Below are 288,358 nucleotides of genomic sequence, written 5' to 3'. Positions count from 1 at the left end.
ACAGGGAAGGCGGATCATGGGTTGACTGCCCGGATTGCAAGGATGATTTAAAAAAACCTCCAGTTTCAAATGTGTGCAGATGTTATGTATGGCAGTTGAGGTGGAAGAGTCGTTGGTGGGCAGTCTCTGGTGAACCTGCACACCTCAATGTATAAGGCTTACCTAGGTAGGCAGGACTGTGTCCAGGTGAACTTTTTATTTTCCTAGCTGCTTGTGGAACTGAGACGCCTCTTGAAACTCTCTCCTTCTCCTCCTTTTCCCGGCGTAAAACATGGGCCACTGGTGAATACCAACACTCAGTCAAACAAGAAGGCTTGCATAGCCAGTCCAGACTTGGGGATTGAAAAGAATTCTTCAGTGTAGAGTAGCAGAACACGTGCTGCTGGTCAGAATGTGTCGTTAATTGTTAAAAGAAAAGAAGGCACTTTTGAAAAAGTGTCACTTTTCTATATTTAAAAATATCTAGAGAGCATTGCAGGTACATTAAGGTCTATCAATTGGTTGTGCAGTGGGATGTTGTTGATCAAAACTTCTAGTTCCCAACAAGCAACAAACCTGCAGAAAACAAAAAGCCATGAGGAATATGCTATTGAAGCTGAGCTCCACACCACCTTGAATTACGCCAAAGGTGTTGTCCAGGGATCTGGTGTACATTTCCCAAGGAGGAAATGAAAGATGAGTGGGATCTAGAAGATGCAGGCGACATGCAAAAACTCGTGAAGAGGTTAGACGGATATCTTGTAAAATCTGACTGCTTTATCCTGATGTTCAATAGCACAAAACTTCCAGAGTATGTCATGGCAGGTTTCCTTTGCGCAAGTCTGTAGTCTTATGTCTCCAACCCAGTGCGCTGTTTCAAATACCAGTGCTTTGGGCATACTACTCTGGGTGTAAGGGAGAAGTCACTTGTGGTAAATGTGGTAAGGCTGCCCTCAAAAGAATCACTTATTCATCTCCTTTGAAGTGTGTGAATTGATACAGGGCTCACCCTGTCTGGAGCAGGGACTGCAGCATACATCCTGAGGAAAGGAAGACGCAAGAGCTTAAAACTACAAAGCACATCCCATATGGTTAGGCCAAAGAGATGTATAAACCCATGCTGCTCCCACATTTGTTACGTCCTTTGTTTCAGCTCTTAAAAAGCCTGTTCAGAAAGCATATGTTGCTACACAAATGGAGGTTGCTAGTGTCAGCACAATCACCTGAATTTGTCAATGCACTTTTGCTGCTGTAGTTATTTTGAAGTCCATACCTTCCCCCAGAACATCAGAAAAGATCGTGGTTGCCAACAGTGAGGAGTTTCCTACCCCTCCTAAAGTTCAATATGGTTCACTGTCCAGTGCTGCCACTATAACTTCTGCAGTTATGGCTCTGAAGTTCCCCAGGTAAAAAAGTCGAAGGCAAAGAATCAATCACTGATAGAGATGGGAAGTAAAGTTTCTGATGATGTTGACATCATACTCTGTGCCATCCCTCTTGAGTCTTCTTCAGAACTGATGGACCTAGATGTTGTAGTGGGGCAATCATCTCACCTCAAAACTGAGCTCCACCCATTGTGGGCTCCCCTCCCCTCCCCAACAGAAAGTCGGTGTGAAAGTGCTACCCCCATGATAGATGGCTTCCATACTACACTGGAACATTAATGGGTTCAGGACAAATGTTGAGGAATTGAAACTCCTAGCATAGGAATGCCTCCTATGATTGTGTTTGCAGGAAACATGTTTTAAAGCCTCTGATGCCCCAGTACTACAAGGCTATATACTCTGTTGCAAGGTTGACCTGACATGAGAAAGGGCCATAGGAGGGTTCACTATGTTTGTCAGTAACGTGCACAACTCCTCTGCTCTCCCCCAAGCTACTGACCTGCAAGCAGTTGCAGTTGAAGTTCATTTGTGTCAGAGGATCACTGTTTGCTCGCTATATTTATCTCCGCAAGATTTGACTGACTCTGAGACTCTGACATATCTTATAGAACGTCTCCCCCAACCATTTCTCCTACTGTGAGACTCCAATGGCAATAATTATTGTTAGGCTCAACCTCTGCTTGCCATCGTGGTCAGAGTTTGAGGAGCCTCATGACGTCTCATGAGCTGAGCATCCTAAACAAAGGTACTGCCCATCATTTCTGTGCTGGTATTGGGTCATTTTGAGCCATTGACCTCTCCTTCTGTTCTCCAACCCTCAAAGCTCTGTTCAGTGGGAAGTCATTGATGACCTCCTTTCCCATGACCAATAGCCACTCCGTGTTCACCGACTGGAGGAGTCCTCCCCTGGAAGGCTGCAGTCACAACGGATGTCCAGCAGAACTAACTGGATGCTTTTCTGCCAGTTGGTTGTTTGAATGAGGGGACAATGTCTGATGTGGGTGGACTAAGTCACATGAGTGATCCACCATGCCACTGACATCTCCATTCTGAAGCCACCGTGCCATTTTAGGTGGGTAACCTGTCCTTTGGTGGACTGTTTAGTGCCATTCAGTAATCCAGGTGGGGTGCCACCCAGTGGCAGAAAACCTCACAGCCTTTTGATTAGCAAGGACCAAGGCTCGAGGCATCATCAAGGAGAGCAGAAAAGGTCATGACAATCTTTCCTGGACACTGTCAATCATTCTACTTGCTCTACAACAGTATGGGAAACTATCAGGAGGATTTTCAGTAAAAGCAATGTGTTAACTGTTGCAGCACTGTTGAATCAGGGGTGTCTACAAACAATATTAGGACATCATGCAGACAATGGAAGAGAATTTTGCAACAAGCCAGCCAGAAACCAGCATTCCGTCACTACCAGGCCACTATGGAAAGGGGTGAACTGGACTTCACTCCACCATTTCGTAGTCCTACAACTGTCCATTCTTTATGTGGCAGCTGGATTTGGCACTGTCGAATGCTCATGGTACTCCATCTGGTCATGACCAAATCTAATACAGCATGCTGCGGAACTTGCAACCACCACCATCAAAGGAAGTCCTCTTACAATGTCTTAATTTGATGTGGCTGACCGGCTGCTCTCTCAACTCGTGGAGGGAGGCAATTTTGATACATCTTCTCAAACCAGGAAAGTATCAAATTTACCAGTAGTTACTGGAGCATCGCATTAATGAATTGTGTAGGAAAGACCTTGGAGAGAATGATTAATCATTTGGTCTGGATGTTACAGACCAGGCAGCTCCAAAGTCGCTCTCAGTGTGGATTCAGGAAATGTCAATCCACGGTGAACAACTGATTGCTAGAGGCAGCTATCTAGCAAGCATTCCTAAGTAAACAGCATTGTATAGGTATATTTTTGATGTATGCATACAACACTTCTTGAGACCACTATTCTAGGGATGCTCTGGCAATGGGGCTTCTGTAACCATCTCCCCATCTTCATTTGGTCCTTCTTATAAAAGTGCTTTTTTTCATACTGCGTTGGAGACATGCTGTTGGATCATTGTAAGCAGGAGATTGGTGGCCCTCAGGGCAGTGTTTTAAGTGTTATCCTCTATGCCACAGCCATAAACAGTAGCATGTCTACAGCAAGGAGTCCCATACAATGTTCCTTATTTGTGGATGATTTTGCAGTTTTGTATTCCTCCTCCAGTATCCAGTATTGCAACTTGCACTTACAGTTAAGAGGGTGGAGGAGTGCAAAGACGGGTTTTACATTTTTGGCAGGAAGAGAGAGAGAGAGAGAGAGAGAGAGAGAGAATTTTCATTTAAATTGTTCTTCCTATCTTTTTCGTTTACCTGAATTGCGTATCTCCATTTTAAAGACTGTGCGGTTTTTGGGCTTCAATTTTGACTCCAAACTGTTTTAGTTACCACACCTGAAGGGAAATACCCAGAAGGTACTGAACATTTTGAAGTGTCTTAGCCACAAGTCTTAGACATACAAGATGCATCTGCTCCAGTGTTATAAGGCTTTCGTGCGATCATGGGAGAGTTATAGATGCACAGTGTATGGTTCAGCAAGGCCTCCGTACCTGAAGATCATTGACACTGTACACCATGAAAGTACCAGGCTGGCCATGGGCACTTGCAGCACCTCGCTACTTCCACTTCCCCAGCAGACTATACCACTGGTCATCCAGCTACGGAATGCCTCTTTACTAATCATTGACAGGCAATGAGGTCATTTAGGATCAGTGCAAAGTATGTGCTTGGGGCCCTTGATGTGAGGCATGTAAAGGTTCATATCCAGGGTCCTAACTGATTGCCACTCTGGTTACTGCAGAGGCCCAGAGTAATTTTAGATTTAGTACAGTATGGCAGAGGTTGCACTCTTGCACACATTTTAATACATACTTTTTTGACACAAATAAGCACCACAACTGCGTATCTATATTTACAGATGGGTCAAAATGGGGACCCCCTTGGTTGTTCTGTTTTTTGCCCTGATTGTCTCCTCAGGATCCAACTGCCTCAAGAATTTAGTGTCTATGACACAGAGTTATACGCAACCTTGCAGGCACTGGAGCACATAAGATGTGTTTTGAGTGCTAAACTTCTTTTCTGTTCCAATTCCCTGAGTGCCCTTCACTCGCTAATATGCTTGTACCTACCAGATAAGGTTTAGTTTAGTTTAAAACACACACACACACACAAATAGTGCTAATATTAACATTACTGAAACTTTTAGTTCTACACATGCAACTACATTTAGAGGTACAACTTTTTAAGGCATTCAGAATATCCAGTATGGTCGTTCAGAATATCCAGTATGCCCTCCTCCAACTTCAAAAGACTGGGGAAAGGGGTGTCTTTCTGCAGGGTGCAAGGGCACACAGGTATTGCATGCAGGGAACAAAAGGGCTGATGTAGCAGCCAAGGAGGCATGACGTGATCCTCAGTTAGTTGGGAGTGCTATCTCCCAGCATGCAATCACCTAGCTTTTAAGGTACAGGTCCCTGCATCAATGAGAGAATGAGTAGATAGAAGTGGCTGATAATAAACTCCATGTAGCAAAGCCACATCACCACCAAGATACACCTCTTTCCAGCCACACAGACAGGTCCTCCTTACTTGTCTTCACATAGGCCACGGCCCTATGATGCATGACTTGTTTCTCTGGAAAGTGGATCCTACAATGTGTGGTACTTGTAGCAGTCATCACTGTGCACCACTTTTTCTTAGAATGCATTTTTTTCCAGACCGGACAGCTGTGGCAGATTTACTGACAGATCTGCCTTCTATTTTAAGTGACTCAAACGAATGTAAATAGTGCAACATATTTCCTAAGATTTGAGGGAGATGGTCTTAATGAGTTAATATGGTGACTGACTCACCCATACTTTTTGTAAGTGGTCAGCTGGTCACATTTGCCTGTGCCATTGTTTTACCTCCTTGGTTGTTGTACTTATGTTTTAATCCTTGGTATAGCACTTTTCACCCTTTCTCAATTGTCTTAAGGCATTTGAGACAGAGTGACTGTGTGGTCAATGGGAAAGAGGTGGCAGTGAGTGTCATTTTGTAGGTTTCATCCTTACTGTGTGCAACAATTTTATCCACATTCATTTCTTTTAATATGTTTAAGGGTGCTGATAACCTCACTGTTGAGCACCCATAAACTTGAAATGCACACATCATAGATCAACTCATAAGATACTCTGTTAATTGCTTGCTCCCTATGAAATTCTTTCTGGCACCTAGGATACCCATGCCCCATGATGTTTTGACAGTTGGGCAGGAAAGATGATGAGACACGTTTTTCATTCAGCAGCAGTGTGTCTTCTCACCCTGAGATATTAACAACAAATCTACTTGTTGCTATTGCAGACCAGCAAACTGGGCAAAGTGAAGGATGATATTTTATGCTAAATATTATTTTGTACATCATACATATGACGTGCATTCATCCAAACCAAATACATGAATAGATATATGGGGATTCACTTCTCACTCAAGTTTACTGGAGTCCTGGAGTCTCATGGAAAACTCAATGTGCTCATGTTTATAATACAGTAGAGCGTCGATTATCCAAACGTCGGTCAACCGAACGACCGCTTAACCGAACTGTCTACTCGCACGCACCTATTACTCTCCCACCCTACCGTCCATCATCCCCCTCACTCCCAAACCAAGTTTCCCACAGTAGTCGCCGCACTGGGCCACAGCTGGCGGAAAATTGCTTCTAATGGGGCCTTCACAAGGCGCTGCTGACAGGCCAAGCCGCCAGTAGTTGTGTTGCAACTTGGCTTGGCACTAGCAGTAGAAATAGCGGCAGTAGCAAAGCTGTTCACGGCAACAGTTGCGCCAGCTTAGAGTTGAGGCGTGCCGCTCCGTGCAGTTTGAAGGATTGCGCGCCCCCAAGAAGAGCTTCTCACGGTGCAAACAGTCACCTTCTGTTCTCTGTTACGACCACTTGTGTGCTGCTGCGTGAAGAAGTGAACTTGACGATACAAAATGCTTAAACGTAAACGTATTGTCCTTTCTATGAGGGACAAGTACGAGATTATTACTATACAGGGTGATTCAAAAAGAATACCACAACTTTAGGAATTTAAAACTCTGCAACGACAAAAGGCAGAGCTAAGCACTATCTGTCGGCGAATTAAGGTTGCTATAAAGTTTCATTTAGTTGTACATTTGTTCGCTTGAGGCGCTGGTGACTAGGCTGAAAACCAAACTACCCGAGGCAGCCCATGACAGAGCACTTCATCACTGGCCTCCAAGAAGCCCTGATCTTACCCCCTGCGATTTTTTCTTATGGGGGTATGTTAAGGATATGGTGTTTCGGCCACCTCTCCCAGCCACCATTGATGATTTGAAACGAGAAATAACAGCAGCTATCCAAACTGTTACGCCTGATATGCTACAGAGAGTGTGGAACGAGTTGGAGTATCGGGTTGATATTGCTCGTGTGTCTGGAGGGGGCCATATTGAACATCTCTGAACTTGTTTTTGAGTGGGAAAAAAAAAACCTTTTTAAATACTCTTTGTAATGATGTATAACAGAAGGTTACGTTATGTTTCTTTCATTAAATACACATTTTTAAAGTTGTGGTATTCTTTTTGAATCACCCTGTATTATATTCCTACTGAAGTTGCCTTTGTATGTTACTTTGTAATACTAAAAGAGATGCCTGTTTTTATGAATAAATTTACTGTACAGTACTTCTTTTTGGCAAATAAACATGGACAGTTCGATTATCCGAACAAACCAGTTTTCTGAACACTCATGTCCCCCAATTACTTTGTATAATCGATGCTCTACTGTACTCACAAATATTATGCATTTGGTATTTACTTGTATGCTATGCATGTTTCTTATTATCTCTCTTCCAAGCCAAAAATGACTATGCAGAGTAACAGAACTTGTCATTGTTTGGCCATTAATAATGGACACACTGTCAACTATATTCTTTGAAAGAGGGATATATGAGACCCCCCCTCCCATGTATTGGTTCAGTTACACGTAAACATCCATATACAGGATGCTACAAAAAACTTTCCCAGTATCTCCTCCTTGTAATTCAGAGAATTAGGCCAATGCTGGGTTTAGGATATGTTCCTCAAACCTACAAGCAGTTGAGATGCCATGTGATATTGTGCCATTATTGGCCCATGTATGTATGATGGTTGTTTTGAAGACACACTTGTTAGGTGGGAGAGGGATTTCAATGCATAGCACAGTGCTGCACTTAATGGTATGAAACCATCGATTGTTTATGACCCTGGAAAGTTCCCTTTCCAAAAAGGGGATTTATTTATTTATTTATTTATTTACCACCCAATAGATCACACATGTGATATAGGACTTGTCATTTGATTACACATAACACATAACTCACATACACATAATAAATGGACAAACATATACAAACAGCAAAACAAATTACATACACATAGTACATAAGTAGTGTACAAGAACTTATTACACAAAAACAAAATTACATGCTCATGATAAACAATTATAGATCATGAACTACGCCTTATACACAAAACGTATTACGGATATTTAACAGATTTTTCATAAGTGCCATAATTACAAAGTTGAAAACATAATTAAATTAGTTTAAATTTAAAAAAAAAATAAGTACAGGTTTCAATCCACAGTCTGAGACAGGTATTCATTTACATTGTAGTAGCATTTTTCCATCAAGTATTTTTTTGCTTCACACTTGAAATTATTTTTGCCTTTCAATTCTTTAATTTGAGATGGAAGTGCATTTAAAAGCTTTATTCCTAAGTGGCTAACATGTTTCTGACTTTTAGTTTTTGCTACATAGGGAATGTGGAAGTCTTTACAATGCCTTGTATTGTGATCATGGTAGCTTGAGTTGGTTTGGAGATCACAGTTATTTTTACTGATCATTTCCAGGCATTTAAAAATATATATCGAAGGTATTGTCCGTATCTTTAGTTGTCTGAATAAGGGTCTACAGTGAGTTTGTGGTGGGCTGTGTGTCATGATACGAATAGCTCTTTTTTGCGCAATAAAAATGTCATTTAGTCTTGACCTGGTTTTTCCCCAAAAACTTATGCCATAGCTTGCAACTGATTGGAAATAACTAAACTACACTGCTCTAATACATCCCTTGCTACATACCTTGGAAATTACTCTTAAGGCAAAACATGTTGAGCTAAGTTTCTGAGTAAGATATACACTGTGTTCATTCCAGTTTAAATCTTGGTCAATTTGCATTCCCAGAAACTTTGTGGTGCACACTTTTTCTATTTGTTTGCTATCCAGCATAAGGCACATATTTTCCCCTTGACACTTGCTTCCATACTGTATAAAGTTTGTTTTCTTTGTATTTAATGTCAGCTTATTTGAATAAAACCATGACTGTATATATGAGAGCATTTTTTCTGCTGTAGTACACAATGAACCTTTTATATCACTAATCATGATTCTCGTGTCATCTGCAAATAGTAGAATTTTGGCTGAGTTCTCTGGAGCCTGTATATCATTGATATAAATTAGAAATAACAATGGGCCCAGAATGCTGCCCTGTGGAACACCTATTTCAATTTGTTTTGGTTCAGATATGAGTTTAAAATTGTGACGATTGTTGGATGACCTCACCTCAACAACTTGTGACCTGTTTTGCAGATAAAATTCAAACCATTTTTTAACAGTACCCCTGATGCCTATTGCTTCAAGTGTCCCTAGTAATATTACATGGTTCACAGTATCGAAGGATTTGGATAAATCTAGATTAATTCCAATGACCTGTTTATTTGACTCCAAATTTCTTACTATTTATGTTGTGTAGTCCAATATGGCTCTTTCTGTACTGTGCCCTGCTCGGAAACCATGTTGACTGTTTTTTATTAGTTTATGTTTTTCTAAATATTTTGTAACCCTGATTTTCATTAATTCCTCATGTATTTTGGAGAAGGGTGGGAGGAGAGATATAGGTTGGTAATTTTCTATTTTATGTCTGTCACCATTTTAGTATAGAGGTATCACTTTAGAGATTTTAAGTTTACCGGAAATATCCCTTCACTAAGTGACAAGTTTGCTATGTGCACTATAGATTTGACAACACATGGAGCAATTTTCTTGATTATTGATACAGGTGCATCATCCAACCCAGAGGACATTTTGGATTTCAATCATTTAATGGCTTTTAGAACTTCATGCTCATCTGTTGGGATTGTATCATGCTGGTATTTAGCATTGGAGTCGTCACTGTTGGATGTTGCTTAAATTTAGTACTTAAAGTAAGGAGAATATTTACAAAATAATTGTTTACATAGTTTGCCATGGCATCTTTTTCTATGGGGATATTTTCATTATTTTTAAGATTGATTTCCTGTTCTTTAGTTTGACCCCCAGTTTCTTTTTTTACACATCATTCTGGACTTGTTACTAGCCTGCCTTATTAATCTATCATTACTTAATAATTTTGCTTTTGCTATTACTTTGCGGTAAGTCTTTTTGTATGTCCTCACATACTCAAAAAACTGCTGATCATGACATGTATTTAACTTTAAACTTAGTAATTTCATGGTTTCACTTGACTTTTTAATTCTGGGTGTAATCCAGGTCCCTTTGGATCCAGATGATCTATAACTCAAAAGCTTTTTTGGGAAACACATTTCAAAGTATGCCATAAAAGTGGATGCAAATGTATTCTAAGCACCATTTGTGTTTGTTTGTGCCAAGACCTCTGACCAAACTGCATTTTTAAATTATTTTTGAATTGATTACAATTTTCAGTAGAGAAAAATCGTTTGTACTCCTTTTTTATTTTCCTCCTCCTTGGAAGTTGCAGTGAGATTAAAGGTTAGTGCATTATGATCTGATAATCCTATATGCACATTTGTAACTGCAAATGTGCGACCACATTTGAGAAGATGTTATCTATTAGGCTTTCACTGGAATCTGTTGTTCTAGTGGGAGCTGATTTGTGGGGGAACATGTTGAAGCTTTTTAGTATGTCTAAAAACTTGTTTTTTACTGAACTCTGGACCAATAGATTAATATTAAAGTCACGACAAAGAATTATGAGAAAATGTTGAGCATTTCTTCCAAATTCTTAAGAAAGACTTCAGTATCTCCAGATGGTGATCTGTAAATTGCTGCAACAATTATGTTCTTCTTTAAACTATATAACTGAATGGCTACTGCTTCAAAATCCTTTTCGGTGATTAATGGTTTAGCCTCCTATCTTAACTTAAATTTAAGCTTGGGATTTAGATAAATGCATACACCACCACCTTTGGCATTTTGCTGGCAAGTTTATATTGGCTTAAGTTTATGCTGTTTAGTTCACTGTCCCTGCACTAATGTTCCATAACACATAAACAATCAATATGGTCACTATTTGCTGCTACCTCAAGTTCAAGGTACTTGTTTTTAAGACACTGAATGTTCAGACTCATAATTTGAATAATCCATTTGACTTGTGACTTTACACGCTGTTGATGCATTTTTTCTTACACTGTTACAAGATTTCATACCTTGTTGTAGATTCCTCTGCTTGCAAACATTTACCTGTTTCCCTGTTAAGTGCTGTTGTTCACTGTTTTGCCCCAGCGAATATCCTGGCTTCTCAAGGGTGGTTGCCTTCTTCATTTAGGTAATGTAATAGATCACAATACCTGATTGTACTGCAATGTGGGCAGTTGATGTCCTTTCCCCAAGTGCACTTTGAGAGGCTGCTACTGCTGCCTGATAGACAATCATCACTAAAGCTACATAGTCCACACCCAGAATATGGTGCTTGCGATCAATTGTCTAGTTATGGGCGCAGACACTGACAGCACCGCCGTTCATGATGGTGAAGTATTGCCTCTGGCAATGCCAGTGCTTATGCTGGCAGCAGTCCAGATGATCATATGGCCAATGGCAAAGCCACCAGTGGTGCAGATACTGTGCATGGGAACATTGGGCTATTGATTGTGAAGGCTTGGGTGCAGACAATGGGAATGGCAGATCCAATTCTTCCACTGTTTCTGAAACAGCAATAAGCGTCAAACGTAAAAACTACAAAGAATGAAACTTGCCTATCTTGAAGGGGGAAACCGGATGGCGCTATGGTTGGCCTGCTAGATGGCGCTGCCATAGGCCAAACGGATATCAACTGCGTTTTTTTTTTAAGTAGGAACCCCTATTTTTTATTACATTTACGTGTAGTACGTAAAGAAATATGAATGTTATAGTTGACCACTTTTTTCGCTTTACGTTGTTATTTTCCTTGAATGTTTGAAGTTCGAAAGCCATGTCTGTACATATGCATAGCTTTTACCTCTTGTTTATTGGCTTTCATTCCATTCTTCTTGCCATGAGAGAATCGCTTGTTATTTTACTTTTGGGAGGTACTCTGTGTATGGGAGTTTAATGTCCATAGGTCTTCCACTGTTAATCGCGTCTTTCGCTAGTTGATCTGCTTTGTCATTGTATAGAATGCCGGAATGTGATTTTACCCATACAAATTTTATACTTTGGTCAGTCTTCTTAGCTTTTTGGTATTGATCCAGTATGTCGAGGGTGTATTTACTAGTTCTTTTGTCCCAATTCCTGTAACTAATGGATTTCAAAACGCTTTGAGGGTCAGTGATTATTACTGCCTTGGGGATTTTAATAGATCTTGCATATTTGATTGCCTCTATAATAGCGAAAGTTTTAGCACCTTGTAGTTGAAACTTCCTTTCTTCTGCAGATTCTGGATAGAAGGAAGCACATCCGGTATGATTTTCCGTCCCCATTTTTGAGCCATCACTTTTCTGCCAGGTTCGATGTACATGAAAACTGCCCATATCCTTTTCCTTTGCTGGAATAGCCGATGTATGTTTCAGGAATATCGTGATAAGAGCTGTGATAGTCATATAGCAACATTGGAAGAACCTCACCTCGATTGGAGAAATTTTCAGTCTTCGTACCACTTGTACATATAAAACTGCTATTTCCTGCTATTCCCGATTTGAGAGAGGGTTTCGCGCACTTTTTATCAGTGGATGTTTGGTATCTGCCATCCGCTGTAAGATATAATGATCTCACATCATTGTTCTGTGAATATATAGAGGCATTTCTGATGCTTCCAGGTGGAGGGCGTTGATGGGAGAAAAATTCACAGCTCCGAGGCAGGTGCATAAGCTTCTGTACTGCAGTTTATTCAGTAGTGCTAGGTACTTGTTAGCAGCAGTGTGATAGACCGTGCGTCCCTAGTCTATAAGTGGAACGTATCAACATGCAGTAGAGGGTGAGCAGAGTGTTGGGGTGAGCCCCCCACCATCCTCTTATCACTGATTTGATAAGGTTCAATGCTTTTTCACACATACTGATGACGGTTTGAATATGAGGTATCCAACTCATTCTGGAATCGAAGAGAACAGCAAGAAACCTCACCTGGGATTTTAGTGGTATTTTATGACCAGAAAGTCTTACACTATTCAAGCAGCCTGACATAGTTTGGTTCGTGAAAGGAACAAGTACCGATTTTTCTGCCGAAATCTGTAACCCACAGCTACATAATGTTTGATCCAGTGTGCCCATCACCTTTGATAGATCACACACAGCCTGATCTATTTCTTTGATCGACACATGCAAACAAATATAATCTGCATACTGGAGGATTTTAACTGGAAAAGGGATAATCCTCGCCAGCTCGTTAGTATATAGTGCAAAGAGTAGGGGCTGAGGATAGCTCTTTGTGGAAGACCTGTTGTAAGACGGCGTGGTCCAATTAATTTATTTTGGAACCGAACTCATATGTGTCTTTCAGTGAGGAAAGTGCTGATTCCATAAATCAGTTGTGGCGGGATTTCAATGCTTTTCAACTTCCGTAGCAACACAGGTATAAGAACATTATCATATGCTCCAACTATATGCAGGAATATAGCTGTTACATTCTCTTTTCTTGTTGTTGCTTCATAGATCTCTGAGGTCAAAATGTTTAAATTATCTATTGTTCTCTTGCCTTTTCTAAACCCATGCTGACCCGATGACAGGGTCTCATTTGATTCCAACCACCATTCCAAACGATTTTTTACCAGGCGTTATAAAGTTTTACTGACACAGGAAGAAAGAGAAATAGGTCTACATGATTTGGCCCGCTCTTCATCCTTATGTGGTTTCAGTATGGGTACTTGAGTTGTCCAATTTTCTACTAGAGTGTCATTCATTCATATTTGGTTAAATATCTGTAACAGTTTTCTGAGTGCTATGTCTGGGAGGTTTTCTATCATCTGATAGTGTATATCGTCCTTACCACGTGTGGAAGTTGCGCTCTTTTTAATGCCATTCATCAGTTCTTCATACGAAAACGGTACCATGAGCGGATGATTGTAATCCCGTTGCTCCGGGAGGCAATATGGCTGCTCGGCTGCGGAAGCTGGTGAGATTAAATTCACAGTCTTCAAAGCAAGCGTCACTTAATGACTGACGCATAGTGGAGTTTTTGCTTCTGAAAAATCTTAATTTCTTCCAAACATCAGCGATACTAACATTGTTATTTAAAGATTCACAGAAATTTTGCCAGCTATTCTTTTTTACAGTCTTTTAACCGCCTTCGAACTTTCGCTGCTATTTTCCGATATGCAATGAAGTTTTCTACATTTTGTTGTTTACAGAAGTAACTGTACGCAAGTTTGCGCTGTGCTATGGCTCTAGAGCACTCTGGTGTCCATCAGACTGGGGGCCATTGCTTCAAAACGATGACTTCCTTTTTTCTTGGAATGGAAATTGTTGCAGCGTCTTCAATAATTGAAATTAGCTGTTGGTAGGCCTCTTACGAAGCTAACAAACTGTTAAACTTCAACTGGACTGTTGCAATATACTTTGGCCAGTCAGCATATTTTATTTTCCACCTGCTGATTGGGTAGACAATTTCTACTGTATTTATAGGTAAGTCTATAGTGATTTCCAGAGGGAAATGATCTGAGCCAAGAGGGTCTCGTTTGACTGTTCACTCCGTTACACGGTTGAAGTCAACAGAGCACAATGTCAAATCGACAGGCGTCTGTTTGGGTTATGTATCATAGCAGGAGAACCATCATTTAGAAGAATCAAATTGAACTTGAAAGTATAACTAACTCTCTGCCACCTGCGTCATCTATTACGCAACCCCATAGTGAATTGTGTGCATTGCAGTCGGCACAAAGGAGAAATGGCGTTTGAAGCTGGGCTACAGTCTGATCCAGTGAAATATCTTTTATTCTACGCTTAGGTGGTTTGTAAATGGTGACGATGGTGAGTGCGCCGTTAGGAGTGTAAATTACAGCAGCAACTACCTCGCATTCTGTTGCCCTAATAGTGATGCCCAATTTTTTAAACTTAATCTTCTCTCTAATCAACAGGGCTACTCCTCCTCCTTTCCCATCGTCTCTGTCGTTCCTTAGAACAGCATATCTTTTGAACTGTATTCGTTGGGCTGCCTGATACAAAGTTTCGCAAATACAAGCTACCATTATGTGGTTGCTGCTAACCTCCCGATAAAGACTTTCTCTGTTCGAGATTTCTCACCTTGGATTCCACTGGAGTATTTTAAAAGCCATTGTCAGATTTGCAGAAGTCTTTAACAGCATTACGTATAAGAGCTTGTGTCGTTACCATGTCTGTTTCATTTTTAAGTGAAAGAAAGATCTGCATTATTAAAGCACAAAGGCTGTTAATAGTAGTTTCTCGACCAGTATAAGATGTTGCCAGAGGAGTAGGAGGGTATGGATTGTTTTGTATTGAGTTATGTGGACCCTGAAATTCGTGTAACATGTCAGAATAACCCTGCTTCTACGGACTGTGAGTAAATGGTTTATTTTTGTAAGACCTGGGAGCTGGAACCGACATAACTGCATGCTTAGGTCCCTGTTGTAACCTTTTGTCCGTCATGTTCAAACCTTTTGGTTTCTTGCATATTTTAGACAAGTCACTAGGAGAGAAATCTCATGTTGTAGAAACACCGGCAGTAGTCAGCACAAATGATGGTCGCGGTGACGAGACGGCAGTTGCGTAGGAAGCGCCATAGACTTCGCTGCGCTTTGCTTCCATGTGCTGCTGATAAATTGGGCAACAGCGATCAGTAGCGAGGTGGTTTCCGTTGCAATGCAAACATCTGGGCTCTCCGGCATGTGAGCACTGTGAGGTCTCGTGGGCTCCCTGCATTTGGCACAGCGAGCACTACTACGACATTGCAAACTTAAATGGAAATATCTAAGGCATTTATGACATTGCAAAACTTACTGAACATACGGTGCAACAGGGCATCGCATACCGCACAAATATACATACTGGGGAAATTGTTGAGATTTAAATGTTATAGCACATTTCGGTATGGGAATTACTTTCAACTCTCCATTTTCTATTACTTTCTTTGTGAATCTTCGGACGTCGGTTACTAAAAATTCCAACTTTATTTCTGCAAGGATGTCTTGGTGGGATAACGCAATATCAACATCACGGATAACTCCCCTTCTCTTTGTTAGGAAATTTGGAACATAAGCCTCCATATTCTTCAGCCGAAAACCATCAAGCAACCGCAATCTATTTTGCAGACTGCCCTATTTTGATTTCAATTTTATACCTGTTTCTACCAATAGCTGAGATATTAACTATTTCATGTCTCAAGTTATTAGTTTCTGTCAACAACATTCTTCCAAGAGCCATCGGATGTAACTTTCCTACATTACCATTTTCTCCTTCTACAAAGACGACGTAGGGACCCACGTCTGGTGATTGATATGTATTATCTTTACAAGCATTCTACGAAACATGTTATTTCCTGTATGAGGTACTGTTGAGATCACTGAATTGTCAAAGTTTTTACGACTAACAGACTTTTGGGAAGCACGCTGCTCATTGCAATTCCTGTCTCCTGTATTTACACTCAAGTTACTATCTAATCCCAGAACTTCCACAGTGTGTGCAACATTATCAATATCTACCATATCTACGTCCCCTTCAACATTACTACTGTGCTTTTCACTTGCCTTTGCCTTCTTCGGAACATTTGTGACAGGAGCTGCTGCCTGTTGGGGTGATGGTGATCGGTGTCTTGCCTTTTGTCGCTGGGTGTTGTTTGTCCAACACTGCGACAAGACAGCTGAACTTGATGGACACTGATCCATCTCCATCTGATCATTCTGAGGACAGTGATCTTGAGAGCATATTTCCATGGTACCCAACTGATGCTTATTTGTGATTAACATTGTTGAAGGAGAGTGCACCATGACAGTCTTGTTGTTGTGACTCGTATGCAAAGCGATAGCCGACCCTTGGCCGGTATCGACTGGGATTTGGTCATTAGTTTCCATTTTAAAAATAGCCGCTGAGAGAAATCTCCCAGCGACAATGCTTTGACACTTGTTACTAACTACTTGTAGTTAAAATATCTAGTGGATTACACTTTTAAAAAATCTTGATAACAGTTCCACAAAACACCTGATGGAATCGGTGCCGGCCACTTCACGAAGCACGAACGACTGCTCAGGGCGGCTGCCGTAACTGCAAGCAACAATTTGTCGTTACTCACTCGTTGAAAAGTTTTTCACTGCAGACAACACAGTTTAGAGTCGAACTGTTAATAATTAATCACCCCCTTTCTCAACATTCTTGAGAGCGAGCGGAAAAACAGCGTTGTGTATTTCGTTGCTAACCAAAGATTAATCTCATATAAAAATATACTAATTCACTACTCACTAGCAATCTAGAATGCAGTGAAGTGCTTCCAGTTCAACATAAACAAGTACATCAAAGTACCATCAGCGCAGAATGTTGAAAATATGTGCGCAATCGGAATAAATAAAGATCGAAAGTGGTGATACTTAGAAGCAGCAACAGGCAACGAAGGGTTAAGTGGCCCTCACATGTTCAATAATATTGTTATACTGTTATATTGACCCTATGAGGTCGCATATTGACGTGCTGTCAATGCTAGAAATACTGATGAGCAGTATTGATGGACCTAAAAATATTCTCAGTATTGTCTGTACATACAGAACGTGTGAGGTCAGTTGACAATATTCTCCATTCAGATGTTGACAGAGCTTCACGTAAGTATTGGGGCCAGGCTGGTGCCATTCCAAAGTACCGTTATCCAAGATGGCGGCGATGATGTCAATCAAGATGGCGGATTTTATCGGGAAAGTGCCATGCCTCCCTCGCCCAGAAAAATGGAGCGAAGTTCAAATTCCAACAGGATAATGCACCTCACCACAGTTATCTTTACTAAGCACAGAAAATGGCGGAAAAAAGGACTTGTCTTTATTATTTAACCAATTTCAAACATGTGTGTTCTCCACTGGGTCTGGACTCCAACTGGCTTAGTTCTTATCGTTGCCACCAGAAGACGCCACCGTGACGTCAGGTGATGACGCAAGTACCGTCATTCAAGATTGTTGCACCCGGTGTATCCACCACCATCTCCAGAGGCCAACTGGCTTAGTTCATATCAGTGCCACCAGAGCACGCCACCATGACGTCGGGTGATGATGCAAGTACCGTTATTCAAGATGCCTGTACCCAGTGCGTTCACCGTGAGCTCCAGAGCCCAAGTGGCTTAGTTCATATCGGTGCCACCAGAGGGCACTCTCCTGATGTCGGATCATGACACAAGTACAGGTATTCAAGATGACAGTACCCACTGTGTTCAACGTGAGCTCCAGAGCCCAACGGACTTAGTTCATATTGTGGCCATCAGAGGCCGCAACCGTGAAGTCACATGATGACATAAGATCATTCGCTCACCACGCCACCGGACCATGGGCGTCCGACTGCTTATGTCACACACCCTCGGCTGCCACCTCCATGCACACGCTAGAAATAGTCTTCCATAAATATTCTAACTAAACTAAAACTCACATCACGTATCTAACATATTAATTACCTAAGTACGTAATTCCATTTCAATTTTAATCATATTCAATAAGTCAATTGGCAATTTCAATAGTCAATGATCAAATGATAAGCTCCACATTTTCCCACTATCAGTGAGGTGTTCATTCATGACCTAGCACACCCCTCCCCTAGAATGCTGCACTCCTGTTGGCTACTGCATTAGTCTCGTGGTTCGACTTCATTGAACCTAGTACTTGCAATCAACTTTCACCAATGCCACACCCACCTGGACTTGGAATCAAATAGTTAAAGTCTCCACGACGATCTTCAACCCAGCACCACACCCCCTTACCGACCCACGTTGGCTGGCTAATGTACACTAACTTGCATTAACTGACACTAACCTGTACTAACTTGCACTAACCTGTACTAATGTGCACAGCGCATGACTTAATCCAAGGTGGTGGGGCTAAATGGAGGCAAAACTACTCTTCGTATGCTAAACATAAGTCTTTATTATTTTGCATGCAATTTCTCCATCGCGAGATCTAGACTCCAACTGACATAGTACACATTACTGCCATCAGATCGTACTGTCATGCCTCCTGTGACCTAATCCCAGATGGTGGTCTGTAGGGGCGAGAATTATGCTAAATTACTCAGGCTGCGTTAGGTTGCTGGGAAGAGTAAGGAAGGAGTCCACTCTATTTACTATCGAATATTTATTTACAGGTCGAATATATTTATCACACTCGCGCAAAAGACTCTCCATCTTATGCTTGCGCTCACAATACACAGTCTGCAGAGACACAAACAACTCCTAATTTACGCAAATAATTTAATTACAGACATTCACACTCCAGCTAAATAATTCATCACAGTTATGTCTAGACATGCACAGTACTCATAAACTGTCCAAATAACTCATAGCACAGCCTACATACCTGCTCGCAAAATAATTCAGTCAACGCCTGCAGGCACCATCAGCCAACTCCTCTCCAGTAGAGCGCACAGACAACCTCAACAACATGGCGCAGCCATCAGCTGTCAAACCACGCATAGGTCCCCACCCAGGTCCTGCAACCGGTGACATCTCATTCATACTTCATTTCTGAGGAATTCCTATCCAAATACATGTTCACCTTGACGCCTATGATGACATGATCGGGTGGGAGTGCAGACATATTTACAGAGCACGAACGCTAAAGCCTCTTTCGCACGCATCTGCTACTGACGTGGACGTCAGCTGTCAAAGCACACACAGACGTCTGTTCAGAACCACGCTCCGTCAGAGCCCCAAGGCGCTGCCGCCGAACACAGGTGAAAGTCTGGCCTTTACAGTCACCATTATACCAACATTGCAGAATTCCAAGGCGCATCCCCCATACACGAGACACCTCCTAGCAGCAGATGTCTTTGCCGCCTATGACAATAGCACACCGCGCATTGCTCCTAGTGCGACAAGACACATCCCTTTAACTATACATAACTACACAGCCTTGCTCGCCTCGTAGCGAAATGTATGCATCGCAGCTCGCCATCTAAAACTTTCTCAATATTATTCCTACTTCTCAACACTCGCTTTCTTAATGTCTCACTTTCATGAATGGAAGTTCTTTTCCTAACAGAACCTCTTTACCAAAAGAAGATCCAATTCACTTGTCCCACCGCACATAACCTAATACCCTTCCTACTCTCAACATACGCAAACGTCCTCAACCCCCTATCTTGACGCTCATATATTCCACCATAAACGATGTCAATCAATCAATCTAGCATTATCATTCACGAATTACAAATAGCGCCTCTATCCAAACACGAGTCACCTTTTCTTTATCGGACTTCCAGCGGTAAAATTATGTTTACACAGATCGCTAAATCCCAATGACAGTTAAACCTGCAAACTTGTATACTCTCCGTCTTCAGGTCATGAGTGGCCCATCGGGACCATCCGACCGCAGTGTCATCCTCAGTGGAGGATGCGGATAGGAGAGGGGTCAATACACCGCTCTCCTGGTCGTTATGATGGTATTCTTGACCGAAGCCACTACTATTCGGTCGAGTAGCTCCTCAATTGGCATCACGAGGCTGGGTGCACCTCGAAAAATGGCAACAGTGCATGGGGGCCTGGATGGTCACAAACTTCTATACAGATCATCAAATACATACCACACTCACAAGAATACTGTAAGCCAAGACCATATTTACCACTTCCAACTACAATTACATATTATTACCATTGCCACAACACTCTGTCAGTGGCCAATTTACACGTAATTTCTACTCTTGACTGTTATCATTCGTGGTCGAATATTACTATCTATAGAGCCCATAATTTTCCACATAAAAAATCTCACGCTTTTATCTATGTGATGAATCTATATGTCCCTCACTATAGCATACACTCTCACCTTCTCTAGTCATTATACAACATAAACCAAACAAGTCTTATCACACACACATCAATTGCTATCTGTGATAATGAATACCTGACCAGCAGATGTAATGCTTTGGAAGACATCACCGATGTGCACTTGTGTATTGTAATCATCACAATCGATAGAACAATAAGGGAAACGCGAATTCGCTCGTCCTCGATTTTCTAATGCGGCACTCTTTACATCACACATAACGTTTCATGCTTTCAACATATGCATTCGTTTGCGCCGCCATTTAGAGACTCCTATATCCGAACACAGAACATCAATCAAGCATTATCATTTGCTCTTATCTAATTACTCATGCATCTGATGTGGAAGCAAGGTCTGCCTTTTGTTTCTTTCCGCACACTTGACTTTCAACAGCAAACAACTATTTTGCACTGATCGCTATATTGCACTGGCAACTTAACATAGCCATACATATCATCAAATACTTAAACACTCTCACTCAATTACACCCTACCAAAGGAGGTGGCTCTGGAAATAGAAATATCTGTACCCACCTTACAACTGAACATACTTTTCCCTTTGCTATCACAGTATTCCAAGTCAAATCCATACCTTCCATACAACATGGCATAGTCATCACCTTTCCACAAACACATAATTTATAAACCTGATTCTCAAATACGTACTTATCACGCACCCACCGCTACTACTAATTATAATATTTCGTCAATAAATCATTGCCTACGATACGAAATAATACTGACCAAAGATCAACGATGTGTGTGCATGCCCCTTACGTTCTTCTTGCAAGTCCTAGCACCATGTCATAGAAAGAGAGACCAGATGTTAAAGAAAAAAAAAAAACACAATCCCAATAACTACTGCATGTTACGCCCATGAGAGTTCCTGGTTCTACATGTGCACACAAGTATCCATGTTAAAAGCTATACCCGCTTTACAAATTGTGGTGTGACATTACCTCTGAATTAGGTAGTTTTCCTTTTTCCAGACAAATACTATGACTGTGATCGTAGGAATGTGTAAGCCCATGATCCAACCTAGTGATAAAATTACCTCATTTGAAAGTAAATACGCTAAGGAACGTTGTATGTAAGCGGTTATTTGCGACTCCCTCACACGGCCCAAGCTAAATAATTCTATAGTATTCTGAAATGTGACATTCTAATTAAAATTAATTGAAACACATAAAATTTAGGGTTAGATAGAGCAGCGATCAGTCATAGAATTAAGTTGCTTTAGTATGACATTTATAGTCACAGCACAGATCAGATTTCGAACCTGTGTCAGGTCATTATCAATGCAGTGCGGAATTGTAGCAGTATTTCGTGCTCAAGTGAATGCTTACACAGTTCAACCATTACCATTAGTAATCAGTAGTACCAGTAGTAATCTGATCTGTGTTGTGACTATAAATGCCATATTAAAGCAACTTAATTCTACGGCTGATCGCTGCTCTATCTAACCCAATATAATCACAGTCGTTGCATGCACCCACCCCATGGAGGGCAACCTGACATAAATTTTAGCCCTGAACAGTGCTTATAGACTTGTATATCCTAAGTCCAAAAGGATTTTTGGACTCATGAATGTGACGCAGCAGAAATTATACAAACAGCCTTCATCACTCATATAACATCATAAGAATTGTCTTTCCTCAGGAGATTGCAAGCTCTTTTTGCAATTTGGGGGTGGCAAACCCAAGGCTCCGAGCTGGTGTGACACTTTCCTTTTCAAGTCACATCCTCTTTTACTTATCTGTAGAAACTCACCCTATTCCACTTTCTGATTCGGACGACTAGTTAGAGACTGGATGCCAAAAGGAACTGGTGCATGTATTTTATACTGGGCAAGCTGCTTTTTCTGGTTATCTGGATACGAGTACAAACTTTGGGCAGATTTAATAGCATGTGATTTAATAATACAATCAGAGTATGAATTTTGAGGAGAGTTGGTGTAATATTTACTTATGCCTACACAGTTATTCTCACTATGCTGATAAAGTTATAATCTCATTGTGCTGAGACTTTGAGAAAAGTTGAGAAAATGTTTAAAGTTGGTGTGAAGATTACTTAAGATATCTGTGCTGTTATAGCAATATACTATTACTTTACAACTGAGATGTGATTACAATTAGGTTAGACTGTTTGTAGCCTTATGTATGTGTTCTCATTTGGTTTGACCTGTTACTATACCAATTATGTGAAAGTCACTGGATAGACGTTGATTTACTATCAAGTATGAAAATACTTTGTCATGATCTTGTTTTTAACATGTAATAGATCTAATATGTAATTGGAAAGGGAACGTTTATCAGAAAGAAATTTATTATGTTTGTATTACTTCTGTAATTCATCTGTGCAGAATAAGGAAAATGGAATTTTATGTTGGAGATAGTTATTGGGAAGTGTTCTGATTCCCAGGATTTAAGATTCATATAGTTTTATTTTCATGTAATTTCTACCACTTCAATGAACAAACCATTGATAGTCTTATTTAATTTTTATTTTTCCATCTTAATACTATAAGATATGGATGATGTTTACAACATGTATGGTATCTGTACAAGTCATGCTTACTCCTCAGTATAGATATGAGGTGTTCTTTGTCACAATGTCTATACAAATCTGAACTGTTCAATACTGCTGTATGTTACAGCAAGTCCATGCTTTTCAGTACATACAAATGTTATCTTATTATCTGATTATTAATGAAAACTGATTAATTTTCTCCAATGTCTTATTGAAAATACTCTGCTGACCACTAATGATTCATGTATAATGAGTAGCAAATAAATAAATAATTGAAGATTTATATTCATGGTATAGTTATGATTCTTGCAGACATCTACTTTCAATTGAAAACTAGTTGATTCATTAATATGTAACTGATGAGGAAATATGAATATATTTATCATACCTTTAGAGTGGCTGAACTAACTATTTTACTCCTAATATTAATCCATTCATATTTAACCACTAGTACTTTACCCTATGCCTATGTTGGAATTTACCTTACCCGTGCCCAATTTTAATTACTGTCTGGTCTGATGTTGCTACATCATATCTAATGTGGTGATGATCAATGAAAAATCCGTCAACTAGTTGTTGAGCAATATGTATTCTGGAAGTAACCTGCTGATACTTAATTTGACAATGTAAATCTGATTCTACAGTGCCATGTGGCCATGGTGGCTCTGTCTCTACAAGAAGCTGCTGAAAAATTTGGGATGACGACATTCAAGCTACGAGAACAATGTGCCTTTGACAGTTATTGTGGGCAAATCCCTTTATCCATCCTTGTGGTTTCCTGACCTGAAATGTTCATGTCGGTTCAGTTGTTCTAAAGCCAGAGATTGACTTGTAAAGAAATGAGGATGTTTGGTGCTACAAGTGGTACAGTCATTACATCTATGTGCATTTCAACAGTTGAATACTGACATAATTTTTCCATGAAAATAGATGTCTGAAAACGCTAACAATTACTGTTTCTTGTAAATTGCTTGACAACTACCTATACATAATACAATGCATACTATAATCATCTGTTTAAGCTGGTCTGTCTAGACTCTTTAACACAATGACATGCTGTTACATGCAATATATTCCTTTATAATCACCTATTGTCAATGTATTTTCAAACTTTGATTGCTTATTCATATGTACTGCTGCTTGTAACATTTTCTGCCTATACTTAATAAATGATATACTGTTCTCAGCAATTTCTTTTCAAAAGAAATGCACGTACTATAATTAATCTACAACTTACAGGCACAAAATTAGAACTACTGATGTATTGGCATATACTATGATGTGCTGTCACATTCAATCAAATTCTCTGTAACTATTTATTGTATTTGTGGTGAACTGCTTTCTTGTGGGATACAGCCTACCCCAGCAATTTTTAACAGCAATATCATAACTATAATTGATCCTATCACTCTGCTGATGACTGCTTATTTATAAGTACTGCCACTTGAAAAACACACGCACACACACACACACACACACACACACACACACACACACACACACACACACACACACACACACGTATATATATATATATATATATATATGGTCTTTGCCTTATATAAAATTTTGTAACATCATAAGCACATGAAGTTTGTCCTGGAACTTATTGTAAGACTTATATATTCCAGTAACTTTAATTTTATATCTCAGACCTGCCTCTTGTTTAATTTTGAAAACGTAACAAAAAAAATTCTTTTTTCATTGTCACAATTGGCACTGTGATGTTAAGCAAATATATTGATGTATATGAAAGAGCTTCACATAATGCGAACATTGTAACACTTGGATGATCGGCCCAGTGAGGCAGTTGTCTTTGTTTATTTTTTTTACATATATATGATATTCGATACATTTGGCTACCTTATTTCTATATTGTTATATTTATATAATAATTTATGTTTGAGCAGCAACAGATATCAGAGGAACACAGTAATTCTATACCTCCCTTTAGTAATTTTCATTTATATGTCTCAGATATGTCACAGGTTTTAATATTATATGTTTATGTAATTGATTATGTTTGATCAAACCCAGATACTAGAGGGACTGCTTATGAGTCAGCTGGTAGTATCTAGCATTTATTACTTGGTTAACAAATACAGCATTGTATTTGTCATTTACTATGTCCAGCAGAATGCTATTTGTTCACCCTTCGTTGATCAGTCAATAGAGACTGTTGAGGTTAATTTTCGGGGACTGGGAAGGTGAAGGTTTGGCAAGTCTGTTCTGGAGGGAATGCCGAACACTCTTCTCCTTTCGGCACCACAGTGAAGTACTGGAACAGTGGGGGTCCTGGGTAGGGGGGTAGAGGAGTTTCCTGTCTTTGGGGTCTGTCGTCTTTTCTTCTTCAACTCCAACACTCCAAATCTTCTATTTCATTTCTTACTTCTCATTAGAGTATCAAGTCATCCTACCCTCTGTCCACATGCATATGTCTCTATGGCTGAGACCCTTCTTATTTACCGTGTCTGCTTTATTAAGTGACTAAAACCTATTTTATAGCAGGATCCGGGGAACAAGCTAGCATATCTGTGTTATTAGATGTAATGATACTCTTCCGTACTATATTATTTATTTTTGTCTGATTTTGTCGTAAGTTGTGGCCCAAATAATAAATAATTACTTCTGTATTTACTTTGCTATATACTAGCATCCAGATCTTCTATTTCATTTACTACTTCTCATTTGAGAACCAAGTTATTCTTGTCTCTGTTCACATGCATATGTCTCTATTGCTGAGACCCTTCTAATTTACCTTGTCACCCTATTAAATGACTAAAGCCAGTTTTATAGGAGGAACCATGAATCAAGCTAGCATTTATGCGTTATTCGATGTAACTATTCTCAGTCATATTATATTATTTATTTATGTCTAATTTTGTTGTTTGTTGTCACCGAATTGATAAACATTTCACTTATATATTTACTTTGCTACATACCAGCACTCAGAGTTGTGAACACTTATTAATATTTGTAATTATCGTGAGGTATGGCTCACTTATTGATATTTGTAAATATCGTGAGGCATGGCTCACCTACACTACTCTCTATATTTATCAATGTCCAAGGTTGTTGTAAGTAATTTTTTTTCATTTTTTTGATATGTAGCAGCACTCGAAATTGTGAACACTCACTCATATGCAACTCTTCTTCAACTCGTAACACTCCGAAATTTCTATTTCATTTCTTACTTTTCATTAGAGTACCAAGCTACTCTTCCCCCTGTCCACATGCATATACCTCTATTGCTGAGATCATTCTAATTTATCATGTCAACACTTGTCATTGTTGACTAAAGCCCATTTTATAGGAGAATCTGGGAAACAAGCTAGTATTTCTGCACTGTTGAAGATACTGATTATATATATATATATATATAAAAAAAGAAAGATGATGAAACTTACCAAACAAAAGCGCTGGCAGGTCGATAGACACACAAACAAGCACAAACATACACACAAAATTCTAGCTTTCGCAACCAATGGTTGCCTCGTCAGGAAAGAGGGAAGGAGAAGGAAAGACAAAAGGATATGGGTTTTAAGAGAGAGGGTAAGGAGTCATTCCAATCCCGGGAGCAGAAAGACTTACCTTAGGGGGAAAAAAGGACAGGTATACACTCGCACACACACACATATCCATCCACACATACACAGACACAAGCAGACATTTGTAATGTCTGCTTGTGTCTGTGTATGTGTGGATGGATATGTGTGTGTGTGTGTGCGAGTGTATACCTGTCCTTTTTTCCCCCTAAGGTAAGTCTTTCCGCTCCCGGGATTGGAATGACTCCTTACCCTCTCTCTTAAAACCCATATCCTTTTGTCTTTCCTTCTCCTTCCCTCTTTCCTGACGAGGCAACCATTGGTTGCGAAAGCTAGAATTTTGTGTGTATGTTTGTGTTTGTTTGTGTGTCTATCGACCTGCCAGCGCTTTTGTTTGGTAAGTTTCATCATCTTTCTTTTTAGATATATTTTTCCCACGTGGAATGTTTCCCTCTACTATATATATATATATATATATATATATATATATATATATAATGGAAGGAAACATTCCACGTGGGAAAAATTATATATAAAAACAAAGATGAGGTGACTTACCGAACAAAAGCGCTGGCAGGTCGATAGACACACAAACAAACACAAACATACACACAAAATTCAAGCTTTCGCAACAAACTGTTGCCTCATCAGGAAAGAGGGAAGGAGAGGGGAAGACGAAAGGAAGTGGGTTTTAAGGGAGAGGGTAAGGAGTCATTCCAATCCCGGGAGCGGAAAGACTTACCTCAGGGGGAAAAAAGGACAGGTATACACTCGCACACACGCACATATCCATCCACACATACAGACACAAGCAGACATATTTAAAGACCATATGTCTGCTTGTGTCTGTATGTGTGGATGGATATGTGCGAGTGTATACCTGTCCTTTTTTCCCCCTAAGGTAAGTCTTTCCGCTCCCAGGATTGGAATGACTCCTTACCCTCTCCCTTAAAACCCACTTCCTTTCGTCTTCCCCTCTCCTTCCCTCTTTCCTGATGAGGCAACAGTTTGTTGCGAAAGCTTGAATTTTGTGTGTATGTTTGTGTTTGTTTGTGTGTCTATCGACCTGCCAGCACTTTTGTTCGGTAAGTCACCTCATCTTTGTTTTTTTTATATATATATATATATATATATATATATTGCTCAACCATATAACTGTCATGATGTATATGTCACTTATAAAGCAATTACCAATGTATTTATTGTGTATTCACGCCCAAGTGGTGAACACGTATCTGTATATAAGGCCCAACCACATAGTTGTCAGTGCTGTTTCAATTATTTATAAAACACAACCAAAATGATGTATTATGTAACTGCACTCTTACGTATCATGTTTGAATGATTGTAAAGGTGACAAAGTGGCGTTGGAAGTTTCTTGACAAATGAAAAATAGTAAGGTTGGTCATTGGTCAGACATTTCATCCCAAACAGCAGTCTGTGTACTGCAAATTTGAAGACTCTCAACAAAGCAGTCTGCGTACTGCATACTTCAAGATTCACAAAGAAGCAGTCTGTGAACTGCAAATATCAAGACTATTTACATTTGTGTAAAGTACAGAGATAAGTACATTTACACTTAGGAATATTGTATTAGTTTGAATTGCGTTAGGTCATACAGTTTAGACATAACTTGTTCTTCCCTTTGTACTATTGAGTAATAATTATTGTATAATGCTTCATAATTAATTTAGATTTTTAATCAAATGTAGCATTTAACTCAATCCATAAGTAAAGTGCTTGTTCCTCCAGTTTATAGTAAAAGGAGGACTTATGTAGATCTGTCAGAAAAGGTTTTGCTCAACTTTCAGTTGCGCAAATCCCTTTGGGGGTTGTTGAAACATAACAGTCTAATTAAAATTAATACAAAAACATAAATTTTAGCCATGGACAGTAATTTCTGACATAGAGGTGTATGAAAAATATGTACTTGTGAAAAAGTTACAAAGGCAATGATTATGGAATCTTAATTACACTAATGTGTAGAAGTCTGTTGACTGGTAGGAACATTTTATATGATATGAATCTTCTGTAATTAGTAAATATAACAAGTGTATTGTTCACATTTGATACCTAAACATTTATACTTGCTTCAACTTATACAGAGATTAGAATTCACTCATTTATTTAATATAGAAGAATTTACATAAACAATGAAATTTGTAATTTGTTTAAGATGAGGTTTTTAATTGTTAATTTATGAAATAATTATTTTAAACAATGGCAAAGATTGTTCATTGTTAAGAAAGTATAAATACTAACTGCCATGTTGGCAGAGTGAGTCAGTCTGGTTTTGGGTTTTGAGTAGTGAGCATGTGACTGCTCCTTTTGTATTGTAGGTATTGTTTGCCTTTGTTTTGTTTTGAAAATATAACAAAAATGAATAAAATTAATAAAAGATTAAACTAAATCAACTATCCAGTAGTTGTGTTACAGTGAACTTAATGTTCTCAGGACCATGACTGCAGCAGACAAAGAGTAACTATAATTAACTCCATTGTTATGTGTAGTTGGAGAAATGTTATAATTCCTAGTGCATTCTGTCTCAAGACCATATCAGATGTTCAGCAATATACCCACTGAGTTATAGGCGATGACAGACAGTAGTAGTAGATGATGTGCTGATTGAGGTCGTAAGAAGAAAAATATACACTAACTTCTCAGATCTACAGTGTTACGCTATATGTTAGAAATTACGTCCATTCCAACACATACTTGCGTAAGCTCACACCCACAAGTCAATCATATTTCACGCACTCTCATATCTCTAAACGAGTCACCTTCCTCGAACCTGTCTGCTACAGTAACATTTACAACCTGGTTTTAATCACACCCTACACATCTTGCAGTCACACCAATTTCTACAGCTTTCCGCAAGTGCTCATTGCAATTTAAGTCCTAAGTGAGCGGAAGTAGGAGAAAGACATATCTAACACCTTCTACAAACCGTGTAGAAACAGATCGAGTTGAGTTACTGCAACAGGACTATGTTTTAAGCATTCAGTGGAAATGCGTGCAGTGTGGTACGTCCCCAAACTAGATACAAGTACTACAGATCTTCAACATGCTATCTTCATAATTCTATACCCACCCCAATATTACAAACTATAAAAGCTCATCCTATTTACAAGTCTCCTAGGTGTTGATACTGGCGCAGTGGCGTATAGCTTCAGTCAGCCTCCAGCGCGAAGAAAGAGATTTCACAATACTTCCCTAGAATAGCGTAGTGTGCAGCCATCCAAGCATTCCTAACGGTTCACTAAGTCGGACACCTCAAACTAGAGGTACCTATGTGGACATGATCATATTAAATATACAGACACCGCAGAGACCACTTTAAAGTTTGATCACCTATACTCTAAGTGAATTATCGTATGAGACACTCCCTGTGGTCCTGATACAGACACTGTTTTCTAACACGCTTTTGTACATTGCCAAACACTTCGGTTTCTGCCACGACTTCGAGGTCTGTGTCAGATTCTAAACTGACATTAAGACCCTCTGATCCACAACATTTCACATAAAACTAGACATCGCACAGTGTAAATCATATTCTACGACAGATAGCATAACATTGGATGATTTTTAAATAAAAGACACTTACAACATGAGGAAACTAGACGAGTTTGGCAGCGTTGTGGAGATTTTCCAAACTACCGTCTGAAAGTGATTGACAGCCTCTACATTTAAACTCATATGTCACAGTAACGGAATAGATGATGGTTCCATGTTCCATTTCGAGTGTTTGCACTCATGCACACGATCACTGTTTCACTGCTAGCAACCCCTAGAAGTTGTCACCCATCCAAAAAACTTTTTCCCCGACTCAAACAAGCGTTGTCAGTCAGTCATTATGTGGTACCCAGCAGCACACCAATGCATGGATGGGATGGAAAAGACACCGCCGATGTACTGTAACATTAAGCAACACACTTCATAGCGCGAATAATTTTACAGTAACTCCAACACAGGCCAATCATGTGACAGCATGTTTCCCCAATTTCAGCATCATCCCTTCTCTACTTTGCGAGTATCATTGCGAATATGGATAGATGACTACTCAGTACGACCTTTCACAATTAATTCTCGAACACGTTTACCTAAATCAATGAAGCTATCAACTCTAAATTATTGTTCTAGAGTCTAGGATCTGTATCTGTAAGGTACTGGTAAGAGAGAGAACATAAACTCACGTACTCCTAAGACTACAACGTTCTGCACTTAAAAACGGGCTATAATATTAGATCGAATACTATTCCGGCCTATCAGACATACATCCTTCTTCAGTATCTCTATGCGTAACTATTTTATCGAATGGTAAAACGAAAAAACTGCTTCCGTCAAACATTTACTTTACATTACGAGCACAATATAGCTTTGCGGAGATGTATAGTGTCCAATGTTCATCCGATCGCAGTTCAGAAATTATATGATACCTGCATCAGGTCTATATAAATGATAGTTAATAGTGGGGGATACTTCCTACAAGGAAACAGATAAACCCCCATGGCAGCAGCGTCCGACAAGTGAAAATTACAAGTCGTTCCGCCACTAACTCTGTTAACACAACATCTGTCGGGCAAATGTGTGCATGGGGATTGTAGTGCATCACAAGCTCATACCGCTAACTTAGTTATGACGCTGAAGTCTCGATTTTACACACAAGATGCGACAGGAGGGATCGCGTATGAGCTTGTGACGCGCTGTACGAGGTCCATAAATAAGGAATTTATTGCTAACGCACTCGAGCAGATGTAACTTCGATGGAATGTTCACGCGCTGCCTGCGATATGTAACCTACAATAGAATCGCAGACCAGAGAGCAGTGTCGGCAGCAATAGTAGTAGTAGCTCGCAGTCGGGCGGTTGGGCTGGTCATGGAGAGCAATGGCAGTGCCTGAGCGATGTAGTATAAGGTAAAACCAAAAATTACTATTTATAGCAGCGTGCATATGTAATTCGTAACAACTGATTTTGTACTATTGTTATATCTAGTCCCATGTAAATGTTTTTAAAAACATCATTTAATAATAATCTTTCTTATAAAATTAACTTTTGACAATCATTCATCTGAATTCAAAGATCTTACTAATTTCTCCTATACATGGTCAACCCGATTATTGTAAAGAAAAAATCAGTTGTTTCTTTTTATACATGACAAATCTAGTGGCGAGCATTGCACTGGCGTGTGCCAGAAAAATTTCTTATAGGAGCAGATATCTACGCATTATCCGGCGACATAATGATTTTCAGTTTATTCAGAATGACTTTTCAGGGCATTGCTAGCGTCCATTTACCAGTTTAGATTCACAGTTAATTATTGAAAGGTTATATATGATTCACAATTTTATTGGGAGGTTAGTCACATTTTTATTCCGAGGTTACGGGATTTAAACTGTTGGGAGGTTACATTAAATGTGAATGCTATAATTATTTAATCTTTTGGGAGGTTACACTTGGCGACAGCTGGCGAGGATCGAATTATGTTGTGAATTTCTGAGAATAAGTCAGTTATATATCTACTCTTATTTACCTAATGTTAAATGTAGTTTGCATCCGGCTCAACACATTTATTAATTTGTCACTCCTTCTTTATCAGCTCGTCGGCAGTTTATTGCTCTTTGTTGTTATTGTATTTGTTCCAGTTTTGCTTTGTCTTTGTTTGATTTTGTGCCTACCTTTGACTTGTGAAAATACCGCGAAACACTACATCGCAATGTGTAATGAGTGAAAAAGCTGAGTTGAATAATTTGACTGATAATACTAGTGATAATCCTCCAATTACAGATAATCAGTGCGTCCCAACCACAAATAATGACTCTAATCTAAATGATGAGCAAACACATTCAATTATGTGATTCTTGAGTTTCTCCCGGCGTATTTGATAATCAAAATATCCACGGGTATGCTGCCGGTCTATGGTGTCCAACGGGCACAATATTTCGGCGATCAAACATGTCGCCATCATCAGGTGAACTGACGGACTGAGCTCCTGTGAACGTGCCGGCACGGAGATCCGTACGCTATGGCTGCTCAGAGGGAACTGGGTTCGGTCGCGGCGGCGGCCGATTTAAATACCCTCCGCCCGCGGCGCGCTCCCTCCGCCGTCCGCGCCCCGCGCCACGGTCGCGCGGTGGAACAGATTGCGACGGCGTCTGAGATGACGTCGGTGTGACGGCTCTGTCCGCCGTGGTCGTCACAACTATACATTTGCTCGATTTACTCTTGATTAACCCGATCGCTGGTTCCCAAGCCTTGCTAAGATTATAGCCACAGTCACGGTTTATGAGGTCGTCATTGGTGCGAATTTCGATGGCCTCTCTAACAACGCTGTCCCAGTATCTCGACGTCTGTACCAGAATCCTCGTGCGGTCATACTCCATGGCGTGATTTTCCGACAAACAATGTTCAGCGACCGCCGACTTGCTCGGATACATCAGTCGAGTGTGCCTCTGGTGTTCACGGCATCGATCCTCGACGGTACGCATCGTCTGACCAATATATGACTTGCCACATTGACACGGAATCTGGTACACGCCGGCCTTCCTCAAACCGAGGTCATCTTTGGCGCTCCCCACCAGTGCACGAGTTTTATTTGGAGGACAAAACACAGTTCCGACCCTGTGTTTCTTCAGAATGCGGGCGATTTTCCCCGAGAGTGCGCCTGTGTATGGAATAAATGCAGTGCCTGCCTCCTCCCTCGTGACTTCATCCATCTCAACAGGTTGTGCTGCAGTGGTTGGGCGGAGAGCACGTTGAATCTGCCACTCTGAGTACCCATTTTTTCGAAATACAGTTCTCAGATGTTCCAATTCCTGGGGTAGACTCTCTGCGTCAGAGATAGTGCGCGCCCTATGTACTAGAGTTTTAAGTACCCCATTCCTCTGTGAAGGGTGGTGGCAGCTGTCTGCATGCAAATACAGATCAGTGTGCGTAGCCTTCCGATACACCCCATGACCTAGGGTGCCGTCAGCCCTTCTCTTGACCAAGACGTCAAGGAAAGGTAATTTACCCTCCGTTTCAGTCTCCATAGTGAATTTGATGTTGGGGTGTATGGAGTTTAGATGTGTAAGGAAGTCAAGGAGTTTATCCATACCATGTGGCCAGATGACGAACGTGTCGTCCACGTAACGGAAAAAGCAAGTAGGTTTCCATACGGATGACGACAGGGCTTCCTCCTCGAAGTTCTCCATGTACAAATTCGCTACCACCGGTGAGAGTGGGCTACCCATGGCGACTCCCTCCGTTTGTTCGTAGTATTCTCCATTAAAAAGAAAATACGTGGAAAGCAAGACATGCCTAAAAAGTTCAGTGGTCTTCTCGTCAAACTTCTGACTAATCAATTCTAGTGACTCTCGCAGGGGTACCCTCGTAAACAAGGAAACGACGCCAAAACTCACCATGATATCTGACTCATCCAACCTGAAGCTATCAAGGCGTTTAACAAAATCCACGGAATTACGGATGTGATGAGGGCATTTATCCATATAAGGACTTAATATTCCCGTCAGGTATTTGGCCAACAAATATGTAGGTGCCCTGATGTTGCTGACAATGGGGCTTAATGGTACCCCCTCTTTGTGAACCTTCGGGAGTCCATATAGTCTAGGCGGTACCGGACATTGGGGTAACAATTTCTTAGCGTCACCCTCCGGTAAATCTGCGTCCTTGAGAAGCGCCCTCGTCTTGTTCTCCACCTTCTTTGTAGGGTCAACGCTGATCTTCCGGTAGGAATCGTCATTTAGCAGGCTCTGCATCTTATCAGTGTAGTCCTTATGGGAGACAACAACTGTAGCATTGCCTTTGTCAGCCGGTAAGACAATAATTTCAGAGCGCTCCCTCAGATCACAAATGGCCGCCCTCTCTTTACTGCTGATATTTGACTTCATCGGCTTGGATTTCGTCAACGCACGACAAGTTTCACGACGTATTTCCTCGGCTGATTCTGGCGGAAGTCGAGCTGCAACCTGTTCAACAGCACTAACAATTTCTGCGACCGGAGTGAACTTGGGGGTGGGAGCGAAGTTGAGACCTCTCTGCAAAACCGAGACCGCATCATCACTCAACACCATGCCACTCAAATTGATGACAGTCTTGCACGGAACCTGCAGGGATGGTTTGTCAAGGAGACGTGAGAACTTAGCTGTTTGACGTCCTGTAGCCTTCTTATGGGCGGAATCAGCTGACACCCAGGTGACACCATCAATCCAATCCCAGGAACAAGAAGTGAACTTACTAGCCAGTTGCAAATGTAGTTTGAGTAATTCCTGTGAGATAAACTCAAGGCTCTGGCGGGTAAATTGCACTCTCTCACGTACCAATGCGAGGCTGGCTCGTTTCTTGATTCTCTTAGCTGCTGCAGAATCGATGTGATGCATAACCTTAGCAAAATTTGGAACAACATTCTCGGAACGACATCTCTTTAGAAAAGCAAGAGTACTTAGCAAACGACATCTACGGTGGCGCAACTTTTCAAATTTCTTCATGCTGCGATACATCTCCTCCCCGTAAAGGTGTATGATGTGATTCTTGCGTTTCTCCCGGCGTATTTGATAATCAAAATATCCACGGGTATGCTGCCGGTCTATAGTGTCCAACGGGCACAATATTTCGGCGATCAAACATGTCGCCATCATCAGGTGAACTGACGGACTGAGCTCCTGTGAACGTGCCGGCACGGAGATCCGTACGCTATGGCTGCTCAGAGGGAACTGGGTTCGGTCGCGGCGGCGGCCGATTTAAATACCCTCCGCCCGCGGCGCGCTCCCTCCGCCGTCCGCGCCCCGCGCCACGGTCGCGCGGTGGAACAGATTGCGACGGCGTCTGAGATGACGTCGGTGTGACGGCTCTGTCCGCCGTGGTCGTCACAACTATACATTTGCTCGATTTACTCTTGATTAACCCGATCGCTGGTTCCCAAGCCTTGCTAAGATTATAGCCACAGTCACGGTTTATGAGGTCGTCATTGGTGCGAATTTCGATGGCCTCTCTAACAACGCTGTCCCAGTATCTCTTGCTTTTCTAAAGAGATGTCGTTCCGAGAATGTTGTTCCAAATTTTGCTAAGGTTATGCATCACATCGATTCTGCAGCAGCTAAGAGAATCAAGAAACGAGCCAGCCTCGCATTGGTACGTGAGAGAGTGCAATTCACCCGCCGGAGCCTTGAGTTTATCTCACAGGAGTTACTCAAACTACATTTGCAACTGGCTTGTAAGTTCACTTCTTGTTCCTGGGATTGGATTGATGGTGTCACCTGGGTGTCAGCTGATTCCGCCCATAAGAAGGCTACAGGACGTCAAACAGCTAAGTTCTCACGTCTCCTTGACAAACCATCCCTGCAGGTTCTGTGCAAGACTGTCATCAATTTGAGTGGCATGGTGTTGAGTGATGATGCGGTCTCGGTTTTGCAGAGAGGTCTCAACTTCGCTCCCACCCCCAAGTTCACTCCGGTCGCAGAAATTGTTAGTGCTGTTGAACAGGTTGCAGCTCGACTTCCGCCAGAATCAGCCGAGGAAATACGTCGTGAAACTTGTCGTGCGTTGACGAAATCCAAGCCGATGAAGTCAAATATCAGCAGTAAAGAGAGGGCGGCCATTCGTGATCTGAGGGAGCGCTCTGAAATTATTGTCTTACCGGCTGACAAAGGCAATGCTACAGTTGTTGTCTCCCATAAGGACTACACTGATAAGATGCAGTGCCTGCTAAATGACGATTCCTACCGGAAGATCAGCGTTGACCCTACAAAGAAGGTGGAGAACAAGACGAGGACGCTTCTCAAGGACGCAGATTTACCGGAGGGTGACGCTAAGAAATTGTTACCCCAATGTCCGGTACCGCCTAGACTATATGGACTCCCGAAGCTTCACAAAGAGGGGGTACCATTAAGCCCCATTGTCAGCAACATCAGGGCACCTACATATTTGTTGGCCAAATACCTGACGGGAATATTAAGTCCTTATGTGGGTAAATGCCCTCATCACATCCGTAATTCCGTGGATTTTGTTAAACGCCTTGATAGCTTCAGGTTGGATGAGTCAGCTATCATGGTGAGTTTTGACGTCGTTTCCTTGTTTACGAGGGTACCCCTGCGAGAGTCACTAGAATTGATTAGTCAGAAGTTTGACGAGAAGACCACTGAACTTTTTAGGCATGTCTTGACTTCCACGTATTTTCTTTTTAATGGAGAATACTACGAACAAACGGAGGGAGTCGCCATGGGTAGCCCACTCTCACCGGTGGTAGCGAATTTGTACATGGAGAACTTCGAGGAGGAAGCCCTGTCGTCATCCGTATGGAAACCTACTTGCTTTTTCCGTTACGTGGACGACACGTTCGTCATCTGGCCACATGGTATGGATAAACTCCTTGACTTCCTTACACATCTAAACTCCATACACCCCAACATCAAATTCACTATGGAGACTGAAACGGAGGGTAAATTACCTTTCCTTGACGTCTTGGTCAAGAGAAGGGCTGACGGCACCCTAGGTCATGGGGTGTATCGGAAGGCTACGCACACTGATCTGTATTTGCATGCAGACAGCTGCCACCACCCTTCACAGAGGAATGGGGTACTTAAAACTCTAGTACATAGGGCGCGCACTATCTCTGACGCAGAGAGTCTACCCCAGGAATTGGAACATCTGAGAACTGTATTTCGAAAAAATGGGTACTCAGAGTGGCAGATTCAACGTGCTCTCCGCCCAACCACTGCAGCACAACCTGTTGAGATGGATGAAGTCACGAGGGAGGAGGCAGGCACTGCATTTATTCCATACACAGGCGCACTCTCGGGGAAAATCGCCCGCATTCTGAAGAAACACCGGGTCGGAACTGTGTTTTGTCCTCCAAATAAAACTCGTGCACTGGTGGGGAGCGCCAAAGATGACCTCGGTTTGAGGAAGGCCGGCGTGTACCAGATTCCGTGTCAATGTGGCAAGTCGTATATTGGTCAGACGATGCGTACCGTCGAGGATCGATGCCGTGAACACCAGAGGCACACTCGACTGATGTATCCGAGCAAGTCGGCGGTCGCTGAACATTGTTTGTCGGAAAATCACGCCATGGAGTATGACCGCACGAGGATTCTGGTACAGACGTCGAGATATTGGGACAGCGTTGTTAGAGAGGCCATCGAAATTCGCACCAATGACGACCTCATAAACCGTGACTGTGGCTATAATCTTAGCAAGGCTTGGGAACCAGCGATCGGGTTAATCAAGAGTAAATCGAGCAGACGTATAGTTGTGACGACCACGGCGGACAGAGCCATCACACCGACGTCATCTCAGACGCCGTCGCAATCTGTTCCATCGCGCGACCGTGGCGCTGGGCGCGGACGGCGGAGGGAGCGCGCCGCGGGCAGAGGGTATTTAAATCGGCCGCCGCCGCGACCGAACCCAGCAAAGAGAGCTTAAGGCGCCGCTCACTGAGCACAGAAACCAGCAATGGTCGAACCGCCTCACGGCTCTCAAAGTGCAGGACAACAGCCTCTGGCAAGCCACCAAGCAGTTCACTAAAAGACGCGCTAGGATGCCGCCTCTGCACGGCGAGAGAGGACTAGAGTTCAGCGCCCACGATAAAGCCAACGCACTCGCCGACGTCTTCGAAAAACAATTCACCCCAGCAGAGGCGCAAGACCAAGAACATGAGAGAACAGTCAGAGAACAGCTTACTGCATTTCTCGCAGCAGAAGATGACGTCGCTGACGATATACCTGCCTTCTCAACCGAGGAGGTAGTAAAAGTCATCAGATCCCTACCCACAAAGAAAGCCCCTGGTCATGACCTCCTCACCAATGAACTGCTAAAACACCTACCCCAGCTAGCGATAGAAAAACTGACTGAAATATTCAATGAGATCACGCGAACACAAAAATTCCCGAAACAGTGGAAACACGCGGAAGTGGTCGCGATCGCTAAGCCTGGAAAAGACCCACTCTTTCCCCAGCACCACCGTCCCATAAGTTTACTCCCCACTCTCAGCAAACTTTATGAGCGCCTCCTACTGGTTCACATAGAACGACACATACGTAGAGAAGAAATGCTCCCCCAATTCCAATTCGGATTTCGCAATAAACACTCAGCACCCCAACAACTTATGAGAGTAGTCGAAGCCGCCACAGACGCCTTCAACCGGAAAGGTTACTGTGGCCTAGTGCTACTCGATGTAGCCAAGGCATTCGACAGTGTGTGGCACACTGGACTACTCTACAAACTTTACACATTAGGGTTCCCCGGCCAAGTCGTTAAGCTACTGCGCAGCTACCTAGCAAATCGAAAATTCTGTGTCAAAGTAGACACAGCCAAATCAAGTACACGAGGCATACGGGCTGGAGTCCCACAGGGCTCAGTGTTAGGCCCAGTGTTGTACAACTTGTACACAGCCGATACACCGACTGCCCCACAGACCCACACAGCCCAGTATGCTGATGACACGGCCTTTTTTGCCACCAGCACCAACAGAACACTTGTCACACGAAGAATACAAAACCTCCTCAACAACACCGACACATGGGCCAAGAAATGGAGGATAACATTAAACAGTGACAAAACACAAGCAATCATGTTCACACAACGAAAAGGCAAACGACCCATTGCACACCGCCAAAGACAAAACATAACACTTAGGCTCCACAGGCGTGAAATCCCGTGGAAAAAAACTGCAAAGTACCTGGGGGTCACTTTAGACCAGCGCCTTACCTGGAGTACACATATTAACGACCTCAGAAATAAGGCAAGCGCCAGGCTGAATGACTTATACCCACTGCTAAACTGCAGTAGCAGCCTCGTAGCAACAACTGGTGTCAGGCTCTACTGCAGTTTAGTGAGACCAATATTCGAGTATGCCTGTCCGGTATGGGGATATGCAGCCAAATCGCACATAGCGAGGCTGCAGAAAACTCAAAACAGGGCACTGCGACGGGCATTACACGTCCCCTCTCAATTCCCCACGGCTGACACGCATGAAGCCGCGGGAATGAAAATGCTGACTGAAAGATTCCGAGAACTCGCGGCCGCGTTTTATCAAAATGCGCGAAACTCAGAAAACCCACTCATAAATACACTAGGGAATTACCCCAACACCCCAACAAAATTCAGGAGACCAAAATCAATCCTGCACTGAACCAAACACTATATCAAAACAACAACGCATAAAAAAATTAGGCCAGAACCAAAAGTTAGGGGCATAACCAACATGCCACAAAATAGAACACTCAAATAGAAGGAAATGTCAACAGACAATACCCTTCACCTCACACATTCTCACATAGGTGAGAAATTATATATGCAAGGAGAGAGAGACCGAACCCAGTTCCCTCTGAGCAGCCATAGCGTACGGATCTCCGTGCCGGCACGTTCACAGGAGCTCAGTCCGTCAGTTCACCTGATGATGGCGACATGTTTGATCGCCGAAGTATTGTGCCCGTTGGACACTATAGACCGGCAGCATACCCGTGGATATTTTGATTAACATTCAATTATGTCCACACTAAATTTAACGACAATTGATGACGCGGCACGTTCCGCTACAATGAACGTTGCCCAGTTTGACACACCTGATTTGAAAAATTTTCACATTGAACAGATAAATGTTTCTAACGAAGATGAACAATGTACTCAAAATACGTCAGATTTATTTGGTTCCGATGTAGTGACTAACAGTGCTCATCCAATTAGCAAGCCTTTTCGTGAATCAGACAATGACCAAATTGTTACAAAAAACGTGACACATGCAGATGCACTATCACACAGCCCAGAAAACGGAGTCGCTAATTTTGGCATGGATCAAGTTGTGGCATTATAGATACAACTTAATGAAAAACACGACAACCTTAGTAAATCGAACAAACAACTATATGAAAATTTCAAACAACTTAATGAAAAACAAGACAACAATTATAGACAACTTAATGAAAAACAAGACAACAATTACAAACAACTTAGTGAATGGATTACAGCCGTTGCCGTGCAATGTTATGCATGATACCAAAGAACACTTACGTGAGGAAATTAAGGCTTGTGCTAGGAATAGTAGTGAAGAAATTAGATCCGTTGCACAAGAATTACGTAATACACATGCAGCCACAACAAAATTACTTAGAGATGAAATCAGTGCAATCGCCAAACAATGTTCAGAAAACGCAACACAGTTACGCGACGAGTTCAAATTAATGTGAGCAAAACTTTCATGCACTCTGAATGCGAAAGTCGACAAGAAATTTGAACAGCAGAACAGCCAAATTGATGAACGTTTTAATTACCACCTAAAAAACAGTGAAACGCATTACTGTAAATTCATGCAGAAACAGAACAAAGTAAAGAAACAAGTCATGGAAACAATTACTACACAGAGGTAGAAAGACAAGTGTAAGCAGTTTACGAAAGCAAAAACATACGTAGACAACAACATTGCAACAGGATCAGACGAAATCAGTACTATCAAACAGCTGAACACCGAATTCCATGGTGAAGTCTCCGATATTAAAACAAAAACAGACACTAACATTCAGACATTGGAAAACAAATACACAGAAGATTTTCAGACAGTGACCAGTACACTTAAACAGTTCGAATTAATACAGGATCCCGATGCCATTAAAGCAGACGTTAAGAAATTAAACAAAACCACATGTAAAATGCAAAAACAAATTAATACTTGCCCAACGTAAAGTCCAGAGAGACTGGAAAAAAGCGCAGGTGACGCCTGTATATAAGAAGGGTAGAAGGACGGATCCTCAAAATTACAGATCAATATCCTTAACATCGGTTTGTTGCAGGATTCTCGAACATATTCTCAGTTCGAATACAATGAATTTCCTTGAGACAGAGAAGTTGCTGTCCATGCATCAGCACGGCTTTAGATAGCATCGCTCCTGCGAAACGCAAATCGCCCTTTTTTCAGGTGATATCTTGCGAACCATGGGCGAAGGGTATCGGACGGATGCCATACTCCTTGACTTCCGGAAAGCGTTTGACTCGGTGCCCCACTGCAGACTCCTAACTAAGGTACGAGCATATGGGATTGGTTCCCAAGTATGTGAGTGGCTCAAAAACCTCTTAAGTAATAGAACCCAGTACGTTGTCCTCGATGTTGAGTGTTCACCGGAGGTGAGGGTATCATCTGGAGTGCCCCAGGGAAGTGTGGTAGGTCCGCTGTTGTTTTCTATGTACATAAATGATCTTTTGGATAGGGTAGATAGCAATGTGCTGCTGTTTTCTGATGATGCTGTGGTGTACGGTAAGGTGTCGTCGTTGAGTGACTGTAGGAGGATACAAGATGACTTGGACAGGATCAGTGATTGGTGTAAAGAATGGCAGCTAACTCCAAATATACACTCCTGGAAATGGAAAAAAGAACACATTGACACCGGTGTGTCAGACCCACCATACTTGCTCCGGACACTGCGAGAGGGCTGTACAAGCAATGATCACACGCACGGCACAGCGGACACACCAGGAACCGCGGTGTTGGCCGTCGAATGGCGCTAGCTGCGCAGCATTTGTGCACCGCCGCCGTCAGTGTCAGCCAGTTTGCCGTGGCATACGGAACTCCATCGCAGTCTTTAACACTGGTAGCATGCCGCGACAGCGTGGACGTGAACCGTATGTGCAGTTGACGGACTTTGAGCGAGGGCGTATAGTGGGCATGCGGGAGGCCGGGTGGACGTACCACCGAATTGCTCAACACGTGGGGCGTGAGGTCTCCACAGTACATCGATGTTGTCGCCAGTGGTCGGCGGAAGGTGCACGTGCCCGTCGACCTGGGACCGGACCGCAGCGACGCACGGATGCACGCCAAGACCGTAGGATCCTACGCAGTGCCGTAGGGGACCGCACCGCCACTTCCCAGCAAATTAGGGACACTGTTGCTCCTGGGGTATCGGCGAGGACCATTCGCAACCGTCTCCATGAAGCTGGGCTACGGTCCCGCACACTGTTAGGCCGTCTTCCGCTCACGCCCCAACATCGTGCAGCCCGCCTCCAGTGGTGTCGCGACAGGCGTGAATGGAGGGACGAATGGAGACGTGTCGTCTTCAGCGATGAGAGTCGCTTCTGCCTTGGTGCCAATGATGGTCGTATGCGTGTTTGGCGCCGTGCAGGTGAGCGCCACAATCAGGACTGCATACGACCGAGGCACACAGGGCCAACACCCGGCATCATGGTGTGGGGAGCGATCTCCTACACTGGCCGTACACCACTGGTGATCGTCGAGGGGACACTGAATAGTGCACGGTACATCCAAACCGTCATCGAACCCATCGTTCTACCATTCCTAGACCGGCAAGGGAACTTGCTGTACCAACAGGACAATGCACGTCCGCATGTATCCCGTGCCACCCAACGTGCTCTAGAAGGTGTAAGTCAACTACCCTGGCCAGCAAGATCTCCGGATCTGTCCCCCATTGAGCATGTTTGGGACTGGATGAAGCGTCGTCTCACGCGGTCTGCACGTCCAGCACGAACGCTGGTCCAACTGAGGCGCCAGGTGGAAATGGCATGGCAAGCCGTTCCGCAGGACTACATCCAGCATCTCTACGATCGTCTCCATGGGAGAATAGCAGCCTGCATTGCTGTGAAAGGTGGATATACACTGTACTAGTGCCGACATTGTGCATGCTCTGTTGCCTGTGTCTATGTGCCTGTAGTTCTGTCAGTGTGATCGTGTGATGTATCTGACCCCAGGAATGTGTCAATAAAGTTTCCCCTTCCTGGGACAATGAATTCACGGTGTTCTTATTTCAATTTCCAGGAGTGTATTATTGGACTAAACACCTTGAGTACTAGTTCCAATGTCTTACATTTTATATATGTCTTACGTTGCTTGTATGATATGGAATATAGTCACCAGCAGCTTGTTTTTACATGGAATAACTCCTGTTTTGAATGATGACTTCTGAATAATGCATAATAAATGCTTTGTGACTGGACAATGAGTGCCCATAATTACTGCAATGAGATGACTTCTTAGTAATGTTTTATAATACTCCAGTATTGAAATGACTTCTGAATAATGCTCCATAATACTCCATACATACTACATAAATGCTTTGTAACTGGTCAATGAGTGCCAATAATTATTGAAATGAGATGACTTATGAATAAAGTTTTGTAACACTGCATTAATGCTATGCCAATAATTACTGTAATGAGATGACTTATGTTTTGTAATACTCCATACATACTACATAAATGCTTTGTAACTAGCCAATAAGTGCCAATAATTATTCAAATCAGATTACACACTAGTGTAGTTCTGAATGATGACTAGCATAAGACTTAAAGTATCCTTCACCTTCTGACATAATTACCAGCAATTACTGTGATATCCTTATGTCCTGTCCATCCTCATGATCATGGAGCACTCTATTTGGTTTTTGCACTAATATTACATTGATGTTACAGTATGGATTCTACAAGAATGTGGTGTTGACATCAAGCTGTCCACCACCTTGAACGACAGAGATGTTATTATGGACCTACTGTTTGGTGTACCTAATGTACTACCAAAATGATAACATACAATATTAATACAATATTTCAATGTCTTGGCTACACTGATAAATACCTCAGGGAAGGGAACTTCAGATTGTGTCACTTGGTGTTGTGCTTCTGTAGAAAGATATGGACTTTTAGTGCAGCTATGTGCAACCCACTGTGCTAAAACCATGATGCTATCCTTCTTCCCATTCCTTTCATAATTCTTGAAATATGCTAAAGACTTCTACAGTGCGTGTGCACTTTATTTATCTTCTTAATATGTTCAGTTCTTCAAAAAAATGGTAAAGACTTATACAGTGCATGTGCACTTTTTTTTATTTCTCACTGTGTTTAATACAGTGCATGTGAACTTTACTTCATTTCGCATTGTGTTCAGTTCTTGTAAAAATGCTTAAGACTTCTACAGTGTGTGTGCACTTTATTTCACTTATTAATATGTTTAATTCTTGTTAAAATGCTTAAGACTTATACAATGGGTATGCACTTCATTTCATTTGTTAATATGATCAGTTCTGAACATGCCAAAGACCTTTACAGTGCATGTGCACTTTATTTCACTTCTCAATGTGTTTAATTCTTGTAAAAATGCTAAATATGTACACAGTGTGTATGCACTCCATTTCTTGCACTTCATTTCTTACTGTGTTCTGTACTCATTGTGTGTATACTTTATCATTTCTTAATATGTTCCATACTCAGTGCGTATGCACTCTATTTCATTTCTTAATATGTTCTGTACTCAGTGCGTGTGCACCCTATTTCATTTCTTAATATGTTCTGTAGTTTTATTTATCAATAATGATATATATATATATATATATATATATATATATATATATATATATACTCTGTGATTGTAGACCTAGTAAACTAAATAGGTTCTAGAAAAATTTGTTGCTCATGGCAAGTCCAATTGACTTACCATCACTGCCAAATTTTTACCCCCCAGTGGAGGGTTATGTAAGAGGTCCATGAACAAGGAATTTACTGCTAGCACACTCTAGCAGATGTAACTTCAATGGAATGCTCATGCGATGCCTACAATATGTAAGCTATAATAGAATTGCAGACCAGAGAGCAGTGTCGGCAGTAGTAGTAGTAGTAATAGCTCACAATCAGGCGGTTGGGTCGAAAATAAAAAATTGCTATTTATAGCAGCGCGCATATGTAATTTGTAACAACTGGTTTTGTACTACTGTTATATCAAGTCCCATGTAAATGTTTTTAATAGTAATATTTCTTATAAAATTAACTTTTGACAATCATTCATCTGAATTTAAAGATTTTACTAATTACTGCTATCCATGGTCATCCCGATTATTGTAAAGAAAAAATCAGTTGTTTCTTTTTATACATGACAAATCTAGCGGCCAGCATTGCACTGGGGTGTGCCAGGAAAATTTCTTATAGGAGCAGATATATACGACTTATCTGGCGACATAATTGAGGTAAGAATTTTCACAGAATGACTTTTCAGGGCCATGACGCAGCATTGCTGACGTCCAAATTTACCAGTCTAGATTCACAGTCAGTTAATTATTTAAAGGTTATGTGTGAGTCACAATTTTATTGGGAGGTTAGTCACATTTTAATGCTGTGGTTATGGGATTAAACTGTTGGGAGGTTACACTAAATGTGAATGTTAGAATTATTTAATCTGTTTGGAGGTTACAATGTTACAAATTCTCGTGTACACATTTGCCCGACAGATGCTGTGTTTACAGAGTTAGTGGCGGAATGACTTGTAATTTTCTCATGTCGGACACTGCTGCTATGCGTTTATCTGTTTCCGTGTAGGATGTAACCCCCTCTACTATGATTTTATATAGATCTGATGCAGGCATCATATAATTTCTGAACTGTGATTGGATGTGAACTATACAACTGTGCAAAGCTATATTGTGCTCGTATGATGTAAAGTAAATGTTTTATGAAAGTAGTTTTTTCGTTTTACGATTCGATAAGATAATTCAGCACAGAGAAACTGTGAAGAAGGATGTATGTCTGATAAGCCAGAAATGTATTCGATCTAATATTATAGCCCGTTTTTAAGTGCAGAGCGTTGCAGTCTTAGGAGTACGTGTGTTTATGTTCTCTCTCTTACCAATACCTTCCAGGTATAGATCCTAGACTCTAGAACAATAATTTAGAGTTGATAGATCCGTAGATTTGGGTAAACATGTGTTCGAGAATTAACTGTGAATGGTCGTACCGAGTTAGTCATCTGTCCATGTTCACAATGATACTCGCAAATTACAGAAGGGATGGTTTAGCTGTGATACTGAAATTGGGGAAACATGCTGTCACATGTCGTCTCGAACTCCATCGCATATAAAAAAAAAGTCTTTCCTTGTTCTTCTTCACTATATGCTGTTACATTACGGCAATTTGAAATCTGTTGCTATATATGGCTAAAGACTTCTAAGCTCCTCAACATAATGGCATCTCGCGAAATCTCGTGCAATTGGACGGATTAGAACTCGGAAAACTCATTCATTCACGCGACATGGAGTGTAGCCGTCTTCTTCTGAGCGGTTGGAGATTAATTCTCTAACGATGCTGCAGGGAGGGTTGATAAATGACTGTGTGAGGATGGACTTTTACCCTAAGAAGATAAGAATGTCCTGTGACTCCCATACCCAGAGAGATGGTAAATTAAGTACTATGCTTGAGGTCTTAAAAATATGTAGAGCGCTGTCTGGTATACATAGATGATTCATGTGTTCGAGAATTAAATGTGAATGGGCGTACTGAGTACTCATCTATCCATGTTCGCAAAGATACTCGCAAAGTAGAGAAGGGATGATAATGAAATTGGGGAAAAATGCTGCCACATGATTGGCCTGTGTTGGAGTTACTGTAAAATTATTCGCACTATCAAGTATGTTGCTTAATGTTAGAGTACATCTACATACATACTCAGCATTCCACCATACGGTGCGTGGCGGATGGTACCTCGTACCACAACTAGCATCTTCTCTCCCTGTTCCACTCCCAAACAGAACGAGGGAAAAATGACTGCCTATATGCCTCTGTACGAGCCCTTATCTCTCTTATCTTATCTTTGTGGTCTTTCCTCGAAATGTAAGTTGGCGGCAGTAAAATTGTACTGCAATCAGCCTCAAATGCTGGTTCTCTAAATTTCCTCAGTAGTGATTCACGAAAAGAACGCCTCCTTTTCTCTAGAGACTTCCACCCGAGTTCCTGAAGCATTTCCGTAACACTCTCGTGATGATCAAACCTACCAGTAACAAATCTAACAGCCCGCCTCTGAATTGCTTCTATGTCCTCCCTCAATCCGACCTAATAGGGATCCCAAACACTCGAGCAGTACTCAAGAATAGGTCGTATTAGTGTTTTATAAGCGGTCTCCTTTACAGATGAGCCACATGTTCCCAAAATTCTACCAATGAACCGAAGACACTATCCGCCTTCCCCACAACTGCCATTACATGCTTGTCCCATTTCATATCGCTCTGCAATGTTACGCTCAAATATTTAAGCGACGTGACTGTGTCAAGTGCTACACTACTAATGGAGTATTCAAACATTACAGGATTCTTTTTCCTATTCATCTGCATTAATTTACATTTATCTATATTTAGAGTTAGCTGCCATCGGCCATCGGCAGTGTCTTTTCCATCCCAACTGTGGAATGGTGCGCTGCTGGTTACTGCATAATGATTGACTGACAACGCTTGTTTGTGTTGGGGAAAAAGTTTAGTGGATGGGTGACAACATATGGCGGTTGCTAACAGTGATTGCGTACATGAGTGCAAAATGAGGAATAACTCGAAATGGAACACAGAGCCATCATCTATTCCGTCACTGTAACATATGAGTTTAAATGTAGAGGTTGTCAATCACTTCGAGATGGTAGTCATCTAGTTTCCTTATGTAGTAAGTGTCTTTTATTTAAAAATCATCCAGTGTTATGCTAGCCGCCGTAGGAATATGATTTACACTGTGCGATGTCTAGTTTTCTGTGAGAGGTCGTGGATCAGAGGGTCTTAATGTCAGTTTAGAATCTGACACAGACCTCGAAGTCGTGGCAGAAAACGAAATGTTTGGCAATGTACAAAAGCGTGCTAGGAAACAGTGTTTGAATCAGGACCAGAGGTAGCGTCTCATATGATAATTCGCTTAGAGTATAGGTGATCACACTTTAAAGTGGTCTCTGCGGTGTCTGTACATTTAATATGATCGTGTCCACATAGGCAGCTGCAGTTTGAGGTGTCGAACTTGGTGAACCGTTAGGAATGCCTGATGACTGCATGTTACACTATTCTGGGGAAGTATTGTGAAATCTTTTCCTTCGTGCTGGAATCTGACCGAAGCTATACGCCACTGCGCCAGCATCGACACCTAGAAGACTTGTAAATAGGATGAGCTTTTATAGTTTGTAATGTTGGGGTGGTTATAGAATTATGAAGATAGCATGTTGGAGATCTGTAGTACTTGTATCTAGTTTGGGGACGTACCACATTGCGCGCATTTCCACTGAATGCTCAAAACACAGTCCTGTTGCAGTAACTCAACTCGATCTGTTTCTACACAGTTTGCAGAAGGTGTTAGATATGTCTTTCTCCTACTTCTGCTCACTTCGGACTTAAATTGCAACGAGTACTTGTGGAAAGCTGTAGAAATGGGTGCGACTGCAAGATGTGTAGGGTGTGATTAAAACCAGGCTGTAATGTTACTGTAGCAGACAGGTTCGAGGAAGGTGACTCGTTTAGAGATATGAGAGTGCGTGAAATATGATTGACTTGCGGGTGCAACGCAAGTATGTGTTTGAATGGACGTAATTTCTAACATTTAGCGTAATGCTGTAGATCTGAGAAGTTAGTGTATATTTTTCTTCTTAATACCTCAATCAGCACATCATCTACTACTACTGTCTGTCATCGCCTATAACTCAGTGGGTATATCGCTGACCATCTGATATGGTCTCGAAACAGAATGTACTAGAAATACTATAGAATTATTTAGCTTGGGCTGTGCGAGAGAGTCGCAAATACCGTTTATATACAACGTTCCTTAGCAGATTGACTTTCAAATGAGGTAATTTTATCACTAGGTTGGATCGTGGGCTTACACATTCCTATGATCACAGTCACGGTATTTGTCCAGAAAAAAGAAAACTTCCTAATTCATAGGTTATGTCATACTACAATTTGTAAAGCGGGTATAGCTTTTAACATGGATACTTGTGTGCACCTGTAGAATCATGAGCTCTTGTAAGAGTAACATGCAATAGTTGCTGGGCTCAGTTTTTTTCTTTAACATCTGGTCGATTACGTCTCTCTTTCTATGACATGGTGGTAGGACTTGCAAGAAGAACATAAGGGGCATGCACAGGCATCGTTGATTTTCGGCCAGTATTATTTCGTATCGTAAGCAAAGTTTATTGACGAAATATTATAATTAGTAGTAGCTCTGGGTATGTGATATGTACATATTTGAGCATCAGGTTTATAAAGTATGTGTTTGTGGAAAGGAGATGACTATGCCCTGTTGTATGGAAGGTATGGATTTGACTTGGTGTACTGTGATAGCAAAGGGAAGAGTATGTTCAGTCGTAAGGCAGGTAAAGATATTTCCAGGGACATCGCCTTCGGTAGGGTGTATTTCCAATACTTTGTTCATTGCCGAATGACAATCGATTGAGACCGTGATTGTAAGATGGGCAGCTTTTGTGATCAAGTGGAAATTTGAGAAAATTGTGTATGGAGGTGCGTTTGCACTGTACTGTTATTCGCTTCCATGTAAATAGTTCGGTTGAGTGCTTCTGCACATTTCGGACCTTTATTTAGTTGAGAGAAGATCGATTGTAATGTGTGCATGTGGCATGTAGAAGACACATTTGCTGTTCTCTAGGCATGAGAAAGACCTTAGTTGGCTTGCTAATTATAGGGATGATTTGTAATTTGTTAGATGAGCGAGATCGGTATTCACGGATGGAGATATCATTTCTTATGTGTTTGTTTCTAGTTACACAGTGATATAGAGCATGTTCGACCTATATATATGCAAAGAGTGTTTATGGATTGATTTTTTTTCTCCATGTGCTGTTTAAGGGTTGTGAGCATCAGATATGAAATATGGTTTGACGATTTAATAGTTGTTTTGGTGGTTACTGCATTCAGAACCATAATAGTAAAGCTCATATCCTCGGTGGAAACGCAGTGTAATTGAGAGTGAGTGTTTAAGTAGTTGACGATATGTATGGCGATTGGCTACGTTTAGTTGCCAGTGCAGTATAGCGATGAGTGTAAAATAGTTGTTTGCTGTTGAAAGTCAAGTGTGCAGAAAGAAACAAAAGGCAGACTGTGCTGCCACGATCAGATGCATGAGTAATTAGATAAGAGCAAATGATAATGCTTGATTGATGTTCTGTGTTTGGATACAGGAGTCTCTAAACGGCTGCGCGAACGAATGCGTATGTTGAAAGCATGAAATGTAATGCGTGATGTAAAGAGTGCCGTATTAGAAAATCGAGGACGAGCGAATTCGCGTTTTCCTTGCTGTTCTATCGGTTGTGATGATGATAACAGTACACAAGCGCACATCGGTGATGTCTTCCCAAGCATTATGTCCGCTGGTCAGGTTTTCATAATCACAGATAGCACTTGACGTGTGTGCATGATAAGACTTATTTGGCTTATGTTGTATAATGACTAGAGAGGATGAGTGTGTATGCTATAGTGAGGGACATATAGATTCTGCACATAGATAAAGGCGCGAGATTTTTTATGTTGAAAATTATGGGCTCTATAGATAGTGATATTTGACCACGAATGACAACAGTCAAGAGCAGAAATTACGTGTAAATCGGCCGCTGACAGAGTGTTGCGGCAATGGTAATAATATTTAATTGTTGGAAGTGGTAAATATGGCCGTGGCTTACAATATTCTTGTGAGTGTGGTATGTATTTGATGATCTGTATACAAGCTTGCAGGTTTAACTGTCATTGGGATTTAGCGATCCGTGGAAAAATAATTTAACTGCTGAAAGTCCGATAAAGAAAAGGTGACTCGTGTTTCGATAGAGGCGGCAAGTAGTAAGGAAATCAAGAAATATGTATGTTAGAGAAGCAATTAACAAATCCAGCAATAAAATCAAATCAGTGTGGAATGTTAGAAGGGAGACACGAAAAGTAACAACTGGGGTAGGTTGTATTACTGTTAAAGAGAATGAGACCATCTTAATCAACAGGACACAGGTAGCCAATGTATTTAACAATCACTTCTTAAGTGTAGGAGAAAAAATTGGTGAGAATAGTTCAAAATAAAAAGCCAGGCAGTACATGGAAGAGTCAGTTTTGAAAAATTTTAATCCAATTAAGTTTCATCTAACAACCTCTTGTGAAATAAGGAAAATTACAAGTTAATAAAACAATGTGGAGCAATTACAGCTGATGTTTTGAGTCACATCACTGACTCAGGATATTTTTCCAGACAGGTTAAAATATGCCATTGTCAGGCCGCTCTACAAAAAGGAGGAAACCACAGATGTCAATAATTACCGGCCAGTATCCTTGCTTACAGAATTTTCAAAAATCTTTGAGAAAGTAATGTACTGAAGAGTGGTTTGCCATCTCAACAGTAATGGGATACTTAGTCAATCACAGTTCGGATTTCAGAAATGCTGTTCCACTGAGACAGCAATATACCATTTCACTGTCCACATAATAGAGTCTTTAAATAGTAAAATGTCACCAGTAGGAATATTCTGTGACTTATCCAAAGCATTTGACTGTGTGAACCATGATATTATGTTAGAGAAATTACAATTCTATGGTATAAATGGAACAGCATATGAGTGGTTTAAGTCATATCTACAGAACAGGAAGCAAAAAGTCTCTTTACATGCTTCAAGTGATTCAAAGTAGTTTGCCACTTCATGTAACTGGGGTGAAATTACATTAGGTGTTCCACAAGGTTCGATCATGGGTCCCCTTCTGTTCTTGATATATGTGAATGACCCCCATTCTTATGTGAAGCAAGATGCTGAACTGACAATGTTTGTTGTTGATACAAGCATAATTATTAATCCAGTAAAAGAAAGTCCGATAGAAAATGACACAAATAAGGTCTTTGGAAAGGTTATTAATTGGTTTTCTACGAATGGGCTTGCTCAAAACTTTGAAAAAACACAGTATATCCAATTTTCTGCTGCAAAAAGTATAATTCCTTCGATAAACATAATACATGAAAAGAAGTCAGTAACCAGGGTAGAGCACACTAAGTTTTTGGGTGTACATGTAGATGAGAATCTTAGTTGAAAATTCATATTTTGGATCTCCTAAACCGACTAGGTTCAGAAACTTTTGCAATCAGAATAATTGCCAATTTTGAGGATGTAGAAATTAGTAAGCTAACATACTTTGCATACTTCCACTCTGTGTTGTCATATGGAATAATATTCTGGGGCAACTCAACACTTAGGCAAAAGGTATTCACTGCTCAAAAGAAAGTAGTTAGAATAATGTGTTGGTTTCATAGTCGCACATCTTGTAGGCATCTGTTTAAAAGGTTAGGAATGCTTACAATTGCTTCAAGTACATTTACTCAGTATTGAAATTTTTTCTCAACAGCATGGACCAGTTTAAAATCAACAGCGACATTCATCATTAAAATACCAGAAAAAGGAAAGACCTATACTATCCTTTACTTAACCTATCTTTGGCACAGAATGGGGCAAAATATGCTGCTATAAAACTTTTTGATAAATTACTAGATGATATAAAATGTCTGACAGACAGCAGTATAGTTTCAAAATCAGATTGAAATCATACCTCGTTGACAACTCCTTCTATATATAGGTGAATTATTGAATTTCAGTAAATAAATCTGGAGATATAATATATGCATTTTGTGCCATTTAAGGGAATGGGATATAATAGAAATATTTATGTATAACACTATTATGTAAACTAAAAAAGGAAAAACACTTGTTTCCTGTGCACATTTCTTGTGCATTTGACATGTTCCACATCATAACGGTTTTTCCATGATATTGATCAATGGAACATGTAACTAACTAACTGTAATTCAGTGTGTAAATTCGATAAGAGCGAATTAGGATGCTAGATTGATTGATTGACATGGTTTGTGGTGTGATATATGAGCATCAAGATAGGGCGGAACCCCCAGACTGGAAAAAACTGTCTTTGGTCGATCCACTGGCGCTACTTCTATTTGATAATATCCACTCATTGTGAAGAAATACGTACTTACACTGAGCCAAGTTGTCTAGAATCACTGTTATGTCTGATATCGGAAATGCATCAGTAAATAATAAATGTCGTATGACTAGGGTCTCCCGTTGGGGAGACTTTTCGCTGGGTGCAAGTCTTTCGATTTGACGCCACTTCGGCGACTTGCGCGTCGATGACGATGAAATGATGATGATTAGGACAACACAACACTCAGTCCCTGAGTGGAGAAAAACCCAGCCGGGTATCGAACCCGGCCCTTAGGATTGACATTCTGTTGCGCTGACCACTCAGCTAGCGGGGGCAGACAGTGCATCAGCGATCGTTTGTGCATGGCGTAATCTGTAATCACAGCAAAAATATTATTTTTTAGTGCCTTCTGGTGTTCTGGGACCAAAATTACGTGTAACGCCCAGGGACTATCGTTATACTCAGTAATACTGTCAGCTAGCTGCTGGTCGAGAAATTCTTCCATTATCAGTTGCATACACTTCGGGACTCAATCTGGTTCTTCTAAACTGTAGCATCATTCCCTGTTGGTATTCTGTGTTGCCTGAGTGGTTTTTCTGAACAGTGTGTGACCTTACCAGGTAGGACATCGAAAAAGTGCAAAGAAGGGCAGCCAGTTTCGTGTTATAACGCAATAGGGTTTAGACTAGATTAGATTAATACTACTTCCATGGATCATGAATACGATCTTTCGTAAAGATGTGGAATGAGACAAATTTTCCAATACATGACATAATTAGGTTAATTTAACAACATAATTAGGTTAATATAACAACATTTTTATTTCTTTTATAATTTTTTTTTCTTTTTTTTAATTTACTTCTAAAAATTTCTCTATGGAGTAGAAGGAGTTGTCACTCACAAATTCTTTTAATTTCTTCTTAAATACTTGTTGGTTATCTGTCAGACTTTTGATACTATTTGGTAAGTGACCAAAGACTTTAGTGGCAGTATAATTCATCCCTTTCTGTGCCAAAGTTAGATTTAATCTTGAATAGTGAAGAGCATCCTTTCTCCTAGTATTGTAGTTATGCACACTGCTATTACTTTCGAATTGGGTTTGGTTGTTAATAACAAATTTCATAAGAGAGTATATATACTGAGAAGCTACTGTGAATATCCCTAGATCCTTAAATAAATGTCTGCAAGATGATCTTGGGTGGACTCCAGTTATTATTCTGATTACACGCCTTTGTGCAATAAATACTTTATTCTTCAGTGATGAATTACCCCAAAATATGATGCCATATGCAAGCAATGAGTGAAAATAGGCGTAGTAAGCTAATTTACTAAGATGTTTATCACCAAAATTGGCAATGACCCTTATTGCATAAGTAGCTGAACTCAAACGTTTCAGCAGATCATCAATGTGTTTCTTCCAATTTAATCTCTCATCAATAGACACACCTAAAAATTTTAAATACTCTACCTTAGCTATTTGCTTCTGATTAAGCTCTGTATTTATTAATGGCGTCATACCATTTACTGTACAGAACTGTATGTACTATGTCTTATCAAAATTCGGTGGGAGTTCGTTTACAAGGAACCACTTAGTAATTTCCTGAAATACATTATTGACAATTTCATCAGTTAATTCTTGTTTGTCAGGTGTGATTACTATACTTGTATCATCAGCAAAGAGAACTAACTTTGCCTCTTCATGAATATAGAACGGCAAGTCATTAATATATATTAAAAACAACAAAGGACCCAAGACCGACCCTTGTGGAACCCCATTCTTGATAGTTCCCCAATTTGAGGAATGTGCTGATCTTTGCATATTATGAGAACTGCTTATTTCAACTTTCTGCACTCTTGCAGTTAGGTACGAATTAAACCATTTGTGCACTGTCCCACTCATGCCACAATACTTGAGCTTGTCTAGCAGAATTTCATGATTTACACAATCAAAAGCCTTTGAGAGATCACAAAAAATCCCAATGGGTGGTGTTCGGTTATTCAGATCATTTAACATTTGATTGGTGAAGGCATATATGGCATTTTCTGTTGAAAAACCTTTCTGGAAACCAAACTGACATTTTGTTAGTACTTCATTTTTACAGATATGTGAAGCTACTCTTGAATACATTACTTTCTCAAAAATTTTAGATGAAGCTGTTAGAAGGGAGATTGGACGGTAATTGTTGACTTCAGATCTATCCCCTTTTTTATGCAAAGGTATAACAATAGCATATTTCAGTCTATCAGGGAAAATGCCCTGTTCCAGAGGTGGCTGAGAATCTTACTTATCTGTTGAGAACAAGCTTTTAGTATTTTGCTGGAAATGCCGTCAATTCCATGTGAGTTTTTGCTTTTAAGCAAGTTTATTATTTTCCTAATTTCAGAGGGAGAAGTGGATGAGATTTCAATTGTATCAAATTGCATAGGTATGGCCTTTTCCATTAACAGCCTAGCATCTTCTAATGAACACCTGGATCCTACTATATCCACAACACTTAGAAAATGATTATTAAAAATATTTTCAACTTCTGACTTTTTGTTCGTAAAGTTTTCATTCAATTTGATGGTAATACTGTCTTCCTGTGCTTTTGGTTGACCTGTTTCTCTTTTAATAGTATTCCAAATTGTTTTAATTTTATTATCAGAGTTGTTGATTTCAGACATGATACACATACTTCTGGATTTTTAACAACTTTTCCTAATATAGCACAATAGTTTTTACAATGTTTGATAGTTTCTGGGTCACTACTCTTTCTTGCTGTCAGATACATTTTCCTTTTCCGGTTACAAGATATTTTTATACCCTTAGTAAGCCATGGTTTGTTAGATGGTTTCTTACGAGTATATTTAACTATTTTCTTGGGGAAGCAGTTTTCAGATGCATTTACAAAAGTGTCATGAAATAATTTATATTTTAAATTGGCATCTGGTTCATGGTACACCCCATCCCAGTCTAATTGCTGTAGGCTTTCCCTGAAATTTGCAATTGTTAAATCGTTGACTGAACATACTACTTTGGAGGACTGTTTAGTACTGCTGAATGGAGCTATGTCATATATTTTAACTAGCTGTGCACCATGATCAGAAAGACCGTTCTCAACAAGCTGAGCATTTATCTGGTTAAACTTATCTTGGTCTATAAAGAAGTTATCTGTCAGTGAGCTGCTATCCTTTACCACCCAAGTTCAAATGGTTCAAATAGCTCTGAGCACTATGCGACTTAACATCTGCGGTCATCAGTCCGCTAGAACTTAGAACTACTTAAACCTAACTAACCTAAGGACATCACACACATCCATGCCCGAGGCAGGATTCAAACCTGCGACCGTAGCGGTCACGCGGTTCCAGACTGAAGCGCCTATACCACACGGCCACACCAGCTGGCACCACCCGAGTAGGAAAATCAATAACGGGTGTCAAATTGAAAGAACCGAGTAATTCTTCAAGATCATTTTCCCTATTACCCTATTTCAGAGAATCTACATTGAAGTCCCCACAAATAATAATTTGCTTCCCCCTGTCTGACAGATAGCACAACAAGGAGTCCAAATTTTTCAGAAATACACCCTAGATGAAAATTTCCCGATGGGGACCTATATACAGTTACAATTATAAATGTGCCTTTATTTAATTTAAGCTCACAGGCACATGCTTCTATATGTTTCTCTACACAAAACTTTTTTGTTTCTATACTTTTTGCACAATGATAACTTTTGACATATATGGCAACTCCTCCTTTCTCCATATTTTCTCTAATTACATGTGCAGAGAGCTTATATCACTTACATTTACCTTATCCATATCAGTAACGATGTGATGCTCAGACAGGCATAGTATATCTATTTCATCCTCAGCTTCTAAATCTTCTAAACAAATCAGAAGCTCATCTATTTTATTCTTTAAACTCCCAATATTTTGATGAAATATACTTACATTATTTTTAATTATACTTTTATGAGAACCTTTCCTTATTCTAACATTTGCAGTACTCTCCTGTCTGAGTTTCTCATTGTGCTTAGGCCTAGTTCCTATACCAGTGGTCACATGGTGTTCAGAGAGGCAGATTATACCAACTGGGTTGGGTGACTTTAATTCATCAATGCAATTACATATGACTGAGATACAACTTAGTGGAGATAAAATTTCTGGTGATTGATGAAAATTTATTATTGAAGTTGTGATTGGTGATCCAATGTGCTAGAATTGTACTGTTTAATTTCTTTCCTAAACTGAAGATTTGTTTCAATCCTGACCTCTCGTAGAACTTGACATCTTTCTATCTTACCTATCCTAAAACAGTTGCTGGTCCAATTCCTGTAACCACTGGTATTTTACCGTTCATGGCAGTGCCTCCCCCCCCCCCCCTTAAATTTCCTGATATTACCCCAGCCAGTTTACCCTTCCCTTTCTTGTTGAGATGTAGGCCGTGCTGGTATAGTCCCACCTACTGAGAGTATCAACAGGAACCCACACCCGACCCAAGCAGCCATTCCAACTCCAAATTAACTCTCCCAACAGAAGAGTTCAAATGAGGCCGGTCATGGCGGCTCAGGACAGATACAAATTCATCATTGGTGTGTCTCGATGCCGACGCAATCTTTACCAGGTCACACTCTATACTGTACCCAGGATCTCTGTCGATACTGTTCCCTGGCCCTCCCACAATAACCACTGTGTCTTTCCTGGTAAATCCTTTACAGAGTGAACCTAAATCCTCTGTCACCTGATCCAGACTAGCACTTGGTTTGAAAAAATTTGTGACCTGGTATTCTGGTCCTAATTCCTCCTGCAGAAGTTGGCCTACACCTCTGGCATGAGAACTGCCTAACAACAAAACTTTCTTCCTTTTCGATGACTTTCCTACATTCTTTTTCAGTTTCCTATTGAAAGTTTGTTGTGTCCTGTCTACACCTACCTCTGTTTGAGGCTCATCAGTTTCTAACTGAAGCAACAGGTCAAATTTATTTTTGACATTCACCACAAACCTGTAAGACTTAGTTCTAGGCCTTCTGTTACCTGTTGCCGCTTCCCACCTCTCTTTGCCCTTCTCCCTCCTTAACCTGTCCAGATCTTCCCTAGCCTGATCTAGCTCAGCATGAGGGGCAGCAATTTTCCCCTCCTGTTTCACTATCTTCCTATCTCTGCTGCAAATCCTACATAACCACTGATGAGCCTGATCCACTTTCCCGACACCCACGCCACTGCAGTCCTCCCAATGAAAAAAACTACTGCGTCCATCACACCAAACACCGGAACTAACAATTCTACGTCCAGTCAGGCACTTCTCACTCATGGCAAAAATAATACTTTAGCTAGAATAAATCAATTAAATTACTGAAAATCAAAAAAGACGTTACAAGAATTAAGCGTATTCACAACTGTATATAAGCAAGTTTCTGATTTAAAATTCCGCTGTTTTTCTGAGATCTGTATTAAAACAATTAAGGTATACGCTATTTATTATACATTTCACACCATGGAATGAAAAAAAGGACAATGAAACGAGATACTGTAAGTTTGATTCCCCAAAAATGTTACGAGAATTAGGCCTATAAACAAATGTATATAAGCAAATTTCTGATATAAAGTTATGCTGTTTTTTCTGAAATCTGTATTAAAACAATGAAGTTATACGCTAATTACGGTAGTTTACTTTTTTGTTACCGAGAAACTAGTCAAATTACCGTGAAACAAGAAACAAACAGGTTTACAAAATTTAAGCCTAAACGCGACTTCGCGAAGTTACGATCTTTTCGTGTTTTCTGAAAAAATACGCAAAGAAAAGTGAAACCTTTAACGGAAAGATAAACGATACACTAATGCACGTATTTAATTTGTTGTCGGTGTTAAACTAAATTATATTCCTGTCTAAAACACTTAACTTTCTGGAAATAGTTTCTGGCGTCACTTACTCGGCAGCCATCTTGGAAGCCCAAGGTCTAGAATCTCTGTTATGTGGTGGTGGTGGTTGTTGGGATGTTTAAGGGGGACTAAACAGCTAAGGTCATCAGTCCCCCATTCCAAAAACAAGCGAGACAAAGTCGCAGAGCAGATAAAACCCCAAGGGGAAGGAGACTGCCACCCCCCCCCCCCCCAGGTGCTAAAGAACACAAATTAGGCAATGAACACTACAGAAAAGAGGAGTACAGACGAACACCAGACAGAAAGAAATAGAAGAAAAGAAGATGGCCGGAGACTGGTTGACTGACCACGACAACAAAAAAGGGAAAGAATCAACCATCCGATGAGACACCAAAACAGCAACAAATATGGAGAGACGCGAGGACAAAAGACACAGAAACGGAAAAGTGCAGGACCCCCTAAATGGATCCATAAAAAGGACTAGCACGGATAAAATGTAAAACATTGTCAGCCATGGAGGCATCGTCGCATAAAATCAAAGGCAAGGTGCCCGGGAAATTAAAAGACTGCCGAAGGGTGCGCAGTCGGGGACACTCCAATAAAATGTGGGCGACCGTCAGCCGGGACCCACACCGACACAGGGGGGGATCCTCCTGACGCAAAAGATGGCCGTGCGTCAGGTATGTATGGCCGATGCGGAGCCGACACAGGATAACAGAGTCCCTGCGAGAAGACCGCAGGGAGGAGCGCCACACATCGGTCGTCTCCTTGACAGCCCGCAGTTTATTAGGCATTGTCAAGCCTCGCCACTCAGCAGACCACATCCCAAGCACCTTACGGCGCAACACCAGCTGCTGATCGGGAGCCGTGAGGCCGATCTCCAAAGCTGGGGCGTCGAGCGCCCCTTTGGCCAGCCTGTCAACACGTTCGTTCCCCGGGATGCCAACATGACCTGGGGTCCAAACCAAGACCACCGAACGTCCAGAACGGGCAATGGCGGAAACAGACTCCTGAATAGAGGACACCATAGGAGAAGAGGGATAGCAGCGGTCGATGGCCTGAATTCTGCTCAGGGAGTCACTGCAGATGACGATGGACTTACCTGAGTAGAAACGCATATGCTCAAGAGCGCGCAAGATGGCCACCAGCTCTGCAGTAAAAATACTGCAGCCAGCCGGCAAGGAGCGTTGCTCAACATGGGCAGCGTGAGCAAAAGCGTAGGCAGTGCGACCATCAACCAGGGAACCATCAGTGTAGACAGGCTGACAGCCTGGAAATGATTCGAGGAGTGCAAGAAAACGGCGACGGAGGGCCACAGGCGGAACCGAGTCCTTAGGTCCCTGTGCCAAATCCAGACGGACGGACGGCCGGGACAAACACCAGGGAGGCGTAGGTGTACGGACCCGGAAGGGAGGCAGAAGAGGGAATGACCCCAGTTCTGACAGCAGGGACTGGACACGGACAGCTACGGAAAGCCCAGACCTAGGTCGCCGTTCGGGCAGATGGAGGACCATGGCAGGGAAAAGCAGGCGACGATTGGGATGGTCTGGCGAGCAATGCACGTGGACAGCATAGTCGGCGAGCAGTCGATGGTGGCGAATCCGCAGCGGGGGAACCCCGGCCTCCACCAGTAGACTATCTATGGGGCTGGTATGAAAAGCGCCAGTTGCAAGCCGAACCCCACAGTGGTGTATGGGGTCTAACAACTTCAACACTGAGGGTGATGCAGACCCATAGGCCAGGCACCCATAATCAAGCCGGGACTGCACAAGGGTTCTGTACAATCGCAGCAGCGTACAGCGATCTGCACCCCAAGACGTGTGGCTAAGGCAGCGGAGGGCGTTGAGGTGCCGCCAGCCCAAGAAGCAGCAAGTGTCCACCACTTCAAGCAGGTGGCCGCCGAGGTAAAGTTCAGGATGAGGGTGGACCGTCCGACGCCTGCAGAAGTGCATAACTCGAGTCTTGGCTGCAGAGAACTGAAAACCATGAGTCAGAGCCCATGATGCTGCCTTGCGAACGGCGACTTGCAGCCTGCGGTCGGCGACTCCCGTAGTCGTGGAGCTAAATGAGATGCAGAAGTCGTCGGCATACAAAGAAGGAGACACCGACGACCCCACTGCTGCAGCCAGACCATTAATGGCCACTAGAAATAAGGAGACGCTCAACACTGAGCCCTGCGGGACCCCATTTTCCTGTATATAAGATGAACTAGAGGTGGCACCGACTTGCACCCGGAAAGAGCGGCGCAATAAAAAGGTTTGAAGAAAAGCCGGGAGCCGACCACGAAGACCCCACTCATGCAACGTGGCGAGGATGTGATGCCGCCATGTGGTGTCATACGCCTTCCGCAGATCGAAAAATACAGCAACGAGATGCTGACGTCGGGCAAAGGCCGTACAGACTGCAGATTCCAGCCGCACCAAATTGTCCGTGGCAGACCGGCCCTGACGGAAGCCACCCTGGGATGGAGTGAGGAGACCGCGCGACTCAAGGACCCAACACAAACGCCGCCCCACCATACGTTCGAGCAATTTGCACAAAACGTTGGTGAGGGTAATGGGACGACAGCTGTCCACCGCCAGAGGGTCCGCACCGGGCTTCAAGATGGGGACAATAACACCCTCTCGCCATTGCGACGGGAACACGCCTTCGCTCCAAATGCGATTAAATATCGCGAGAATGTGTCTCTGGCAGTCCCTGGAGAGATGCTTCAGCATCTGCGCGTGGATGCAGTCTGGGCCTGGTGCTGTATCAGGGCAATCGGCGAGGGCAGCGAGGAATTCTCTCTCGCTGAAAGGAGCATTGTATGTTTCAGAACAACGCGTGTGGAATGAGAACGGCGTCCGCTCGGCTCGCTCCTTTAGAGAGCAAAAGGCGGGGGGATAGGATGCAGTCGCAGAGCTCTGAGCAAAGTGCGCGGCAAGCCGTTCAGCAATGGCGGCAGCGTCCGTGCAGACAGCGCCGTCCAAGGAGAGCCCAGGGACACCCATAGGGGTCTGGTATCCGTAAATCCGCCGGATCCGGGACCACACGAGCGAGGGGGAGACATGGGAGCCCAAGGATGAGACATACCTCTCCCAGCACTCCTGCTTACGCTGTGCAATAAGACGATGGGTGAAGGCACGGAGCCTCTTAAAGGTGATGAGGGTCTCAAGAGACGGGTGCCGCCTATGACGCTGGAGAGCCCGCCGACGGTCGCGAATAGCCTCAGCAACCTCCAGCGACCACCAGGGTACAGCCCTCCTCCGAGGGTGGCCAGAAGAACGGGGGATGGCAGCCTCAGCCGCTGAAATGATGGACGTGGTTAAAACACGCACCACCTCGTCAATGTCACCCTGTGGGGGAGACTCAATGGTTGCAGCGGAAGTAAAAGCCAGCCAGTCAGCCCTGTGGAGAGCCCAGCGGGGCAAGCGCCCAGAAGAATGACACTGGGGCAGTGACAAATAGATGGGAAAATGGTCACTACCACACAGGTCAGGATGCACTCTCCAGTGGAGGGATGGGACAAGTCCAGGGCTGCAAATAGAGAGATCGATGGCCGAGAACGAGCCATGGGCCACACTGAAATGCGTGGGAGCACCGGTGTTCAAGAGGCTAAGGTCGAGCTGAGCCAACACATGCTCCACGGACCGACCGCGGTCATCGGAGACAGTCCCACCCCATAGAGGGTTGTGGGCATTGAAATCGCCCAGTAGCAAAAAAGGTGGCGGCAGTTGGGCTATCAGAGCAGCCAGGACATGCTGCGCGACAGCACCATCAGGTGGAAGGTAAATACTGCAGACGGTAATAGCCTGTGGCGTCCACACCCGAACAGCGACAGCCTCTAAAGCTGTTTGTAGAGGTACAAACTCGCTGTGAAGGGAGTTGAGGACATATATGCAGACGCCACCAGACACCCTTTCATAAGCTGCCCGGTTCTTAAAATAACCCCGATAGCCATGGAGGGCGGGGGTTCGCATTGCTGGAAACCATGTTTCCTGCAGAGCAATGCAAAGGAAAGGATGACGGCTGATAAGTTGGCGGAGCTCAGCTAGATGGTGGAAGAAACCGCTGCAGTTCCACTGGAGGATGGTATTAGCCATGGATGGGAAAGGCGTGAAGGGATTGGGGAGGCAGATTACGCCTCCGGGGCCCCTGCTGCTACTGAGTCACCACCTGGACAACAGCTATCTATTGCATCCGAGGGACTGGCGAGATCCATGTCCTCAGTGGACGCCAGAATCTCCACCTCATCCTCAGACGCAGAGCTTGTAGGAAGCGGTGGAATGGGTGCCACCGCAATGTCGGTAGCCTTGGGGAGTTTCTTCTTCTTCTGCTTCTCGCACTGCGCCTTGGGTGGTTCAGGCTGGGAGGGCGTCACTGGGACGATGACGATGACCGTGTGTCCCGACGACCAGGGACTGGCGGTTGTTTGAGCCACTTGTGGCTGTCGGCTTTGGAACCGGTCGGAACGTGCCAAGGGAGGTCCCCAAGGGACCCCTTCCTTACGAGAGTAGCCGAAGAAGTCTTACGCTTCTCCGGCTGGGAAGGGGGGACTGATGTCCCCGATGGTTGGGGGGGTGTTGCTCCTGAAGTAGATGGAGCAGGAGCAACAGGAGGTTTAGTGCCCCCCACCATCAAGGGGGTAGGTGTGGGACTTCGACTCTGAGAGCTGACTGGAGTGGATGGAATTGTAGAAGGAGTGACAGTTGCGGCATAAGAAGCTGTCATGCGCACTGGATGAAGCCGATCATATTTCCGCTTCGCCTCAGTGTACGTCAGGCGGTCGAGAGTCTTGATTTCCATGATCTTCCGCTCCTTCTGCAGAATCGGACAGTCTGGCGAGCAAGGCGGATGGTGCGCACCACAGTTCACACAGATTGGAGGCGGCGCACAGGGATGATCAGGATGGGAAGGTCGACCACAATCGCGACAGACGAGGTCGGAAGCACAGCGTGAAGACATGTGGCTGAACTTCCAACACTTCAAGCACCGCATCGGGGGAGGGATATACGGCTTGACATCACAACGGTACACCATCACCTTGACCTTCTCAGGTAACGTGTCACCCTCGAAGGCCAAGATGAAGGCACCGGTGGCAACTTGACAATCCCTCGGACCCCGGTGGACGCGCCGGACGAAATGGACACCTCGGCGCTCCAAGTTGGCGCACAGCTCGTCATTAGACTGTAAAAGGAGATCGCGGTGAAAAATAATTCCCTGGACCATATTTAAGCTGTTATGTGGGGTGATAGTAACAGACACATCCCCCAACTTCGTACAAGCCAGCAAGGCTCGTGACTGGGCAGAGGATGCCGTTTTTATCAATACCGATCCAGACCGCATCTTGGACAAGCCCTCCACCTCCCCGAACTTGTCCTCTAAATGTTCGACAAAGAACCCAGCCACAGCAAAGGCCACCTGGCAGGATGGCCATTGCCGGGAGTCCCGATGCCCCAGGGCGATGGGCATCTACTCCTTGGCATACGTGGGGAGTTAACGGCGCAGGCATCAGTAGAGCGATCCCTGTGTTGTCAGGGGGCTACAACCAAGAGGGTACATGGCGGCCCCACCACAACGGACTGGCTACCGTGCTGGATCTTAGGTGCAAAAATGGCCAAGGTCGTCGTCGCAGTTAAAAGAAACACTGCAGAGTGCAGCGTGGTAATCGCCCAAGAGATCGAAAACGAGCGGGACACCATTGCAACGACGAGAAAGACGGCTAAAGGTCTACTTGCACGACGGATACAATGCACCATGTAAGGCGCCCTTCCCCAAGTGGCTCGCTCTTCGGAATAATTTAGAAAGATGGAGGTCAAACCCGAGAGGGGACCATCACATAAGGCCGAAACATTTGAGACTCCTTTTAGTCGCCTCTTACGACAGGCAGGAATACCGCGGGCCTATTCTAACCCCCGAACCCGCAGGGGGGCTCTGTTATGTCTGATATCGGAAATGCATCAGTAAATAATAAATGTCGTGTGACTAGGGTCTCCCATCGGGTAGACCGTTCGCTGAGTGCAAGTCTTTCGATTTGACACCACTTCGGCGACTTGCGCGTCGATGAGGATGAAATGATGATGATTAGGACAACACAACACTCAGTCATGTTAAACGCAATAGGGGTGAGAGTGTCACTGATATGATACGTGAGTTGGGGTCGCAGTCACTGGAACAAAGGCGGTTTTCTTTTGCGCGAGATCTATTTACGAAATTTCAATCACCAACTTTCTCTTCCGAACGCGAAAATATTTTGTTGACACCCACCTACGTAGGGAGAAATGCTCATAAGAGAAATCAGAGCTCGAACGGAAAGATTTAGATGTTCTTTTTTCCCACGTGCCATTCGAGAGTGGAATAGTAGAGAAGTAGTATGAAAATGGTTCAATGAACTCCCTGCCAGGCACTTAAACTAAAGTGTGAATTGCAGAGTAACGATCTTCCGCCACTGGAATTTGCATATGAACTCTCGCACAATCCACTACATTGAACACGTGATCCCGCTAGCAAATTGTTAAACTCCTGTAAATTCGGAACCGGGTATTTATCTGGTATTGTCCTTGCGTTTAGTGCCCGGAAATCGCAAGGTCCCCACGTTCTATCTTTCTTGGGAACTAAATGCAACGGCGAAACCCACGGGCTGTCAGACGGACGGATCATGTTTTCCTACAAAAAATTCTCAAATTCTTATTTTGCTATTACTATGCGGTCAGATGGTAATTTCCGTGGCCCTGCAGATACAGGTGGACCTGGTGTGGTTTTGATGAAATGTTGCATATTATGTTTCAAGTCTTTCTTGTCGTATTGTGGTGTAACAATCTCGGGAAAGTGTTGAAACAGTTGCGTAAACTCATTTGTGACGAATGCTTCTCCCACCTGTTTCATGGGATAAGGTGCCTGGGTGCCCCTTGTACTGCAACCGGAAGTGTTGTCGATTAGACAGCCATTCCTGTCATCAGGCAGCAAGCTGAAATTCGTGAGGAAGTCTACTCCTATTATTGGTTCTGTTACATCAGTTACAATAAACTGCCACTGATATCTCTTCCCCAGTCCGAAATCTAACGGCAGAGTTATTTCACTAAACGTCTTAATCACCGAGATGTTTGCTGCGGAAAACTGTAAAAGGCATGGGCTTCACACGAACATGTAACATCTTGTGCAGGTATAAGGAAGCATCCGACCATGTGTCTATGAGGAACTTGCACCGCGAAAGTTTGTCTGCCACAAAGAGTCCGTGCGAGAATGAATTGTTTTGTTTTGTTGACGTCAATGTGGGCTCGGGCTGTTGCTCCTAGCTGGTGATTGAGAAAACGTTTTCCGTCGTCTCTGAATTTTTTTCTCTTTATCGTCAACTTCTGTTTGCACATGCTGCACTGTTAACGTCTCTACTTGGCATGATAGTTGCTGTACTGCATTTGACAACTGTTGAAACTCGTCCTGTATATCTGTATGGAACTTCCGCTGTGTTGCTGCGGCCATCTCTGTTGACGCCGCTGCAATTATGCTTTGTGATTGGAGGCAGCGGAAGTGAAATTGTTTCCTGTACTCGGTCAGCCATCTCTGCCAGCTTATCTAAATTCGATTCCATGCGTGAATGTACGATGGTTTGCACTGATATAGGTAGGCGACTTGTCCACAGCACTCACAGCATTGAGTCTGGCATTTTCGTGTCCGCTGCGAGGCTTCTCGGGCGTCGGAGATATTACGAAGGTGTCTTGTCTCCCATCTCTTCATGATGCAATAAATGTAGGATTTGTTGCTCAACCGACTTGGAAACCCGTTGTATTAACAGTGACTTCAGATTTTCAGATGGTGGGCTGACAATTATATCTTCCACCATCTTCTGGTCCTACTGGCTTACCACATAGGCGAACTTTGTTTTCTCGTTTGTTATTCCACTATACACAAAATTGGCTTCTGCCTGTACAAACCAAATTTGCGGGTTCTGTGGCCAAAACGGCGGTAAACGTAGAGCCACCCGCGAGATTAAACCTGTGTCTCGACACGGATGCATTTTCAATTGGAATTGCTTGAACTCCAATGCTTTCGTCTTCCTGCCGTCCAATTTCTGTACGAGATCGAGTCCCTTCCATTCTTGTGGTCACTTTTTCTTGAGAGCTAATTTTTGTGTTCGTAATATCGGAGTCACCACTGAAGTTACTAATATAATATATTGCTCAAACAACACAGAACTTCTTGAGAGTGTTACTTGGCTTTTGTTGTTTGACTCCATCCACAAAACAAAATCAAATTAGCAATCACATAAAAACTCACAAAATAATTCCAGAAAACAACACGAAGTAGTCAAATACAAAAACTAAGAATAATCAAGGAACCAACGGGGTTCCATGTGCAGTCATACTCCGCAGCGTTGAACGTTTCTGCTTTAAGCGCGACTACTCGAAATCACTGCCGTTCGCCACAGACTCACTTCATCCTGCCAAAACTATCAAGGCAGACCAGAACCATGAAATCTCTGTCCACATCACTGATGCATAGTATACTTCTGTGTACAAAATAGTGTTACTTATCCAGATTCAAGGAATCTACAACATATAATAAATGTCCGCCGTGGTGGCCGAGCGGTTCTAGGCGCTTCAGTCTGGAACCGCGCGATCTCTACGGTCGCAGGTTCGAATCCTGCCTCGACCATGGATGTGCGTGATTTCCTTAGGTTAGTTAGGTTTAAGTAGTTCTAAGTTCTAGGGGACTGATGACCTCAGATGTTAAGTCCCATAGTGCTCAGAACCATTTGAACCACATAATAAATCTTTAGGTAGTCCATATCTATGCTGACACAGATCAACTTCCCTGAACCTTGCGGTATCGTATCACACAAACTGATTTTTAGTGCTTGTATCTGCAGTTCATTGGGTACCAACTTCATGATTAGTGAACATTGCGACATTGTAATACTCGTAGCTGTTGCCCCTAGTGGAAACAATTCCCCACCAAGTTCAATTGTACGTTGCAAAAAGGTAATATTTTCTTGATGTTTAGTAAGAAAGTCGAGTCCCAGGACCTCGCTATACCCCTCGCCAACACATGGCAATATTTCTACATGCTCTCGAAAACACTCATTTCCCACGTTAAAGCTGAACAGCGTTGTCCCCAATAACTTCGTGTCATTATGACCCACTCCACGTAACCTGTACTGTGACGAGCTCCGTTTCTTTCTGCCCAAAACATCCAGCCTGATTACGGACACGTGAGCCCCTGTGTTCACCAGAAATTTGTGTTTCGTAACATTTACTTTACCTAGCAAGCAACACTCCATCTCTCATCTCTTCATACACTTCTTCAGTCTCGTTTTCTACTGGGAATCCCGTCTAGTGGATGAAGCATCCCAGTTCCCGTTTCACCATCGATTATTAGGACGTTGCTTGTCCTATACTTTCATGTGACAATCATGGGCTTTATGGCGCACCTATTCACTTTCACAGCATTTAGGCTGACGACATTTTTTTCCTGACATGGCCTGTTTGTCCTCATTTAAAACACTTCACTTCAGAAGAAATAGCATTTCGATCACTCTGTCTTCGTGTAGAAATATCAATCTCCTCCAATTGCGTAGCAATCCTAATGACAGCATATACACTACTGGCCATTAAAATTGCTACACCACGAAGATGACGTGCTACAGACGCGAAATTTAACCGACAGGAAGAAGATGCTGTGATATGCAAATGATTAACTTTTCAGAGCATTCACTCAAGGTTGGCGCTGGTGGCGACACCTACAACGTGCTCACATGAGGAAAGTTTCCAACCGACTTCTCATACACAAACAGCAGTTGACCGGCGTTGCCTGGTGAAACGTTGTTGTGATGCCTCGTGTGAGGAGGAGATATGCGTACCATCACGTTTCCGACTTTGATAAAGGTCGGATTATAGCCTATCGTAATTGCGGTTTATCGTATCGCGACATTGCTGCTCGCGTTGGTCGAGACCCAAAGACTGTAAGCAGAATATGGAATCGGTGGGTTCAGGAGGGTAATACGGAACGACGTGCTGGATCCCAACGGCCTCGTATCACTAGCAGTCGAGATGACAGGCATCTTATCCGCATGGCTGTAACGGATCGTGTGGGGACGTTTGCAAGACAACAGCCATCTGCACGAACAGTTCGACGACGTTTGCAGCAGCATGGACTATCAGCTCGGAGATCATGGCTGCAGTTACCCTTGACGCTGCATCACAGACAGGAGCGCCTGCGATGGTGTACTCAACGACGAACCTGGGTGCACGAATGGCAAAAAGCCATTTTTCCGGATGAATCCAGGTTCTGTTTACAGCATCATGATGGTCGCATCCGTGTTTGGCGACATCGCGGTGAACGCACATTGGAAGCGTGTATTCGTCATCGCCATACTGGCGTATCACCCGGTGTGATGGTATGGGGTGCCATTGGTTACACGTTTCGGTCACCTCTGTTCGCATTGACGGCACTTTCGACAGTGGGCGTTACATTTCACATGTGTTACGACCCGTGGCTCTACTCTTCATTCGATCCCTGAAAAACCCTACATTTCGCAGTATAATGCAGGACCGCATGTTACAGATCTCCAGATCTCTCACCAATTGAAAACGTCTGGTCAATGATGGCCGAGCAACTGGCTCGTCACAATACGCCAGTCACTACTCTTGATGAACTGTGATATCGTGTTGAAGCTGCATGGGCAGCTGTACCTGTACACGCCATCCAAGCTCTGTTTGACTCAATGCCCAGGCGTATCAAGGCTGTTATAATGGCCAGAAGTGGTTGTTCTGGGTACTGATTTCTCAGGATCTATGCACCCAAATTGCGTGAAAATGTAATCATATGTCAGTTCCAGTATAATATATTTGTCCAGTGAATACCCGTTTATCATCTGCATTTCTTTTCAGTGTAGCAATTTTAATGGCCAGTAGTGTAAGTCACTTGGGTTCTCCATTCTGACCCTTCTTGAAATATCAGCAGATATACCTCTTATAAACACGTCCAGAGCTCTTTTCTCTACCTCATGCAGGATCACGGTATATTGGGCTCTGCATTCTGCGTAAGTTCATAGAATTACGAATTCAGTTTCCTAATCCTGTCAGAGAAGGATTCCACTAATCCGCCGTATTTCTGCGATAGTCCAATGAGTTTTTCCCTAAAGAATCTCGCGCTGTTCTGCTTCCGATAGCGCTGTACTGGACTGTTAGCCAGTTCATCAAATGTCTGGGCCTTACTGAGGGGCGCGCGGGGTAGCTGCGCAGTCTAAGGGGCGCCTCGTCGTGGTCCGTGCGGCTCCCCCCGTCGGAGGTTCGAGTCCTCCCTTGGGCATGGGTGTGTGTGTTGTCCATAGCGTACGCTAGTTTAAGTTAGATTAAGTAGTGTGCAGGCTTAGGGACTGGTGACCTCAGCATTTTGGTCCCATAAGACCTTACCACAAATTTCCAGTTTCTTACTGAGGGTCTAGCTGTACATAATGCACGTTTTCGTGTCACCCACTGACCTTAATCTACACACATTCAAGGATATTTTTTCCGACCGTTTTCCTCCCTTCCCCCTCCCTACTTTGGCAGCAGCCTTTAATCACTAATAAAAATAGATACATCCTAGGTTGCTTTTACGGAAAATGGCACTGTGATGTTAGCTGCTGTGATGAAATGGCCAGGTACACTCAACACAGTTTTATTTCCTCCTGAATCAAGGAGTCCTTGGGTCCCAATGGCTTCCACATTGCACTATTCTCCTATGCAATGCTTCATTGCCTTGCCACTATCGTGTTGCAGTTTCTAAAAACATGGCTATTTGCCCCTTGAAAGTTACCACCATTTCATTCAGAGACGCTGCTCATGTGTCTGGCATTGGTGTAAATTCCATCTGCCAACACCAGAAAAGAAGGAAACTACAAATACAACAGGCAAAAGAGAAAAAATGAATTTAATTATACTCAATCTTTACGTCATATCGTACCTTAATGAGATTCTGCACGCTGTTGTGCTTTGTGACCAAGCCTTCTATACATACTACAGGTAGCTGATACAGCTTAAATATGTGGGAAAGTCATGCCCAGATAAATTACAGTGTGGACACCTCACTGGCTGCAAGTAAAGTTCTCTGGTGTTCCCATGGAACTGAGTCAAATCTCCAGGTTCCTGCGATTTAACAAACGACACTTTTGATGTAATGTTGAGCTTCCTACAGCTCAACACGGCAATAAGAAAATATAGACAAGAAAGCAAACAAATATCAATCACTCACCACATTGCATTGTTGCGAACTTCAATTTGTAGCTGTTGACCTCACGTTGAAGCTGCGTAGATGGTTAATTGTTGTTGTCCTACATGTGTGGCTGTAATACAAGGTATAGATGGCTGTACCACTGGTAAACATTTGTTGACATCAGGTATGGGAATCCAGTCCAAGAATATTAAAGTCGTCAGGAGAGAGCCAGGCAGGATGTGATGGTGAGGTTCCAGCTACACTCAAGAGCCCCAAGAAAACATAACTGACAACAAGACATTTATGAGGCAGTACTACAGGATTGTCTTCAAAACACCACATCACAGTCAGGCGTCAGCAGCAGCAGAAGGCCAGAATGTATTCGACTAGCAGTTTCGCCAGTGTAGTGGTGTTGTCACGGACCAGTCATTGACACTCGGACGCCGGCGGCCTCTAGCTCTATGTAACGGTCTCCAAAGTGCTCTCGCTAACCCCGAAAATTTGCACTCAGGATTGACGTCTCCAGGTCCACCTAAAGTACTCGCTGGCTTGCAGGGGTTGACTCACAGCTCCTGTTTAGGAGACAGGAGCGAGCAGCATTGGTGTCTGCTGCAGGAGTGGAATGAGCAGCAGAAGTGGCCCTCCCTCTCGAAGGCGGGTGACAGACAGTGTCCAGGTCATGTGGGTCAAGCCGCCAGCAGATCTTCAGAGTGGTGACGGCCTCTGCACCCCATCAGCATTGCCTCAGAAGTTGGCAGTACAGCAGTCAGCAGCAGCATCCTTCCAGTGGGACTCGTGATTCCGTAGGAAATCAAAGACAGCTAGGCAGGCCGAGGGTCGACCTCCATAGCCTCCTCTCTCACTGGATAGCTGCAACTGACACAGGGGCTGAGATATGCACTGGGCAGTTGGCAGTCAGCACTCAGCAGTCAGACATTTGTAAAGAAGGGTGAAGTATTTATGTTGGCGCTTCCTGTGGGCTCTCTGGTGGTGGGGATGGCAATGACATCATGTGTTCTGGTTTTCCCTCAGTGTTAGCTCTTCTAGTGACTCAAACCACACACACACACACACACACACACACACACACACACACACACACACACACACACACACACACACACACACTTCTGACTTTCATAACTTCATCTTCCAGATAAATCTTTTCTGCTGGTTTGGCAGCTGAATATTTTCTGTTGTGTTGTACCTAACCTTGCTTACGGCTCTCTGCTTTGTCACTAGCATAACAGTATCTTTTGGCTTCCAAGATGTCATTATGCTTCATTTGCAGACTTGGGCACTTGGTTGTCCTCCGGTGCTGCAGTAGTTTTCTAGCTTTCGTGTGTGCAGCAACTTGTTCAGCATTCCCCCCTAGCTGGCAGTCTACTGGTCATTGACAAAGACGGTTCAGCTTTCAGGGGCTGCCAAGGTAGAACTTCGACGAATTTTTAGTGTCAGCCGAGGATACTATCCTGGGGTATAACAAAATGAATGACACAACCAACTCATAAACATAGGGCCTAATACATGTGCTGTTTGTGTAATTTCGAGCATAATATGTATTGTGTACTGCCATCTCAGACATAGAATTGCCCAAATCCTATTCTTACTTTCACTGAACCTGCCGATCCATGATAGTCATGCTGGTGCTTGGGAAGAAGTAAGTCAACCACAATGAACAATAAGAAGTTGTGAAAGGGAAAAAAAGCGACAAAAGCAAAGAGGGCTGCAGAAAGTCAGTGCTCAAGTAGTGTAAGAATGAGATACTGTATTTAGTATAAAATATAATCAGAAGGAGGTCACGCCAAATTCTTATTCAAACAATTAAGAAACACTGATAGGTGTGAAAGTGTCTCTGTTACAGTCAGACCAACAAAATACGAATCCAATGGACAAGACTAATCTAAGAATGGAAGAAATGTAATGGTTCAAACACCAACTGTCAGGACTGCAGCCCAGAAACTGAAACCAGGCCTCAATCCACCGTTCAATGCCCTGCGAACTCAGCAACGTCAGCAGGCAGGGCTTCTGCAGCCGATGCTTGTGCATGAGGGATGCCATGCAGACTCCTGCCGCGTGATCGACCGACATGCTGATTATGCCACACCAGGCCATTGACCCCACTCCAGACTTTTCTGTGCGGTGTCGATACAGGGGGCTTTTCTCAACTGTCAGCCCTTGAAAAGTGGATTTAAATCACCAGGACTAGCATGTCAGCAAGTCGTCGCAGCTAGGCCATCCAATGGCACATGGCTCATGTCGGTTATCACTGCTTCTATGACACTGTCTCTACTGGGGCGCGAACCAACGACTGCTGCCCTAATGTCCACCCCGAGGCACAGGAACGTCACCCCACTGCTATACCGCCACCCTGCAGCCGCCAGCCGCCATCTGCCAGTACGATGCGATAGTTCGGCCACCGCTACCATCAACGGCAGACGCCTGCATAGCCACGCTCGTACTTGAGTGCTGGGGCCTGAGGATCATCTCCCGTCATGTGCAGCCTGTCTACTTCAGATGTGCTGAACCACGTCAGTTTGTGTTCATCAGTTACGTGTCCTGTCATCTAATGGCTGCCTTCTTCTTCCACTCCAACGTCAACCTCCAGCAGAGAACCACTCGCCCACTCCTACCCTGGAGTAAACCTTATTACAAGATTGTAGTCGACTAATACATCATAGCGATATACTTCGGTCAAGGAGGAGGAGGAGATTAGTGTTTAACGTCCCATCGACAACGAGGTCATTAGAGACGGAGCGCAAGCTCGGGTTAGGGAAGGACGGGGAAGGAAATCGGCCGTGCCCTTTCAAAGGAACCATCCCGGCATTTGCCTGAAAGGATTTAGGGAAATCACGGAAAACCTAAATCAGGATGGCCGGAGACGGGATTGAACCGTCGTCCTCCCGAATGCGAGTCCAGTGTGCTAACCACTGCGCCACCTCACTCGGGGCTTCGGTCAAGGAATTACAAAACTAAAAATAAATAAATGAATACAATCGAACGTCAGGGGATTTCCCATTTGTTCCTGCAACTCCGAGGGTAAAAAGTTAACGGTAATGACACAGCGGTAAAGTAGTAGATGTCTTTAATTTCATACTGACATGGAAAATGCAGAGAATTGCTTTCTGTCATGCGACATATCGCAATTTAAAAAAAAAGAAAGATATTGTAAACGGGGTGTATGCTATTAATTGTATGTAAATCTGATACTGTATTTCGTAGTAAACGTTAATGAGTTTGGAGTCTATTAAGGCAGTAAATAGAGCAGTAAGTTTCATCCTCAAATTAAGTGTATGTATTTAATTTTTAAGAAGCTATCATTTCCTCTGGTCACAGCGAGTATTACAATTGCAGTAGTAAATAATCGTAATTCGATACTATCGCAAATCGCTCTATAACAGAAAACAACTACATGGAATATGGCGTGTTATGTTTTGATTGTATAGGATAGGATGGGATTGGGTATGGTCCGTGGGCTTGTGTATCGAAATTTTGATACTATTTATTTTAAAAAGGAATACATCTGGCTACAGAAATAAGTCGTCAAAAGTAACCGATTGTGTGTATTCGTGTTTTATTTTTTGTGGAGAAATTCTGAAAGCTGTTATGAGTGACTAGCCAACACGTTAGCATTGTGATCACTTGCTGGAATAATGTATTGTTTACTTGTATGATGGTGACACCTCCTGAAGGAAAAGAAACCTTGTTTTATGTGTAAGATTTTCACTTAGCTGAATGCACTTTGTTGCGCTTGAGTTGTTTATCTACATTTCCCTCGTATTTGAAAGCGAAAATGTTTAAATTCTTTACTTAATTAAACGTTATCGTTTTTTCTCTCTCTTACAGAAATGAAGCAAGATCCAAATTTAAACTTACTGTTTAACCATATGCCATGGACGTCGAATGTGGAGGATTTACATTTTTATCGAATTTCGACTCCGGAAATCTGGCTCGTGTTGAGTTAGTACCGCAGAAGTTCCATGGTGCGCAGTTTCGCTTTATTGTATTAATATTCCAAGTTCTCCGTTCGTATCAGTTGTCTATGCTTATTGGAAATTTACCATATTGTACTGATTGCTGACACTCATAAATACAGAAATAGCAACACACATATAGAGTAGGCCGCTCTGTTCTTTTTGTGTGTATGTTGCAAAAGCAGTAAAGAAATGGTATGAGCTTTGATAAAGTGCTGTGTATATAATAATTTCTCAACTCAAGATGCCACATCAAGAAAGTGATCTTTCATTTGTGAAATGCAGAGACATTTGAAGCTACTTCTTGCCCCATCATATATTATTTTATCCATACACAATCCTTATAATAATATTTGAAAAATAGCAAACCAAAATGGCATATTTGATAGTGTGTAGTGGTTATCTCTCCTGAAATCTTGGTTGTGGTGCTAAGTGATCTGGTGGCCAAAATCTATATTCGTTGTTCCCAGCACTCACTCACAGCTTCAATAGCTTTGTACATAATTATCCATAGATTCAAACCTTATTTTGCAAGTGGCTCACATAATTGTAATTTACAACAGTATCTGTTCTTTCCAAGATTTGCTTCAGGTTTAATACTGTTTTCTTTATAAATAACTAAAATCACCAGGCACATTGATGAACATATTATGTATTAGATCTGTTTGTTGCATGTTACATACACATTCAATTATGAAACATACCAGGGGAAGGAGCATAACATATCTCAGACCTAGGCAGAAGTATTAGAAAATTGTATAGAAGAGCACATAAACTTCTCATAGTTTCCTTTAGTTATGATGATAGTTTAGTGAGAAACTAGAATTTACTATTGGAAAGTTAGCCACAGGTTTTCCTTCATATTTCATTACTTCCAGACTGTCATTGTGTACATTATCAGCTGTTTTTCTACTTCCTGTCATTAATTATGAAAAACACAAAAGAAATTGTCAAATATTTGTGCAGGTTTCTCTCTGTTGCCTGTTGTACTTTGCTATCTGGCATGCCAACTTTGGTATCTGCCCAATGTCACTTTGTTTTCTTCACGCTCTTTGTTTTCAGTTGTCTCTTGGTTAGCACACTGGACTCTCTTTTTGGAGGTTCATATCTTCCCCACCATAATCCATATTACGTTTTCCATGATTTTCCTAAATTGCACCCTGTCAATGCTGGGAAGATTCCTTTGAAAGGTAAGGACCAATTTTCTCCTCCATCCTTGACCTTGTGCTCCGTTTCTAGTGACCTCCTTGCCGGCAGGCTGTTAAACCCTAATCTTCCTTTCTTTTTTTCAGTTTCTATCTTACAAAATTTCCATTTCCTTCTTCCATCTTACAGGATACAGTCCCAAATATTTTAGTTTAGCATACTCAAGAATTTTTCTGTTATTATAGGCATATGCTTATAACTCTTGTCCTTTAAAAATTGTCTTATTCTTTGTGAAGGTTTCTTTTTGTTTGCCTTCTTTATAAATGAAACATATTTTTCCATCTTCATTAATACATTTGTGAAGTAGGCTTAATTGCCTGTTTTGGCTGTCTGGATATTTTTGTATTTTGAGGTGTTGAAGCTATTGTTAATTTCAACCTTAGTTCTACAAGCTTTTTGTTCATAGATAAATTATCATAGTCTACATATCTGACTTCCTGTGTGATGAGCCTCTTTCATTTTTGCTTTTTATCTGTTTCTACTTTATACCTTAAGAGTCCATTATCACTTGCAATTCAAATGTGGTTTAGGACCTTTGCATCCTGTGTGATTTTTGTATTATTTGCTGGATGTAGTCAGTTTTATTTTTGTGAACATACTTTTGGAGTAAAAGTGACCGCTCGCAGAATCATTGACACACACACACACACACACACACACACACACCAAAATTTCTACTCAACGCTTCTGCCTTACAGTGAGTGGTCTCCTTTACTCTAGGTATATTCATTCTACCAGAACTTTCGTACTATAACAGTTTTATTTTTAATTACATTCAGTTCCTGCAAATTCAATTTTCTGTTTGCTTTTCTTAGGAAGTGTGTGTTAGGACAACTATGTCCTCCTTTGCAAATTTTACAGTCTGACCTTTTTTTAAAATCACAGGGAGACTGAAATGTTGCCAACTCCCAGCACTGGCGGGGGTCGACAGAAGCGTCCGATCCCACGCGTTGGCTTTGACCCGTGACGTTAGGGTGTTGTCGTGTGTGACGTCATAACGGCGCGGAGTGTGGTTTGTCTGGCGTGTTTGATGTTGTCGTGTTGTGGTTTGTTGTGCTCTCTGGTGGTATGTTCAGGGTTTTCGTTTGTGTATGTTGATATTGGTATCGGGAGATGTTTTTGAGCTATATAGGCCAAGGGAAGTGTTTGATCCTAATTTATGGGATTGGGAGGTGTTGAGCTATATAGATCAAGGAAATGTCCGATTCCAGAAGATATTGTGTTTAGTGGTATTTGGGGAGTTTGGTGATGTCGGTTTTTTCGTCGTTTAGTGTGGTTTTGTATGGGGGTGGGTGTCTAAATTTGTTTGTATTTAGTTTGCCCCCCCACCTAAAAACACCCCATTTCCCGCGCTTGTCCCGTTAGTGTCATTAGGGTTTTTGTGGAAAGTGTGTGTGTTTGTTTTTCGATGTATTTTCGTCCTCATCATGTGTACGTACCGACTTTATATGCACCATATTGGAATCATGGCTTATGGCCGTTTCCGCCATATTTGTGACATCATGGGTCAAAGCAGACGGGCGGGATCGTACGCTTCCGTATTTCCCTCGCGGTAGAAATACGTTAAACAAAAAACAATGTGCCAAGTTTTCAGAAAATTGTTCCTTCTCTAGGAAGGAAATCTAGGGTCTGAATGAACTGATTCCCTTCTCCACTCTTCATCTCATCTAACAAATCCCTCATTCTGCTCAGAAGAAAGAATACATTGTTCTGAAAGCTAGGCGTATTAGTCTCTTAAGCATTTCTCTTGGTAGTCATGGAGACTGCAGATTCTAGAGTTAAGCCCTGACGATCCTTCATACATCTTTGTGCTCTTAATTACTTTCTCAATAGAATTTTCTATTTTAGCAGTAGTAGTAGTAGTACAACCACCTGTCATTTTGACTATCAGAATCAAGGTTTCTCACTAAAGAATCTCTGTAGTCATTATCAACTTTTAATCGAATTGTCTTATCATTTATACGTCTGTAATTTGTTATAGATCTTCCACGTATTCATCAGAATGTGAACATGTTGATGCCTATACGAATTTAATGCAGTATTTTTGTTTAATTTTAAAACACACTTTACTAGTCTGTCTGACTTTGTTTTAATATGATGACAATATTTTTAATTTCACCTGAATTTCCTCCCTGTTCTGTTGTGCAGTGTTCAGTCCTGCCAGAACCTGAAGAGTTTAGTGAGATACATGGATAATGCGAAGCACAGCTGTTTTTACGTTAGGCCCAAGTGCATCTAAATCTCCGACTGGGATCTGGATTGTGTGCCAGTCAAGTGCTTCAAATTCATATTGTCATTTTACTGTCAGTCTTTGTGTGGTTAGAAATGCATTTAGACCATAGGGTTACAGACTTCCACACCACCATCTGCTGTGTGGCTTAGTGAGCAGACTATCCATATTTATTCTGCACAAAATTATCCATCAAAATAATTACCGTAAAAGACACTAACAGATTCATTATTGTCATGACAAATCATCAGTTAAAAAGGGTCGACCGAAGCGTCCGATCCCACCCGTCGGTTTTGACCCGTGACGTAAGGCTGTTGTGGTTTGTGACGTCAAGACGGCACGGAATTTAGTTTGTGAGAGTGGCGTGTTTGTAGGTGTCGTTTTGATGCGATCGGTGGTGCTCTCTGGTGGTGTGTTAGGTGATGTTTTTGGTTTAGTTTGCGAGTGTGGTGTCGTGTGTGAATTTTGGTAAATTGCTTTTTTTATGTCTTTGGTAGGTGTGGATATGACTGACAGGGTAACAGTTTTTGGTTGTTGGCTATGATGGGGGACAGTGCGTTGTCTCTAATAAAATTTCTTCAACTATTCGGATTTTTGGATGAAGTTGTGAAGTGTTCATTATGTCGTGAAGAAATGAGGCTTACTGAAAGTTCCGGCATCTCGGACCAGGGACGGCTGTATGTGGAGATGTCGTAAGGATAACAGGTCAAGGGAAGTGTTTGACCCCAATGTGTGGCTGTGAATGTTGGCATCTGGAGATGTTTTTGAGCTATATAGGTCAAGGGAAGTGTTCGATCCCAATTTATGAGGAGCTGCTGTTGAGCTATATAGGTCAAAGGAAGTGTTCGATCCCAATTTATGGGATCGGGAGCTGCTGTTGAGCTATATAGGTCAAGGGAAGTGTTCGATTCCAGATGATATTGTGTTTAGTGGTATTTGGGAGTTTTGTGACGTAGGTTTTTTTCGTCGTTTTGCGTGGTTTTGTATGGGGGTGGGTGTCTACATTTGTTTATATTTACTTTGTCCCCACCCAAAAACCCCCTATTTCCCGCGCTTGTCCCGTTAGTGTCATTAGGCTTTTTGTGGAACGTGTGTTGTTTGTTTTTTGATGTATTTTTGTCCTCATAATGTGTATGAAACTACTTTATATGCGCCATATTGGAATCGTGGTTTATGGTCGTTTCCGCCATATTTGTGACATCATGGGTCAAAGCAGACGGGCGGGATCGGACGCTTCCTTATTTCTGTTAAAAATATTCCTAGTGTACAAACAATTGCTATGTTATAGAGGCAGTGAACAGTCAGTGTGAGAACAAAAACATGATAGCGCAAATCTTGTTTTCCAGAGCACAAGTGTGTGTGTGTGTGTGTGTGTGTGTGTGTGTGTGTGTGTGTGTGTGTGTGTGTGTGTTTTTAAAAAAAGGCAAATTAACCATCACCATGTATGCAGTAATGTGAAATCCAGCTAAATGTTCAACTTGCTCACTATGTTTACACAACAAACTGTGCCAGTCTTTAAATGTTGTTGTCTAGTTGGTTATGTGCTACTCTGTTCTGCTGTTCCACACATCCCACCACATGATGTATTATGTGCTCACTACTCTAGTACATTTGATGTTACAGATGAGTCTTATTCTACCTTAGGAGATTATGGTCATAGTCATGTTATTTTTTACTTTATCACAGTTCCAGTTGCATACATGGCAAGTTAATGGCTTGTTGATAGTGTTGTTTTTGTTATTAGCTGCACAACAAAACTTAAGAGTCATGGCTATTATACTATTCTTTGGGTTTTTTAACATTGTATTGAAACAGCATGTGGAATTTCACGGGAATTGGCTTTGGTGAATTGATCCTGGGTGTAAAGACTTTAAGTTATTGGGACAATTATTACATCACAATTTGACTGTGTGCTTGGTTTCGAAGCACGTGATCACTGTTATGTGCTCTGTATTAAAAAATATATGTGGAGCATATCAAACAGTGAAACAGCTTACTGGCAACTAGTATATGCTTGTGCTCTTGTTGCACCCAGAATAAACTCACATGCATTTTGACAGTTTTCTTCCTTTTCACAAACATCACATTTCCTCCTACAGTCTGTCCATTTGTGGTGAACATATGTTTGCATCCTGATTCATTACACAAAACTTTGTCTCATCTGAGCCTTCATTTCTCATAATTATTTTACTACTTCAGTTCACAGGCAAGTTTCCCATGTCATCTTATCCAGTGCAACTAACATTACCAAGTATTATGCTGGTTAGATGGCGTCAAACAACCTTTTGTGTAAGATTGTTTTTCTGAAATTATACTCTGAAATAAAATAAAATTCAATTCCTCTCTCACCCCTACTGTCTCCACTGTATGAAACTTCAACAAAATTCAATTTCTGACACTCTGTCCTAATGAAACTACAACAAAGCTCTGATCCACAAACTTGAGGTATTTATATTACCAGAAGTACAGTTTAATACTGACCTGTAGCATAGTGAATTTCGGTTAAATTAAGGGTCTCAAACATGATGACACATGAACATAAGTGTGTAGATTTTCCAGATGCATCTGACAGATAGTGTTCTACTTGGTGTGCATAAGGAAATATTACATAGTATGTTTCTCATTCAGCAATGACATTTAAATGTTCGTTGTTTGTAAGATGTTGTTATGTGTCATATAAGAAGGAAAACCATGTACCGTGTGTTATTATTCAACTGTGGCAGGGCCATGGTCTGTCAAAACTGTGGTTTATTTTCTATGATACCACTGCCCACATTCGTCAGGATCCTGCATTTGTCACACGAATATGGAATTCATATTCCATGCACAATGCTGTTTGCGACGAGTGCTTAAGAGGACACACATTGTTTGCTTGATCATGCAGAGTTTACAGCCACATCACATAATTTTGTGTCAGGAAATTGGGTTGTGTGCGGCAAGACGAGTATCTACACAATATAGTCAACAACATCTGGAGTGCACGGACTGTCAGTATGGCAACCATTTTTTGTGGCTTCCCTCGACATGACAGCAGAGAGACGTATGCCAAAAGTGGTGCACCCAGTGACAATACTAGTTACAGGAATGGCTCCATGCCAACTTTACAGAAGACTCCTAGTTCTTCATATGTAGAGGCTTTCAAGGAGAACTGACATTGCCAGATTATCGTTGTCATAGAGCCAAACATAATATGAAGTTTTGTAGGATACACTACACTACCACATCTTGTTCACACTACAATTTTGATTTTTTAAGGTTGGTGGTTATCTTCGAGGCCTCCATGGCATGATCTCTCAAGAAGAAAATGCAAGTTGACATGTTTTCCATACTGTCTTGACGTGACTGAACACGTACGGTGTTCAACTATTGTCCTGGCCAGCATTTTATCCATATCTCTCTCTCACTGAAAACCTGATCATAAGTGACCAAGAGTCTGACTCACATTCACTTGCCAGCTACTATGATTGATGAATAGTAACAAGGAGTTGAAGCAGCATAGAATGGTGTTCCTCTACCTCTCATACAAGCTCAGTTCGATCTGATGCCTAGGCAGGTTAGAGCCGTTTTTGCTGCCAGAGGTTGTTACTTTGCATATAAAAGTTTTCACTCTGTATACCCCCAAATCATGTACAAATTTAATTATGTATTCTTCATATTATGCTATATACACACAGTAAGTAAAATTTTGTTAACACATTGACTGCCATATACGTACGATGAATGTTTCATTGCCGGGCCAGGTCAAGCCGTCAGGAGTGAAGCTCTGCTATGGCCACCAGCAGCCTTGTGGCAGTCATCATGTTAATGTTCTGATGTTGCAGTTCTAGTGGTCAGCTGTATCCCATTAATTTCCTGTAATTCACTTTGCCACTGTACAGGTTTCCTTGATATGTACAGATTGAAATTAGTTGTTGCATGTACAGTGACACTGAAGTGGCTATTCAGGGAGCAACTAATATCTCAGAAATTACTAAAACAGTAGTTGCTAAAATGTGGACAAGTGTATTTTATTTGTTGTTATGTAGGGAGAAAAGATTTGTAGCTGCTTCATTTAGGGGTATTTTACATTCTTTTTGCACCTCAACCTTCGACTGATCTGTGTTTTAGTGTGGGAAATCACACCCAAATCTCTACTGCCATTGTCATGATATCTCATCTTTTTTAACAGTGATTACAGTGAATTTTCCATTGTTAGAAGCACTGCTGGAAGACGGCTAACTAGCTGCTATGTGCTCAGTAACAGTTGTGATTCCATTTGATATTTGATTTTAGTTTATAAGCTACAGTTTAAAGTTGAATTTCATTTTAAAAAGGAGAATATAATTTTGAAGTGTTAAGCCAAGTGAGTACTCAGGGTATGGGACAATAGGTTGTTACACGTTGACAGAAAATTCTTTGTAGCAGGTGAGTTTTACAGATCAGATGCACATTATTATAATGCTGAACTGCTCAGTGGTTGGTTGAACCAATGGAAAAAATTTGTACATACAATTTCATCGGAGTATAAAGATGATGTAGCAGCTGAGGTGCGTTGTGATTGTGATAATGGCGTTATTTGTTGCAAAGATTACTACAGCACTTAATTTCATTGATCATAAGTATATATCCCTGGTTCATCAGTACTTATGACTGTGAAGTAAAAGGGGGGGCGGGGTGAGAGTTACATCAAACTGTCAGCAGCAGTGTAGGTGCAAGTGAGAACCCTATAGCTTTTTTGATCAATTATTATTCAAAGAAGAATGAGCACATTTTGCTGCAGTTCATGTCACCTTGAGGTCACCTTTCAGTGTGTAAGTTTAAAAACTGTGAAACCCCAACTATATTTAAGACACATTTGATTCTCTATCTTCTGACCTCATGGATAACTTCACACACTTCAGTGTTGTCACCAGACTTGTTCAAGATAGTGCCTGAGAACAATGTTTCTTATCCTCTGGGGACTCTGATGACCTTCCACGCACTTGAGTCTCTAATTTTAAAGAAGAGAGTATAATTATGAGGTGTTGCTCTTGCTTAACTTTTTGGAACAGTTAAGAACACGTGACTTTACAAAGATTCCACATGGCAAAATGTTAGATGAAGACAAAGTAAGAGGTCCTTGACGAACAGTTTGAGTAGAATACACTATGTGATCAAACATGTCTGAACACCCCCAAAAACATATTTTTTCATATTAGGTGCATTGTGCTACCACCTGCTACCAGGTACTCCATATCAGTGACCTCAGTAGTCATTAGACATTATGAGAGAGCAGAATGGGATGCTCCGCGGACCTCACGGACTTCAAACGTGGTCAGTTGATTGGGTGTCACTTGTGTCATATGTGTCATATGTCTGTATGCGAGATTTCCACACTCCTAAACATACGTAGGTCCACCATTTCAGTGTGATAGTGAAGTGGAAATGTGAAGGGGCATGTAGAGCATAGAAGTGTACAGGCTGACCTCATCTGTTGACTGATGAGACCACCAACAGTTGAAGAGGGTCATAATGTGTAATAGGCAGACATATGTCCAGACCACCACACAGGAAATTCCTAACTGCATTGGGATCCACTGCAAGTACTAAGACAGTTAGGCGGGAGATGAGAAAACTTGAATTTCTCGGTTGAGTGGCTGCTCATAAGCCACAAATCATGTCGGTAAATGCCAGACAATGCCTCGCTTGGTGTAAGGTCAGTATTACACTATCAAATTTCTTTGTCCAGTATCTTTGTCAAAGAAATTTGATGATGTAATAGGGAACTTTGTCAAATGTCGTCAAATATTTGATCAAATCTAGGGCCTCGCAGTAGATTTGATCAAAGAAGTTGCTTGTCTTCTGTTCTCTGCAATGTGGCATGTTACCACATGGAGCGCTAGCATCGGAGCAGCATTCTGTCATCTGTAGTGTTTTTATAAACATTGCTGGTAAATACAATTGGTGTGTACCGACAACTACAAAATTAATAGAGATGTATGAAGCTGATGAGGCACTTTACAATGTGAGGCACCCTGAATACAAAAATAGATTAAGAAGATTGGAGACCTGACCTGACCTGACCTGACCTGACCTGACCTGACCTAACCTAACTTAACCCTCTCCTGTAGCTGGGAATCGGAGTGCTACAGTGAGCCTGTCTTCTGCAGAAATATCAGTTCTTAAGTGAGTATTGTGCTTTGTGATATGGGGATACACTTCACTGAGGACATACAGAAATGTATGCTCATCCATTCTTAAGTAATTGATGTACGAGTTGACGTCCTCCACTATGCCCGCATCTCGTGGTCGTGCGGTAGCGTTCTTGCTTCCCACGCCCGGGTTCCCGGGTTCGATTCCCGGCGGGGTCAGGGATTTTCTCTGCCTCGTGATGGCTGGGTGTTGTGTGCTGTCCTTAGGTTAGTTAGGTTTAAGTAGTTCTAAGTTCTAGGGGACTGATGACCATAGATGTTAAGTCCCATAGTACTCAGATCCATTTGAACCATTTTTCCTCCACTATAAGCTCACATAACAAGTTTTGTTGAATGCTTTTATCGTGTCGCCGTAAAACCCATGGCTTCACTCAGGTACGTTTCCTTTTTCTCCCCCACTTCTCTTCTGCATGTGCACACAGTGCAATTGTGGTACATGCAACTGCTGCACTCAATAACAAGTTGTTGTTGTCAGCCAGCTTGAACTTTGACAAAAAATATGATGTCAGTGTAATACCCCTTTTTAGTGCCACGTCAAACTTCTTTGTCAAATATATTTGACGAATATTTGATCGCATCTTTAATCAAATCTTTGACAAAGAAATTTGATAGTGTAATACCGACCTAAGGAATGTAAACATTGGATGAATGAACATGGAAAAACATTGTATGGAGTGACAAATCACGGTACACAATGTGGTGATCTAATGGCAGGGTGTGGGTATGATGAATGCCCGGTGAACGTCATATGCCAGCGTGTGTAGTGCCAACAGTAAAATTCAGTAGCAGTGGTGTTATGTTGTGGTCATGTTTTTTGTGGAGGGGGCTTGCACCCTTTGTTGTTTTCGATGGCACTATCACAGCACAGGCCTACATTGGTATTTTAAGCACTTTCTTGCTTCCCACTGTTGAAGAGCAATTCGGGGATGGCAATTGCTTCTTTCAACATGATCAAGCACCTGTGGTGGAGTGGTTACACGACAATAACATCCCTGTAATGGACTGGCCTGCACAGAGTCCTGACCTGAATCCTATAGAACACCTTTGGGATGTTTGGGAATGCCGACTTTGTGCCAGGCCTCACCAACCAACATCGATACCTCTCCTCAGTGCAGCATTCCATGAAGAATGGGCTGCCTTTCTCCAAGAAAACTTCCAGCACCTGATTGAACATATGCCTGCAAGAGAGGAAGTTGCCATCAAGGCTAAGGGTTGGCCTACACCATATTGAATTCCAGTATTACTGATGGAGTGGCCACAAACTTGTGAGTCAGTTTCAGTCAGGTGTCTGGATACTTTTGGTCACATAGTGTATGTAACTTTTATGAAATTTTGTGAAGTGTATAACAATATGCAGGGCATTAAAAAAAGTGTTGAATACTTTGGGATGTGGTAGTACTCATTGAAACATGAAAAATAAGTACAATAAACATGGGTCAGGAAACGTGTACTTTCTGAGATAAGTTCAATAAACATTGCCGGCAATGAATGTTTCTGCGATAAACAAGTGTTTACAGGGGGTATTCAATGTGGCGTCCATTCATGACAGTGCACTCCTCCGACCTCTGGCATAAGGAATGATGTACCCTTTGCAGTATACCCAGTTGTTGTTGTACCTGCTGGCATGTATCGAAGACTGACCCTGTAGTGTACATGCTAATACCGACCTAAGGAATGTAAACATTGGATGAATGAACATGGAAAAACATTGTATGGGGTGACAAATCACGGTACACAATGTGGTGATCTGATGGCAGGGTGTGGGTATGGTGAATGCCCGGTGAACGTCATATGCCAGCGTGTGTAGTGCCAACAGTAAAATTCAGTAGCAGTGGTGTTATGTTGTGGTCATGTTTTTTGTGGAGGGGGCTTGCACCCTTTGTTGTTTTCGATGGCACTATCACAGCAAAGGCCTACATTGGTATTTTAAGCACCTTCTTGCTTCCCACTGTTGAAGAGCAATTCGGGGATGGCAATTGCTTCTTTCAACATGATCAAGCACCTGTGGTGGAGTGGTTACACGACAATAACATCCCTGTAATGGACTGGCCTGCACAGAGTCATGATGTTGACCAATTCCTTCAAGAGTCCCTATAACCAAAAGTCTAGGGGATTGAGGTCTGGGGAACGATCAGGCCAAGGTGTGCCGCCCCCCCCCCCTCCCCCCCAAACCAATCCAGTGCGATTTCGGGCAGTGCTGCTGAGCAGTGCGGCGGCAGTGGTCAGCGTTCCATAGGGGAAATAGATGGGACATTTACACATGTGGTGATTCATACAGCAGCGGCAACCACACGACCATTTCTGCACGAGCGGCTGCGTGTGCTGCTGGCAGCAACATTTTCACACCTGTTACCTTTCACGCATGGCATTTCATTAGCGTATCAGTCGTTCTCACAGCACCATGAGTTTTGGTGCTGAGCATTTCATTTGTGAGGAAGAAATGCGTCCTGATATTTGGGACTCAAAATGTTGCAAATACAGCAACAGGATTGTGAAACACAGAGCATGGGAAGAATTGTGTGAACTGTTCGTCCCAGGATTTGCAAATGAAACAACAGATTCCAAAAACCAAAAAGGTATGTATTTAGAATTATATGTACAATGTGTTACATTATTATGTACAAATATTAGAAGTCCCCAGATCAAATTTCGTTGAATTGCCAACTCACTGCACCTTTTTCACTTGCAAAGAATTCAGCAAATTTATCTCTGATAACAGCGGTTGATTTGTCCCTTGTTCTTGGCAGTAGGGCTTCCTTGACTCCATGTAGTCCAACGATGTTCATTGTGTCTTTGAATGTGTACCCCTCTCTACGACAAATGAAATTATGTAATATGCAGCATATTTTTATTATATCTGAGACCAAATCAATTGAAAAATTGAGTGGATGATGGAATATTATTCATTTGTTGCTGAGTATTCCAAATGTACTCTCTATGAATCATCTCACCCATCATAAACAATAATTATATATCTTTTTAATGACTGGCAAATTATTTCCACCATAGGGTCTTTGCATATCTTCTGTCAGACCAAGTACTTCATCACTTCATGGCAGTGGCTCTCCTCCAGCACATATTGGTTTTGGTCTAGGAATGTTCAGTTTGTTGTCTCTTATCTTATTGAATAGCATACTGTTTTTAAAGATTTGTAAATATGAACTTTTGCCATAAGACCCGACAAAATTATAATTTGCATCACAAACTGCTAATGACACAATTGAGAAAAAATGTTTGTAGTAAAAGTGAAGAGAGCATCTATGCCGGTGCTTAATGAAATGCATGTGTGTACCATCTACTGCCCCTATACAGTTTGGAAAATCTGCATTTGTCTTAAAACCTTGTGCAATATTCAACCAGTCCTCTTCAGTAAGCATTGGAAATGTAGACTCTTTCAGAACATTCCAAATATTTTGACAAGTGTCCTTTACTATGCTTGAGGTGGTAGAAACTCTACATTTATATGTGTAATGTAGATCTGTGAATGTATTTCCTGATGCAAGATACCTGAAATCAGAAAAGAAATTTCAGCAACACAGTTGCAAAAGAGGTGGAAAATGTAAGAGATTTATACACTCAAGAGCTGCAAAAACAGAAAAAAGTGAAGAGTGGTTCAGCAGCAGGTGCTAGACAGCAGTACATTTTCTTCAAGCAATCGTCTTGTGAAACTAAACCTCCTGTTGAGGGGGGAAAAAAAAGACAGTATGACAAAAGAAGAGTCAAGCACTTATCAAGAACCATCTTCTACTGTCTCAGGCTCTAGTGTTCCCAAAAAGACTCTTCCAGAAGAGCATAAATTGTTTAGGATACTTGCAGAAAGTGTTCAAGAGAAATTAAAATTTATGGAGGAAGATCCTGATGGATTATTCCTCTTGTCTTTGCTACCTCACTTCATAGCCATATCTGAAGAAAAGCAATTTAATGCGAAATTCGAACTTAAGAGTGTGCTGCAAAAATACATTACAGATGGTACTACTCATGGAAACGTGGCTGTATCACAGGGAAATGTAAGTGGAACGCACTTTGCAGAACATGACTCATCTGCTTCCATGACCACTTATGCGGAACAGCTGGCTGAGTCAGCACAAAGGGCGACATTGGAATCACAGTCTCAGTTTTTTGATACATCAGTGTACGAAGATTTGTTTTAGGATGTCTATACATATTGTAATTTTCTTATGTAACACAAATTGCTAAATTAAAATTGTTTTACATCAAATATTTTTACTTACCTTAGTGTGATGGTCAACCTTTCCTCTGCAGAAATACTCTCTCTCATGCAAGTGTTCTGGTGTGAAATATGTGTTTTCAGCAAATGTAGTTGTTCCTCAAAGGTCGGTACTAACATCGTGAAGTAGTTGAAGAACTTGTCACTGTCTTCACATAACTCACTATATAAAGTGTAGAGGTGTACGTATATTGTATGAGTTGTGCATATTGGGTGTTGCCAGTATTTATGTTTATGATGTTGGCACCTGAATTTTCTTTTGATCAACAAAGCCAGAGCTAATACTTCTTTGTCTGAGTCCGTATTATCAATTGAGTGGATTTACACGGTACGGCGTGAGAGTGCCAATTACGCACAGCAGCAGTGCTGCTAAGTAGAGAGAGGGAAGAAAAAGAAGAAGAAGAAGAAGAGAGAGAGAGAGACGGTGGGGATCGACGCATGCTGCTCAGCAGTACTGCTGAAAATCACCCACGTGTAAGACACCTAAAAGTCTGCATCAGATGTTTGCGCACATTATGATGAAAGTGTGCTAGTGCACCACTATGCATGAACCACATTTGTATTCATTGCTGCAATGGCACAGCCTCCAGCAAGATAGGCAATACATTAATGGGGAAGTCCAGATAATGTGCTCCAGTCAACCTTTGTAGTAGCACATATGGCCCTATTAATCTCTCACCAAGTATGCCTGCCCATACGTTGGTTGAGAATCTGTGTTAATGCCCTCTTTCCTAAATTGCATGAGGATTTACATCTGCCCATACGTGCTAGTTATGGAAATTCACAACACCATCTCTTGTTAACCCTGTTAACATCCGCAGCCAAGCATTGCACAGCCGTCCCTATTAACACGTGTTTATCTCGGAAAGTCTGCATTTCTGGACCCATGTTTATTGGACTTATTTTTCTTGTTTCGATGAGTACTGTCATCTCTCAAAGTATTGACAGATTTTTTTGTATGCCCTGTATTTAAGAAGGAAAAGAGAGTATATTGTTAATATCTGAGTTGATATTGTAAGTCTTAAACATTATATTGTAGTGTTATTTCCAGAATTAAGAGAGAAATTGTTGTGATTGCTTGCAACCTCATTTTGTGATTTAGTTTACTAAATTATTTCATGTTAATTTTGCCATGTAATTGTTTCTTATGTTTAGGCAATGCAGCTCATACAAAGAACAGTTCTGGAGATGAAGTCCCTGACTTTGAGTTTAATATTTGGACTCGTCCAGATTGTTATGGAACGGAATTTGAGAACAGTAACAGAACTTGGTTCTACTTTGGAATAAAGGGTATGTTACTTTCTGAATATTTATTTACTTTCATTGTGAATTTTAGAACTCTCATTTCCCAATGAAATTCATTCACATTCTGCTTTTATTATGTGTATATCTGATGTCATCGCATTGTCTTTCAGATTTATATTTTGAAGATTATGAAAAATATAGACTGTTATTCTTTATGTAGAGAAGATGTTGAGTTACAGACAGACCCAACAAAAAGACTGCTATACATTCTAGCTCTCAGCTTAAAGGCCTTCTTCTGAAATAGAAAACACACACACACACACACACACACACACACACACACTCACTCACTCACTCACTCACTCACTGCTCCCATCAGCAGTTTGCAGTTTGGACACAATGGCCAAAGACAGTGGTCATGTGTGTGCAGGGTGCACTGGTGTGTGTGTGTGTGTGTGTGTGTGTGTGTGTGTGTGTGTTTTCCAGTTGAGAAGAAGACGTTTTCGCTGAAAGCTTAGATGTATAGCAGCCTTTTCGTTGCACCTGTCTGCAACTCAACTTCTCCTCTATATGGTGAATAGCAATCTATCCTTTTTATAATACATGGTGAACAGCAATCTATCCTTTTTATAATACTGTTGTTATTTCATCCTGGGCTTTCAATAGTTAGATGTACATTTTCCCTGGTTTCCCCCAACCTTTTTTAATTAGCATGTTGGTTCCTAAAAAGAATGCAACAGATTTGCTTTCCCATCCTTGTCCTGTCCGAACTTGTGCTCTGTTTTTGTGACTTTGTCACTGATAGCAAGTTGCACACCAATTTTCCTTCCTTCCTTAATGTGACGTAATACAGGATTGACTAATTTGTGACTTGTTGTGATTTCCTTGCAAGAGATAAGTAAAATACTTCCACCACCGCCGAGAGCCAGCTGCCAAGGAACATCTACCTCATCACCCAATATCATCCTGGGATGGAACAGCTGAACTGTATCCTTTATCAGGGCTTTGACTATTTATCATCATGTCTAGACATGAGGGGCACCCCACTCACAGTGCTTGCCCACCTCTCCTAAAGCTCTGCAAAAAGAGTTAGTAGTTGTAGTCTGCTGACCACTCACCAGACCTAAACATCGTGGATCATCACTGTGTCACACTTACTCCCAACTCTTTTACCACATAGATCATACTCCTATGGAAGACCCAGGTACAAGACCTGTTTGATTCGCCTACCAAGAACATCTTACTCAAATCCTGTCATGGCTTATCTTATCCCATCAGAGGCAGGACCACTTATAAAAGCAGGCATGTCATATACCAGCTCTGCCACAATTTCTGCACAACATTTTAGGTGGGCATAACCACCAACCAACTGTCCATCCAAATGAAACTGTCAGACTGTGGCAAAGAGCAGAGCTGATCACCCAGTGGTGGAATACACTGCTGAGTACAGTGTGCTAGAGTTCAGTGGCTACTTCACAACCCATGTCATCTGGATCCTTTGACCAAGCACCAGCTTCTCTGAACTGTGTACATGGGATTTTACAATTAATAAAATATTCTGGGCTATTATGCCATGGTTGGATGCGTTTTCCATTTAAACCCAGTGTTTCCTTCCCATCTGTGGAGAACATTTTAAGGAGGATCATAGCATCTTTGAACATCTGATTCACATCCTGTCTTGCTACTGATGAGAGTTGTTCTTGCAACACATCCTCCATTTCCATAATCCTTCGGCCTCAACTTCCACTAATACCATGCACCAACACCCTCTTCCCCATAGTTTGCCCTTCCTCTGCTCTATCATCCCTCTTGAGTCCACTGCCCCACAACTTTATGATAGTGTGCTACATGGACTCACTGTTTCTGATGCCTGTGTGCATACCTGTCCACTTGATACTAAATTAGAATCTGTTTAATTTTGTTCATTAGTTCATCTCTTTGGCTTTGCCTTTATTGTTGGTCTTTTTATCTGTGACTTTAAAGGATGAATACTTCACTCTTTGATTATAAATGAAAAAAAATGTTTTTCTTCTGCTCTCACAAAGGAGTATATCATTGTGAACACATAAGATAGTTGCAAATCTTTTCAAAATTCTTCTGGGTATTTTACACTGATCCTGATTTGCTTCAGATTTCACATTTCCTTCTGTAGGTAAATAGAAGCCCATAATTTACATTATGTTGCTAAAAAACACAAAACAGCCTACCAAATGTAAATTGGAGTTCAGTATGAATGCATGAAAAATGCATTAACAGCGTAGGATTATTTTTTTTTTAATATGAGAATGGGCCAGTGGCGTTCAGCCATTTTATTCAGACACTTCATTTGAGACAAATGTGCCAAGCTTAACAGTTTACGATGTTATTGTCAAGGAAACAGTAAGTCAAATCCTTGCTCCTGTAACTTTAAGAAATGGACAGTCAATACATGTATTTGAATGCAGCCTGAACATTTCCATGTGAATATCAAGATTAATTTTGTGCTTATAATTTAAATTTTGAGTACAAATGTGTTTTTCCACACATCTGTTTGCAGAGCAGTCCAAAATTGCACTGCAAGATAGTTTTTATGTTTTTCTGCTTCCTTTTGTTGAAGCAATGAGGATAACTGTAACAGACCAACATTCATTCACTCATTTTAAACCTTACAAGAATCTTTCTCATAATGACTTGTATTTTCTCTGTTTGTAAGCCACATTATTGTTTTTTTTAAAGTCAGAATCTTTTGATATGCTTAGTTGTGATTGCTTTATACCTTCATAAGTTTGTTTTTTGCTTTGTTTCTCATTTTTACTTACACATACAAAATGCCTACAAAGAAATTTTTTCCTTATCTATTACATGTGAGATACAATAAAATATGTCAACTTCGAATAGCCTTCAGTGAAATTATTAGGCTCATACTTAGCACACCACTCTCTTCCACTGCTTGAAAATATTTTGTGTCATAATCTGAAGTAACCTGCAGTGGAACTATTTCTTCCATTGTATCTCTTCAGCATCCTGGACACAGTACAAGTAAAATGAAGTTACAGTCTTACCTGACACAGCAAAATAACTGACATATACCAGTATCCTGGAAGAAATGATCAGAAGTAAGTCTGTGCCTATGTTGACAAAATGATTCTTGGAAACAGTCAAGTCTTCAGATCAAGAAAGTCAGACTGTGATCAAATTGTCAGATAATATAAGGGACAGACATGATGGATGACAAAGTGCACACATAGCAGCTGTTGACCCTACCAGAGAGAAAACACTAAGTGCAAAAACTGTTGAGGAAGGAGTATCAAGATGCGTGAGGACTACCATTTGATACTCCAGTATTAGCTTTTGAAGAGTAGATAATGTTTGTTATGATGCGACACAAGAGACAATGGATGTGAGAAAAATGATCTTCCATCAGGAAGTATATTGTCTCATTTATCAAATATAACACATCTGATTGACCAGCAAGTCAATTCCAGAATCAGATCTTACATCTGCACAGACATCACAGAAGATGGCATTCATGAAGCTAGTGTGAGAAAGTGAACATGAATGTTACATGTACTTTTGGATTATTAACTGGCTACTGCAGAATCAATCATTTTTTGATAGCATTCTCTTGTTAGAATGAGAGAATAAGAAAGAAAGTAAATGTGCCCACAGTTAAGCATGTGTGACAATCCAGACTTTCTGAGAGAAAACATCACTGCCTGGATGCTGTGCAGAAATTGTGCTTGAGACATAATACCATATAAAAACAATATTGTTTTGTGAAGAGGACAGCATAATGTGGGAAGTCAGGTGGTACTCAGTTTATGTTTTTTGGATCTCACTATGTCATCCCAATCTGGAGGAATTATTCTATATTAGTTGAGTCAGTGTAACCATTACTGAGAGAGTGCACGTTGTTACAGGTTATCTTCTGCAGACTTTTATTGCTTAAGTCTATCACCTTGGTCGTTAACATCTGAGGAAGCAAGAAAACTACAGCAGTAACTGAAGTTGAGAAGAGAAAACAAGAATTGATCTACACATATAGTGTTTGGAATTTATCGTTGTTCATCAAGGAACATCACCTCATATGCAGCTGGACCCGTACCACCCTCAATTGCATTGTGCTGAACTGGACAGTTGAGAACAGTATCATTTGAATGCTGCTGTGTGTTGAAAGGAGGATCATGTGCAGATTGTCTTCAGTCTGGGCTGTAGCATGTTCTTGACACACTTGGAACAGTGGAACCTGTATGAAAAATGAACCTGAAAAGAGGAAAATTAGTGACAGCTGCAAGTAGTTTGATTTTAATGAGATGTAGGAGGCCCGCCATCCATTGATCTGAAGACTAAATGAATTGTATGGTTTGGAAAACTTTTTCAAATTTTTATTGCACTATTCAAACCATTTGAGCAATGTAAAAGAAGAGTGTACTGTTGTAAATATTACTCATCTTATGTATCTGTGAATGTTATTGGTGGCCAGTTGTTGCAATACAGTGTTTTTTTATATGTTGTGTCCAACTTTGATAAATAAATTTATTTTCTGTTCTCTAATGTGTGTTGATTATTTAAAGAGCAACGTGTTAGAGGAGAAAATGTGACTGATGTTTGAATTACTTAGCAGAACATTGCTACACTACGTGCATCATGTAAGCATGCACATTGTAACATTGTTGCTAGTCATCATGCATTTTCCATTTTGTCTCTCGCAAAATTTCTGTTCCTGAATATGATTACAGTGGACCATATTTATTTTTCATATCGTAGTCTATATACATTTTGTCATTAGAATTGTGTTCTGTGGTTTGAATTTCTGCTGCTGTTGACAGCTCTAATATATCAATGATCCTTTTGCAAAGTAGCTGATGATTTCATCAATTGGTTTAGAAACAGAGGCACAGAACTCCTTTATTGATGTTATTGGAACTTACTGAGCAGAGACGTCTTGTTTTATGAGCTTGCAGCATATGTGTCTAGTAGGTCTCTAATTCTGTCTGAAGTATCGCAGTACTGTATTGAGGGGAGGTTTCTCAGAATTGACGTGCTTCATTACTATTATAAACATTTTTTTCAGTAAATTTCAGTAGCATAATGTTCTTGTAACACCTTCAGCTGATGGTGAGCCTGCAGTGGCTCAAAAACATGTTCATAGTTGAATAAATCATAAAAAAGTGACTAGTTGCTTATTTATTACCAGATAAATCAACAAATAACTATTTTTGTACAACCTTTTCATTCTTTGTCATTGATTGTTGGTCTGCTCACACTCTCAGTGAAGTTGTTCTTTGAGAATTGGTGAATGAATTTTGCTCCGTACTGGTGCCATCATATAGCTTCTGTCCCTGGCAAAGGCTGCCAGAATACATGTTGATTGAGGCAAATTGGATTCTGTGTTGACAACATCTAACATCTAAACATTGAGTCAGCATCCTTGATTACATGGATCACATCCGTATAAAGGACAAACTGTACCCAGTTCTCTACTTCGTCTTAAAGGGTAGCATATCATGTTTGAAATCGAAAGTGTTGTTCTGCAATGCAGGTAGGCAGTGTTTTGATGGAGAGGGTGTGTGCATAGCAAACTCTATAATTTCTGTGGAAACCACTGCATATTAAAGAGAGAGAGTAGTCTGGTTTGAGTTTTAATGACCAGTCAACACCATCTGCAACAAAATGAATTGATTATAAAGAGATTTCTATGTAGAATTCCATACTGGCAAATCAATAGAATATGTGCTAGAACATTTTTTGACAGAAGCAGTTGTCAGTCATGATCCAACATTATACTCATATGACCAAGTAAGAAAGATGTTTCCCAGCAATAACTGAACCATAGTATCACATTTCTGCATTGGAACAAGAATAAGTCTTTAATATATCTTTGACACAGATGTTATCCGGTATGTTGAGACAACAGTCTTTTCATTTGAAATTATCCTTTTAATAGTAAATAGTATAAGGTGACTGTAATAAATAATCTTGATCAATAATCGGTAAGCTGGTCAGTGTGTAACATTACTGACCTCAACCTGTTGTTTTACAACTATCACAAACATGGAGGAAAATTCAACATTAGTTTCTGCCCAAGGTGGCAGCCAGTCCACCATCATCTTGAACCATGCAACCACGATATCAGATTCTGGGGACAGGTGTCGGAGATGCCAGGCAGGTCAGACAAACACACCAGAACTTTTTTGATACTTTCATGCAAACTCCCTTCTCAAGAATGACAAACAAAACAAATCACTGAAGCCTTGTCTCGATATCAGGTACTGATTGCAGCAATTCAGATAACAAGATTCACAGATGAACATTGCTTTGAGTCACAAGTGTGTAGAATCTCCAGTGGCAAGACTGGTAAATGTGTTCTGTAGTAAAAAACATCCCACACTTAGGCACAGAATTTATTGACAGCAGAAAGTTTTTGGATTTGATTATAGACGTAACCTCCCCTGACAGCATAACCACTCTTTATTTTCTCTGTGTAAAGAGTTCAGACAGTGGTGAACATACACGCGTCAATCAAACAGGCAAATAATAAGGATCCAGATGGAACAGTCACATCCTGGGAGGAGCTGGAAAATATTCTCTCAAAGACACCCAACAAACACTCCATCATTCTACTTGGCGATTTCAATGCCCAGCATGGCAAGGAAAGAAAATATGAATATGGGAACTACCCAACACATAAGAGAAACAATGACAATGGAGAGAGACTAGTAGAGTTGTGTAGAGCATCCAGTCTCGTCCTGAAGTGTAACAGTTTCAAATGTGTTCAGAAAACAAACTCCAACCTGGGCGAATTACAGATTGACCATACTGCCAGTGCACAGAAAGCACAGTGAGAGTTCCAGAATGTAGAGGTTCTGAGAATGCCAGCCGAGACTCGGATCACTAGCTTTCAAAGATCCAAGTTTGACTAAGTCCAAGGAATATCAAGAAGGTTGCTACCAGAAAAAAATGTTAAATTTGGCAGAGACAAACTAAGGAGCGACCAAGAATTCACCCACAAGCTTGAAACTATAACTCTGGAGAACAGGAAACAATTATAAAAGGCTATAGTCAGAGGAGCTGAGGAGACTGCCCCACTCATCAAATCAATGAAGCATGTTCATGTTTGGTGGGATAATGAATGCAGTGCAGCAGTACAGCTCAGACAGATGGCTTGGTGGAAATTGAATTGCCAGAAAAATTAAGTGAACTAGGTCAAGTTCTTAAATGAGAGAAAATCTACAAAAACCATTCACAGGGTGAGGGACGAATTTAATAAAAATTCGTTGATACAAATTGAGCAGGTCTCCCAGAAAAATAACATCATAATTTCTGTAAAACCTTCAAATGCAATGTGAACAAATACAACTCCTCAGTTCAAAGATTCCAAAGGGAAACAAGCCCATAGTGACAAAGATAATTGCCAGATTCTAACAAGTTAACTTTGAATGTCCTCAGAAGCTCAAGCGACTCCATTCATTCATGAATACAACCCAAATAGCCACCAGATTCGTATCCACCCAAGAAGGAAGAAATCAGGCAGAACATTCAAGCACTGAAGAACAAGAAGACACAGACTGCAGATTGGTTATTTGCTGAACTGTGGAAGCATGCAGGGAACAAGACAATTGATAAACTTGTGCAGTTGTTCAAGAGATCCGGAAAAGTAATTAAAAAAAAAAAACAAACAAACAAACAAACAAACAAACAAACAAACTTGCAACTGGATGAATCTGTGCTCCAATTCATTCACTATATAAGAAAGGGGACAGAACAGATGTGAACAACTACTGTAGCATCTCTCTCCTGCTAACAACTTACAGTATCCTCTTGAAACTCTACAGAATGGAGCAGAACAACAAATCAATCCACAACTGGGGGGCTTCATCAAGGGACAATCACATGCTGAGCTGATTATGAATCTGAAGTCCATCCTTCCATACCTGAAAATCAGAAATAGGGAATTTGTTGATTTCTGGAAGGCGTATGACTCAATTGATTGAAACACCCTATTTCAATTAATTGAAGAGTTTGGTGTAAATAGCAAGACAAAAGTGATTATCCAGCTAACCCTGACCGACACCACCTTCAAAGTGATGTTCAGGGGAGAGATGCGTAATGCTTTTGAAACCAGGGCAAGAGTGAGAAAAGGAAATGGATTATGGTGTCTGCTCTTCAACTGTGCTTTAGGAAAGGTCATCTGTGAGTGACAGAAATAAATGAACAATTCTGGGTTAGAAAATGTGCTAAGAACAGACTACCGGTAAAAGAATCTTATAATTGACTGTCTAGCCTTTGCAGGTGATTTGGTGGTCTTCTTGGATTCTGTAGATACAGCAACAGAGCTACTTAACATACTGGAACCATAGGCTATGAAGGCTGGGCTTCAGATCTCCTTTCAGACGATGTACTATATGGCAGACATAAAATAAGCAGGTCAGAAAATTTTAAATACCTATGTGAATGGACATAGCCTAACCCATCAGAGAAAGAGGCCTTCATGTCCGGCATTAACAAAATGGAAATGGCCTACCAACTAACTAGAGTTATATAGAATAAAAGACTGACACCTTAAACACCAAAGTGAGACACTAATGTGCTGCTATTTGGCTGGAGGCTCTAAATATGACAGCGACTCTTGCAATGAATAGGAAAGGCCTAACAGAGAAACTTAGAGCCAAAGAAAAATCCTGGGACCCATCAAAGAAAACAACGAGTATAGAAGACGTCAAACCACAAACTGTATAAGCACATGGAGAAGGCAGTGACATGCTTTGGAAGATAAAGAGTGCATTTTATGGCTGTGTGACAAATGAGCCCAGAACCAAAGGAGCATGCTTCACAGAAGTTGCAAGTTGAAGAACTGGAAATTTCTCCTAAAGATATTCAGGAGTGTGAACCACTTAAAAAAAAAAAAAAAAAAAAAAAAACTGTGAATACACAAAGGTATCCAGGAAAAGCTGAAGCTGAAGACAGGGAAGGTGTGGACCCAAGAGGGAAAGTAACAACATGAGAAACAAATGCAGTGGCATTGGGTGGCAGTTAAAGCTAGGAAAGAGAGACAATTGAATTGATATAGTCCCTAGTTGGTTGAAACGAAGAAAGAAATATCTGATGTTTCATCTTGTGGGAGGACACTGTTAGGTTCATTATCATGTAATGCGAGAAGAGTTATACTTCCCATAGTGCTATCAGAGAGTGTTGATGAGAAATTGAAGATGACCAACATCTTCGTTATATGGTTAGTAGCAATCTATCCTTTTTGTAATACTGCATTATTCCATCCTGGATTTGTCATTATTTGTTTTCATAAATACCTGTTTTCATTTTGCTGTTGGCCAACAAACTAATGGTCCATGCACTAACAAAATGCAAGAGCCTCAAATTCTCCTCCAAATTTCATTCTTCACATAACATACACATGCCAATACTATTTGCTGAGTTTACATATACCCATTTGAATACAACTTCATATAATGTGATTTATCAGTCTACAAAAATCTTCATCCAGCGCTCCACAGACAATGACAGCATTGTTTGTTCCACACTAAGCAATACCATTTGTTTATTCTGAAGATTATCAGTTTCTGGATACCAGCAAGACAATGAAAATCAAACCTATCATGTCTTGGTGAGTCTGCCATTGACCACTATACTGAGCTGCAACAAGTTCTCTGTGGCATATGGTATGTACAAGGTGTGGACAAAAATATAAATACCAAAAACACAACAATTTATCATGCCTAATACAGTGTACGAAAACTGTTGGCATTCAAAACCACTTCCATTTATCTTGAATGGATACATACAGGTCCTGTATGGTTTTCAAGGGAATCTTATACCATTCTTCCTGCAAAATAGTGACAAGTTTAGGTAACAATGATGGAAGTGGATAGTGATCATACACTCTTCTCTCCAAAGTAGACCACAAGTGATCAATCATATTGAGATGTGGTAACTGTGGTGACCAGGGGAGGTGCAACAATTCTTACTTGAGCTCACCAAACTAGGCTTGGATAATGTGAGCTGTGTGAGCAAGTACCTTGTCATCTTGGAACATACTATCATCATTGGGAAACAAACATTGTATCATGGTATGGACCTGATCAGCCAAAATGGTCACATAATCCTTGTCATTAAAGCAATCTTGCAGAGTAAGCATGAGGACCATGGAATACCACATTATGGCTGTCCAAATCACCGCCAAACCCCCACCATATTTCACTTTTGGAACATAAACTCGGCTGGAAGAAGGAAAAAGTGTGAAATAAGACTCAATCCACCAAGTGACATTCTTACAGACATTTACATCACTAATGAATGAATTCCAGCTTGCCCAGCATTTCCCTGTTTCTGGAGCTTCCTTCATGTTGTTTTGATGCAGACAGGGTTTATGAGTGTGAATTTAGTTGTGCTGTGACTTTTGCAGCTGGTGTTTCTGTTATTTTTCATCATTCACATCTTCGGTGACTATCCATCACAATCACTCACACACTTTTCATCCATATTGCGACTTAGTGGAAGTTTTTTCTTTCTGCTTTCCCTATGTGCAGTGTAAATCCTTGATACATTTTCTCTTGAAACCCAAAACACTTCGGCTATCTTGGTTACATAAACACCCATCATACAAGCAACAATGATTTGCTCATGTTTGAATGCAGTGAGTTGTGACATAATGCACTCACAACTACACCGAACACATGTGACGTATTGAGGTCATTCCACAGGTGCCATCCATGGTCAGATAGAACACTGCAATCTGCGGACATGGCTAGCTTCTGCATTTATGTTCACACATTCATTTGTTGTGGTATTTCAATATTTCTGCCCATGCCTTGATGTCTGTGTTCTATTTATACTGTATGTATTTCCTGTCAGTACATTTCTTAAGTCTGAGTGATGTTAGGGTTAAATGCTTTCAGTCATTTCCACTTCACAGTAGAATCTCTGATTGTAGTACGCCTGAATTTTGATGCTCCTACTATATTGCCTTGTTTTAACTTGCTCATTTCTTTGTATTGTCTCATTCTGTCAGAAAACGTATCTATGGGATTAGCACACTGTGTCTGCATTTTTACACCATTAGATGCAGAGCGTGATGTGACAGTTTAATGTGGTTTGTTCAATGGCAACTCCAGACACTTGGCAATATAACCATGTGTGATTTCTTTGAACAGGAGGAGTGTCAAATACTGTAATGAGTCTCAGATTAACTTGTTTATGATCTGACTCTGCCTTGGGTGTCAATCCAGAATACTTCTCAGTATGACCCAACAGCTCCAGAAAGATAGTTGATGAATTCTCCCAGTATAAAATGGTCCTTGCAGATAATTTTGTCCCTTAAAAAATGCTTGAGGTATTGTTAAACCATTTTGCTCAGGAGAATGAAGGCATTCAGTGTAATATGATTTGTTTGCTGTTGCTATTAATAATCTAGCATTAACAGTGTATCACAATCCCTTTTTGTTGATGATTTTTCATTTACTCACTTCACTCTCCCACCAGACACAACCATAGCTACTTACTTGCAACTGATCCTTGAGTATGATGAGTAATCATTCAATAAGGGTTGTAGTTTTTTCTGCAGAGCAAGAGAGAGAGAGAGAGAGAGAGAGAGAGAGAGAGAGAGAGAGAGAGAGAGAGAGAATTTAATTATGCCTCTTCTGTTTTTAATTTGCCCAAACTTTGAGCCTTAGGCACTGTTCTGGATTTAAAAATTGGCAGGAGTTGTGAAAGAACACAGACAGTTAAGAATTCTAGACATAATATATTAAAAAGAAATTCTGAAGCCAATAATCTTTGTGCAAAATGGTCGTGTTTGTTGTTTAAAATATTTTGTTCAGTGACATTGTCTTTATAGGCTCCATGGACTAGTGTGATATCCATCTGAAAAATTCATTGATTCCATTCATTGTAAATGCATGATCTATCACAGAGGCCAGTTCCAGCCAAATCTCACTGTTAAGACAGATGAGTCAATACATATCATTTGCAAACAGCTTCCTTTGATGCACCAAATGTTCATTCTGCCTTGGCTGAAACTATTTGCAAGTCATCTTTCAGGTAGACTTAACAGAATCGCTCATAAATTAAACAACCATTCTCTGCCTAAACAAAGGATCATGAGAAGGAACATTAGGCAGTAGACATTAGTTTTCTGAAGCAGAAATTGAAAAATATGTTGTTTCTGATTATCACCAAAGTAAGTTTCAATGTGACACGCTATAGTACGTCATTGAGACCTTTTAAGATATGTGGAACTTTATTCTGTTATGTGCAAGTTGGAAGACTCCCATTGCTGTCTGTTCATCTTCCTGCAACATGCATTTTCAGATAAAATTAAAATACAGTATACTCCTGATTATTTGGGATAATGTGTGGGAGAAGATGCATGAATAACAAAAAAAGTGAGTTATCGAGATATTTTCAGTCATGTATTGTTTGCTCTAAAGTGTATTCAGGTTCTGTGCATATGTACTTAGGCCTGTTTATTTCTTAAAATAGTCTGTGAGGTCTGCTTCTGAGGAAGCTGAAATTTTTTCGCTCAGCATTTCTAATTTGTCTCACAGCAATATTGTCATTGTACTGCCACTACCTCGGGCCCATATAATCTAGAACAATGTCAACACACTGAAATGTGGTACAATGAAAAGGTCATGTCTTCATGCCGACTTTCATATTACTGTCCTTTTCTTTGTTTTGTTGTGACAATTTCATTGTCACTCATGTACTGGAAGCCAGGTTCACAGGTGTTGATCGTCAGCCACTCATTCAAATTTTCTTCATCAGCATCTTCAAAGCAATTTAAACCTGTTACCAGATTCATTATTTGTGCAGCTGTTGCTTCTTCATCACTAATACCTTGAAAATCACTTTCTTCTATATCTCGAAGAATTTTTCTTCATGACCCAATTAGTGTATGTGGTTTGACTTCCTGCAGGGCCTCAGAAATCCCGTGTATTGCATCTAGAATTGTCAACTTCTTCCAGAATGTCACTAAAGCATCCTCATCAACTAGCTTCCTGAGTTGACCAGCCTGGTAGCACCATTTTAGTAATGCAGCTACATCTTGGTCCATTGGCTATATACTGGCAATTACGTTAGCAGGTAAAAACTGAGTTACAATGAGACCATCATCATATATGACAGTCCTGTCATCGGAATGTGAAGGGTGTTATCAAGCAATAGAACACAGCCTTCTGTGGCAGTCTTTTGTCTTCTGACAATCACTTAACTTGTAGTAGAAGGTGTGTATGTGGAATAAGTTTTTGAAAATTTCACTATCCATCCATGTCCCTTTTGGTTGTAATAATGCATAGGGAGATTCCTAGCTCCAATATCCTTGAATGCCCCACTTTTTTATATTATTTTTTCCCAAACACTAGTAGTTTCACATAGTGTTTCCTATAGGTACAAGGTGTGCACAAAATTGTAACACATTCTTTAGACAGCTTATGTTCAGTAGCAATTGTAAGAGTCGAGGGGCATGGAAGGGAAGCAGTGGTAGAGAAGGAAGTGAGACAGGGTTGTATACTGCTACCAATGTTATTCAGTCTGTATGTTGAGCAAGCAGCAAAGGAAATCAAAGAAAAATTTGGAGTAGGAATTAAAGTCCAGGGACAAGAAATAAAAATTTTGAGGTTTGCTGATGACACTGTAATTCTCTCAGAGACAGCAAAGGACTTGGAAGAGCAGTTGAATGGAATGGGCAGGGTCTTGGAAGGAAAATATTGAGATGAACGTCAACAGAAGCAAAACAAGGATAATGGAATGTAGTCAAATTAAATCATGTGATGGAGAGGGCATTAGATTAGGAAATGAGATACTTAAAGTAGTAGATGAGTTTTGCTATTTGGGCAGCAATATAACTGATGATGGCCGCAGTAGAGAGGATATAAAATGTAGAATGGCAATGGCCAGAAGAGAAGTTTTTTAAAATAGAACATAGATTTAAGTGTCGGGAAATCTTTTCTGAAAGTATTTGTAAGGAGGGTAAGCATTATGGAAATGAAACGGGGATAAACAGTTTAGACAAGGCGAGAATAGAAGCTTCTGAAATGTTGTGCTATAGAAGAATGCTGAAGTTAGATGGTTAGATCACTTAACTAGGGGGAGGCACTGAAGAGAACTGGGGAGAAAAGAGATCTGAGGCACAACCTGACTAGAAGAAGAGATTTGTTGATAGAACATATTCTGAGACATCAAAGGAACGCTAATTTAGTACTGAAGGGAAATGGGGGAGGGGGCAAAAATCATAGAGGGAGATAAAGAGATGAATGTAGTAAACGTATTCAAAGGGATGTAGCCTGCAGTAGTTATTCAGAGATGAAGGGGGCTGCACAGGGTAGAGTAGCGTGGAGACCTGCATCAAACCAGTCTTGAGATTGAAAACAACAACAACGATCCAGGAACACGAACTTCGCTGTTAAAAACAAGGGTTCTAGTTGGTTGACATTTCGAATATAGGTCATTTTTGTTTGTGTTACAGTTTGGTATGGTTTGAAATTCTCTTCTTTCACAAATTTCTGGAACTCTTCCCCGAAGGAATCAGCTGCTGCAACATTTGAACTAAGCTGCTCTCCGTGCACAGTAAATTCTTGAATCATGTGACATTGTTTGAATCTGGTTAGCCTTCCAGATGAGGCATTAAATTCTCCCTCTAAGCTTAGAGCTTCATGAAAAAGTTTACCTTTTTCGGCACATGTCACACCTGAAACAATGACACCTTCTTCCCGTTTTTGGCTAAACCATTGCAAAAGAACAGCATCTAATTCATCAAATATAGACCCTTCAGTCTTTTCATGTGGATCGTCCAGAAGCAGAATCACATTTTCTGATACTGTTGTGTGTTTTCTGCTAATTCTTTTTAATGTTCCAAGCAGTCTGCATTCGAGTACCATTATCAGCACTTAGTTTTGCAGCAATTTCCCTCTTCTCAGAACGTTAAGTTAATTCTAATTTTTGTTTTAATGTCAACACATATCTTTTATTTGTTCATCATCTGTTTTACAGATTTCTTGTAACTTGTTTTGTTGACACTTACACCCCAATTAACATTAGAAAACTGAACCTCTTTTCAGTTTATACAGAACTTGCTGTCTAGTAACAGTGGGAACAGTACTCTGTTGTTAAGGGGCACTTGGTTAAACAATGAAAATGGCACTTGTTGTCAAGGGTAGATTGATTGTTGCTGTTTCCTAGAGCTTTTTTCTCCTTTTTAAAGCACAAATAATCCGCAAACCAGATAATCGACACACAAGTAATTGGGAGTACATTGTATGTGATTTCGAACATTATGCAATACTAATTGCATTGGGCCAGTTGAAACACCTTGACCGAGTGAAATCCCTTATCTGTTGTGATTACTTTAGTCCTCGCAAATGATAAAGCAGATGTCCAAATACCCAACATTGTTTACATCTGCAATGTGTAAAACACTGCTCAGTGTATGGTGCAAGATTAAAAAGATCTTGTGAAAGCACTTTTGCCTTATCAGATAATTTATCTCAATGCAGTTAGGCGTGCTTGCACCATGTGCCTTGCTCACTTATAAGTATGTATATATGTAAGCTTTCATCTGTTAATTGAAATTGATTTGCATTAACTACAAATTTAATTATTTGATTGAGTTAAGTGAAGAAGATTAGGGGAGCAGTGTATACGAGGGGCTTTCAGTAAGTAAAGCAACACTTATTTGTTTAGAATTCCAATACACCATATTATTCCCCACTCTTTTGGCTACAAAACTGTGTTTTTCAACATAATTTCTGTTCAATGTGACAACTCCATGCCACCTTACTGGGAGGGTCTGCATGCCTGCACAGGGTCCAGTCAAGTTTCGTTAGCTCCTCTTCAGTGTGCAGACTCGTGTGAGGTCTTACATTCTAATGGGGAAGGAGAAGTTTGTTGCATCACATTGGATGAGTGTGTGTGCACATACCGACATTGCAGTAGTCGCAGCTTTGTGCAGTTGGCTGACACATGGGAGACTGGACAGTTTTGTGCACCTTGTTGCAGTGGTGACAGACACCATGCCCCAACACCTCACCATGCTTTTGTTCACTCCCAGGTCCCTGTAGACATTCTGCAAGGGCCTGTGGATACCTGTGATGCTCTAGTTTTCAACGAAAAGAAACTCTATTACAGCTCTGTGCTTCGAACACACCTGTTACAGACACCATTTTGAAGGCTATGTGTAGCACCACCAACTATGTGAACTTCATGAAACTATAGGGGCTGATGTGGAAAGATTGCATGTCCCACAACAAATTCTGCATTTTTGTCAACCGACATTAGCCAAAAAAAAAGTGTTGCATTACTTATTGATTGCCCCTCGTTTTTTCAATTTTTTGTCAGAACACTGACAGAACTGAAAGCATTACTCCAAGCATCAATCTTATGTTACCAAACTTTGTGGAGATGCTAATCACATTACTAGTATTAAGTGACTAAACTTTCATTTAATTCAGAACTCATGCCAGTCATCATTGTCATCGTAATCACCACCACCACCACCACCACCACCACCACCTTCACCACAAGGTGCCACTCTAGAGGCACCGAATTCATTCTTGTATTCATTGTGGAATGGAAGCAAATACCTTCCAAATGTCATGTTGAGGAATTTCATGCCATATGTGAAACACATGCTATGTCACTTCATGAAGATTGCTAGCTGGAGGCTGGTTAGTTTTAAAACATGATGCTGTACATTAAATAATTTCCTGTTCTGTGCACCAACAAGATGTGTCATTGTTAAGTCTCTTTTTCTAAGCACGCTACAAAAGACCAGAAAAATCCAGATAGTAAGTTTAGCTGGTAAGAATGTTCAGAGCAAAGCAGATTGGTGAGTAACGTCTACATCAACATTCACATGCTGCAAACTGCTGTGAAGCACTTGGCAGAGGATACTTTCCATTGGACCACCAATTAAGGTTTCTTTCCATTTCATTTCCAGAAGTAATGTAGGAAGGACTGTTTAAATGCCTCGTGCTCACTTTTGTTGTGGTCTTCACTCAAAGACAGGTTTGATGCAGCTTTCCATGCAAATGTATAAGCTGTGCGAGCCTCTTCACTTCTGCAAACCGTTGCAACCTACTCCACTTAAGCTGCTGACTGTAGTCAAACCAATCACCTTCTACAAGTTTTGTCCCGTACATTACATACAATACCAAATTAACAGTTCTTGGATCCTCAGATGTGTCCTATCATGCAGTTCCTTCTTTCAGTCAGACTGTGCCAACAATTTCTTTTCTCGGCACTTTGATTCAGTACCTCTTCATTAGTTTTCTGATCCATCCATACTATCTTGGTGGGTTCGTTTGGCTACCGTGGGGCCTCAGCCTTCCAGCATCTTTTCCCTTCCAAGCTGCATGTCTATCCTCTCGCAATTCTTTTTTAACTCCCTTGGGGAACATGTCTGGGATGTTTTTGGGAATGTGCTCTGCATTTTTTGTGGCCTGACATCAGAACAGTCTCTCCACCGTTTTTGATTCCACTTTTCTTCCTTCGTTACCCTTCTCCTATTCTTCCTTAGCTTCGGCATTTGAGGATCCTCTTTTTCTTCTTCCTCCCTGTGCGCTCCTGAAGGCCAAGCCATGCCTCTGATGCATGACTGGGAAATGCGTAATTCCCAGCCCCAGGTTGATGGGTAGTGTTCGCACATACCCCGGGTACATGCCAGGCCCAGGAACGGGTGATTGCCTGAGCTGTTACCTTTGTAACCTTCACAAATTGCCAAGTGGTTACTCTGTCAGGTGTTTGGAATGTGTGACCTGAGGTGTGAACAGTCACCTAAAGCAGGTGTGCCCTCCCCCCCCCCCCCCTCCTCCCCTGAGGGTTGCCCCCTCAGTTGGAAGGAGTGCTCCATTGGAGGTGCTGGCAATTGTTTGGGATTCTCTCACAATGAGCCAATACTCTTCTTCACAGTCTATGTCTACTTAACGGAAACGAAATGAGGCTAATGATTCAAAAGCCCTCCCAGCTGCTCTGGGATTCTCATGGTTACATGTATTGAAGACGGTCAGTCCTTTGCAACAATGGTAAATCCATTTATTATTCAGAAAGATGCTGATCCAATTGCTGGCCCTATGAAATCCTGCTCTTGTTTATGCAATTGCACTTTGATTTTGGAGATGACTTCTGATTCTCAAGCACAACTGCTTGCAGCTTCACTCCTCCACGGGTATCTTGTTCCTTTTTGAGTCCCATTGCACGCTGAATTCTTTGCCTGGTGTTATTTACACCAGGCTGCTCGATGGTCTGACCGATGCAAAAGTCCAAACATTTCTTTCTGATCAGGGCGTCATTGCAGTCCACTGGATGATGAAAACACACGTTCTTTTCCTGACTTTTACAACCATACTCAAATGTCCGTTGATCCCCAGCCAAGTGTGTAACCTTGATGGGGATGCTCACAAGGGTGATTGTCGGCTTCCTCCTCCCCTCTGTATCAATCACAGTGGCAACCGAGCAGCCTCCTGAGATTGTTCAATGTATCTCCATGAGTGGGCCATCTAGGAGATCTGGGTGAAGGAAAAGGTGCCTTACCCTGTTGCCACAAGTTTTTTGGCTAGTCCGAAACTCTGTGTTTTATCATTTGGCACTTACAGTACTGTTCTTGCTACATCTTGCTCCACAAAGGACATTGCCACACAGACATGCGATTTTAAATTCAGCATCATGGTTGTAAGATCACCCAGTGTCATGGTAGCATCCCCATCTCCTCCTCCTCCAGCTGTGCACCTCACGGGGCAAAGCCATCTGCTATACCATTGGCTGGCTGGAAAGGACATAACGAATACTTCCGTGATGACTTATTAAGTCCCTCCAGCCAACAAACATCTGAATTGTCATCTGCCATCTACAAAGGCTCCAAGAAATCAAACAGAGGCAAATGGTCGTCCCCTTTGCCGATTTGGAGATCCACTTTGATGGTGATGCCATGTGATACCCTCACCCGGCCGACCTCCATGTTGCCGGTGCACACTGCCAACCGTTTTCCTGCCCTGGACTCCACAGACTGACAGAAGGAGAATGCCAATGCCTCTGCAGATCTCATGGAGCCGGATCCTCCACACTCTGCAGCCAGAATCAATGAGTCTTCGTACGCTGGCACTTGGCAGCTGCCAAGGTGATGCCCCTTCATTTTTTTCCCTCCTTGCCTTTCCTCATCATGACTTTCCTTCAGTGGAATGTTCGTGACCTAAAAAGAGGAATTACAGTTGCTCTTGGAATCACAGCATCCTCTTGTTCTCTGCCTCCAGGAAACAAAATTGCATCATCACAACCGCTTTGACCTCTCGCATTTTTTTCTGGTCCACTTTGACCTTCCCGCTGAGGACAGCATTCTATCTCATGGCTAAGTCATGCTGCTCCTCTGGGATGATATTCATAGTGAAACCATCTCCCTAACTACCTGGCTTCAAGCAATTGCGGTCCACATTTTCCTTCCCCACTTCACCTTCTGCATTTCTCTCCTTCTGCACTGCCCAACTTGCCCATCGTCTCGAGTGGTCCATTCTCTCTGACATGTACTCGAGTGATCATTTCTTGTGTGCTATCTGTTTCCTGACTCCTATGTGGCCCATATGCATGCCCAAATGGCAGCTTTTAAGGCTGACTGGAGGCCTTACTCCTCCCTGGTGACCTTCAACGAACAACATTTCCCAGTTGTGATGACCAGGTAGACTACCTTACCAACTTTATCCTTACTTCTGCAAAATGTTCCATTCCTTGTACTTAATCTTTGCCTCACCATGCCCTGCTCCCTTGGTGGACTGAGGCATGCCATGACGCAATTCACGTGTGGAGACATGCTCGGTGCGTTTTTAACTTCCATCCTATAATGGCAAACAGCTGTCATTATAAACAGTTACATGCACATTGTTGTTGCGTTCTTTGGGATAGCAAAAAAGCTAGCTGGATTTCACTTACTAATTCTTTTAACAGTTCCCACTCTGTCTTCCATTGTGTGGGCTAACCTCTGCCAGCTCTCTGGGACTGAGGTCCATTCCCAGTTTCCGGCCTGACCGTAAAAGATGTCATAGTGGACCCTATTGCTATCCCCAGCAGCTTGGGCTGCTATTTTGCGGAGATTTCAAGCTCCAGCCACTCTCGCCCAGCCTTCCTCTATCAGAAATGAGTGGAGGCGGCTCAGGTGATACCCTTCCCTTCTCAGAATCGTAAGTACTACAATGCCACCTTTACTAATCCCACTCCTCCGCGACAGGGCCAGACGATGTTCACATTCAGATGTTGCAGAACCTTTCTCTTGCGAGCAAGCACTTTCTCCTTCATACATACAATCACATCTTGGCAGAGGGCATATTTCCCAGACACTGGTGTGAAGCCACTGTATTACCTTTACCTAAGCCCGGTAAGGACAAACGCCTTCCTTGTAGCTATCGCCCCGTTTCTCTCGCCAGCTGTGTGTGAGGTGATGGAACATTGATACCTGCTCAACTGGCATGGTGGCTCAAGTCTCGCAATTTGCTAACCATTGCACAATGTGGATTTCGAGTGTGCCATTCTGCAGTTGACCACCTTGTCACTTTGTCAATGCATGTCATGAATGGCTTTCTGTGGAAATACCAGACTGTGGCCATGTTTTTCGATTTGGAGAAAGCCTATGACACCTGCTGGAGGACAGGTATCCTCCATATCTCTTTAGGTGGGGCTTCCAGAGTCACATGCCCCATTTCCTTCAGAAAGTTTTGAAAGACTGAGTTTTCAAGGTATATGTGAGTTCTGCCTTGTAGGACACCTTTATCCAGGTAAACAGTGTGCCTCAGGGTCCTGTCCTGAGCATCGTCCACTTTGCTCTCGCCATTAACCCTATTGTGGCCTGTCTCCTGTTGGGTATCCCCAGCTATCTATTCATTGACAATTTTGCCATCTATTGCAGTTCTCCATGGATTTGTCTCCTTTAGTGGCGTCTTCAGCATTGTCTTGATGGTCTTTACTCATGGAGCATTGACAATGGCTTTCACTTTTCCACTGACAAAACTGCTTGTATGAATTTCCGGCATCACAGTTTGTTTCTTCCACCATCTTTACATCTTGGACCTGCTGCTCTTGCTTTCATTGAAACTATGAAATTCTGGGGCTCATGCTTGATAGGAAACTTTCTTGGTCCTCCCACATGTCTTACCTGGCTGCCTGCTGCTGCCGGTCCCTCAGTGTTCTACATGTCCTCAGCAGTACTTCATGGGGACCAGACTGGACCACCCTTCCCCATTTGTGCTTCTTTTATGCGTCTGCATGTCCGTCAATCTTACACTGCCTCAAACAATCCACCATTGTGGCATCCATTTGGCCACTGGTGGCTTTTACACTAGCCTGGTTGAGAGTCTGCATGCAGAAGCTGCCGAACTACCGCTGTCATACGACGGTGATTTTCACCTCAGCTGATATGCGTGCTATTTGTCTGCCATGCCTGGCCACCCATCCTATGCCTCCTTCTTCAATGACTTCTTTGATTGCTAGTATGGGGAATGTCATCTTTTCTGTCACCTCCTGGAGTTCACTTTCAGCTATTGCTTTAGCGGCTTAACTTCACGCTACCTGCCACTTTCCCAATGGGTGTGAACCCTTCACCACCTGGGCTTTGTGCACCAGCCCATGTTCACTTTGGACTTCCCGCACTTCCTAAAGACACTACTTCAGACTCGCTCTATTGCCTCGTTTCTTGACCTTTGCATGGAACTTCACAATAGTGCCTTTGTGTACACTGATAACTGTCAGACTAACCGTGTTGTCAGGAGTGCCTTTGTCATTGGCACTGGCGTTTTTCAGTAGCAGATTCTGGAACACTTCTCAATATTTACAGTGGAGCTCTTCACACTGTATCGGGCCATGTAGTACATCTGGCAACACAGGCTTTTAAATTGTGTCATTTGCTCTGACTCTCTCTGTGTCCTTCAGAGCCTTGTGTGCTGTACACTATCCACCCCTTAGTGCAATGGGTCCAGGAAATCTTTCACTTGCTCACTCATGATGGAGCCACTGGAATGCTTAACTGGTCTGATGGGCAATGAGACACTGACACTGCTGCCAATGCTGCAGTCCTTGAATCTTGGCCCACTAGGTTTTCCATTCCCTCAGATGATCTCTGTGCTGGTCTCTGTCAGCAGGCAGTGTCATTTTGGCATCACAACTGGTCTCTCCTTCATGGGAACAAGCTCCAGGGAATTAAACCTCTTCCAGCGGCTTGGCTGACCTCTCGGTCCTCTCATCATGAAGAGATCATTTTAGCTAGATTGCGTATTGGGCACTGTCTTTTTAGCCATCGCCATTTGTTAAGTGGTGATTCCCCATCATTTTGTGCTCATTATCCTCAACCTTAGATGGTTTGCCATTTCCTGATGGAATGCCCTTTTTCTAACCACTTACATTCTCATTTATGTTTGCTATCTGAGTTATCAGCCATCTTAGCAAATGACAGTTGGGCTGTCAACCACGTTTTACTTTTTATCCGTCATAACAAGATAGCGAAGGACATTTAATCTTTAGTTCAGGGCCTTCGTTGCCTCTATGGTGTATTTTATCGACCTTTTTCCAAGTCAATGTTTTTAGCTGTCTTTCGTTCTTTCGATTGGGCTTAACATTTTTAACTCCTTTCTCATCTTCGTGTTCTGTGCTTCTGACATGGGTGCGTATGACCCTAGTTGTTTTTATGCCCTAAAACAAAACAAAACAAAACATCCATACTATCTTCAGCATTCTCTGGTAGCATGTTTCAAAAGCTTCCATTCTTATTTGTACTGTTTATTGTATAAGTTTCACTTCTTTTCTTACAAAGTTACATTCCACACAAATACTATGAGAAAAGGACTTACTGCCAGTGAAATTTATGTTTGTTAACTGATTTTTCCATTACTTCTTGGTATATCGACTTCACAATTGCAACTGAAAGTCACAGTGTTGCATATGTTCTACAGTATTAATTTGTTTTATTAACTGATTTTCAGCATACAAAGCCATCATCAGACTTTTGCTGACTTTTGAAGTCTGATGATGGCCGTGTAAGTTGAAAAATGATTGATTAATGCTGTACGACATACACAGGAGTGTGCTGTTCATTTATAAATTTATATTAGATATTGAAATATTTCTCTTCTACAGAAATGGTTTTCTTTCTATTGGCTGTCTACATTTTACATCTTCTGTACCTTCGCTCTTAACACTTACTTTGCTGCCAAAATAGCAAAACTGATCTACTGCTTTCAATGTCTCATTTCCTAATTAATTCTCTCAGCACCACCAGATTTAATTCAACAGCCCTTCACTATTCATATTATACGGTTGCTGATATTCCACTTTAATTAGTCAAATTTGCCTTTGCATACCCTATGGGAATCATATGTAAGAGGTAGAGAGGTTCTTAGGTTCATCCCTCAGTATTCCTGCTCGAAATTTTATAATTAGTCTTTTGCAGTTTAGCTGGTGTTTGTCTTCAAGTATTTTCCAGTTCAGCTTTTTCAGCACTTTGGTGATTCTCTTATATAAGTCAAACCAACCTTTTACAATTTTTGCTGCTGTTGTTTGTATATCCTCCGTTAGTCCTCTTTGATATGTGCCCATCACTCTTGAGTAATACAGCAGGATGGATTTGACAAATGTTTTCTTGGAGATCTTCTTTGTAGGCTGACAGAATTTTTCCCAGTGTACAACACTGAATCAAAATCTGCCATCTGCTTTATGTATGCTGAACCCTGCATTGTCACTCCATTTTATATCCCCACAAATTGTTACACTCTGATATTACTGATTGCAATTGTGGCTCATTTGCACAGTAATCATACGGTACTATTATTTTGCATTTTGTAAGGTAAACGTTTTTGAACAGTTAAAGCACATCTTTGCACCACCTTGAACTCAAGATCTAATTGGACATCTGTGCAGATTTTTTCAGGTAGTACTTCATTATAGGTAATTACATTATCTGCAAAAAGTCTTAAGTTACTAATGATTCTGTTTGTCACATCATTAATATAGCGTATGAATAGCATGTTTTCTGACATATTTCACTGGGGCACACCTGAAGTTACTTCTACTTCTGTCAGTGACTCTCAGTCAGAGATAACATGCTGCCTCCTTCCTAACAAGAAATTCTCAACCCACTTAAATATTTTGTTTAATATTCTATATAATTGTACTTTTGTTAGTAGGTGCTAGGGTGGCACTGATTCAAATGCTTTACAAAGTCAAGGAATACTGCATCTACTTGATTGCCTCAGTCCAAGATCTGGACTTGCATGCAGACGTGCATCCAGTCATCCAGATTTAGCTTTTCCACGATTACTCTGTATCACTCCAGGAAAATTCTGGGATGGTTCCTTTGAAAGAGGATGGTCAATATTCTAAAATTCTACAACATGCGGTGTCAGTGATATTGCATGACACTTTTGTGGTTCACTTGTGATATCCTTGTAGTGTGACCCATGCTTCCTTTTCGTGTGAGGAATTTACGGTATATTATCTTCAAGAGAGGGACTAATTCAGCTGCACATTCTGTATAGAATCTGTCAGAGATTTCATTGAAACTGGGAGTTTGCTCAGTTATAGCGATTTTAGCTGTTTCTTGTTGCTGTTGACACTGACACCTATACCACTCACTTTTAAAGTGGTGCAAGAATTAATCTGGAGCAGTATTCCTGGATCTTCATTTACAAGGAAACATTTGAAAATGTATTCCAGCTTTTCTGCTTTTGTTTGTCTATTCTTAGTTTCAGTTCCTGTTTCTGGATACTCGCTTTATTGCCACTGACAGTTTTAAAATATGAAATAACTTGTTTGGGTTGTGCAAAAGGATTTTGTCTATAAAACTATCTTCAGGAACAGCCAATAACACACATGAAACAGACTGAATTCACCAGGAAAGAATGATAATGAATAATATAGGGTGAGGCAAAAGTCTGGACATTATATTTATGTGTGTCAGAATTGTCACAACTATGGTGCAAAATTGTTTTAGATTATATTGTCTTGGACCAAAACTGGCTACATTTAGCACAATTGGGTTAGCCATGTGTAGACTCTACATAGTACGGGTGTTTGAACACAGCTCACACTGCTGGAGGTGTAGTAGTCTACAGGTGTCCACAGTCACAGGGAGTCTGTTTATCCTGGAGGCTCCACCTCCACAATTCTTCCTTTTTTTCAATTTCAGGGAATAGTCCACTGAGAGACTTACAGGTAATCCATTCCTTGCGGTGGTGTGAAGTGAGTTCTGTGGAGGGTTGACCAGTCACTGTGCAGTTCTTTATTTCCACAGAGGCAGTTGTGTGTAGTGTAGTATCATTGAGGGTCTAGCTATTTCTAGATTTAAGCCATTGACCGTACAGCAGATTTATTGCTGCAGTTAATGCTCTTGTTTTCTGCTTTGTGGTTGCTGCTTCTCGTCTGATGTCCAGTGGTGTAGACCAGCAAGACAACACAGCATGGCTTGCTTGTTGGCCTCAGGCATTGTGTTATGATACAGTATGGTTTGTTAAGGCAGGCGGTTCCACTGCTGTCCAATCGGGCAAGGGCACTCTCAGTACACTAACAAGCAGGCATAGGTAGTGCAGGCTACCTGCCAGATGGCCCTACTGCACGCATTCTGCACATGTGTGAGCTGCTAGGCCCACCCAGCCAGCATGTGCTCTGCCATCGCAGTCTGCAACTTTCTGTTTACTTTTGTAAAATGTTTTCTGTAAGTGAGCATCCTTTCCAAGGTGAAACCTAAATATTTTAGAGTTCCACGGTGCTCCAGTGGAGTACCTTCTCAAGTAAGCTGCAGGATTCTTGTAACCTGCCTGTTATACATTGTGTCACAGACATTTGAATTTTAGTAGGATTTGCTGTGGGCTGTTTGTCCTTGTAATAGATAACAAATTGTTCTATAATGATTGATAGATAGTTCTCCACGACCTCAAAGGTGTCTTTTTGGCTGTGATGGGACCATCATTACCATATTAAAAATTTTTTGGCTGTTGAGGGAGGTGATGGTCATTAGTATATTTGTTAAAAAGTATTAGGACAAGTACACTATCCTGTGGGAGGCCATTATTCTGTGTTTTCTGTCAGCTCCTCAGTTCTTGAAAGTCTACATAAAATCTTCAGTTTTGTAGAAGTTTATGATAATTTGTGTCAGCTTGTAGTTCTTGCTAAGAGCGTATCATTTCTGTAACAGTTGTTGGTGGGCGAAATGTTGGCCACTGAAAGATCCAGAAGACAACCCCCTTGATTGATATGTTTTCGGAGCTGCCTTCGATGTGCTCCATTAATTTCAGCACTTGCATTGTACTGCATTTACACGATCTGAAGCCAGCTTGCTGTGAGATGACTTGGCCACCTGTGTAAGATGATAGAGTAGTCTTTCTCAAGAACTTTGAGTAAATGGCACAATAGAGAGATTGGTCTGTAGCTTTTAAAACTGCCCCATTCGCTACATCATTTTAAGACCGCAATCCCTGCAGGTGTTCTCAAGCTGCAGATTTCAGATTTGCTGGGTTTAACTCAGTTATACATGTTTTCCATCATCCATCCTTTTGTATGGGGTCTGAAGTGCTGCCTTTGTTGGTCTCACACTTCTCTGACACCGGCTGCTTTACAGTTTTTTCATTTGACAATTGGTATATCCAGTTCTGGCATGTCTGTGGTATGTATGGATTCATGCTCCTCATGCATTGTTGTGATTGGTTTCTTGTTATGAGCAGATGTTGTGCAATTTGGTTCAGTTTAATATTTGTGTGTGTTGTTCTTTTAGTAGAGTCAATGGCTAGAAATATTAAGTTTCTCCAGGCCCTTTGGCTGCTTGTGTTTATGTCAGTATCCCTCATCAGCTTAAGCCTTCTCTCTGTCTTTACCTTCACTATTAAAGAGATGATGAGTGTGTCATTTGTGTTTTTTTTTTTTTTGCCAAAAGTGTTCCCCTCAGAGGAAACATGATATTCATGCAGTAAGGCAGCAATTTCCTGTATGCACCCTGTACATAGTTTGTTCTGTATCTTATGGTCAAGAGCATTTTTTTCTAGCATCTATGAAGATATCATACTTTTCTGGGATAGGGCTGACAGTTTGAGCTGATTCATCCAGTATCATGGAAAAATTTGACTAGTCTACCTTTGCAAAGTTTCGTCTTGCCCTGAAACGAATCTTCTGCGGCCTTGTTACCAGCAGCATTTGACACTATTTTTTGACTGCATATTTCAGATGGGTGCACAGACTGTCTTTTGGCAGTAGTCTGCTATTTCTTAATTGAGAAAAAGGAGGAAAATGTTGTCATAGCCATGTGTGGAGATGCAAACACGAAGATAAAAGTGGAGAGGCTGTAGTGGTATGGAGCCTATCAAAGGTTGTGTCACTCCTCCATGACAATGAGCTCCCACCATCTTTTAATAACAATAGATAACACACATTAGTTATACTTACATCGCCATAATGCACACATGTTCGTATTATGATTCATAGATATACTTAACAACTCAGTCCTTGTAGAAAGTTCCTTAAAATCCAATTTGGACAAAACCTTCAATGTAGTTATTCGGAATAGGAGTCATGAACTGTTCATACACATTTTACAATACATATAACAGTCAGACTACAAAGACATGCATACAGTGAACTTGTTCCAGAACTGATCTGATGCATAACTATATTTGTCTCACAACCTGTGGTGTGTCTATACAAGTTAACATAATGAATGAGACTTGCAGGCATGTACGGTGAGTACCCAAGGTGATCCTTCTTATCCTATGCTTCCATTTTCCTAAGGAATATCATTATTTATCATACATTCAAACTACTGATCATTGACAGGCTGTTACCCTTTTGTGCTTGCACTACTGTTTCCCTGAAGGTTATCGTTATTTGCTGTACGTTTGAATTGCTGATGATTGATAGACTACTAACCTTTTGCAGATTCTTCCCTCACACGCAGGCTTCCCAATTGCTGAAGTGTGTCATATTGATTCAGTTTTAGTTTCAGTAGGAGACAAACCTCAAGAATGATGGTATAGACTGGTAGTATACTAATGCGAGTCCTCCCTGGTCCCTGATTCCTTGTACAGGTCTTCTAGACGTACCACTATCATTCAAATTGACAACTAGTGATAGCTTGTTTACTTCCAGGAGAGGAAATGCTATCTTCAGGAGACAGTAGTACATGATGCATAGCTCATAACTGTTCAAATGTTAATGTTTTCCTTCCCCACCTCACTCCCCACCCCCAAAAAAAGTAGGTAATCTGTGAAATTTTTCAACTTTCATCCTGTGAAAAAGTGTCTTGTCCATGTCAACCAAATGTCTGGCATGTTCAGCACATTTATTTTCATGGTAAAGGAAAGTCTTGGCGAAATATAAATAATTTAAGATGTAAAAGTAACCAATTACCATATAGTTCAGATGTTTATTCACTGATAGGCACATAAACAAGATTAGAGATATGACTAATTTAAACAGCCCCATTACCACCTGACAAGAGAGTTGTACCACAGATGGATACTATCTATATTATCAGCAAAGTAAAGGGCAGGGAACACTTAGCTTTCTATAAAATTTTCGTGGTATTAATTTCTTTTTCTTGAAGGTTCCAGCCTTCCTAAGGTTTTAATATTAGTTTTTCATCTTCCTGCAGATCAACATTAGCATTATTGTAAGTGTGCTAACTCAGAAAACATCCATTTCTGGGTGTGAGCTTTCCCAATATAAAAGCCAGATTTGCAAAATTCTGAAGTTGATCTGGAGACAGATTAAAAAAAGGAAGTAATATTAAAGTATTAAGAAGATTGGTCATATCCTCCTGTGCTAAAAAAATACTAAGGATCAGTATGGAACATCAAAAGTGGCACAATATCAATACATTTGTGTGAGGAGCCAATGCCATATATGCTATCAGTGATAACATATTATAGCATCACTGACATAAATGTCATCCTACCCAATGATTTTTTTTACATCCCATTCACTTGTGAAATTCTCTTACCCATGAATTTCTTATTCTAGATGCTAATCTCGAACAAGTGAGGTGGTGCAGTGGATTGGTTATCTCACTGAACTCTATTCAGGAGAGGTGATGTTCACCCTATCTTGTTGTCTGTATCTAATGAATGTGACGTTGACAAAATGTTAAATCCTAATATTTTTTCCTTCCTTCTACTCTTGATTACACTCTGCTTAACTTCCTCAGTTACGTAATTTCATAAATCACAACCATATCAATATGGAACACAAAGCTTCCAGCATTTATGGCAGTAATGAGAAAAGCTACATCAAATGTCAGGGAACATCGTCCTCTGCTGGAGCTGTAGAAATTGTGATTTGCTGTCACTGATGAAAAGTGTTTATAATTAGAACTTTTCCACTTCTCCTCCCTTTTACCTTGAAGTGTGTGTGGTGTTAATGGTGGTAGTGATACACCGATTAGTTTACGAATCTGCAAATGTAGTACATACTACTAAATCAGAGAAGCATATGACATTTATATGGGCATGTTGCCATTAAGTCATTCCAGAACAACTGAGTCTCCTACAAAATTCCCAAAATTGTGTTGTTGTGTAGTGGTACAATGGGAAAATGTGTTTTCTGAAATTTCATTTTTGTGAAGTGTGCAAAAAGCAGATACAGGGTGCTTGCCTCCCCTCTCCATGGAGGGGGAGAAACGTGGTGGCTTTAAGTATAGGCATTGAACCACACAAAACTGGGTTGCACTGATATAACTAGGTGGCTGTGTTGGCACTAGAAGGAAGTGATTATGGTTGGATTTGAGCCTTTTCACTCACAGTAAATAGCCAGCATCAGTGTGACATGGTGAAAGATACAAGAAATGAACTCAATCACTGCTCTGTTGTCATCTGTGTTCCTGGCTGTATTGTCAGAAATGTTCCTGACTTCTCAAGTTAAGTATCACTCTCACTGCAGACCATTGTAGTAGTGCCAGGTTCTGTCTTCTTAAAAAAGTCTTGGTGTTATTTGGTGGCTGGTCACTATTGAATTTGAGATCCTTTGCCTGGAGGACCATTCCTGCTAATGTCACTGCTGTTGCATGTCAACTCGCAGATGCCATGCTGCTGCCTGGAGTTCCCACTGTGTGGACCCAGCAGCTCAGTCCATACAGGCTAGGCTAGGCTGCAATTCATGACATGCAAGTCAGGCATGGCTTACTATAGCAATTGAGAGAGAACCAAAATACGAGGGTTGGAACTTTAATATATTTATTTACAGCTCATAAAAAATAGATACTTCTTTCAAAGTTTTACTGACCTTCAAAGTAGTCACCAGCATTGCTTATAACCCATTGCCAGTGATGTGGAAGTTGTAGGATACTCTTAGCAGTGCCAGTTGTGTGACAGTTCGAGTGGCGCAGTCTATTGCCCAACTTCCTGTTACTAAGCTTCTAAATGCACTCCTCACTCCTGTTTTGCTGTTTTATCTCCCCATAATGGACATTTACATTTATTACGATCTAATCCAATTTCCTAATTTTAAGGTTGAATTATTTTATTTGGTCAGTGCTTTACAAATATTGTATCTCAATTTGTACAAAAATTGGTTACCTGTTCCATGTAAATGTAATGAGACTACTGTAAGTGGCCAAATAGTCTAATTGCTGAAAGGAAAAAAAGTCATGGTCATTTCTTGTTACAGTTACTTCATACAATTGATTGAGACATATCATGTGAATGTCTGTTACAGGAGGAGCACCATTTGCAGTTGTGAAACTCAATATTGTGAATTTGAACAAACAGTCAAAGATGTACAGCCAGGGTATGGCACCAGTTTATCGAATAGTTCCTGGACGGAATAGCTGGGATAGAATTAAGGAGAAGCCTACTTTTGTTGTAAGTGTGTACTTTTTGAAAAAAATTCTTTTCGTGATAGCTCAAAAATTAGAGAATACAAATAAAATAATAGAGTGACTTATGTTTCATTTGCTTTTATGTAATGACAAGGATAGTGTCAATTTCCTTTATGTTGATGCATATCGTTATTAATTTAAAATGTGTTTTAGTTGTGCAAGTGGTAGTGGTTGTGAAAACCATGTATTAATTTTTACACAGTCCATTGTATAGTCTGCAATAGCTTTGAGAAGCACCAGATGTTATCTATAACAGTAGGTTTCCACCTTTCAAGATAAGCAGCTTTAGGCAAAAAATGGGAAACAATAAAACTAATATTGAGTTAGCTTGTGGTTGTTGTTTGTGTTATAGGTAAACTGATATAGATCTATTTAATTTTCATGTTTCAGATCGAGGATAATACATTTATATTAAGTTTCAAGTATCGAACTCTGGAAAATCTACGTTCCATAACATATTTTGCATTTACATACCCATACTCCTATACGGATTTGCAGAATATGTTATGCTCTCTGGACACAAAATTTAAATTATCAGAAGGTACGTTCTAATACAGGTGTTAAAACTGTACACTTGTGTCATTTATTATAATATTACCAGGATATTGTATGTAGCTGTTTTAAAGTGAAACAGAAAGTGAATACCAAAACATAATCAGAATGAAACTATTCTGCATTTAAGTTTGCCATACATTTTAGACATATTCACTGAAATAATTTATATTGTAATAGTTTTGGTATTTTCTATTAGTATGCTGCAGTTGATGATGTTTTTAGCAGTATTAAATAAAAAAGTTATTCATAAATGTATTGTGTACTTTGTATTTTCTACTGGTACCCTGTTAATAGACTAGATAATAGGATGTGCTTTGCAACAAGCATAATCTTGAACCTCTCCACTGCTAGAGTTTTTTTATGCCACATAACTGGGATATGTGCCTCAGATGTTCTTTCATTTAAAACAATGGCAGATATGCACCATATTTTGACATCAAACTGAGTTGTCATCGTCAGGTGCACTGGTGAAATGTTGCCTATGCTGCGGTGGTGGACCCATCCCTTTCGGTCAGTTCCTCCTGACCCGGGGTGCTGGTGACTTTTTTGAACACTCCCCAATTCCTAAACCTCGCCAGTCCTTTTCCTTTATCCTTATTCCATCCCCTTAAGCATTTCTTCCAGAAGAAGGAGAAACTGGCTCCGAAAGATTTCACATGTGCTTAACTTTTATCTATGTTTTCTCTTGCCCCTGCCTGGGTGAGTAGATTTTTGATCCATCCAATTACATTATGTTTTCCAAAATTAATTATATTCACTGATGTAACATCTCCACACTTGGCTAAATTCTTATTCTAATTGATGGTATCCAAGAAAGCTTTCCTTATGTATTGTTAGGAACTAGAATTAAGGTTCATTGGAAACAAAATGCGAAGAGAATTCTCATCTTAAACACTGACAACAGAAAGAGAGATGCAGATAAGAAGCTGACATATTTTTGAAGAGTCTAGGAGTCACTCATGAGACAGCCATACCCCTTCCCAAGAACAAAATGATATTGTTAACTGGTCTTCACTGTTTGAAACTAACCAATTTCTTGGGAGATAGGATCTCTACAGCTGTATATTTTATTAAAAGATCATATACAAAGGCTTTGCATGAGACAAAGGTGGAAGAAATGTGAGCAGAAAGAAACTAGTTCTTTGCCATTTTGAAAGGATAGAAGAAGATACAGTTTAATATCATGTTATAATCAATGAAGAGTTGTGTATAAGCTCATATTGGATAAGGATGAGATAGAAAATAAACCATTCACTGTTCGGCAGTATCATTCCAGTATTCAGTGAATGGGGAGACTTGCTCCACCCACGTATGAGTTCAATGTTTCACCACACTAGAACTTTAAGCAGATACATGGTACAGTAATGAAACATACATCTTCATTACAAAGTCTTGACATAACTTTGTAGAGGTTATTAAAAAGAAATTTTAACATATTACTTATTTCAAAATCGATTATCAAAGAATAATAGTATAAGGTAAGACATGTTATTTTCAGTTGCGAAAATATTCAAAAGACTCTAAAAGACTGATACACTTGTGGTTGCTTACATGAGCAGGATCAAGAGAAATGCAATAGTCTCACTTATTTGCTAGAACACAATGAAATAGGTGTTTGGTCCACATATTCATCAATAGTCAGCAAACCACTTTGTGTGCAGTCGAGGGTAATTTGGATACCACTTCCATTTCCCTCATTTCTTATTCAGTTTGTGAATAGTACACTGGAAGAACAGCTATTGGTAAGCTTCTGCATGAGCTGGAATTTCTAGTGGTTTCTCTGTTATGATTGTTTCATGTCTGGGTATAAATAATATGTTGCTTGGTTCTTCTTGGAACATGTGTTTCCAGGTAAAGTGGCAGATGGAGTGAGTTGAAAAGGATCATAAGAAGTGCTAGCAGATTATTTGGTGTTGAAACCAACAGTTATTTATGAGACATAATTTTAAATGTTACTAACACCGATGAGTCTCATTACTCTTGAGGAAACTGAGCATAAGAAAGTACTGCTGTTTCTTCCAGGTGGAAAAGCAACACTCTCGAATTTGGTTTTCCATAGCACATTGTGAGGCAACTGTTAAAATCAGTCATGTTCTATTGAGTAGAATGGTCTGCCAGTGAATACTCAAGGAGTACTTGGTCACAGTTTGCCAATGGCATACATACATGCGGTCATGCCCATATAAAAATTATTCCATTGGTTACACCAAAGCTGATATATGACATAGCTCCTTTAGTAGGTGGCATTACACTTGATAGGAAAGACAGTAGTAGTAGTAGTAGCAGCAGCATCAGTAGTAGTAGTAGTAATAGCAGCATAAAGATGACATAGGCCAGGTTGTTCCATTGTGGATTTTAAATTTAGAAACCTTAAGTAAGATTCAGTGATAATAGATGATACAAAATATTCAAGCATCCTTGTGCCGTTCCTACTCCCAGCAACATGCCTTGTGAATCATAGCAATTTGAATGATCCAGATATAAGACTTATCCCATGCACCTGCTTTGCATTTCATACACCATTCCTGTCATTGGTTTACCATGTCCCATCAAAGCAGGGCCTTTTGTGAAAGCAGCTGTACAGTTATCAACTCTGCTGCAACCATAGCACAACTTTTTATGGGAGAGCTAAATAACCAATAACCTGTCCATCCATAAAAATTATTACTCCCTAGTTGTAGTGTAGGTTGCAAAGCTGCTGTAAAAATTGATCAAGTGAAGTGGGGTCACTTGATGGCAGAGCATGCTCCTCAACACACAATCATTAGTTTCTGTTCTGTCAGTTACTGTTTTATAGTACTACTACCTACCACCCTGTTTTAATAAACTTATCTTTGAAGGGGAACATAAATGCGTGGTGAGATTTACCTAAATTGATTTTGGCCCATCAGTTTATTGTATAGAGACCAACCACATACTTCTGCAAAACAAGCCCTATTTTTTTTTATTGCAAGTTTATAAAGTTCTTGGCAGGCTTGTTAACTGCAATATTAATAGATTACTGTACTGTAGATGGAGTTGATTTTTATTAAATGAGCTTGTCAACACAAGGAATTACTTTGAAATTTAATAGTTTATCCACCAAAACACAACCCTGTTGCAGTGGCTCTAGATATCTCGGCAACTAGCAGGCAGCCAAATTCATGAAAGCTAACTCAGTCCCTTGCAGTATGTAAATAAATGACCAAACTGTTAATTGTACAATATGTATCACCATACCTGTTTATAAAAAACTTAATAGTTCCTCTGTGATGTCACCTGTGGAATAATTCTAAGTCAGTGTGTAAATTTGGCTCATGAAAAATCAAAGTTAAAACACTTGTACTAGTGGCCACTTGCCACCCAGAAATCAAATTACCCACAAACTACTGAGCGAGGTGGCGCAGTGGTTAGCACACTGGACTCGCATTCGGGAGGACGATGGTTCAATCCCGTCTCCGGCCATCCTGATTTAGGTTTTCTGTGATTTCCCTAAATCGTTTCAGGCAAATGCCGGGATGGTTCCTTTGAAAGGGCACGGCCGATTTCCTTCCCAATCCTTCCCTAACCCGAGCTTGCGCTCCGTCTCTAATGACCTCGTTGTCGACGGGCACCACCACCACCACCACCCACAAACTTTACAATAATGCCTTCTGTAGATGGAGTCTGACGTTCCCTTTGGCTATTACACTAATTTATTGACCTTTGCAAATCGATCTTCATTCAGTGCAAACTTAATATAGCAGGTAGCCTGACACTCTGTTGAGTTAGAATGTATAATGTACAGTGGATTCTTGTTGCCAGTTGTGGTCTCTCTGCTGTTTTATAGCCACTATAAACTATCACTCTCAGGCAGGCAGATGCCTTGCCGCCTTATGTCATCACTTTCCTATGTCGTAAGTCTTTTCTGTCGCCTGCGCGTGACACTGAGACTGGCAGCATGCCTAATTTCTCTAAAGGTTGACTTCTCAACCATTAATAACCTCCCACAATTGAACAACACTGCCACCATGACCTTCTGCTTGCTTGCACTCACCTTAGAAGCCACAATGCTGGAAACTCAGTTCCAGGCTTGTAGAATTTGGATATTCAAGTGTACAATTATATTACAATACTGGCTTGCTTCTGCACCTTTCCCTCAGTAGATTTCATTCTGTGCTGTCAAAATCATCTTTACACACACACACACACACACACACACACACAATTGTCCTTATTTTACTGTCTGTTTCTAATTCACTGTTTGGTTTAATCCTTTCAAGGTCTTTTTATGATTTCTGTAAGCTTTAATTTAAATTTTGAATTGACCTTCTAACTGTTTCCACCAGTCAGCAGGCTTCTTCGAAACATTCTCTCGCTTGGGCCTCTCGTCAACACAGCAACAAAAATTGACCTGTGTGCCACCATATAGTGTAATGTCATTCACATAAAATTAAGAAACATTTTGCTACCATATGGTGTTATCATTCATCATTAACCTAAAATTAAGAAATGTTTTCTTCACCTCTCAAATGAAGCATGATCGTTACAAGAGTGCCTCAGTATTTTTGTCTAAATGCCAAGTCCTCAATGTTTTCATTCCCCTGAGTCTCAACACACCTGTCCAGCTTACTATGCTTTAACATCACTATTTCTATCAGCTTGCTTCCTATTGGCTACTGCTATTGTCTGTTTTGTACTATGCTGTTCTGGTGCAGTGATGTGCATTACATATTAATAAAACAGCTCTAGAACCAATCAGCTAACATTAATAAAATGATTTTCTTAAAAAATGGTGCTCAAACACTGATCAGAAGTGAAATTGCACAAATTCCTTTACTGGTCTTGTACAGATATGATTTTGTTTATATAGAATGAAGCGGTGAGTGAAAATTTGTACCAATGCCAGGAATTGATCCCTTGAAACTTCTCCGACGTGGGTCTCTCATCCCTGCAGTTTTGTGAACTGCTGTGCCAAGGAGGCTTAGTGGCTAATGCTCCTGCCTAGTAAGCAGTAGACCCGGGTTCGATTCCCAGCTTGGGGCAAATTTTCACTCACTACTTCAGTCTATATTTGTAAAAACATATCAGAAAGATATAAAACAATATTAATTGAAGTGCCAAAGAAACTGGTATAGACATACTTATTCAAATACAGAGATATGTAAACACGCAGAATACAGCGTTGTGGTCGGCAACGCCTATATAAGACAACAAGTGTCTGGCACAGTTGTTAGATCAATTACTGCTGCTACAATGGCAGGTTATGAAGATTTAACTGAGTTTGAACGTGGTATTATAGTCAATGCACGAGCGATGATACACAGCAACTCCGAGGTAGTGATGAAAAGGGGATTTTCCCATACAAACATTTTATGAGTGTACCATGAATATCAGGAATCCAGTAAAACATCAAATCTCCAACATTACTGCAGCCAGAAAAAGATTCTGCAAGAACAGGACCAACGATAACTGAAGAGAATCTTTCAGTGTGACGGAAGTGCAACCCTTCCCCAAATTGTTGCAGATTTCAATACTGGGCCATCAACAAGTGTCAGCAAGCAAACCATTCAATGAAGTATCATCAATATGGGCTTTCAGAGCTGAATGCCCATTCATGTACCCATCACTTCATGACACAAAGCTTTCCGCCTGGCCTGGGCCCGTCAACACCGATGTTGGACTGTTGATGACTGGAAACAAGTTGCCTTGCCGGACGAGGTTTGTTTCAGATTGTATTGAGTGGATGGACGTGTACGGGTATGGAGACAACCTCATGAATCCATGGACCCTGTAGGTCAGCAGGGGACTGTTCAAGCTGGTGGAGACACTGTAATGGTGTGGGGTGTATGAAGTTGGTGTGATGTGGGTTCCCTGATACATCTAGATATGCCTCTGACAGGTGACACATACGTAAGCATCCTTTCTGATCACCTGCATCCATTCCTGTGCATTGTGCATTCCGACGGACTTGGGCAATTCCAGTAGGACAATGCAACACTCCATACTTCTAGAATTGCTACAGAGTGGCTCCAGGAACACTCTTCTTAGTTTAAACATTTCCACTAGTCACCAAACTCCCTAGACATGAACATTATTGAGCGTATCTGGGATGCCTTGCAATGTGCTGTTCAGAAGAGATCTCCAACCGCTCGTGTTGTTGTTGTGGTCTTCAGTCCTGAGACTGGTTTGATGCAGCTCTCCATGCTACTCTATCCTGTGCAAGCTTCATCACCTCCCAGTACCTACTGCAGCGTACATCCTTCCGAATCTGCTTAGTGTATTCATCTCTTGGTCTCCCTCTACGATTTTTACCCTCCACGCTGCCCTCCAGTACCAAATTGGTGATCCCTTGATGCCTCAGAACATATCCTACCAACCGATCCCTTCTTCTAGTCAAGTTGTGCCACAAGCTCCTCTTCTCCCCAATTCTATTCAATACTTCCTCATTAGTTATGTGATCTACCCATCTAATCTTCAGCATTTTTCTGTGGCACCACATTTCGAAAGCTTCTATTCTCTTCTTGTCTAAACTATTTATCATCCACGTTTCACTTCCATACATGGCTACACTCCATACAAATACTTTCAGAAACAACTTCCTAACATTTAAATCTATACTCAATGTTAACAAATTTTTCTTCTTCAGAAACACTTTCCTTGCCATTGTCAGTCTACATTTTATATCCTCTTTACTTCGACCATCATCAGTTATTTTGCTCCCCAAATAGCAAAACTCCTTTACTACTTTAAGTGTCTCATTTCCTAATCTAATTCCCTCAGCATCACCCGACTTAATTCGACTACATTCCATTATCCTCGTTTTGCTTTTGTTGATGTTCATCTTATACCCTCCTTTCAAGACACTGTTCATTCTGTTCAACTGCTCTTCCAAGTCCTTTGCTGTCTCTGACAGAATTACAATGTCATCGGCAAACCTCAAAGTTTTTATTTCTTCTCCATGGATTTTAATACCTACTCCGAACTTTTCTTTTGTTTACTTTATTGCTTGTTCAGTATACAGATTGAATAACATTGGGGATAGTCTACAACCCTGTCTCACTCCCTTCCGAACCACTGCTTTCCTTTCATACCCCTAGACTCTTATAACTGCCATCTGCTTTCTGTACAAATGGTAAATAGCCTTTTGCTCCCTGTATTTTACCCCAGCCACCTTCAGAATCTGAAAGAGAGTATTCCAGTCAACATTGTCAAAAGCTTTCTCTAAGTCTACAAATACTAGAAATGTAGGTTTGCCTATCCTTAATCTTTCTTCTAAGATAAGTCGTAGGGTCAGTATTGCCTCACGTGTTCCAACATTTCTACGGAATCCAAACTGATCTTCCCCGAGGTCGGCTTCTGCCAGTTTTTCCATTCGTCTGTAAAGAATTCGCATTATTAGTTTGCAGCTGTGACTTATTAAACTGATAGTTCGGTAATTTTCACATCTGTCAACACCTGCTTTCTTTGGGATTGGGATTATTATATTCTTCTTGAAGTCTGAGGGTATTTCGCCTGTCTCATACATCTTGCTCACCAGATGGTAGAGTTTTGTCATGACTGGCTCTCCCAAGACTGTCAGTAGTTCTAATGGAATGTTCTCTACTCCGAGGGGCCTTGTTTCGACTCATGTCTTTCAGTTTCTCTGTCAAACTCTTCACACAGTATCATATCTCCCATTTCATCTTCATCTACATCCTCTTCCATTTCCATAATACTGTCCTCAAGTACACCGCCCTTGTATAGACCCTCTATATACTCCTTCCACCTTTCTGCTTTCCCTTCTTTGCCTAGAACTGGGTTTCCATCAAAGCTCTTGATATTCATGCAAGTGGTTCTCCTTTCTCCAAAGGTCTCTTTAAGTTTCCTGTAGGCAGTATCTATCTTACCCCTAGCGAGATAAGCGTCTACATCCTTACATTTGTCCTCTAGCCATTCCTGCTTAGCCATTTTGCACTTCCTGTCGATATCATTTTTGAGATGTTTATATTCCACTTTGCCTGCTTCATTTACTGCATTTTTATATTTGCTCCTTTAATCAATTAAATTCAATATTTCTTCTGTTACCCAAGGATTTCTACTAGCCCTCGTCTTTTTACCTACTTGATCCTCTGCTGCCTTCACTATTTCATCTCTCAAAGCTACCCATTCTTCTTCTACTGTATTTCTGTCCCCCATTCCTGTCAATTGTTCTCTTATGCTCTCCCTGAAACTTTGTACAACCTCTGGTTCTTTCAGTTTATCCAGGTCCCATCTCCTTAAATTCCCACCTTTTTTAAGTTTCTTCAGTTTTATTCTACAGTTCATAACCAATAGATTGTGGTCAGAGTCCACATCTGTCCCTGGAATTGTCTTACAACTTAAAACCTGGTTCCTAAAACTCTGTCTTACCATTATATAATCTATCTGATACCTTTTAGTATCTCCAGGGTTCTTCCATGTATACAACCTTCTTTCATGATTCTTAAACCAAGTGTTAGCTATGATTAAGTTATGCTCTGTGCAAAATTCTACCAGGCGGCTTCCTCTTTCATTTCTTAGCCCCAGTTCATATTCACCTACTTCTCTCCCTTTTCCTACTCTTGAATTCCAGTCACCCATGACTATTAAATTTTCATCTCCCTTCACTACCTGAATAATTTCTTTTATCTCATCATACATTTCATCAATTTCTTCGTCATCTGCAGAGCTAGTTGGCATATAAACTTTTACTACTGTAGTAGGTGTGGGCTTCATGTCTATCTTGGCCACAATAATGCGTTCACTATGCTGTTTGTAGTAGCTTACCCGTACACCTATTTTTTTTTCATTATTAAACCTACTCTTACATTACCCCTATTTGATTTTGTATTTATAACCCTGTATTCATCTGACCAGAAGTCTTGTTCCTCCTGCCACCGAACTTCACTAATTCCCACTATATCTAACTTTAACCCACCCATTTCCCTTCTTAAATTTTCTGACCTACCTGCCCAATTAAGGGATCTGACATTCCACGCTCTGATCCATAGAATGCCAGTTTTCTTTTTCCTGATAACAACGCCCTCTTGAGTAGTCCCCGCCCGGAGATCCGAATGGGGGACTATTTTACATCCGGAATATTTTACCCAAGAGGACGCCATCATCATTTAATCATACAGTAAAGCTGCATGCCCTCGGGAAAAATTACGGCTGTAGTTTCCCCTTGCTTTCAGGCTTTCGCAGTACCAGAACAGCAAGGCCATTTTGGTTAGTGTTACAATGCCAGATCAGTCAATCATCCAGACTGTTGCCCCTGTAACTACTGAAAAGGCTGCTGCCCCTCTTCTGGAACCACGCGTTTGTCTGGCCTCTCAACAGATACCCCTCTATTGTGGTTGCACCTACGGTTATGGCTATCTGTATTGTTGAGGCACGCAAGCCTCCCCACCAACGGCAAGGTTCATGGTTCATGGGGGGGAAACCCCTCGTACTCTTATGAATTTGTGAACAGCCTTGTAGTCGACTCCATGCCAAGTCATGTTGTAGCACTTCTTCGTGCTCGCGGGGTCCCTACATGATATTAGGCAGGTGTACAAGTTTCTTTATCTCTTCAGTGTATATATAAAATGAATTGCTTTTCATAAAACATTACATTAATGTGTATATTCTATTGCTAACCTAAGACATTTGCTGCTTAAGACATAAGTAATCTACAATTTTCAATAGTAAGTAATGATGTAGGTGTACATAAACACGGTGTCAGCATTGCGTGCTGTGGCATGTGCGTTAAATGTTTGTAAGTTTGATTTGGTGGAATTTCCACCCATTCATGCATGGTAAGGGCTGCATCTCTACCCCTTTGAAGATGTATTGGTACCTGATACCTATACCGCTTCTTAGCTACTGGTGTAGCTGCTCCAGCTGTGAAGTACCATAATCACTCTTAAATCGTGTGCCAGATTGCATTCAGTAGAATAGCACCCCTGTCAGTTTCCTATACTGGAAATACCACAGTCCCATTTATGTGCAAAGACATCCTGTCCAACAGTATTTCTAAAGGAAATCACTACAAAAGTTTTCTAAGCTGGGCTGCAAGCTCACAGCTCACATTGTGTTTTAAGTGTTCTATATTCAGCATTCTTCACTGGAAATCTTTAATAAACTTAAACCCACACTCAGGAGTTCCCCAGTATCTGTTTGCATTGCTTGCAGTACCAGTCCAAGCTACTCAGAACAGTATTCTCCATGCTGAAATTACTCTTGAAAATTTTCAGATCTGCTTAAACTAAACACAGGTGTTCGTTCTGGAATCTCTCCATACTTGTCATCTGGGCTGCACACCACCACACCAAACACTAGCCTTTTTAAACTGCGCAAGTGAAAACTGTTGTTCCAATACACACTTAGTCCCACAATCCTCCTAGCATCAATATAATATCCTTTACTCTGCTTTCAGCTCCTCCTCTGCTTTAGTTCCCATCCATACCCCTTTTACCATCTTGTTTCTTGTCCATATCTCCAAATAGGTTCAAATTATCTTTGCTCCACTTTAGCGAAATTTATAGTGGTACCACAACCATCCACATGATTCTGTCAGCAGTCTCTCCTTGGGGTCACATTTTACTAGAAATAATGAAGGATGAGTTCGGGGAACGGAAATATCTTACTACGCAAAATCACATCCTGAATGTGTCAGTATGGAGGATTATGATATTATCTCAATGTCTGTGAATAAGATTATGATATCCAAATACTAGATTAATCTTAAAATGGAAGAAAACAGAGGAGATCAAGAATTTTGCATTTCTAGAACTCACGGATGGTCCACAGTTAGGGACCAAACTAGATGAACTGTACACTATTGGTAAAGTAAAATTTTTAACAATGGTCTGTGAGTCCTCATTGGCAAACAGTATTTCAAAGGCACAAAAGATATTGTAGATCAGATCTTGGGAAAGAATAAGTAGTAAGACACAGGCATCTCAGCCGGCTGAAGTGGCCGTGCGGTTAAAGGCGCTGCAGTCTGGAACCGCAAGACCGCTACGGTCGCAGGTTCGAATCCTGCCTCGGGCATGGATGTTTGTGATGTCCTTAGGTTAGTTAGGTTTAACTAGTTCTAAGTTCTAGGGGACTAATGACCTCAGCAGTTGAGTCCCATAGTGCTCAGAGCCATTTGAACAGGCATCTCATTTGGGAGGAGTGCAGTAGAAATCCCTATCTGACCATCTAGATTCATGTTTTCTGTGGTTTCCCTAAATTGCTTAAGGTAAGTAATGGGATCATCACTTTCCTTTACCATCTGTCCACAAACCAAGCTTGTGCTCTATCTCTGATGACATTATCATTGAGGGAATGTTAATCACTGATCTTCTTTGAAAGAATAAGACTGCCACATGACTGGATAATGCAACTAGGAGTGCACAAGAAGTAACTGAAAATTGAAAATCTGCTATAGGATTTTTACTTAAATCACACAAAGCAGATTTCACAAAACACTGAGAAGTGACTAATTATTTTTCAATAACTGTAGCAGAGTGTATGGCATTCATTTCATCAATATGTCTTCTGTATTTATGGCTAGAAATAAAAATGAAAGAAATATTTACACCTATTAAAGCAAATATTAACTTTTTCTTTGAGGCAATTTACCTGTACTGTGCGATTGTAAGGCTTGCGTAAGTAGTACAGCCATGTGGTGATTTTGCCTGTGAAGTTTGGAGGACTTCCGAACATCTGATTATGTATGCTCTTTTGGGATGCTGATTACAAATGAAATTGCCACCTCATTTTTTCTCACAGAAATATAAAACAAAACTGTAAACAACACAGAAGTCAGTTTTTTGCTAAAACTCTAAAATGATGAATTTTTTAGTATTCCTAAATTGAACAAGAGTGTATTCCCTATGATTTTGATTCTGTTAACTTTGTTTATGCATTGCATCTTACAGTTACGGAAATTATAGTAGCTTGTGACTCATCATTTGATATTATTGATTAAGTTATAATTTTTATTACTTCTTCCATCTTACTAGACTGGTTTTTCTTTCAACGGTGTATTTGTTTCCTTATGCACTATTAATAACTATAAGAAAATAAGAAGCTGTGTAATAGAAATAAGGAACTGGAAGAAGCCGGCACCCACGATTCCCCAGAATCACTTCTTAAATCTACGAGGGCAGTTCAATAAGTAATGCAACACATTTTTTTTCTGAAACAGGGATTGTTTTATTCAGCATTGAAATACACCAGGTTATTCACCAATCTTTTAGCTACACAACACTATTTTTCAACGTAATCTCCATTCAATGCTACGGCCTTACGCCACCTTGAAATGAGGGCCTGTATGCCTGCACGGTACCATTCCACTGGTCGATGTCGGAGCCAACGTGGTACTGCATCAATAACTTCTTCATCATCCGCGTAGTGCCTCCCACGGATTGCGTCCTTCATTGGGCCAAACATATGGAAATCGGACGGTGCGAGATCGGGGCTGTAGGGTGCATGAGGAAGAACAGTCCACTGAAGTTTTGTGAGCTCCTCTCGGGTGCGAAGACTTGTGTGAGGTCTTGCGTTGTCATGAAGAAGGAGAAGTTCGTTCAGATTTTTGTGCCTACGAACACGCTGAAGTCGTTTCTTCAAGAGTAGCACAATACACTTCAGAGTTGATCGTTTGACCATGGGGGAGGACATCGAACAGAATAACCCCCTTCAGCGTCCCAGAAGACTATAACCATGACTTTACCGGCTGAGGGTATGGCTTTAAACTTTTTCTTGGAAGGGGAGTGGGTGTGGCGGCACTCCATTGATTGCCGTTTTGTTTCAGGTTCGAAGTGATGAACCCATGTTTCATCGCCTGTAACAATCTTTGACAAGAAATTGTCACCCTCAGCCACATGACGAGCAAGCAATTCCGCACAGATGATTCTCCTTTGCTCTTTATGGTGTTCGGTTAGACAACGAGGGACCCAGAGGGAACAAACCTTTGAATATCCCAACTGGTGAACAATTGTGACAGCACTACCAACAGAGATGTCAAGTTGAGCACTGAGTTGTTTGATGGTGATCCGTCGATCATCTCGAACGAGTGTGTTCGCACGCTCCGCCATTGCAGGAGTCACAGCTGTGCACGGCCAGCCCGCACGCGGGAGATCAGACAGTCTTGCTTGACCTTGCGGCGATAATGACACACGCTTTGCCCAACGACTCACCGTGCTTTTGTCCACTGCCAGATCACCGTAGACATTCTGCAAGCGCCTATGAATATTTGAGATGCCCTGGTTTTCCGCCAAAAGAAACTCGATCACTGCCCGTTGTTTGCAACGCACATCCGTTACAGACGCCATTTTAACAGCTCCGTACAGCACTGCCACCTGTCGGAAGTCAATGAAACTATACGAGACGAAGCGGGAATGTTTGAAAATATTCCACAAGAAATTTCCGATTTTTTCAACCAAAATTGGCCAAGAAAAAAAAATGTGTTGCATTACTTATTGAACTGCCCTCGTACATGAAATGTTGTAATTCTTCAGTTTCTCATGATGTACTTGTTGATCGAATAGTCCGCAGGTGTACTGCCGATTCTTAGTATCCAACAGACACAACATTTGGTGATCAGACACGTCACCATCATCAGGCGTGCATACGAACTCAGCTCCTGGGGATGTTTGACTGATGTATATCCCCTCCCCCTGTGAGCCATTCCCTCTGCTCCCATTTCAGATGCAGAAAGTCTGCCCCAGGAACTGGAACACCTCAAAAACATTACTCAGAATGGCAGATTAAGAATGCTCCTCACACCACCACTACAGTACAATCTGTGAAGTTAGAAGAAGTCACTGAGGAAGAGAGAGCCACAGGCTTTATACACTAGTGCACTATCGGGAAAAGTCAGGCACATACTGAACAAGCATTTGAGTAAGAACTGTATTTTGACCACCCAATAAAACACAGGCATTGTTGGGGAGCATCAAAGATTACCTCGATTTGTGGAAGGCCAGGGTATATCAGATTCTGTGCCATTGTGGAAAGGGATATACTGAACAAACAGTGCGCATCATCAAAGATCGATGCTGAGAACACCTGTGGCTGACTGATGTATTCCAATGAGTTGGTGGTCGCAGAGCACTGTTTGTCAGATGATTATGTGATGGAACATGAACGTGCCAGGATTTTAGCTCAGGCTTTGAAATACTGGGACAGTGTCATTAGAGAAGCCATCAAAATTCACAACAGGAACGTTCTCATCAACCAGGACTGCGGCTATAATCTTAACAGGGCTTGGGAATGAGCACCGGGTCTAATTAAGAAGACACTCAGCAAACACAATAATTTGGCAGCCAGGGTGGGCATAGCAACTACAACAACTGTCACAGACACCAGTGCAATCACCTCCACGTCTGCCAAGGTAATGGCTCACAAAGAGGGAGGGATTTAAGTCGGCCACACATTCCCAGGAGTCAGTTCATCAGTGTAAATGATGATGGTAACATGTCTGATTGCTGAAATATTATGCCCATTGGACCCATGAACTGTCAGTGCACCCAAGGGTTGACTGAAAAGTAATGCCTCCATCTTCGTAACTCTTCAACAGTTGGCAGCATTGGTATGCTGCAGGTACTGGCTTGTTTCGTAGCCTCTTCTCTACAGCTCCAGTTGGTGGGAAGCTTTAGCATTGAACAGTTGTGTTGTTACAGTGTTAAGTATGGGACCCTGTGCAGACGGTCAGTCAATGCGATTTAAGCAACATGCAGTCATTGAATTCTTGAAAGCAGAAGGTGTCACCCCAAAGGAGATTCATCAGAGAAAGAAAGCAGTTTATGATGACTGTGTTGATGTGAGTACTGTGCATCATTGGACGAGTAAGTTTAAAGATGTCGAGGTGGGACCATCTGACCTGCATGACAAACAAAGAGTTGGACATCCTGTGACAGCAACCATCGTGTTTCACAAGCAAAATGTCAACAGATTGATTCAGGACAATCATCGTATCACTCAGAGAGAAACTGCAAGCACAATCGGCATTTCACAAGAACTTGTGGCTCACATTTTTGCTTTGCTTGGCTATCGGAAGATCCGTGCATGACGGGTACCCTGGATGCTGACTCCTGAAATGAAAGCGCAAAGACTTGAAATTTGCCAGCAACTCCTCTCGCGTTACGAGAATGAAAGTGACACCTTTCTCCATTCAATTGTGACAGGAGACAAAACGTGGGTACACCATTATGACAGAACTTTGAGACTGTGGTTGCGAAAACAGTGTGTCAGCTTCTTCTGTGATGGCTGCAGAAAACTTGTTCATCATTGGCAGAAATGTATCCAATTGGCTGGTGATTAAGTGGAAAAGTGAATATCGGTAATTAAAGATCACATTCTAAGGATTATTTCTGCATTTGATTTATTAAAATATTCCCATCCAAACCCAATTAATGAAGGTGGAGGCATTACTTTTCATTCAACCTCGCACATGAAATGTTGAAGAATGTTTTTTACTATAGCCCCTGAGGCTTGGGAGTGCAAAGCAATGATTTGTGTGAGTCTGCCATTGGATGTTTTCTTCCATTCTCATTACTCCAGTAATTTTTCATGTTCCACTCAATGTTACAGTAAATTGCGATGAGCCATAGGTTCAGTCAGAAGACTTGAGGCAATATCATCCATAATTTTGTTAGTATAAAGCATAAGCAAAAATGTTTATCTGTTTAGTTTATAGTGTCCTTTTCAAGATCATGATTTTTAATTGTGGGCAGTGCAGCGCAAATTTGGATCCTTTTACAAAGTGTTGATGAACATCTACTTTCTCTGATAGGAGAAATGTGAAGTTATGTCTTACCTACTTTTAAAGTACAAGAACGGTATATGTTTGACATTTGTGTTGTTGATTGGATTTAGATGATGATATAAAAATAAGAGGGATTTTACCTCTCAGCGAAGTTTTGCACACCTGTAGAAATTAACTGACTTTTATTTTTCGTGTTGGCTAGGAAATTTCCTGAGAGATAGTAGCTATTATTTTCCCACCAAAAGTTATTTCCAAAGTAATGCTTTTATCTGTTCTTCTAGTTCATTCAGTGTTTTTGGAAGTATTGTCAGAATATCCATAAAAACAATTAACACTTCTGATTTGGCTTTCACATATGCAGCATATCTATCACAAATTGATTGAAATGGAAGGCGCTACCTTTCACACAACTTTAAGCAGCAACAACACACTATCAATCACAAATTTAGTATGCTCCAAATTTATATCATTTAGTGATTTGAACACTTTATGTTGAAGAGAGGCAGTACATTTCCATGCCCCATTTTTGTGAAATAAGGACAAAGGATATGGACAAAGCACATATGTCATGCATTTTTCCACATCTTTTCCATACTCTTTACCTAATGTACTCTCTGGAGTAGGGTAGGTGAGCTGATCGGAACCAGTCTGTCCCATATTTTATACCATTACCCATAATGGCAAGGTGTTCAGTCTGTCACTCCTTTTGAATTTTAAAATCTGGAGATCTCCACTGACATGTTCCATACACTACAAGCCCTCTTCCCAGAACTAGCCCATTCATTGAACACCAGGCAATGAATGAATGTCGTGTGACTAGGGCCTCCCGTCAGGTAGACCGTTCACTGGGTACACGTCTTTCGATTTGACGCCACTTCGGCGACTTGCGCATCGATGAGGATGAAATGATGATGATTAGAACAACACAACACCCAGTCCCTAAGCGGAGAAAATCTCCGGCCCAGCCGGGTATCGAACCCGGGCCCTTAGGTTTGACATTCTGTCACGCTGACCATTAAGCTACCGGGGGCAGACAAGACCAAGAAATGTCAACCAGGAGAAAAAAAATTCTTGTAGCTGCAAATTTTTGAAATGATAGGAATGTCATAACAATAAACTAAAAATCCTGATCAGTGTGGCGAGGGAGTCATGTAAAGGTAACTTTTTAGGTTTGCCTTGAATATCACAAAAACCACAGCTTGTAGCAGAAATGTTTTCCAGTTCAGAGTTAAACTACATTGAATTTCCTACAAAAAAAATTTCTTATTCACTTTTCTTTAGGACAAAGTTTCCGTGTTACAGGGGATGGAAAAATAGCAGATTACTAAAAATTCATTTCAATAATATAAAATTAATGTTTATCATAAAATGAAGTGGGTTAAGAACAAATATTACTTGTGTGTACTGCATCTAAGTGTAGCAGAACTGCATTAAGGGATAAATTGTAGTCTACAGTTCTAGTGGTGTAACAGGATGGGAAGGAAAATAGGCTAGGGAAAATAGGTTTCCAGATTATGGTCATGCTGTTCCCTCCTTCATAGGTCTGCAAAATGAGAAGCGAGCAGGCAGTTCCCCTTTTTTTTTTTACCACACTGTGTCACAAAAAAGCAAATACAGGATATTTCACAAAGTTATACCGACCCTTCTGCAACTCACCTTATGAATCAGAGGCAACGCACTGTGCAGGCACTATGGCAGGAAGGGAGAGAAGGGAGGAGGTTGGGGGGGGGGGTGTATTTTCCACGAAGTGTGTTAACACAACATTGAGTACAAATAAGAGTTCTAATAATAAAAAACACAAGAAAGACATAGGGTCAGATTCTAAGTAAATCTCTGCGTACTGTTCCATGCTGCTACAGGGGAAATTAATTCTTAATTATGGTGTATGGCAGTTGTGGCATTCTTGCAGGAGAAGTAACTTCCTCCACCATAAGTGCTGCTCATGTTTCAGTTTACAGGTAGACTATGCCTCCCTAGCAGTTCCTCTCCAGTTCTCTTATGTAAGGAGACAAAATAACTTCATTGAACTAGTGTTCTATATAGTGTTGTTCTCAGTTTATTGAGTGAGTATTTGTTTGCAATTGGTAAGTGAGCTTTAATGTAAAATATCTTTCTATAAACAATGGCTGGGAAGTGCTTAACTTGTAAGTGTGGTGGTGGAAAATAGAATGGATTGGTAAATGTGGCATCTTGCAGCTGTCTGCCATTGACAGCATATTGTAAACATATGTTGTAGCTGTGTTGTTGTCACTTGGTGGTGAATTAATGAATGACTGGAAAGTTACTGCATTTCTCTTACCATTAATTGTGTTAGTTCTAGAGTGCATAAATTTCTTCCGTTCAGAAATTACTGGTACTTGTAGAGTGGGGTGCACTGTGTGGAGCCACTACTACACGTCCACAGCATATCTTCCAAGGTTGGTGTCAATAGGTCTGATGGAATATGACTGATTATGGTTAAATCTAGAACAGTAATCCATAGTAATGAATTGTTTGACTTAAGTTGAAATATCAGAAGTTCTGTAACACCTAGGTGACACACTTTTGTTACAAAGGGACCCAGTTTAAGCCTCTAGGCATCTTCAGATGCCGGAAGAGCTGAGGCTGGGATGATGGATTTCATACCCTCAAGCTGCAAGCAGTATTTCAACCATTAATAGTGTATTCAATGAAATAAACAATGTTGAATTCATATTGACAACATGTTACACTTGGGATAGGCTCTTCAGTACGATTGATAGTTGGCAGTTCCAGCTGTTGAGCTTTTTTACATAATAGCCCATTTAACATCTGCAAATAAATACTTACTTAATAAACTGAAAATAACTTCACTATATTTGTAGAACAGTGTTCAGATTTTAGTAATTTGTATCTGTATTCCGTCTAGTGTTAACGCACTTTGCAGAAAATAAACACTTTACCTCCCCTGGAGGTGTCTGCACACTGCCAGTAATTCATAAGGTGAGCTGTGGCATGGTTAGCAGAACTTTGTGAAAAGCCTGCTGTTACTTCATCAAAATTCCAAGGTTATGGTTTTACTTAATTTAGTATAGAATGGTGTTACCTGAAAATCACAGTTTTCAATTTATAAGCGAAAGAAAAAAGAAAAGGAAAAACAGAATTTCTTTTGCGTATTTGCCTTTTTTTAAATATCTATGGGGAAATTTTATCCTCTCGAAGTAGAAACTCATATTGACCACTCCAAAAATGTAAACTAGCAAAATTTTTTGGGTGAAATGTTTATTTTGTTGTATATTATTTCTTTTACCTTTTTGTATTTCACACAGTCTGAAACTATATTTGTTCTTCAAGTGACTTTCATCATAAGAAAGTACTTTTACATATGCTTCAGTTGTCCCAAATTCATTTGTCTATGCCCTGGTAGATTAAAACTGTGTGCTGGACCAAGATTCAAACTTGGGACCTTTACCTTTTGCGGGCAACTGCTCTGCCATCTGAGCCACGCAAGCGTGACTCACAACCCATCCTCACAGCTTTACATCCGCCAGTAACTCATCTCCTACCTTCCAAACTTCACAGAAGCTCTCGTGTGAGACTTATAGAACTAGCACTACTGGAAGAAAGGATATTGCAGACACATGGCTTTTTCCGCTGCAGAGTGAAAATTCATTCTGGAAATATCTAACAATTATTTTTATGGTTCTTCTTCAGGGCTTAAAAATTACTTATGTAAGCCCTTAATATAAAACCCCAAATTATCTTGCTTTTATTATTTTGACAGAAACTTAAAATCCCAAGTATACTGGGCCAACTTAAGGACCGACCTTCAGAAAAATAAAAGTCTGCTCATATCCATTTCAGCACTGGTAGCTAAGTGTTCAGCCACTAGAGAGCATTCTGTCCTACATTTCTGCCTGGCTGCCACTAAATATCATCCTTACTGTGTGCAGCTTTGGATACTCGACAACAAAATGTGCGCTTTCAGCTTCTATCCTGTATTGTTGTTGAGGCATTGCTTTCAAAAAAAGGATGACTATATTGCTCCAGAGTTTGGCGTTGGATTTAGCAGCTCAGGAAATGAAGAAGAATATGGTGTTACTTCATTAAAGTCTGAAAGTAATGACAGTTTGTCAGTTGAGTGACAATTAGTGCTCACCAGTAGTATGATATAAATACATCCACTGTGCCCCTGCTAGCTCCTCCAAGATTTATGTTCACTGTTGAGCTGCAAAAGCTCTCTAGATTTATGTTCACAGAAAACTGTTGTGAAGTAGATGGTTAGATTTCATAGCTATGCAGAAACTAAAGAAAGTTACTTCAAGTTTCAGGATATTTTAGTCCAATTCCAGTCATGAGTATACTTGGGATTTTGTTATTGGTGATCTTCAAAATTTTGCAACTCCTTATTTTGAGTTTTAAAAGCTATCTTATATGTCTTTGTGTAATATTTTATTGTTGGATGCTTTTTGTTAGTAAACAATTTTTTTACTGTAATTTGAAAAAAAAAATCATTATGTTAAGGGGTTAAAATAAATACAGGCAGGTTCTGGTTAGAATACCAACAGCAGAAAGGGTAATGACCACCACTCACTGTATACCTGAGGCATTAAACTTAGAACTTAGCTTGTTTTGAGCTAACACACACACACACACACACACACACACACACACAGAGAGAGAGAGAGAGAGAGAGAGAGAGAGAGAGAGAGAGAGAGATGGGTGGGGGGAGGGGAAGTGTTAGCTCAAGAGTAGGACATTTCTGAAGCTTACCTGGAAATTCAATCTTTGTTCAAATGGCTGGCTGTTATTCAGCATCTCTTTGCGGTGAGTTATTGTCTTGACTATTTCTACATATTTACAGGATTAATAAATCAGTGTTAAAATTAGCTGCAATATACAAAAAAAAGCTTTCTCGTTGAAAGTAATAGTCCTGCCTAAAGAAGTTATTAACTGGTACCTTAGAATTGGCATGCTTCCTTCTATAAAATCCTCAGGCAAATTTGAAAGGTACTCTAAAAACAAAGGCATGTAGTGCCAGAATATTGAGAAATTACTTGTAAGAACTGTATAGAGGATATGTTGAGGTGCAGATAGGCACAACAAAAAGACTGCTGTACATTTAAGCTTTCTGCCAAAACACCTAATGTAGAAAACACACACACACATTCTTGCAAGCTCAACTCATGCACACATGACTACTGTCTCTGCCTCAGCAACCACAGATAATAGTCATGTGAATGTGAGTTGTGATTGTGTGTGTGTGTGTGTGTGTGTGTGTGTGTGTGTGTGTTTCTTTAGAAGAAAGCCTTTTGGATGGAAGCTCAAATGTATAGCAGTCTCTTTTTTTATGCCTGTCTGCGACTCAGCATCTTTTCTATATGGTAGATTGCAATCTACCCTTTTCATAATGTTGTCATTATTTCATCCTGGATTTTCCATTGTTTGAAAAAACAATTAAGGCTGTGCAGGATGTATTGTTCATGAGTGCGTAGAAGGTACACAGTATTATTGTGTTATTGTTAAGAGTGTTATCCCATTCAAGTGAAGAACTGCATCTGAAAATAGTAATCGATAACATGATAGTAAAAGTTATACAAAAGTGGATTAATTATCTGAAGATGTCCTAGACAGTGTATGAAAATTGAAAAAGTAATAATAGCTAGAGAAAATAAAGTGACTCAGAAGTGACCTGAAGGCTATAATAAATTATTCTATTATTTATAAAGTAATATTGGCACTCATCTAGTACTTTGAAAACATTTTAAAAAATCTATTTGGCGTGTGCAAAGACCAGTACATACCCTTTCTCTAACCATAAATCCTGTTATTGACTACCCAAGTATCCAAAAAGATTAAATGGTGGCATAATTTTCCCAAAGTAAGAAAGCCTCCTTTTGACAATGGTTTTAAGAGCACTAGCATAATCAGATGAGAAATGCTGAAGGAGTTATAAATATAAAGTCAGCTTGTGAAATCATGGAAAAACTGAGTTGTGATGATTGAACTAGGATCTGAATGTAATACTCCTTGAATATTAACTCATTGTTGTACCTCTGTAAGAAGTGTTCAAATAAAAAGATACAAAACATCATAACAACCAAACCAGTTAATATGTATCTACACATCTCAAGGCCACACAAAGTTAATGACCATGTTCAAGTGGGAGCATCCTCCATACAGCCCAGACACATCGCCCTGCGATGTCCATGTGTTTGGTCCACCAAAAAACATCTCAAAGGGAAGCACTTTAACTTGGATGATGAACTGAAGGCACAGAGGAAGACTTAACTCATGTCACAGCCACATGAATTCTGACAACAGGGAACTCTTCGGGTCGTGAAGCAGTGGGGTAGTTGCTCTCTCAGGTCTCTGGTGATTACTTTTGAATAAAGACTTTAGTTAAACACACATGTTGTTTTGTACCTTTTCTTTTGATCATCCTTCATATATTACCTTGTTTGACACAAAGAAATTGATAAATATGGGTCATATATGTTAATTGTGTTTTTGAAAGAAGCTGCTGAAAGAAAAAGTGTGAGAGTGGAAGGTGACATGGTAGTAATATGTTATGTGATAATGGGTAGTCTTATCTTCATCAATTCCAGTGAAAACGTTACCTGCTGTGGACATTCAAAAAATTACTTTTGTGTGTTTTGTGGTCTTCATACCAAAACCGACAAGGTGGCATAATGGCTAGCACACTGGATTTGCATTTGGGAGGACAAAGGTTAAAATGCCTGTTCAGCCATCCAGATTTATATTTTCTGTGATTTCCCAAAATCAGTTGATGCAAATGCCACGATGCTACCTTTGAGAGGGCATGGCCAACTTCCTTCCCCATCCTTTTCTAATTCAATTTCAGCTCTGTCTCTAACAGCTTCACATTCCTCTTCCTTCCTTCAGACCAGATCTGAACACTGGTTTGACGCAGGTCCCCACACTAGTCTGTCTTGTAAAAACCTCTTCATTTCTGCATAACTACTACAATCTACATCCATTTGATACTACTTGGTATTATCAAGGCTTGGTTTTCCTCTACAACTTTTATCCCCCATACTTCTCTCCATTGCCAGATTGATAATTTCTAAATGCCTCAGTATGTGTACTATCAACTAATTCTTTTGTCTTGTGTCATTAATTTTTTTTCTCCCTAATTCAGTTCAATATCACCTAATCAGTTTTCTGATCTACCCATCGAATCTTCAGGATTTTTCTGTAGCACCACATTTCAAAAGCATCTATTCTCTCTCTCCTTTTTTACGAACTGTTTATCGTATGTGTTTCATTTTCATACACACTCCTGACAAATTTCTTTAGAAAATACTTCCTAACATTTTAATTTCTATGTGATGTTCTTGTTTTCAGAAACACTTTTCTTGCTGTTGCCAGTCTGCATTTTATTTCCTCTGTATTTTGGCTGTTCTCAGTTATTTTGCTACCCAAATAACAAAACTCATCTACTGCAGCGAGTGTCTCCTCTCCTAATCTAATTCCCTCAGCATCACCTGATTTAATTCAACTAAATTCCATTACCCTTTTTTTAAATTTTGCTGATGATCATTTTATAATCTATTTGCAGGACAGTTATTTGCTCCCTCTGACAGAATTAATGTCATTGGCAAACCTCAGAAGTTTTAATTTCTTTTCTCTAAACCTTAATTCCGTTCTCATATTTAGCCTTGGTTTCCTGGATAGCTTGCTCTCCTCCCCCTCCCCCTCCCTCTCCCTCCCCCCCTCCCTCCCTCTTCCTTCCTTTCCATGCCCTTTGACTCCTATAGCTGTAGGTAGTGTTGGTTCTGTACATGCTGTAGACAACCTCTGTTCCCTGTATTTTATCCCTGTTACCTTCAGAATTTCAGCGAGTGTATTCCAGTCAACATTATTGAAAGGCTTTTTAAATCTACCGATGCTGGTAAGTTAGGTTTGATTTTCTTCAGTCTATCTTCTAAAATAAGTCAATAGATCATTATTGCATTGCACAATTTTAACTGATGATTTGGTAATATTCAAACCTGTCAGCATACATAAAACCATTACCTGTTTTGGAATCAGAATTTTTACGTTCTTTGAAGTCTGTTGGCATTTTGCTTGTATCATATGTCATGCATAACTAGTGGATTAGTTTTGTCGTGGATAACTGTCCCAAGAATCTCAATAATTCTGAGGGAATATTGTTTATCCAGAGGCATTGTTTTGATTTGAATCCTTCAGTGCCATGGAAAATACTTCTGGGGTATTGCATCCCCCATTTCATCTGCTTCTTGCACCCATTCCACAGTGCTGTCTTCCAGTTTGTTTTCTTTGTATAGCCCCTATGTATATTTGTTCCACCGTTCAGCTTTTCCTTCTTTACTTATTATTGACATCATATAACTACTTTTATTTCCTCCAAAAGTTTCTCTAATTTTGCTGCAGGCAGCATCGGTCTTTCCCATAGTCATGTATGCTTCTACAGCATTGCATTTTTCCTCTAGTCATTCCTGTTTGGCATTTTACAATTCCTGCCTATCTCATTTTTTAGATGGCTGTACTCTCTTTTGGTTCTTCAGTTTTATATTTTCTCCATTTGTCACATAAATTCCTTATATTGTGCACTATCCTAGGATTTCTACTGGACCATGTCTCTTCGCCTGTAAGTATACATGAAGTATTGTCACTTTGCAGCTGACATTCATTGAAGGTGTAGCATGGCACATTTTCATTAGAACATTACCTTGAATATCTCAAATGTTGTGTACTAATAGGGTGACAATCTAGAGTATTTTGATTGTGACTGTGATACAAACAATGTTTAATTTGACTGTGGGCAGAGAGATATCTAACCTTCCTGTAATATTGGTTCTTTTCTTCTTCATGTTCAGCATGGGGTCACACAGAAAAATGAGAATTTTTGAAACAACCAACAAAAGAATTTTATTGACAGCAGTTGCACCACTACAAAGTGCCTTTTAAGAGACAGTAATCCAGTTTATCAGTGTTAAATTACATCCTGTAGATGTTGTTTCCCCATACATATGCATTCTACCAGTCTGCTCTTGAGGTTCCTCATAAAGAGCTGCAGCTTCTTAGCTGGGATATTACAAATTTTATATTGAATTCTTTGTTTCAGTACATCCATTGTTCTTGCATGAATCGTATAGACCTAACTCTTAAGGTACCCCCACAAGAAAATGTCACAAATGGACATATCCTGTGATCTTGGGTGTCAGGAGATGTCTCTGAATCTGGAGAACAGTTCTCACAGAGCTGCCATTGATTGACTTGCAGTGTACGATGTTGCACCGTCCTATTGAAACCAGGTTTTGTGAAGTTATGGAATATTGTTTAATGCCAAGTGCAACTAAAGATTGCAACATCTCAACATACTGATCTGAAGTGATAGTCACTGTGATCTATTCCTCACTTTCGAAAAAGTAAGGTCTGATGACCCCATGTGATGAAATTGCACACCATACTGTCAGTTTGCTGATGTGTAAAGGGTGTTCATGTATTTCATTATGATTATAAACTTCCCAGTAATGGTAGTTCTGCTTATTCACATAACATATGAGATGAAAGCAAGTCCTTTTTTTTAATGGGAAAAGCATGCAGTTGACCGTTACACTAACCCATGTTTACTAAATGGTGAGAGTATTTACAGCTCAAGCCTCCTGTTCCACAATGTTGCCAGATGGATATGGCTGCCACAAAGCCTTTCAAAAGTTCCCATTTTTCTATGTCACCCCGAATAAATTTAAAATTTTCTCTGTGAGTTCATTTGAGATGCTTGATCCTAATATTCTGAAACTTATTGCCCACTTTTTTTTTCTCAAAATTACACCTTAACAGCTCGTTATTTTTATCACACTATGCAGTGAAAACAGTTTCTCGTGGATGTATTTCTACAACAGTTTACATACAGACTGTAGCCAAAAAATCATTATAGTAAAGTAATACCACTTGTAGAACCTGGAAATGGAGTTCTACTATAATGTTTATCTTTTTTGTGAGAAATGTAAGGGAATTTCATAAATTTTCACTGCTAAATTAATGTTCATATTCCCCTAACTTGCTTAAGAATAAGAAGCCTTATGCATTACATCCACTTGAATGTTCTTCATACATGAAAAAGTACTAGTTAAAGCAAGTAATCATTAATTAAAAATTCTTTTGATCACCATAGTACTTTATTTGGTATACTCTTGATGCAGATGGTAGCCTATACACTTGCATTCCTCTGCCTGGAGAACTGATACAATCATCTCATTATAAGGGAACCTAACATTTAATCTGAAATTTTGACAGTCATACAGTACTGAACTTTTGACATACAAATTCTCAGACGTGAAGAAAGACCACAGAAAATTCTCAGATGAACATTTTTGTAGCTACTATATCTTAATGCACGTAAGATTGTGAAAAACATTCAACAGTAATGAATTCCTCAGATGCTTCTCATGGTGCAAATTACACAGATATAATAATTCATTCACATATTTCACTTAGAGAACTAGTAGTGTAATCATAATGTAAAACAGTCTTTGTTTTTTTTTAATGTTCGTAGCCGTACTACTGATATATTAAAAATAACATAAAAATTCCTGTAACTCTCCACCAAGCAAAAAGTTACAAAAAAATGCAGTATTATGTTTTTCATTATAGCTGAGTATCAGTGATTCTATCTAAAAATTTTCCATCACCTTTGAGGTTTAGAATTTTTCCTGTTATTCATGCCGGTATTATTACTCTGACATGTACTGGTTGTAAGCAGTATTATTAAGAGACATGTACTGATATTTGTTGCAAGGTCCGACTGGAAAGTTAAGTTCATTTGAAAGAATTTATATGTACATACACAGAATTCCTCTTTTTCCAGAGAGTACTCCTAAACTGAATTTGGATGATATTTATTACCACCGGGAGTGTGTGTGTTACTCATTGGAAAGGCGGAGAATTGATCTTATTACTATCTCATCATACCACAACATAAGCCTGGAACGTGAACCAAGACTCAGACATTTATTTCCAGAAATAAATGTTCCTCGTCCATTCAAGTTCCTTGAGAAAAAGGTAAACAGCACCAAACACATGAATAAAGATGAACATGAATAATATTGTATATAGTAACTGCTGTTTTACCATTGACAATAATTTGAGTGGTTTATGATCCACAGTTTGTTTCTGGCAGTTACTGTGGACAGAGTAAAACACGAGATAATATTTATCTTAGTGTAGTCTGAAACTGTAATATTTTCTTTATTAGCAGTTGACTTTTCAGTAAGCAGGGTATATTATAGGTTCCTGAATGTGCCCTACTCTTTATACAACAGTTGTGCCTTCTTGGGTGGCCATTTTAATTTATGAAGGGGTACTGACTTACTAGTTGCTGGAAGTAACATTGAAAGTGGGATAAGAAAGATCGATGACAATAAATTGCATGTGTTCACTGGATCATGTCAAAGGCAATCAGATCATGGAATTTGGGTAGTTTTGCTTAGGAACAGGCATTTTGAACTTCATATTCGCAAACTGTGGGCTGATGAGTGTCAGCAGTCCACTATAACCCTAAGCTGCATGAGTACTTCAGCAGCTATCACTTAAATGGAAAGTTGTGTCACAGGAAACAGGAATCATGACTTTACCATCTATATTGTAAAGATGGTATCAATATTCAGTTATCAAAAACTCAACTTAGAAGCATGCTGTATGCCAGTGGGGTGGATTGTTTCCAAGGCAAAACAGTCACTAGTGGGTAATCTCGGGAGTTCCTGATGTGAGCTATCTGTATTAGGCTTACCTAGATATTTTGGGCTCTGCCTGGGCAGCCTTTTACATGATGGATATGGAACTTATATATCAAACCTTTAGTGAGCTGTTGGACAGTATTATTTACCTACCCTGTTAAAAGACCATGGTAGGTCTTGATGAGGCCCCATCAACACAACATTGAAGATTAGTAACAAAGCACATCTACTGTGTTGAATTATCTGAATAGTTATCATAATAATTTATGCAACTTTTGGCAATTTGCTGTATGTCCATTCCACATATGTATAGAGGAAAAAGTGGAGTAAAAATGTGAGGCCATGATAGGAAATAATTCACAAAAAGTTGAAAATTGATTTATTTGTTATGCATTTGAAGTTTAGTACAGTCACACAATGCATTGTTTCTAACCAAATTGGTGCAAATTTCACAGATATAATAACTCACATATTTCACTTTTAGAACTATGAGTGTAATCATATTGTAAAACAGTCTTTGTTTTGTTCTAATTCTCCACCAAGCAAAAAGTTACAAAATAATGCAGTATTATGTTTTTCATTATAGCTGAGTATCAGTGATTATATCTAAAAAAAAATTCCATCACTTTTGAGGTTTAGAATTTTTCCTGTTATTCGTGCCAGTATTCTTACCCTGACATGTACTGATTGTAAGCAGTATTATTAAGAGACACGTACTGATATTTGTTGCAAGGTCTAACTGGAAAGTTAAGTACATTGAAAGAATTAATGTGTACATACATAGAATTCCTCTTTTTTTCAGAGTGTACTCCTGAACTGAATTTGGATGATTTGTATTACCATCAGGAGTGTGTATGTTACTCATTGGAAAGGCGGAGAATTGATGCTATTACTATCTCATCATACCACGACATAAGCCTGGAACATGAACCAAGATTGTTTTTCGATTAAACATATATAAATTGTAGTGATGATTCTTTCTGGAATAACAGTTAACCATTATTGAAATGGAGTTGCTGCTCATTTGATTGCCTGGAGCTTCTTAGAACTGTTGAAATTCAGAAAATTTGATTTAGTCTGCTTGTAACAGCTTGTCCTGCTTTTTTAATGGATCACCGACAATATATTTTGTTCTTCAAAGTGATGTGAGTCCATTTCTGTTCTCTCTTCTGCTATACTCTGAAAGCTAGGTTATCAACATGTAGGAAAAGACAGATTGCTACTTACCGTAAAGAAGACAGATCAAGCGCAATTAAAAGACACACACAAAACGTTTGGCCACAGCCTTCATCAGTAAAAGAGAGACACTTACTGTTCACACACACAAGCAAGTGCACCTCATTCACACACAACTACCAATTCTAGCATCTCAGGCCAGAATGCATCCATCATGTGGGACGCAAGCAGCAATCTAGAGGGGGTGGGGAAGGGGAAGGGATAGTAGTGTATGAGTGGGGAGAGAGACAGACTCTGTCTGGTGGAATGTGCAGGGACTAGACTGCCAAAGGACACAGCATCAGGAGGTTTTGGGGCAGGGAGGCCCTGATGCTGCACCTGTTGCCAGTCTAGTCCATGCGCACTCCACCAGACAGCATTCGTCTTTCTGCCCACCTGTACACTGGTATCCCTTTCCCTTCCTCACCTCCTCCAGATTGCTGCGTGCATCCCCTGTGATAGTTGCGTTCCGATTTGAGATGCTGGAGGTGGTTGTGTGTGCATTAGGTCCGCTTGCTTGTGTGTATGAGTGATGTGGGTTTCTCTGTATATCTTTTGCTGTTGAAACCTGCGACCTAAAGCTTTGTGTAAGTCTCCTTTAATTGTACCTTTCTGCAACTTGATGTGTCTTCTTTACCGTAAGTACAATCTGTCTTTTCCTACATTGTCAGTATTCATAGCTGGAGTTTCTATTGTTTGAAAGTTAGGATATCTTTATCTTTCATTGTAGCTCTGAAAGTTAGAAAGTTACTTTTAAAGGAATATGAGACACACAGGTTTCCCTGTCACTAATAAATTTATAACATAACACTGTTTATTATATACGAGTGTGGTTTGAAAAGTTCTCGTAACGGAATAGAAAAAAAAGTACTTACATGACTGAAGCTTTTTTTTATTTTTCAATTTAATTTCCTTGTAGATTAATGCATTTGCTCCAATGATGTTCCAGTGCCTTGATCCCTTCTCGAAAATGAGTTTCCTCCAGGCCTGCAAAATAGTTGTCAACTCCGGCTATCAAATTTTTGCTTGAAGTGAATCTTCGTCTACAAAGAAAAATTTTTAGTTTTGGGAAGAGATTAAAGTCTGATGTAGCCATATCAGGTGAATAAGGTGGCTGCGGCAACAATTCATACCTTAGTTCGTGTAATTTTGCCATGGTGACGGCAAGTGTGCGGGCACACATTGCTTCATAGAAAATTACTTTCTTCCTTGCTAATCCTGGCCTTTCTTCACGTATCTTTTGTTGCAATTTGTCCTGGAGTTTAGCATAGTATTCTCCAGTAATTGTTTGTTCAGTGGGGAGATAATCTACAAACAGAATCCCCTTCACATCCCAGAACACTGATGCCATGGCCTTTCCCACCGAAGGAATGGTCTTTGTTTTCTTTGGTGGTGGAGAATCAGCATGTTTCCACTGCTTTGACTGTTGTTTTGTCTCTGTGGTATAGTAGTGCACCCAAGTTTCATCTGTGGTCACAAGCTCATGCAAAAAATTTTGTTTGTTTCTCCTAAAACAGGCCAAATATTGTTCCTATATGTCCACTCTCATGCGTTTTTGATCTAGCGTCAAGAGTCGTGGCACTCGTCTTGCAGATAATTTTTTCATTTCTGATTCTTCAGTTAAAATGTGGTATACCCTTTCAGATGACATCTGGCAAGCATGAGCAATTTCATGCACTTTCGGCGATCCTCCATGACCATTTTGCGCACTTTTGCAATGATTTTGAGAGTAGTGACACATCTTGGCCACCTACCGCGCAGATCATCATCTAAGCTCTCCTGATCAAATTTAAATTCATTTTTCCTCTTGGCAACAGCTGAATATGTAGGAGCAGAGCCCCTAGTGTATTCTGGAAACCGGCATGAATGTCCTTTGCTTTCATACTTTTCTTTATAAAGTACTTATACACTGCTTGAATCTCGATTTTTTTCCATCTTCAAAAATCACTACGTGGGAACAGCAAAAAGAGCTATGTCACTGCCACGGCTTTCTTCCAAGAGCACAGACGTGGCATGTGTGTACAGGAAACAGTCCAATGAATATCACGTGAACAACTCATTGTGCTAGTGCTGACTTCTCGTGGTGATTCTGAGAACTTTTCAAACCACACTCATGTTACACTTAATACATGCAATGAACACCATTTAAATGTAATTTAACAGTCACAGTAAGTGTACATATGGCCAGGCATCATCAAGAAATACAAAAGGCACCAAAAACATGGAGAAAAACAATAACAACAACAACTCAAAGGAAACACATTTAATAATGCTTATAAACTTTGAGTATCTATGGCTCTGACTTATCTGTGTTGGCTCTGATTCCTCATTTGGTGTTTTCTCACTGAATTCGTTTGTCTGTAGCCGAGGTTCCTTGGTGCTGTCAGTGATGGGTACTTAAATGCAGTCTCTCTGCTAATTATGTTGTTAGCCATATCTATTTCAACTGCTTTCTTTAATGACAGCATCCCAGAATGCAGAGGCAGAGAAGATGCTGTGTCTGCATCTCATTTCACTGCTTTGTTTAATGATAGCATCTCAGTATGCGGAGGCAGACAAGATTCAATGTCTGCGACACATTTCTCTAGTAGGTGCTCTGGACATCAGTGTCACCTGGGATAATGTTATGGCCCTGTCTGTTGGTGCCTGAATTTTTCTAGTGAACCAGCTTCTAAGTTTGTGCACAGCTAGCTGCAGTCACGCTTGAAGATGATGATCAACTACAGTCAAACTTGAAGGTAATGAGCAGCTGCCTCGTAGAAATATTGTGCAGTTTAGACAATGCTATCTGACACAATGCCCAAGAAACTTTCACACTATGAATTGGTTGTCTGCAGAAGAAAGAGGGATGAATTTGGAGGTGCTTGACATCTGCAAGGGGTGAGAAAGTAAGTCCCACTAATTGGTCGAATTTCAGGAGGAGGGCAAAAGACATTACACCATGAGCAAACCCCCCCCCCCCTTACCCCCATCCTACTCGTGTGTTGTTCCATAAATAATTTGATGCTTTACATCTTTCATTCTGTTAATATTTTTCATTCAGTGTGAATTTAATGTCTTGAATAGAGTGAAAACTCATTTATGTGTAACATTCACAGAAAAAGTGAAAATTTTAATTTTTGAGTTCATGTATTTCCTATAGTGTCAAGCCTATTTTTCTGGAACAAGCATTTTTGCAATACAAAATTTAATGCTGTAAAATTTGAAATGGAAGTAACATTTCTGTGGGTTATGAATGCCATTCTTTTCACTTTTCATTATTCCTGCACATTTACCTTTCACTTAACAGTTGGCTGTTGTTGTTGTCTTCAGTCCTGAGACTGGTTTGATGCAGCTCTCCATGCTACTCTATCCTGTGCAAGCTTCTTCATCTCCCAGTACCTACTGCAACCTACATCCTTCTGAATCTGCTTAGTGTATTCATCTCTTGGTCTCCCTCTACGATTTTTACCCTCCACGCTGCCCTCCAATACTAAAATGGTGATCCCTTGATGCCTCAGAACATGTCCTACCAACCATTCCCTTCTTCTGGTCAAGTTGTGCCACAAACTTCTCTTCTCCCCAATCCTATTCAATACTTCCTCATTAGTTATGTGATCTACCCATCTAATCTTCAGCATTCTTCTGTAGCACCACATTTCGAAAGCTTCTATTCTCTTCTTGTCTAAACTATTTATCATCCACGTTTCACTTCCATACATGGCTACACTCCATACAAATACTTTCAGAAACAACTTCCTGACATTTAAATCTATACTCAATTTTGCAAGGCACAACTATATTGTAAGAAGTTTGTACAAAAATTATTTCTGTGTGTGTGTGTGTGTGTGTGTGTGTGTGTGTGTGTGTGTGTGTGTGTTGTATTTTTTGTACATTTATTCAACTCAAATTTTTAGACAATATTTATTCTATAATGTAGTGGACACACATGTCTGAAATGTGCCATATTTGACCAAGTCGCCAAATACAACAGGTGGAATGCTGTTTCATGTTTGCCAAATGTATAGTTTTACTTGGATAACACAGCCCAGAATTTGTTCAAGAAAAATGAAGAGATAGGTGAAGAGATAAATGAAGGGATAAATTCCAGGTCAAACCAAAGAAAATGTTTGGCAACAATCAGCAGCATTGTGGAAGAACAATTTCAGAACTTTAACTGAAGAACATTGGCAACATTATAGGGAAATGACAAAGATCTACAGGGTATTAAAAAAGCATGTTGTTACGTGTCTATAAGAGACGCTGGAAGTGGTGGCCATGGGCATCCAGGCATCGCTGACTTCATGTAATGTTGTTTACAACAACACACAATTCTGCAGGAGAGATGTTGTTAATTTATCTAGTGATGCTTTGTTTAAGATCATTTATTCTATTGTGTGAGGATTGTCACCACACACTTTGCTTTTTAGTGTGCACTGTAAATAAAACTCAATGTTACCTCCCTTTTGCGTTTTCGTGTTATGCGTCAATGGGAAGAGGAGTGGCTGACAGTCGGTGAAAATAAGCTGCGTCTGGTCAAGGCCACCATGCGGCCATGGCGTACGTCTTACCAGTCATGCAGGCGGGATGAGGTTCTCCTCACTCACCTCCGCATCGGGCACAGTCCCTTAACGCATGGTTTTTTACTCCAGCAGGAGGACCCCCCAATCTGCAGTGCTTGTGGCGTCCAGATTACTATCCGCCACATTTTACTTGACTGTCTTTTATTCTCTGACCAGAGGGCGGTGGTTTCCTTGCCACCGGATTTGCCCTCTATTTTGCAAGACGACGCAACGACTGTGGTTAAGGTCATACGGTTTTGTGTCCTGTCCAATTGTTGCCTCGGATTTTAGGGAGAGGATTTTAATGTGCTGCTGGATGACTGGCTCACCCAGGTTTTAGTTAAGAGGTCCGCCTGTCACGATTACCTACTTGTTTCACTTTGATTTCTGTTCTCTTTTCCTTGTGTTTCCTTTCCTTTTTTAGTGTGTTTCTTCTCCTCTTGTTTTGCCTCTGTATGTGAGGATTTGGAACTGTGTCAGGTCTGTGTCTTCTAGCTGTTCTCCTTGTTCGCTGTCCGTCTTCGTCCCTTCACCGCATGTGTTCCTGTTTCTATGTGTTTGGGCGCTGATGACCACGCTGTTTAGCACCCGGAAACCTCAAACCACCCACCCACACACACACACACACACACACACACACACACACACACACACACACACACACACACACACACACACACTCAAACAATGTTAAGTCCAGGGGCCTTAGGGACCACAGGTCTCTACTAACAGGTCTGTCTTCAGGGAACACATTGGTGATGTGGGCCGTAAGTGTAAATGGGTGCTCCATCTTGTTGAAAGAGTGCATACGGCTCCTCTGCATGCTACTGCACTGAGCAATTTTTTTGTTCACTGCTCCTGGTCAGATATTGTGAGAGGGCCATAACACCCTACCGGATCAGACAAATAAGCAATAAATAAGTAAATAAATATACTGTGTAGTAAGAAATGCACCAAGAATCACTCATCAAGAAATATGAAAACTATTTTGCCATTCACTATGAAACTTGTGTGTTGTAGCCTACATTAATTCTAGATTTTCATTTCTTTAAAACCAATGCAGCATTATATAACCAGATAAGAAAATGAATAGTGAATTGAATAAAAATGAACAGGATCTAAACAGGACCAGTAACCAGTGAACTAGTTTCCTGAGATGTATGAATTTTCTCTTCTCCAAAAGATGTATGATTAAGGTGAAATACCTTCAGTCTTGAGAAAAAAATTAATAACCTCATTTTCAAAGAAGGCCGCTGCAGACAGGTTTGAGTATTACTGAACCATCAGTTTTCTTAGGTCCATCTTCTAAGATGAGTGACATCTTGAGCTGCTACATTTCTGCATAACCCAAACTGATCTTCCTGGAGATTGGCTTCTACCATTTTGTCCATTATTTTGTAAATAATTCATGTCTGTGTTTAGCAATCATGAGTTATTACACTTTTGGTTCAGTAACATTCATGCCTATCTGCACCTGCTTTTTTTGGAACTTAAATTATTATTTTTTTCTCAAGCCTAAGGATATTTCAACTTTCTCATGTATCTTATAGAGACTAGTTGACTGGTGTCTATTTCTGTTTGGATCCTTTTTGTTTTCACTCATTTACCATTCCTTTTTTTGTCTAGTTGTGTCACGCTGTATTGGTTTCAAAGAAATGAAAATCTAGAAGTACTGTATGCTATAACATATTATTTTCATAGTGAATGGCAAAATAGTTTTCACATGTCTTGACAAAATTGCTCTGGGTACACTTCTTACATGCCAGTGTAGTTATGGCTTATATTATTTATTTATTTATTCTCCGTGGACAAATACAAGTATTTGTTGTGGATAGTTTACATATTGTTCATTCCCCTTATAACATTGTGGGAAACAATTATATACAATAGGCCTATAGATAAAAAATGATGTTGCTTTTTTTGGTACTATTTATACAAATGAAAGTTTTCTACTCCTCTGAGAGGAATTCCTCAATACTATAAAAACACTTACTGCTGAGGAACTCCTTCAAGGCAATTTCAAAGCAGCTTCCACTTAAGCTTTTTAATGTTTTTGGAAGTTTGTTATAAAATTAAACTGAATTTATCTGCACCAAGAAGTTGAATTCAAACTCAACTTATGGAGACCAGTTTTTCCTAGGGAGACAACACATACACTTGAAGGAAGCTTCATGTCCCCATCAAGATAGTGCACAGTAATAGCAATAAAATGTCGGTTTTTTGGGAAGTCCACCTGTCAGCCATTAAACAACTGCTATTGTTGATTTCAATTTCATTAACAAGTTACTACACAAATGACTATAGTGGTACTGTAGAAGCTGGTTATAAGTGTTTTCCTGTTTAAAAGTTGTAATTGGGACACATCCTAAATTCCTTATCTTCCACAATGCTTAAGGGATGCTATTTTTTTACACATCATTTTATATAACCGAAAATCAATTTTTTCACCTTAGAAATTGATAAGAGCCGAATAACGTTGGTCAAATTGGTCAAAGAGAATTGTGCTACTACTGTTGAAATGGGCATAAAGATGGCGGTTGCAGCTGTCCTGCACATCAAATTGCCCAATAATAATGAATAAATTTCACAAACACATTCAGTGGTTTTGCATTAGGCAGCTGAAGAAAGCAGAGGCTGAAAGAGCAGTGGTCATGTTGTATTGCTGGTAAGATTCAGTTGAAGTTGTGTGAACTTGTTTCTGTAGGTTGTGATGAATGAGACAGAAACTTAGATTGAATACCCATCACCTCCAGTGACATCATGGGATGTTTCCTTTTTTAAATTGCTTATGGGACATTCCTTCCAGGAATGTTGATGATGCCCTAGCAGTACTTGCATTCCCATCGATCCATGTCTCTTTTTCACTGTAATGGTACCACAATATACTGCCAGAAGATGAAAGACTTGTCATCTTGATATTGTTCAGACTTTATTATCAATTTTTTTTCACAAGTATCATGAAAATTTGTGAAAAGTATTTATGTACATAGTATGCTGTTGCAAATGAAGATAGATATGTACAACTGCAAATAACCAAAATAGTTGGAATCTGAATAGAGGAGAACAGAGTTAACCAGATGAATGACAAAAAATTCAGAATATCAATGTGTCATTTTTATTTTTGGGTGACATGCAGAAATAACATCCTTTTCGTAAACCGTTTAATATTACAAGTAGAAAAATGATTAAAAACTATCCAAAAAACTGTTAGTTAAATCAAGCATTTCTAAAGAAAAAATGTATGAATTAAAAATATTGCTTCATTGTAGATATCAGTTTTACAGTTGATCAAAACAGTGAAGAGATTCGCAGATTTATTTTTGTGGTTCATGAAGAAATGTATGAGGGTCATTCAATAAGTAATCCAACACTTTTTTTTTTGCCATTTCGGTTGAAAAATGCAGAATTTGTTGTGGGACATTGCAGAATACTCCTGCTTCAGCCCCCTATAGTTTAATGAAGTTCTGATTGAAGGATATTCCTGCTTCAGCCCCTATAGTTTAATGAAGTTCTGGTAGGTGGAACGCTGAATGTAGCATTCGAAATTGCATCTGTAATGGAGATGTGTCATTGGGTTTCTTCTGCCATGAAACCAGAGCATTGCAGATATTCATGGGCACTTGCAGGATATCTTCGGAGGTCTGGCAGTGAACAAAAACATGGTGAGTCGATGGGTAAGGCGTCTGTCATCATCACTACAAGGTCACGCAAACCTGTCTGATCTCCAGCATGCCAGCTGGCTGCGCGACAGCTGTGACTCCTGCACTGTTGAAACGTGTAGACACACTCATTTTATGTGACTGACAGATTGCAATCAAAACCTTGCTATTTATCTGGGAGCTTGGAAAACTTCATTGGACTTTTCTTCCTCATCCACCCTACAGCTCAGATCTTTCACCTTCCGACTTCCATCTGTGTGGCCAATTGAAGGTCGCACTCCACGGGAAGTATGTGGATGATGGGGAGGTCATTGATGAAGCAAGACATTGGCTGTGACATTGACCAGTGGAATGGTACCATGTGGGCATACACGCCCTCCCAGTAAGGTGGCATAGGGCCATCACATTGAATGGAGATCATGTTGAAAAATAGGATTTTGTAGCCAAAAGAGTGGAAAATAATGTGGTGTATTGGAATCTTGAATAAAACCGGCCTGCTTTCAGAAAAAAATGTGTTGCTTTACTTATTGAACACCCCTTATTTATTATATATAAATTAATTTTTACGTCAGTTTAATAAATTACTGATCATGGATGCTGAGCAGTAAAGAACCAGACGTCAAAATTTTGAGGATAGAGAGAGTGCTAACACAGTGAATTAAAGGAATGACAATTCATATGGAATGAGAAACGATGGAACTGGAGTGAAGAATGAGCAACCACTTATGAAAGAATGAGTCTGACAGAACAAGACTGAGGTGGGAACAATACCAACCAAAGCGAACGGTGAATTCCTTTCACAGTTTCATATCTCTCTCACCTCATCTTCATCTACTTTCTGTTCCTTTTCCATAATATTGTTTCTGCCCTCATTCTCATGCAGGAGGTCCCTGAATTGAGTGACCTTGTCATCAACAAACTGTGCATTTCGTGCCTATTGTTCTCTGTTAGTGAAGACTGCCAACTTTAGTGTTTTAACCAATATTGTGTAACGAGTTTTATCTACCATAATTTTATGATGATTATCAATAATAAGTCTCTCTTTATGACATGAATATCTTTTTAGTGTGGTTTCATGAAAAACTTTTGCTTTCTGTATTTTACAGTTTCTCGTGTTTTACACTTTTTTGGGTCAGCCTGCTGAAAAATGTAAAAAGGTGGTTTTACTGTCTTCCTTATATCTTTCATCTTCCCATTCTTTTCTTAGTACTGGCTTCACATGTGAGCTCTTGATATCCATAAGGCTGCTGCTTTTTTTGTCCAAAGGTTTCTTTCTCATAATCATATACACTTGTATAAATTTGCATTTCTCCTCTTGCCATTCCTGCTTCTCCAGTTTGCACTTTCTGCATGTGTCACTTCTTATGTGTCTTTGTTCAGTTTTGTGTGCTTTATTTGATGAATTTTTATATTTTTTCCTTTTATCAGTTGAATTGTATGTTTCCCAGGTATTTCTACTTTCCTTGTCTTTTGCGTATTTAATACTTTACTGCCCTCACTATTACATCTCTCTCACCTTCAATTGTTTCCATTTCTCCTGGGTCATTCAATCATTGCCCAATGTTCCCTTTGAAATTCTTGACAACTGTGAGTGAGTTCTTTTAATTAATAAGGTCCCATCTTCTAAATTTCATACCTTTCTGCAATTTCATGAGTTTTCATTTTCAGCTGATAACCACATCTGCCCTAGAAATAGTTTGCAGTTTCAAATCTGGTTTTGAAATTGATGTCTTATTCTTATATAACCAATCTGAAAATTTCCATTGCTTCCATGTCTCATCTATGTATATCTTTTATAATTCTCAAACCAAGTGTTGACAATGCCTAAATCATACTGTTTGCAAAATTCTGCCAAGTAGCTTTCTCTTCCATTCCTTTTCCCCAGTCCACATTCCTTACTGTTTTTTCTCCATAGCTTCTTTATCCCAGTATTAAATTCTGCTCACAATCACAATTAAATTTTTGTCCCTTGTAATGAATGTAGCAAGGTTCCACCCCCCCCCCCCCCCTTTCTCTTTGTCATACATTTCTTCAGTCTCTCATCTGTGGAGTAAGTTGTATTTATACTTGTACTACTGTAATTGGTTTTGACTTTGTTCTTGTCTTTGCTATGACAATACCTTCACTCTACTGTTCATGGTACTTCCCGGTAGCTGAGTGGTCAGCACAACAGAATGTCAATCTTAAGGGCCTGAGTTTGATTCCCAGCTGGGCCAGAGATTTTCTCCACTCAGGGACTGGGTGTTGTGTTGTCCTAATCATCATCATTTCATCCCCATCGATGCACAAGTCGTCGAAGTGGCCCCCCCCCCCTTTCTCTTTGTCATACATTTCTTCAGTCTCTCATCTGTGGAGTAAGTTGTATTTATACTTGTACTACTGTAATTGGTTTTGACTTTGTTCTTGTCTTTGCTATGACAATACCTTCACTCTACTGTTCATGGTACTTCCCGGTAGCTGAGTGGTCAGCACAACAGAATGTCAATCTTAAGGGCCTGAGTTTGATTCCCAGCTGGGCCAGAGATTTTCTCCACTCAGGGACTGGGTGTTGTGTTGTCCTAATCATCATCATTTCATCCCCATCGATGCACAAGTCGTCGAAGTGGCATCAAATCGAAATCAGCGAACGGTCTACCAGACAGGAGACCCTAGTGACATGACATTTACATTTATGGTAGTTCCCCACACTTGTATTTTCTTGTTCGTTCTTAGTAGTACTTCTGTGTTGCTCCTATTTGATTTTGTGTTAATATCCCCTTGCAATTTACTAATTTCTGCTAAGTCTAACTTTAACCTGTCAATTTCAGTTTTCAAGTTCTCTACCTTAGTAATGATTTAATTACATCATTGATGTATTCTTTTCCTTTTGTTGTGCAACCAGCCTTGTACTCGAACAGATTTCTTCGTGTGCTGTGACATGTTGGAACTTAACTGAGGTCTGGTCTTCTTCGAAACCCAGTGTAATGCATGTGATTTTCTTTTGTTGTGTCCCATGAGCTCATGCGAGCTGCCCTGTAGCCTTTCCATATCTTTGATAACATACTGTTCAGTTCCACTGATCATATTCTTGTGATTATCAAACTTACAAAACCTGTCCTAAACACACAACTGCTTCTTCGTACTGTATGCCCAACAAAAGATGCATAATCAAGGTGGGAGTCATTTCAGAACACTCTGTATTGCTTATTTGTTTGTAGCAACTTCTTTTTAATGCATTTTGTTAATGCAACTATTCATAACAGGCAAAAAGTTATCTCAGAATGTATGCAGTTGCAATACAGAATGTTCAGAAGGCAGTTATTTGGCAAAATCGTTTGAATTCTTCCAGCCTGTACTAGTGAGCCAGAATGTCTTGGCAGATAGTAGCTCATCATGGCAGTTATTCCTAACTTGATCTTAACTTAAATAACTCATTATTGTTATTGCTCATTTTTCCCATTTTCTTCTCAGAAATATATTGTCCCCTCAATGTAATTTGACCCTGTACCTCTTTACTGGCGCTCATTGTTTCTGTCTGTCTGTTTTCATATGATTGTGACAGAGTGCACAGTGTTCTTTTTTCTCAGATACTTCTTTTATAATAATTGACATTCTATGACTTACCATTTGCTTTTTGTCTTTGCTGTAGGGTGACAGTCTCTGCGCAGTCAATTGTTTTCACCAAATTTGTTGAGTTGTAGTTTTTAAACTGAACGCTGGTCATACTCTACCTTTGACTCACAATTTCTGCCTTACATGTACGAATATCAAGAGCTTAGACAATAAACCAGTCCTAAGCAAAGAAGGGAAAGGAGAAAGGTGGAAAGAATATATAGGAGGTCTATACAAGGGAGAACAACTTAAAAGCAGTATTATAGAAAGAGAAGTGGACATGGATGAAGATAAGATGGGAGATGTGATACTGTGAGAAGAATTTGACAAAGCTCTGGAAGATTTAAGTCGAAACAAGGTTCTGGAAGTAGACAATATTCTTTCAGAACTGCTGATAGCTTTGGGAGAGCCAGCCATGACAAACTCTTCCATCTGGTGTGCAAGATGTATTAAATAGGCGGAATACCCTCAGACTTCAAGTAGAGTGTAGTAGTTGTAATTGCGAAGAAAGCAGTTGCTGACAGATATGAAGATTACCTAACTATCAGTTTAATAAGCCATGTTTACAAAATACTAAGACAAATTGTTTAAAGAAGAATGAAAAAACTGGTAGAAGCACAGCTTGGGGAAGATCAGTTAGGATTCTGGAGAAATATAGGAAGACACGAGGCAGTACTGACCCTGCAACTTATCTTAGAAGACAGCTTAAGGAAAGACAAACCTACATTCATAGCATTTGTAAACTTAGAGACAGCTTTTGACAATATTGACTGTAATACTCTCTTTGAAATTCTGAAAGTGGCAAGGGTAAAATACAGGGAGCGAAAGGCTATTTACATCTTATGCAGAAACCAAACAGCAGTCATAGGAGTTGAGGGGCATGAAAGGGAAAGAGTGGTTGAGAAGGGAGAGATGCAGGGTTGCAGACTATCCCTGATGTTATTCAATATGTACATTGAGCAAGCAGTAAAGAAAACCAAAGGAAAATTTGGAGTAGGAATTAAACTTCAGGGAGAAGAAATAAAAACTCTGATGTTTGCCAACGACATTGTAATTGTGTCAGAGACAGCAAAAGACTTGGAAGAGTAGTTGAGCTGAATGGACAGTGTCTTGAAAGGAGGATATAAGATGAACATCAACAAAAGCAAATAAGGGAAATGGAATATAGTCAGATTAAATCAGGTGATGCTAAGGAAAACAGATTAGTAAACAAGACACTTAAAAGTAGTAGATGAGTTTCGCTGTTTTGGCAGAAAAATAACTGATGACTGTTGAAGTAGAGAGGATACAAAGAGAAATTTGTTAACATCAAATATAGATTTAAGTGTTGGGAAGTCTTTTCTGAAGTTATTTGTCTGGAGTGTGGTCATGTATGGAAGCAAAACATGGACAATAAACAATTTAAATAAAAAGAGAATAGAAGTTTTCAAAACATGCTGCTACAGAAGAATGCTGAAGATTAGATGGGTAGATCACATAACTAATGAGGAAGTACTGAATGGAATTGGGGAGAAAAGAAATTTGTGGCACAGTCTGAGTAGAAGAAGGGATTAGTTGATAGGGATCACCAGTTTAGCATTGGAAGGAATAGTAGTAAAAATCATAGAGGGAGACCAAGTGGTGAAAACAGTAAGCAGATTCAGAAAGATGTAGGTTGCAGTATTTACTTGGAGATGAAGAGACTCACACAGAATAGAGTAGCGTGGAGAGCTGCATCAAACTAGTCTTCAGACTGAAGGCAACAACAACAACAACAACAACAACAGCAATGTGTCTTCCTTAGTCCGTCCTTCAGAATGATATATCCTTACTTTTATTGCCTTTGTGTTTTTCTTTTCTTTTTTCCTTCCTCTCCATTTTCTTCTACTGCAAAAATTTCAGATATTTTTCTTTAACACTGTGGCTATCACACAGCTGTTTAGCTTAAAGTGGATAGACATCATGAAAGAAGTCAATACAAGAGTTGTCATTTAAGTTTTTAGAAACAACTTCCAGATGACATTATTGATATATGACATTACTATTTTTTTAAAAAATTTGTCATTTGTTATTGTGAAAACAATAGAAGCTTAGAAACTGTCAAAATAGTTTGTTTACAGTGAGCACTCAAGGAACCATTGTTCTAAACAAATAGAAATTTCACATGGAGGTTTTCGATGATTGATTTTTAAAATTTTCATAAAGGTTTAATTTGCAAGTAATGTGTTGGATACATTAATTCAACTTTCAAAAAGACTACGTACCATAGGTTTGCAGAATTTTGTCTTGATTTTACCATCATTGAAACATTTCATGAAGGTCATGTTAAATCAGTTGCTATTCCAAAAAACATCAAGGATGTGTGCTACATGATTGTAGAGGACCAGCATTTGACTTACTGTGAGATAGAGTCATATTGGCTTCCTTAGGCATGCTGAAGACTATAGTATACTCATTTTTGCATGTACATTTAACTATGAAAAAGATCTGTTCCCAATTAATTGTGCACAATTTGTCTGAAACTCAAAAATAGCTTTATGCCAGTTGGTGGAAAGAAATATTCGTAATCACTTTTTCACTCTGCAGTGGAGTGTGCACTGATATGAAACTTCTTGCCAGATTAAAACTGTGTGCGGGACCAAGGCACGAACTCAAGACCTTTTCTGTTTGCGGGCAAGGTAGGAGATGAGGTACTGGTGGAAATAAAGCTGTGTGGATGGGTTGTGAGTCATGCTTGGGTAGCGCAGTAGAGCACTAGCCCACAAAAGGCAAAGGTACAGAGTTCAAGATTTGCTCCAGCACACAGTTTTAATTTGCAAGGAAGTTTACTGTTCATAACATCCCACAGAGTAAAGACAAAATCAGTATACGATATTGTAATAGGAGATGAAACTTGTATACATTTGTACAAGCTAGAAACTAAACAGCCATCATCTGTTTGGGTGAAATAAAATTAACAAAAATTATTTGTTTGTGAAGCATTTCCAAGAAAATGACAGCTTGTTTCTTCAGTTACACTGGATCATTGCTTCAGATGATCAAAGAACAACTCATTTTCCACAAATACATTGAGGAGGGAACGAGAAATGTCACATCATTCTTCATTATTAAAATTCCAGCTATCAGATACTGTGTTAAATAATTCATTATCTGATGCAGAGAAAGTTAAAAATACTGTGTCATTGCCAATATTCACATGATTTATCATCTAACTAGTTATGTTCCCTTATATCAAATAAGAAAATATATGGAGCATAATTTTCACCATCTCAAGAATCTGTTGAATCCTTCCCAAACTATATTTTGAAATATCAATATTAGAGTGGAAAAACATGTTTCGAGGATTGGTTCAAATAAATGCAAGAAAGTGTATATATTTCAAAGGCCAATATTTTGAGAAAAAGTTAATTTATATTGAAAAAATGTTTTTTTATTGTTTTTGTAAGAATGTACAAGGCAAAACTTTTGTTTTTTAAATGTAGAATCAAGTTTGTTATATCATTTTAAATACTGCAGCTGTGTTTTAGGTATAGTTCTTGTCATGTTAGACATTTTTAGATTACAATAATTGAACTGCACTCATTTTATATATTCTTCCTTGTTCACTTCATTCCATTTCGCCAACTTCTAATTTGTGTTTTCTTTGAAAGCAATATGATCTTGAATTTTTTTATTCAGCAGAATGTGTTTACGGATATCCTTCAAAGTTATTCTAACTTCTTGCAGGTCTTTTTCTGTCTCTGTGACCTAAGCCTCCTTGGTTTTTATATGTGTATAAAATCTATGATTGTGTCATCTCCTGAATCCACCAATTTCTTTGATTGGACTTATAATTTCTCAGTCGGACCTTTTCTATTCATAGCAAGATGTTCTCTGTCATACAGAGCCCCTATGATTGTATCTTGGCATTAAGTAATATTGATTACTCCATGTAGACACTTTTAGTTAGTTTTATATGTTGTCTTCTTTTCCTACTGTGTGAAGTAAACATGTTCTTGTCAGAAGTGTTTGACTTCATCCACTCTCAAAGATATTTAAACTGCTCTGTTTGTTCGACATCTGCTTCCTCTACCTCTAGTACTCTGAGTGGTGACTTCATGTTTGTAACAATTTGGATGATCTCAAAGGCAATCTGGAGTCCTATCTTTCCTGCTTGTTTCTTCAGTTGTTTGATTTTTCTTTAGCTGTGTCTAGACAACTAGAAAAGATTGAAAGGTCTTCTGCAAGGGCCAGGCAGTCAACTGTCAAATTCATGTTTCTATAGCCAAGCTTAACTACATTTGCAACACCTTTGTCAGTCATTCCATTATGCCACTCACAGATCCCCTGGTAGCTGAGTGGTCAGCATGACAGAATGTCAATCCTAAGGGCCCGGGTTCGATTCCCAGCTGGGTCGGAGATTTTCTCTGCTCAGAGACTGGGTGTTGTGTTGTCCTAATCTTCATCATTTCATCCTCACCGACGTGCAAGTTGCCGAAGTGGCGTCAAATCGAAAGACTTGCACCCGGCGAACGGACTACCCAATGGGAGGCCCTAGTCACACAACATTTACATTTTATTTACAGATCACTAATTCAGGTACACAGTAGATTTCTAAAGTATGTGAAATCTCTCCATAAATTCTGCCTTGTAGTCGGTATCAATAAGACTCTGTCAGATAATATCCTAGTTTTTAAATCTAAGCCAGATTCTTTTTTAAATTATATTATTCATTTTTCTTCATTCAAAGCAAGAGTCTGTTTCTGGATTGCTAATTGATTTTGAATGTATCTAAGATCAAACAATGTTTTTATGCCATTATTATGAAATTATGTACAATGACATCAATCTTTTAGTCTTTCAGTTCTTTTCTGCCAAATAACTGGTGCTGGGATCAGAACAATACGCAAACTTCCATAAGAATGGCACAGAATTTATGATTTGAGGCACAGAAATCTAATTAAAAGTGTTGCAAACAAATAAAATGCAGGACTGATGTGTCTTCTTGCTAGGTTTTATATAATGGACACAATAGAATTAAGCCCTGTCCTATTTTAGTTTTTTTACATCTACATATATGCTTTGCATGACACCATAATGTGCATGTTAGAGTGTACCTTCCACCTCTGTTAGTCATTCCCTTTCCTGTTACATACAAAAATGAAGCAAAGGAAAAATGACTATCTATATTTTTCTGTACGAGCCGTGATTTCTCTTATCTTGTCTTCGCGGGTCTTATGCAAGGTGTATGTTGGTGGCAGTAGGGTTGGTCTGCAGTCTATCACAAATGTTGATTCTCCAAACTTTCTCAACAGTATTTCATGAAAGAATGTGTTCTCCTTTCCTGGATTCCCGTTTGAGTTCATGGAGCATTTCCGTATTATCCTTGTGTTGATTGAATCTACTGGTAACGAATTTAGCATGTACCTCCAAAATGCTTCAACTACTTCCTTTAATCCAGCCCGTGGGGATTCTAAACACTTCTGCAGTACTCAAGAATTGGTCAAACAAATGTTCTGTATGCAGTCATCTTTATAGATGAACTACACTTTCCTAGTTTTCTCCCAGTAAACTGAAATAGACTATGTGACTTCCCCACGACTGACCTAATATGCTCATTTCATTTCATGTCACTTACTTATTTAATAGAAATGACTGTACCAAGCAACGCACCACTAATAATGTATTCAAACATTACAGGATTATTCCTACTCATATTCATAACTTTTCCCACATTTAGAGCAAGCCACCATTCATTGCACCAAACAGAAATTCTATCCAAGTCATCCCGTACCCTCCACAATCATTCAAAAACAATACTCTTCACTGCGTCACTACCGATGATACCTTTGTTTCCAATGAACACTTGCTTCCTGGACAATGTACTGGGTTGTATTAATTAAAAAGTTTTCAAGCCACTCATATATCTGAGAATTTATTCCGTATGCTCAGATGTACATTAACAGTGTGCTGTGTGGCACTGTGTCAGTTGTTTTTTTGTAAATCTAGGAATATGAAATCTGCCTTTTGCCCTTCATCCATGGTTTGCAGGATATCATGCGAGAAAAGGCAATTTGAATCTTGCATTAGTGATGCTTTTTAAATCTGTGTTGATTTGTGGATATAGACTATTCTCCCTCAAAGGAATTTATTATATTCAGACTTAAAATATACTTAAGAATTCTACAGGAAAACAGTAAGTTGGAGCTTTCTGCTGGGCAAGTGATTCTGTAAAACTGAATTGTGATTTCATTTAGACATGCTGTCTTACTTGGTTTTAAACCTTTAAGCTGCTCTTTAGTGCCAGGGATGTCTATTTATATGTCCTTATTACAGGTATTTGTAGAATAGTCAAATGATGGTATGTCTGATGGTATGTCTATACACTCCTCTTGCATGAGTGATGTTTTTTAAATGCGAGATTTAAGACTTCAGCTTTCCTTTTGCTGTGTTCTGTTGCCACATCAGACTGGTCTGTCGGGAACTGATCTGCTTAACAATTTTACATGGGACCAGAATTTTTTAGGATTTTCAGCACAAGTTAATATATGACCGTGGAAGTAGTTGTATGCTTTGTTCAACAAACTTTTTATAGACTCAAAAATTTCTCTGTTGCCGATCAACATCTGTATTCTCATGATTTTGCGAATTTTGTTATTAAACCCCATACTTAATGCAAATGCCTAGCTCATATTTCTCAAGATCTTAAATTGCAATCAGTTTCAACTTTGACCATAATTTCTCTATGTCCATCACATTGGAAATAAATGACAACCATTCATTAACTAATTAGGATGCTAACAACTGCTTACCTGTTCTTTCCAGCTTAATACCTCTCCTAGTCTTTTCGCTACATTTATTGACCTTATTAACCATTGTGCCAATGGTCTTGCCATAGTGGTGACTCCGGTTCCCATCAGATCATCGAAGTTAAGTGCTGTTGGGCTGGGCTAACACTTGGATGGGTGACCATTCAGTCTGCCGAGCACTGTTGGGAAGCTGAGTGCATTCAGGCCTTGTGAGGCAAACTGAGGATTTACTTGATTGAGAAGTAGTGGCTCCAGTCTCGTAAAATTATGTACATCCGGGAGAGCAGTGTGCTGACCACATGCCCCTCCCTATCTGCATCCAGTGACACTTGTGGGCTGAGGATGACATGGCCGGTCGGTACCATTGAGCTTTCATGGCCTGTTCAAGCAGAGTTTTTTTGTAACCATCATGATTGTGATGACATTGTGATCAATAATCTCTATATTTCTATACTGACAGAGTCAATAATGTCAGGCTTTTTCTACCTATGAAGTCTAGAATATTTGCTCTGCATGTGCATTGTCACTGTAATTGCTCAAGACAGTTTTTGAAGTAAGTGTTTGGAACTTCTTCCCCAGACTGTGTCTCTGTACAGTGTGCAATGTATCCGTAGACACCTTAGTCGATCCTTGGTGGTTTAAAGTCACCTCCAACTAACATTGCTTGATAAGTGTGCTTCTGTCCTTCTGAGTGAAGACTTTTTTTTAATGATTCTGTAACTGTTACGTCTGAGTGGATGATAAGAACAACCAATGTTTAGTTGAGTTCACCTAAGGTCATAGTTCACCTAAGGTCATTACTCCCATCCAGATAACTTCACAGTCGATGTTATTAATTTTGTCGATTGCAGTAAACATTCCCCTCCTCTTTTTATGCCTAACCTATCTTTACAATGCAGATTACATGTCTCATTAAATATTACAGAGCTCTCTACTTCAGGTTTCATCCAACTCTTAGTTTTGAGTATAATTTGAGCATGACATCTTTCCAGGAGAGTGGTAAATTCAACGATTTTGTAACAAATGCTTTGGCAATTTACTGTTAAAGTCTTAACATTGCAAGCATCTCTGACATGTGTGCAATCAGATTTCAGTCTTTTGCTTTTTCTGCATTGATTGATGACCCTTTTTCAGAGGACCTCAAACCATCACCTAACCTTTAAAAAAAAAAAAAAAATAAATAAATAAAAATAAAAAGCCAGGGGCTCCCCACATGTACTTTGCTACACAAGAGGCTCCTTTGTGTAACACATCTCTGACCTATCTATGGACATCTTAATATTCTCCACCCAATGATACAGGTACAGAAATGTGCAGCTGAGACTATTACAGAAACAGTGGAGTCTCTGGTAATGCCTTCCAATCAACTCCAAATCAAAGGATCCAAATTAACACTGGGTATGATACTGCAAATTGTAATCTCTCTCTACTTTCATGCCACAGACAAGACCAGCAGTCTCCACCTATTCTGCCTGCTGCCTGTAAGAAGTGAGGATGGCCTCAGAACCCCAGCAACAGGAGTCATTGGTGCTGACGTGAGTCACAATTTGAAAATGATTGCACCCTGCACCATCAATAGCCAGAGGCAGAGCCTTTCCCACATCTTGGGTGAGCCCACCCACCCAACCACCCACCCACCCAACCACCCACCCACCCACCCACCCACCCACCCACCCACCCACCCCCCTGCCTCCCGCCAGACACATCGAGTGTACATTGGATTTCTTTCTATCCTCAGACTGCATTCCCTAATAGGCTCCATAATGTACCTAATGTTGGAGCTGCCAATAAGTAACAAACTCGCTGCCAATAAGTAATAAACTGCCCTCCCCACCCCCCTCCCTCAGTGTTCCTGCCCAAACCCTGCTGAGAATTGGTCACTTGTCCACTCATACTGTGAATGCCTGAGGCTATTCAGCCAGTCGCCCAGCCCTGACATACACCATTCACCTCAAGCGACACAAATATGTTACAACTTGCCATTTACCCGGAGGTGAACAGTTCCCCCACATCAAGTGCACCAGACAGTGCCTCAGTAGCTGAGCATGTGGGTGCAACAAGTGGCACTGTAGGTGTCCCATTTGATGCACCCTTTTCTCTGCCACTACTACATCTCGAGGCAGCAGCCTCCAGATGGCTGACCATGACCAGCAGATCTTTAGCTGATTGCAAACTGTGGCCTGCTCCTCCTGCATTCACACAAAGCAGACACACTCCCAATCTATCTTAATATTAAATGTATAATGGAAGATAAATGAGACCTGTTGTGGGTCTCTAGCAATGGCAAAAGTCTCAAATGAATAAGAAGTGAGTACGACATTCATTAAATTATCAATAGTCTTTTATTGTCGTATAACATTGGGCTGCTTTAATTTCCTGTACTATCTCCATGAGTTCTACGTAAATGTTTATTCTTGTAGCTTTGTGCCTGAATTCAAAATTGATCTCCATTGTTTTTATTTTATTTATCTTTTTATATAGACTAACATAATTATTGCCTTCCCATTCATGTTTAGGCCATTGGTGAAGTGTCAGTAGCCATTTTAACATTAATATATCATCAATTCCTGAATGTTCAGGTCTCATTTCTCATTGCATTAGTGTGTATGGAACTATCATCATGTCATCACATGGTTGAAATAAAGAGTTACAGCTGTATACTGAGAAAATAATTGAAATGCACTGATCATGTAACACAAAGTGTACTTCTATTTTAAGTTTTCATTCACTGAGTCTTGTTGAGTACTACAAATACATTTATGATCTAGTCACTTCATTTCATTATTTATAGGTAGACCAACAAGTGACTTCTTATGACCTTACAAGCTTTGAGTAGTTCAGTTTTAGTTATATATCAAAGTGCTGAGAACAGTAATATGTATTATTAAGATATGGAAGAACCAAACAAATGTAAATGGACAAGCATAACATACAAAAAAGACAGAAAGAAGCATTGTAATAAGACAAAGTGAATTCTGTATTATAGGTGACTCAGTGTTGACAAACATAATTGTTCCAAGCTCCGATATGAGCGTTCAACCAGGAGTCAGGATGCATCAGTTGCATACGCCCTAAACAACGTCTTAAACTCAAGAGAGAATGCAGCAGATAAGCATAACAGAAATCCAATAGGTGTTTTTATGAATTTGGGAACAAATTCACTTTGAAGCAACAGTGTGGAAGAAATTGTAAACCACACATGGAACCTCATCCGAATGGCCAAAAGGCTATACTCCAATTGCAGAATAATAATAAGTGCCATTGTGTACAGGAGATCGGTGAGTGACAGCTATTTGCAGAGGATAAATGAATATTAAAGAACAGTGCAATAAATTAGGAGTTGTCTTCATTGATCCCATCAAATTTCTAAGTGCAAAGTGTCTTGCCAAAGATAGTCTACATCTGAATAGGTTGGGCTCAAAAATAATCAGTAAGATGTTCATAGATACTTGCCAGGTCATAAAAAATACGGGAAACTAATAAGTAGTGATGGGGAGCGAAAAAACTTGTGTAATATTAAGAAAGACAAAACCAAACCATTATCTGACAAGAAATGTGCCAAAGCCCCTAGCTAATAGTCAAAGTAGATGTGTTATCCACTGGAATATAAATGGTTCAAACACTGATGCTTCAAACAATGAAAGCTCCAAAATAGATGAATTTGAAATCATTCTGTCAGAATGTGCAAATATTAGAGTTGTTTGTTTAAATGAGCACTGGTTTACTGAGGCACAATTAAAATTTTAAACAAAATACGGAACTTCAAATTAGCAAGTAGCTTTTGCAGAAGAAACAAGTCACATGGAGGCTCACGTATACTTCCACATAGTCATATAAATTATGAAACCAAAAACTGTTTTAATTATTTAAATGAAGAATGTGTGTTTGAGATCTGTTGTGTAGAAATAGCGGACTCGCTAGCAAACGCGACAATAATCTCAATATACAAAATTCCAGGGACGTCAACAACAGAACTATTCTTTTCTAAGCTTCAAATTATACTAGAAGACCTTTGTAGAGAAAAAAAAGGAAAAAAAATAATATTGATATCACATGTGTTAGTAGCTAAGCTTCAAGATTCACTGACTTTGTAAAGAAATATGGTTTCAAATTGAATTTCTTTGAATCTGCTAGAGACAATAGGCAATAAGAAACCTGTATTGACAGTGTTCTAACAAGTTATGTGTATGAAGATGTGTATAAATTTTGTATAGATCTAGGTATTTCAGATCATTGTGCATTGTTCATTGAGCTGCTATGGACAGACTGGAACATTTCACGTATGAGAAACCATATGAGCAGGAACTTTAGCAAAGAAAACTTGCTAACATTTAGTGAGAAGCTAAAAGAGAAAACATAGCCTTTTGATCATTGTAACTCAAGTGATTGAAAACTTTGAGAAATTCCTAAGTAGTTTTCTTGGTGTCTTTAATAAAATATTTCCACCTAGATGCTGCAGCCATAAAATAACATATAAATTAAAGTGGATTACCCAGGGCATAAAAATTTCCAGTTTAAGGAAAAGGCAACTGCACAGAGAACTAAAATATAATCTACATCTACATCCATACTCTCCAAGCCATGTGACGGTGTGTGGCGGAGGGTACTTTGAGTACCTCTATCAGTTCTCCCTTCTATTCCAGTCTCGTATTGTTTGTGGAAAGAAAGATATTGATTTCATCAAATATATCTATAAAACCATATCTAAAAGAGTTGTCAAGGCAGCAAAACAACTGGCAAATAACATGCTAATTTTAAATCATAAAAATAAGTCAAAGGTTGTGTGGTCGGGTGTTAAACCCATCTTCTTTCTTTTAGTGTTCAACCCTGAGGTTGGTTTGCAGCAGAGAAGCCTCTCTTCTGTCTGCCATCCTCTTCATTTCCACATATGTGTTACATCCAACATCATTCATGATCTGTTGCGTGTATGATATCCTCGGTTGCCCCCGCCGATTCCTTCCCTCAACAGCTCCTTCTGCTATTGTTCCAATGATGTTGTTGTGTCGTAGGATGTGCCCTACAAGTTTGTCTCTTCTTATTTGGATGTGCCTCCACAGAGATCTGGTTTCCTGTACTCTTTTAAGCACCTCTTCATTTGTTACTTTGTCTCTCCAGCTCATCTTCATCATCCTTCTATAGCACCACATCTCCAGGGCTTCTAGCCATCTTCTCTCTTCTCTTCCAATCATCCAAGTTTCATATCCGTATAGGGTCACACTCCAAACGAAACCTTTCATGATACGTTTCCTTATTTTCAGACTGATGTTGTTGCTGGTGAGTAAGTTCCTTCTCCGATTAAATGCAATTTTGGTCTTTTGTATTCAGGTTGCAATTTCTTTCTGGCTTCTACCATCTCATGTGATTTTGCTTCCCTGGTAAGTAAACCTGTTAAACCCTGTAACCAAGAAATTTCAAAAAATTTACATTGAAGGAAATACTATTGTAAGTCCAACTCAAATACCAAAGCACTTTAATGAATTCCTTATAAGTATAGCAAAGTCAAGTGTAGATGTAACAGATTATGATAACAAAGTAAATCCCTTTGGCCTAGGTGAAAACTCTGAAAACTGTACAAAAATTCTTAAATGTTTCTATGGAGGATGTAGAAAATGCTATTCTAACATTAAGAAACAAAAAATCCGCAGGTTGGGATGGAATACCCAAGTGGTAGACATAAAATTGCAAACCCACTAGTTCAAATAATAAATAAATGTTTTGAAGAGGCGTGTTTCCCAGAGGTTCTGAAATATGCTGTAGTCAAACCATTCTTCAAGAAGGGATCAAGAAAGACCATGGGAAATTATTGTCCTGTCTTGATTCTCCCAGTCATATCTAAAATATTTGAAAAACTTGCTGTTGCACAGGTCTGAAACTTCATTGCAAAATACTCTGTTATTCTAAACAATCAATTTGGTATACTCTGTTATTCTAAACAATCAATTTGGTTTTCAACAGTGGAAAAACACCATAGATGTAGTGAACATTTTCATTGTGAAAGTAAGTGCATCATTAGACAAGAGAAATAAGGTGGCAGGAGTTTTCTGCTACCTCACAAAGGCGTTTGATTCTGTAAACTGTACATTGCTTGTTTACCAACTCGAAAAGTATGGCCTTAGTGGCAGTGCCCTACAATGGGTTAATTCCTAGCTATCAAACAGAAAGCATCTCTTCAAATGGCTTATTTTTCTGACTGGAGAAAAATATCTCCGGGTGTTCCACAAGGCTCCATATTAGGCCCAGTCATATTTCTCTCTTGTGTTAATGACTTGCCATTAAATATCAGCTCCCCATCAGTTCTGTTCGCAGATGATATTTCTGCTTTAGTTGAAGATCAGGATTTGGAAAAAAATCCGAAATCTGTGATCAGGACCCTCAGCACCTTAGAAACTCGGTTTCAGCTAAATGGGTTGAATCTTAACATATCTAAGACTCACATGATGTAGTTCAAAACCAAACAGTCAAAATGTGAGCAGATTAAGATTGTACACAACAGCCAAGATATAGAAGAAATTGTAGATAAAATTTTGAGCTGGCAGGCACACATTGAATACCTAGCAAACAAACTGAGCAGCTTTGCATTTGCAATGCAAATATTATCCACTGGAGCTGACATGGACCCACAGAAAGTAGCATATGCATTATTAGTTATGGTATTATTCTTTGGGGTAACTCTACAAACATAGTATGGATACTAAAAATACAGAAAAAGAAATCATTCAAAATATGTGCACTGCAAATCACAAAGAACCATGTGGACCATTATTTAGCAGACATAAAATATTAACTCTCTATTCCCATACGTATATGAGATTATATTTTTATACACCAGATATGAATTATTTGAGGGAAACCATTTCGTACATTCACATGACACTAGAAACAAAGAAAATTTTATGCTCCGCATCCACTACCTCAGACTGTTTGCCAAGGGACCTCAATACATGGGAATGAAAATTTATAATAAATTAAAAGGGAACAAGTTGATGTAGATGAATTTAGGTCCACTTAAAAGAAAACTATATGAGGTACTGACACTGAAGTGTTTTTAATCAGTGGATGAATTAATGCATGACAAACTGGAAATTTGAACTGGATACAATATGTTACATATTCCAAGAAATATCCTTATAGTGTTATTATTTATTGTAGTGCTGTTATTTATTATTGAAAAAATCATTGTAACTTTATTATAAATTTTTGATATGTCTCCTATATACAAACCAAATGGATTTCAAATGTTTGTCATGAGATGGATAAAACACAATTCACTTCCTTTTTTTTTTTCCAGGTTGTGTTCATTAGTGCCCGTGTTCACCCTGGTGAAACACCATCAAGTTTCGTGTTGAATGGACTTCTCAGCCTCCTGTTAAATCGAGATGATCCAGTTTCTATTCTTTTACGTAAAACATTTGTGTTTAAACTTGTACCAATCTTGAACCCTGATGGTGTTGCAAGAGGACATTATAGAACTGACACACGTGGTGTTAACCTTAACAGGGTATATTTGAATCCATCACTTACTCTGCATCCATCTATATTTGCTGCTCGCGCACTAATCAGATACTATCATTTTGGGCAAGAAATCGAAGAAGCACTGTCAGATGCTCCTGTGGCAAGTGTTTGGAGCTGTGCTAATTCATCGTCATCTGATACTATTTTACATGATGAACCAAATGATGAACCACTATCTTCAAGTCCTGAAGATAGGACAGATGCCTCAGAAGATCAAAACAGAGTTTGCACTATAGAAAGTCAGGTATCAGGACTGAGTTTGTATGAAAAGGAAAATGAAACTGTTAATAACGCACCTATTGATAGTAATGTGATATCCTCAGTGAAAGCTGTTTCTGGAAATCTTGAAACTAGTTTTACAAGTGCAGATAATAATGTTTTCTCTGCTGTCTGTGAAACCATATTCAAAAGTGTTGCAAGTGTCTGTGATGGCATTTCAAAGGGTTATACTGCTACTTCAGTAGCTCCAAATATGACGTGTAATCAGAATTTTTCAGATACTTCTTCAAGTGTTGATGAAACAAACACTGCAGGAGCATTATCAAATCTCTTCATCCAGCAGAAAAATTTTGTAGCAGCAGCATCAACAAATGGTGTGAGTTGCTCAGGTGTTTCAGTGACTGTTAGTAAATGTAGTCCTTACACTCCTAGTGTTGCTGCATGTGATGTTTTCTGCAGTGATGATACAGAAAATGGTGCGAGTAATACTGTGTCATTTGTGGGTATAGAGAAAAACTTTAACCCTGAAGATTCTGGGCTTTTCCTGTACATTGATCTCCATGGACATGCTTCAAAGAAAGGTAAAGTAAAAGCTTATATTGAAAAGTTATATGTTATTAAATTACATATTTTCACAAATAAGTATACTTGTGTTGCATGATTTGTCTTATTAAAAATTCATAGTCAGTGTGTCATTAGAAAGCGTAATTTTTTTCCGTGGTGTACTATAGTCAAATTTATGGAACATTTCATAACTGCCAAATCAATGTGATGATGAAAAAGCACATGAATTTAGGCTGCTTCTGCTCAACTAACATGACATAGCTTTGGCCACCATTGTTTCTTCTGTTATCTTTGCTTCGTTTTGAAATTCATTGACATTGCAATCTTTAAACATGATCCTAGTGAGTTACTTAACAAAACCCTGCTTTTGTTGTGTGCTGTCATGGATTCTGATGGTGGTCAGTCATAGATATTACGTGAACAACTGTGAGAGACCATTTACAGAATATGTGCTGTCTTAAAGTGCAAAATAGTAAAAGGCTGTCTGATTATAAGTGCTGCTAGAGCTTAGGAACACACTGCAGTAGCTCCAGGAATGTGCCACAGCTGTTGTTTCCAGCCAGCAATACTGAAATTAATATACCAGCCTTTTTACTGTGAGGTCCATCGTCATTTGTGACACTGACTGTGGTTTAACAAATGTAACCAAGTGATTGACATTATATCATTTAATAATTGAGATATTTCATTATTTCCATAAACATTTCATTTGTTTGTTACTAAAAAATAATTGACTACTGTCAATAGATCACTCATGGCACTGTAGACTAGACAGTATATTTCAGATGCAACTCATAAACTGTGATGTGGTACAACCTCAGAAAAAATAAACATTGTGACAAGAGCTATGACCTCCAGTTTTTAAATTTATGCAGGTAGTGGCAGGAAACAGTACTTCCAGGTACAGAGGATGGTTATGTCATTCTCTAAAGGTTTGAACACAACAGTACTTTACTAGCATGGTGAGGTGGTATGTTGTTATGTTCCATCAGCCTTTGAACTGACTTATCCAGCCAGTTGCAGTGGGACTTAACAGTTTAACAGGGGCTCTGAGCCATGGTGCAACTTTGCATGCCACCAGTGAAAGAAGTGATAAATGACAAATTAAAGTCCTAGGACTGGCTGGGGATTGAATCCCAATCCTTTGGATCTGTAGTCTGTCACCTTGTCACTTAACCCCCGAGCCCAGTATTCTACAAAAAGATGCGAAACCAATAGGCAACTTTCATGCAGAACATGCTTAATTTTTCTGTTTCCTGTATCAGTTTTTACAAAACAAATTAACCATATTGGTGTTAAGACTTAACAGTACATAGAATTCCTGTTTTCTGTTCAAAGGGAAGATTATAACGCATTTTATAAAAGGTTATATTCTTAATTTATGCATTTCCTTGCTTTGAATTACTCTCATCCATTTCCTTATTTGAAAGAGTTAGAATAGATGCACATGCCTATAGTATATTTTTGGAACTGTTCCTTAATCACCCTTTTGACTGTAATGAGAACATTTTTCATCAAATAAGACACTTAATGGAATCAGGAAAGAGGAACCCAGATAATGCTTCATACAGTGTTGATTACCATATTTGTAAGTTACACATTTGATGTCCATCAAAAGAAAAGGATTACATGTAATTTATGTAGGTGGCCTTTGAGCAGAAAACCTAAAAGATGAAACGTGGAAAACTTTGTTAACCTGAGACAAGCTTGTGATATAGGTATCCTACAGATTATATTAGTTAGAACTGGGGGGAAGGGGGGGATGAGTTGTCATACTCATCATCTTCTGGCGATGTGTTGAGGTATGAGGATGCTGTGATATTTATACTATTGGAGTGACCGCCTTGCACCTGACTGTGTGACCATGTGCTGTCTGGCTGAACAGCAGGCAGGGAGGGGGGTGGGGTGAGGCTGCAGTGGTGGGGGTAGCGGGTGCTCCATTTGCATCTTTGTGCGGGCATTTCGGCTGTGTGTTAGGAGTTGGACAGTGTTGATTGCTCTCTCATCGTATTGCTGCCAATGCCAGAGTCTGTGCTGATCTTAGTCCGTATCCTTCGTCTCTGTTAACAAGATTTTCGTGAACCCATATTTCAGTGGATTCCTTTATGATGCCATCCTAATAGGCAGTTTCTCAGCAAAGTACCTTGGTCTTGAGACTATGCTCTACTATCACTGATTTTCCTGTCTGTCCCAGCTGTGCATGCTTGATGGGCCCCTCGCAACAATTCGAAATGCACCGATGCATTTGCCCAATCTACTGTTGGTCGCATTCGCAGGGGATGCTGTATATTTCCAGTACATTCATTTTTACTGGATCTTCCGCAGAGCAAAGCCACTCTTTTGACTTCAGTGGTGGTTGAAAGATGGTTTTTATGTTGGATCGTTCAAGTAGCCTCATGATTTTGGCTGAGAGCGGTTCCTGGGACAGAAAGAAAGTGAGTGTCTTGTCTCTTTCTTCCTTTTCCTAGTTCCCAGCATCTTGTATCTTCCTGAATGCCCTAATAAGCTGTGCTTCACTGGACCCATTTTTGTGGAACACTGCCTTCAGGTGCAGCTTGTTTGAGAGGCTTTCTTCATCACAGATGATGTATACTGTACGTATCAGGGTGGTCAGCACTTTCTGCCATTTCACTGAATGGTGGTAGTTCTTGGTACCCAGGTACAGGTCTGTGTGTCTTCTTCCTGTGTACTGAATGGCTTAGTGTACCATCTGCCTTCTTCCTTATTAGTATGTCTAGAAAAGGGAGACAACCATTCTCCTGTACTTCTGTAGTGAAAGCAGTGTTTTCAAACAATGAAAAATCCAGGATGGAATGTAACAATACCAGAGAATGAAAGTTGCAACTCACCATATAGCAGAGATGCTGAGTCACAATAGGCATAACAAAAAGATTCACACAATTATAGCTTCGGCCATTAAGACCTTTGTCAGCAGTAGACACACACTGTGTGAATCTTTTTGTTGTGCCTATCGCGACTCAGCATCTCCACTATATGGTGAGTAGCAAGTTTCCTTCATGGTATTGAAAGCAGTGTTTTGATGGATGCCATTAAGGTGGGCCAGAAACTCGTCACTGTCTGTCCAGCATACTGCCTTACCACAAACGTATTGTCAACATAGTGGAATAAATGCTTGGGTTTCCAGTGAGTGATTTGAAGAGCCACCTCCTCAATGTGTTTCATGTAGATGTTTGCTGTTTCTGGAGCTAGTGGGGATTCCATGGTCGCTTCATCCATCTGTTCATAAAACTCTTCATTACACACTTAAAGTGGGTGGCCGTCAGTGCATTTACAACAGAATTTAACTATTTGTGGCTCAGAATGTTGAGATAGCAGTGCTATGTAGTCTTGCCGAGGAACTGTCATGAATATCGTAGTAATGTTGAAACATTGCTTTCACTATGGAAATATTTTACCCAAGAGGACGCCATCATCATTTAATCATACAGTAAAGCTGCATGCCCTCGGGAAAAATTACGGCTGTAATTTCCACTTGCTTTCAGCTGTTCGCAGTACCAGAACAGCAAGGCCATTTTGGTTAGTGTTACAAGGCCAGATCAGTCAATCATCCAGACTGTTGCCCCTGCAACTACTGAAAAGGCTGCTGCCCCTCTTCAGGAACCACACATTTGTCTGGCCTCTCAACAAATACCCCTCCATTGTGGTTGCACCTACGGTACGGCTATCTGTATCGTTGAGGCACGCAAGCCTCCCCACCAACAGCAGGGTCCATGGTTCATGGGGGGTTGGAGCGTGGAATGTCAGATCCCTTAATCGGGCAGGTAGGTTAGAAAATTTAAAAAGGGAAATGGATAGGTTAAAGTTAGATATAGTGGGAATTAGTGAAGTTCGGTGGCAGGAGGAACAAGACTTCCGGTCAGGTGAATACAGGGTTATAAATACAAAATCAAATAGGGGTAATGCTGGAGTAGGTTTAATAATGAATAAAAAAAATAGGAGTATGGGTAAGCTACTACAAACAGCATAGTGAACGCATTATTGTGGCCAAGATAGACATGAAGCCCACGCCTACTACAGTAGTACAAGTTTATATGCCAACTAGCTCTGCAGATGACGAAGAAATTGATGAAATGTATGATGAGATAAAAGAGATTATTCAGGTAGCGAAGGGAGACGAAAATTTAATAGTGATGGGTGACTGGAATTCGATAGTAGGAAAAGGAACAGAAGGAAATGTAGTAGGTGAATATGGAATGGGATTAAGGAATGAGAGAGGAAACTGCCTGGTAAAATTTTTCACAGATCATAACTTAATCATAGCTAACACTTGGTTCAAGAATCATAAAAGAAGGTTGTATACACGGAAGAAGCCTGGAGATACTGAAAGGCTTCAGATAGATTATATAATGGTAAGACAGAGATTTAGGAACCAGGTTTTAAATTGTATGACATTTCCAGGGGCAGATTTGGACTCTGACCACAATCTATTGGTTATGAACTGTAGATTAAAACATTAAAACTGAAGAAACTGCAAAAAAGTGGGAATTTAAGGAGATGGGACCTGGATAAACTGAAAGAACCAGATGTTGTAGAGAGCTTCAGGGAGAGCATTAGGGAACGATTGACAAGAATGGGGGAAAGAAATACAGTAGAAGAAGAATGGGTAGCTTTGAGAGATGAAGTAGTGAAGGCAGCAGAGGATCAAGTAGGTAGAAAGATGAGGGCTAGTAGAAATCCTTGGGTAACAGAAGAGATACTGAATTTAATTGACGAAAGGAGAAAATACAAAAATGCAGTAAATGAAGCAGGCAAAAAGGAATACAAACGTCTCAAAAATGATATCGACAGGAAGTGCAAAATGGCTAGGCAGGGATGGCTAGAGGACAAATGTAATGATGTAGAGGCTTATCTCACTAGGGGTAAAATAGATACTGCCTACAGGAAAATTAAAGAGACCTTTGGAGAAAGGAGAACCACTTGCATGAATATCAAGAGCTTTGATGGAAACCCAGTTCTAAGCAAAGAAGGGAAAGCAGAAAGGTGGAAGGAGTATATAGAGGGTCTATACAAGGGCGATGTACTTGAGGACAATATTATGGAAATGGAAGAGGATGTAGATGAAGATGAAATGGGAGATATGATACTGCGTGAAGAGTTTGACAGAGCACTGAAAGACCTGAGTCGAAACAAGGCCCCCGGAGTAGACAACATTCCATTAGAACTACTGACAGCCTTGGGAAAGCCAATCCTGACAAAACTCTACCATCTAGTGAGCAAGATGTATGAGACAGGCGAAATACCCTCAGACTTCAAGAAGAATATAATAATTCCAATCCCAAAGAAAGCAGGTGTTGACAGATGTGAAAATTACCGAACTATCAGTTTAATAAGTCACAGCCGCAAAATACTAACGCGAATTCTTTACAGACGAATGGAAAAACTGATAGAAGCCGACCTCGGGGAAGATCAGTTTGGATTCCGTAAAAATGTTGGAACATGTGAGGCAATACTGACCCTACGACTTATCTTAGAAGAAAGATTAAGAATAGGCAAACCTATGTTTCTAGCATTTGTAGACTTAGAGAAAGCTTTTGACAATGTTGATTGGAATACTCTCTTTCGAATTCTGAAAGTGGCAGGGGTAAAATACAGGGAGCGGAAGGCTATTTACAATTTGTACAGAAACCAGATGGCAGTTATAAGAGTCAAGGGGTATGGAAGGGAGTGAGACAGGGTTGTAGCCTATCCCCAATGTTATTCAATCTGTATATTGAGCAAGCAATAAAGGGAGCAAAATAACTGATGATGGTGGAAGTAGAGAGGATATAAAATGTAGACTGGCAATGGCAAGGAAGCATTTCTGAAGAAGAAAAATTTGTTAACATCGAGTATAGATTTAAATGTCAGGAAGTCGTTTCTGAAAGTATTTGTATGGAGTGTAGCCATATATGGAAGTGAAACGTGGACAATAAATAGTTTAGACAAGAAGAGAATAGAAGCTTTCGAAATGTGGTGCTACAGAAGAATGCTGAAGATTAGATGGATAGATCACATAACTAATGAGGAGGTATTGAATAGAATTGGGGAGAAGAGGAGTTTGTGGCACAACTTGACTAGTACTTCTTTATTACAGATTTCTAACAGCCGTATATAGCCATTTTTATAAAATTTTGTTATTGGCTATTTCACTTATTCTTTTATTTCATCTTCTTCAAAGTGTTTCACATGTGTAGTTGAACTGTTCCAGCCTACTGGCAGTTAGTAATTCTTAGATTTGTTTTCCATAATACCACTGCACCTACATTTAAATTCTACAGACAGCATAATTTGAAGCTTGCATCAATTATGCATGCATAATTTTGGAAGCATTCATTGTGCCCTCATTGCTTAAAGAAGCGAAGATGATGAAAAGCAGAAAATATGATAAACAAAAGGATAGACAAAAATGTAGGTTAGATATGGTAGAAACTGAGCAAATTAGGTTGTGTACAAAATTTAAATGTCTTGGTAGTAGTAAAAAACTAATGGAAATAAATGATGAGGTAATAGTAATTGAAAACTTATGAAATAAAATAAAAGAAGGCAAATAAGTAAGGTGAGAGAATATTGTGAAAAGGTATAGGCCAGGGCTAAACAAGAAAAAAGAAAGAAGATGGAATTAAAAATGAAAACGTCCTGCAGATAGATGTAAAAAAATAAAAAAATAATAATAAATAAAAAAAGGTAAGTTGGGAACAGTGGTGAATAGTGAAGGGATTAGGAAGCAAAACATGAGTAAAATAAAAAGAAGGAAAGGGTGAAAAAAAAGATCAGCAGCAGTAAGAAATTAAGAGAGCTGTGAAAAAAGAAAGATGTGCCAGTGAATGGATGATATTAAAATCTTGTCTGAAGTAGCATTCTACTATAAACTAATAATTTTTTTACCGAGTGACATTTTGGATTAAACCATTTATTTTTACCGAGATGATACACAATAATTTGTCACACTATAGACCTCAAGTATTCTGAATAATGGCAGAGCATAGTTCACAGTGAGTGCCACAATTGCTGTCTTTCTCAAGAGCTATTGGTTTTATAGGCTGATTACTGGAAGTACTTTTAAAGCTTTTCTACCAAATTTTCTTTTTAGCCAGTCATGTTACACTCCCAAAATAAACTTCTAGGCATTATATTAGGAGCTGCATTACTCATGTCATGTGATTAGTGATAGTGACTTGAATCTTCTCTCACCAATGCAGTTGGTGTTGAAACAAGTGACAGAGGTAGAATCGGATACAAAGTGAAAACAGAGTGCTTGTGATAGTGTATATTTAATATAAATATTTTTATGTGTGATTTTTATATCACTTGCATTACAAAAGAAACAATTAAATAACCAAGGAAGAACATAAAAAATATGCTAGTGGTTCCAGACACAATACATGCACTCTATCAGCATTTTGCACATAATCATGATGCATTCCATCCAACTGACAAAGGAAAAAGCTCTGTAAACCTCTATGCAAAATTCTGCCTCTCAGATGTGTGCTGTAGTTTTCAGTTACTCATTTACTTCTAACTGCTCATGGAAGAACTGTAGAACTGAAGCCATGGTGCAGATCTACAGGTAGTTTGTGTTTTGTGAAAAGGCGTTTAGCTGGGAAAGGGTAACACTTTTGAGTATCTTACTGAAGATGGGAATTTATGATATTGGGCTATAGTTTGAGGCATCTTCATTACTTCCCTTTTTATACACTGGCTTCACTACATTGATTTTTAGAACAGTTGGATACATGTTTTCTCTAATGCTGCAGTTAGTCAGGTAGGTAGGAGGCTTAGAGATTCCTTGTAAGCACACCTTAGCAATGGCACTGGATAAGCCATCCGTCCATTTCGTTCTTTAGCATACATATTGTCTTGCATACTTCCTGCTCATTTACTTCCATAAATTCAAATTCAATACACAGAATGTCGTGGCATGGGGTGTACCTATGCATCTGTAATAGGGGTTGATTGGTCAACAGAAATGATGTAGTTATTAAAAATATTGCACACGGTATCTCTCTCTCTCTCTCACACACACACACACACACACACACACACACACATACACTCTCTCTCTCTCTCTCTCTCTCTCTCTCTCTCTCTCTCTCTCTTCTTTCTTTCTTTCTTTTTTTTAACTATCATGTCTATGTAACTATCATGGTTCCATGTTCGTCTTATTGGTATCTTATAATACTTGTCTGTTAGCTCCCAAAATGCTTATGTTGTCAGTCTGTTCTGTTGCTTTGCTGTTGACCTGTTTCCTTAGGTTAACAATTTGTTTTAAAACTTTGCTTTGCCTGATCGTATTTTTACTTAAAAACCTGCACATTAGTGGCTTTGTAAAACAGGCTTAGATCATGTATACTCTGCCTCAGGTTTATAAAATTTGGTGGGAATTTTAGTCTAGCATTACTTCCTTTTGGCAGTATTTTGCTATCTTATGGATTTCTCTGACTGGACAGCAGTATTCATAATGATTCAACAGGGTTGAGTAGAACTCACTCCATTTATCATCAGACCATTTCACCACATTCACAGAATCCCATTTCTCATTTGCTAACTTGTGTTTAAGGACATTAATGTTTGAGTTATTTTTGGCACAGCTAAATTTACCTACTCTTATCACCTGACAAAAGTGGCCAGAATAATGAAAATCTGTTATTGTAGTTTAACTTATCTATACAATCATTGATTATAGCATAAGCTGTTGTAGTGGAGCATTTGTCCATCACTCTGGTGGCAGAGCTTACTATATTTGAAAGATTGCATGAGCTTAATATATCACTGAGCTTCAAGTTTACTGTACTATTTGAACTTACATCTATATTAAAGTCACTTAATATAATGAGGTCATTAGGACCAGCCTGACCAACTATACTATCAAGTGTATCCATAAACAAAGTTATGGCAGCGTTTCGTGGCCAATGTACCCCAGTCACTTATGCTTCTGTGACTTAAGATCACTACTATTGAGCACTATGTCTGTCATTTTGATTGCTTCTTCTTTGGTGTGGTGTTCGAGAAGAGAAATTTTTTTAACTGCTATGTCCTTAATAACAAAAATTGCCACATACCGCCTTCATGGTTTTGCCTGCTAACTGTTTGCTAATAAATAACTCTCTAATCTACAATATATTATTTCACTGGATTTTAGTCAATGTTCACTTCTTAGTAATACATTGCCATTTTCTTCCTGTAATGACTGTTTACCTCTCACCTTGTGCAATCATTGTGACACAGTGCATACCAATGTACTACCTTTGATGGTCTTCTCTCTCTGCCACTTCTCCATGTATCATTCTCCTCCTCACCCTCACACAGATGGATCCATCTTAATAGGGGACTGATGACCTCAGATGTTAAGTCCCATAGTGCTTAGAGCCATTTGAACCATCCATCTCAACCTGTGGCCTGAGTGACCTGCCCTCTTCTTTCTAACTGTCCCTATTCTATAACCCTTTCCTCCCTGAGGAAGGAATTAGGATAGTTTTTTGTACTTCTAAATGTGTCTATTCTCACTACTTAGAATTTTGCGTCTGGAAGGAAGTATTGGGCAGCCGTTCTGTCTTGCAATGTTCAGCTGTCAAGACATAGCACATGCAGGGCTTAGAGATTGCACTTTGTGTCCAGCATTCTCAGCCATGGAAACAGTAACTTCTTCAACAATCTGTGGCACAGTTGGCTGTTGGCCTCTCCCAGGAACAGATCCCAAGTCGCTATTTAATTTGAACTTCTGAATCATGTTGTTCAACCCCAGTATTGAAAGAGGACCTCTGTATTCCTTTAATGCACTGATACCCATGAAGAATAGCAGCACTAATGCTGTTGTTATGATAAAACAGCTTTATGTGTAAATCCCTGCTCACCTTGTCCGTGCGGTTCTAGGCGCTGCAGTCCGGAACCGCGGGACTGCTACGGTCGCAGGTTCGAATCCTGCCTCGGGCATGGATGTGTGTGATGTCCTTAGGTTAGTTAGGTTTAAGTAGTTCTAAGTTCTAGGAAACTGATGACCTAAGATGTTAAGTCCCATAGTGCTCAGAGCCATTTGAACCATCACCTTGTCCAGATCCCAGTTGACTGAGCAGTCAACAATGCACACTGATGCTTATGTTCCAACCCTACGTTGCTGTACTAGTACTGGCTCCAAACAGCAAGTCGTGACTCAACACTATTAACAACAGAAGTCCTACAACATACAGTCTGAACATCATTCCTATAAATTGGGTACCATTACGGTAAACAGTTTTTCATCATCACTGGTTCAAGTAGCAAATTTTAATTATAACCACCCTGTATGCTCTACTTTTGTTAAGAGACTGTGCCTGTGGAAAATGGGAAGAGGAAATCAATGTCTTTTGTGATCTTCATAGTTTGGAGGGAGTCGCAAAATCATGTGTATGACTGTTGTTCTTGTATGGTTTAATATTGGAGGTCATAAGGCATAAAGTAAGAAGGATATAAAATATTCTAAATTTTTTTGGCGTTATGACAAGTTACACATAGTGAATCTGTCCCTATTCCAATTCCACCTACCATTCCTGAAGATTTACAATGTGAGAGCAGCCCTGAAAATGAATGTGATGATGGTGATAATTACAAGCCAGAAAAAGACTCTGCACCAGATTTATTTCATCAAAACAAACTAAATGATTTAACTCATGACTTAAATCTGACAAAAGATGCCACCTAATTGCTTGTCTTAGTACTGAAACACAAAACATCTTCTACTACCTGGAGCATCATTCATTTGGCACAGGAACTGAGAAAAGAAATTAATAAAAAAGATGAGAACCTTATGGTATTTAGTTGTGTTGTTGAAGTTTTATTGACCTCCTTTAATGTCAGTTATGGTCCAAGTCATTGGATGTTGTTTGTAGAGTCATCAAGATGTAGCCTGAATGGTGTACTTTTGGATTATGAAAATTTATTTGCCTCAGTATCTGATGCCACCATATACACACCACACCATAAAGGTGCATAAAGACATCAAAGCTGTGTTGAAATGTATGAACTATGAAAAACATTTGTGGACAATATATGAGAATTAGAAATTAGTTGGCTTGTTATTTGGTCAACAATCTGGCTACACAAAAATGCTGTATTTCATTTGTGAGTGGGACAGCCAAGCCAAAGACAAGCATAGAAAGAAAAACAGTTCACAAAAGCAGTTCCAAAAGATGGAGACTGCATCCTGTACTTGGTAATATGATTTCCCAGATTATCTTATGATAAACTGAATCTTTGTGGGGCCACAGATCAGAAATTTAATGAAAGGCAGTTTTTTGAAGGTACAGATGAATCCATTGGGAAAAGAGCTTGGATTTCGGTTGAAGAAGTTGTGCTCAACTTTTTGGGCAACAATAAACATCCAAATTATAAAACTATGGTCAAAAAAATGTTGTGGAGTTTCATGAAGTTAGGATGTGACATGAGTGTGAAGCTTCATTTTCTACATTCACTTATCAAATTTTTCCCTGAAAACTCTGGCAATGTCAGTGAAGAACAAGGAGAACCATTCTACAAGGACATCAAGGAGATGGAAAAAGATCCAGGGAAGGTGGCCTGCAAACATGATGGCTGACTACTGTTTTATTCTAAAGAGAGATGACACTGATGAAAAGAGACAATCAAGGAGGAGACGTTTCACCCCTTATCTACTCTACTACAGTGCATAGTGACTGTATACAAGATTATGAAGTAAATAACTTAGTTTTAATCTAATTTTAAAAAATTCCCTGTTGAAAAAATGAAGTGTTTTCAGCTCAAACTTCAGGTGTGATTGATAGAAAAATCTGGCGTGATACAGAATAACCAAAGCTAGATATGAAATCAGAATGAAAAATACTTTAAATATTATCTGATAGTCATAAAAGATCGTTCCAAAATTTTTAAAGTGCATCATCAGTATTATGTTGCAAAGTTATGAGAAAATGAGATAACATCAGGACAAATAAACTTATATATGATGAGAAACACTCATACTCTTTGTATAAACTATTTATATTTCTTTGTTCTGAACCTAGTGGTAGTTGTTTAATTTTTCACAGAAAAAGGCTATGAGCTTAACAGTAATAAGTTATAAATCATTCCAGGCAAATGCCAAGACTGTTTGTCATAAGCAGGCCCAAGCTTATCAAAACTGAAATGATGAAAAGTTGTAAGTAGCTTAGTAAACTTTAATTAAAAGTTAGTAAGGTGTTGACATCCTAAGAAAATGTTTTTATTTTATACAATACTTGTACATTTATTTTGTGTGTTTCCATCTTTATTAGTATTACAACATTCTCTTGTAGAACAATAAAGACAGACAACAGGCATAACTTCAGTCAAGAACTATGTTACAAGCTCAACGGTAGTGAAGGAGTTGAGGGCACACACCAGGTTTTGGAACCAATAGTGGTGTTATTCAGAGTAGAGATGGCAAGATGAAAAAAAGGAAATCTGAACAAACTAATGTAGAGAATAAAGAGTAAATACACTCAGGGGTGCCTTAGGAAGAGAAATAAGAATGGGAAGGGGAGAAATACCAAATCCTTGTTCTTTTTCTTATTTCTCTATCCTGTGTGGAAGGACAGTTGTAAGTTATCAAACATAACAGCCAAATGCCAAGACAGTTTGTGCATTAAGGCTAAGGATTATCAAAATTGAAATAATTTTTTTTATGACTATCTGGTTGTAAGTAGCTTATCAGATGGTCGCAGCTTCAAAAAACCTAAGTTTCAGTCATCTTTTATTTGTAAGTATGAAACTGATAATATTTAAAATTGCTGTTGCTGGGCTGTTTCCATATCTTTACTTCATTTTATGTTTCTTTTTTATTATTTTTATGTAGTAAATGTTAATAGTGTGCTCTCTTTTTCAGGAATCTTCATGTATGGAAATCATTTTAATAATATTGAAGATAGCATCGAATGCATGCTGCTTCCAAAGATTATGTCACTTAACAATCAAAATTTTCATTTTACTGCATGTAATTTTACAGAAAGGAACATGTACTTAAGGTAATCTTAGTTAGAGATTCTTTTCTTTATTGATGAGTGGGACAATTTCTTTCTATAGTGTAATTGTACTCTTAAAGATTTTTGTAACATGAGGAACAATATGCAATAGCAGAAGCTGATTCTGCTTTATCTCGATGGGATGGTTTTGAATCATCATTGTCACGTAGAATAACAGTTATTGTAGTAATGGTAAAAATCGGTGATTTCATTTTAGTTTGTAGTTTTAACATAGTCAGAGAAGGAGAAGGAAAAAACGTGTCAGCAATATTATACACTGGTGTCCAAAACTAAAACAACAAACAAAAATTTTGTAAGGTTACTTTTATTTTGCCACAAAACAGTACAAACAGGTGGTAGTAAAGTAAAAACAATGAAAAAGATACAGAACCTAGTCAACTGCAACATACATAATGGTAGATAAAAATGTACTTCATTTTTTTCTGACTTAATGGATTTGCACACACATCCTGACAACTGGTTAATGTGTTCAATACGAAATGTTACCACCTCTGGCATCAGTACAGACCTGACAATGATGGAACATGGTGTGAATCTCATGTTGAAGCAATAATACCCATTTTTTCCACAGAGCTGCTCTCAAGTCTTGGAGAGTGGTTGATGGATGCTGACATGATGCAGCCTGTCTCCCTAGTGCATCCCAGACGTGCTCTATCAGATTCAAATCAGGAGAGTGAGCAGGCCACACCATGCATGCAGTATCTTCAGTTTCCAAAAACACATCAACCCTTGTGCTCTATGAGATCGAGCATTATCGTCCATCAGTACGAAGTCTGGGCCCACAGCCCCTCACAACAACTGTGCATGAAATCTCAAGATCTCCTCACAGTACCTGCTAGCCTGCCAGCAGTTAAATCTTGCTGATTCACCTGTACAATTTCATGATGAGGTGTTCGAGTGGTCAACAAAATCCCTGCACACACCATTAGCGATCCAACTCAATGTTGGTCTCTTTCCACAGTGTTTAGGCTCAGAACCCATGTTTTGAATGCCCTCCAGGTGCAAATCCTTCAAGAATCCCTCTCCAGACCAAACCAGGACTCATCCGTAAAAAGAATATTTGCCCACGTTCTTCCATCCAGGTGGCTTTTTGACAGCTCCACTCTAGATGTTCCCTTCTGTGAAGACATGCCAGAGGTAAACAGAAAGGAGGTCTCCAACAATAAAGACCACTCTGCTGAAGCTTTCTGTACACCATTTGCCTTGATAGAACGTGTCCAGGGGATGGTGTGAGATCAGATGCCAGTTGCAGTGCAGTAGTAAGGCGTTACCATTGTGCCCGTACAGCCAAATAACAGTCCATTCATTCTGATGTCTCACGTGGTCAGCCCTGTCCTAGTCTCCAGGATACAGTTTCGGTCTCTGTAAACCATCACCTCATCCATGAAACAACAGAAACAACAGAACAATTACATTAAGCCATCAGGCCACAAAAGTTTGCAACTCTCCTGCTTCCATTCTTACTATGACCCTCCACAGTAGAGTTTCCATATGCGTCTTCTCTGTGCCATAGTGCACTGTCTGTTACTGTGTACACAGTGGTTGTGTATGTGGGACTACCCTGCAAACACTACCCCGCTTGATACGTTCCCTGATGTCATTGCCGGCGTTGTTGTCAATTTATCAGAATGCCATCTTCCGTAGAGAAAATGATCGTAATGACAGCTTTTGACAGTGTGTCATTGTATTGTGAGTTAGACACAGGATGGGAAAATAGCTGGTTGTTGCTTTAATTTTGGACACCAGTGTAGATTTCATTTAGCAAACTATTCTGGTATTTTAGTGGTTTACTGTTCACTATTGAAACTTTTATTCAAGAAAGAAAATAAATAATAATTATAATAATGTAGAAATACCACCCGTGGACCAACACAGGACCAGAAATCCAAAGGCGACTGTCTCACATTGGGCGGTCTTTGGTCAGTGTCTGTTCCCCAGGTTAGGGGCGGCTGGGAAAAACCTCCAGGGCTAACAACCGTGGTTGTAAATTTGTGGCTCGAAGAGTCACCCCTTACATAATACTATCAATCATGGAAGAGTGTAATGTGAAACAAATTACCCCAGGTGGACAATCCACCGCACCAAGGTGCGCAAGCAGACTATCGGATTCTGGGGAGTCTGCAGCATTGCACAGAGATGAATCGGGACATGATAAGACATCAAGCAAATTGAAATGTAAAAAAACAAGTTACATAGCTACTTTCAATGTAAACTCTCTTTTAAAAACAGGAAAATTAAAACATCTTACAGATACCCTCAAACATCATAGAATACTCATAACATCACTACAAGAAACTCGATACATAGATGAAAACAATTTTGATTCCGGAGGTTTCAGAATATACAAAGGAAAGGTAAGCAAAAGAATAATGAAAAACACACCCCACCTCGGAACGGGCTTTATAATAGATAAAAGTATTTTAGACTCCATTATCAGCTTTCAATCACAATCGGAAAGACTCTCCACACTCACTTTTAAATCTGCTAATAGAGTATACACAATTGTGAATGCACATGCCCCCATAAATGAAGACAATAGGAAAAATAAGGAAAAGGTGGAACGTTTTTGGGAACAACTAGATGATGCGGTGCAAAAGATCCCAGACAAACACAACATCATACTTACGGGGGACTTCAATGCTCAAGTAGGAAAAGAGAAGAAATACAAAAATATTGTTGGAAACTACCCAGCGCACAATAGAACTAACCAAAATGGAGTCAGATTAGTAGAACTCTGCCAAGCGCATGGCTTGATCCTGAAATCCACAGCCTTTAAGAGACTACCCAGAAAACAGAAGACATGGACCTCACCAAACCCACACTTGGGTGAATTTCAACTTGATCATGTGGCGATAAAATGGAAACACCATACAGAAATACAAAATGTCAAAGTACTCAGAGGAGCAAACTTGGATTCTGATCACTATCTTTCTAAAATAAAACTCAAAATTATCCCCAAAAGGAAAGATAGAAACAGTAAACCCAAAAGCAGAAGATACGATCCAGAAAAGATAATGAATTCGAAGGAGTTTCCCCTCGCGACTCAAGATATAAGGAACCAAAATTGGGATCAAATGAAGGAAAGCCTACTAACCAAAGCTGAACAAATAGCACCTATAACCAAAATCAAAAAACACGCATGGTGGACAGAGGAATGTGACAAACTTATTGAGCAAAGAAAGAAAGCATGGCAACAGATGCAATCTCAGAAAAATGAATATAATAGGCAAATTTCCTGAGTGTAAGAAAACTAGTGAGTAAAAACCTCAAAAGAATTAAAAAAGCACAAGAAGATCAACTCCTTTTGCAGATCAACGAAGACTTCAACAAAAACAAGACTAGGAGCTTTTACAGAACTTTTAAACAAAAAATAACCAAGTACAGCCCACCGACACTCCAATTACAAGATAAAAATGGTAATATTGCACACAACAACAGGGATAATTGCAAAATTTTGAGGGAATATTTCAGAAACCTTCTCAACTGTAAAGAACCAATTGAAAAAATGGATTTCAGCAACTCAACTTCAACAAGTCCTAACTCAGAACCACCCACCGTCGAGGAACTACAATCAATCATTTTGAATCTCAAAAACTATAAGGCTTTGGGAAAGAACCAAATTACAGCTGAACTGTGGAAAAATGTCAATAGAAATGCCATAGAATCTCTCCAAAACATATTTGAAGAAATATGGTAAACAGAAAGAATTCCGGATGAATGGAAGATGGCCCTCATTCACCCAATTCATAAGAGGGGATCCAGAACAGACCCCAACAATTACAGAGGGATTTCGCTCCTTGAAGTAACATACAAAATACTGTCTAAAGTCCTTTTGAACAGAGCAGAACCCCAGCTAGATTGTCAACTTGGAGAATACCAGGCAGGCTTCAGAAAGGGGAGATCCTGCCCAGAACAAATTCTAAACCTCAAAAATCTTATGGCCTACCAAAAATTGAGAGCAAAAGCGTATGTCATCACATTCATTGACTTTCAAAAGGTGTACGACTCCATAGACAGGGAATCTCTAATCTCCATATTAAAAGAATTGAACCTAGATAATAAAACTACAAACCTAATTAGAGAAACCATCACCAACACATACTCCAAAATTAACTTTATGGGAGAACTCTCAGACCTATTTGAGATAAAAACTGGAGTACGACAAGGTGATGGACTCTCTCCATTGTTATTTAACTGTGCCCTAGAAAAAATAGTAAGAGAATGGAACAAGAAAATCAATAGTGGAATCCGACTAGGAACAAAAAACAAAGGCATCAAGGTTAATTGCCTAGCATTTGCAGATGATATGGCCCTACTAGCTGAAACATGGGAAGAAGCCAAAGAACAGATCCTCGAATTACAGAAACAAGCAGAGAAAATAGGCCTTAAAATTTCTTTTGAAAAAACCAAAATAATCACAAATATAAAAAAGCCAATGAAATATCTTAAAGTAAGAGACCAAAAGATCGAAATTGTTAAAGAATTCAAATATCTTGGTGAATGGATTAGCTGGAACGCCCTTGAGAAAAAAGCAATAGAATTAAGGAGAAACAAAGTTGAACTAGCCTTTCAGCTTACTAAAAATACTTATAATAAAAAGTCCCTCTCATGGAATTCAAAAATAAAACATTACAACACTGTCATTAAACCAGAAGCACTATATGCAGCTGAGACATTATCTATCACTAACCATGGCCCAATTGAAAGGCTAGAGATCAAAGAAAGAAAAATATTGAGAAAAATTTTAGGCCCCAAATTTCATAACGACAAAGTAATTCATACCAAAAATGAAACACTCTACAAAACCACAGAAAAACTTTCGGATACAATGAGGAAAAGAAGAATTGAGTTTTATGGGCACATTCTCAGAATGAACCCAAATAGACTTACAAAAAGAATGTTTGACTACTTCAGGAATAAAAAATCCAAACCAAATTGGTTTATCCAAACAGAGAAAGACTTAAGAGAACTACACATCACAGAAAAAATGCTCACAGACAGGACCGCAAAAATGATAAGCAAAGACAGAAAAGAGGGATTCCAGCTCCAAAATAGAAAGAAAAGAACGATTGTCATCTCTGATGAGGAAAGAAAAGCAAGATCAGAAAGAATGAAACAGTACTGGGCGAAAAGAAAGGAACAGAACACACAGAAGTGATTGATTCAACGTACCCCAAAGTTGGGTGAAACGAAGAAGAAGAAGAATGTAGAAATTGCAGTTATCACTGTTCATGAAGATATGTGATTAGTATGTATCCAAAAGAGCAGTCGGTTAATTCAGTACTACAAATTTATAATGTTTTTAAGAAGAATTGACTTCAGAATGAAATTACAGTTTAAGAAGGAATGAATCAGTATCAACTTCCAAAGTGGCAGTATGGTGACACATATGCTAGTTTTTGGATTTGTTGATTTCTTCATCCACCAAGAGAGAGGAAAGTGTTGGAGAAAGTGAGGTTAGCAGGGATGCTGCAGAAAAGCCTCTTCAGACCCTAGGTCAGGGAGATGTAGCAAGGCAGGTTAAAATAAATAAAAATCAGTTGTTCTAAATTCTGAAAGTTATTATATGTGGGAAGCTTCTTATAAGCAGATGTCATTTCACTGCTATTTATTAACCAGATCAAAACTCATCCCTAAGAATAGACCATGAGTAGACAACATATTTGCATACTTTTTCATGAAAAAAAAAACAAAAAAAAATTATAGTGGATTTAAGTAAGCTGAATGATAACCTTCACACCAGAAATGAGATGCAGTCAAAATATGAAGGAAAAAAGTTTGTGTGTGACCATGTCAGTGAAATAATTAAAGAAAGACTTGAATAGAATAAAACTATCTATGCGAGCAGTGCTTTGAATAGTAATAGACATGTTACTAAATACATAATGCACGGATGAAGTCATACATGAAATCAGAGTCATTGGCCTTGGACAGTTTGATGAATATAAGATTAGTAGCAGCTTATGAGAGCTACAGGGAGGCAAGTAAAATGATCAAGGAAAAAAAAGAACAACTCTGCTAGCTATCTTAATTTAAACTAAAGATGTGTGATGCAGTAAGTGTGACACGCAACTACTAAGCCACGAATGAATCTGATCTGAAAATGTATCACCACAATGTACAATTCTTGCATAACAAAATTGACAAAATTAATGTACCACTGACAAATGAGCTAAAAGATACCTCAGTAATATGCATTTCTGAATATTGGCTTGACCCTGAATTAATTCAGTGTATAAAAATGACTAAATTCATTTTGACTTCTCACTAATGCAGAATAATAACAAATTGGGTGGGTGATTTTGAGGAATATATGGATTATACTACCCTACCTCATTTGAACAAATATTGAAAAGGACTATTAAACTGCAGCTATAATAATTAGCAAGTTCAGCTTGGTTACTGCTGTAGTTTACTGATCATTTTCTGGAAATTTTGAATGTTTCAAAATAAACTGGACTCAGCTCCAAATGAAGTAAATAAAATGGAATGTTATTTTATCATTTGTGGAGACTTCAACATCAATTTTCTTACAAAAAGTAGAGACATGGAGGCTCCTTTCAACCTTGTTGCATCCTACAAGTTAAATGTTGAAGTAAATGTTGCTATCCAAGTAACAGAAACATGTGAAGCAGCTTTAGATCTGTTTCTAGTCAAGATTTTTTTCAGCACTTCATTAACAACTTCCAGCAAACAATGTAGTGACTATGTAACTCAAATACTAAGCTTGAAAGTAAAAGACAGTATTGGGAACATCATGTCTTTCTGGAGTCAGGGTAACATAAACTACTCCAACACTTTGCTAAACAAAACAAAAATGGTAACAGGTTTATAAAATGAATGTCCTAAATGAAAGAATTAACATATTCTTTGATATATTAACCCATTAGTTTCAAATTACATTTCCACAGAAAACTGTATCCATAAAGAGCAGTTCTGGAACAAATAGTGTGATCGCAAAGGGGACAAGTGTTTCATGCCAAAATAAGAGACTGCTTTGTAAAATGTGTAACTTAAGTAATTCATCAGTTGAATGATATACATATTCCAAAGTACTATGGAAAGTAATAAGAGCAGCAAAAGTAATGCATAGTGATACATTCCTTTATAATTCAACAAAAAAGTGAAAGAGAGATGGACTGTAATAAAACAAAAAACTGATGAAAACTAAGTATCATGTAAAGATGCAACACTATCACAAGAAAATTAAGAAGTAACAAATCCTCTTAAAAGTAGCCAAAACATTTAACATCTATTCCACAGATGTTCTGGATAACTTATTAATCAAACATAAATAAGAATACCCAATCCAACAAACATAAAAAAAGCACATGTAGTAGGTCAATGTACATCAGCTCTGTCTCACAAGATGAAGTGGCAAAAGCAAGATAAGGACCAAAAAAATCCAACTATGTGGGCACTGATGGTGCCCCTCCAACAGTCTTTAAAGACTGCTCTAAACTTACACACTTACGAAACTGCTCATTTCAAAGAGGCATTTTTGCTGGTCTACTGAAAACTTCCAAGATAATGCTAGTATTTAAAAAAAGATGGGAAAGATAATATAAATAATGACAGGCCAATCACAATTTTCTCTTGCATTTCAAAAAGTGAGAAAAAGTTATGCATGACAAACATATGAAATCTGTAAATAAAAACAAACTGGTATGTAATGAACAACACTCATTCAGAAATAAAATGTCAACAATAACAACCCTTTATGAGTGCATTAATTGTATACTAAGCCTGATGGGCAAGAAACGGGAATCAACAGGAGTATTTATTGATCTGATGAAATCTTTTGACGTGATATTTTGTAAGATTCTTTTGTCAAAACTTGAAAAGTACAGTGTGTTAAATTCAAGTTGGTCATCAGCTGCCTTGTCCTGAATTGGTAGAAACTGGTAGAGATTGGATGTCTTTGATTGGTAATCATTTAGTTTTGGCTGCAGCCAACGTTATCTAGCTGAGTGTAATGTGTGAGATAGTCATTGTTGACTGTTGGGTTTGTGTGTTGTACTTCACTCTATTTCATACTGTTTCCTTTCGTGGTAATAAGTGTATGTAATTGTTGCAGTTTCAGTTTTGATTACAAGCAACATTTAAGCAATCTTTACCTCACTATATGACTTCTGCTTTTGTGTAAGCATGAACCACAGGTTGAGGTGCCTACACTGTGGGAGGCAGGCAAGGCAGGACTTGATACCCCCCCCCCCCCCCCCCATCAGCTCTTCACCCCATGCCATTCTATGTGGGGACCAGGCTTGCTTCCTCTGCTCCCCCTAAACTCTTCCAGAATCGACCAACTTGCAGTTGACACACTGTATGATAATCAAGATCTATCCAACAGCTGGATCAGTTTCTTCCTGAATAACTGTAAGCAAGAAGTTAGCATCAGATACACTAATCTCAATCTTAAAACTACTTCAGAACACTTTTCAGAGTATAATTTAATTAAATATGGTGTACACCTATGATCAATAAGGAGATCACTTTGATTCATTCTGTACATTGATGATATAAGCTTAAATGTGGATGCACATAATACAATCATATTTGCAGATGACACTAAAATTCTACTAAAAGGAGAAAATAAGATAGAGTTACAGAAATTAGTAAACACTGTCACAACCAAATCAGCAACTGAACTAAAAAAAACAACAACAGCACACTAAATTTCACATTGTTTTAAACAAGGATATGTACATTTTGTTTCCCTCTATCAACAATAAACCAATTGGTAACAATACGGATACAATATTCTTAGGCTTATGGTTGCAAAGTAATGTAAAATGGAATAAGCAAGTAGAATATCTTAACACAAAATTGAGCAAGTCATGCTACCTTCTTTCCCCACTAAAACCCTCCTGTATTGAGAAAACAGTAAAGAGTCCATATCACACCTACTTTCATCCCCACATTAAATATGGGGTCACATTTGGGGGAAACTCTGGACCAGCTACTATAACATTAAAACTGAAAAAAGGCATTAAATCATGTTTGGATTTAAACCTAAGGACTTATGTAAGACTCTGTTTAAGGTCTCTGGTATTCATGCTTTACCCTTTAAGATAATTGTAACAGGTAAATACAGTAGACTGCAAAAAACTGTGAAGTTTACCAGACAATACAAAAACTTACATGTGACCCAAATCAACACATCCCAACACCAAAAAAGTACTTTCCACATGTGAGTTAAATTTAATGACAAACTTTCCAAAAATGTAAAAGCAACTGCTGAGGTCAAAATAACTGTAACATATTTAAAGTCATATTTATTTTATCTCATGATTCACTTCATTGAAGAATATTTAAATGCATGTCATGTATCATATAGATACTGAGATTATGAAGTGTATTATTTGTCATTTTAAATATGCATGTATGGAAATCACTTTCACCTGTGTACATGTAAATTGACTAGCCCAGTATGTTATAAATGAACCATTTTTGCAAGCAAAAAGACCAATTAAAATACTATACAATGAAGGGATAGAACATAATGAAAAATTATAGTCAGCTGCTGCTTGTAATATAACAAAGATAGTAGTTCATTAGTGACAATAAACTTCTTTGCCAAGATCGCTAATAGTAACCTGGTAATCAAAGTTACAATCTTCAGATCACTACAGACAGGTTGCTGCATATGTCTTAAAATAGCTGTAAAAGTACTCTTTGCCCTGAATTGAATTGACAGGTATGTAATGGACGAGAAGACTGATGCACTGGCATGTCAAAATTAAAACAACTATATACACAATGAAAGTCCTCAGCTGGGCAGTGAGCATGCACTGCCTCTGGATGTGCAACTGTACATATATTTACTGTATCATTTCTCTAATTTATGTTGAAAACATTCAAAATGTATTCCTCAAAGAATGTAATGTTGTTTTTCTGTAGTTCAGCCATTCTTTGTTAAATATATAATATGTTTAGCTTTTCAAGAGACTTTAAAATAACAAAACATACTGCCTGATTCAGCATTCATTTCCCAGTTTACATTTCATCAGATATGTTTGCTTTTTGTAGTTGAAAATTGCTATGCCTGATCCTGATCCTTGCTTAGTTTTACTCCCATCAGTGAGTTCTTCTGTCTAGTACTGCCTCTTCTTATTTCTTTCATTAAGAATAACAGTATTAGCTGGATGAGGCCAGTTTTTGTGAGGAACATTAGCTTCTAAATTTTTTTTTAGTATTTACAGCTTTAATTTCATTGAATTCATTTGCTATTTCCTTTATTTCAATAATTATTGGTGTTAGACCTGACACAATATACAGCACTTTGTTAGATACTGTCCTGTAGGCTTTGGCAGTGTAAATGTTAATTAATTGTTGTACTTATTGCAACAGTTCTGACTGGTTAAAGTAGTCCATACTAGAGATTCCTATGATAACATACTAGCTAGTATTATTCTCTGTAGATGATTCTTAGACCCTAGAGTCATAATTACAGTTTAAGTTCAAACAGTTTACATCATTTGCCTGTGTAAGTCAATATGTAAGTAACGTTTCTGCAACAAAGAACATTAATGACACACCACAATGTCCTGTTCAGCCACCAATAATAACACAGTAACCAAAGCACAGACACTGATTTTGAGTGAAAAATGTATACCGTATTTACTCGAATCTAAGCCGCACCTGAAAAATGAGACTCGAAATTCAAGGGGAGAGAAAAGTTTTAGACTGCACCTCCAAAGCCGGCCGCGGTGGTCTAGCGGTTCTAGGCGCGCAGTCCGGAACCGCGCGACTGCTACGGTCGCAGGTTCGAATCCTGCCTCGGGCGTGGATGTATGTGATGTCCTTAGGTTAGTTAGGTTTAAGTAATTCTAAGTTCTAGGGGACTGATGACCGCAGTAGTTAAGTCCCATAGTGCTCAGAGCCATTTGAACCATTTGCACCTCCAAATCAAAACAAAGGTGGTCCATCATAACATGAGACACAATTTAGGTCGAATGGATGAAGATACACCCACAGTAGTTTGGTTCGAGTCGTATGCTTAACAGTTAAGCTTAACCAAGTAGCCATTGCTATGTGTCAAGCGCTCTGTCTGTATTTATATGGGTACCCTTCCTTTTTCACGTGCTTCGTCTGGTTTGAATCGATTGCTTATTTTGCTTTGATTTGATAAGTGACATTCTCTTTGTTATAGGTGTTTACGTCACTCTAAGCTGAAAATCCATTATTGTACTGTGTCATGCATTGTTTGTCACATTCTGATAGTGAGTGTTAATGACCTGTCGTCGCTCGTGGCATTGCTTGCTTTTGTGCGTGCTACCACGGCTTACAATTTAAAAATAAAAAATAAAAAATAAAAATTTAAAAAAAGAGAGGCATTGTCTCATAAGTGAAACAACGGCAGGAGACTGCTATTTATTGTTACTTACACTGCTGCTTTCTTTGATAATGATCAACAAGAACCAAATAATAGACTGTGTATGATAGAAGATGTTCTGAACAAGAGTTAAGCGAAAAATTTTCTCCGTTTGAAAATCTTCGCAGACTCCTCTTTAGTACATTACATTCTGCACAGAAATTAGAGTAATCTTGGATTTAAAAATCTAGTCAGTTGCCGTGCTTCATTTCTGACTGTATCACTATTCAGCATAAGAATAATACGAATATAAACATGACATGATGTGTATATTCTTCTGCGTTTGTTGTGGTCTCACTCTAGTTTCGTAGTTTATTAGGCAGACAGGATTTAAATGAGATAGCAGCAAACACGAAAGAATACATGGCATAATGTTTACATTCTTCTACCTTTTCTTTTAATTTATTTAGAGACACACAGGTTTTGGCACCAGTATTTATCTTTGTGCTTGCAAAGCATGCCTGTGTAGCGCTACATATATTTGACGGCAGAAGTTAGTTGTGGTGGTGCCTACCAACATTTTTCAGAACTTTTGCTTACTTTGCACTTGATTCGAAGCCACAGGCGGTTTTTTGGATTACAAAAACTGGTAGAAAAGTGCGGCTTCGATTCGAGTAAATACGGTATATTCTGAAAAATACTTGTTATGATTGTACTTATAGTATAAGTTGCCAGAAAGCTGCTGATACCCAGAAGTTTCAACACAGGATGCGTGCTAAGAATTGTACAGGTTCGAGACCTCCCTCGGGCGTGGGTGTGTGTGTTGTTCTTAGCATAAGTTACTTTAATATAGTTTAAGTAGTGTGTAAGTCTGGGAACGGAAGATCTCAGCAGTTTGGTCCCTTAGGAATTCACACACGTTTGAACATTTGAATTGTACGAGTGGTCAGAGCACAGTGTCTTTCACTTGGCTACCAGATATATCCTTGTTTTGCCATTGAATCTGTAGTCTCGTTTAAACTAGTTGTCACTTGACGTTTTGAAAGTTGTGGCATTGTCTGTCAAGTACAGTCTGCAGGCAGCCACCACAGCACATCATTCCCTGTTGCAGTAGAAAATCACATTAAAGCCACTATATTCCACAAAAATCAAATAAAAGGTCTCAAATTCACAAGTGCTGTAGACCTCTATAGTGCCTCTCAGCATGTCAAAAATATGTTCTTAATTTTAATCAGGGAAATAGTTATGTTAATTTTTTTGAAACACATTAAATTTTCGCCTTTGTAACCAGCTCAAACTCACCATGCCATGTCTCAAAAACTAATGCTTTCACAGCAAAACTTTTTTCCTTCTGTTGATTACCAAAATATGTTGCTTGGCAATGAATCTTTTTAAATTTTCATACCACATTGCATTTCCTTTTTACATTGATCTGCTAGAACATTATGACCACCTACCTAATAGCCGTTATGCTTGCCTTTGACACGGATAACAGCAGCGATGCGTTTTGGTATGGCAGCAGTGAGGCCTTGGTAGGTCGCTGGAGGGTGTTGGCACCACATTTGCATGCACAAGTCACCTAATTCCTGTAAATTCTGGGGAAGGGGCGATGAGCTCTGATGCCACATTCAGTTACATCCCAGATGTGTTCGATCAGGTTCAGATCTGGTGAGTTGTGGGACCCGCACATCAATTGGAACTCATCAGTGTGATCCGCGAACCACTCCATCACACTTGTAATATGCACATTATCTTAATGAAAAACGCCACTGCCATCAGGAAACATGATCATCATGGAGGGGTGTACGTGGTCTGTAACCAGTGTACGATACTCCTAGGCCTTCATAGTGCATGCCCCTGTGAATGTTCCCCAGAGCATAATGGAGCTGCTGCCAGTTTGTCTCGTCCCACAGTACAGGTGTCAAGCAGATATTTCCTTGGAAGACGACGGATTCATGCCTACCCATTGGCATGATAAAAAAGGTATAGCTATTTGTCAGATCATGCAGTGCTCTGCCCAGTGCCAATGGTCACATCCTCATTTCAGTCGTAGATCCTGATGTGGCACATTCATGGGTTGTCAGCTGTGGAGGCCCATCATTAGGAGTGTTTGGTGCACTGTGTGTTCAGAAACACTTGTACTCTGCCCTGCAATAAAGTCTGATGTTAGTTCTGCCACAGTTTGCCCATGTTCTATTTTACCAGTCTGCACAGCCTGCAACATCCGACATCTGTAATGAGTGGTGGCCGCCCGACCCCACAACTTCTTGACATGGTTTCACCATGTGATTCTTTAGTTTCTCCCAGCGTATTTGATAATCAAAATATCCACGGGTGTACTGCCGGTCTACAGTGTCCAACGGGCACAATATTTCGGCGATCATACATGTCACCATCATCAGGTGAACTGACGGACTGAGCTCCAGTGAACGTGCCGGCACGGAGATCCGTACGCTATGGCTGCTCAGAGGGAACTGGGTCCGGTCGCGGCAGCCATCACACCGACATCATCTCAGACGCCGTCGCAATCTGTTCCACCGCGCGACCGTGGAGCGGTGGCGCGAATGGCGGGGGGAGCGCGCCGCAGGCGGAGGGTACTTAAATTGGCCGCCGCCGCGACCGAACCCAGTTCCCTCTGAGCAGCCATAGCGTACGGATCTGCGTGCCGGCACGTTCACAGGAGCTCAGTCCGTCAGTTCACCTGATGATGGTAACATGTATGATCGCCAAAATATTGTGCCCGTTGGACACTGTAGACCGGCAGTACACCCATGGATATTTTGGTTTCACCTTGGTTATGTCACGTGTCGTAGACACTCACCACAGCACTTCTTGAACACCTTACAAGTCATGCAGTTTCCAAAATGCTCGTGCCAAGCCTCTGGGCCATCACGATATGCCTTCGCACGAACTCAGATAGATCACGCGTCTACATGTGCACAGCACACTCACTGATAATACATGCACCACGTGTGTGACTGACTAGCAAGCATTCCTCACCAGGTGATGCTGCAGTCGCCTGGACAGGGTTATATCGTTAGTAGGTCAGTGGTCATAAAGTTCTGGCTGATCAGTGTGTCTGCTTCCAGTGACTGCATTTTATGCAACTGTGCCAGTATTTAACTCATAACAAGTTTAAAATCAGTATCTCCTACAAGAAGAAAGTAAAAATCCTGAAATTTATGTATAGTATTACTCTCAGTGGTATCTCTCAGCACATCAGAAATCTTTTCCTAATTTTAAATAGGTTCGCTGTTACGTTGGTTATTGAAACGAGAAAATATTCCCTCTGGAAAACTTTCCTTCTTATCATTGCATATCTTGAAAACTATTACACACATGAAATGACATCTTGGTGTCTATACAAAATTGGTATATTATGAAAAGGAAAGTTGATACCCACCATATATTGGAGCTGCTGAGTCGCAGATAGGCACAACAAAAAGACTGCCACAAAAAAGCTTTCGGCCATTAATTGACACTTGCGCGTCCACACACACACACACACACACACACACACACACACACACACACACACAATTCATGTGACGTGTATATTGTTGACAATGCCTTAGTGGCTGAAAGCTTTATTTGTGACAGTCTGTTTGTTGTGCCTATCTGAGAATCTCCGCTATGTGGTGAGTAGTCACTTTCCTTTTCATAATATTGTTAAATTTGATCCCAAATTTTCCATTGTTTGATCAAAATTATCATATTTAACATACAGTTTAAGGAGATGATGGGAGGTGGATGAAAAATATTCCTTGGTATCACAACAGGAAAGAGAAATTAATGAAAATGAAATCACAAACAGATGATTTAATGGAAGTAAGATGTTCATTGAAGTTCACTATACACTACATACTAATAAGACAGTGTGAAGAAACTGCTTAATTCAGAGTCAGAGTCAGTGGAACTATCAGTGTCACTGTTCATATTGACAAATATTATCAAGTCTTCAACGCACTGTTGTAACACATCCTCATTGTTTCATGCTTTTTGTATCACTCCTTTCACATGATCTGTTACCTTTTGCAAGTCGTCTGGTGTCACATTTTCAACTACCTCCTCAAAAGCCATTCCACTTTGGTCAACATAAACTTTTTTTATTTTCCACAGCAGTATGATGTTTAACAAGAACCGAAATCAATTCTGTTTGTGTTGAAGTGACACTGGTAGGGAGGCACTCTGAGCACTTTATGTCCACTGCTGTTTCATCTGAATTGTAAACTGAATTCTTTGGATTGTGCTGCAACTAGTTCTAATAATTCTGCCCTTACTGTCAATGACAATGTGGACACTTTGGGTATTATGGGTCAACTCATCTGATGATACAGTGATGTGGCATTAAGCTCTGAGGCAACAGTGCCTATGTTTTCAATGGCAACACTATGCACTTTGAGCGTATGGCCTGCCAGTTCAGCAAATGTCTTAAAAGAGGTTGCATTTCGTGGGTGTCACTTGAAAGGTGTTTCCCCTGTAATGTTTACAGCAGCTTATCCTAGGTAGTATTACTTTCCTTTAACCTGCATGGATTGTTAGGGAATTTATGTTCAGTTGCCTTCTATAGAAGCAGCTGATAAATGTGCTCCTTATTTGATGTGTGATATGCCATATGAGGTTTGATTTAAGTGGCTCACACTTGAGATTTTATTGTAGGTGTCACTAATTTAATTTATTTAGCTAATTCGGAGCTGTTCTACATTTTCTATTTTTCTCTGGACAAACATACTCTTGTAAGAAAGTAACAAAGAGAAGTGTAAAACAGTTTTCATTCTCATGCTATAGCACTTATCAAACCTCCATGACCTATTAAAGACAGAAGTTGTTTAACAGTATTATGGTATCAAAAAATCCTTTGCGACAGTTGTTTTAACCAGGGCACTGTATTTGGTAATGTGAAATATTATGCTACACACAACATTTCATATAAAAATGTTGCCAGAAACAGTTTCTGAATACAACAGAAGTGCAGCAGATGTAGATATTGCAGTTCAGACAGGACATAATACAGTGAGACTATGTTCTCAGTATGTTGGAACTGTTTAGTCACCACATCTGAGGTGATACATAGTAACTGAATTGAAGCTCAGGCAGAGTAAGATAGCCATGTGGCCAGAATTTAATTTTGGAGCTGCTGCTACTAAAAAGTTGTAGATAGCCTGTGCTGATGGAGAATTCACAAGAGAGAACAAACTTCTCCCAGAATGAAGGCCCCCGGAGTGAGTGTTGGGCTCCGCTAACTGAATGAGAAGTCAATCTTTCTGCTATGCTTATTGTTGTATGCATTGCTCTTCTATTGGGAATTAAAAGTTCCTGCTGGGCAGCAGGGGGATATATTAATGATGAGTATTTTGAAACGGATAATTAAGTTTGCAAGTACTTAGAATTTGGATGTAGTTATGTGAAGTTTGGACTGTTAAAATATTTGTTTGTTCTTTGCACTCATTTACTACAAAAAGCTTTGGTTATCTCATGCAAAATTAAAATATTATTGTAACTGTTGCTGAAAATAAAATAACTTTTGCTCAGTGTAGAATAATAATCTCTACCAGTCACAATAGAAGGTGATTTTATTTAATGCATGACTGGTTTCGGACTTGTACCCATGTTCAGGTGGTTTACATTCAGTTACATGTTTCAGTGTTCAGTGTTTAAGCTGTTTAAATAAAATGCAAATAATGTGATGAAGACTAAATTGCTAAGTGACATGTGTTGTAAGTTATTATAGTACTTACTTACAGCTCTATTATCCATCCACAACATTTCCACTTACATTCATCACATTTTCACAAAAATATGCCAATTTTTTACATGTACACTGTGTAGCATTCACCATGGTAATTATTGGTACTTCCACTGAGATACTTTGGAAAAAATGTGGTGAATGTAATATGGAAACAACATGGATATGCCATCTGTATGTAAGTACTATAATATTTCATAACTCATGTCACTTAGCAACTTCCAGTTGTTTCAGATGGATCTGTTTGGTCATTGTCGCATTATTTGTTTTTTATTTAAACAGTGATCTCCAACATTGAGCATCAGAATATGAAATAAAATGTGAACCATGTGAGGATGGACACAGCCCGAAACCGATCCTGCATTAAAGAAAATCATCTTGTACTGTGGCTAGTTGCAGTTATTATTCTGCATCCTATAAAGGAACAGTCACAGAGTTCAACTGTGTCCATTATGAATGAAACTCGCTTACTTCTCTTTCTTCCCAAGCTATCCAGTTTATTAAATTATGTATGTAACGATATAATTTATAAGCAAAAGATGTGACTACACTGTGTGCCAGGTTAATGTGACATGTATAGAAGTTATCAAGGATGTATCTGGTTAGTGCAGCTTTCCAGGTGGAAGTGTCAAGGCACTCTTTATTGGAAGAATTTATCTTTACCTGTGCTAAATGTGCAGGAAAGTTGGGCGTATTCCACTGTTTATGAATTCTACTCACATGCTCCAAAATTTCAAAATAATCAGTTGCTTGAGCAATGTGTGTGTTCTTTCGTAGGGACCGCCGAGATGGAATGAGTCGTGAAGGTTCTGGTCGAGTTGCAGTTTTAAAAATTACTGGTTTGGTGCGCAGCTACACCCTCGAGTGCAATTACAACACTGGGCGTTTGGTGAATATACTTCCATCATGTTCTCGAGACAATACAAAATCACCACCTGCACATGTGATACCACCAAAATATACACCACATATTTTTGAAGAGGTAAGTTCTTAATGATTTAAGTTGTATTATTGCACAACCAATAAATAAATGTGAACCATGCTTATCTTCCACATTTGAAGCAATACTAATGTTTTACTAGCACAGAGTGGCAGTATTTTCATATCTTAGAGACAATTCATGTTGTCTGTCATTACAAAGAGAACAGACAGATATTAATCCAGAAGAAGTGGCTGTGTTTCTTTACCTGTACTTGAAGATTCCGTTCCAGTATACTCAGTAACACAATGTACTAAATTCATACAAATTGTACAGATGCCTTGTCTTTGTGATAAATAAGTCTTTACTATGTCAGTGGAGATAAATGGCACAGAATCAAGAGTTTAACACCTCTGATAATTTGACAGAGAACCTGTGTGTTTTTGTGGGATACTGATATCAGTAACAGCAGTGTATAAAGTAATAGGCTATGAATGGAATAGTAACCGTGTACTGTGTGTGCAAACACTAGGTCCATAATGATGTTCTGTCTTCCTGAAAGAGTACTTTATTGTGTTCAGTATCAAACTGAACTACTGAATATTTTAGGCTCGCCAGGATCGTGTCTACAAATACAGTTCATGCAGTTATGGGGCTGTGGGAGTCTATATGGTTTGCCAAGAACCATTCAGCATGTTGAAAGTGAGTTGGCAGCTGTATACTAGTGTTGGTGCCTGTGGTCTAAAGAAAAGTGCACATCTGTTATCCTGATTGCAGATGAAAAATTGCATCATGTAAGCAGGCATTGCTTACTGTACAGTTATGAGAGGGGAAATTAGGATCAATTTTGCGTCCATGATATCAGCTAAGGCTTTGAGAAAAAAATTTCCAGAGCTGAATCAAGAGTAAAGTTTCTTCTCAACAGACACCCATTTTGGAACCAAGCATAGAAACACAGCCTCTGATATCTCCCAGGGTCTTGAAGGGGGTTGTAGTTCCCATACTGACTCTTGCCTGCCACCATACCTGTCTAACACAGAGGGGTTGTCAGTCCAGCCGCAACTGGAAGCTTTGGAGCAAGCGACGGGGGTTAATCAAGAGCACTAAGTCTCTATTAATGTCAAAGGGGCTTCATGTACCAGAGCAGATCAATTATGCATCCTAACAAACTTTGGTTGGTTGGTTGATTTGGGGGAGGGGACCAAACACTGAGGTCATCAGTCTCATTAGATTAGGGAATGATGGAGAAGGAAGTTGGCCATGCTCTTTCAGAGAAACCATTCCTGCGTTTGCCAGAAGTGAATTAGGGAAATCATGAAAAACCTACATCAGGATGGCCGGATGTGGATGCCACCTCGCTCGGCCTGGATGAACTTTTATTCATGGTTACCCCTCAAGGCATTAGCAGTCAAAGTGGTTTCCACAATCCTGTTACTCAAATGCTTGCTTGAGGTATCTCCCTCCTGTTCTCTTCCACCCCTGCCCTCCTTGAAGTCCCTAGATGTTTGAACACAAACTAGCACCGAAGGCCTTCCACAGGTTGCTGTGTATATGGTAACACCCAAAACTCTAATGAGCAACTGGCTTCAAATATCCAAGACTGTGGGCTGATCAGATTAAGAGATAAAAGAAATCCATGTTCATCATATATGGAAGTTTCCTATTGCTGAAGATTCACTAGTTACTTATGAAATCAAGAAAATATGTGCAAATGTACATTTCAGTAGAGTGTTGGTGACATACACTTCCTGTATGATTTTCCTTTCAGCAGGTGTTAGTTAATTTTAGTTTTAATTATAACTGAAAAAGTTGTGTGTTAGGATGAAACATAGTTAAAGTGTAGAACGTATGGTATATGACCAGTAAAATAACTAATGAAACAAAATGAAGAATTAGCTAAAAAGAACACAGTTTCACCAGAAATTAAATGCATATTCTTTTTTCCAACAGATAATATTGAAGCCAGAAATGTTATCAGACCACTGAAAAACAAAAACACAAAGGGCCTAGATGGAATATTTGCAAAAGTAATTGGACACTACTTGCAGTATCTGGTAAAGCCTTTGACATTCTTAATAAACTTGGTAATAGAGAAGGGTCTGTTCCCAACGTGTCTGAAAAAGAGTAAGGTAATGCTGATTTATAAAGGTACTGACAAGGGGGATCCACCCACCTTATCAAAAATTGTAGAAACAGCCGTAGAAAAACCGTGTTATAAAATGCACAAAAGAATATTCTAGATTAGGTACAGCAAGGATTTCGGAAAGGAAATGCAGCTGTGGCAGGATTCATGGCAAACATGATCAAAGCATTAAAAGATTAAGAGAAAATTTGTTGTGTATTCCTGTATCTCTTAAAAGCCTTAGACAGTTTACTCATAGATCAACTTCATAGATAATGGTATGAGTGGGAATGCAGTCAGTTGAATAAAACCTGTAAATATACATTAACATATCCCACACTGATCCAGTGCATTTAGCTCTTCATCACATGTTGTAGCCCTTGGTTGAAACATTTGATGCCAAACTGCTTATAACACACTATTTTGCAAGCTTGTGCCAAGTATAACACTCTCACAAACTACTAACATTACCCTTTGGGAGGAATTTTAGTTGTTTTGACCGTGTGTGTACCTGATGGACGGAGAGTATTGAACAATAATTTTGTATATATGGCACTCAATAGGAAAGTTAACAGGCTTTACTTTGGGAGTAATGAAAGTAGAGAAGTGCATACAAATGAAATAACAAATGCTCACCAGCCTAATTAGGCATAATAATTTGAAACATTGAGTTCAAGGAAATTGAATATGAGTAGCTAAAGTGACTTTCGTTAACACTCCCTTTGAATAGTGCTTTGGATACACACGACTACAGTGCGAACTAAGTTATGGGTAGCAGTAGTTACCATTTATACAAACCAGTAATCATGGGAAGCTAAATAGTACTCCACTCATGATAGTAATAGTTACTATTGCAATCATTAATCAGCACAGCACAGTGATGTTACTATATGAAACACTGGACTAAAGTTGGGCATGAAAAGAGTTCTGATTTAACTAACATATATATACCACAGATGAAATTGAATAATACTATATAAACACTTTTTATACTCTCATTTTTAGCAATGACACAGATTTCTTTTATTAGCAATTATCTTTCTTGTAAGAGAAGAATATGGTGGGGTCCCATAAACTGATACTGTCTCTCCAGGCAAACTCTATGATTATTATTTCAGAACCAAAGGGCATTTCACTAATATTGATTCCTAACCTCACTTGGAATGGGTTATATTTTCATTCTTTAAAGCAAATTACTCACAGTTAACCTCAGAAAATAGTTCATGTTAACAATCAATGCTAAATTACCTTTCATATAAGTTCAATTTATGTGCCTTTTTCATCATCTGAGAAGCAGGTATTTTAGATAGAAACATTTACACCCTTTGGCACTGAACTTTTGCACGTTTAATATGAAACCAAATCACTATTTAGTTAGAAACAGGATACTTGGTTTCTGTAAATTTAGGATGGGATCCTGCATTGGTTCATGATTAGGATAAATTTAAGGTTCAAACACAGGTTTATAGCACTTGAATTATTGTTGAAAAACACTCACACAAATATACTGGCCCATGCTATAATATACAGGATGTTACAAAAAGGTATGGCCAAACTTTCAGGAAACATTCCTCTCACACAAAGAAAGGAAATATGTTATGTGGACATGTGTCCGGAAACGCTTACTTCCCATGTTAGAGCTCATTTTATTACTTCTCTTCAAATCACATTAATCATGGAATGGAAACACACAGCAACAGAACGTACCAGCATGACTTCAAACACTTTGTTAAGGAAATGTTCAATATGTCCTCCGTTAGCGAGGATACATGCATCCATCCTCCGTCACATGGAATCCCTGATGCGCTGATGCAGCCCTGGAGAATGGCGTATTGTATCACAGCCGTCCACAATACGAGCACGAAGAGTCTCTACATTTGGTACCAGGGTTGCGTAGCCAAGAGCTTTCAAATGCCCCCATAAATGAAAGTCAAGAGGGTTGAGATCAGGAGAGCGTGGAGGCCATGGAATTGGTCCGCCTCTACCAATCCATCGGTCACCGAATCTGTTGTTGAGAAGTGTATGAACACTTCGACTGAAATGTGCAGGAGCTCCATTGTGCATGAACCACATGTTGTGTCGTACTTGTAAAGGCACATGTTCTAGCAGCACAGGTAGAGTATCCCGTATGAAATCATGATAACGTGCTCCATTGAGCGTAGGTGGAAGAACATGGGGCCCAATCAAGACATCACCAATAATGCCTGCCAAAACGTTCACAGAAAATCTGTGTTGATGACGTGATTGCACAATTGTGTGCGGATTCTTGTCAGCCCACACATGTTGATTGTGAAAATTTACAGTTTGATCACGTTGGAATGAAGCCTCATCCGTAAAGAGAACATTTGCACTGAAATGAGGATTGACACATTGTTGGATGAACCATTCGCTGAAGTGTACCCGTGGAGGCCAATCAACTGGTTCTCCCGTAGCGCTCTCCATACAGTGACGTGGTCAACATTACCTTGTACAGCAGCAACTTCTCTGACGCTAACATTAGGGTTATCGTCAACTGCACGAAGAATTGCCTCGTCCATCGCAGGTGTCCTCGTCATTCTAGGTCTTCCCCAGTCGCGAGTCATAGGCTGGAATGTTCCATGCTCCCTAAGACGCCGATCAATTGCTTTGAATGTCTTCCTGTCGGGACACCTTCGTTCTGGAAATCTGTCTCAGTACAAACGTACCGCCCCACGGCTATTGCTCTGTGCTAATCCATACATCAAATGGTTATCTGCCAACTCCGCATTTGTAAACATTGCACTGACTGCAAAACCACGTACGTGATGCTACTACTGATGCTTGATGCTAGTACTGTAGAGCAATGAGTCGCATGTCAGCACAAGCACCGAAGTCAACATTACCTTCCTTCAATTGGGCCAACTGGCGGTGAATTGAGGAAGTACAGTACATACTGACGAAACTAAAATGAGCTCTAACATGGAAATTAAGCGTTTTCGGACACATGTCCACAAACATCTTTTCTTTATTTGTGTGTGAGAAATGTTTACTGAAAGTTTGGCCGTACCTTTTTGTAACACCCTGTATATCTGTGTTCCTGAAGTTGGTGGAGCAGTGGCGCAATATTGATGGCAAGCAATATGGCAGCTAACTGGTCTCACACTCTTGGTGTTGAATGCTCTTTACAGTTTCTTCTTGGCGATGGATTTTTCACATTTTAGAGCTGTTCCATAATAACAAGAGCACTGTGCAACAGCCAAACCACAAATTTCCATATAAAACGGCTTCTAAATGCCTCACTTGGCACCCTCGATGTTTACCGTACAGCAACTAGCCGCTGACTGCGTAGCATTCCCACCAAGTAGCCGCCCAGATAGACCGCCAAAACCACCTTTAACCATGAGCCAAGCGACTTCTGGAGCGTAGTGGTTCCCTACAGCTTTTATACTTAACAATACAAGTTCCCTAAGCAGGAACCAGCTTCCAATATATAAATTCTCTTTTGTGAACAGACATATATTATGAAATTTCACTATTTTTAAACATCCTTTAGTTTTTGCAATACATACATTACAAACTTTAACTTTCCTCTCACAAATCAATGACCTTAATTAGTAAAGAACAACCACTTCATAGTCACATACACATAGTTATGTTGTTGAAAAACACTCACACAAATATACTGGTCCACGCTATAATATCAATATTGGTGTTACACACTTTTCAGAATTTCCTACTACAACTTAAGAACAAGTAACTGCCTGGTCACATTCATCAGTTTGACCTGTATGTAACCCGCAATTGGCTTATTATGACAGTTGTAAAGTAAATAATACCTCAATGCCATTAGGCCATGCTGACTATCCCAGTAGTCTTGTCTCATTATATAATAGAGATAACACAAAGGGACTGGGCTTGATAATGGTTTACAGATGGTTATTTTGCATAGCTCTACTATGCTAATAATTCTTTTGCTGAGTTATTGTTGCATTTGCCCCCTAATTTATAACCAAGGAAGGTGCACAGTGATTAACATGCTGTAGTTTCATTTGAGAGAAACAAGGTTTAAATCCCTATCCATCCAAATTCAGATAATGACCACGGGGTCAGCAGGATGTTGAACCCCTTTCTTTCTTTCTTTCTTTCCTTCTTTCCTTTTCCCTTTTCCTTTCTATATATCTTGCAAGTCAGGTAGAATAGTTTTTTCATGCTCATTTCTCCCAAACATCTCAAGTCTGAGGAAATGTCACCAAGTTCAGGTGCTTTATTTCAACTTCGGTCTTTTAATCCTCTGTCAGATTCTTCCCACAGTATCGCATATCCATATTATCTTTATTTAGTTCCTCTTCCCTTTCTATAATATTGGCTTCAAGTTTTTGTCCTTTATAAAACCCTTCTAGATACTCCCTCAATATCTGAGCCATTCTTTCTTTGCTTAATACTAGCTTTCCACCTGAACTTTTGATGTTCACATAGCTGCTTCTCTTTTCTCCAAAGGTTTCTTTAATTTTCCCCATAAAAGGCATGTATCTCTCCCATAGTCATGTATGCTTCTACAGTGTTGCATTTTTTTTCTGTCAGTTTTTTTAGAATCTATGTTCACCTTTGAGTACTTTATTGCTGCATTTTTACATTTTCTCTTTTCATCAGTTAAACTTACTATCTCTCATTTGTTAGCCATGATTTTGATTTCACCTTGTCGTTTTATCTAGTCATTGCTGTGCTGCCTTCACTATTTCACTTCTCAAAGCTACACATCCATATATCATTGTATTCCGTCTCCTGTTTTAATTGACTTTACCAAATGCTCTCTTTTAAACTCTCTACAGCCTCTAGTGCTTTCATGTTAGTGAAGTCCCATCTCTTTAATTTCTTACTTTTCTACAATTTCTTCAGTTTTATACCGTTGTTCATAAGCACTAAATTAAGGCCAGAATACACATCTGCTCCTCAAAATGTTTTGCAGTTTCATATCTGGTTTCTTTAATTGTGGTTATATAACCAATGTGAAACATCTGAATGTCTGCAAGTAGCTTCCATGTGTATAGCATTCTTTCATGGTTGTTAAACCAAATATTACCGATGGTTATATTGTGCTGTGTACAAAATTCTACCAGATGCCTCCGCCTTTCATTCACTTCCCTCAGTCAATGTTCTCATACTATTTTTCCTTCCTCTCATTTTTCTACTGCTAAATTTCAGTCCTCTGTCACAATTACATCTTCCATTCATTCTTCTGCCTATTCACCATCTGTGGAGATAGTAGGTGTATATTCTTGTACTAATGCGGTGGGTGTTGGCTTTGTACCTATCTTGGTTCTGGTAATGAATTCTGTATGCAGTTCATAATAGTTCACTCACATCCCTGTTTTCCCATTTCAGTATTAAACCTATTTCTGCATCACCTCTCTCTCTGGATTTGTGTTGATAACTCTATACTCACCTGACTATTTTCAGAAAGCATATTTACATCTTGATTGTGGATGGTAGTAAATTTTTATATTACTGACTGTACTATGATCACTGCAGCTTAGTGGTGATGCCATCATTTCAGCTCCATTTCTCTTCTCAATCTAACCTATCTACCTGATTAATGGATGTAAAATTTCACACTTCAACCTGTAAAATGCCTTGTTTATTTTTTCTGTTGACATCATCTTCCTAAGTGGTCTCAAAGATGTGAATGGGGGCAGTTTTACCTCAGGAATATTTTACTTGCGTAGAGTGGCATCTCCTTGGTAAATTTTTGGTTGTTGTTTCTAACCATGCCACGGTACCAAAATAGTCATCTTGACTAATATTGCCAGGCCAGATAAGTCAACCATCCAGAATGAGTGCTGGAACTATTGACAAGCCTGCTGATCCTTGTCAGCAACCCTATGTTAGTCAGATACCCCTTTGTTGCAGTTGCACCTACAATCTGGCTGGCCATATTGTTGAGGCACACAAGCCACCCCTCTGTGACATGGTCCACCCTTCCTTGATCCTAACTGCGCTTCATCTCTAAAGATCTAATTTTCAATGGGATATTAAACCCTAATGTTCTTTCTTCCTTTTTGAATGTTCGTGTTCTCAAAAAGCTGGTTACATTTCTTTCATGTATAAGTAACAAAGATTTTATAATTCATGCTCAAATACAACCAAATTTGCTTTTACATATACTAGTGTCACTGACATACATTTGGTAGCATACCATTCCCTTGGAAATTCGTTTACACAACTAATTTGATGTCTTGGTATTGAAACATGTTTTATGCAGGCAACTTATTGTTGCCATTAGAATACTACAGTGGTGTACTGGATTAGTTATCCATGGTGATACTGTGAGTGGTAAGCTACATGTCATGCAGGTGCTGAGTATATGCAAATACTAATTGCTTATGTCTTCTGGAGTTTTAGTTCTACAGCTACTTCAAAAGAATACTACCAACTCTATTGTATAGGCAAAATTATGAATAATTAGATTATTTTTCATTGATTGCTATGCAATGCATGTAACATGTCATCTGAATAAGAAAGTGATCACAATATGGAGGAATTGAAAACAGTATTAGAAAGATATGCACTGCTAACATGCAGTGAATAAGTAGACATGTCAGGGTTGCTCTAACAAGTGTATGGTTAACCATGATGTGACAGCCTGTACTCATCTGATCTTTGGTGTGTGCAAACTGTGCATGTAGGTGACTCTGATTTCATTATCTTCTTAAATAAAAATACAAACAAAGGAAGTACACTTGTATATTGACATGTATTGGTGCATATGTCTCCCAGAAGAATAATGCGTGAAGCTTAAAGTAATTACTGCTGTTGAAAGATCTCTCCCAAGACCCTCAAAAATTCTGATCAATTGTGAAGGCTGGCAGTTACATAAAATTTAGTGTTCATGCACTTTTAGCAGGAGAGGGACCAAAATAGATAATAGCAAAATGCTAGCTAAAAATGTGGAATTCTGTCTTCAAATGTTACTTTGCTTACAAAATCGAAGGATGTTGCTACCATTTATTTTTCATACTTCTGCAAAGTTACTTCTGTAAAATATCTGGGAGTATGCGTGCGGAACGATTTGAAGTGGAATGATCATATAAAATTAATTGTTGGTAAGGCGGGTACAGGGTTGAGATTCATTGGGAGAGTGCTTAGAAAATGTAGTCCATCAACAAAGGAGGTGGCTTACAAAACACTCGTTCGACCTATACTTGAGTATTGCTCATCAGTGTGGGATCCGTACCAGATCGGTTTGACGGAGGAGATAGAGAAGATCCAAAGAAGAGCGGCGCGTTTCGTCACAGGGTTATTTGGTAACCGTGATAGCATTACGGAGATGTTTAATAAACTCAAGTGGCAGACTCTGCAAGAGAGACGCTCTGCATCGCGGTGTAGCTTGCTCGCCAGGTTTCGAGAGGGTGCGTTTCTGGATGAGGTATCGAATATATTGCTTCCCCCTACTTATACCTCCCAAGGAGATCACGAATGTAAAATTAGAGAGATTAGAGCGCGCACGGAGGCTTTCAGACAGTCGTTCTTCCCGCGAACCATACGCGACTGGAACAGGAAAGGGAGGTAATGACAGTGGCACGTAAAGTGCCCTCCGCCACACACCGTTGGGTGGCTTGCGGAGTATAAATGTAGATGTAGATGTAGATGAGTGCCACAGCAGTCAGTGTGTGTAGTGTTGGAAAACAGATCAGTAAAACTTTACAAGCCCTACAGCCAGTGAGTTTCCTGTTAGGTTGTTAGATTCTCTACTAATTTCCCAGGACAGCAGGTTACCTGCCAGATTCTATAATAATTTTGGGCAGGTTAGCTACACTGTGGACTGTAATTTACCAAATATCTCTTTAATGCCCTGCAAAAGGCCATGTATATGAGTAAAGTAAGCTAAGAAGTAGTTACGAGGGCTATCCACAAAGTACATTACGTTTTGGAATTAAAAATAAATTAAGTATTGGAATTTCTTTTATTATATACAGATGAAAGCCACACTTCAATACTAATTTTCTACATAGTTGCCATTTAAATTAAGGCACTTATCGTAGCGATGGACGAGCTTGGAAATTCCTTCGTCGTAAAATTCAGCCGCCTGCGCCTTCAACCACGTGGCTACCTCTTCTTGAAGCTGTGCGTCGTCATCAAAATGCTGCATAGCCAACCACTTCTTCATTGCTGGGAATAAGTGGAAGTCACTCTGTGCCGGGTCGAGACTGTATGGCAGATGAGGAAACAACTCCCACTTAAAATATTCGAGAACTTCACGAGTGGCTTTTGCCGTGTGGGCCCGGGCGTTGTCATGAATCAGCAAGATCTTTGAGCCCAACTTTCCCCTGCTCTTGTTTTGTATTGCTCTTCTGAGGTTGTGCAGAGTTTGGCAATACCTTTGAGCGTTTATTGTAGTGCCTCTTTCCAGGAAATCCACAAAAATCGTATTTCTACCGGGTTACTGATTAACCACGTGGTTGAAGGCGCAGGCGGCCGAATTTTATGACGAAGGAATTTCCAAGCTCGTCCATCGCTACGATAAGTGCCTTAATTTAAATGGCAACTATGTAGAAAAGTAGTATTTAAGTGTAGCTTTCATCTGTATATAATAAAAAAAATTTCCAATACTTTATTTATTTTTAATTCCAAAATGCAATGTACTTTGTGGATACCCCTCATATCAGTGTAAGTAGATCAGCACAAGTCATAATTAGTTGTTAGTATACTATACAAAAGAAGCCTGCAGTGATTGCTTCTGCCAGTTATATACAGTATAATTTGACTCATTCCATGGTTTAGCTCATGATGGAATTTATGGAACATAATGTTTAAATAAATTTAGAGAATCTGAAGTTATACTATTCACTAAACGTAAGACTGAATTAGTAAGTATAAGAATGAATGTCTTACACTGCACAGTTAATGAATCATAGTTAGAATCAGCCATGCCTTAAAAATACCTGGGTGTAACAATGTCTAGAGATGAAATAAAATCCGTTGCAGGTAAAGCAAATGGAAGTTATCTACTTACCAGCAGGATACTGGGAAACTATAGTACACCTACGAAAGAAAATAATTGCAAAATACTTGTATGGCTCTGTTCATGAGGTCAAGAAGATTGAAGATAGCAGAGTCTAAGTTGATGTCATGTTTCTTGATATCTGGAAAGTCTGTCAGCCTACATCATCACTGGCTAAACAAAATAGACACTTAAAAAATGTTGCAAACCAAATCTGAATTAACTGAAAACTTTCTAGCCAACAAAACACAGTATGCCATTCTTAAGTGGGAGATATCGTCAGACATAACATTGGCATCCACTGTATCTCTAGGAAATACGATAAAATAGATTTTGTTCACAATACTTCCAAACTACCTAGCAGTCGATCTTTTTAGCTCTCTGAGGATACTCACAGATAATGCAGCTGTACACAGAGAAAGGACAGAAAACTATTTTGAAATGCCATAATACTTGAAGATAATCAGTACTTGATGCAAAGACTAGCAGAATATCTGCCACACAAATAAACGGAAATAAATAAACAAGTAGAAAAAATACTTGACATTAGGTGGCTGCACAATAAATGGTCAATTACTGGTCTCAGTCACTGCCTGTAAATATCTTTGAGAATCTGTCTGAAGTGATTTGTTGTTGAATGATCATATAAATCCAACTGTAGTGAAGTCAGATGTGAGACACATTTATCTGAAGATTCCAAGGACATTTAATTCATCCACAAAATCCATGGTCAACCCAACTCTTAAATACTGGCTGTTGATTTGGGATCGTTAGCAAGCTGGATTGATGGAAAATATAGAGAAGTTCCAAAGGGAAATTGTGTGCTGTATCATGGGTTTGTTTAGTCAGATCAAGTGTGTCTCGAAAAAACTTGAATAAGAGATGCTACAAGAAAAGTGTTGTGATCTGCAGAGAGGCTTACTTTCAAAATTCCAATAACCTACAGTTGCATATCACTCAGGAAATGTATTGCATTCTCAAACTTACATTTTGCATAATGATCACAAGGAAAAAATTAGACACACAGAGTGGGGGGTTAGAGACTGCCTTTCTGCTCCTGTACTGCCCTACAAAGACATACATAGAAAATGACAAGACCTCACTTTCAAAGTGAAAACTATGACTTGCTACATACTCACTGCAAAGATAAACCTGTACCAATCTACCAATCAAAGAAACCTAAATATATATGGTGCAGTGAAAAATACACTCTGTGAGCTATACTAAAACAGTCTGCTTATACTGGCTCCTGCAAAAGCAATGGCTCATTGTATTTTGGTCTAAGGAGTCCTGATAGTAGTTATTCACATTAACTTCTTCAAACTCTGAATGTCTTCAGATTTTATTGAATCTGTTTATAATTGGGAACAGCTAGGCAGCACTGACTCAAGGTGAAAAGGAAATTCATACATCCCATAATAAGTGATAAATATTCACTTATTTACTAATAAACTGTCTATTCACTTATTGCAGCAAATACTGAGCGAGGTGGCGCAGTGGTTAGTCACTGGACTCGCATTCGGCAGGACGACGGTTCAATCCCGCGTCTGGCCATCCTGATTTAGGTTTTCCGTGATTTCCCTAAATTGCTCCAGGCAAATGCTGGGATGGTTCCTTTGAAAGGGCATGGCCGACTTCCTTCCCTAATCCAATGAGACCGATGACCTCACTGTCTGGTCTCCTTCCCCAAAACAACCCATTGCAGCAAATACAACTCTCTTTTATATTCTTCAAAGCCCTCTTGTGACCTTGGTGCCTGCAGACTGTCAGTATACTCCAACTATGTATAAGTAACAGGGTCTGATACTCTCCAAAAAGGTTCCAAAGTCCAGCCAGTCCACATAAAGTAAAAAACTGAGTGCCATATAAACTTAGTGCAGTCTGTGTACAAGAGTAATCTAAGTGCACCACACCCTCAAAATAGTTAAAGAGTCCAAAATCATATGGAAACTGTTGAGAGTCTGAACTGTTCAAATAACTTTACCCACTCATCCCAATGAAACTGGTCACTATAGACTGCTCTCCAAGACTGTCCAGTAGAGACTGCCCTGTGCATGTGCCCCACTGGCTTATATGGCCATTCGAATACTGAATACTGTTGCTACCGGCTACCAAAGTCTTATTTGGTTGCTTATTTAAATTTATCGTACATAATATGGGATTCAGACCTATCAGTAGGTGCAATGTTTGGCCAAGCATCTGGCTATGTAGCCACAATTTTGATGTAGCATTGAATAATTATTGAAAAAATGAAATGTTTTTCTGTCTTATTAGTCTAATAACAAAGAAAACATTATTATTTACTATGCAATACACTATTGTTCTTGGAAGTGGCAGCTGGTTATCATGTGCTAATATGCTGCAGCACACTGTAAATATCGCACTAAAATTTTGCCATTTCTCTTCGAATGAAGCCAGAAATTACACTAAAATTATGCTATTTCTCTATGAGTGCAACTGGAAATTGGACTAAAAACACACTGTTTTTATTTGAATGCGTGCTGGTATGTACATAAAATGGGCAAAAAGATGTTTTTTATTGCTCTCTTCATGATAACTAGAAACAAGTGTCAAGTGCTGAAATTATGGTCATCTGTGCTAAGATCAACTCAGAGAAGTGACACAGCTGCCTGTTTCAACTGTGCATTCTCTGACGTGACATCTTTCCTTCCTGCACCGAGAGTGCCATGTGGGTCACAGCACCACATTGAAATTGTTTGTAATGTGTTATACAAGTGTAGATTATGAAGGGTTTTTCAGGGGCTGTTGCAAAAATGGCTTTGTGGGTGAATGGTTAGCTGCAGTGACTTGTAATGTATTGGCCTGTGTTCAATCCCCACTGCTGCCAACATTTATCACATTTATTCCTCCCATTGTTAAACAGTTAATTGTAAAATTTAAGTATATTTAAACACTTTAATTTATATACATAAAATGAATATATTAAACATAGTTACAATTCCTGCCTTTGAAAGTCAAAATGCTACAGATGGTTGTACAAAACACATATACAACTAAATTTAGGATGAAAGGTTTGCCCTCCCCACAGAGTGTACCACACAACTAGTTTCAGCCTTCCAGACTGTTGTCAAGTGATTTTGTGGTTCTGCAGTAGAAAGCTACGCCTTTCATATTGAAATGTCAGCATCTTTAAATTTGTGTTTCCTATTCATTTTGGTTTGCAAATACTGTTTTGTCTTTTTGACAGCTTGACATGTACTAAATTATTACACCTTTGTAAATGTCAAACTGTTAAACCAACAAGACAGCATTTGTGATCCAAAGTGAATAGCATATACAAGTTTTAAAGACATTGACATTTTAATATGTAAGGCATAGTTTTATAGTGTAGAACTACAAAATCACTTGAGAATGGCATTGAAGGCTAAAACTAAATTATTGCCGCAACAGTGGAAAATGCCACCTTCTTTTAGTATGAAAGTATCTTCTGTGGATGATTTGCTAAAGAGGCCCTTTTCCAGTAGCTCATAGAAGGAGAAAGAGAGATTTAAAGAATTAGGTAAACCTTCTCCAAATATAAATACATCAACAGGAAGGCATGGGACAAGGCTCTTCGATTTGGCTCAAACTATGTGAACAGAAGGGGGTAGATGCTCCTTTCAAGTCCCTATAATATTTTGTCTGAGTGGGTCATATGGCAAGGTAAAACACACACTAAAGATTTATCCATAGAGTATGAGCAATAGATAGCAAAGTGGTTACAAGTAGGGACTTTTAGCTTGGTGGTTGGGGTTCAAATCCTGCTGGTTTCATCATTGTTTTACTTTAATTTTATTTTATTCCTTGCAATGTGAAATGATTAATTATAAAACTGAAATCTATTTAAACAACTCAGTTTATATAAATAAAGTTAATATATTCAATTCAGTTACTACTACTACCACCCTTGTAATTCAAAAGGCTATAGGCCACCACACTGTAGCACATTCGTAAAAGTCTGCACAACCTGCATCTGATTATTGGGTTTGTGAAAGGACAAATAACCAGATTTTATGTGGTGTATGTTTATTTGACTGTGTTCTAAGCTTTGGTTCTAGTTTCAGTGACTGAAATAACAATAACTCCTTTTTTTTCGATTCCAGAGTGCCAATTTTTCATGTATTATTCTGTAAACAATGCTGCACAGTTTCAGTGCATCTGTATTCAAAGAACCACATCAAGGAAGCATAAAAAAGGGCAGTGATATAGTTCTTACTTGCAGACAACCAATTTCAGTCAAGTGATCCATCTTCAGTTCGTGGTTACAATTACACTTAAAGAAAGGTTCCTTGGTGTCAAGTACAGCAGCATCTGTCACTTACACATGAATCCATTGTCTTATACATCTTTCTTCCAGTCACTAAATGCATGAATTGACAGTCCATTTCACTGTTCATCATACTGACTCACCAAGACAATAACAATGAAACTGGCCTTTGAGCTTGTATACCATTGTTTCTTCCTTTTTGATATACTGGCCACATCTTGATGTTTTTGGATAGGTTAGGAAATGTCCTCTTGCCAGTTGAAGAGTTTAGTAGATATTGATGGTTATCAGTTTATTTCTGTGTTATTTAAGTAATCTAGATGATATGTCATCTCAGCCACTGGATGTTTTTGAGCTTTGAAGTAATTCCAGGACATCATGTTCTGTAAAATCCACAGGAAAAATAAATAAGTAATTTTTGTTAATTATTTTGTGAAATTATTCACACAGAAAATGCTTACTCTCATAATTAAAATATGAGTATAATTTCGTGTTTGGTGAGTCTCATGTCAAGTACTTACGTCTAGAAGCTACATTTTACCACACATGACCATTATTTTGATTTTTGCATTTGTTTTTCTCATTTCAAGTGCATAAGTCCTCAAGTAGATCAAACTGGTTTCTAATTGTATCAACAAAAGTACAGGGCTATTACAAATGATTGAAGCAATTTCATAAATTCACTGTAGCTCCATTCATTGACATATGGTCACGACACACTACAGATACGTAGAAAAACTCATAAAGTTTTGTTCGGCTGAAGCCGCACTTCAGGTTTCTGCCGCCAGAGCGCTTGAGAGCGCAGTGAGACAAAATGGCGACAGGAGCCGAGAAAGCATATGTCGTGCTTGAAATGCACTCACATCAGTCAGTCATAACAGTGCAACGATACTTCAGGACGAAGTTCAACAAAGATCCACCAACTGCTAACTCCATTCGGCGATGGTATGCGCAGTTTGAAGCTTCTGGATGCCTCTGTAAGGGGAAATCAACGGGTCGGCCTGCAGTGAGCGAAGAAACGGTTGAACGCGCGCAGGCAAGTTTCATGCATAGTGATGTGAAAGATTCAGTGCCTCCTCTACCAAGAAACGTGCCAGAACTGCGAGCTCGCATCAACAATGCCTTCGAACTCATTGATGGGGACATGCTGCGCCGAGTGTGGGAGGAACTTGATTATCAGCTTGATGTCTGCCGAATCACTAAAGGGGCACATATCGAACATTTGTGAATGCCTAAAAAAACTTTTTGAGTTTTTGTATGTGTGTGCAAAGCATTTTGAAAATATCTCAAATAATAAAAGTTATTGTAGAGCTGTGAAATCGCTTCAATCATTTGTAATAACCTTGTATTCTACAGCTTGTTTCATTTCAGAAAATTCATCAAACCTCCAATACAAACATCCACTTCATTACATGACACATCATTTGTAACAGTTATACAGATGACAAAATCACTGGCATATGCCACTTTGCTCTTTAAATCTATCTTTGGCGAAGTTTTTTGGTCTCACAACTGGTTGCATCACAATGAGAGTAGTGCTAGTAGTTTTATTCATAGGTAGATCACTTTTATAAGGATAGGTGGGCATGTCTTGCAAGAAATCTCTTGAGTGTGATGTTGCAAAAGGCCAATGATATTTACAGTATTTGATTCCCCACATAATGTCTACCATGCAACCAAAAAATTGGCTTCTAATGGCAACAGGGCCACAATATTGGCTGCTACTGGCAACAGGGGTGTGACTGGGGGTATCCAGTTACGACTACAGCTTGAGGCTATGGAGCGTACTTGAACTGCTTAGTCAATGAGTAACTCACAACAGTGCTACAGTGCCAGTGATGTTGATACAAAGCAGAGAAATAGCAATGATAAACAAAGGCATTATATTTACATCGACAGTTGCTTTAGTTGACATGTCATCGGAAAACAACCCAAGGAATTCCACAAAGAGAGAGTGGCAACTGAACCATTAGCATTGCTGTAATATGAGTAAGTGGAATGTGTGGTGTCATATATGCTCAACTGTGAGGACGGTGTACGTAAGGAGTACAGTGATGACGTCACATGCTTAACAAGTGCAAATGATACTGAAATAGGTGTCGAGCCATAGAGTTCATCATCATTATTGCACAGGGAGCCACAAATCCTGTCTTCAGTGAAACATAGCAAAGGACAATCGTCCAAGGGGTGCATACTAAATGTAGTTATGCACATGGAAGATCATCCTCACAAAAGTAAAAAATAAATAAAATAAAATAAATAAAAAAATAAAGAAAAATCAGTTGTGAACAGATTTGTAATAAATCTACAGCAATATGCCCATGCAAAAGCACACTGAATTACGCTACTTTGGATTGTAAAGTGCTGTTGCAGTTTTAATTATGCTTCTTGCAAGGGTTATGAATTTATTAAGCACCTCACCCTTCCCCAACCCCACTATCTGATTTAATTCTACAAGTCATATAGGTGCAATAGTCAGCAGACATATAGAAGAGAGACTGTGATACAGTACCCTGACACTGCTCCCCTCTCCCCTAGTTGCACAATGTTGCCCTGTAGTTGAGGAGAATAATTATGAATTAGTAGGAAACTGACTGCTAGTAAACTGAAAGTAAGCAAATTTGCTTCCAGCAGCTTTTTGATAACACATTATGCCATAACAAACAGTACCCACTCTGGTCCAATAGCGCAAACCAAGACCTCATTCTAGCATATCGTCGCTAGGCAATGAAAACCTCGTAACTCCATCTGACAATGAAATCCACGTAACTGCATTACCAAATGTAGAAAATTATGCCACATAGGCTGTTGAAACCTTCCATCTTCGAGTTGAACGGTGTTGCCATCTAGCAGCAATAATGAAAACCACACATCTCCAGCGATATGTAGTTTGTGCTGTAAACCTCGTATCCCCGATAATCGCCATTGTTAGTGTGCAGGGCGAACACATACTCCGAGATTTAAACGTTTTTTGACGTGATAGTAACGTTTTTGACTGACAGACCCAACACTGCTTTATTGCTACAGGTACGTGTTAGTATTTCTAGGTATTTATGTATTGTATTTTAATATACAGAATTAATAATGACCTCGTTACATGCAATGTTGACTTACGAGTTTTTCATCGCGCGTAAAGCAGGATGCGCTCGGTACATAGGAGGTTCTAATTTTAGAACTGAACAGAATCCTATACATTCTACAGTAACTACTTTGTTTTCAGCTATGGGTAAAAAGAGTAAATTCACTCTTCACCTTGTGAAACAAGCCGACAATGGATCATATCGTATAAAATCACCGGAAGAAGATTCTAGTCAGGTTCCTCCTTGTCCTACACCAAAAGAAAGGGTAGACCTACAAAATGAAGGTAAACCGTAGTTTATATTGTTGTAACTGGAAGTAAGATCCTTGTTTGGAAGTTGGGGGTGATTAAATTATTTAAATGTTATTGATGACGTTATGGTTTACACTACAGATAATGCGGAAAAAGAAGCCAATACAGAGGTGAATTCCACTTCTGAGTTTGAAAGTCTTTTCGAACACAGCAGCGAGGATGATATCTCCAGTGGCAGTAGTGATGCGTACGATCCAGATAAAAACAAAAATGACCATAGCAGTAACAAGAGCAAGGAAGACGACGATGACGAAGTTGATGTGGGAGTGAAGAGTACTAAACAGCGCCATAAAAGGAATAGCAACCAATCACTTCAAAGTTTGCAGAAAGAAAAACGTATGAGGGGACAGGATTATTTAGGAATGCAAAAAGATGAGTTTGGCAAAAAGAGACCAACAATGAGGAGGAGCAGGAGGGAAATGAAACCACGATGTACTTGTAAACATTCTTCCTTAAATCGGAACAGGAATTGCAAGGATATTACAGAAGAGCAGAGACAGCGAATATGTAATCATTTGTAGCAGGATATGTCTTGGGGTGAAAGAAAAATTTTTGTTAGAAGCCATGTCTACTACGTTCCAGTTAAAAGATGCAGAAATAATTCAGAATCTAATAAATCTCACCGTTCTAATACATTATATTACAATTTTGTAGTAGAAGGACAGAGGAAAACTGTCTGCAAGACTATGTTTCTGAATACTTTGTGCTTAAGCGAATGGAGTGTCAGAACATGGGCATCTAGTGCATCAGGAAGAACGCTTGCAGAAGGGCCTCAAATGCAGGAGAGACCAACGAAAGTTTCAGGTGGACGACAATCAGCATCAGATTTTTTTGCAGAGTTGCCGAAACTGGAATCGCATTACTGCCGTCGTTCTTCCACAAAACTCTACTTGGAACCTAACTGGCAGAGTAAATCAGAACTACATAGGGAATATATACAATTTTGCAAGAAAAGAGGACAAATCCCAGCTCCTTACAGACAGTTCTGCGAGGTATTCGATGAAAATAATCTTAACTTATTTTCGCCTAAAAAGGACCAGTGCGATCTTTGTTGTTCTCACCAGACAGGCAATCTCTCAGACAATGAATACTCTTTGCATATGGCCCGAAAAACTGAGGCAAGGGAAGCGAAAAACAGTGATAAATTAGGATCAGCTAGAGTGTTTACAATGGACCTTCAAGCACTTCTCCTTTCTCCCAGACTAAAAGCATCTGCACTGTACTATAAAAGCAAACTGAAGGTCCACAACTTTACCATCTATGATTTAAAAAGTAACGATGGTTATTGTTACCTTTGGCACGAGAGTGAAGGTGGACTAACAGCTTCGGAATTTGCCAGTATACTCGTGCATTTTATAGAAACGTACGTCCAAAATGATTCAGAAGCTATTTTCTATAGCGACGGGTGCATGTACCAGAATTGAAACTCAGTCATGAGTAATGCACTGGCTTATCTTGCCAATCAGAAAGGCATTACAATAGTGCAAAAATTTCTGGAGTGTGATTCTATGCAATCCACCATAGAAAAGAAGTTAAAAAACAGACACATTTATACTCCTGCTGGCTATGTAGAAGTTTGTGCTACCGCAAGACAAAGTCCTAGACCTTATGTTGTCAATTATTTGGACCACACGTTTTTCAAGTCCTATGATAAACTCTCGTTGTATTCATCTATTCAGCCAGGATCCAAAATTGGGGATCCAACAGTGACTGATATCCGGTGTCTCAAGTATGATCCCTCCGGAAAAATGGAATATAAATTGAAATTCAGCGATACATGGGAACCACTTCCAAGAAGGATGTCAAACATACCCAGCTCACTTACAGTGCCCCCTCTCTACAGTTCACCACTAAAGATCAGCGCAGAAAAGTTTACGTATTTGCAACAACTAAAGCTGGTCCTTCCTAAGGATGTGCATTCATTTTATGACACACTGCCTCACATTTGTAATGAGAGAACATGTCCGTGCATAAAAAAATGCAGCTGAAATTAAACTTGTTTACAGCCACCTATGACTGTCAGTGTAGCAGCAATAATAACAATAATAAATGTTAATAAACTGCACAAATTTTTACAGTAAGAAAAGGTTAATTAAAGCTAACAACATTGTTTCTATGTTTTTTAAACACTGCAATTTATTAACATCCAGATTCCAATATTTTGATCAAAGTGAAATTATTCATTTCACTTTATATCTGTAACAATGTATCGTTACAGACGTTTCATAATACACAAATAATGTAAAATTTAAGTAAGTTTTTTTAAAACAAGTTCATTTCAGTTCTTAACCATGCACTCGTTACATGCCTCTTATCTCCATCACTACCAAAAAAATAACTGTGAAAACCTCATAACTCCAAAAACCAGCAGACAATTTGAAGTGCATAATAAAGTCTTATGTACCAATGACCGGATCCATATGGTGTAGCAGAAACCACTACATTTAACTAATCAGGTCCTCATGTGATTTCTATAATTAGTTTTTTGTTTCTCCTGTAAAATTTGACCAATTTGAGTTACGAGGTTTTCATTGCCTAGCGACGATATAGTAATTTCCAGTTTAAGAGAAACCCCTCTCGTTGTTGTCTAATATTTGCTACACACTACTGTAGAGAGATTATTTAGGTTTTCTTCTCAAAACCAAAGCGATCAAAGAGCCATAAGCACACATATCTGCATATCAAATTGCAATAAGTATACTCTTAAAATTGTTGTGTTGTATTTCCTCAAAGAACAAGATTACTATGGAATATGGGAAATGTAAGGACATTTACTAATGCCAATTAGTTTTTCTTCGTTACAGGTCAGATAGTTCCTGCTCTTGTCCTTATGAACAGTTGTTTACAAGCATTTACTATAGGTGTTCATCTCAACACTAGATTCATTTGTTATTATTTGATAATAACAGTTCCAGATTTTGAGGTGATAACACTATTAAATGCTTTTATACAAGTGTTTTTACTTAGTTAGGAAGGAGAGAGAAAAATGAAATAAGAATAGCTTTGTCTTGGGCTCATAATTATTCTATGAATTGTTCAGGACAGTATTTCCTTTCATATTCGCCTCATGTGAGCCCATCTTGAATGTGTCTCTTGTAGTATATTAGCTTCTCAAGTTTTCACTGCCAGAGAGACATTCCTTGGGTGTTTCTGTGATGATCAAACTATCAGTTGGGGATGGCAGAGAAGAGCAGTTTGAGATAGAAAGCTTTTGTCCAGAAAAAAGTGAGTCAGAAGTTATGGAATCCAACTGTTATAACCTTTAATCACCAATAAATGCGTGGATATACAAATGTAGAAACAATAGCTGGTTACATGCTAACAACTCAGTATCTGTCATTCGACTGCCGTGCCGTGACATGCGGCCGGCGCCGTTCGTAGCTAGGTGGCGCTCCCGCGCTCAACCGAGTTGCGGAGCGCCTCTATCACCGTTTGCGCGTACTGTCATGGTGGCACTGTTAAATGTCGAGGGCACTGTCACAACACTTTCCCCTCCTTGGAAAAAAAAAAAAAAAGAAAACCTCACTTCCTTGGAGACATGGACAGTGCAGAGACATCCATGGCCTCTTGTGAGGCCCCGAGAAGATCCCGCGGAGAGACCGAGAGTATGGTCGAAAATGTCCAGGACGGAAGCTCGTGCATGGAACGTGCCTCCTAGACGAGATGATGGGTGAAAACTCCGGAGCAGCATCCATAGGTGTCGTGGACCTGGGGGTGTGCTCCAGCGAGATGGGTTCCGGCGTACTCGGAAGCGGTAGCGACGTCGGCTGCATCAACACGTACGGTAGATCGGCAGCAGCAACAGGACTGGCTTCTCGGGCTGGTGGAGGCAAGGAAGGGGTGGTGGCACCTGCGTGGCCACCACTCGTGGGCGCATCTGGTCGTAATGGCGAACAACCATGCCGTCGTCCATACGTATTTCACAAAGCCGGCGGCCGCGAAGAGCCTTGACCACCCCTGGAATCCATTTAGGGTGAGATCCGTACCCTCGTGCCCACACGTCGGCGCCCACCGAGTATTTTCCCGCACTAGGGGACACAGCGCAAGGCCTGACAGGGTGAAGCAGGTGTAGTAGAGTGCGCGGTTGGCGGCCATGCAAGAGTTCAGCAAGGCTGCGATCACCCAGAGGCGTGAAGCGATAAGAACTCAGAAATTGCAGCAGAGCGTCATCTGTGGAAAAATCACTAAGGAATTTTTTCATCTGGCTTTTGAAAGTGCGGACAAGGCGCTCGACCTCCCCATTCGATTGCAGATGGAAGGGCGGTGCTGTAACATGATGAATCCCTTGTCCAGTACAAAAATCACGGAAGGCCCACGAAGAGAAGTGAGGGCCATTTTCCGTGACGATCATGGATGGAAGACCTTCTAGCGCAAAGATTTTGGGCAAAGCCAGTGTCGTCACCGCAGTGATGGGCGATGGACATCGAACAACAAACGGAAACTTCGAGAAGGCGTCAATCAACAGTAGCCAATAAGTACCGAGGAAGGGGCCAGCAAAGTCAGCGTGCACCCGTTCCCATGGCTGCGCCGGATCAGGCCACGTACAGGGCGTTGTACGAGGTGCAGCCAGTTGTTGAGCACACTGACCACACGCAGCAACCACGTGGGCGATGTCCGAATCAATACCAGGCCAATAAACGTGCCTGCGGGCCAGGGACTTAGTCCGAGAAATACGCCAATGGCCTTCATGCAACAGTTTGAGAACATCTTTGCGAAGAGAGGCTGGCACCACGACCCGTGGATATGCGCCATCCGTGGCCAGAAGAACAACACCATCACGAACAGACAGACGAAGGCGCAAGGCATGGTAGTTGCAAAGGGGATCCCATGCCCGGCCCTTGGTCCTGTCCGGCCAACCCCGTTGAACAAAACCGATCACCTGACGCAGGACCAGGTCCCGCGCAGTAGCCGATGTGACCTGCGAACCTGTAGGTGGAAAACCCTCGACCGCACGACGTTCTTCCTCATCAATGTGGAAACAGAGTATTTCATCACGATCGAAAACCGGGTCGGGGCCCATCGGCAATCGCGACAATGCGTCAGCGTTGGCGTGCTGTGCCGTGGGGCGATAGTGAATCTCATAGTGAAAACGAGACAAGTATAAGGCCCAACGTCGCAGGCGGTGAGCTGCCTTATCCGGAAGCGACGCCAATGGGCTGAACAGAGAGACCAGCGGCTTGTGGTCAGTGATGAGATGAAACTTAGAACCATACAAAAAAACGCTGATTTTTTTTAGAGCATAAATGATAGCGAGCGCCTCCTTTTCGACTTGAGAGTAACGCCGTTGCGCTTCGTTGAGGGTCTTGGAAGCATGGGCGATGGGTCGTTCCAACCCATCATCACACCGACGGGCGAGAACAGCCCCTAGGCCATACTGTGACGCGTCAGTCGCCAGAACCAAGTGCTGACCCGGACGGAATGTGGCAAGACAAGGCACCGACTGCAAATGAGCCTTCAGGCGGACAAAAGCCTGCTCACATTCGTCGGACCAACAGAAAGGGACGTTTTTGCGTAACAGCTGATGCAGAGGATGAGCTACCGCCGCTGCGGATGGAATGAATTTGTGATAATAAGCAATCTTGCCTAGAAACGCCTGAAGTACTTTGACCGTAGATGGCCGGGGTAGAGTGTTAATGGCCGCACCGTGCTGACGTAGAGGACGTATACCCACTCGGGACAAGTGGAAACCAAGATACACAATGGAGGGTTGGAAGAACTGTGACTTGTCCAGATTGCACCTCAACCCAGCCGAATGCAAAACCCGAAACAGTGAACGCAAATTGCGAAGGTGCTCCTCAGTGGAGGCCCCGGTGACAACAATGTCATCCAGATAGTTTATGCAGCCGGGAACGGAAGCCGTGAGCTGTTCCAAAAACTGCTGAAAAATGGCCGGCGCGCTAGCGACGCCAAATGGTAACCGCTGGTACTGATACAACCCACAAGGAGTGTTGATGACGAGAAATTCCTTGGAAGAAGCATCCAACGGCAACTGATGGTACGCCTCCGATAAGTCAAGTTTGGAAAAGAACTGGCCCCCAGCGAGCTTGGTAAATAATTCCTCAGGACGGGGAAGAGGATAAGTGTCAATGAGGCTCTGAGCGTTGACAGTGGCTTTAAAATCACCACACAATCGCAGACTCCCGTTTGGTTTAGAAACCACCACAATTGGCGATGCCCATTCGCTGGAGGTAACAGGAAGGAGAATCCCTGAAGCTGTCAACCTGTCTATCTCAGCCTTGACCGGTGCACGCAACGCCAGCGGAATAGCGCGTGCCGGGAAAAACTTAGGGCGAGCTGTAGGTTTAAGAGTAACGTGGGCATGACCCAGACCAGCAGAGAACACGGACAAAAATTCAAAACACAATCCATCCAGCTGTTGATACGGAATATCCTCAGATATGAGGTGCACATCATCATCAATGGAGAACCCGAACAACTGGAAAGCATCATAACCGAACAGGTTTTCAGAGCCCGCATGATCCATCACATAAAACGTGAGGGGCCTAACAACAGACTTGTAGACAGTGGAAGCATCAAACTGGCCAATGATAGGAATTTTCTGTTTATTATAAGTTCTCAGATTTCGCGTAACTGGTGACAAGGGAGGGGAGCCCAACTACAAATACGTGCGAGAATTAATGAGAGTTACTGCAGAGCCAGTGTCCACTTGCATGCTAATGTCTTTATCCAGAACACGAACAGTAACATACAACTTATTTGTTGGAGAAAGCACACAGTTAACATCCATGTCAGATGCCTCGTCTTCAGCGACCGGAACTTTAGGAGACTGACACACAGAAGCAATGTGGCCTTTATTCCTACATGAATTACACGTGGCCCAATGTTTTGGACATGTGGCCCTGTCATGCTGTACGAAACAACGTGGACAAGAAGGAAGTGCGGAACGAACCTGCTTCTGTGGTTGCTGTTTCGCTGCGAGCGTGGCGGCCCAACGCGACGTTGTTGACGCGAGTGAACCGCCGCCACAATTTTGTTCTCCTGTGAAACAGGCAAATTGTCCATGTCGAAAGTGGACTGTACAGCGCCTACATCACACCATGCGTCTATTTGCGCACCAGCAGCGTGAGACACTTCAAAGGATTGAGCGATGCTTAGAACTTCCGACAGTGACAGGTTTGGCAGTTGTAAGGCACGTAGCCGAACTTCTTTATCAGGAGCAAGCCGTAGATTAGCATCCCTAACCATTGAATCAGCATAAGACTCATGATGAGTGTCCGTGACAAACTGACATTTCCTACTCAGACCATGTAGTTCCGCCGCCCAAGCCTGGTAAGATTGATGGGGCTGTTTACGACACCGGTAGAACGCCACGCGGGCGGCAACGACGTGGGTGTTTTTCCGGTAATAGTTAGACAATAAGTCACACATTTCTTGGAAGGACAGAGAGACAGGTTCCCGCAGAGGGGCTAACTGAGATAGCAGCTGATAGATCCGTGGGGAAATCCAAGATAGAAATAACAACTTACACATAGGAGCGTCGACAACGCCGAAAGCCAAGAAGTGTTGCCGCAAACGCTTCTCATAATCCTCTCAGTCTTCAGCGGTCTCGTCGTAAGGAGGGAATGGGAGGCGGAGAAGAGGAAGACAGACGATGAGTAAGCAACGTCGACAATGCCTGAATAGCAGCCGTCAGCTGTGTTTGTTGTTCAGTGAGTGCTTGCATAAGCTGTTCCTTGTCTGCCCCGTCACGAACACACAAATCCACAACACAGTGAAAAAAAAATATCCGACCTCGTCGCCAAAAAGTGTTATAACCTTTAATCACCAATAACTGCGTGGATATACAAACGTAGAAACAATAGCTGGTTACATGCTAACAACTCAGTATCTGTCATTCGACTGCCGTGCCATGACATGCGGCCGGTGCCGTTCGTAGCTAGGTGGCGCTCCCGCACTCAACCAAGTTGCGGAACGCCTCTATCGCCGTTTGCGCGTACTGTCGTGGCGGCACTGTTAAATGTCAAGGGTACTGTCACAACACCAACGTATTCTTTCGCCATAGGGTGGTGGGGTTTCATGTTCCGCTGGATTGGTCAGGAGTCCACTACACCCAACAGGCAGCTACACGGGTAGCTGGGGTTTGTGTGGCATGGACTGGGCAGTTTTTTAGGTTAGATGGCCTCGGGCAAGTACAGAAAGGGCAACAGCCTCAAAAGGTGCGAGGCAAAGTCAGGACATGCGGGGACCAAGCAGCAGTCGGTATTGTAATTGTAAATTGTCGAAGTTGCGTTGGTAAAGTATCGGAACTTCAAGCGCTGATAGAAAGCACTGAGGCTGAAATTGTTATAGGTATGGAAAGCTGAAATTTTTACAAAGGCACAGACAGTGTTTAGAAAGAATAGATTGCATGCAACCGGTGGTGGCGTGTTTGTCGCTGTTAGTAGTAGTTTATCCTGTAGTGAAACAGAAATCAATAGTTCCTGTGAATTATTATGGGTGGAGGTTATAGTCAACAACCGAGCTAGGTTAATAATTGGCTCCTTTTACCGACCTCCCGACTCAGCAGCATTAGTGGCAGAACAACTGAGAGAAAAATCTGGAATACATTTCACATAAATTTCCTCACCATGTTGTAGTCTTAGGTGGAGATTTCAATTTGCCAAATGTAGACTTGGACACTCAGATGTTTAGGATGGGTGGTAGGGACAGAGCATCGAGTGACATTATACCGAGTGCACTATCCGAAAATTACCTCGAGCAATTAAACAGAGAACTGACTCATGGAGACATCATCTTGGACCTACTGATAACAAACAGACACAAACTTTTCAACTCTGTAAGTGCAGAACAGGGAATCAGTGATCATAAGGCCGTTCCAGCATCCCTGAATATGGAAGTTAATAGGAATATAAAAAAAAAGGAGGATGGTTTATCCGTTTAGCAAGAGTAATAGGAGGCAGATTTCAGACTTCCTAACAGATCAAAACGAAAATTTCTGTTCCGACACTGGCAATGTTGAGTGTTTATGGAAAAAGTTCAAGGCAATTGTAAAATGTGTTTTAGACAGAGTAAAACTGTGAGGGGCGGGAAAAACTCACCGTGGTTCAACAACAAAGTTGGGAAACTACTGTGAAAGCAAAGAGAGCTTCACTGCAAGTTTAAATGCAGCCAAAACCTCTCAGACAAACAGAAGCTAAACGATGTCAAAGTTAGTGTAAGGAGGGCTATGCGTGAAGCGTTCAGTGAATTTGAAAGTAAAATTCTATGCACTGACTTGACAGAAAATCCTAGGAAGTCCTGGTCTTACGTTAAATCAGTAAGTGGATCGAAACAGCATATTCAGACACTCTGGGATGATGATGGCATTGAAACAGAGGATGACACGCATAAAGCTGAAATACTAAACACCTTTTTCCAAAGCTGTTTCACAGAGGAAGAACGCACTGCAGTTCCTTCTCTAACTCACCTCATGAACGAAAAAAATGGCTGACGTCGAAATAAGTGACCAAGGAATAGAAAAGTAACTGAAATCACTCAATAGAGGAAAGATCATTGGGCCTGACGGGATACCAATTCGATTCTACACAGAGCACACAAAAGAACTTGCTCCCCTTCTAACAGCCGTATACTGCAAGTCTCTAGAGGAATGGAAGGTTCCAAATGATTGGAAAAGAGCACAGGTAGTCCCAGTTTTCAAGAAGGGTCGTCGAGCAGATGCGCAAAACTATAGGCCTATATCTCTGACATATCTCTCACAGTTTTACTCGGCACGTACCTGTCTAAAACGCATTTTACGATTGCCTTGAACTTTTTCCATAAACACTCAACATTGTCAGTGTCGGAACAGAAATTTTCGTTTTGATCTGTTAGGTATTCTGAAATCTGCCTTCTATTACTCTTGCTAAACAGATAAACCTTCCTCCCTTTTTTTATATTCCTACTAACTTCCACATTCAGGGATGCTGCAATGGCCTTATGATCACTGATTCCCTGTTCTGTACATACAGAGTCGAAAAGTTCAGGTCTGTTTGTTATCAGTAGGTCCAAGATGTTATCTCCACGAGTCGGTTCTCTGTTTAATTGCTCAAGGTAATTTTCGGATAGTGCACTCAGTATAATGTCACTCGATGCTCTGTCCCTATCACCCGTCCTAAACATCTGAGTGTCCCAGTCTATATCTGGTAAATTGAAATCTCCACCTAAGACTATAACATGCTGAGAAAATTTATGCGAAATGTATTCCAAATTTTCTCTCAGTTGTTCTGCCACTAATGCTGCTGAGTCGGGAGGTCGGTAAAAGGAGCCAATTATTAACCTAGCTCGGTTGTAATTCACAGGAACTATCCACTTCTATTTCACTACAGGATAAACTACTACTAACAGCGACGAACACTCCACCACGGGTTGCATGCAATCTATCCTTTCTAAACACCATCTGTACCTTTGTAAAAATTTCGGCAGAATTTATCTCTGGCTTCAACCAGCTTTCTGTACCTATAACGATTTCGGCTTCGGTACTTTCTATCAGCGCTTGAAGTTCCAGTACTTTACCAACGCAGTTTCGGCAGTTTACAATTACAATACCGATTGCTGCTTGGTCCCCGCATGTCCTGACTTTGCCCTGCACCCGTTGAGGCTGTTGCCCTTTCTGTACTTGCCCAAGGCCATCTAACCTAAAAAACCGCCCAGTCCACGCCACACAACCCCTGCTACCCGTGTAGCCGCTTGTTGCGTGTAGTGGACTCCTGACCTATCCAGCGGAACCCGAAACCCCACCACCCTATGGCGCAAGTCGAGGAATCTGCAGCCCACACACAGTGGTAGCAGTTACTTCTGTAAAATATCTGGGAGTATGCGTACGGAACAATTTGAAGTGGAATGATCATATAAAATTAATTGTTGGTAAGGCGGGTGCCAGGTTGAGATTCATTGGGAGAGTCCTTAGAAAATGTAGTCGATCAACAAAGGAGGTGGCTTACAAAACACTCGTTCAACCTATACTTGAGTATTGCTCATTGGTGTGGGGTCTGTACCAGGTCGGGTTGACGGAGGAGGTAGAGAAGATCCAAAGAAGAGCGGCGCTTCGTCACAGGGTTATTTGGTAAGCGTGATAGCATTACGGAGATGTTTAGCAACCTCAAGTGGCAGACTATGCAAGAAAGGCACTCTGCATCGTGGTGTAGCTTGCTGTCCAGGTTTCGAGAGGGTGTGTTTCTGGATGAGGTATCGAATATATTGCTTCCCCCTACTTATACCTACCGAAGAGATCACAAATGTGAAATTAGAGAGATTCGAGTGCGCATGGAGGCTATCCGGCAGTCGTTCTTCCCGCAAAGGGAGGTAATGACAGTGCCACATAAAGTGCCCTCCGCCACACACTGTTGGGTGGGTTGCGGAGTATAAATGTAGATGTAGAATTCCGCCAATTGAATATAGAAATGTATTAATCATTGTTCATGGAATAGCCCAGTCAAAAAAGGCCAAAAAATGTCGAATAGGTGGAAAAATCGTGTAGTTGCAAATTTTTATGCTCATGCATATGTGAGGTGTGCGTCCATTTGTGAATATATGTGTGTGTGTGTGTGTGTGTGTGTGTGTGTGTGTGTGTGTTTGTGTGTTTCTTTCTTTCTGACAAGGACCTTTGGTGAAAGCTCAATGTGTAACAGTTGTTTCGTTGTGCCTGTCTGCAATTTTGTGTGTCATCTTTATGGTGGGTAGCAATCTATCCTTTTCATAATATTATTTATATTGTAATCTGGACTATCTGTTGCTTGATTTTCTCTAGGACTAATAGTTTCCGGATCACAGGGGATGGAAAAATTGAAGATTTTTAAAAATAAGTGTGGTAGAGTCATATTAACAGATAAATGGTGTTTTGAGGGTGTAACGTGGTGGGGAATGGGGGGAGGTTGGAGAGTAGAAGCACAACGAAGGTGGCTCACCAGAATGTGATCATGCATTTCCTCCTTTCATCATAGGTATGCAAACTGAAGACAAAGCAGATGATTCCCCACTCCATCTACTCCACTACATCAAGATGTAGCTACAGTATGTTTCACAATGTTACTCCAACCCTCTGCAGCATGCCTTATGAATCACTGGTGATGCTGTGTGCAGACATACAATGGGAGTGTTTATGTTCCAAAAAGTACATTAAAACTATGTGTAATACCAATATTAGTTGCTAATAATACTAATGAAAGAAACGGATATGGACAGAATCTGTGTAAATCTCTGCAAACTGTTCTACACTGCTAGAGGGGAAATTGATTCTTACTCATCCTGTATTACAGCTGTAGTGTTCTTCTGGGAAAGGCAACTCCCCCCTACCCCTCCTGCCCTCTTATGAGCACTGCTCACTTTTCAGTTTACGTACATAATATACCTCCCTGTCCCCAGCATTTCGTGTCCAGTTATCTTATGCGAGTAGACGAAATTAACTTCACTGAATTTGTGTTTATACAGTGAAGTTATTGTGAGTTTATTAAAATGACTACTTATTTACAATTGTTAAGTGAGCTAGTATGTAAAAAAGTTCGACAGCTGGAGCTGTCAGCTGTCCACCACACTGAAAGGCCTGTCCCGAGTGAAACATGCTGTCAATATTTATTCGATAATGGTGATTTCATTCTGTCGACTCTCACTGAATGGAATACTTTTACTGCAAGAGAGCTGCCAAATGCATTACTCCAGTCTCAGCTCTTCCAACATATGAAGAGGAACAGAGGCTTAAATTGTCTTTCTCTGCGACAGCAGTAGGTCACCTAGATGGTATGGAACTTCAGATATTTCAAAATAATTCATACAGTATGCTACAGCAGACTACTATTCTAGACTCAAACAGTATCAGTTCCATTGCATCAGACATTTTCACACACAGCTTGGAAGATACACTGTGGATTCATTTTAGGTGGCTCCACTCAGTGCAGCTCATGCTTCAAATGCCAGTGATTCCTGAGTGGAAGAGATTTATGCAGCCTACCAGAAACACAGTTAATGGTAAGAAAAGCACATTAACTTTCTGGTCATTCATTAATTCACCGCCAAGTGACTACAACATGATTGCAGGATGCCACATTTACCAATCCAATCCCTTTGCCACCAACACTAATGAGGTCACTGATGACATCACACTTACAGATTAAGTGCTTCTCAGCCATCGTTTATAGGACCATATTTTACATAAAAGCTCACTTAACAACTCGAAATAAGTACTCATTTACTAAACTAAAAACTGAAATTATATAGATTCTGTCCATAAGCATCTCTTATATTAGTATTATTAGTAACTCGTACCTCCATGAACCATGGACCTTGCCGTTGGTGGGGAGGCTTGCGTGCCTTAACGAAACAGATAGCCGTACCGTAGGTGCAACCACAATGGAGGGGTATCTGTTGAGAGGAAAGACAAACGTGTGGTTCCTGAAGAGGGGCAGCAGCCTTTTCAGTAGTTGCAGGGGCAACAGTCTGGATGATTGACTGATCTGGCCTTGTAACACTAACCAAAACAGCTTTGCTGTGCTGGTACTGCAAACGGCTGAAAGCAAGGGGAAACTACAGCCTGCTGAGGGCATGCAGCTTTACTGTATGATTAAATGATGATGGCGTCCTCTTGGATAAAATATTCCGGAGGTAAAATAGTCCCCCATTTGGATCTCCAGGCGGGGACTACTCAAGAGGACGTTGTTATCAGGAGAACGAAAGCTGGCTTTCTACGGATCGGAGCGTGGGATGTCAGATCCCTTAATCGGGCAGGTAGGTTAGAAAATTTAAAAAGGGAAATGGATAGGTTAAAGTTAGATATAGTGAGAATTAGTGAAGTTCGGTGGCAGGAGGAACAAGACTTCTGGTCAGGTGAATACAGGGTTATAAATACAAAATCAAATAGGGGTAATGCAGGAGTAGCTTTAATAATGAATAGGAAAATAGGAGTGCCAGTAAGCTACTAGAAACAGCATAGTGAACGCATTATTGTGGCCAAGATAGATACGAAGCCCACGCCTACTACAGTAGTACAAGTTTATATGCCAACTAGCTTTGCAGATGATGAAGAAATTGAAGAAATGTATGATGAGATAAAAGAAATTATTCAGGTAGTGAAGGGAGACGAAAATTTAATAGTCATGGGTGACTGGAATTTGACAGTAGGAAAAGGGAGAGAAGGAAACATAGTAGGTGGATATGGATTGGGGCTAACAAGGGAACCTCCCCATGGCATCCCCCCAGATTTAATTGTAAGTTGGCACAGTGGATAGGCCTTGAAAAACTGAACGCAGATCAATTGAGAAAACAGGAAGGAGTTGTGTGGAACAATGACAAGATAAGCAAAATATACAAACTGAGTAGTCCATGCTCAATATAAGTAACATCAAGGTTAAATTGAGTTTGGTAACGCCATGGTTCCGTGGTTAGCGTGAGCAGCATGGAACGAGAGGTCCCGAGTTCAAGTCTTCCCTCGAGTGAAAAATTTAATTTTTTATTTTCAGTTTATGTCACAAACTCTGATGTTTTCATCACTTTTTTGGGAGTGATTATCACATCCACAAGAGAACCTAAATCGGGCAAGGTTGAAGAATCTTTTAACCCATCCGCCAAGTGTACAAGTTAGATGAGTCGACAACATATTCCTGTCATGTGACGCACATGCCGTCACCAGTGTCATGTAGAATATATCAGACGTGTTTTCCTGTGGAGGAATCGGTTGACCTATGACCTTGCGATCAAATGTTTATGGTTCCCATTGAAGAGGCACGTCCTTTCGTCTACTGATCGCATGGTTTTGCGGTGTGGTCGCAAAACACAGACACTAAACTTATTACAGTGAACAGAGACGTCAGTGAACGAATGGACAGATCATAACTTTACGAAAATGAAGAAAGTAAACTAATCACTCGAGGGAAGACTTGAACCAAGGACCTCTCGTTCCGCAGCTGCTCACCCTAACCACGGGACCACGGCGCTACTATGCTTACGTGCTCCTTGATGTTGCCTATCTTGCGCATGGACTACTCAGTTTGTATATTTTGCTTATTTTTTCATAGTTCCACACAACTTCTTCCTGTTTTCTCGATTGATCTGTGTTCAGTTTTTCATGGCCTATCCACTGTGACAACTTATAACTAAATCTGAGGGGGGGTGCGATGGGGAGGTTCCCTTGTAAGAAATGAAAGAGGAAGCCACCTGGTAGAATTTTGCACAGAGCATAACTTAATCATAGCTAACACTTGGTTCAAGAATCATGAAAGAAGGTTGTACACATGGGAGAAGCCTGGAGATACTAGAAGGTTTCAGATAGATTATATAATTGTAAGACAGAGATTTAGGAACCAGGTTTTAAATTGTAAGATATTTCCAGGGGCAGATGTGGACTCTGACCACAATCTATTGATTATGAACTGTAGATTAAAACTGAAGAAACTGCAAAAAGGTGGGAATTTAAGGAGATGAGACCTGGATAAACTGAAAGAACCAGAGGTTGCACAGAGTTTCAGGGTGAGCATAAGGGAACAATTGACAGGAATGGGGGAAAGAAATACAGTAGAAGAAGAATGGGTAGCTTTGAGGGATGAAGTAGTGAAGGCAGCAGAGGATCAAGTAGGTAAAAAGACGAGGGCTAGTAGAAATCCTTGGGTAACAGAAGAGATACCGAATTTAATTGATGAAAGGAGAAAATATAAAAATGCAGTAAATGAAGCAGGCAAAGTGGAATATAAACGTCTCAAAAATGATATCAACAGGAAGTGCAAAATGGCTAAGCAGGAATGGCTAGAGGACAAATGTAAGGATGTAGACGCTTATCTCACTAGGGGTAAGATAGATACTGCCTACAGGAAAATTAAAGAGACCTTTGGAGAAAGGAGAACCACTTGCATTAATATCAAGAGCTCAGATGGAAACCCAGTTCTAAGCAAAGAAGGGAAAGCAGAAAGGTTGAAGGAGTATATAGAAGGTCTATACAGGGCAATGTACTTGAGGACAGTATTATGGAAATGGAAGAGGATGTAGATGAAGATGAAATGGGATATATGATACTGCGTGAAGAGTTTGACAGAGCACTGAAAGACCTAAGTCGAAACAAGGCCCCGGGAGTAGACAACATTCCATTAGAACTACTGACGGCCTTGGGAGAGCCAGTACTGACAAAACTCTACCATCTGGTGAGCAAGATGTATGAGACAAGCGAAATTCCCTCAGACTTCAAGAAGAATGTAATAATTCCAATCCCAAAGAAAGCAGGTGTTGACAGATGTGAAAATTACCGAACTATCAGTTTAATAAGTCACAGCTGCGAAATACTAACGTGAATTTTTTTACAGATGAATCGAAAAACTGATAGAAGCCGACCTCGGGGAAGATCAGTTTGGATTCCGTAGAAATGTTGGAATACATGAGGCAATACTGACCCTGCGACTTATCTTAGAAGAAAGATTAAGGAAAGGCAAACCTACGTTTCTAGCATTTGTAGACTTAGAGAAAGCTTTTGACAATGTTGACTGGAATACTCTCTTTCAAATTCTGAAGGTGGCAGGGGTAAAATACAGGGAGCAAAAGGCTATTTACCATTTGTACAGAAAGCAGATGGCAGTTACAAGAGTCGAGGGACATGAAAGGGAAGCAGTGGTTGGGAAGGGAGTGAGACAGGGTTGTAGCCTCTCCCCAATGCTATTCAATCTGTATATTGAGCAAGCAGTAAGGGAAACAAAAGAAAAGTTCGGAGTAGGTACTAAAATCCATGGAGAAGAAATAAAAACTTTGAGGTTCGCCGATGACATTGTAATTCTGTCAGAGACAGCAAAGGACTTGGAAGAGCAGTTGAATGGAATGGACAGTGTCTTGAAAGGAGGGTATAAGATGAACATCAACAAAAGCAAAACGAGGATAATGGAATGTTGTCGAATTAGGTCGGGTGATGCTGAGGGAATTAGATTAGGAAATGAGACACTTAAAGTAGTAAATGAGTTTTGCTGTTTGGGGAGCAAAATAACTGATGATGGTGGAAGTAGAGAGGATATAAAATGTAGACTGGCAATGGCAACGAAAGCGGTTCTGAAGAAGAGAAATTTGTTAACATTGAGTATTGATTTAAGTGTCAGGAAGTCGTTTCTGAAAGTATTTGTATGGAGTGTAGCCACGTACGGAAGTGAAACATGCACGATAAATAGTTTAGACAAGAAGAGAATAGAAGCTTTCGAAATGTGGTGCTACAGAAGAATGCTGAAGATTAGATGGATAGATCACATAACTAATGAGGAGGTATTAAATAGAATTGGGGAGAAGAGGAGTTTGTGGCACAACTTGACTAGAAGAAGGGATCGGTTGGTAGGACATGTTCTGAGGCATCAAGGGATCACCAATTTAGTACTGGAGGGCAGGGTGGAGGGTAAAAATCGTAGAGGGAGACCAAGAGATGAGTACACTAAGCAGATTCAGAAAGATGTAGGCTGCAGTAGGTACTGGGAGATGAAGAAGCTTGCACAGGATAGAGCGGCATGGAGAGCTGCATCAAACCAGTCTCAGGGCTGATGACCACAACAACAACAACAACAACCTGTATTCCATATAGTGTAAATGCACTGTATGGAAAATAAACACTCCCTGGCACACCTGTGCACTGCACTTTGACTAGTTTACTCCACTGTAGAATATTGTGCTCCTGTACATGCTCAGCTGAATAACACAATGAGAATTACCAGCGGTACATTAAGATCAACTCCTGTCGAAAGGCTGGTCATATTGACCCACATTCTGCCCTGTGAACTTTGATGAAAGGCAGCTCTTCTCCATGAGTTTAATGACTTATAAGGCAAACCACAACTTCCTATCCATCAAGCCACCATTGTCCTCAGAAGAAACCAGTTTTGATTAAGAAAATCATCCACGAGAACGGCCATGGAACTGCATATCTCAGCTTAACTGAGTCATTGGAATGAGACTGGACAGAGGCTTGCCTTTCACATTGGCAGATCTTCCCCTGTATCACAAAGGAACCCTCTGCCTCTGGTCACTTGCGCAGAACATGAATACGTACCACTCATGGTACAAGCATAGATTATCTTCATAGGTGGGGTAATGTGTGAAATTCATTAGCTACAAGTTCTAGTAGAAAACTGCTTTGATAAAGGTAAAAGTGTAGGCCTCTGTTTTATTGACTACAAAAAAGCATTTGATAGAGTACATCATAAACTCATGGAAATTCTCAAAAGAACTGATATAGGTGAGAAAGATATCTGATGTATAGAGAATTTATATTGGAATCAGACAGTGCAGATTAAATTTGATAATGAGGTCACAGATTTGGTCAATATATGAGTATGTAGAGGAGTCCGACAAGAATGCATTCTGTCACCCCTGTTATTTAACTTATACTCTGAGAGTATTTTTCAGGAGGCACTTGATGATGTAGAAAAAGGCATAAAGGTTAAAGTAGTGTATATCAATAACATTTCCTGTGCCAATGACACAGTATTTATAGCTGATAATTTAGATGACCTTCAACAACTCGACAACATAGTAGGAGATAACAGCAGTACTCTAGATTTGAATATCTACATCAAAAAGGCTAATTTTATGATTGTCACACAAGAGTCCGACTCATTTAAAGATACAAATCTACAGTTTCAAGGGTCTGTAATACAAAGAGTTAACAAGTTTAAATACCTTGTAACCTGGCTTTGTGAAGCCTGGCAAACAGACTTGGAAATAAAATGTTACATAGAGAACACCTGAAATTTCATCATAAAATTTAGAAATATTCGTACAAGCACAGACCTAGACCTAAACCTTAGAGTCTGATTTGTAAAATGCTACATCTGATCTGTGCTTCTACATGGCTCTGAAGGATGGACACTAAATATGACAACAATGAAGAAGTTAGAGGCCTTTGAAATGTGGATGTATCACAGAATGCTTAAAATACTGTGGACTGGAAGAATAACCAACACCGAAGTACTGGAACAAACGAACAAGCAGTGAGAAATGTTGACATGCTTAAAAGAACAAAAACTGCATACCTAGGACATATAGTGTGGAACACCAAATATATGCTTCTGCAGTTTATAATAGAAGGGAAGATTGAAGGAAAAAGAAGACAAGGGCAAAGAAGAACATCTTGGTTGGGCAATATAACGCAGTGGACAGGACTATTAAGTGTAGACCAGCTATTATATACTGCAGTTCACAGAAGAAAGATGCAACATGTGGTCATCAACATCTATTCATGGATAAGCAACAGAAGAAGAAGAAGGGGGGTAAGGCTCCATCTTCAAAATGTGATTGTGGAGCACCCAGGCAAACCATTCACCCCATTTTTTGTTGTTGCATTTTGCTTCATTTCTGTCTTTTTCTTTCAATTTTCCAGCTTGGTTCTAAAGGAATGTTTTCTTTTCAGATGTTTGTTTATTTTGGTAATTGTCAAGTCAAAGCCTTCTTATGTTTATCTTAGCTGCAATGGTACTAGTAAATTTGCAAAGCCTTTTAATATTGAGAACACAATCGATAATGGAAGCTTACTCTACAGTTCATATTGGATTGGTGTCTGGCGTGTGCTGAACATTCTTCCTCCACCAATAATCATATCGGCTGTTTCTGAGATGGGCACCACCAAACAAACATGTGTTAGCGATCTCAGCTGGAGAGTGACTTATTGTGTCTGCCTTCCACTGAGGGGGGGGGGGGGGGGGGGGTGACATGTGCTCGGCTTTATTCTTATTGAACTAGTGCGTACTGTACATTTGTCTCTAAAATGTGTTCTAATCTACATATGGTGGACAAGCATCTGATGTATGGATTTGCAGAATTGCAATGTGTTTGAGGCCAGATATTTGTATGCTGATAGATTTTGTAGTAGACATTTACTGAACAATAACACCTTTCAAAGACCACTTGAACATTTTATGGAGACAGGCTCTTTTGCAAGAAGGTTATGTCATTGTGGAAGACCAGTCTTAGAACCCCTGATGTAAAAATCGAGCATTTCATGCATTGAGGACAAAAATTGTAGCAGTGCCAGAGAAACAGCAGAAACTGAAAAAGGAATCGTGTTACAGTGCGGAAAGTGTTGTGAGCTCAACTCTTTTATACACATCAGCTTCAGAGAATGCATGATCTACGGAATCAGGTTTTCAGTCCAGAAAAGCTTTTTCTCTATTTGGTTACTGAGGATGTGTGCTCAGGGCCAACACTTTTTGTCTATAATCCCATTCACAAGACATCAGCATCAGTTTAGTGTTAATGTATGGGCAGGCATGATTGGAGACAGATTTATTGCAGCTTTCATTTTGCATGGAACAATGAGTGGAGCATCATGCAGTGCTTTTTTAGTAGAACATTTACATATTTTGTGGGAAGAAGTTCCACTACACTTACATCAGAACATGTGTTCTGTGCATGGCAGGACACCTCTTCATTTTGCTCTACAAGCAAGAACAATTTTAAATCAGCATTTCCCAAATAAATGGATAGGTCATGGGGTGGCAACAGCTTGGCCATCACTAATCTGTTTTGGGAAAAATTAAGGTACATAGTGCATTCAAGACCTATTGTGAATGTGAAAATTTGTCACTAGCATATTTAAGAAGGATTTCAGCAGGTACAGCAAACACCTGGAATATGGGAGCGTATAAGACAACCCACAATGCGGCGTTTAGAAGCTTGTGTTATAGTTAATGGTAGAGATTTTGAGCATTTCATTTGGCCACGGGAAAACAATATCAGACAATAAAAAATAATTGTAGACCCAAGTTGGAAATCTGAAAACAAAACAAAAACAAACAGAATGAAGCAAACATGTAACAACAAAAAAGTGGCTACAACTAAGAAAATTAAAAAAAGTTGACCGTATATACACTGATCAAGCAGAACATTATGACCACCTACTAATAGCTAGCATGTCCACCTTTGGCATGGATAACAGTGGCAATGCATCATGGCATGGAAGCATAGAGGCCTTGGTAGGTTGCCAGAGGGAGTTGGCACCACATCTGCACACACAAGTCAGCTATTTCCCATAAATTCAGGGGAGGGGTGCGATGAGCTCTGATGTAATGTTCAATCACATCACAGATGTGTTTGATCAGATTCAGATCTAGTGAATTGGGTGGCCAGCACATCAGTCATAATTCGCCACTGTGTTCCTCAAACTGCTCCATCACAGTCCTGGACTTGTGACACGGAGCATTATCTTGTTGAAAAATTCCGATGCCATTGGGAAACATGATTGTCATGAAGTGGTGTATGTGGGCTGGAACCAGTGTATGATAGTTCTTGGCTATAATGCTGCCTTGCACAAGCTCCATTGGATCCAGGGATGCCCACGTGAATGTTTCCCAGAGCATAAGGAGTTGCCGCCAGCTTATCTCCGTCCTGCAGTACAGGTGTCAAGGAGTTTCCCTAGAAGATGATCGATTTGCACCGCCCTCATCAGCATGATGAAGAAGGAATCATGATTCATCAGATCACACAATGCTCTGCCACTGTTCCAATGTCCAGTGCCGAAGGTCATGTGCCCATTTCAGCCATTGGTGCCGGTGTTGTGGTGTTAACATTGACACATGCATGGGCTATCAGCTGCGGAAGCCCATTGTTAGGAGCGTACGGTGCACTGTGTTTTCAGACACACTTGTACTCTGCCCAGCATTAAAGTCTGATGTTAGTTATGCCATTAGTTCACTGCCTGTTCTATTTTACCAGTCTGCCCTGCCTACAGCATCCGACATTCTGTAATGAGGTGTGGTCGCCCAATCCCACAACTTCTTGACATGGTTTCACCTTGGTTTCATCACATGTTGAAGACACTCACTACATCTTTCCTCGGACACCTGACAAGTCATGCAACTTCTGAAATGCTCTTACCAAGATGCCGGATCATCACAATCTGCCCTCAGTCAAACTCAACTAGATCGCATACCTTCCCCATTCTACATACGGACAGCACACCCACTGATACTAGAGGCACCGTGTCTGTGTGTGTGTGTGTGTGTGTGTGTGTGTGTGTGTGTGTGTGTGTGTGTCTTACAAGCATTCATTCCCTGGCTCACTTTGCAAATATTGCCCATCAACAACTGTGTGAGAAGTAGATGTAGAAAGAGATGATCATGGTTTTTGGCCACCTTATTCACCTGATTTCTTCTTGTGGGTTCACATGAAGAAAATATTGTGTACAAAACATCTGTTGAGACTGAAGAGAATCTCCAAGGTACAACTGCACTGACTTTGTCTTTATTAGAGAAATAGATGTTTCTTTTCTGATAAAACTTTTCCGAGTATGTGACCGTTTCGTCATATTTTATAGACCACTGTTTTGGTTGCTGTGATCTTCATCTGGATTGTGTTTTTCCTAATCAGTCACTGCCATATTCAGATTTTGTGTAGTATTAATGAATCCTACTCCTAAAGCCAGCTCATCAAGCAGTGCAGGAAAAAACACATTAAAAGGATATGAAAATGTGTAAGTTTTTGGAACCAATTGCTCCTTCTTCTGGCAGATGGATTGAAGGGAAAGTACCAAATAATCAAACATTGATTATTTTCCTTGATATACTATTCCTAGAGTCAGTTTGTCAAGAATGCTATTGAAGTGTATTTTTGATTGCACATGCTAAACAAATTGTCTGTTTCAATATGTACAACAGAACTTTGTATGACACTGTTGTGTCTATGTATAATCTGGGGCTGTAACTTTGAACAGTTGCTGTGACTGTAGCAGCTTGTTGCAAGTTGTAGAGGTATATGAAATTATTACAGACATATGCCTAATGGGATATCTGTCATCATCAGCAGACAAACATAAAACTTGATGGATTGTAACACACTGACATTCATATTCAGGAGGGAGGCAGTTCAGATCTTCATCTGGCTATCCAAATTTAGCTTTTCTATGATTTCCCTAGATCCCTTAAGGCAGCTGCCAGGTTAGTTCCTTTGAAAGCGCATGACCAGTTTCCTTTCCCATCTTTTCTCAATCCAACTTATGCTCCATGTCTAATGACCTCATCATCGATGATATATTAAACCCTTATCTTCCTTATCAATAATAATTTTGTAATTGTTTCACTTATGAATTCCAATTCCCTACTTATATGAGGTACCTTCCACCATGGACTATACAATGGCCTGCAGAGTATGTATGTACATACCTAACAAAAGCTGATTTTTAGTTACAGTGACAGTTATGTAAAAAAATCTTTTGTGTTCTCTAATTTGTTATCTGCTCCATAGGTTGGAAGAGCTCTTGGCGTGTCAATATTGGACCTTTCAGGACAGAACCCATGGAGTCGCATACCCAATTCTGAGTTCCGTTCTCTAACTGGGATAAGAGACTGGCTGCGTGCTCATTGTATTCCAGAGCAAGCACATGGACACAAAATGTCAAGAGCTCAGAGGCAAGCACGTAACTCACAGCCCATCTCACAGGTAGGCGAACAAGTTACGCTCTTGGATGACATAAATATCAAGGAGTGCTGTATATGTTAGTTTTCATTTTGACTGAAGATTATAAATTCCTGTATCATTACTCGCACTACAAATTGTTTCAGTGATGTCTGCATTTGAGGCATGGTTATGTAGAAAGTGATAAAAAAATTATTTTTAAAATGTATATATAATAGTTAAAATTGTGAGACTGAGATTTGTCCCATTTAACTTTAGTCTTTCGAGGACCGTATGTAATACTACGCCTTTAATATAAGGGACCATGCAAGATTTTTAAAAATATTTTTTATATTAGAGTGTTATTTTTGTAATTCTGTTATTTACTTGGGCATTTTTTTTAGTTTTTAAATCATTGTGTTCAACTGGTATATGATATGAAACAGTTCTCTTTCTAAATTGTACGGTTTTTTGACAAATACATCATTTCATACGCCTATTGTGTATGCATTCAGTTCTCCATCCATGCATGTTTAAGAGTTCCTGTTTTATAAGCAGCCTGCCTCTCCCAGGCTCTGTAAAGCATGCCAGTCAATATAAATAGAACTAATGACTGCATTTTTGCTGAGGATTGAAGTGAGAGAGTCTTTGCCAGGTTGCTGCAGCCAGCAGATCACCACTGCGGCCATCCAGTAGTGATACTGCCCTCAAGAGCATTCCACGTGTCCGAAGACTGGCTCCCCTCCCAGCAAAAGCTACCAGCAAGCTGAATGGTAACTGCCCTCAAGGCATTGCAGAAGAGAGGAAAGAAAATGTTTCAGGTTTCCCTGTAGGCACATCTCGTACTGTGTCAGATGTGAGGACTGGTCGCAGTTTCCAATCATCCAGAACCCCTGCAAGCCCATGTTCTCTACAGCGATGTCATTTAACTGGAACAAAGAGAGTCAGAGGTACTCCAGGTGCTGCAGGAACATGTGTTTTTAAGCAGATACTTAGTGTTAAAACTAAATGTGTATCTGTTGCTACAGTTGCTGCGAACTCAAAGAATGGGAAAAATATGGTTAATGGAAGAATACTTGGTAATGTTGGAAATGGCAAGAGAAGTGAACAGAATGTTTCTACCTCATACAGTCATTCTTCCAAAACAAGAGTGCCAAGCTCAAAAAATTCTCACGAAAATCGATTTGGATTTCAAGGTGCAGATATCCAAAAGGATAAGGTATTGTTGAAGCAGGTATCTCGTGGAAGTGGCATTACAGTAGGGAGAATAGTAACACCCAACAGGATAAAAATTATTAAGGATGACCACAAAGCACTATGTGATCAGCACATAGTGAAACAAGGATCAAAACGTCTAAAAATATCTCCTGTAAAGGGTGATCATTCAATTTTCCATGCTGCTTCACAAGTTGATAATGGATCAGTGTCTATTGGAAATTTAAGCTGCAAAGATGTTTTGTCATTAAATGCTGATACAGATATAAGTATGTTAAGAGGTTTTAATACTCTGGATGAAATACCAAAATTTTCAAAAGATGTTAATTATTCTGAATGTAACAGAGATAAGTTGCACTGTAATTCCTTACTGAAGGAAGATACTGATAATAGCTGCTGTCACTTGTCTCAGGCTAGGAAACAGAAACCACTCACAAAACTAGCAAATACTGTGGTTCATAGCTGCAAACATGAAGGTGATAATGTCACTGGAACAAGTAAAGATAAATATAGCACTAGGCTTGATAAGCAGGCTAAAAGTAAAACTACACACCTCTCACCCGTTAAAGTACTGAAGAAGTCACCATCATTTGGGAAAAAACTGAATACTGATGTGACAAAGAAACGAGTAAAAGTTTCAGTTAAAAGTCTCACTACTGTTGCTGCTAAGCTGAAAAAGTCATTTAGTGGAGAACTAGCAATAGACAAAAAAAGGAAAAAAAGTAAACCTAACAAGCTTTAAGGGAAAAAAAAACAACTATACTTTACTTGAGTAGCCTGTGATAAATGTATGAAATATGTTGAAAATATTATGTTTATACTGGAATATATTGATAAATCTTCATAAATATATTATACATTTTATTCTTAGCCTTAATGAATGTATATGTTTATCTTTGTGGAGAAGTTATGTATATACAGCCACAATACTTCAGGACTACAGGGTTTGATTTTTTTCACTTGCAAAATTACATTGTTGAGGTGGTAACTTCATACCACAAATGCATTACTTCTCTATGGGGGTAATTATTTGTTCTTGTGAGAATACTTTATTGTATTATACAATTATACCAATTCTTCTGTGAAGATTAATATGAAGCATTAATTAGTTTGTATGACACTGGTACTGAATTTTATCTGTAAAAATACTTGTGTGTTTACAGAGAACAAAAGATAGTTTCTATCTTCTGTGTACAAGTGCTACCACTATCTTTCTGTTTCCTGTATGCACCATTCCTTGTTACTGATCATTGTTAATATAAATTATTTTAAACTATGTGCTGGTTTGTTCATGTTGTTGCAATGTAATTGTTGTAGAAAACATAGTGTTCTGAGTGCTGCAAGTAATGTGTTTACTGCCTCAGTGTGTATAGTAAATGTGCAACAAAATGAATTTTTGAGGTTTTACCGGATTTTTTGTACTTCAGTGTTAATAGATCATTGATTTAGAGATCTGAATGCCCCTTGGTACTTAAATGATATATCTACTAAAATAAAAATATAGTGTTGTTGTGCCCCATAAAATTAAATTTAGATAGGCTTTAAGACTGTGAAACATTTTCAGGGAAATGTTTCATGCATTGGTACCTTTCAAACATAGTCTTTTTCCACACAATTAATTGCTTGTGGAAAAGTAAGACTTGTGTTGTGAAAAATTTGTACTTGGTGGTTTATTGTTGCACCATATGAGCACTAGATGGTTTTTTTTTTTCAGATAAAAGTAAATGAATTAATTATATTGTCTGCCTTTTCTGCCTGTGTGTGTGTGTGTGTGTGTGTGTGTGTGTGTGTGCGTGCGTGCGTGCGTGCGCATGCGTGCGTGCTGTTCACAAGCTTCTTTACTCATCTTTTACAAGTATGCAAGTATGTAGAGGAATAATAATTATGTGAATGAATCTTTGCTTTTATAAAAACAAAACACATCATGTTTTGTTGGTTTGTAATATTGAAGCATATTAAACTTAAAATGTGCTGAGCACACATGAAAATTATAAAACAGAAATTACTTGATTTTTCAGTGTGACACGTGCTCTCACAACTATATTCTTAATTAAAAATGTACTTATTTTTTTGTTTTTGTTTTTATGAATGTGCTGTATTAGTCTCATGCCATAGGTACCTTCATGTTAGACAACAATTAAACATAATTAAATATATTTTGGCGACGTCTGCCCTGACTTCCTGACCCATGTGTGCAGATTCCAAATTATCTATAGCATTACAGACCAAATAGGGCATGTGTATAACCGCACACCCGTGTACACACACACATTCACATATTAAATAAATTGTTATTAGAGTACTCTTCTAGTCCCGAAATGGATCTACCATCAGTTTGACAATTCAGATATCATGGAAAAATAGTTATGCAACACTGTTGAAAACACGTAATGAATATTTCCAGATCTAATGTGTCTTGTAACAGGCAATAAGAGAGAGTTTTCCACAATATCGTTAAATTTTCCTCACTTTTTGTCAGATTATGTTCTGCTTATTTGTCAGAGTACTCTTTAAGTAGCTGATGTACTATAAATATTAATTTTGAGTTGTCAGCCACTGATGTCGCTGTAATTTAATAATCACCTTACCTCATCTTAAACTGAAATGTGAATGGTATACACATTAAAATCACCCAAATCAGTATTCTCCAGTAACTGTCAAAATACAACTCTGAACCCTCATGTGCAGCAGAATTCTCCACTTTCAGTTATCATTGCATTATGTCTTGTTACAAAAGCAGAAAAGATATTTTGTTTCCATTTGTAAATTTTTAAATTAATGAGTTCTCCTTCATATAAAAATATTTATGGTTATGTACTAAAACCCAGAAATTTAAACTGGCTATTTTGTAAAGCTATTGCTTAAATAATATTTGTTAGAGACAAAGCATTCACAGAAATCCACTTGGTATTAAAATATCCTATGTAAATAAATTGTTGACATTTGTACACATATATTATGTCAGTTTTCACACAATTTCAAAACTTGACTGTTTCCTTTTCCCATTACTGAGTGAATATATTGTTGAAAATAATAGCAGTCACACATAAATTCATTTTTATCCCCTTATCAAACTTACCATTTTTCCTAAAGTCCATTTGTATAAGAAACTATTATGTGTGTGTGTGTGTGTGTGTGTGTGTGTGTGTGTGTGTGTGTGTGAGGGGAGAGAGAAAGAGAGGGATAGTGGGCTGAAATCTTATAAAAAGAAGACAAGATTCATTTTATTTTGATTAATTATTTTGTGCATTTCGGACATTAGTGTGATTCATGATGTGCATCAGTAAATAAAGCTAAAGTAACTATATGTTCTCTTAATTTAATGTAGTTATCAGGTTCCGTGGAAAAAATGTGAGCTATAGCTACACAGTAATGTAATGAGCCATTACATAAAAAACAGAAAGCTGATAAGTAACAACACCAGAGAAGGAAAGTTGCTACTCACCATATAGCAGAGATGCTGAGTCGTGATAGGCACAATAAAAAGATTCACACAATCATAGCTTTCGGCCATTAAGGCCTTTGGCAGTACACACACACACACACACACACACACACACACACACACGCAAATGCTACTTGCACACACATGTCTGCAGTCTCAGAGCGCTGAAACAGTCTGAGAGAGCTGAAACTACAAGAAAATTTAAAAACCAGAAAAGATGATTATTTAAAAACTTACACAGAAAATACCATAAACAATGCATTACAGTGCAGCACTCTCAAACACTGCTAAGAACTTTTGTACAAGATAAAAGAAGTAGACTACAGAGAAGCATGTCAACCTAGATTTTAAAATATGAGGTTTATTGGACAGTTGTCAGTTACACTTGAAGCCTGTTAAAAACAGAACCTGCATTATAGTGCAAACCTTCTGTACAATGGCTAGAGAAATGTTACCCAACAATGAACTGTTCTTTCCATCTAGTGGCTACTGAATGTTTGAATGAGTCCTTATTACCTACCACAAATCCCATGAGGGAGTAAAAGTAAGGAAATAAAGTGTATTGCCTAGATATCAGCCTATACTTCCAGACTGGAGTTCTCTCTCTCTCTCTCTCTCTCTCTCTCTCTCTCTCTCACACACACACACACACACACACACACACACACACAGACACAACACACACACACACACACACACACACACACACACTCAGAGTACAAATTATGGATGACATCAAGCAATATATTTGAGCATACATCAGTACACACAGATATCTCACAAACTGTCAACATCTGGCAACAGACAGTGGGACTCAGTTTTCATTGTTATGCTGCTTTTGGAGGCCAGTAATGTCAGGAACAAATGCATGACATTGCTGAGAATGGGACCAATAAATTACATAATTGGTATGTAAAGCAGTGGAAAATAATTTTGTGAAATGATGACATGGGGCACTGTGTTGGGCACCTGTGGATCTAGTTGATGTGCAATGATAGGTATTGATAATTGTGTTGTGATTACAGTATAATTTGGAGGAGGCTGTTTTCCTGGGATCAATGCTTTTGATTAATGGCAAAATCGACTCGTTTTTATGAAAACATTTTAGATAATAATATGTTGTCCACATATCTGTGAGAGAACTGAATCAAGCAGTAACACTCCTGCCCCTGTAGTAAGGACCATTGCCCCATGATTAAAAGAAAATTAAATGGATTTGCAGGACTGGACTTCCCATAGACCTGATATGAGCCCCGTACATCTTTGGGATGTAGAAGAGTGTCTTTTGCCTATCAAACAAATTCACCCTAAAACTCAGCAATAGGCAACAAATGTTCCTCAGGAAGAATGAAAAAAAAATCCACCTTTCATTGTGTCACTCATTAGCGAAAACCTTTCCCTGAAGGTTAAATGCTGAAACAATTCCAAAAGGACATGCTGCAGACTACTAGTTGCATGGTTGGTATCTTGAATGAATCTGCAGTGGATTTTAAGATACTTTTGGTTGTGTAGTATAAATTTGAGTGGAATTTCTGTAATGTTTTATAAATTCTAACCACACTAATCTGCCAAAAGACATTACTGATGTGTGCACAGGTTGTATCATCATTGCACTATCACAATTATTATTATCATCATCATAGCTGAGTGGTCATCACTACGGAATGCCATGAAAAGGGGCCTGGGTTCGATTCGTGGCTGGGTCGGAGATTTTCTCTGCTCAGGGACTGGGTGTTGGGTTGTCCTTATCATCATCATTTTATCCCCATCGACATGTGAGTCGCCAAAGTGGATTCAGCTCGAAAGACTTGCACCAGGCGAACAGTCTACCCAACAGGAGGCTCTAGCCACACGACATTTCTTTTTTTTTTTTTTCTTTTTTTCATCATCATCATCATGTAATCGGACTTAAGAACTCTATATATGACTTATGACTTCAATGTTGACCAGTATATCTTCTCCAGTGTGACAGTATGTACTCCATAACAAAATCTTTGTTAATGGTATATGCCTTAGAGGAACCATATTCACTCCTTAGGATATCGTGATGACGGGAAAAAGTTACAGTCAAAACTATTTCCAGGCGACAACATTCCAAGATATCATGTTTGGCTCTTAGAAGCATCTCACATTATGTTGACCTGAAGATAAGAGTGTTGGTGCCTTTTGTATATGTATTATATCTTTTGGTGCAATGCAACTAAAGAAAAGAAAGTATTTATTCGGTATGAGTGTAAAGTAGATAACTGCACATCTTACAGAGGCCTAATTAAGGATCTTGGTTTTCTTACTTGCACTTCCCAGTACATTATCCTGAGTGGTTTTTGTTTCTGACAATAAAAATGAATTACAGCTTAACTACGATCTGCATAATGAGAATATAAGACACAAAAATAATTTCTATGTATGGTGTGTCTCCATGTCCAGAGTTCAGAGTGGAATTATGTACTCTGATGCAAATGTATTGCACAAGATCTCATCTAACATAAACCAAGAATTGTCAGACCGTACCTTTTCAGTATAAAATGAAAAATTACAGACTCCAATGAACTGGCCAATAAAATTGTGCGACCATGATGGTGATATACAACTAATATCAAATTGATACAAATTGTACTACTTGCTTGGATATGCAAATTATACCACATGAAGTAGGTAGTAGTAATGTCCTCTTAAAATGCTGTTAATAAGAAAAGATTACACACAAGGTTTCTCATCCAGAAATTATTTACTAGTAGGCAATACAGACCATGTAGAACCTTGGCCTCCTTCAGCACCTCCTTTCATTCCTCTCTGTCCTTTTCTTTCCTTCTCCACTTCCTGATTCCCATTGTTTTGAGGTCCTCTTCCATACCTTTAAGCCATCTTGTCGTCCTCTTCTCCTTCTTCCCTCTGTCTTTCCCATAAACACTTTACTGACATTCAGTGTTTCTGACACTCTGTGTACATGATCAACCCATCTTATTCTTCCTTGCTTGATTTTCACTACAGTATTCAGCTGTCCAAAAAGTGTTTGTAGTTCCACATTAAATGTTATTCTCCAGTTTTATTCCTCGCTTAGTACCCCACATATCTTTCTCAAAATCTTACTTTCCCAGTTGCCAACCTTCTTCTTTTGTATTTATCACCCAGCTTTCGAATACATACATTACAATAGGTCTTAATATTGTCAGATATATTTTGATTTTTGTATTCGTGCCAGTTCTAGACTTGAACATAATCTGCAAGGAACAATAGCATTGGTTTCCACCTGCTGACCTTCCTTGAATTTTTACTGTTGTCCTGTTATCTTCTATTATTATTTATCCCAGATATTTAAATGCTTCCACTCAATTATATTCTTTCCAGTACCTTCTTACTAAAGCATCTTCTCTATCCCTACAAGGATCTTCCGTCAACATATATTTGTTATGTCTGTATTCACTTCAAGTCCTAACTTTTGCACTGTTCCTTCGAATACAGCATAATTATCCTTCAGAGCTCTAACTTCCCTTGCAGTTAATGCTATATCATCTGCGTGTGCCACCACTTGGGCTGGCCAGTTAAAAATTGTTCCCCCTGGGTTTGTCAGCATTTGGCAAATTACCTTCTGTAGTGCTAAGTTAAAGAGTAGTGCAGAGATCACATTTTCCTGCTGCAGTTCCCTCTCCACATGGAACTTTCCTGACAACACTTGTTCTACTCTGACCATGCAAACTGTTTCTTTTGTTGTCATTTCCATCAACCTCAGTAATTTTAGCTGGTTTCTGAAATCATTTGTACTTTGGAGAATTGTCATTCAACTGCACATTTGATGAAATATCCACATCTAAAGACTGCAAATTTGCACAAGTCACATCATTAACCAAGAAATGAAATAGGAATAATTCATTGAATTGCAAACCCACATCATGGACATCAATTTGCACGAAGAGTTTCAAACATACATGGTGTTTTAAATATAATGAATTACCTTGAAGAAAATTATCTACTGACATGTAGTCAACATGATTTAAGAAAATATTGTTCTTGTGAAACACAACTAGCTCTTTATTCACATGAAGTAATGAGCACTGTCAACAGGGGATCACAAGTTGATTCCACATTTCTAGACTCCCAGGAGGCATTTGACGCCGTTACTCAGATGTGACTTTTAATCAAATTGTGTTCCTATGGAGTGTCGTCTCAGTTTTGTGACAAGAGTCATGATTTCCTGCCAGAACTGCAGTAACTGACAGAAAGTCATTGAGTAAAACAAAAGTTGTATCAGGCATTCCTCAATGAAGGCTCTCTGTTGTTCGTAATCTATTTAATTGATTTAGGGGACAATCTGAACAGTCCTCTTAGATTGTTTGCAGATAGTGATGTCATTTATCATCTAGTAAAGTCATCAGAATATCAAAACCAATTGCAAAATGATTTAGACGAGGTATTTGTGTAGTGTGAAAAGTGGCAATTGACTCTGAGTAATGAAAAGTGTGAAGTGAACCTTATAAGTACTAAAAGGAATCAATTAATTTTCAGTTACACAATAAATCACACAAATATAAAGACTTCAGTTCAACTAAATACCTGTGGATTGCAAAATGAGCAACTGAAATTGGTATGGTCACATACACTATGTGATCAAAAGTATCTGGACACCCCCAAAAACATATGATTTTCATATTAAGTGCATTTTGATATTAGGTACTCCATATCAGTGACCTCAGTAGTCATTAGACATCGTGAGAGTGCAGAATGTGGTGCTCCGTGGAACTCACGGACTTCGAACGTGATCAGGTGATTGGGTGTCACTTGTGTCATACGTCTGTACGCGACATATCTTCACTCCTAAACATCCCTAGTTCCTCTGTTTCCGATTTGATAGTGAAGTGGAAACGTGAAGGAACACGTAGAGCACAAAAACATACAGGCCGACCTCATCTGTTGACTGACAGAGACCGCCAACTGTTGAAAGAGGGTTGTAATGGGTAATAGGCAGACATCTATCCAGACCATCACAAAGGAATTCCAAACTGCATCAGGATCCAGTGCAAGTACTATGACAGTTAGGCAGGAAGTGAGAAAACTTGGATTTCAGGATTGAGTGGCTGCTCATAAGCCACACATCACGCCAGTAAATGCCGAACGACACCTCGCTTATTGTGAGGAGTGTAAACATTGGACGATTGAACAGTGGAAAAAGTTGTGTGGCGTGATGAATCACAGTACACAATGTGACGATCTGATGGCAGAGTGTGGGTATGGTAAATGCCCGGTAGACGTTATCTGCCAGCTTGTGTAGTGCCAACAGTAAAATTCAGCGGTGGTGGTGGTGTTATGGTGTGCTTGTGTTTTTCAGGGTGGGGGCTTGCACCCCTTGTTGTTTTGCGTGGACCTCAGCATCTTTCAACACAATCGAGCACCTGTTCATAATGCTTGGCCTGTGGCGGAGTGGTTAGATGACAATAACATCCCTGTAATGGACTGGCCTGCACAGATTCCTCACCTGAATCCTATAGAACACCTTTGGGATGTTTTGGAACACTGACTTCGTGCCAGGCCTCACTGACCGACATCGATACCTCTCCTCAGTGCAGCACTTCGTATGGACTGCCATTCCCCAAGAAACCTTCCAGCACCTGATTGGACATAAGCCTCTGAGAGTGGAAGCTGTCATCAAGGTTAAGGGTGGGCCTGCACCATACTGAATTCAAGCATTACCGATTTAGGGTGCCACGAACTTGTAGTAATTTTCAGCCAGGTGTCTGGATACTTTTGATCACATAGTACAGATAATGTTGTGGGGAAAGAAACCAAAGATTGCATTTTATTGGCAGAACCCCTAAAATATTCAACAGTGTATAAAGAGACTGTCTAAACTATTCTTTTCTGTTCTCTTGTGCAGTATTGCTCCACAGTCTGGGATACTTACCAGATATTATTGGCAGACAATATCGAAAAAGTTCAAAGATAGGCAGCTCGTTTTGTACTATTGCAGAATAGGGGAGGGAGTGAAACAGATATGGTAAGCAGTTGAGGTGGCAATCATTAAAATTTCAATGACTAACTTTCTCCTTCAAATACAAAAAACATATTGTTAATGCTCACATGCATAGCCAGAAGTGATCATCATCTTAAAGTATGGGAAATCAGAGCTCGGACTGTAGGATTTAAGTATCTGTGTTTCCTGTGCATTGTTCGAGAGTGGAACAGTAGAGAAATAGTATGAAGGTGGTTCAATGAACATTCTGCCAGGCACGTAAGTGTGAATTGCAGATGTAGTCATATAGGTGTAGATGCAGAAATAGAGTTTGAATATAGTGTGTTTGTGAGATGATCATTTCATGCCTTGCATAAGAAAGAGAAACATCTACCAGCACATATCGGAACTCGGCAGCAGCAGGTTTGTGGACTATCAAGACTGAGGTTTATGATTCCATGATATTGCTGCTCGGGTTGTTCAAAATCTCACAACTGCCATGCGAATATGGAATCTGTGAGTTCAGAATGGCCATTCTCAGCATCATGCAGGATCTGAACAGGACCCAAGAGAACAGACATATCGTTCACTCAGCCATGCAGGATCACACAACCATGCCCTATCAGTCAGAAAATGGGCTAGTTTGCAGGAACACAAGTATCCACACCGACAATAATCCTTAGCAATACAGACTATCAGCATGGTGACCAGGGAGCCACTGTTGTGACTTCCTATGGCCAGCAGTCAAGGAAGGTGCACTTAGAGTGGTGCACCCAATGACAGCTCCAGGTGCAGGAGTGGCGCCACATTGTCTTTTTGATGAGTTCTGGCTCTGCATGTGGATTAACAATGGATGTGTCTGTGAATGGAGATTGAGAGGGAAATGAACATTGCCAAATTGCATTCATCATCCTCATCCAGCCCTAGCAGCTGGCCTGATGGTATGGAGTGTCATTGGGTGCACAACTCCGTCACTTGTGGTTTACATAGCTGATAATTTGGATAACAGCCATTACATTTGTGAAGTATGAAGACTGATAGCTGTGACCTTTGTTTGAGGGGTTGTCACATTCTCTATCAAACAGATAATACAACACCACATGTTGACCATGCTCTCCTCACCTACCCTAATACAGAGAGTGTTTGACTGTTGCCCTTACAAACACAGTCTCCAGCTCTCTCACCCATTGAAAATGTGGTGATCAGCTTCTGAGAGGCTGGCATGCCGCACAGGGGGCGAATTTCTTCAAAACCTGGGTGTAATAGATAAATGGCTACAAAGCCGCACAAAAACTGTGTTGTTCTTAGATTTTGGGAGGTCACTTATTACAAATCTGATGTCAGAATTACAAAATTCAAAATGGTGGATCCAATATGGCTGACCAAAAATTGCAAATTTAGCATATTCAAGTCAAATTTTGTTTATTAAGTATTTTGAGATCACTGAAAACAAATTAGGATTTGCAGTTTCTGTATTGAAAAGTTTTATTTGATATTTTACATTTTTCACATTCCTTGCTTGCATCATTATCACTATCAGATGGGTCACTGCTGGTGTGCCTACTGGAAGATGGTTTGAAAAGGATATCTTTTACCTCTTGTGGCATCTGTTCATCTTCTTCTGTTGTCATTTCCTGGAATCTCAAGATGAGTGGATACAAAGATGCCAGAAGCAGATGAAATACATCATGTATCATTTCCTCACAGGTATATTTGTGTGTAAAATGTTTTTTGATAACACTGGATAACCTTATTCTGAGCTTCCTGTGCGTCTTCAGACAGCCAACCAGTCAGCAAAGGAGCAGCTTTGATCATGGCATATTGGTGGATCAGAAATATGTCGACTGATGTCAGCATTGTGTGTCATACATAGAAACATACATACCATTTGTCCATATTCAAGCAGTACACTATAACTTTCTCGATGTTAATGGCACACTCACTTAACATTGTCTGCCAGATTGCTTTGCTCATTGCCATCAGTCCCTCATCAAGTCTCAAACTTTGTGCAGTTAAAGTCGCATCACCAAAAAAGTGCCTAACAGTACTGCTGTACAGATCTGCTTCTCAAGCCATCCCCCAGTGGACACCCCAACAACTACCCTTCTTTTAGCAATAATGATACAAGCAGAGAATGTGACTCCAAAAATGTTTCAGTTTAGCTGGTGAGTCCGTAGATGGTGGTATAAGAGGCATACAATATAATTGACCAGACTTTCCCACCCGAGTATTGTGATAATTAAGCCAATCTGTCCTTCAACTGACTTAGTGAGCTGCCACATAGGAATTCCTCCTACTTGTTATATAAAGATCCTTTCATAATGTTATGTCCCCTTGTAGAGTCATAGCAGAGCCATCCGATTCTGAAAATGCATTGCTACTGTCTATGTTTTATGTAATGAAGTGGGAAGAAGGTTTTTTATGCAAATAATTTTTACACAGCATGCCATTGTGGTACGTTTATCGAAGAAACTCCATAAAATTAACTTGTTCATAATGATTTTAAGCTAACTATTAATGGTACAAGAGTATGGTCTGTTGCATGACTTGATTGAAAGGCATTCTGTTGATGACTGCTAACTATGGTGCACAGTCTGTAACTCGAGTGTATAATTGGGATAGTTTGTGTAAAGTCGTACATCTTCGGTTGTGCCAAAGTTATTCATTTATATATTAACATCAATGTTTCCTGGCATTTTAATATTACTGAAAGACAGTATTTATTACCCGTGGGCTCCTCCTACTGTCTGTGTGGCAAAAGGCAACTTTTGTTAGCAAATATTTATTAATAACAATTACTTGATTCACGCCAGAATAAATGTACTTTCCCTATGTATCTCTTTGCTGGCATCTTGAGTGATATCTGCATCTCATTTCACTGGCTCTGGAAGTGCCAGATGATCAACCACCTCTGTTAGCCAGTGTGGGAAACTACCAGTCACTCTACTCCGTACGTACTGCAGCACTGATACATTCACTTCACATATGTGTAACAGCAAAACTGGAATTAAAATAAAATAAGTTCTTATTTGAAAATAAGAGGTACCTCACAAGTTCATCTCCTTATCAACAAGTGAATCAATGTTGTTAAATTGTTTCAATAGCTACTTAGAGATATCACAATGTTGAGCCAATAATTTCCACAATATTGTGCTTTGTTACATAATAATTGTCTACCATGTAGTACTGCCACACAGAAAAATGGCTGTCCACGAACAACATGTAAACATGTGCATGCAAACACATTTGAACTCTTTAACAATACTGTAAGGTGGTAGGAGAGCCATTTAGAAAAGTGGAGTCACACAGAGGAAATTTTGTAGTCAACAATTTCGCATAATATCAGTAGTAGTTTAGTTTTAATGCCAGTTAAAAATGTCATAAGCATACCTTCTGGAGTACTAGTCAACTAATTTTATCCTGAGAATTAGGCAAGATTGTGGTCATACATAAACAGGCCACACACACACTATCTGAAAAATGTGTCATCATCTGATTCATTGTTTACTGGCAGCTGTCAGGGCACATATAATATCAACTTGTTACTGGAATGCCACCGGAGCATTGGACAAGTATACACTAGAGCCATCTATACAAGATTTTGTGGGAGTAAGCTCAGAATGCCTACCCTTTTCAATTTCTGTTCCGCCCAGGTTGTGAAGTGAGATGGCCCACTGTGTACTGCTGCTCCCCAGCAACTGCGGTTGATGAACTCTGGCATATGTTGCTACCATGTGAACTAAATTTTGCATCACATACAGCCCCAAATCAGTGATAAAATTAATTATGTATTCTCCTTACTATACAGTATAAACACAACAAGTAGAATTTTGTTGTTCACTATACTTCCTGGTGTTTCAATTTAATGGTCAATAATGTACATTCTTGGATTGAAATTCCCTGTTAGATACATGGCAGGAAGCAGTGTTCAACAAGAAGTGTACTACAAACAGCCTATTTTGTTAGAGATGTAGATAACTACTTTCTTGTAAAAATTAAAAATATCAGTGATGTCGAGTTAATATACTGCCTGACAGAAGAAAACGTGAAGCACCCATAAGGGAAGGAGGAAAGAAAATGAAACTTCATGGGTTGGGAGGGTATGTTGTGTTATTTCAGTGATTACAAAACAGAGCCAAATTTTCAAAGAATTTGGCAGTACGAGCCCATTTATCAGTATGACATTTTATCACCTCTGGCTTGGATGCCTTCCCAACTAAAGATTTAGCTGTTGTATCCTCTCCAGAGGCAAGTTGGTGATTGTAAGTGTTTCTTGATATCGTGGATGCTGGCACTGGGATGGAATTGATGTTCGAGCTGGTCCCACCCATGTTCTATTGGGGAAAGATATTGGGATATTGTTGGTCACATCAGTACCTCAGCCTCATACAGGCACTTCATAGATAGGCATGCAAAGTGTGGATGAACATTGTCACATGAGAGGTAACATAGGAGGATGCAACATGTCCATGATGTGCTGTTGTGCGAGTTCTCTCAATTCCTACCAGCCAAGACCTGATGTCATTGTTGGTGACTCCCCACACAATGATGCCAGGAGTCACACTGCTTTGCCTCTGTAAAACCTCGGAAGAATGGGACCTCTTTCCAGGTCGCCACCATACTTGCCACCATTGGCCATCCAGTATAGTGTAGGAACAAAATTCATTGCCGAATACAATGTGACACTTTTCATCAGCAACCTATGCATGAGATGATAATTCCATAGCCTGACTGCCGCTAGTTTCGCAGTGATGGTGCAGGATAAAACAGAATGTTGCTGGGAGTTTCTTTCTGTTCTCAGATCGCAGGCACAGATGTGAAGAAGTTGTGATGTGTGTGATGCGCAGTACAATATTCCAATGGTGATCGGTTACATTTAGTTGGCGTGAGTGCAAACAGTGTTAAGGAATATAGTGACAGCTATTATTGATACAGTGTACAGCTCTAGCTTCTAAGAGTTAATTTTCTGTGATTATTGTATACCATGAGTCATTCCATGTCACTGAAGGTTCTCTTTCATGACAGGAAATGTGGAACACGGTGGGGCGAAAAAGTCCTATAATCACAGTCTTTATTATAAAACAAGTGGGCTTACATATTGATTCAATAAACATAGGTGACGCAGCTTGTAATGTTCCCCTAAAGCCATGTCCACACCAGCTGTGCTGTGTAAAAGCAAGACTGAGTTTGGCGTGACCAGTGCGTTCTTAAAGCTTCACTGCTTTGCGCAATAATGAACTTGTTCTGTACTGTGGTGGTGCATGAAAGGAAATAGATCCTTCATATGCACTCTTTTTCTCTAGTGTTTCTCGTGTTTCATTTTTACTGACATGTGTATGCACACTGGAACACTGCTGCACATCTATAAACATGCCCTGAACTGTTGTGTCCAACATAACACTGTGCGGTGCGGCACCTTCAAAGTGGACATGGCATAAGATATTACCAAAGAAGGTATGACATGATTCACTCACTTTTGATGTATGGGTGTGCACCAGTGATGGCAGCGGACACTTTCGTCCTTCACAACTGAAATAATTAATACCAGTATGTCAGTCAAGTCAAACTGTGGGCTCTTGGCAGTTGTCTAGCTGCCCCATGAGAATATTCATGATTCAAGTCAATGTACTATTACATATCAGCCTAACAGTCGTCTCATTATATAAATGCCAGTTTTAACACTAACCTGTCGGAACTCTTGGAACAATATGTAGGACCATTTAAGGTACTAAGACAACTGTCCAGTTTTACTGTCTCTTAGACAGCTGAAAAATAATGGATGCAATATACAATTTTTAAAATGAAGCATACCAGAATCATAAAGATTGGGATCATTATAGGAAGTTTAGTGGTCCACAGCAATGGATAGTAGCAAAAATGGCATCAAGGTCAATGCCCCCAATAGGCTACTGCATGGATAATGTGGTAAGTGGTAAGTTTATGTATTTACAAAACGAGAGGATGCTAACTATGAATAAATATACCATAATGCAGTTCTGATATTGTGGCAATGAAGTAAGTGGCATTTTCTCAGCTCCCAGCCTCAAAGGATTTTACACGAAGTTTCCTGTTATTACCAAGGTTAGGATTTTTAGGTGCAAATTTCAAATGAGAAAAGGAAGGGAAAAGGTGCTCAAATAAGATAAAAAATGGACAAAAGATGCTGGTTTATTCAACTAGTTCAATGATTTCTCTTGCCTGTATTCTAGCTTATTGAATTACAAATCAAATTATCACTCGTCAAAAGAAGGAAAAAACATGAAGCTGTTGTACTTCAAGACATTAAGCATCTCTACATTTTTAAAAATGAGTGTGTTTCTATTGGGAGATAGAATGTTTTTGTAGATGATAAGCTTCTTTTGAAACCCACAGAAACTAGAGGGGCAGTCGTTGTAGTCACTCAGAATGACAACTCTACAGATGTTGCAAATTCCTCATTGTCTGGATTCTACTGAAGACTATACTCAAGTTTGTCTTCGGGAAAGCCATCCAACTGCTTCCTCACAGAAATAAAAATATCCCATTGTTTTTCCTTTTCCAGACCTTGTTCTTCTAATCATTTAATAGCTGTGTTCAGGTACTTGTACCTATTGACACAATATAGTTCTGTCTGCAAATTATGTATTTTCTCCGGTAACAGAGGTTGCTGTGCCGTGGAAACTGCACCTGCATGGGCTGGATGCAAAGAAAGCACAAACTCTCTAATTTTGTCAAAATTCTCACACAACACACAGCATACTCAATCCAAGATCCCCAACCAGTAATGACCAGGAAATTTGGAAGGGGCAGGCCAGGGGTTTTCCTGTATGGATCAACATGATTCGGAGCTTTCAGTGGAATCGTTTTCAGGGCAGAGACGAACTGATTTGCGATGTTGTATTCGTTCCTTATAGGTTCACAAACCCTGTGAAGGACATGAACCAAGCATGCCACTTGCTTCAACTTAGGAAACAAAGGGTTTCAATTGATCAACAGCTGAAACTATGAAGCCTAGTCTGTAACCAGAAGTAGTTCTTGAAACTTGATACCAGTAGGCCAGAATTTTTTGCAGAAGTCTGTAATTGATGGCATTACTGCATTGGCATTTCTGCAACTCATATATTTTTAACAACATGGGCTTAACTTTCTACCCTGTTAAAGGAAAAACTAAAATGTTCAAAACATGCTATTCCCTTGAGTCAGTCGTTTTATCCACTATGATTCCACATTGCAATCAGACACTTTCTCTTTGATTATTTGTATGGTTTCTTGGTAAACAGAATGCATTTAGTATTTTCTTAAAGCACTCTCATCAGGCACTGACATCTTTGTGTATTTTTCAGGAAATCCCTGGAAGGCTGGATCGTTCACCTTACTGGAATTCCTGCTTGTGTAAAGGCTCACACAAATCAATGTTTAATTCCTTCAAATTTTGGCTTCTTGAAGAACATTGTTGAAATGCATTTATTAGTTGAGGTTGGTGCAGTTTGTTTGCTTCAAGAGTCTTATTCATTTGACTCTTACAAGGGAAAGGCCTCAGACACGGCTAACCGATTTGGCTCAAATTTGGCAGGTCACATGTGTGCAACCTAAAACGAAGGAAGGAAGGAAGATATTTTGGGTCGACAACCCCGCGTTTTTGAGAAAATCACCCCTAAAAGTTATGACGAGCAATCGATTCAAAATTGGCGGGATTGATAGATAATTGTAAAGAGAGCATCCATCAGAAATGGGGTCCACAAACGCAAACTTTTCCAGAAATAGAGGAAAGAAACTCTTACAACTGCTCTTGTGTATCCACATGATAAACACTAATCGCCGACAGCGCAACGGCCAAGGTAACTGGCTGGGATTCGGGAAACCCTGGTCCGAATCTCTAAGGAACTTAGCGGAAGTTGTTCTTTTCAATTTGTATTTTTACATATGTCAATTGATAGGGATAGGAGGGTTAATAAGGTAAGTAAATCAACAAGGAATTATAATAATAATGTAGGCAAACTAATTTCCCAAACGCCGTGAGTTAGTAAAGTATTAAACTTTTAAGCCTTGTCACATGAAAACAACTCCCGAGTACGAGTGCTGCGAGGGATCACAGTTCACAGATAGCCAACCGCGCGACGCTTGTTTACAGCGAGGCACAGGACAGAATGCACGCGGGGAGAGTTAAATTGTCCCGGTTGCATCTTCGGCATATCATAGTTGTGAACCTGGAAGAGTGAAGGTGCCCAGCACGAGCCTTATAGAAGTCAATCGGAAAGAGTTGTTTTCCGTCATTAGGCTGCCGCGAACCTCGCGGATACATGTAATGATTTTTCCATCGTTAATGCGCCTAATGAAATACGTTTTGTGAAAGAATACAGTGTTCTTCCATAAGTAACATATGACGAGTACTGTATGTAGTTTGTAGTAATTAGCTCGTCTGTTTCTGCCGTAGTAACTAGTTATTGTTTGTTGTCATATCTTTCAGGTGCATAATCTGAATAATAGAGGATGTACACCCTTCGACTAGCGCAGTAATATATAGTTGGGAGCCTGTCACAGACGATGGCAAGCGGGAAGTTGCCGACGCTATGTTTTGGTTTGTAAAAGAGTTGCAAGACATATGCATTATCAGTGCACAACCGTAATAAGGCAGCTCTTTTTCTCGGCGTTCCAGATTCATAGGAGCGGCTATCGTCGAGCGGTTTTTGGAGCTAACGAACGAAATGACTTTTGTTGATACGGAAGTACTATACCATGAAGACGAAGCAGAAGGTGATTCAGTGGAAGATATCCCGACTAGAGAATCGCAAAATGCTCATAACACTTTGGAAATCTCCACGTCACTGGGAATATGTGCTCCATCTGTTCCCGATGAGTATTACAAACCGGTTACTAAACGATCGAACTACTGCACTATACCCCTTGAAGTAAAAATAAAGGCGGTAGCGCTAGCCAGGAATCATCCAAATTGGAACTTACAAACACTGCAAAATAATGGAGCAACAACAGCCCTGAAAAGGAAGAAGGACATGAAATTGTGGGAAAGTGATATCGTTAAAGGAGGGACAAGATACGACAAATACCAGGCGATAAATAAGTGGAAATATGACCGATTTGTCGAATCTCTTTGTCCTAACGAGAATGTAACAACGAGAATACTTCAGGATTGGGCTGCAGGTGCAGCGCATCAATATAGCCAGCAAGAATTTTACGTTTTCTGCGTCATTATCTTGGGCAAGAAAGTTCAAATCGGAGTATAAATTTCGTCAATGGCACGTCACTTAATACGTCTCTCATAAGGAGGTACAAAATATAGAAGATAAGAAAGTGGCAGCTCTTTTCAGTACGCAAACGGCGTCACTTATGACCGGTTTTAATCGTCAACACCGATCAAACAGGATGCGAGTATCGGGTGAACATTCGACGCACGTTATCGCATAAGGGAGAAAAACGAACCCTTGTCGCAGTTGGTAGTAAAAACAAACTAACACATTCGTACACGGCGCAATATGCCGTCACAGCCTATGGAAAAGTGTTGCCTAAGGGCCGGCCGCGGTGGTCTCGCGGTTCTAGGCGCGCAGTCCGGAACCGTGCGACTGCTACGGTCGCAGGTTCGAATCCTGCCTCGGGCATGGATGTGTGTGATGTCCTTATGTTAGTTAGGTTTAAGTAGTTCTAAGTTCTAGGGGACTGATGACCACAGCAGTTGAGTCCCACAGTGCTCAGAGCCATTTGAACCATTTGTTGCCTAAGGTTTTCCTGTGTTTACAAGAAACGAATGTTTACATTAAACATTTGGTCCTCAGGTTATAGAAGAGGTCAATCGTTTAACCGACTTTTTGAAAAATGTTTACATTACCTGCTCCAAATCCAGGAGACTGACGAAAAAAAAAGGCGAAAGATTTATTCGCTTTGAAGCGAAACCATTGGATTCCTGGAGTGTGCAAATTAATACTGCAATATATGACACAATGTTTATAGATGGTGAGGGTCAGCAGAAGTGCACAGTAAAAGTAATACCGCCAAACTGCACACCTGTGTGCCTCCCATGTTAAAAACTTTATTTCCAGGCTTCAGAATTGCAGTGTGCTTCTGGAATCCCAGCGGGAATTGCACAACCGCACGGATGCAATAATTATTCACAGCATAATTAATAACCAACTTTCAGCGCCGATTTTCAGGCAGTGATATCGTATGGGTGGTACGCAGCAAAATTAATTCCCGAAAAAGACATATTTTGAAATGTAAACCAAGTTTGTCTTCCGCTGACTCTTCGGAAGGAACAGTGTAGCTGTCGAAAGATTGCATTCATTAGATATTCTTGGTGCAGTGAGTATATTTGTTTCGAATGTTTATATGACAAGTACCATCCATCTAGTTGTTCGAGGAATAGTGACTGGAAGCGCCATTGTAAAGTGACCAGGAGTAACATTTTAGTTGTTTACTATCCCAAGAGGTTTGAGAAATTTATTTGCCTACCTTATTATTATCATTCCTTATTGATTTACTTACCTCATTAACTCTCCTATCCCTATCAATTGAGATATGGGAAAATACAAACGAAAAGAAAAACGTTCCGCTATGTTTCTTCGAGATTCGAACACGGGTTCTCCGATTCCCAGCCACTTACCTTGGCCGTTCCGCTATCGTTGCTGTCGGCGTACAGTGTATACCATGTGGGTACAGAAGCGCCAGTTGTAAAAGTTTCATACCACGATTTCTGGTAAAGTATGCGTTTTCGGACCCCATATTTGATGATGACAAATGCTCTCTTTACAATTATCTATCGATCCCGCCAATTTTGAGTCGATTGCTCGTCATAACCTTTAGGGGTGATTTTCTAAAAAATGCGGGGGTGTTGACCCAAAATGTCTTAGATTCCTTCGTTTTAGGTTGCACACAAGCGACCTGCCAAATTTTAGCCGAAACGGTTGGCCGTGTCTGAGGCCTTCCCCTTGTTAGATCTGGAAATGTGTTGTTTGGTAAGTTCCAGTGAGAAAAGGAGGAGAATGGACATCCCAAAGACAGCTATTATCATGCCGCTCGGTTTGTTCCAATACATCTTCATGCCGTTCGGCCTAAAAAACGCGGCACAAACACGGCAATGTTTCATCGACTCAATCTTACGACAGTTCGAGTTTTGCTTTGCATATCTGAATGACATACCCATTTTCAGCAACTTGGCTGAGGAACACGAAAATCATTTATCCAAAGTCCTCCAGACCTTGAACTCCAAAGGCGTCGAGGTCAACAAGGACAAACTCCAATTGCGCCAGTCTTCTGTCACATTTTTGGGTTACACCGTCTCCACACACGGACTACTGCCTCCCAGATCCTGCGTGCAGGCCATCACGTCACTGCCGCCTCCGGCTACTTGCAAAGAACTTCGACGTTTCTTGGGTACAATAAATTACTACCGTCGGCATCTGCCTTATGCCCCGCTGACAGACTCGCTGTTGGGCAAACAGACTTCAGGCCTTAAATCAGTTCGATGGACTGAACCTATACTGGAGGCCATCAAGGCTCTAAAAACTTCCTTAGCACACGCCGTGACACTCACCCATCCCAACCCGTCGGCTGAGTTGTTCATCACTACAGATGCCAGCGACAGCGCAGTGGGGGCAGTACAACAGCAACGCAAAGGCGACATGGTTTGTCCCCTTCATTTCTTCTCTAAAAAACTCTCTACAGCTCAGAAGAAATATTCTGCTTTTGATAGGGAACTACTGGCGGTCTATGAAGCCGACACTCACTTTCACCCCGATGTCGAGGGCCGTTCTTTCTTCATCCTTACTGATCACAAACCACTAGTGGACGCTTTCTGCAACCCTCCCGGGGACCCACCCCTTCGGCGTTTCCGCCACTTTGATTTAGTCTCTCAAGTCACAACAGACGTTCGCTACATCAAAGATACAGAAAACATACCCGCTGATTTCTTGTCATGGATCAATACTGTCTCACGCATCATCGACTTATCCAAGCTGGCCGCTCACCAGGCCTCTGACTAGGCATCTCAAGCTCTCCTCGCAGATCGTCAAACATCTCTTGTGTTTACCAAAGCCAAGCTCCCTGCCGTTTTGGACAAGGTGTGATTCTTCTTCTGGCACCCTCCGGCCGTTGCTCCCGCCCACATTGCGCCAGCAAGCCTTCGACACCTTGCATAACCTCACTCACCCTGGCGTCCACGCCACCACACGGCTTGTATCCGAGCATTTCATTTGGAAAAATATTAAACAGGACTGTCAGACCTGGGCACGCAGCTGCGTCTCCTGTCAATGCAACAAAATTGGCTGCCACACCTCCCCTCCACTAGGCAAGTTCGACATTCCGCAAGGAAGATTTCGTCTTGTACATATCGACCTTATCAGTCCACTACCACAGTCGGAGGGCCACAGATATATTCTCTCCACAATTGATCGCATCTCTCGCTGGGTGGTAGCTGTTCCTTTACCCAACATCACCACTGAAACCATGGCCAAGGGTTTCGTCTCCTCATGGATTTCCAGGTTCGGTTGCCCGACCACCATCACCACCGACCAAGGTCGGCAGTTTGAGTCTGTTCTGTTCACCATTTTACGTAACATCTGCGGCATTAAACAAATTCATACAACAGCCTACCACCCGCAAAGCAATGGGTTAGTTGAATGATGGCGCTGCATCCTCAAAACTGCCCTGGGGTACCATGACTGCCTCTCGTCTGAGACACTTCCATGGGTGTTACTCAGTCTCTGTTCAACCTGTAAACAGGGAACCATCTCTGAATTCTTTTTCCGGGAGAACCCAGTTCTACCAGGGGAACTTATTGTGCCTCAAGCACCCAGCACCCGAGGATTTCCCCCGTCCCCATATTTCATTACTCGCATGCACACTCACTTCAAACATGCACGGCTACACCTGCCTATCAGCCATTCCCCGCAGGACACATACGTGCCAACCGCACTCAACATTTGCTCCCACGTTATGCTCAGGGATGATTACGTTATACAGCCCCTGCAATCATCCTACCTCAGCCCCTTTAAAGTACTCTGTTGGGGCGAGAAAACGTTCGACATTGTGGTTAAAGATCGTCCTCAAACTGTTTCATTGCACAGGCTCAAACCTGCTTTCGTGGACTCTGACACCCCTCTGCCATCTCAGTCAGACCCACCTGACGACTTTTCCGACGCGGAGCCTGAAAATATTTTGTCTCATCTCATGCCACTGGTTTTTCCAACCCATGATTTGTCGTCATCATTCACAGGTTTTCCAGGTACGTCGCCATCCACCCCATGTGCGGGTTTCACCGCCACTTCACCAACTGTGGAGACTCGATCTCCCACATTCAACCTGTGCTGCAACATGCTACCACACCACGTGGAAGACGTGTCGATCGTCACCTTCGATAACGGTGTGCTCATGCTCCTAACAGACACCGCAGCCTCGCCTTCCAACAGACAGTTAAATGTCAGCGTAGTGCATAGCCTGTCCCTCCCCCGCGAGTGCGACCCGTCAGAAATTCGCGCGTTCATCTCCTTGGACGGCACGATCTGCATTCGGGGGGGGGGGGGGGGGCACGCCTGCACCACACTGCAGGCCGTTCCACACGCCTGCTCTCAGGCCAGCCGGTGCATCGTCTGCCCCTGCTGGTTGACTGACTACGAGGTGGACCTGCCACTAATGACTCTGCCTCCACACTCCATCTTGAAATCCCAGTCGTGTGCCTATCACCTCGCACGAATACTACCGATGCCCGATGCCGACACCCACATAACCTCCACTCAAGCCTCACAGGTGTTACCCTGTAGTGCGGCGGGGGGGGGGGGGGGGAGCTGTGTGGCCTCGATAGGTCGTATCGACAATGATCAACACCATCTTTGGACTCTTATTGCTCTGCCGAGCCTCCATGTTAATTTTTAGTTCTGTTCTGTATCTCAAGCTGTGAACACGTTTATGACTAACTAGGAAACATATCTTTATGTGGAATTTAATGGGAATAGTTATTGCATTCGACCCATAATCGTGTCTCTTTCCCATAACCACATTGCTGTAGAAACTTTAATAATACATTCTACTATTTACTAACCATATTTGGTAAATATGATAAAAAATCACATTTTATTTTAAGCATACTTATTCTTCGATAAAGCCTCTTTTTTTGCCCTGGAACCTTATCGGAATACTCAGACAAAACCTTAAGAATGTGTAACTTCTGTGCTTCGTTTTTTTAAAACTATTTATTACAAGTGTTCCATGAGCCTGACGCCTGACTGAGGCAGATAATTTACAACGTTTTCTTTAGGAAGTACGTGTAGAGCATAGAGGTAAAAATAGGGGGAGTTGTCATGATGTCAAAAACTTGAAGCCATCTTCCGCCATCTGAGTTGCCCCAAAACACTACCTTCAGGCGTTTTGATTTTTTCGAGTTGTGAAAGTTGTTTGATCAAAAATGCCAGGTTGTGTCTATATTGAATGAATAAAATTATAGTTGCCTGTGATAGTATGCTTTATTGGTTGAAATATTAGCAGTGGGTGATCCTTCTGCTAATCCACACACACTGCTTTCTTAATCACGGATTTTCTGGACTTCAAACGTTCGGAACGTTTAATTACGTAAAACTTGTCTACTTATCTCTTACACAGTTCATTTTAAGGCGTAAGATGTTGTTTCTGCTTTTTGAAAGTTTATATCTGAGTTTTATCTTTCTCTTTGTTTATCCGTAAATCAAGTTTATAACAAGCAATTCTCATACTGTGAACATGTTCTGGTGTCCCAAAAACGTATTTTGTAGTTAGTCACAAAAATAAGACGATATTGTTCATATGGCACAGGGGTTGGATGATTGTTCTCTGGTTGCAACTGGTATAATTTTCGAACATTTATTTCTTGGGGTAAATGCAACCGTTTTCTATCATGGTTTGGTCTGTGGTTTCCAGTGACTGTTTACCTTGATGCACGTTAGATGCAGTTTCTCTTTTAAGTTTGTTTGGTCTAGTGTTACGTTTTCCTGTGGTATCAACATGTGTCTCCTGTAGCAGTCAGTGCGCTTTTGAGAGTAATATGACGTCTGTTGGCGATGCCATGCCATGCCATGTCATGCTTGCTGATTGACATACCTGAACATCTCTTTAATATGCACCTTATAGACATAGGAAAAATCATGACATGCAGCTTCATCTGGACTTTTCTTTGGCGTTCTAAGCATCACAGGATTTTTTTTTTCTCTTATTGGCCTGACACTGAATAATAATTTATAGGTAAAATTTCAAAGCGAGGTGTGTAAACTACAATGTCAATGACGCACAGACAGTCTAATAATACAAAAACTCAGTTCTGCATGGACTTAAACCTCCATGCAGTTCTATTCAGTCCACATTTCAAGAATCTTTCTTTCACTTTGTTGACATCCATAAGTCATGATACCAAGCCTTGCTTACTTCTTTCCACATTGCACACATTTATGGCCTAATGAAGAAAATGTAGGTAAGGTTTTTTTTGCAAATGTGAACATTAAATATGTTGTGCAGATTTTATCTGAAAGTTGAAAATACAACGAGTAAGAATCAGTAGCAGTAAGCAAACAAACACTGATTGTGGGTTTCTAGCTTCGTCAGCTATCGACACAAATACAGTAAATGAAGATTTAAATTAATTACTAAAGCAACATCTTCAAAGTGGATAGGTATATGACATGGGCGAATCATAAAAATAACAAGTGTAGCTATTTATGCGTATGAGAGATTTATGTAAACATGAAGTGTCCAATATCGTTGTAAGAAATGATCCACGGACAAATAAAGAATAAAGAATGTCCCATTCTTCTCATCTTGGTTACTTGAAATGTATAAACAAAAAGAAAATTACATTTAGGGGGGAATACGTTGTATTACTGCATCAAATACGCATTTAAGACCAGAAAAATGTTTTAATCTGAAACTCGCGAGGTGTGGTCTCTCAGACCGGGCGAATATTTTCGAACTCACTCTCCAACTTCAGTTGTGGTGGAATGTTTCTACACTCCCCCTGCTCTCCTTAAATTGCCAAGCCTACGATGTTTTGTTGTCGGTTGCGTTATCGCCTTCTGTGTTAATTGTTGACACGTGTCACTGATACATGTTGGAGTCTCCTAGACCATGCTTCGTGAACTATCAGTACAGTACCGTATAGCTCAAAATGTGTAGCCACTAATGTGTCAGTTGTAACTTTCCCAAGTTTGATGAAGTTGTTAGTGGGTCTATGGGGAAGGAGTCAGTGATATAGATCAAGGAATAAACGAAAAAGACGACGATTTTACATTAGCCAGTGATCACAGTTCTGCTATCGAACAAAAGTGTCATTCAGAGAAAGTACGTCAGGATAGTTGTGATAGGGATCTGTCTGTTTCTTCAATGAAATACTAAAAGTGTCTGTAAAATCTAATGTGTTCTGAGTGGTGATAAAAATGTAGTTCCCAGCAATGAATGTCAATTTGACAGACTTTCTTTTTGTACTTACGGGGATGAATTTTTATGTGCAAATTTAAGCCCTGGAATTGAGTTTTATCTGGAAATTTATTTGCTACAGAGATTGTATAATTTTTCAGAATGTAAAATTCAGGCTTCTTAACAGTCTATTTATGTGTACTATTTAAAAGAACCACACAAAATTATGTGCTTTTGTGTGATAAATAGTAAAATGCTGCAGGCATTACTTAGTGCAGTAAAATAAACTAGAAGCATTTAAATAACACTTAAGCCTTAAATCTCGGTTTAAACATAGGGATCCCAAACACCCCACTTTGTGGTATACGTTAAAGAAAAGTAACCCCACGAGTTAAGGGTTAAAATGCATCTCTAAAACAATGTTATTAGTATGAGCACTGTAATATATACTATACAAATAAGTGTCCCGTGCACATGACAGAAATTACGAACAAAAAGCAGTTGTAAACAATCTCCATGTAACCAATAGTCTGGTAACGTTTCAGGGCATTTAACATGGCGGCATCAGCTTCAAGACAACGCATAACCAAAGTCTAACTAACGTAAATCTGTAGCGTCATCTCCCCTTAGTTTTACCTCCATGATATAGAACGTTGATGAAACCTTTATTTTAAAGCCACTGTGAAGAATCTGTCTTAAGAAACATGCCATTAAAATCAAATCTGTTTAAAGATACTCTTTATTTTATGAGTAAGGAACTGTTGAGTCACATTAGTCATAATTTTTGTGATTTGATCGACTCCTGTTTCATTATTTCTGTATTTTCGTCTGTTGCTTCTGCTTAACGATCCAGTGTATTAGACTGACATAATTTTTGATGCGGAACATTAATGCAACAGAACAGGAAACAGGAAGCATAAAAGGTGTTTCAGTTTTTGTAAAGCTACACACTTGGTATCACTATCAGCGATCTGATATACATACATAAAGTTCTAAATGAATTTCGAAATCTAAATAAGCTGCTTTGGTACTTACATACTGACATGGAGAAAACGGATGGAACAAAGTACAGTCTCTTCTTCTGATCGTAATTCAACTTCATCACAGTACATAAACTTTTCCAGTACATATATGCCTTTCGCCATCCACCTTGCATGATGGATCCCCTTGAAGCATGGAAAGATAGTCCAAGAGATGGTTGCAGTTAATTAAAAAACTATCTACATCATCATCTCATACATCTTATACATGCAAGATAAATGCAAGAGATCGTTTTCTAAAACGTTTACAAACAAAAGACACACACCTATAAAAGTGATGTTATTTGATCCTTTGGGAAAGAAACTAATGGTCTGACTAAAAAGGCATTCAGCACGAGTTTCATGGACAACTTTTTCCCACTCTTTTCCATAATAAGTTAAATGACTGAACTATGTGTGCTGTACCTGCAAAGTAAGTTGACACTCGGTGCGGTGGCTGCTGGTAGCGACCGAAAAGACATTTATTGTACGTGCAAACAAAGTTGACCCTCGGCGCAGTGGCTGATGGGAGCGACTGTAAAGGCATTTCCCATTTACAGCCGCTCCCACCAGCCAGCGCGCCAGTTGTCAACTTTGTTTGGAGTGTAATACTACATACAGTCGCTCCCATGAGACGCTGTGCTGAGTGCCAACTTTGTTTATGCGTAAAATATAATTGTCAACGCTGGACTAGTAGTGAATTTTAATTTTCTTTAATTTTCACATACATTTGAGTGAAAAATTTATATTTTAAGTAGTATATTACTATGTAACTAATGAGCTGTTGAATTTCATATTCATTTCACTGTCGTCAGTTAATGACTGCCTGTTTGCTCAGAAGTTTCTGATGATTGATTCTGTGCATGAACCTTTCAGTTGCTGGCTAATCATAAATGGTAATCCTTTTCGACTGTAAAGATTTTCGAAGCAATGATGTATGATATGTCATGAGGGTTTTGAAAAAAATTGTCTTATTTCTTTTTCCTTAGGAAATTATGTAGTTGCCCCTATTGCTGATATAATGCTTCTAATATATTATGTAATTTCTCTGCTCCTGCGCCAGAAGTCATTTTTTTTCCAAATAAATCTTCACTTCCCACACGAAGTATGGCACTTTGATGTGTAGTTAATTTACGCACCTGCGCGTTGTAAAACAGACTGTTGGTGTCGCATTGACAAATAACTGTTTACCAAATGACAGTTTACTTTCATTTATTTCATGCTAGTACATTAGAAGCGAGTACATTTTATTTTCTCTAAACGAACCGAAAATGAAGGCACTGTAGTTAATACGATTCCGAGCTTGTCTTGAAAGTAAATGAGGGTTATGGTGGTCCGAGCTGGGTCATAAACTGGTTCCATTATCCGCACTTCCGTTCAAATTGCTCTGGCCTCTCTGTACTGGCTTGCGTTCACTGGCCCATCACGTCAGCCGACTAATGTGATACTTTCTAAGGACACACGATTTTAAAATTTAGGACAAGGTGAATCTAGTGTCAACTGCGATACCATTCACACAACATGATACATAATGTGTGTGATATAAACAAGTGTTTGAACCAACATTAGACTGTGTGTCAGGCTTCCCCATTCACTTAACTTAAAAGCAGTCGACAGTTCCTAAGTTTTGTAGATCTCGTCTATCATCTTTCTCCATGCACAAACAAGTTAAAGCTGAACTAGATGGTTGCAAAGAATGGGAATTATGTACCTAGTATCATCTTGGCATCTAGATCACAGTTGTAGTTAATAAACCAAGTGGATCACTTCGAATTTGTGGTGATTTTAGGTCTACTGTTAATGCTCAAGCAAATGTCAGTCTGTATCCTAGGCTGGAGGAATTGTTGGCAAAATTGGCTGGGGAACGTAATTTTTAAAGATAGATTTCGCTGATGCCTAACCTTCATAGATGATCAGATGAAACAGGTTTTAGTGATTAATATACTATTTGGCATGTATCATGATTGCCATTTTGGGTCACAGATAGCCCGACAATATTTCAGAGATACTGTGAGCAACTCATCAGAGGTATCCCAGTTGTGTTAATTATGTAGATGAGTTGCTAATCACCGAGGCCCTGTTAGAGCTGGAGCTGTGCAGTGTATAGATGTCTGAGCAGCTGCAAATCCATGGTCTGCATTGTCGCCTCAAAAAATGCAGTTTCTTTGAGCCAAGTGTAAAGTATTTAGGGCATGTCTTAAGTAAAGGAGAGCTCATCCCACACGCACAGAAGATTATTTTGACACAATCACTAACTTATCAGATCCTAAGAACCTCAAAGAACTGCAGTCGTTCCTAGGCAAAGCAAATTAATATACGAAATTTATTCTCAATGCAGCCCGGATTTCCCATGCACCTAACCATTTATGGAAAAAAGATGTTAAATTATTATGGTCAGAGGCGTGCCACAAAGCTTTTGTGTGACTTAAAAACTGCCTTAGGTCAGCCCCTTGTTAAGCAATGTTCCATCCTAGCAAATGTTTAACATTTGCCGCTGATGCTTCAAATCGTGGCATTGATGGCATGTTGTAAGATCAACATCCACTGTTGCAGCTGCTGCGCCATCTTATTGGGAAGTTTCGCTTGGGCCCAAATAGTGAAATAAGGGGCTTATTTCACTATTTGGTCCCAAGCGGAACTTCCCAATAAGAGAGCATAGCGGCTGCAACAGTGGGCGTTGTACCTGCACAACTATACCTACTATACCCGTTAATGGTCCTCCAGACAGCACTCAAACTTAAGATACACTTCCCTGCTTGCTGTGCGGCCCAGATGTAGAGTTCGGGGCTGAAAGTGCTGTGTTTCGCCTTAGAAACTAATCAACGACACATCCTTGACGAATTCCCAATTATGGTGAATGAAGTAGCAGCAGAAATAGGTTACGATTCGCTAGTTATCAGGGTGTTGTCTGCCGGAGGCAAGGAGGGAACGTTAAAGATTCCTTGAGCTACCTTTTCTTTTACCGTAATAAGAAATAATCAAGTCACACGCAAAGTTTAACAAAGCTTTACTTAAACTGATTATACACATATACAAGACAATGCCATCATATGATATAAAAACGTTACAATTGTGGTTCTCTTCCTTAAATGATGAATTCTATGCGCCTGTTCTTCCCGACAAATTGGTTAATTACATCGTCAATAGGACAATCAATGCCAGGGTGAATGTTCAACTGAGCTAAGCCATTAAATCGATCCTCCTCCATTGTCGACCTTAGCCATGTCTTTGTACGCTGCAATGTTGACAAACTTCTTTCTGCTGTAGCAATGGATGCAGGTAGGCAACCAAATATTTTGTACAACGTGTGTCAGATCTAGGAGAAACAGACAACGTTTGCATAATAGAATCACGATCATTAAGCGCGTTTATGCTCGTTTGCTTGTTCTGAAGAATCTCTCGCATTAGTCTCCTTTTAATGACAAAGAGTGAGTCTTCTTCAAAGAACGGGCTCGGCGCGCGTGGCAATGCGGACGGCCGCACACGGGGGAACGGAGGGGAGGGGGGGTCGCGCGCGCCCCATCCCCATATGTATCCGCCACTGGCCGTAGTGTGGGGTTCAAATGGCTCTGAGGGCTATGGGACTTAACTTCTGAGGTCATCAGTCCCCTAGAACTTAGAACTACTTAAACCTAACTAACCTAAGGACATCACACACAGCCATGCCCGAGGCAGGATTCGAATCTGCGTCCGTAGCAGTCGCGCGGTTCCGGACTGAAGCGCCTAGAACCGCTCGGCCACCGCGGCCGGGTTTGGGGTTCGCCAGAGCACCTACTTATGAGCACCGACCCGTGTGGCGCACGTATTTTTCATTACACAGCTAGCTTAACGTCATTGGTAATGTCATATTGTTGACTATGGACGATTCTGACCACCGGATAGTAAATCCTCACACACTCCTATACTGTATACTGAAGTTCATCCACACAGCACGTTGGAGAATGTGCAGAACGAAAGTAACAGTGCAGTGTTATGTGAAACCGCCATCTCCTGGTCAACCCCCATAAATGCTGGAATCTGACCCTGCTGATCGCGACAATGACCATCCGCTAGGGCCTTTGGTAGGGCTTGCAGCATCTTTCTCTCTCTCTCCTTCCTCGACGAAGTTGGTACAGCAGTTTGCTAGTGTGATATACACTGGCTTACAATCAGCAATAGTAATTTTGTCTGTTGCTTCATGGACCAATCGTGCAGTGTCTGCTGCTTTAAACATTGTATTTTTTTTCTGTCACATATCTCTTCACTTTTGCCCACAACAGTTCTATGGGATTGTAATGGCAATAATAAGAAGGTATCATGTGGACATGTTGCAGAGCTGTGAAATTAATTTCGTATTTTTTACTGCCTCTTTTTGAAATCTTAGTTCCAACAGCTCTGCTCTTCTTTGTGTTTCGGCATGTGGTACACACGTATTATTACTTAGTATGAAATAATGTCACTTTTTCATGCGTTTGCAGTGGGAGACCTGTTGAGAACAACAGAGTCTTATCTTGCATTGGCCATAACAATGACAGAGCCTGGATGCAAATAAAGCAACAGTTACATCTGAAATTATTGTTCATCCATTCATTTCGGCATAGTAGTAAGAGATGGTTTTCGATTTTGCTCGGAATACAAGTTTATTTTCAGGCACAAATCCGGTAGCAGAGGAACCGGCGTGACATATTATTAGAAGTCCTTCTTTTCTCACTGGAACTTTCAAGCGGCCTTGGCCCTGTGTTGTTTGGCAAATAAAATTCCTTATGTAGTCTTGATTTACGCAATTTTCGTTCCTTTTGATATGACTTCATGCGTTGTTTTTAGAAACGTCATCTTAGCAGCAGCAATATCACTATGCTCCATTAAAAATATCCATCCACCATTGGATTTTACATATTTAAATCGGATGTTCTTCAATACAATTTGCATTGATCGTACACTTCCTTCAGAACCAGTAGCTTCATGCATAACAGTGAGCAATTTCTCTGCCGTGAGGAACTCGGCACTTGCATAAAATATCTTGATTGAAGTCGTCGATTCCTGTTACCCACTTTGGCACGCTATGTTTCCTTTCTGAAGACCGAAATTCCATATTTCAAGTTGCGTGCTGAGACAGCTTAGCCTCCTGCACAATTCGTCTGAAAGTTTTTACAACGTCGCGACAGGCCGCTCCAACGTGTTCCTGCACCTTGGCTGCTTCTCAGACCGGCTCGCCTAAATCTGTCTCACGTTTGAAGAACGAATACATTTTAAAAATAAGATCCCTTACATGTTTGTGAAACACTTGGCGCTGTCTAGGTGTTTCACAGAAAACACAGAATACTTCAGAAATCAGTCCATCGCAGTTTCGTGCGCGTTACTCACGATAGAACGCTCAAATACACTACTGGCCATTACAATTGCTACACCACGAAGATAACGTGCTACAGACTTGAAATTTAACCCACAGCCGGCCAGTGTGGCCGAGCGGTTCTAGGTGCTTCAGTCTGGAACCGCGCGACCGCAACGGTCGCAGGTTCGAATCCTGCCTCGGGCATGGGTGTGTGTGATCTCCTTAGGTTAGTTAGGTTTAAGTAGTTCTAAGTTCTAGGGGACTGATGACCTCAGAAGTTAAGTCCCATAGTGCTCAGAGCCATTTGAACCATTTTTTTAACCGACAGGAAGAAGATGCAGTGATATGCAAATGATTAGCTTTCCAGAGCATTCTCACAAGGTTGGCGCCAGTGGCGACACCTACAACGTGCTGACATGAGGAAAGTTTCCAACCGATCTCTCATACACAAACAGCAGTTGACCGGCACTGCCTGGTGAAACGTTGTTGTGATGCCTCGTGTAAGAAGGAGAAATGCGTACCATGATGTTTCCGACTTTGATAAAGGTCGGATTGTAGTCTATCGCGATTGCGGTTTATCGTATCGCGACATTGCTGCTCGCGTTGGTCGAGATCCAATGACTGTTCGCAGAATATGGAATCGGTGGGTTCAGGAGGGTAATACGTAACGCCGTGCTGGATCCCAACGGCCTCGTATCAGTAGCAGTCGAGAAGACAGGCATCTTATCCGCATGGCTGTAACGGATCGTGCAGCCACGTCTCGATCCCTGAGTCAACAGATGGGGACGATTGCAATACAACAACCATCTGCACGAACAGTTCGACGACGTTTGCAGCAGCATGGACTATCAGCTAGGAGACCATGGCTGCGGTTACCCTTGACGCTGCATCACAGACAGGAGCGCCTGCGATGGTGTACTCAACGACGAACCTGGGTACACGAATGGCAAAATTTCATTTTTTCGGATGAATCCAGATTCTGTTTGCAGCATCATGATGGTCGCATCCGTGTTTGGCGACATCGCGGTAAACGCACATTGGAAGCGTGTATTCGCCATCGCCATAGTGGCGTATCACCTGGCGTGATGGTATGGGGTGCCATTGGTTACACGTCTCGGTCACCTCTTTTTCGCATTGACGGCACTTTGAACAGTGAACGTTACATTTCAGATGTGTTATGACCCGTGGCTCCTTTATTCGATCTCTGCGAAACCCTACGTTTCAGCAGGATAATGCACGACCGCATGTTGCAGGTCCTGTACGGGCCTTTCTGGATACAGAAAATGTTCGACTGCTTCCCTGGCCATCACATTCTCCAGATCTCTCACCAATTGAAAACGTCTGGTCAATGGCGGCCGAGCAACTGGCTCGTCACAATACGCCAGTCACTACTCTTGATGAACTGTGGTATCGTGTTGAAGCTGCATGGGCAGCTGTACCTGTACACGCCATCCTAGCTCTGTTTGACTCAATGCCCAGGTGTATCAAGGCCATTATTACGGCCAGATGTGGTTGTTCTGGGTAATGATTTCTCAGGATCTATGCACCCAAATTGAGTGAAAATGTAATCACATGTCCGTTCTAGTATAATATATTTGTTCAATGAATACCCGTTTCTCATCTGCATTTCTTCTTGGTGTACCAATTTTAATGTCCAGTAGTGTATGACGGAGATATGCTCAGTATGGAACTTAAACACCGACTGAGCGCTGATTAGCTACCTGCGCAGCTGTCTACGGCACACCTCCATACCAGAGGCCATAAACGCTGTCGCTGATCACAGTGATGTGCACCCCCTTCCCTGTACCTCCTCTCTCGCTCTGTTCAACTGACCCAATGCGGAGGCACGTGCAGCGTCACTGCCAACCGATGCGTGCTGAGGGACGTTGACGGGACTGCACATCTTTGCAATATGCAACTGCAGTAACTGTGCATCATACGGTGTGGACATCATGCACAAATTTAATAATTTTTCAGATAGTTTATATTCACTGATCTAAAAAAGATGTTCCACCCCTTCCTCCACACTCTTAGGAGTTGATTGGTTTCCTAAGTTTTTTTCTTTTTTCTTTACTTTGTTAATAAGCCTTTTTTCTTCATCGTGTTCTTATATCCATACCAAATTTAATAGAAGTTGGTTCAGCAGTTTAGGTTTGAAAACGTAACAGAGAGAGTAACTTTCACATTTAATAATATGAGTGTGGAAATACGGATTAAACACATTGAGGATTATATGTATAAGCATTGTATTCACTACATTGACTCATATCAATCAATAAATGCATTTTCAAAAGTATGATGCAATTCAGACATCAAAGAGTAAACAGCTTGTTCAAACAGGCAGAAAGACATGACAGTCTTACAGTTTTATTAATAGTGTAGATGAACCACAGTTGGAATCAGTCAGCTCATATAAATACCTAATCCAATTTTCATGAAATAAAGCCTTTACGTTGCCTCAACCTATGCCCAAGTTACCTGTGGAAACCACTTGAAAATTCGTCTTGAAATTTTGGAGATTAAAATGATCAAACAGAAATGGCTCTGAGCACTATGGGACTTAACTTCTGAGGTCATCAGTCCCCTAGAACTTAGAACTACTTAAACCTAACTTACCTAAGGCCATCACACACATCCATGCCCGAGGCAAGATTCGAACCTGCGACCGTAGCTGTCGCGCGGTTCTAGACTGTAGCTCCTAGAACCGCTCGGCCACCCCGGCCGGGGATCAAACAGACACAACAGTCTTACAAGTTAATTATTAGTATAGATGAATGACAGTTGGAATCAGTCAACTCATACAAATCGTTGGATGTAACATTTTGCAGAGATAGGAAATGGAACGATCACATAGCGTCTATCTGATGTTAGGCTTCGATTAGTTGGTAGCATACTGGGCAGTGCAGTCAGTCTACAAAGAAAATTGCTTAAAAATCACTCATATGACCCAGCCGAGGATACTGATCAAGTGTGTGAGAACAGGGGATGAACAGGGGATATTGAATGGATACAAAGAAGGGCAGCGCGATTCGTCATAGTTTATTCGTCCCATGGAAGAGTGTCACAAAAATGCTGAAAAAACTGACCTGGTAGACTCTTGGAGATTTATGTAAAGTATCCTAGGTATACTACAACCTCCTACGTATCGCTTCCATAGGGATGGTGAAGACGTTGTGCCACAAAACAAAGCAAACAATACAGTTTAAGAAGACACGAAAGCATAAAATCTGTTTCTCTAACAGGAGTGAACTCGACCAGAATAGGTTATACGAGGGTGGTTTGAAAAGTTCTCGGAATAAAAGAGAAGAAAAGTACTTACATCACTGAAACTTTTTTTTATTTTTCAGTTAGTCTCCTTGTAGATTAATGCACTTGGTCCAACGATGTTCCCAGTGCCTTGATCCCATCTCGAAAATGAGTTATCTCCAGGCCTGCAAAATAGTTGTCAACTCCGGCTATCAATTCTTCGTTTGAAGTGAATCTTCGTCCAGCAAGAAGAATTTTCAGTTTTGGGAAGAGATGGAAGTCTGACAGAACCATATCAGGTGAACAAGGCGGGTGTGGCAACAATTCGTACCTTAGTTCGTGTAATTTGCCATGGCGATGACACATGTGTGCCGACACGCTTCCCAGAACACTGATACTGTGACCTTTCCCGCCGAAGGAATTGTCTTTGATTTCTTTGGTGGCGGAGAATCAGCATGTTTCCACTGCTTTGGCTGTTGTTTTGTCTCTGGGGTACAGTAGTGCACCCAAGTTCCATCTGTGGTCACAAGCTGGTGCAAAAAATCTTGTTCATTTCTTCTAAAACGTGCCGATATGTCCATTCTTATGCGTTTTTGATCCAGCGTCAAGAGTCGTGGCACCAATCTTGCAGATAATGTTTTCATTTCTAATTTTCAGGTAAAATGTGATATACCCTTTCAGATGACGTCTGGCAAGCGTGAGCAATTTCACGCACTTTCAATCGGCGATCCTCCATGACCATTTTGTACACTTCTGCAATTATTTCTGGAGTAGTGACACCTCTTGGCCGACCACTACGTGGATCATCATCTAAGCTCTCCTGATCAAATTTACATTCATTTGTCTACTTGGCAACAGTCGAATATGAAGGAACAGAATCCCCCAGTGTATTCTGGAAATCGTCACGAATGTCCTTTGCTTCCATACCTTTCTTTACGAAGTACTTAATCGCTGCTCGAATCTCGAATTTTTCCATCTTCGCAAATCACTACGCGGGAACAACAACAGAGCCACGTCACCGCCACAGTTCTCTTCCAAGAGCACTGACATGGTACGTATTTACAGGGACAGTCCAATGAATGTCATGTGAACAAATCGTTGGGCTAGCGCTGACCTCTCGTGGTGTTTCCGAGAACTTTTCAACCCATCCTCATAACTTCTGATGTTAGCAGACGCTGTCATAGTCCCATGTTTTACACGCAGGTACAAAAGGCACACGCACATCGAGTAGTTGGGTTTGACCAGAAAGTCACTCGAAAAACGGGTTCAACAACTCTATGAAATTTAAACTCATTGGTTCACACTCAATGAACTTCCGACCGAAGCGAACGCGCTACAGTGAACGAGAATTCTCGCTGATGTAAATACTAGGTGCTGGTGCGTGGTGTTCGATCGTGTGTAGGTCATATTTGCAGGTCTTCGCTTGTGATCTGCTGGTTGATGTTTTCGGTGTTTAGAGCGATGCATCATGGGAAGCTTGTGTCCTCCTCGCTTCTGCACTAG

At 40.2% G+C, this 288,358-nt stretch overlaps 1 protein-coding gene across 1 annotated transcript; it reads left to right on the top strand.

Moving 5' to 3' along the window:
• Window positions 1-74,791: 74,791 nt before the first annotated feature.
• Window positions 74,792-254,432, top strand: LOC124712723 (cytosolic carboxypeptidase-like protein 5). Its single transcript, XM_047242893.1, has 11 exons — window positions 74,792-75,118; window positions 75,251-75,387; window positions 90,368-90,502; window positions 121,106-121,251; window positions 121,659-121,809; window positions 148,337-148,530; window positions 176,266-177,289; window positions 190,120-190,258; window positions 208,114-208,318; window positions 250,167-250,361; window positions 250,972-254,432. Exons 2-11 carry the CDS (start codon window positions 75,297-75,299, stop codon window positions 252,271-252,273), a joined length of 3,582 nt encoding a protein of 1,193 aa, XP_047098849.1. The 5' UTR covers window positions 74,792-75,118; window positions 75,251-75,296; the 3' UTR covers window positions 252,274-254,432.
• The last annotated feature ends 33,926 nt before the right edge of the window (window positions 254,433-288,358 follow it).

This window comes from Schistocerca piceifrons, chromosome 1 (assembly GCF_021461385.2).
Source record: "Schistocerca piceifrons isolate TAMUIC-IGC-003096 chromosome 1, iqSchPice1.1, whole genome shotgun sequence".
Taxonomy (NCBI): Eukaryota; Metazoa; Arthropoda; class Insecta; order Orthoptera; family Acrididae; genus Schistocerca; species Schistocerca piceifrons.
This window is presented reverse-complemented; position numbering and strand designations above follow the sequence as displayed.

Bases quoted from the DNA above. Each gene is read 5' to 3' on its own strand.
- LOC124712723 (XM_047242893.1), top strand. From the start codon at position 75,297: ATGGACGTCGAATGTGGAGGATTTACATTTTTATCGAATTTCGACTCC. The intron at 177,290-190,119 runs GTAAAGTAAAAG...TCTCTTTTTCAG, and splicing joins TGGACATGCTTCAAAGAAAG to GAATCTTCATGTATGGAAAT. The intron at 208,319-250,166 runs GTAAGTTCTTAA...TCTGCTCCATAG, and splicing joins CACCACATATTTTTGAAGAG to GTTGGAAGAGCTCTTGGCGT.